This window comes from Podarcis melisellensis (assembly GCF_964234715.1).
Source record: "Podarcis melisellensis genome assembly, chromosome: 6".
Lineage (NCBI taxonomy): Eukaryota > Metazoa > Chordata > Lepidosauria > Squamata > Lacertidae > Podarcis > Podarcis melisellensis.
Window position 1 is genome coordinate 19,596,168 of NC_138538.1, and position 266,538 is coordinate 19,862,705.

At 43.5% G+C, this 266,538-nt stretch overlaps 1 protein-coding gene and 1 long non-coding RNA gene across 2 annotated transcripts; one reads left to right on the top strand and one right to left on the bottom strand.

The window, feature by feature from the left end:
• The first annotated feature begins 12,659 nt into the window (after positions 1 to 12,659).
• Positions 12,660 to 212,670, top strand: KCNB1 (potassium voltage-gated channel subfamily B member 1). Its single transcript, XM_081916774.1, has 3 exons — positions 12,660 to 13,293; positions 16,402 to 17,063; positions 206,746 to 212,670. The coding sequence occupies exons 2-3, from the start codon at positions 16,497 to 16,499 to the stop codon at positions 208,774 to 208,776; spliced, it is 2,598 nt and encodes an 865-aa protein (XP_081772900.1). The 5' UTR covers positions 12,660 to 13,293; positions 16,402 to 16,496; the 3' UTR covers positions 208,777 to 212,670.
• Positions 212,671 to 224,131: 11,461 nt separating this feature from the next.
• Positions 224,132 to 229,162, bottom strand: LOC309373280. The gene is made up of 3 exons (XR_014169936.1): positions 229,010 to 229,162; positions 227,193 to 227,292; positions 224,132 to 224,677 (listed from the first exon to the last, which is right to left on the bottom strand). It is a non-coding gene; the product is annotated as an uncharacterized lncRNA (long non-coding RNA).
• Between the last annotated feature and the right edge of the window lie 37,376 nt (positions 229,163 to 266,538).

Consider the following 266,538-nt stretch of genomic DNA (forward strand, 5'->3'; position numbering starts at 1 on the left):
TTCTGACAAACCAGAGCAGCGCACGGAAACGCTATTTACCTTCCTGCTGGAGCGGTACCTATTTATCTACTTGCACTTTGACGTGCTTTCGAACTGCTAGGTTGGCAGGAGCAGGGACCGAGCAATGAGAGCTCACCCCGTTGCAGGGATTCGAATCGCCGACCTTCTGATCGGCAAGTCCTAGGCTCTGTGGTTTAACCCACAGCGCCACCTGCATCCCTAGGACATTGCTATTTTCACCTGAGAAATGTTGGAGGGTATGTACAGCTATGGATAAAATAGAGGAGAGGCCCACATGCACCGCCTTTAGATCCTAGGTGGAAAGGTGGGGCATAAAGTTAATACTGTAGTAATATATCCCATGATTATACAACCACTGGGCTTTTTTGACAACTTGCCAGTTGTTGTTCTCAGTTAATTGGCTCTGAATTAGTATATTGATTTTCTTCAGTCGTTTTTCTCTCTTCCCTTTAGTCCTGCTCGCATGACATGTCTGTAGATATGAGTGAGAGGATGGGTGGAGAGGGAAGAGGCAAGATTGTGCCCTCCTGGCCTCCCTGCTTGCATCTGTTCACCAACCAATCTGAGTAGCACCTGTCCATGAAAAAAATAGCTTCCTTGGATGCTCTCTCTGTGCATCTGGGATCTCTGGAAAGACGAAGGTCCCTGATGAAATAGTCAAATTACGGTAGTTATTAATTTTCCTAAAGCCTTAAAAATGACACTTAATTCCATAAGCTATTACTGTTTACAAAATAGTTATGTGAGGGCAAGTTAGCTTTAAATACACCAGAGGTTGTGCGGACTGAAGATGAGTACATTAAAAACACAACTTGAGCTTTTGTTACAAATATCTTTATTGCACTAAAATGTTTTCAGTAGCAGAATCAGAGGTGTTTCACAATTGAGTAAAGGCATCTTTTTTTAAAAGGCACAAAACTTTAGAGGCAGTGTGGTGCATTGATTGGAGTGTTGAACCTGGACTAGGAAAATCTGGGGTTTGAAACTGCTCAAAAACAAACCACACTGGGTGACTTTTGGCCAGTCACTTTCTCCCTCCGTTTAAAAGGTAAAGGGACCCCTGACCATTAGGTCCAGTCGTGGCCGACTCTGGGGTTGCAGTGCTCATCTCGCTTTATTGGCCGAGGGAGCTGGCGTAGAGCTTCCGGGTCATGTGGCCAGCATGACTAAGCCGCTTCTGGTGAACCAGAGCAGTGCACAGAAATGCCGTTTACCTTCCACCGGAGCGGTACCTACTTATCTACTTGCACTTTGACATGCTTTTGAACTGCTAGATTGGCAGGAGCAGGGACCAAGCAGCGGGAGCTCACCCCGTTGCGGGGATTCGAACCACCAACCTTATGATCAGCAAGTCCTAGGCTCTGTGGTTTAACCCACAGCGCCACCCGCGCCCCCTCCCTCAGTTTAGCCTACCTAACAGGGTCAACTCCATATATGATTACTATATAATAATGGGCCCTGCTATGGGTCTCCTTGGTGTTGGAAATGGGTACCTGAGACGGAGCTTTTTCGTCAGTGGCACCCAAGATCTGGAACAACCTTTCAAAGGATGCCTGCCTGGCTCCATTGCTGCTTGCTTTCAAACAGGCTATTCCAGTGAATTCTCATCGAGTACCACACTTAACTAAGCTAAATATGTCTTCTCAGAAGTGAGCTCCATTGATCTCAGTGGAAGTCGCTTTTCAGCAGACATGGTTAGGATGGCACTGCCCATTGTGTTTATGCTGCTGCTGCTTTTTAGTTTAGATTGCTTCTGTGAGGGAAGAGGTTGTTCTTTTTATTACTGTATATTTTTTACTATATGTTACTATAAATTGCCTGCATATTTTATAGAAAGGCCAAATATAAATCTCAAGAATAAACAATCTCAACTTAGTTACTGGCATGTAGACTTTGCCTTTGCTGATTTATAGAGCTTGGTGCCTTTCTCCACAACCACCAAGCAAGGAAACCCAAGAATTACATCTGTGTTAAAAACATGCATCATGTATACTGTACTGGCAAGGGTGACAGAATTTCCTTTTCCTCCTTGGCACCGAATTGAGGTTGCTTTCAGGCAGGCCCATTGCTCAGAGGTTTTGCATGCCAAAGGTCCCTGGTTCAATCCCTGGCATCCCTACCTTTGAAGGTGACCTGGAAACTCCAACTAATCCAGAATGCGGCAGCTAGACTGGTGACTGGGAGCAGCTGCCGAGACCACATAACACCGGTCTAGAAAGACCTACATTGGCTCCCAGTACGTTTCCGAGCACAATTCAAAGTGTTGATGTTGACCCTGAAAGCCCTAAACGGCCTCGGTCCAGTATATCTGAAGGAGTGTCTCCCCCTCCATCGTTCTGCCCGGACACTGAGGTCCAGCGCCGAGGGCCTTCTGGTGGTTCCCTCGCTGCGAGAAGCCAAGTTACAGGGAACCAGGCAGAGGGCCTTCTCAGTAGTAGCACCCGCCCTGTGGAATGCCCTCCCACCAGATGTCAAAGCGATAAACAACTACCTGACATTCAGAAGACATCTTAAGGCAGCCCTATTCAGGGAAGTTTTTAATGTGTGACATCTTAGTGTATTTTGGGTCTTTGTGGAAGCTGCCCAGAGTGGCTGGGGAAACCCAGCCAGATGGGAGGGGTACAAAAAATTATTATTATTATTATTATTATTATTATTATTATTATTATTATTATTGGTAGGGCTAGGAGACATCCCTGCCTGAAACCCTGGAGAGCTGCTGCCACCCAGTGTAAACAGTACTGAGCTAGATGGACCAGTGATTTGGCTCAGTATAAGCAGCATCCCATGCTCTTGATAGATGCAGCTTTTACACTGGCAATTTATTTAAACTTGATTTAAACTGGCCCAGAAGCTGCAGCCAGTGTGGAATGCCCTGGCCAGGCTGCTGATGGGTGCAGGCTGCCCACAGCATGGGATCCCTCTGCTAAAGCATCCTCGCTGGAAGCCCATATGCTGCCAGGCCAGGTTCAAGGTTGTGCTGATATACAAAGCTCTGGATGACCGAATATACCTTATTAACCCGGATACCTTAAGGACAGTCTGAGCCCTTGTATTCCAGTACAAACACTGAGATCATTTGGAGCAGTACTGCTAGTTGTTCCCCATGTTACAGAGGCCTGACTGGCCTCAACTGGAAATTGAAGACTTAGAGCCTATGGAACACTCTTCCACCAGAAATTTGTCAGGCACCCTCTCCATTAACTTTCAGGCATCTGGTGAATATGCTTTTTATGCCAACAGGCCTATTCTGTTTATATCCTCCCCCCATCAAAGTTAGCCAGTTATTTTAATGATGACTTTGTATTGCTTTCATTGGTTTTTTAAAAAATGTTTTCTTGTATTTGTATATTTTGTTGTACTCAGCCTCAGTATTTTGCATTAGATGGCAGTACAGAATTATTTTTGCAAATAAATAAACAAACAAACAAACCCAGCCACTTATCTGGGTGGGTTCCTGTTTGGCTCTCCGCTCGGTCCAAGTGTCACGCAGTAACAAAATGCTTCAGTGCAGAGTGCTGCTCTTCACTGTGCCAGCCAGCCAGCCCATGTGCCCATTTCCAGGTTACTCCATTCCATTCCCACTTCCAAAAAGCAAGTCAACATTTGCGCCTACAGTCCTCACTGGGTTTTGGGGAGGGAGAAGTCGCCCATTCCCCTTGAGGATTTTTCCTAAGTTTTTTTGGGGGGTGGGGGTGGGGCCTGGAGATTTCGTCATTGCAGTTCTGCAGATTTTGTGGTTTCCCGTATGCTTGCTGATATCTCCCACTTTTGCGTTTCTGGTGCCTATTTGGCTATATAGGCTATGGCACTCCCAGCCTGAACATTGAAATAAAGGGTACTGAACTAGATTATTACCCCCCTCCCTTAGAATTTATTTGTCCTCATTACAGGTCTTGGCCCAATTCACATGTTTTATAGTTATTCTGGGAATGGGCACATTAGCAAATGCCCTCTGTGTCCCTGTAATCATAGCTTTGAATCTGCATGAAAAGCCAACACTTCTGGTTTCTAATGGCTGTAGCAGTGAACCTTTAAATTACAACTGCAAATAGCAATTTAACAGATCTGTAAATTTCTGCATTAAGTAAGTGGAATGTTTAAATCATGTCAGGGGGAAGAGGTTCGTGGTGAAGCTTAATCTCCAGGATAGTCAGATCTTGCTGATGTAAGTGATGGCACTCAAGATGGGGAAACTGTGCCCAGAGCTCCTGTCTGTTGCTTTAAGAGATGCAGATCAGCAAGTTATGGTGTTTCACACCCATCTTGGAGCTTAAAAAGGTAAAGGGTAAAGGGACCCCTGACCATTAGGTCCAGTTCTGACCGACTCTGGGGTTGTGGCGCTCATCTTGCTTTATTGGCCGAGGGAGCCGGCATACAGCTTCTGGGTCATGTGGCGAACCAGAGCAGCACACGGAAACGCCATTTACCTTCCCGCCGGAGTGGTACCTATTTATCTACTTGTACTTTGACGCACTTTCGAACTGCTAGGTTGGCAGGAGCAGGGACAGAGCAACGGGAGCTCACCCCGTCGTGGGGATTCGAACCACTGACCTTCTGAGCGGCAAGCCCTAGGCTCTGTGGTTAACTCACAGCGCCACCCGCGTCCCTAATCAGCCTGTATTCATAATCTCACTTGCTATAAAACACATGTCAGCAACCTCTGGCCTTCCAGATGTTGCTGAACCACAACTCCCACCAGCCCCATTAAGCATAACCAATGGCTTAGGATGCTGGGAGTTGTAGTTCAGCAGCATCAGGCTGGCCAAGGAAAACCTGTTATAAAACAAGGATGGGGAACCTATGGGCTTCCTTCTGGTGGTGCAGCATTAAAACTATTAGCACATTGCAAAGCTAAGCAGGGTCTGGTATGGTTTCAAACTGGATGGGGAACCGTATGTTGAGATTCCTGCATTGCTAGGTCAGCTTTCTCCAACCTGGTGCCCCTCAGATCCTTGGGATTACAACTTCCACCAGTGGGTTGTGTGGGGACGATGGGAGTTGTAGTCTGGGACTCCAAAACATCTGGGGGGGACCAGGCTGGAGAAGGCAGAAGCAGTGATTATTTTGGCAACCCCCTTTTTGTAAACAGCATGACTAGAACAAACTACAGTTTGATGCAGAAATCATTAGGATCCAGCCCTATGTTTGTAAAATCTGTTACCTTTTGTACATGAGAACTAGTTCGTGAATACAGAACAGAAAGCAAACCCTATCCTTTTTATGAAAAAAGTGGTGCATTGGGTGGTTATAGTTCAGTTTGTTACTACACAGAGTACTTGTGGGGTGGCTTATATTTAGGTCCACCACTCCAAGCTCAGGGTGGGATGCAGCTGTCAAAACAAAACTTAAGAAATAAATAACAGTTTGCTGCCCTCTAATGGTGTGTGTGCACACACACATCTGGAACCCAAGACACACTGCCTCATTTTTCCTAAGGTAAGGCCCGCTGTTCAGAGGAACTCTGCCTGCTTCTTGGGAGAAAAGCAATGACAAACCTAGACAGCATCTTAAAAAGCAGAGACATCACCTTGCCAACAAAGGTCCGCAAAGTTAAAGCTATGGTTTTCCCAGTAGTGATGTATGGAAGTGAGAGCTGGACCATAAAGAAGGCTGATTGCCGAAGAATTAATGCTTTTGAATTATGGTGCTGGAGGAGACTCTTGAGAGTCCCGTGGACTGCAAGAAGATCAAACCTATCCATTCTTAAGGAAATCAGCCCTGAGTGCTCACTGGAAGGACAGATCCTGAAGTTGAGACTCCAATGCTTTGGCCACCTCATGAGAAGAGAAGACTCCCTGGAAAAGACCCTGATGTTGGGAAAGACTGAGGGCACAAGGAGAAGGGAATGACAGAGGACGAGGTGGTTGGACAGTGTTCTCGAAGCTACCAGCATGAATTTGACTAAACTGCGGGAGGCAGTGGAAGACAGGAGTGCCTGGCGTGCTCTGGTCCATGGGGTCACGAAGAGTCGGACATGACTAAACGACTAAATGACTAAACAACAACAACAACTTCCCAACATCATTGCACACACATCCTAAATAAAGTAGAAGATGAAATATGGGGGTGGGGGAAGGAACTGAAAACACAATAGGGGGAAATAGGTTTGACAGTCCTTTCCCTAAAATGTCTGTTCTGCAGTTACTGCCAGGTGACTGGGTACTTATGGGTCTCTCTAATATTCAAGGAAATAGTGAAGAGGCAGAGAATTGGCACATCTGCACCATATTTCTAAAGCACATGGCTTTCCCCCAAGGAAGCCTGGGAGCTTACCCCTCACAGATCTACAATTCCCAGCACCCATAGCAAATTACAGTTCCCAGGATTCTTTGCAGGAACCCATGTACTTCAAATGTATGGTGTGGGTGAATTTTGTGGAGAACAGAGAAGCCCCAGAAAGTGTTATGACTCACTGTTGCTTAACAGCGCAATCCTACACATGTTTACTCAGAAGTAAACTGAATTCAAGGGAGTTTTCTCCTGCTGAATTGTTTATAGGATCGCCGTCTAACTTGGCAAGAAGAGCAGGATGGGAAATCCATGGTTCTCAAGAGGATATCAGACTCCATCTCCCATCATCCCTGACCACAGATCATGTTGGCTGGGGCTGATGGGAATTGGAGTCCAACAACCTCCAGAGCCCCACAGGTTCCTCAACCATGTGTGAGAGGCAGTTAGCAAGCCACACTCTGTCAGTGTCGGGTCAAAGGAAAATGTGAAGTGTGTGGGAGGTTCTGTAGAATTTATCCAGGTTATCTTGAGAAAGAAAAATTAGCCAATAGCTCATTATGTTATGGCTATGATGGCTCAGAATGGTTTTTTAAAAACAACAACATATGTTATTCCCTGAAATTAATTAGTATTTTTCACTACCCATCTCAGCAGGGGAATAAAAAATATATACTTTGAATAACAAGCAAAATCATAAATAAATGATGGCAGTCTTTTGAAGCTTGGGCCCCCAAAAGATGCCTGCCTCTGTTGCAGACCTCGTTCTTGGTTGGGTTACATCTGTCAGGCTTCAGTTTTCTAAGTCACTCTGTGAACAAATTATTTTGCGCCAGCCTTCCTTTGCATGTGGAGAGTGAATGACAATGTCTGTGTTTTAGGATACAAAGACAGGTGCAGGCACAGGTGCAATAGAGGTGAACAGATGTGCTTAGTCAATTAAGACCTTTTAACAAATACCCATTTTGATGTGCTGGTAAGAAAAATCACCTCCGTGCTGTTTAAGGTTGCAGTGACAACCAAAATAACCAATCTCAAGACCAGTTTCTCCTATGCCAGCCCTTGAAATAAAATGATATTAAATATAGGTGCAGTAAGAAAGGCGGCGGCAGCAGGAGGCCCCATTAGCTAAAGTGGTGCTTCAGGTTAAGAACAGTTTCAAGTTAAAATGGACCTCCGGAATGAATTAAGTACGTAATCAGGGGTACCACTGTATTATTATTATTATTATTATTATTATTATTATTATTATTATTATTATTATTATTATTATTATATTTATCCCCACCCATCTGGCTGGGTTTCCCCAGCCACTCTGGGTGGCTTCCAACAGAATATTAAAATACAATAACCTATTAAACATTAAAAGCTTTCCTAAACAGTACCTGCTTTTGACCGGAATCTGCTTCAATGGATGAGTTCAATGGTATTATGAGCTACATGCATAATTGTATATACCTCTATCATGTCCCCATTGCCCTCATAGAGGAGTTGCCCCATCCCTTTGATTACTTAGGTTGCCCTCATCTGAACTTTTTCCATCTCTATGATCTCCACTTTCAAGTGCGGAGATAAGAACTGTACACAGTATTCCAAGTGTGGTTGCACAATAGATGTGTACAACAGCATTATTATACTGGCAATGACTTTCCATTTTGGAGGCATTAGGTATGCTCAGAAGAAGCTTGCCTTATGCAAAGTCCAACTTCCCCAAAGAGCAAAATGCTTCTTAATGAAAGCCTTTCGTTTGACACAGAGCAGCATCTATCGGAGGTCTTTCCGTCTTAATAATCAAACCATGCAACAAATGGGGTCTATAGCCATTTGGAGGTCTGTGGTCTGAACTTAATGTATCCAATTACCAAAAATGCCTCTGCAAAGTTCCTCTTCCCATGCAGGCATGCCTCTGGGTAATTTTTGCAGCTTTGTCCATAAGGTAGTGCCGCCAACATCATTAAATATTTACTTAGAATTACAGTTTGCATTTATTACATTTCAGCACTCGGCATTAAACTCTCTGAACCACAAGTTCTGTATTATTAGTGACAGAGAAACGCAGAAGGGAGGGCAAATGCTATGAAAATCGGAGAGTAGAAACTCAGCTCTTTCCTCGCATTTCAGAGCAGGGCATCTGTATGCTAGTCCAAAAGATCACACTCTAGGTGTGATTTACAGCAGTGTTCACTGTGAAGTCCTTAAAAGTCTAGTCATTAACCTCAGGACCTAGTTAGCACAATATCCATGACAATCAAGATACCTTGAGTTCTGTAATTTGTAACTCCCTTGTGGTCAATATATTTTCTATGTAACTATTAGGAACAAACAACTTTTTGAAGGGGAAGGGCCATAACTCAGTTGCTGAGCCCATGCTTTGCATGCAGAAAGCCCAAGGTTAAATTGCTGGCATGTTCAGTTAGAAGGATCAGATAGAAGGAAGGCGCCCCAGCATAAGACATTGGAGAGCCACTGCGGGAGTAGACTAATTGGGGGCTATAATCTACGCAGTCAGCTGATTGTCATTGCTTGATGACTCCATGTGCTGCACTTAGCAATCTCCAGCAATCAGCTGATGGTTGGTGCTCACAAAGTGTTGTGCAGGGCTATGCAGAAGCCACCATCAACTGGTTGACAGTGCCTGCAAACTCTCCTTGGCCCAGCTGCATCTTTGCTTGCTTAAAACCTGACTTCATAAGCCTAATTTGGCCCCCAGACTGGAGGTTCCTCACTGCTAGATGGGCAAATAATCTGACCTTGTTTAAAGCAGGTGACAGCAGTCACGAAATTAAAAGATGCCTGCTTCTTGGGAGAAAAGCAATGACAAACCTAGAGAGCATCTTAAAAAGCAGAGACATCACCTTGCCGACAAAGGTCCGTATAGTTAAAACTATGGTTTTCCCAGTAGTGATGTATGGAAGTGAGAGCTGGACCATAAAGAAGGCTGATCGCTGAAGAAATGATGCTTTTGAATTATGGTGCTGGAGGAGACTCTTGAGAGTCCCATGGACTGCAAGAAGATCAAACCTATCCATTCTGAAGGAAATCAGCCCTGAGTGCTCACTGGAAGGACAGATCCTGAAGCTGAGGCTCCAATACTTTGGCCACCTCATGAGAAGAGAAGACTCCCTGGAAAAGACCCTGATGTTGGGAAAGACTGAGGGCACCAGGAGAAGGGGATGACAGAGGACGAGATGGTTGGATAGTGTTCTCAAAGTTACCAGCATGAGTTTGACCAAACTGTGGGAGGCAGTAGAAGACAGGAGTGCCTGGCGTGCTCTGGTCCATGGGGTCACGAAGAGTCGGACACAACTACACAACTAAACAACAAAAAGTGAATTAAATGATCTGCCACTGTAACCTATTGTTTGCGTCAAAGAATTGAAACGTGGACTTCGTCTACACTGCGGTTGTCAACCCAGTATCTGTGGATGCGGATACACCTATGAAGTCTTTCATTGCCAGGAGGGTTGGTGGTCCCTTCCAGCTTCCCTCCCCCAGCCCCACTCTCTAGTGCCATGTGGCCCCCTCAGAAGGTTGAACAGAAGGGAATCTGGCCCCCAGGCTGAAAAGGTCCCCTGTCCTTGCCGCAGAACAAACAGTTTTAAATGCCTTGCTCTTTCCAAGAATTCATATAGCCTGCAAGCTCCAATATCCTCACCACAGCGAAAGCAGAGGCAGGGAGGTTCAGATTTGCGCATAGAGCTGCCTCTGTTGGCGTTCCACAACACTTATGAGCCATTACTGCTTTAGATTCATCATCATCAGTGACACTAAGTACAAGGGGCCTCTCTCAGCTTTTCCAAGGAAAGGAAACCACAATGGGGTTGTGTGAATGATGTTGCAAATGCTAAAACATTAGTAAAAGCAACTCCAATTAGAACTTCTCTTACCTCCCCACTCCTGTTTGTAATACTCAGCTGAGTTTCTTTGCTGGTTCTCCACACAGGCCAAAGAGATCCTGACATTGATTTAGAAAGGGCAACAAAACCAATAAAAAGCTTTTTCGAATGAATTAGATTGAAACACTTTTTTCCCATTCCTTAATGGCCTGTATGTTGAGAGAGAAAGAGAAGCTGCATTCCTATCATACATTTAAAGCACGTGACTTCCCCCCAAAGAACCCTGCTCTTTGTTAAGGGTGCTGGGAATTGTAGTTCTGTGAAGGATAAACTACATTTCCCAGGATTCTTTGGGATGGGAGTCATGAGCTTTAAATGTATGGTGTCTTTGCAGCCTTAAGGCAGAGAGAATTGACTGTTGGGGTGCGACCATGAGCCAGTGATTCTCTTTCAGCCAAATCTTCCTCACAGGGTTATTATGAAGCTAATGTGAACTAACCTTCCTATGTAGGCCACCATAGGAAGAAGGATGGAATACAAATGTCATTAACAATAACGACAACTGGTCTTTCCAGTGAAAATACTGCCTAATATGAGATAAATTTCTACAGCAGCAATCCTAGGTCTTAAAATCCTAATGTAAATCTATTGGGCATGATCCAGATGGATTTCCTGAGGGAGGCAGTTCCTCATTCTGAAGGTCACAGTGATGAAGACCCTCTCAGTTGAAGCAGAATATGCAAAAGCTGATCTAAGTGGAAGGAGAGGAAGCAGGCAGAGGAAAGGTAAGTGCGGATAAGCCCTTAGTCTCAGTGTTGTCCTTGTAGAACTCAGCAGGGAGGAGGACAAAACTAAACTTGATTGGCTCGGTCTGTCATTGGCTCTAGCACCACCTAGTGTTGGGCTCCATGACTGCTGCCCTACCAATCTCAGTGGCCACCAGTTATTGCTGGGCACAACTGATACTTCATGCTAAGCTAGGCAAGAACGCTTCTGGTCAAAGCCTTCGTTAGGAGCAAAATTCGCTCTTCCGAACTGGGTTCACTCCGAAACTGTGAGCCAACTTGTCATGCAAAGCTGCTTGTGACAACGATCCTAGAAAATGCCTTGTTTGTGTGTCATCATGAACGAATGCTATTAAAGTAGTATCAAGCATGAGAGGTGTTTGAAAAGCGAATTCAATTCCAATTGATGTAGCTTTTTCATTCCATTTACAGATGGGAAAAACTGATTGAAATGGGGGAAACGAAGAATGGTTCTTGCAAAAGCTGCCTCTCATATGGATTCTGGCATCTATAAATCTGTCAACAGTGGAAAATATCACATAATACTCCCCTTTCCCACCAGCCATTAGGAAATAATGGAATAGCATAAAATGTGTGATTGAAGCAGGGACGATTCACAGCAAAATATTGGGCATTTTAACAGTTTTCATTCAAGAGGCACCCAAGCACTTTGCTCTCCAGAATAGAGTCATTTAAGTGAGATTAAAATTGCAGGTAGGTTTATTGGTTCATTAGAGAACAAATCAAAGGAAACTGGAAGGTAATAAGTGGGACTGACAATAAAAATGGTACACAGTGGAGTGTTCCTGTTGCAGCAGCCATGTACTCTTTCAGAATACTTCCTTCCACCTCTCCCATTGCCAGGTGAGTGTTTGCATGGCACCCTCCAACAGTCAGTCAGCATTCCTTAAACCCTGAGCATGCTCAGTCCTTGGGGTTCCTCTCTTTAGTCCCCCTTTTGCACTTCTGTTTACCTTAGGGTTCCCCTTCCCACAAACCTGCTGATACCTACCCTCTTTGGCATGGATGGATGGTACCAGTCTGGCCACATAAGGATCATATACATTATGAATGTTGGTGTGTGTGTGTGTGTGTGAGAGAGAGAGAGAGAGAGAGAGAGAGAGAATGCCTATGCATGCATGCACACACACATGATCCCAAAGGAAAATGCACAAATAAATATGCAAGCTTTTGAGCTCATCAGAACTCATCATCAGCCTGGAGGGGGGAGATGTATTAATTTGTATACTGCTTACATGCCAAAATGGTCGCTAAGTGGTTTATAAGTATAAAATCAGTTATAAAATCCATGCCTAAACATAATACAGAAGAAATCCATTCCATCAAAACATTAAAGCCCACCCATTTTAATTTACAATAAAAGAGTCCCATTAAAATGTTTGCCCAAATAGGCAGGCCTGTATTGAGGAGCCGGCTGAATGCCAATGATGATGGGTCTTTTTCTTAATACAGCACAATACAGGTGCTACCAGTGAAAAAGCCAGCCTCCATCTTACCACAAGCTGATAACCATCAGGCCATGGCAAAACTAACTGGATTCCATTTGCTGAGCTTTTATTAATCATAGAATGGTAGAGTTGAAAGGGACCCCCAGAGTCATCTAGTCTCAACCTCCTGCAATGCAGCATGATACATGACAGATGACCATCCAACCTCTGCTTAAAAACCTAGAAGGAAGGTTGGGAGTCTGGAAGTCTGCTCAGCTCTTTCTTTTTAGCCATTCTGGGGTCGCCTCTGCTCCGCAATGCCGGCCTCTAGATGGAGCTCGCTCCTTCCCCTCTTCCCCGTCTCCCTTTCTCCTCCAACTTCTAATCCGCTCGAGCCAAACTCCGCGCAACCAGAATCGCAGGGCGAAGCTGGAGGCTCAGGCTGGACTTGTTGATCTCCGTTAGCAAGAAGCGAACGGGAGAAAGAAGGAAAGGCGAGAAGGAGGAGAGAGGCCGCGCTCCCGAACTGCCAGCGGCGGGCGCTTCCTCCCCGCTGGGCCCGGGCCCCGCGCGCGGCGTCGGCGGAGCTGAAGGTGGGGCTTGGGCGAGAAGCGCAGCCGGATCGGCGCGAGGGCCTGCGAGACGCTTGTTGCGACGGGGGGCGCCTCTTGAGACCCACAGAGACGCCTCGGCCCGGGGTGGGGGGGGGAGCTGCTGCCTTTGCTCTCCCCATCCAGCTGCTGAAGGGGTTATCCTGGGATTTCGTCCCCGGTGGGGTTTTCTTTTTCCCCCTGCCCGCCCCCCTCCCCATCTCTCGCCGCCGCCGAGGATGCCCGCGACGCCTGCCTGCCTGCCTGCTGAGCTAGCCCGGAGCAGGATGTAGCGAGCGAGCCAGCCAGCTGGCCGACCGATGCCCTCGCCGCCCCCCGGAACCCCACGGCGCCTCCTTTCTCCGGGATCGTGGCAAGAGAAGTGAGTGGCGGAATTGGGGGATGGGGAGACGGGCATCCGAGGGGAGGGGAGAGGGGGGAAGGGGGCAAACCCCACGCGGAGTTAGGAGCTAGAGGATCACATCTGCCCGGGGCAGCATGTGGATGCGCAGGCTGGGCTGGGGAGCTGCCCGAGGGTCCTGCTCCTCAAATCGAGGGTTCGGTCCCCGTCGGTGTTGGGGTGGTGGAAGGGATCTGACTCCCCCCTGCCCCCTGAAAACCCTTGTAGGATTTTAGTCGGGCGTGGGGAAAGAGAAGGAGCCGTTCCTCCTCTTCCTCTTCTTCTTCTCCCGGATTTCTCCCATCTTGTATAAGCAACAGTGTTGCTAGCTCTTTCTACTGGCTGCATATTATTCTCTTTTTTAAAGGCTGTTGTTATGACGACTCCTATTAGTTATCGCTGGGGGGGGGGATAAATGGAGGAGATGGAAATTCTTTCACACTGCCTCCCGTAGAAGCCCCACATTCTTTCTTTTTTTTAAAGAGCTGGAAATAAATGTGATGATTGCTCCCACTCAGGTTATAAACTCGGGTTCTCTGTCTCCACACCATCTCCATCAAAAACGTACACACTCCGCGGTGTAGTCTCTCTTTCTTGTAGACTTAAATGGAAGAAGTGTGCCTGTCTTTCTCCAGTGCCTTATTTCAAATAATTGAGGTTAATGGCCCCCATTTCCTTGGAGGCATTTGCCCCAAACTCACCAACAGATGCAGCCAACTTAAGCTCGGCAGACTTTGCTTCCCCAAGTATCTTACTTAAATGAATTAAAATAGTTGTGCCGCTCCCCTATTCACTCATTCCACTAGAGACCTTCATAAGGTGAGAGTTTAATTTTTTTTGTTCCCTCCCCCTCTACAATACACCCCCCCACTGATGTAATCTGTTCTAGCATAGGGCCATTGCAAGCCCACTAACCCCTTCACCGACCACCCTTTGTAAGTGGTGATTTACAAAAGATTAGTCTCTGACATATCTGCCTTTCCAGAGCTTACCAGAGAGAGGAGAGAGTAATAGCCATAGATATGGCTTGTTTCACCCATACCCAATGTGAACAGGACTATCAGACTGTGAATGTCATTTGACTTTGCTCCATGCTAGACTTTCTGCATGTAGAACGGTGTGTGATCAGGTGCTGCTGTGTAAACTATTAGTGCCGGCCTGTGCCTCTGATGTCTTTGAGTTAAATTTATAACAAGGGACAGATTAGAAGCACATGTGAAGACACTAGATTGGAAGCATTTCTTCTTCTCCAAATAGCTAAAAAAGAAAAAAAGGGGGGACCCTCCATGATTCTCTTTTAAAGTTCATAGTTCAGCTCTTTGGCAGAAGAGAGAAAACTGAGAAATGCCTCTTACAGAACATGTAGAAGAAAAAATGAGAACCAGTAGATAAAAATTGCATGCTACTTTCCCAGTCTTAAAACTCATAAACCTGGAAGGAAGTGCTATTGGTTGAACTAACTTCAAAACATGGAGTTCCTAAATACCCCAGGCTTCATGTACGTATGATTTGGGGAAGGAGTATAGAAAGGCATATGACAATTTGATGTGTAGAGTTTCTTGCAGAATTATAGTGACTTTTAATGCCCCCCATTGTATCCTACCCCATATACAACGCTGTATGTAGCGTGTCTTCAGAGAAGAGTTTGTATGAAAGGTTCAAGCTTGGATCACAAAATATGCCTCTTGGTGGGTGTGTACCTGGTTTGTACCCCATTTATGTCTCTGGGGTTCACCCACTTCTCTAGGGAAAGGTGTTTGGATGTCTCAATTAGCCTTACCAGTTGAAACAGTGGGACTCAAATGAACACCAGTGGCTGTAGCTTGGGTAGGGGATGACCCTGCACATCAGACTTCCCACCTACTCCCTTTCCAAAATCCAAAATCTATTATGGTTGTACAAACTAGTCCTTTTGTTAGGGACATCCAAATTCTCATTGTGCCTAGAATCAAGCTGGGACATCTATTTGTGTGTTTGTGTGTGAGAGAGAGAGTGGGGGAAGGTATGAAAGGGTGAGGGACAAACAGTTATGTACATTGCCTTTAAACCAAAACATGCAGGTCTCTTTTCATAAGTAACCAAGTATTTCAGCTTTCGCTTGATTGTTCTATGTAACACATACCCAAATGCTTTGATGCATCAGTTTAAAGGGGGGGGAGTCCACAAATCTAAGTAAAGCTTCAGAAGAAAAGGAGGGTGGGTAGTGGTGATGAGAATACATATTACTTCAAGGAGAGCAAAATTAATTACAATGGAAACTGCTCCGATGAGCTGCCAACTGGGGTTCATAGGGTCTTCTAGATCCCACTACAAACCAGTGGGGCAGTTTGGTAATTTTAGACTCCAGACTCAATGGACATATGGGGGTGGGAGACTCTTTAGATGGTAACTTCAAAAGCATAGTAATCTGCCTGTAAGCCACATAGGGGCCCGCATGCTCTCTCTCTCTCTCTCTCTCTCTCTCTGGGGCATTGTCCCAGCAGCCTGCCCTGACAACACCACTGCCCCAAACACTCTGATAGCTCAGTTGGTAGAACATGATACTCTTAATCTCAGGATTATGGGTTCAAACCCCATGCTGGTTGAAAAATTCCAGCACTTCAGGATGTGGGACTAAATGGGCCTCATGATCCCTGCCAACTCTGCAATTCTGTGATTCTGTGACATGGCACTGGTTATTTTCCCAGAGGCTGGAAAACGTGTTAGGAAATCTATTTCAGCACCTGGGTGTGGACAGCGCACAGGGTTCCCTTCTATTGCAATGAGTTCTTGCCATGTATAGATCAGGCAAAGGCTGCTCTAAGTCTTGCTGGGCCAATGGCAAAAAAGGTAGCCTGATCGCCTCCCCGCACCCTTCCCCCAGCTCACCACTCTTAAGGCTCTCTTCAGTTTCAGCACCATTAAACTGAACAGCGACCTGTGCTCTTGCAGCCAGCCTTCTGTCCCCGCTGCTCCTTCAAGCAGACTAACGGAGCTGTTTGTACAGCTGCCTGATTAATTGATCAAGCAGGCAGCCCACAAACAAAGGAAGAAGCTCTCATTTGATCCCCAGAAGTCGCCAGTAGCTTTGTGGATTTTTTTCTTTTGCAGGCATGGAGGAGGAGGACAGATGAAGAGATCCTGCTGAGAAGTGTGAGTGCCCTGGAAGCTTTCATCAGCCTGTTCCAGCCTTCCTGAGACAAGCAATGCCTGCGGGGATGAATAAGCATGGATCTCGATCGACTACCTCTTTGCCTCCCGATCCCATGGAGATTGTCAGGAGCAAGGCCTGCTCCAGAAGGGTCAAGCTTAATGTGGGTGGCTTGGCCCACGAGGTTTTATGGAGAACCCTGGACAGGTTGCCACGGACAAGGTTGGGTAAGCTCAGAGACTGCAACACCCACGAAACCCTTATGGATATATGTGACGACTACAACTTGGAGGAGAACGAGTATTTCTTTGATAGGCACCCAGGGGCATTTACTTCTATCTTGAACTTTTACCGCACTGGCAAGCTGCACATGATGGAGGAAATGTGTGCCTTGTCCTTCAGCCAAGAACTGGACTATTGGGGGATTGACGAGATCTATCTGGAGTCCTGTTGCCAGGCAAGGTACCACCAGAAGAAGGAGCAGATGAACGAGGAGCTCAAGAGGGAAGCGGAAACAATGCGAGAGAGGGAAGGAGAGGAATTTGATAACACCTGCTGCGCCGAGAAGAGGAAAAAGCTCTGGGACCTTCTGGAAAAGCCCAATTCTTCTGTAGCAGCCAAGGTAAAGTCTAAGCTACACATACTTTATCTCTTGTGGAGACAGCATGTACCTATTGATCAGAGTAACGGCTGGGGAATACTGGGCTTTGAGTGTTTTATTGTACTATCCTGGCTGTACTGCCCGTAGCATCAAAAGGGATTGCCACAATGCAGTGTGCCATTCGATTCTTTTCTTTTCTGTGCTTTCATATTACGGAGTTATGTTTCAGTGTTGTTTTTAAGAGAGACGATTTGGGGACATAGACACAGATTGACCTGTCATTCTGCACTTCCTGCATTTTTACTGACACAAGAGTAGAGGACTTTCTGTGGGGGGCCAAAGCACTTAATGGAAAATTTAAAAGGGCCATGGACAGATTATGCAAACACTTCATGTAGCCAAAGCCAGATATGTAATATATTCATAAATCATGAATGGATGCATTGGAGCTTTGCCAAATCTCCTGAAGAGTGTTTGGTGTTAGTATCCCCAAAAGTATGGATTTTGGTGTGACAGCAATACTGTATAGCATATTTCAATTCATTACCTAAAGGTTTGTTTTCCTTCTACTGGTATGTGCTGTGAGAATATTACCCATGTCAATTGAATTGTTGGTTTGGTAGCAGCTAAGTTCACTATATTGATATACCATTCACATTATGCAGACTATAGTTACTTAAGTTCTATGTTTAAATTCAACAAGTGTGCTACTCTTCCCATTCCTCTCCCTACCCCTGGACAGTGATGGCTTCCTAATGTTCATTCCAGCTTCTCTATTTTCTGGATGCAGTGTTCTAGCGGTTATGTTGATATCCTAATCTCCTGGACCACCACCATTTTTTTCATTTCTAGTCTCAGGCATTTTGGGGAGATCTGAAAACGTTGTTTTTTCCTTGTGATTACAGAGGACTGACTTTGTTTAAAGAAGAAAGAAAACACAGTATCTGCATGGGGTCTCGTGGGATTCCATAAATTGGTATAGAAAGTTAGAAGCTTCCACTCTGATAGTCTCAGTCTGCCAGTTAGATAAGTTCTGAGGCTGCTAAATGGCCCAGTTTGGGGGGGTGGGGTGGCTTTTTGTGTTTGTGCAGGGGCTTTTTTTGTGAACACCAAGCCACCTGATAGAAGTGGATGGTGTTCTGCCTTGTCTTTCAGTCAAGAACTGAGTGACAGGAAGTCATGAAAAGAGGGCAGAAGAGTCAGGGGAGAGGGTCCATAGCCTAGTGATAAGAGTCCACATTTGCATGAACCTGGAAGGTTCCAAGTTCATTCATTGGCATTTTCAGTTCAAAGGATCTCAGGCATCAATGTGATGAAAGAATTCTGGTTGAATACCCTGGAGATCTTCTGCCAGTCAGAATGGGTCAGCAATGGGGAATTCAGACCCAACAGCAAAAGGTAACTTCAGGTGAAACTTGTTCTAACTTGGCTGCCTAACAGATGGGTGAGGAGTTTGCAATACTGCTGCCTTAGGCTACGCTCATCAAAACATGATATATACACACACGACTTCACTTGTGAAGGGTGCATGGTTGTATCAACCCCTTTCCCTTTTAAAGCATTCCAAAGTAGTGACCTAACCCTTTCATACCCTAGTGTATTTAAAGAAAAGTATTGATTTAAATCTTCTATTTCAACCCATGCAGTATTTCATACTTGTACCATCTAGAAAAACGATACTTCAGGCTCGACGGTTTTTTGTTCGAGGGGTAGGTGGGTGAGATACACCTTGGAAAGATTAAGGCTCCAAAAGTCACCATCACCAGTTTATGACCTTGAAGCTGCCAGTGTGGTGTTGCTGTAGGCGTGCCAGACTAGGACCTGGGAGACCAGGGTTCAGGGTGACCTTGGGCCAGTCGCTGCCTTTCAGCACAAGGTTATTGTGAGGATTGACTGAAGAGGGGGAGATCCATGTATATCCCATCATGAGCTCCTTGGGGAGAAAAAAAAGGTGGGTTACAAATACAATAAATAAATTAACACCAGCATAACCACAAAGAAACTGGGTGCAAATGTGAAGGCTATCATATTAGCAACATGTAGCATTAAATTGGAAAACCTCAGATGGTCAGCTGTTAAGAAACCATGCGGGTCTCATAGTAAAGCAGTGGTTTTCAAGCTGAGTTCTGTGGAACCCTAAGGCTCCTGGGAAAATTACCAAGAGTTTCTCAGTGAGAAGATCAGTAAAGGTTAGAACATAGGAAACTGCCTCCTACTGTGTCAGACTGTTGGTCCATCTAGCTCAGTATTTCCCGGATTTCAGGCAAGTGCCTTCCACAGCCCTCCATGGAGATGCTGGACTCATGGACCTTCTGTAGCTTCCACCACTGAGCTACATCCATTCCCCAAGCTTCCTGGAGTGGCAGCTGGCTGATGGTTATCAACCTTCCTTTGTATGGTGCAGCAAGAGTGGAATGTTGCCAACTGTGTGCTCAGTTGAGATGTGGCAGTGGAGACATCCCCAAAGCCGTGAGTGTCTTGGATGAAGGGAGCAAAACACCTCCCAAAATCTTCTGTGATATGCAGAACTTCATTGCGTACATTATGGGACATCTCAACAGAGGTAGCGTTTTCTGAAGGGAGAATCTTTGAAAACCACGGCCATCAAAGAAATAGGCATGGAAGCAGTTGCGATTTTTCTAGTCAGTGGGGTGGTCTCGGAATACGCTGTGATATGCAAATTGCACATTCTAGCAAGAAGACTTTACACTTCGCTTTTGTAAAACCTGGATTAGATGCTTCTGCATGAGCACAGCCCAGTGATTGTAAAAGAAACTGATAATTCCTTTAAAGTTCTGAGAAGGCGTTTCAAGGATCGAGGGACATCTGATGCAGTGTGTCAGGAAAAGGGATGTTGTGTGGCTTTCAAAAAAAACCAACCAATTGTTGTTTTTATTTCTCACAACAGACTGATCCAGGCTGCCTTTTTAAATATATATTTCAGATGTCACAGTGCTGAATGTGAATAATTTATCAGGGTGTTTTGGCATGCGTGCAGAATCCCAAAACGTCGGCCTCCGGCTTAGGCCGGCTGTGGCACAGAATCAAAATCCATTAGAGGCTGTTGATGTTTCATGATTTATTGTATATGAGGATGATCATCCTTGCCAAAGAAGTGTCTTTTGTGATTTATAAGTCAAATCCATTCTAGGGTTTGCCTTCTGGAGCAAAGAGGGAGAGAGAAATCCAGTGTAAATGCATTTAGCAATTGCAGGCTTATGTACTAATTTAGAGTGGATTGTGGGAGCACATGGCACTTCCTTGCGAGCTTCCGCTGCTGAGATTCTTAGCACAGACTCAGATTCTGAGTTGCTCCTCTGTTCACATAAGAGGGTACGGTTCCACCAAGTCTCCCTGCTTCTTTAACCTGCCCCACAAACACACATTATATCCAAATCATTCCCAGGAAGAGGGTCCTGCTCTTTCTAATATTTTTGTGGCAATTGCCCTCATTGCCTTTTTGGGCAGCAAGATGAATGTATTTGGATTTTCATACCTTTGAAATGATAAGATTTTGTTTGGAGTTTTTATAATTTGTATTGTTTGTACTTGATTTTGTGTGTTGATTATTCATGAGCTACCTTGGTGGTGGTGTTGTTCCTTTTTTTTAAAGCCAAAAGGCAGCATGTAAATAAACAGTAATATTTTAGGGTATCCCACACCATTGCCACGTTTTCCCCAAGCCCCTTAGCAGATTTTCAGGGGGTGCCAAGAACTGCAGAAGAAAGCAGGAGGCGGAGAGACCTTCCCCAGGTATATGAACTTGACATTTTGTTCATAGAAGGAAAGTTAAGCTCCAAGCTGGGATATCTGACGAACTGGATCATCATTATCAAAATCAGAGCTAGACATAAAAGAAGGAACAGCATAGGCAAAATCAAACATTTCAATGTCCCATTGGTTTCAGTGGGTGAATTAAGCACAAACATAACTTTCTCCAGCTGAAGTAAATGGAACTTAAAAGTGCTTAACTTTGTTTGGATTTTGGCATCTCTGCACTTTCCAAAATAGTTATGGTAGTGCTATTCAGTGACTGTGATAATATTCCAGGTTGATTAATCTGTAACACAAAGGATACATGGACCTTTAAAAGCTCAACCTAAGTCAGCCTTGTACTTAAGCACTTTCTTGGTAGCTATAGGCAGCAAGGAATCACATGCAGGTGAGTGGATTGTAGAGGAAAGACAGAGTATTTATTTCCTCCCTCCTTTCTGTGCCCGGCATAGAAAACAATTGGGTTGTCAGAGGAGGGAAGTCCTCTCCACTGGCCCCAGCATAGAAAGGCCACAAGCTTCTTCTTGGTTTCTCATCTGCCAGTTACCAGCAGGCTGGTAATTTGTTTATTTATTTACTTATTTTGCAGTCTAGTAAGGTGCATACATCAAAACAGGGCCCTATCCTGGTTTCTAATCCATAATTGACTTCTGACTTCTGTTCCATGATTGAAACTAAGACCTCCACGTCCTATCTGACTATGGACTAACATGAACTTATCTCATAAATTCTTATCTCCAATTCTGTAACGAATTATTGTGTTATACATATCTTTATGAGTTTGAGTTTGTAATCTCTATTTGGGTTTGTAATCCTTGTCAGAATACATACTTTTGAATGGATTAGTTTTTGTTACTATTGACTATTGATTTGCGAGTAGGGACCACTCCCACTATTGAAACTTACATTGGCCTGAGTTCTTGGTGTGCTTTTTTCTTAGTAATTTTTTGGGGCTTATTTGCAAGGTTGCTATAAACATGCAGAGAAAGAAGAAAGCTACTCTTGGTAATACTTTTATTGTACACATGGGGAAGGGGAAATGGAATCTGGAGAAGTGTTGAGGATCTTAGGCGAAATTAGCATCATACATCGGTGTGCATCATACAATGTGGCCTGTTTAGCCTTATATGTACAAAGGTATGATGCTTGTTGGGACGCGGGTGGCGCTGTGGGTAAAACCTCAGTGCCTAGGACTTGCCGATAGCATGGTCGGCGGTTCGAATCCCCGCGACGGGGTGCGCTCCCATTGCTCGGTCCCAGCGCCTGCCAACCTAGCAGTTCGAATGCACCCCCGGGTGCAAGTAGATAAATAGGGACCGCTTACTAGCGGGAAGGTAAACGGCGTTTCCGTGTGCGGCTCTGGCTCACCAGAGCAGCTTTGTCACGCTGGCCACGTGACCCGGAAGTGTCTGCGGACAGCGCTGGCTCCCGGCCTCTAGAGTGAGATGAGCGCACAAGCCTAGAGTCGGACATGACTGGCCCGTACGGGCAGGGGACCTTTACCTATGATGCTTGTTCCCTAGGCTAAATGACCATCTCTAGAAGAAAGTGAACAAACCAATGATCTATCATTAGATCACATTAGTTTTGTTTGTTTTACTTTAGAATGGCCCACTCGCTGGATTATCACCTTGTCATGGTGAGTGGGCTTGCATGTTCCTATGACCCTTGTGAGTGAAGTGCAGAGTGTTTGAGGACCAGGACATTCGCAGGGAAACCAAAATGCTTGTTTACAAAGCTATCGTACTACCAACCTTACTGTATGCTTGTGAAACATGGACCACTTATAAACACCATCTCCAACACCTCAAAAGATTCCATCAACGGTGTCTCCAAAAATTTTAGACATCACTTGGGAAGACAGGCAAATGAATACCAGTGTACTGGAAGAAGCAAAGATCACCAGCGTTGAAGCAATGATTCTTCAACATCAACTTCGTTGGACTGGTCATGTTGTGCGGATGCCTTATGATCATCTTCCAAAGCAACTACTCTATTCCCAACTCAATAATGGAAAGCGTAATGCTGGTGGTCAACAAAAGAGGTTTAAAGACTGTCTCAAGGGAAATCTTTAAAAATATAGTATATAAACACTGACAACTGGGAAATACTGGCCTGCAAGTGCTCCAGTTGGATAACAGCCTCTACCAAAAGTGCCATGGGTTTTGAAGACACTCAAACTCAGGATGCAGGGAGAAATGTGCTACAAGGAAGGCACACTTGGCAAATTCACACTGTGATTAACTCCCGCATGGAAAGCAATGTCCCCACTGTGGAAGGACGTGTGGACCCAGAATTGGCCTCCACAGTCACTTAAGGACTCGTTGTTAAAACCGTGTTTGTGGAAGACAATCTTACTCGGCTACAAGTGATCGCCAAAGAGAAAAGAGAGACTTTAGAATGGGCACAAAAGACTCAGAAATTCATTAGAGCAGCCCTTTCCCAGTACTGTTCTCCTAAAGCTATTATAATGCTCAGAGGCAGAGTAAGGAGTGTGCAGATCCAATAGAATTACTGGGGGGAAGGGGAGACTTAAATTAGGGAAATAGCCTGGGCTGCTAATACTTAAGCACCCGCTTTCCTGGTGCTGCAACTTCCATCAAATTCAAAGTGCCCTGCTTCACCCATTGTATAATTTTTTAAAAATGCAGTAGATCCCATCACACACATCCTGCGTCACTTGCGCTTTGTCCTTGTCATAAGGAGTGCATCTTCTGTAAAAGGCAGGGTATAGATTTTCGGCTCTGCTCTTCTGTTATGAGTGAAACAGCTGTGCCTGATTATAATAATTTGGGGCCTGCAATCTGCACACATTTCAAGTCAGCCCCAACCCATTGTCTGCAGCCACTTCATAAATGTCATCCTTTGTGTTGAGCAGGTGGCATTGACTTGTGACCGAAAGATCAACACTCTTTCTCCTTTATTTATTTCTAAGGAAGGGCCTTCCATTTTCTTTGCCAGCAGTTCATCACATTCTCCTGTGCAAACCAATCCAGTGGAAGTAATTCAGGAATTGCTGGAGAGGAATCTCTAGCCAGTGTTATTGAGGCAGTCAGATGAACTCATCGTAATTGCTTTTGCGTTCTTAAGAATTGATGCTTCTGTGATCTGTTAAAGTTTAAGTCAGGGATGGGAAACCTGTGGCCCTTGCAGATGCTGTTGAGCATAACCCATAACCCATAACTAACATAGCCAGTGGTCAGGCATCATGGGAGTTGGAGTCTAATATCTGCAATGACACAGGTTCCCCATGGACCCAACATTAAATAAACACATAATTGATTGTACTCGGCACTTAAAAGCTTCTTTTCTGACTCTAGTTTTTCAAAAACAGAATGCAGTTGATTTTTCACTGTAAAAGTCATTCTTAATGCCATGAGTCGTTACCATGCAACTTCTAAAGCTCAGTACATGCCTGTAGTGCACATGCTAGCACACTACTTGTGACATACATTCCTTGATCAGAAGCAGCTATCCAGACTTTAGCTTTGAGAGCAGTGTTGGGACATGTGAAGCATTTGAGACTGCCGGGTTGTAACCTGGAGATTTCATCTTTACAATTAGCTCTGATGCTGGAGTGGGTAATGAAGCATCTACAGCTTCTGCTGCCTGCCCTCTCCCTGACCTACTGTATGGCACAACTGGAAACCAACTCACACCTTCTGTTTATATCTACAAAACATCTGGGGGAAGATGCCAAAATACTTGTGAGATGCAGCATATGCCACACATGGACAACAACCCAACAGACGTTCTAATATGGTAGAGCTGCCATCTCTTGATCTGAAATAGTTGGGATCGGAACCATTGGATCATCATACATTATCAACAAGTTTGTTTGTTTGGGCGGTGCAAGAGATTGTAGCACTCAGAGCATGGTTGGTTGCATTCAGCTGATTGCAGTGAGTTTTGTTTGTGTGTGAGAGGGGGTGAGGGGTTGTTGGGTTAAGTTAGCCATATCAATTTGTATTTTGTTGGGAACAGAGACATTGTATGTACTCTTGTTGTCTATGGAAATCCTTCAATTATATTTATATACCATACTGGCTCGAATACAAGCTGCAGCCTCAAATAAGCCACACCTTTAAAATTCAAGAGGAAAAAGAAAAAAAGCCAACACCCGAATATAAGCCGCCTTCTTAAAATACCACAGGCACTCACACCCGTAAAAGGGGTCATCAGTGGTAGGGAGCCTCTGCGCAGCTCCATCGAAAGAGATTGGGCAAAAGGTGGGGGCAGAGCCATGATTCTGCTTCCCAAAGCTGGGAGCCTCCCTCTTGAATTCCTGACCAGGCTTTTGGGCTCCTGCTCTGCCCATAAGGAAGATGGAGGGAGGGAGGGATCTGAGTTTGTGGGGTTGTGGGAACTTGCATCCAAAAAGAACCTGCGGGGGCATGGAAGGAGGATTGAGAGGAGATCCCATTCCCCCCCCCGACCCTGTCATTAAAACTGAAATGGTTGGTGCGTAAAAGCCAATTTTTGTAAGGTCGCAAATTTAAGCTGCACCTTAACTTTTCACAGTTGGAATTTGGAAAGAAAGTGTGACTTATGTTCAGGCCAATACGATATATATTATACATTATCAACAAGTCTCATTGTGCAGTTGGGTTGGAGACTGACTGGCTCTCTACCCCATGGCAGAGTCAGAATGGAATACTCTGCTATTACTGAAGAATACCCTCTTCACCCAGAACCATTAAAGAAACTGGCAAACTGTCTGGATTAGGAGGTTGCAGTCCAGCTTCTTGCACACGGTTAAAACTCCTCAGTCCTATGGCAAGAGCACCCTAATCCTAAAAATATGTGTGCTTTGCTTCACTCTGCATCCCAGCATTCCCATAGTTATGGGCTGAACCCTGAGTGACAAAATCTGTGCGAAACCCAACCACGTTATCATAGCTACTGTTGTGAAGCTGACAGCCATGTGTTCCCCAAGTACATCAGGCCAACCCTCTCCACCCTAAAACCTGGGCAGCTTTGATTCATAATTGCAGGCTGCCACAATGGCCATTGTCACACTCCTTGAAGCTGCGAACATGGAAATTGCAGGGATGGAGAAAATCAGAACAGTGGTGACTCACATCCCAAATATGAAGCTGCAGTGAGGAGATCTCCATCTCTTTCAGAAGGGTCCAGAGATAGTGATGGAAGGCACTTGGCAATACATTTTATTTGTGTCGAGTGCTTGGCCCTCTTCGTTGGGAAAATAAGCAAATAAATCTCATGTAGTCCAGCTCAACCGGACAACACATAGGCAATAATCTTAAGCAAGAGTGATGGCACTCTTAATGCATTGGGAATTGGTCCTCTGCATTAAAAGCTAATTAACATTTGTTCTTATTACTAGGCTGTAACACCTATCAATGTCTTTAGTGGGTCAGTTTCTTCTGTCTCGTCTGATGGCAACATCCTTGCCAGATCCCTACAAATTATTTAGCTTGAAATAATCCCTCTTATGCTACTAGGTGTTTGCTTTTGAGATGGTTCCTTTAACTCCTGTTTCTGCTTACTTTTCCAGCACTCCTGATCCTCCTTGCCCATTTGTTTATATTTGCCTTCTGCTTATAGGCTCCACTGTTTGCTGTGTCTTTACTTAGTCATGCTTTCCTCGGCTGCCCTTGCCAATTGGATTGGATTTAGCTGGAATGAAAGTTGGGTTGCAGGTTATTTCCTTAAATGCCTCTTCTTTTCATGTGGATTTTCAAGCGGAGGCTTCCTTAGAGGTGCTTTGCCACGGCAATTAAAGTTAGCATGGATTATTCACCTTGCTTTTCAGTGTTTTCTCATTGAGAATGCAGGGCTTTTTAAAATACCTGTATCGTTATAGACATGAAGCAAATCAGCTCCCAAATATTGACCTTTGTGAATTTTGCTATTTGGATATGAACACACACACCCTGGATGTTTTCTGAATATTCCAAACAGCATACAGATATCTTCCAAATGGTCACTGCATGATCGTTTGAGTGTTGTCAAACATGTTTAGCTACGTCCTTGGCTAGCGCTGTGAGATTCCCCTCCCCCCTGTCCTTCCCCACATTGTCCTTTCACTTCACTGTCCCCAGAACTGCTCCAGAGGGTTGGGGGGAGCCCTGAACAGATTTATGGGGTGCAGTGGGGGACAGAGGGGAAGAACATACCATTCAGCAAAGAGAAATCCTTGCATTGACAGAACCATGTATGTAACATTACATTGAATACAATCCATTATCACTGATGTTACAATAAGATCTGAGCCATGCCTCCTCCTCCCCAACCACCCTTGGATCTCCATAATGAAAAAAATCACCCAAATGTTTTGCCTTGCCAGAAACCGTGGGTCCCCACTGTGGCGATCACACAGGGTCCCAGGACGTTTCACCATCTAGTGATCCCAGTGCCACCACTTTATTTCTCGCTGCCACCACCCAGCCCCTACCTGGTACAATACTGAGTCCAGTCATAGTTAAATTGGAACATAAACTTCTGTTTATTTATTGCAGCTTAACAAGTGTGTGGTTTCATAAACAGTATCGGTCAATTACAATCATGGGGTGCCTATCCAGACCTATAACTTCCGCTACCTGCTCTCACTCACTAAACCCACCTCTCAGATATCTACTTGTCTTCCTATCTCCTAACTGTTCCTGACTCAGCTTATTTTGCTGCACTAACACAACCTACCCACAGACTCTATCCCAATTCACTCCCACTCCAACCAACCACCCAACTCCCAACGAACTCCTCCTCTCGCCCCTCCCAGAGCTGTTTTTATAGTTCCTCTGACTCCACCCCCTGGGTTCTAATTGGGTAACTTGTTTAACTATTTCACCTCCAGCACTCTCATATGTTAACGTCATACCCCCCGCCAGACTTTATTCCTTTGCTGGAGTAGGAGGGGGGAGGCCATTTTTGCGTATCTCCACCCCCGCATCTTGTAGTCACCACTGCCATCTCCCCGCACAGTTCCATTACAGGAAAACAATAAAACACTTAATAGCTAGTAAAAATAAACCACAAACATCCTGTCTCTCTCCCCCACTACCCATACCAATACCAATAAATACATAATGACACCCAAAATGAAATCGGAACACCACACAAGAAAAATAAAAAGCAAGGGGCTCTTCAGTAGGGATTGCCAAATCTGTCAGTTTCAGTTTCTCTTGGTTTCTCATTTTGCCAGGCTTAAGCTCAGTGTTCCACATCATTTCCGCATCAGTTTGCAATTTTTTAAAAAGTCCTCACGAAAATTCCTCAGCGGTACAGTGTGAATTTCTCAAAATATGCACATTTTAGTTTGCAATTTTCCAAAATGTAATGCATGTGTATATATTGTGTTCACTAAAAAATGCTTTGTTCTGCACAATTTACACTAGTATATGCATTTTTGTAAATATGTCTTGGCTGAAGAACTGCATTGCAACATTCGGAGAAGAGCAGCTTTCGAAGGATGGCCATAGTTTGGTTCATGTATGGTTTTGGAATGAATTGGGTAGCCTTGGCTTGAAACGCAAACAAAACCCGATTTCTGTGCCTTCCCTAGTCTTCAGGGCTTTTCTAAACACATGGGGCATATTCGAGCACAGCTGGCAAAGTGTTGCAGAGATGTGGGGCCCATGCAGAAAAGGCCCTTCCCTTGCACCTGTCAATCAAATTGCTCTCAGAGGCAGTCACCTAAGGAGGACCTCTGCTGCCAGCTTCCAAGTATGGGCAGGTTAGCATGAGTGGATGTGGTTCTTCAGATAACAGTTAAAGCATTGATTCATAGAAGTTATTCCAAATTAGCAAGAGATATTCGTATGACTCCAACCAGAATAGGGATTTGGAATCCATAAAGAAGTGGATAAGTTATGCTTTGCAAGATTATATTCACTCTAGTTAATGGATTTTATTCATACTTTAGCGTTGAGAAAGTCTCCATATTGAGTTGTGGCCAGTAATGAAGATGATATTTATTTATATCTCATTCTGTTTACTCTTCCCTCATTAACCATCCAAATGGATTTACGAGAGTCCTCAGTGTTATACAAGTAGAATAAGTGCCAAATATATGCAGCTATTTGTTTCAATGTGCAAAAATAACACTAGCAAAATAAATGTTGCTTTTGCCCAGCTGAGGCACCATATCAAGAAGTTTACAATATTAACAACTTTTTCGTAATATCAAACTAAGGTGGGCCAGAGATCCAATCACCTGTCTTCAAAATCTATACCAGGCTAGTTTTAACACAAGTTTATTATGGATGTTTATAATGGATGTGCTTTTGTAGAGGTTTTGTTGCATTTGGGGGAGAATATTGACTGATAGTTTACAGTGGTTGAAATGCTGTTAGAAGGCAGCCCTCTATTTGAATGGCTGTTTTGTCTAAGTCCAGTTTAAAGATAAAGAACCCTAAGAAATAAGAGCAGGAAGAGACTTGCAGTGGTTCATCAACAATTAGTTAGCACCAGGATGGATAAAAATCAATGATTTTTAATTAAATAATAATACTCATTTTTTAAAAAAATAAATAAATCGGATTTTTAAAATAAAATGCTTTTGGAGGAAAAATCTTTCTAAAGATAGTTTTCTATTTAAGTTATATTATATTCCAAAGACTATTTATCAGGAAATAAGGATTTGTTTTAAGTTTTTCATGTGTGCTAAAACTCAGTTTAAGGGTTTTTTTTAATTTAAAAAATAATTTAACCATATCAGTTAACAAACATGGAGACATATGCTATAATGTTACTGTTTTAGTTAAATAGTTTAAACTGTTATTAAGGAAATGATTATTTTTCTCCTTCCAATAAAGTACAGCAGAAAACTTGTCCAAATATAAACAATACTTTCATAATTAGCTGTCTGTATTTCTGATAGTATAATCAGATCAGTAATTTTTGATATAACTGTAAAAACTACTTCGAAAATTTATTATTCCAAAAATGAAACCTTCATCTGGTTGCAAATATTAACATTATACCAGCAAGAATGAGTCTGTCTGCAAGAAAGGAAAAGAAAGATTTAAATCAAGTCTTACTGACTAGTGGTTTAAATCATTATTTAAATCGATTTGATTTAAATCAAATCCACCCTGGTTAGCACTGGACAAACAGACTGAGAATGCCCACAGAGATTATCTGGTCACAGTCCTCCTCACTATGGAGAGATGTGTTATATTTCTTTTTAAGATATAGCGATTCTTTTGAAATTTGCATCTCTCTAGTATCAATTCCCACATGCAAATTTTCTGCAGATCTCAGTAAGTAGCCACCCTAGAGAAGAACATAAAAATAGCCTGCAGGATCAGGCCAATGGCCCATCTTGTCCAGCATCCTGTTCTCACAGTGGCCAACCAGATGCCTGTGAGAAACCAGAGAGCAGGATCTGAGCACAAGAGCCTCCTCGCCACTTGCTTGTCTCAGTAACCCTTTCCACCCAAAGAAATGTTCAGATTTCCCCCCTCTGGTTTCTTTTCTTTCCTCCTTTCCCCCTCCTCTCTTTTCCAAGGGGGGGGGCAGTTGCCCAAAGTTTTGGGTCCTCTCTATGGTCTGCTACTGAGCTATGTATCCTTTGTAAGTGCTAAAACAGGGCTCAGAAAACGTTTTCAGCAGGGGGCTGGTCCACTGTGTCAGGAGTGCATGCAGGAGCCAGGCCCTGTGACCAGTAGGGCTTCGCAGGACTGGGGCCTTCCTAAGTTTGTTCTGGAGAGGCAAGGCGCAGCCACACAGGTGAGACCGCTTAGTAACTCACTGCACCTGGTGCGAAGAGACGGGAAGGGATATAAGGTCAGCATTTCCCTTTGGCTCTTTACCACAGCAACACGTTTCCTGCCTTTTGCTGCATTTGGCATCTTTCTTCCTGATCCCCGGACCTCGGCTTCCTGACTCCCTGCTTCTTGATCCTCGGACCCTTGACTTTGTGACTCCTTGCTTCCTGACCCTTGGACCCCCGGCTTCTGGACTCTCGTTCCTTCTCCCACCCCACCATCTTGCCCCCGGTCACGACGTCCTCAGTCGGGACTTTGATCACCCATAGACCGGACCGTGACACACTGTCCCTCAGACTTTTTGGGGGGCGGACTATATTTTTTTGGGGGGTGAACGAATTCCTATGCCCCACAAATAACCCAGAGATGCATTTTAAATAAAAGCACACATTCCACTCATGTAAAAACACCAAGCAGGCCCCACAAATAACCCAGAGATTCATTTTAAATAAAAGGACACATTCTACTTTAGAAGGCGATTGGGCCGGATCCGGCCCTCGGGCCTTAGTTTGCCTGCCCATGTGCTAAAACAAAGGGGTTTCTTTCTCCCTTGCCCACGTAGACATCAACAGAACACCAGGTCTCCATCACCACCCTGCAGGTACATTGTATAACTATATTTATTTACCTGCCATCTTTATAAATCACTCTTCCTCCAAAGAAGCTCAGGGCAATGTGCAACGCAAGAGAAACAGTAGCGTGCCTCAAGTAAAGAAAACATTGAACAAACCTGAAGGATTTACAAAGTAACAATCATTAAACACAGAACTACAGTTTGGTTTTGGGGAAGCTCTGGATGAGCAAAATGGTCTTCAGTTCATGTCTAAATCTCTGCAAGGCAGAGGACAGGAGCCTGTGGAGGGTGCAATTCTGCGTGTCCTCTGCCTATGTATCTTCTCAGGTATATTATGAGCAGAGAACCCCCACCAATCTTCAGGTAGGCTGGTATTGAAAGAGGTACTGCTGCATATATTTCAGCCCTGAAATGCTTAGGGCTTTATGAACTGTTCTCAGCAGCCTATAGCTAGGGAAGATTGTTAATTTTGGTTCTGTGAGTTTCTCATTTTTCCATCCTTCAGTGCAGTTGACCACATTTCCACAGTAATGTGCATTAAAAAAATTGTCATGAACATTCATAAGAATTTTTGTGCAATTTTCTCCTGATCAATTTTTTTTGTATGCAGTTTTGACTAATATACACTTTTTTTGCAAGCACCTTCCCCTAATAATGGTGCATTTTTGTACATGTTGTTTTGTTGGCGATCTGCATTGCAAAATTCAGAGAAGTGCTAATTTCAAAGGAAAGCTGTGTGGCAGCTTGCATATTGGTTGGGGAAGTGTGAATTGCATAATTTCTCATTAAGATGCAAACAAAATCAAATTTCTCCTACGTCCCTACCAGTAGCGCACAGGCAGGCAGCGTAGTGCTTTTACAACTGATGGTACATTTTCCTGTCTTGCTGCCTCCATCAATAACCTAGCAGCCATATTCTGCACTAGGTTTGGCTTCTGGACTATCTTCAAGGGCAGCTCCACACAGTAGTATTGCAGTAGTCCAGACAAAGTCACTAGAGCATGAGTTACTGATACCAGACTATTTTAGACAGACATACCTGGAAATAAGCACTACAAGGTCACCTGAGCATTAGCTCCCACTGACAAAATATCAACAGTTCATTCCTTACCGTTCATAAACAAAAGACCATCACGCTACAGGTGTTGGTAATATACCAAAGGATAGAGCTGTGTGCTATCCATTGGGGACATGGGTGGCGCCATGGTCTAAACCACTGAGCCTCTTGGGTTTGCTGACTGGAAGGTCAGCGGTTTGAATCATTGCAACGGAGTGAGCTCCTGTTGCTCTGTCCCAGCTTCTGCCAACCTAGCAGTTTGAAAGCACACCAGTGCAAGTAGATAAATAGGTACCGCTGCGGTCTGTGGACAAACGCCAGGCTCCCTTGGCCTGAAGTGAGATGAGCACCACACCCCATAGTCGCCTTTGACTGGACTTAACCATCCAGGGATCCTTTACCTTTATTTTATCCATTGGATCAAATCTAGTCTATTGCACGGTGGTACATTTAATGTTTTCTTCCTGCTGGAAATTCCAAGGCAATATTGATGCATAAAACATTCTCCAAGACAAAAATTAGCAACAAGGAACCTAGCCTAAGAATAGCAATTTGGTTGAGAATATTTTCTTATATGTTTTTGCGGTTGCCTTTCACTTAAGGTTGGTCCCCCCTTTTTTTTAACCAATCTACTTATTGCTGCACTATCTCACTATCAATGTAATTAAACTGGGAGGGCACGGGTGGAAGATGGAATCTGGGTTCCATTATGATCCAGGAAATGTTGTTACTGCTGCTGTGGGGAGTGGGGAAATTGAATTGACACTGGAACATATGCCAAGAGCTTCCTCATTTGCAGAAAGAAGTTGTCTGGCAGAAGGAGGGTTTCCTGTGAGGGGGGGTCATTAGACATGGAATGTACTCTTGCCTTTCTCTAAAACCGTCTGGTTGACAGAACCATTATAGAGGATTTATCTGTGCCTTCTCTCAATTTTTGATTTGATTTGAGAGAGAGGTGCTTGCTTCGATTTTGAGCAGCTGTACATAAACCTGAATCTGGAAGGACAGTTCTTTTACGCAGAGCCCTGGATCAGGCCAATGGCCCATCTACTCCAGCCTCCTGTTCTCACAGTGGCCAATGGGAAAGCCTGCAAGCAGGACACCAGCACAACAGCACTCTGCCCACCTGTGATTCCCAGCAACTGTTTATTCAGAAGCATTACTTCAGAAATATTACTCCAGCAATGGCTATACAGAAACATTGCTGCCTCTTACTGTGGAGGCAGATCCTAGTTGTCATCTTCATCATCATCCTTTGACCACTACTTGACATCCTCCATGAATTTGCCCAATCCTCTAAAAAATTGTCCAATCCCAAGATGGCAAGGCTGGCCGTACTGTTGGAACAGGGGTGGGGAGACTCAGATAAGTGTGGGTCATAACACAGGCATTCCTTGAATTTTGCACTTCTCTGAATTTTGCAATGCATTTTTTTAAGCTCAAAAAGCCCTATACCAAAATATGCATGGGGGGGGGGGAAGCATAGCTTGAGAGAGACTAATTTTAGAAATGTTAGCTCGGTTAGAAAATAACATTTTAAAATGCAGATTGAAATGCACATTTCATTATGAATTTTTGTACCACATTTTTGTTTTTAAAATGAATGTGGAAAACGGAGCAAAATGGATTTGTGAATGAACAGAAGTAGAGCTGACACAGGCCAGAAATAGACTCTTCCATCAATCCATCCCTACATACAGCTATTCTTGCGCTATTTTTCTCAGGTAACGGCCTGATTAATCACAGCAGGTGCTGCCACATTTAACCACACAAGATCCCCATCCTGTTACCTGTTACTATTTAAATACTGACACAAGAGCTACTCCATGTTTCAAAATCTCCTCTTAAGGTCTCCTATCTACCATTTTCAGGATGCATTATTAGCATCGCTGAATTAAAGAGCCAGTATTTTTTTTCCAGGGCTATATATTGTCAGGGAAGGTTCACAGTTAAGGATGGCACCTGACTCTGGGGCATTCAGTTACTAATATTAGACTTTAAAAATTCCTCATGACAATTTGGGAATGTCAAAAGCAGAACTGATCTGAGAGCCAGCCCCAGCACACGGCGTTCTCGCTTCAAATGCATCCAAGACTCTACTTACAGTTCAAGGTGACCTTGGCTGCTATCCTTGCCATGATCTTAAGGGTGTATTTTTGGTAGCATTTGCAAGGAATTTTTCAGTACCAGAGCTTATTTTGCTGATTAGCAGGTACACGCTGCATTCCTGTCTATGTTTACACACACAAGGTTATTTTATAGGAGTAATTGAAACCTCCTAACAATCCCACCAAATGCAAATGAAATGCGATCGCCTCAAATGGTTGGATTAGTAGCCAGAAAGCAACTCTGTAGTATTGAATTTGCCTAGAGGAAAACAATGCTTTTCCAAAGAGATGTATAAAGACTCACTGATTTCAGAGCACACTGTTACCCACCAGCCTTTGCTGAACATTGAGGTCAATCCAGTATATACTTCCTATGATGCTCAGTCTCCCTGGCTGCATTATATCCATGTGCAGGAGAAACCAAAGCATCGTTGTGCCTCTCTCAGCTCCTTCCTGCAGCCTAGATCTCTAGCAAGTAACACAAAATGGGAGTGTGCCCAGTGCGCATCAAGTGAAGCCTTTAGACCAGGCATAGGCAAACTCGGTCCTCCAGATGTTTTGGGACTACAATTCCCATCATCCCTGACCACTGGTCCTGTTAGCTAGGGATCATAGGACTTGTAGTCCCAAAACATCTGGAGGGCCGAGTTTGCCTATGCCTGCTTTAGACCCATTTTGTTTACCTGATGACAGCTCCTATTACTATTACTTAAGCAACACAATGAAAGAGGAACTGCCAAAACAGAGGACAAAAGGGAGCACGGATTTGCATTAAATGTGCTAATTTGCTCATTTGTCTGCAGAGATGCAAATTTATAAGAAGAAAATGATCCCTACAGTGGGGAAAACTGACCAGGTGTGTGCCTGCTGTCCGCTCTCTGGATGCTAATTGTTGATGGAAAATTTCAAGGCCCTAATCGCCCTTCTTAAAACGAACTTAGGCTGGACAGGCCTTCAAAGAGAGATCTGCCCTATGACAGCCCTCCAGACAGAGAACTGCCTTTGTGTAAAGTAGGGTATGTGTCCACCATTATCATCCTCATCACTGTTAAATTTATTAGCTTCCCTTCACCAGCAGGTCTCAAGGCCAGGTTACAAAACTTTAAAATTCGGAATGCAAAACACTTGAAATACATTACACTCACAAGAATAGGGTCGATCCTGAAAACACACAGCTCAGGTGCCAAAAGCCAGGGTAACTGGCTAATCCCCTACTCTCTACTCATTTGCTATTTGATTTCAGTAGGACTGCTCCAGAGCAGAGCAAATGTTTGACAGTCCTTTTTTTTCCCAAAACAGGAAGTGGAGTCTCACCTCAGATTTAGCTTGTGCCTGCAAAGTTATACAGCTTGAAAATTAGTTTATCTTTAACATTAAATTAAATTAAATTAGCTTATCTTTAGCTTTATAAGAATCCCACATGTTCATTCATGCATTTCCCCCCTTGTTCTTCTGAATGCCGAAGAAACACAGATGTTATTCTAGCAGAATTTGTAGAAGGCAGTTGAATAGCATTGTACACGGCTAACTGATTTAAGCGTGGGTGGGCTTTTAAAAAGCAATCTAGTTAAACAAGTGCAGGACTATTCTTAAAGCAATCTGCAACCTGGAATATATTGATTTGCCAGGATTCCAAACGAAGCATGCAGCCTGATCTTAGGCTTGTTTACTCACTGTGCTCAATAGGGCTTACTTCCAAGTAAGCATGCATAGAATTGCAGCATTATAAAGCAATTATTAGTTCAGCTTCTGTACCCGCAAGCTGAGCGAGACGTGTCGGATGTTTGCTTTCACAAATGGAGAGCTCTAATTTTGTCAGGAAATTATATTGTGACTATACCATACACTCATAAGAGAAGCGGAGCAGAAAAATGTGTCTACTTTTTGTATGGAAGACATCCTTCACAAGTACAGTCAGAATACACACACACACACACACACACACAAAAGATTCACTCCTGTCTAAAATCATGGCCTTACTTTTGAATAAGAAATGCAATGCTTAATATAACTGTCAATAGCGGACAGTATGATGTCGTGGCACTGCTCACCTAACCTCCAGTCAGTTGCATTGCTGCTGCTTTCTGGGAGGTAAAGGGGAAGGGGCGAGGCAGCAGAGAGGCTGGCATGGTGCAAACACACTAGCAGAGTCAATGGGGAGGGAAAGGCTCATTCCTTCAGAGGCAACCTTCCAGGGGCTGCACGATGGTACAAAATTGCGCAGAGCAATGGATGTGACTTTTAGCCTTGGATCCTCAGCCACATTCCAGCCAAGCAAACATCAAAGGATTCTGTACTCCACACACTTCTCCATGTCCCATATAAGGAAAGAAGAGGCGTTATCACAGTTCAAGGACACATACTAGCCTGAAAAAGAAAATGCTTTCAAGGAGGGTGCAGAGTAAGACTGTAGAGGAGTTTGACCTCAGGATGTGGCATGGCCTGGGGGAGGCTTGCAGGTCAGGTAGAGAGGCTTAGAGGGCTGGATTTGGCCCATGAGCTTGAAGTTCCTCACCCCTGATTTACTGAGAGGAAGTAGCATGAAGAGGATAGCCTTTCCTAGGGATGCTGTTGTTTGATCTGTGCTTGGATATGTTCCCAGGCTCCTTTCCCCCTTGTACGTATCTGCCCAACTCTTATTCTCCTTACTTCACTGCAGCTGAATTTCCTCCTGTAAATTGCCCTTCCTGTGGATAGACAGCCACATAAATCCCTCCCGTAAAGGCTGCTCCTTTGACGACAGGCTTTGACTGTGCTGATCTCTCTGTAGCCCTTCATGCTTGAATTCTTCTGGGAGCATCATTTCACATCTGAGGCATTGGGTCAGCTTTTGCCATCCTTTCTCATGCATCTTATTCAGCACAGCAGAGGCGGTTTATAAGCATTGGGAAGAGGGCAATCAGCTGCAGGAGAGACCACTGGTTTCCTCTAGCATTATTAATATGGAAACAATCAAGCAACTGTTGCCACATGTCTGGGGCGCTCCATTCGATTACTGTTCCCTCCTGGATTTCTGGGGCTTCACCCCAAATGGTCTGCCAGCATCCATGGCTGCTGACAGCATGGAAGAGTGTCATGACTTCCAGAGAGTCAGTAAGTTATCCCCTAAACTACCTTCATGAAATGGCCATCTAGGTGGGAGCAGAACTACCATTGTGTTCCTTCCACCCTCAAACCTGAACAGCATATCTGGAAGGATACCATGTTTGATGCTATCTTTTTTTCTTCTTTTTTCAGAATCATTTTTATTTGATTTTACAAATGTAAATTTATTACAATACCAAATACAGATCCATAAAATGAGATTTCTCTGAATCTCGAGACTTCCCCCATCCCCTTCATGGGTCCTATTGTCAACATTTCCAACTGCCATTTATTTCATACTCTATGTTTTGTATCTCTCCATATTGTCCATAGTATTTGTTACATTACAAGTGAGGTTAAAATCCTGCTAATGTTTTCATCTGCTTACAGCGGTCTTCTAAATAAATTACAATTTCCCCCCCATTCTTAAAGCTTTTGTCTTCTTGGTTTCTGAGCTTTCTGGTCAGTTTTGCCATTTTGGCATAGTCTAACAGCTTGGTTTGCCATTCCTCTCTGGTAGGGACTCTTTCTTCTTTCCATCTCTGGGCTAGTAGCATCCGTGCTGCTGTTGTCACATAAAAACCATGTTTGATGCTATCAATTGCCACTGAGAGGTCCAAGTGATTCAACAGGTCATATTCCCCTGCAAGGGCATCACACAGGGCACCTGAGTCCCCCACCCCCAAGCCAGGCCTGAAACCCAGTTCTGTTTACAGTGGTACCTCGGGTTACAGATGCTTCAGGTTACAGATGCTTCAGGTTACAGACTCTGCTAACCCAGAAATAGTACCTCAGGTTAAGAACTTTGCTTCAGGATGAGAAAAGAAATCGTGTGGCAGTGGGAGGCCAGATTAGCTAAAGTGGTACCTCAGGTTAAGAACAGTTTCAGGTTAAGAACGGACCTCCAGAACGAATTAAGTTCCTAACCCGAGGTACCACTGTATTTCAGGGTCTCTCTAGACACAGGTGTTTGTTTTCCTTCTCCCTACCTGCTCAGTTCTTTGATCAGCAGTCATTTTGTCATCTTGGGACTCTGTTCTGATGCCAGTGGTTCTGGGTGCCCAGTTTTTTGAATGCCACAGATTGGGCCAAAGGCTGCAGCATATGTCAGTTGATCTGTTTGACATGAGGGCCAGACTGTTGCTAGGTGATCTCTTGATTTACCAGCGTGGAATACACAGCAGCAAGCTGTCAGAGATGGAGGTTGTAATCATGCAAATAGGTGTTGTGAGAGCAAAGGGTTTGGTGGTACAGTGGCTGATTTCACAAAGGCACTGAACGCTGCATACAGACGCAGCAGTGCTGTGGCTTTCTCCTTTGCAAAAGGCATCTGAGGGCAGGATTTTTCCCAGGGGAACCAGTCCTAGATCAGAATCTCCCTTCTGATTGGTACCCATCCTAGTCCTCTAGCCTAGCCAAGCAAAACAGCTGGGCTGGGGAAAGTAGAGGCTTACAGATATGGAACACTAAATGGAAAGATGTATTTTTTAACTATGACCTTTAAAGGGGGAATCTGAAACACAGAGTCTGGTTGAGCATCAAAAATGCCAGGCAGCATTCTGTTATAAATAGTCTCTGAATATAGTGAGGTGGATTCCATAGAGGAAGTAAGAGGAATACCTGTATTATAATTGACAACCCTGTTTTATACCCATGTTTTCTTATCCAATAAGTCTCTCTGATATCAATGGGACTTTCCTCCCAGGTAAGTGTGCATAGAGGCTGTAGCAGTCAAAGATCACTTCCAGCTCATCATACAAGTCTGCACATTCATGGCAAGGAGGATTTTGACTTGTGCTGTTATTTAGCAAATATAGATCTAGGCTGCAATTCTGTACACACTTACCTTGAACTTATTGATGTGACTTACTTTTGATTAGACATGCCGAGAATTATACAGTTGGGTAGGATCCTGCACTTGCAAGGGGTTATATCACCAGCCTTGTTTACCCTTCATGTGCCTTCTTATCCAGTTATTCTGTGATAGATCTTAGATCCTCCTTTGCTGACCTGGTGCCTCCAACCATGCCCAGATGCTCTGGACTTTACTTCCCATCAGCCTCAGCAAGCATGGCTTCACCAGGATGACGAAGGCTGTCTCAGATGGTTTGTATTTCATTGGGACCATGATGCACTGACACTGTGTGATCACCGAGAGCAAATCTACTACACAGTTTTAAGCTGTATTCCCTCTCCTCAGGGAATTCTGGAGATTGTAGTTTTGCAAAAGGGAGTTTCCAACCAGCTTCTCAACACTAAACTCTTATTCTTTGTGTAATTCCACTTTGCCTCTTAGTATTGCTATAACGATTGGCTCCCAAAATTCCTCTGTTGATGCAACACTTTCTCTATAATGTAAAGGCAAGTTGGACAAGGTGGGAATGTGGTAGGGTCTGTATCTGTTGATGTTACGCAGTTTATTTTCTTTCATTAGCTGTCTGCGCAATTCTGGCATGAAATAGATTAAGCAATCTGATGGAGGATTACTTCCTCTCTCCCTCCCCCATTTAGTAAATCCCTTAGGAAAAAAAGAGATTATGGATTTGTCAGGTGTTGAGAACAGATTGCTTTAAAAAATAATAATCCCCAAAGTGCTAATATTAAAATGGGCAGATAGGGTGTATTTGATCTTATTTTTGTACCCAAAATGTACATGTTATTTGGATTCCATCTGCCTCCAGAATGGAGGCCCTTATCATACTCGATTAAAGGAACTTTATGCTAAAGATGCTGATTTAGCAACACTTCAAAGCAGATTCGAGAGCCTCAGAGATGCATATGTTTAGGTGAACGGACACTATTGATATGCGAGATGTATCAACAACAGTGAATTAATTCTCTCCCTGCACTTGAGTTGTAGATTGGTTTGCTTAGCTGCACGGCTATAGAAATGCAAGAATGTAGCTACACATGGAAAGGGGAAGCATCACGTGCTAGTAGGTGTGGGGGCAGAAATTCAATTTGGTTCTCCTTTTAAGGCGAATCCTCCTGATTTGCACTTTCCAAAACAATATACGAAATACAGCCGCCCTTCAAAATTCACACTTCGAATTTTGCAACCCAGCTCCCCAGTCAAGAGATGTGTACAAAAAGTCATACACTAGGATAAACTGTGCAGTGCATCTATTGGTGAAAATAACATCTCTTTGCAATAATGTGTATATTTGGGGAAAATGAGAAATGGAGAGAAACTAAAATGGACATATTTCTCATCCCTAAATGTATCAGAGCATCCAGATTGAAAATTTGTATATATAGTTAGTTAGAGCATGGCGCTGATAATGCCAGGGTTGCAGGTTTGATCTCCGTACGGGACAGCTGCATATTCCTGCTTTGCAGGGACTTGGACTAGATGATCCCCAGTGTCACTTAGAACTCTGCAATTCTATGATATTATGATTGCAATGCTGAACTTAGAGCTACCTAACATGATCCACCAAGTCATAGCAGTCTGCTTGGCCACCTTTTCGTGCCTGGCGGTCTGCATTGCACTTGATGGGTCACTGCCTTCAGATATTTGAAGGTTCCTCCTATGCATGAATGGAGTAAAGTTCTGTGGGCTGGAAACACAAATTACAAGAAATTGAATTTTGGCTAAATATTAGCAAAAACCCTCCAATAGTACAAGCTGTTTGAGAGTTGAGCAGACTGCCTTGTATTGTGATGAACTCTCCTTCATTAGATATGTTAAGCAGAGGCTGGGTGATCCCCTGTCAGGGATGCTCAGCAGCAGATTGCCTACACTGCTGAGGGTTGGACTGGATGTCCTTTGAGGTCCCTTACAACTTATTTGATTCTGTAGACTGCAGGCAAGCTCTTGGATGAAATAGCAGAAAGGATGGCAAGAAACATCTGAGCTGCCTTGCAGTATCATTCTTTGCACATTTACAGTCACCTGTCTCTCTTCCCTCCCTCGCTCCATCACGGATGTAACAGGGTTCAATACTGTGTAGAAGTCACAACTTCTGACCTTGCAGCTGTGCTCTCTAATCACAGATGTTTTGCGACTGTCTATAGTCCAGGGGGGGATGCAGGTGGCGCTGTGGGTTAAACCACAGAGCCTAGGGCTTGCCAATCAGAAGGTCGGCGGTTCAAATCCCTGCGATGGGGTGAGCTCCCGTTGCTTGGTCCCAGCTCCTGCCAACCTAGCAGTTCAGAAGCATGTCAAAGTGCAAGTAGATAAATAGGTACCGCTCTGGCAGGAAGGTAAACGGTGTTTCTGTGTATTGCTCTGGTTCGCCAGAAGCGGCTTAGTCATGCTGGCCACATGACCCGGAAGCTGTACGTCGGCTCCCTCGGCCAGTAAAGCGAGATGAGCACCGCAATCCCAGAGTCGTCCGCGACTGGACCTAATGGTCAGGGGTCCCTTTACCTATAGTCCAGGGGTAGCCTGTCAGTCTCAGCCAGCATTGCCAATAGTGGGTAGCTGTCCCAGTGGCCCTGATATGGAAATATATATCAGCCTCTCTGTGCAGAAAAGAGAATAGCACATCCATGCAGGAAGAAAATAAACATCAGCATGCCTTGCATGCTGGCTCACACAAGGATTACTGGGGAAATATGTTTGAAGTGACTTGAACACTTAACACATGCCATAGGGAAGCTGCACGCAACACCAGTGCAAGTAGGTAAATAGGTACCACTGCAGCGGGAAGGTAAACGGTGTTTCAGTGCGCTCTGGAAACATCACGGTGTCCTGTTACACCTGAAGTGGTTAAGTCATGCTGGCCACATGACATGGAAAACTGTCTGTGGACAAACGCCAGCTCCCTCAGCCTGAAAGCAAAATGAGCGCTGCAACCCCATAGTCGCCTTTGACTGGACTTAACCATCCAGGGGTCATTTACCTTTTACCTTTAAACGGAAGTAGTTTGCATCTTCTGGTGTTGAGCATCTCTTTTTCATTCATGTCCAAAGAGTATCAGACTTAGGGTCAGGGTCATTGATTAAAGCTGACATAAGGGCGAGAAGCCCCAGACTCATTTTATATAGTTAGATGTCTAATGAATGAATGCATGCCTACGGCAAACATGAAAAGGCATCCATCCATGTATTGCCAACAAATCTGGAAGAATGTTTGATTAGCGTAATTGTATACTTTGTTTAGTACATCTGTCTTTATACTCATAATTTATGCTTTGATGCATGAGTGCTAATTCCCAGGATATGTGGTGGAACAAACAATTATTGAAAGAGCCTTTCTGAAGAGGAAAAACCTAGATGTTGTGACATATTTCTGAGACATGTGCTTAGTTTGGACCCGTTTAGGTTTGTGTGAGCATTATTGTTATTCAAGTCTAATCAAAGATGGAGGGGAATTTGGAGAGGGGGAGTGGACATAAAATGAAAATTTATGAACATAAGAATCGCCCATGCAGTCCAGCATCGTGTTCTCACAGTGGCCACCCAGATGTCCATGGGAAGCCCACAAGAAGGTGCCTGGAAACAGCGTGGCAAAGGTAACTGTGAATAAGCCCTTAGTTACAAAAACTTGTTTGAGATTTAAGAAAAACCATCAGCAACCTTTTGCCATAGCTTATAATGAAAAGTAACAACCATGCTTTCGTTTAGTGAGGGTCATCCACCTTAGAGACTCATCTCAGCTGCTTCTGGTTACCAAATCCTGTCCACGCACTCCAACAACAAGAACATGGTTTTGCTACTTCAATTAAGAGTGCCGAATAAACTCTGCTGGGGAGGAATGAAGGAAAAGAGAGGCCCTTTCATTTTGAATGGAGGACAGCTCAGTCACGCCCTCTGTCTTTTGAATCCAATCTACAAGCATGCAGCTGCCTAGTCAAGGCTGCTGAAAATTGGAAGTCCCCAAAATTGCTTCTGGGAGATAAGCTGATCACCATGCATTTGCCAGTTTTATAAATGTATGTAAAGGGTTGAAAACGTCAAACTGAGGGCCACCTCAAAATTCATGGTAACAATGAGGATCCATGCTATTCAGCTGGGTCATGTTGGTAACTACAACAATGTGTCTCGAGTGGGAAAATGCCTATTTGAATCCCTTTGTAACTGTAAGGCTCCTGGTGTACGTCTCCTTTGATGGCAGCCATGGGTCGCAGCAGGCTCTTCTTCTTTTGTCCTTAATATCTGTAGGGCCACAGGTTCTTCATTCCTCCTCTGAGGGAAGCAGTGTTCAAAATTCCCCAGGCGCCAGGCACATTTTGCTACTGGCACGGGTCCAGGTTGGTGGCTGACATCTCCATTGGGCTGGCTGACTCGTGCGCAGCAAGACACACATGTTTGTGCTTCTGCGCTGCTGCACAAATCATGGACCGCTTGCTGGGCATCAGAGCCCTCCATCATTACATTGAGGAAAGTAAGCGCAGGGCTGAGTACAGAAATATTTGACTGTGCTGTGGCCTTTCCAAAGGCCACCCAAATGGAACTCACAGACCACAGTTTAGAAACCTCTGGCTTAGTGCATAGTTAATGCCGTTTCCATTTCCACTGTATGTTTCTCCTTCTTGAGTACTGGGACAAGTGAACTGCTGTAAGAGCAAGCTACAGTCGAGCAATGTAGTTTTAAAGCATAGGATTGTAGAATTAATAATAATAATAATAAATTTTATTTATACCCCACCCTCCCCAGCCAAGACCGGGCTCAGGGCAGCTAACACCAGGTATAAAAACAATTGATTAAAATACAACATTAAAATGCAGCCTCATTTCAGTAGAAACTCAAATCAAAAACTTTTTGGGGATGAAAACGTCAAATCTTCACCAAGGCCAACTATGCAGACTGGTCCTAAGTGGGCCGGAAAAAAGCCAGAGAAGTCCCCAAATAGGAGTTCCATCACAGAAGGATAAAGAAAACACGAAAGAGGGGAAGGGGATCAACTTGATTCCAAGCCAAAGGCCAGGCGGAACAACTTGTAGGGGCCATCTATGGTGAATAGACATTCTGTTGTGATGAATGTAACCAAGATTTAAGGTGCCATTTGGTGTCCAGCTTACATATCTGGGTTTCTAACACTGCAGTTGAGGGAGGGAGATGCCAGGTACAGTTCAGTAGTGGTGTTTCAGAAGAGCTGCAGAGCAGCAGCTGTTGGATGGGTCTTTCGCTTGCCTCCGTGCTTCTTCCTCCCACAGCTCTAGGTCTTTCCACCAGAGCTCAGCATCCAAGAGCAGAAGGGAAGGAGCCATAGGTGAGCTGCCCCCTCACCTGGGGGTCATTTGCCCAATTACATACCGCTGTAATAGAGAAAACATGTCATAAAATGAAAGATTTGAATAAAATGTGCATATTCCATTTTTAAAAATATATAGCTGCAAATTTAGAAATAATTGCTATTATTTAAATAGCAAGACAATGATCTCATCCTAATGTTGAAGGCTGAAAATGTGTCACCTGTGCAAGCACCTGTTTTCTTGACCAGGTGCTTGCTATTGATGGCCAAGAACCTTCCTGCTTAGGACTTCCGGGATAGCGCGATCCGGTAATGGCGGATTCCCTCCGAGCTCCGGAGGGAATCGGCTCCGCAGAGGACGGGTCTTGCCGTGCCGGCGACACGGGGACCCTCAAAAACTTGCGACACGGGGACCCTCAAAAACTGCGGACTTGGTGACTCGGTGGGCACCTTAAACGCCCTCCCCGACCCGCGAAGAGCCTTTTTAAAGGCTGCGGAGTGGACTGGGGTGCGGCGCGGTGCTGAGAGTCCATCGCTACCTCGGCGGAGCGAAGCCGCGAGCCATGGCCAGAGAGCGCTGTCTTCCTTCCTGAAATTTGGACTGAAACAAAGAACCCGTGAGTAAAATGAAAATTCGACACTAAAATTTTACCTTTGATTGGAGTACGACCGGGGGATGTGCTAAAAGGAAGTCCACACTCCCCCCCCCCACAAAAAGATTCAAGCAAGGAGAGGAGCACTAAGGTGGAAAGACTTTTGTGTTTAGAAAAACAACTTGCACGAAATGGATTAAAAGTTATTGTGCTGGAGAGGAAAGAGGAATATTAGAAGCTTTTGTGTAATCCCCCCCCCCATTCTGGACCCGGGAGTGTCCTGCGTGTGAGCCTGAGAAAAAAAAAAAGAGAAAGAAAGTTTGACAGCTGTCAAAAGAGCTGTCAAACGGACGATTAGAGGCTGGAACTGTGATATTTAGAAATTTCTCTTTGGATTAAAGGTGACATATTGTATCTGAACTGATTGGAAACAAAGTATTTTGAACAACAAAGTAACGAATTGCTGGAAAAGAACTATTAGACTGGCAATCCCCCTGGAGGGAACAAAGGATACTGCAATGGCTGCAGAAGGAAAATTATGGGCAGAGATAGAAAGGATGTTTTTTCTCGTGGGAACTTTACAAGAGCAGACTGCAGATATGAGCAAACAACTTGTGACCTTGAATTTGAAATTGAGCAACTCTGCTGACGATACAAAGTTGGAAAAAAACCTGGCAGCCGGAAAAGAAGAGACAGCTTTGGAAATGGGGGGAAAAGAAGAAGAAGAAGAAGGAGAGGATGTTCAGATGGAAAGCACCAACCAAAAGTCTGCAGCTTTAGGAAACAAAGGAACTGAAGAAGAGGACCAGTGGACCGTAAATCTGCAAAAGGAGAGAAGGACAAAGGAAGAAGCCCCTGGAATATCTGGAATACTGGAATACAAAAAAACAAATAAACATGATTGGGACTTCTTCCTCAAGTTCGAATATGGGAGACTGGCAGATCCATGGCAGCAATTGCTATTGACTGATTCGGTGGAAGGAAAGAACAAGCATGATTGGGACCTTTTCTTTAAGATTGAACATGGGAGATTGGCAGATCCTTGGCAGCAATTGCTACTGACTTTGGTGGAAGGAAAGAAGATGGAACTTGGGACACAACTCCTTCGAGAACTGAAGGCCAATAAGCAACAAAACAGATGGAGAAAGACTAACTGGGGCTTGAGAGCCTCGGATGTGAGAAATCCGGGCTGAAACTGTTCTTTTAGAATAGTGATATGGGAAGGGACAGAAACCGGGCCAGGGAGGGAGGGGGAGAGTAGAATAGTAAAAATTTATGATTTTTGTTCTTTTTAATTTTGATATGGATTGTTTAATAAAAAGGGAGGATTTCGTGGGAGAGAGGGTAGGACGACCTTAGAGAAAGGAGCTAATGTGTAAAAATAGGATAAGTAAACTTGAGCCCAACAAGAGATGTTAAATATTAAGAACAGAGGACAAAAATATAATAGAGAGAAGAGGAAATAACTTGCTGAATTAACTATTGAAATTGGAATGGGGGAAGGAGAGATGTGGGGAAGTCAAGGAAAGAGGGTAATGAACATTATATATGTTTTGTTTTGTGTTTTGTGTTTGTGTGTGTGTATGTCTATAAAATGTGAAAACTCAATAAAAAATATTTTTTTTAAAAAAAGAACCTTCCTGCTTTCCCTTCTTATCGTTCTTTATCTTTACATTAGTCTTGGGCTGCACTTAGTGCTACACGTTGGATTGTAGAAACACTAGACCCCCAGCAAAAGATCGAAGCAGAAGAACTTTCTTTTCTTAGATGGGAATACAAAATAACTCATCTCATATGTTAGGTGCTGTGAATATATATCTGCATCTTCCAAAATGGCCCTCAGGTGGAACAGATCAAAACAGTGAGATGGTCTGGAAAATGTCAGATTCCTAAACACTAATGCGATTTTCAAAATCCAGGACACCATCTAAGTCTGATCCCTCACAGCCAAGTATAAGCAAACATGTGTGTTTAAATATGCACTTAGGAAGAACATATGTTTGAAAGGGCCAGGACAAATGTACTTGAAAGAGATTGATGCCCGGTATTTAACCCCTACCTTTTGTTACCTTGTATGCCAAACAGCAAAAACAGAACATCATAATTCATCACAAAGACCTTATTTGGGTGGTGGCCATGGATGGCTTGATTCAATACCTGGAGGCCCTTTCATCTCAAATGATAATCTCAGTCATTAACTGGCTACATCACGACACAATTCTTCTGCAGATGAAGAATCACATGGTCATAAAAGTTCTGTAATATAAACAAGGGGGACCAGCTCCGAATCCTATTTGGACAGATTTATCACTTGATTATGGAGCAGAAGACCTTGTCTGGGCTCTGTGCCACAATAGATTAATATTCAACTCACACTGTTTTCCCTCTGGATAATGTAACTCTCTCATGCATCTGTAGTTTCTCCCTCTCTCCCCACCTTTTTTTGGTACTGTAAGGCTGAAGGCTGATTCTCTATGCAGACAAACACATTCTGCTCCAAAGTCCACAATTGCATTTCCTCTTAGAAAGAAATAATCATTTCACCAATATGGCATTTATTGACTTTTTCAACGGTGGCTTCTGTTCTCCCATGCAGTCTATAGAGTTTTAGTACTGTCTCCAACTTTGTTTTTTTTCCGTGTCATTCCTTCCCTGCCTCAACTTCTATGGGCTAAAGTGATTGGCGGTTTGCTCCTCTTTCATCGCAGTTGTGCAAATACTGGGTTGTATCCAATGCAGTGCTAAGTTGAAGTCACTTAGGGCTATGCTTGCTCCACTAGTGAAATGATTTGCACCAGCAGAATATTGTTGCCCAAGCAGCTTGCTGGTAAAACATTGTGCAATCTGTTGTGTTTGATTCCTCTGTTGTGCAACATAGAAACTGACTCAACTTTTAGTGCAACACCCCTTGCTCTAGGAGGCAGAAGACATTGGCTACAGTCCACTGACTCGAGGCATAGAATCATAGAATTGTAGAGTTGGGAGGGACCCTGAGGGTCATTTAGTTCAACCCCCTGCAATGCAGGAAACTCAGCTATAGCATCCACAACTGCTTAAAAAACCTCCAAGGAAGGAGAGCCCACAACCTTAGGTGAAGCTGCATTCATTCATTATTGCATTTATTTCCCACTTTGTTCTCCAAGGAACTCAAGGTGATGTGTGCGGTTCTCTTCCTCCTCACTTAATCCCCTCAACAACCCTGTGAGGTAGGTTAGGCTGAGAGGCAGTGACTGGCCAAGGCCACCAGTGAGCGTCATGGCCCAGTGGGGATTTGAACCCTGGTCTCCCAGGTCCTGGTCTGACAACCTAACCACTACATCACACTGCATTATGAGGAAATAGCCCCTGTGCAACTAGGTTAAGTGTGGCTTTTTAGTTCAGGGCTATATGGTTTAGAAGAAGAAAAATGTAAGCAGGTTAGGGGTGATGACATGGGCTCCCTTGGGAGGAAAGGGGGGGTATAAATTTCACAAACAGATGGTGGAGCTGTATACCTCGGGTTCATACACTTCAGGTTACATACGTTTCAGGTTACAGACTCCGCTAACCCAGAAATATCATCTCGGGTTAAGAACTTTGCTTCAGGATGAGAACAGAAATTATGCAGCGGCTGCACAGCAGCAGTGGGAGGCCCCATTAGCTAAAGTGGTGTTTCAGGTTAAGAACAGTTTCAGGTTAAGAACGGACCTCCAGAACGAATTAAGTTCTTAACCCGAGGTACCACTGTAAAATTATAGATTATGTGGAGAAAGTGGCCAACATGCTCTCTCTCAGCACTGAGGTTTGAACATCCAATGAAGTGGAATAGTGGAAGATTCAGAACAGAAGAAAGAACTTCTTCACACAGTGCATAGCTAAACTTTGAATGGGGATTAAAAGCAGGGAGAGCACTGTTGCCTTCAGGCTCTGCTTGTGGGCTTCTGAGAGGCCACAGTGAGAACAAGGATGCTGGACTAGATGAGGCTTGTACCTGATCCAGCAGGGCTCGCTTTACGTTTCTGCCTTTGTGGGGGGTGGGGCTGGAGGCCTAGAGCAGGCATAGGCAAACTTGGTCCTCCAGATGTTTGGGGACTACAACTCCCATCATCCCTGACCACTGGTCCTGTTAGCTAGGGATGATGGGAGTTGTAGTCCCAAAACATCTGGAAGACCAAGTTTGCCCATGCCTGGCCTAGTATAACAGGAAATCAACAGTGTGGTCCCATATCTGTCTACTTAGGAGTAAACCCTGTTGAGAACTAGGCTGTACTGACTCCTAGGTCAGTGGTTATAGGACTGCAGTCTCAGCCTGGGCTAAGCAACGTGTCAAATGCCCTGCACAGACACCGAAAATGTGCTTTTAGCTGTGCCCAATGATCTCCGGGAGCCGTGTGTATGTGTGTGTGTGTCGCATGTGAATTTCTGAAGATTGGAAGTCTTGTCTACAGCAGAGGTGTAGCTGCAGGTTACTGGAAGTGAGTAATGCACACTGCATTAAAAATGACCCACTTGATCTAATTATAGAACTGGCATCTGTGTTATAATTGATGTTTTCAAGCTAAGGCGGAACCGCTGGGCTGTGAGAATGGGAGGGGAAGGGGGACAAGGACCGAAATACGTTTACATATTTTGTGGCTTACATTAGCAGTCGGCTGGAAGGGCCAAGGTCGCAGATAACACGGGGATGTTTCAAGGCAGACTCTGATTACCAGATGCCCTCCTGATGTTGTACATCTGCCCTCTTGTCAGTCTTTCTTTTGGCAACCTGCATGCTTTGGTACATTATTCATTTCGTTCTTTTGGTGTGCTATCCTTTTCCTTCTTGATTTTCAGCTTTCAGGAACATGAAAGTCAAACGCGAGGGAAGGAGTACTAAAAAAAATCCCTCTCTTTTTAAAGAAACGCACATTCGTCTGAGCACACTTTAAAGGTTTAATAGTGTTCAATTTTTTCTCAACCTCCCCTTAAAAAAAAAAAAGAACTGTAGCAGTTATAGGGAAGATTTTTGCAGTCAGATGCCAGGGGCAAAAGTGTGGAGAACAACAAAGGTGAAATTTACCTTTTTACTGTAGGCTAGTTTCTAGACTGGTTGGACAGTGTTCTCAAAGCTGCCAACATGAGTTTGACCAAACTGCAGGAGGCAGTGGAAGACAGGAGTACCTGGCGTGCTCTGGTCCATGGGGTCATGAAGAGTTGGACACGACTAAACAACTAAACAACAACAACAACAAGTTTCTAGACACACAGAAATCCCTCTCTATTATCCATTCAGGCAAGCAAGAAGCATTATCAGAGTTCAGGGATGCATTTGTGCCCGGCAAAAACAGTCGGGGAAGATGCTGGTAAGGCTGGTAGGGCTGAGAAGGGGTGTGGCTTGGAAGGGGCTGTGGCTTGGAAGCGGGTGTGGCGTGGGGAGAGTCCTGAGGGCCAAATAGAAGGGCCATCTTTGGCCCCCAGGGCTGAGGTTCTACATCCCTGAACTATAGCCTAGTTATTACAGTGTTTCTCAAACTTGGGTCCCCAGCTGCTGTTTACGAGACCCTAGCGAAAGGCTGCCAGCCAAGGTAGACATTGCACATATGTGCTTCTAAAAATATAATCCCAAGCGATTTAACATCCCAATCCCAGGACTTGCTGTGGCAGCAGCAAAGTAATTAGGTGGGTCATTCTAACCTCTACACTGCAGTGTCATGGAGCCTGGTGCTATGCTATTATGGGCTAAAAACTCAGGACCTTATTCAAGAGGCTGCTTCTGGGGTTGTCCTGTCACTCTGCACCAGGTGGGGAAGGAGTTCTTGTCAGTAGGGAAAAGGGGCATGGCATGGGAAACGGGACAAATTACATACATTTAGCTTACATTTAAAGGCAAAACTTACCTAATTCGTATTTTCTGAAACACTATGCGAGCCATAACTCAAACCATCCTTTGAAACACAAACTCATCCTTCGAAACTCACACTTTTCCAAATTTTGTAATGTTGGCCTACAACTCCCATCATCCCTGATTAATGGTCCTGGTAGTTAAGGATGATAGGCATTGTAGTCTAACAACAGTTGGGGACCCGAGTTTGAGAAATGCTGGTCCTATTAGTACACCTCATACCACATACATGTATGATCTCAGGCTCACAACTCAGTACAGTGGTTCCCCGGGTTACATACACTTCAGTTTACATACGCTTCAGGTTACAGACTCAGTTAACCCAGAAATATTGCTTCAGGTTAAGAACTTTGCTTCAGGATGAGAACAGAAATCATGCTCCGACGACGCGGCGGAAGCAGGAGGCCCCATTAGCTAAAGTGGTGCTTCTGGTTAAGAACAATTTCAGGTTAAGTATGGACTTCCGGAATGAATTAAGTACTTAACCCGAGGTACCACTGTACCTCCATTTAGCAGATCTCAAAAAGCAGGGCTGGGAAAGATCTCTTTATGAGACCCTAGTGAGAGGCTGCCAGCCAAGGTAGATATTGCAGAGGTAGATGGCCCAAAGCACTGATCTGGTATGAGGCTCTTTCATATGTAAATAGTCTTCTCCAACCAGGTGCTCTCTAGATGCTGTTGGACTACAACTCCCATCAATCTCGGCCAGCATTTGGAGGGCACCAGCTGGGGTGGACTGGTATATGGGATATGTGGATATATATGGAAAGTGATGGTAACATTGCACCAGGAAGTCTGGGGTAACAGTTGCCAAACATGCCCCCAAACAAATGAATGCTCAAAAAAATAGCTGCTGTTGTCTAACCTGCCACAAACTATGCAGATGAATCAGAACGAACCTTCAGTCATCAGACCATCTGGACGTGACCTGAGTCAAATTATTGTTGCAGCTAACTCGGTATTGTTGGCACTGACTGACAGAAGGTCTCCAGGGTTTCAGACAGGGAACATCTCATCCCTACCTGGAGATGCTGGGGACTGATCCTGGGACCTTCTGTAGCCATCCTGTCTCCCTTTTCCTGCAGGAGCAGGTTGCAAAAATCTGCAAAACCTCATAAAATGGCTTCAGAATTAAATATACAAGTTGCTTGGAAAACAAACACAGCTGCATAAATGTTGATTCATGTGAGATACTGTTGGCACGGAACTCAAGTTTTTCTCTCTTCCATTATAGACAATTTCTTTTCTTTTCCTAATGAGATTGGCTGCAGGCTGAGACTGGAGAACAATAACAGGAGGACCCACCGAAATAACCATCACAGAGACAGTATGACACCATCCCTGGTCTTAAACATTCCTGAAATAGTTATGCATGCTGGCAGCCTGACATTATTTGTATGCTCTAAGCTGGGTAATAAGGCTTTAAAAATATAGAGCAGATAAACTGATTTGCTCTAAGCATGCCTGTCTCTTCTATTGTATTATATTTTGCACATATGTGCTTCTAAAAATGTAATCCCAAGCGATTTAACATCCCAGTCCCAGGACTTGCTGTGGCAGCAGCTAAGTAATTAGGTTGGGTCATGCTAACCTCTACACTGCAGTGTCATGGGGCCTGGTGCTATGCTGTTATTGGCTGTTATGGGCCAAAAACTCAGGACCTTATTCAAGAGACTGCTTCTGAGGTTGTCCTGTCACTCTGCAGCAGGTGGGGAAGGAGTTCTTGCCAGTAGGGAGAAGGGGCATGGCATGGGAAATTGGACAAATTACATTTAGCTTACATTTAAAGGCAAAACTTACCTAATTCGTACTTTCTGAAACACTATGCAAGCCATAACTCAAACCATCCTTTGAAACGCACACTTTGAAACTCATCCTTCGAAACTCACACTTTCCCAAAATTTGTAATGCAAATAACATACAGAAATGCATTGTATGAGGAAAGCCGCTTTGCAGAAATGAGGAGAAATTTAGAACTGAAATTTGCAGAAATGAGGAGAAATTTGCACTGAAAGGCTGAGGAAATTTCACAATCATAAGAAAATCATAAAGTGGTATCGTAGTGCTTTAAATGTACAGTGAAGATGTGGGCCCGTTTAATAGTCTGAGGACTATTTACATGAGACTACATTGGGTTCATCTACTATCCACATTACTATTATGGCGGCTCTTTGCCACTGCCCAGTTTTTGTTAAAGACCAGCACTAATTATTTCACAATTCCTCATGGTTTATTCCTGATGACTCCATTTACTAGCAGGCTGAGAGCATGTTTATCTGCACTTCTCCTTCTCCCTGCTTCATATTCTTAAAGTCTCGTTGGCTTCATCTACACCTCCTGTCAAAAATATAAAAAGGGTTCTTTTTGTTTCTCTGCTGGCAGACTTCTTTCTTTCTTTCTTTCTTTCTTTCTTTCTTTCTTTCTTTCTTTCTTTCTTTCTTTCTTCCAAGGGGGCATTTCTTTTTTGAAAGGCAGGTGCATAAATTATGGCAAAAATGAAGTCAGGGAGAGGAAAACTCTTCAGTCTGAAGCCTGCTGACGGATTGTGGAGACTGGAAAGAATGAGTCATAAGATGGTTTCTTCATTTAGACTTGGCTAATACAGCACCAGGCAGCTCTTGGAAAAGTACTCTGGAGGGAAATGATTGCACTTTTTCCTTGTCTCTCCATCTCTCCCTTTCCCATTTTATATGAAATGCCGCATTTCGACACTTGTAACTCTTGTCAGAGTTTCAGTAAGGTTAAAGGGTGACATTTCCCAACCATTTTTACTCTCAGATTAGCGGTTCCTCTTAGATATTTTCACCCGCATAAAGTGGCACAGTTCCACCAAAATCAGCATGAAACCATAGCCCTTGAAGTGACAGTGGTGGGAACAGAGAATTCTCAGAGACCAGGACTTAAGTGCCTACAGATTTTGCCATCTTTTCTTCGCTCACCAAGTAGTCCAGCTGAGAAGGAAGGATTGCACATCATAGATTCTTGATTCCTTCCTGAGGAATGACCAGGAGGTCAGAATTGCCACTGAAAGCCTTCGCCACCCAGCTCACCACTGCACCAAACTGATAGTGCTATATTTATATTGCTGCTTCCATTGGATTAATTAACACTGGGCACAAGGTCTAGCAAGGAACTCTGCTGCGATCTGGCACCTCAGTTCCTGCAAAACTTTTCTTCTTGCCCTAAAACCGACTGAAATGGTTTTGAATTAAAGACACACTGAACATTGAAGCTGAAGTTGCCAAGGACTCTTCACTTGCTGTGAACATTCAATTTGCAGTTTACATAAGAGATGCTCATACCAGAGGATCAAAAAGTAGGTCTATCAAAGGGACACAGACTTAATTGAAACTTCATGGGCACTTCTGCTTTGAAATTGAACGTGGCCTTATGTGGGGCTGCCCCTTTCATTATGCTGCTGCCCCATGAACAACCACATTCATTTGGAAGCCAGAAATGCCACTACCACTGAACTGAGTCTGTGACCCTGTGCAAAACTGCTTCATGCACTGGGGAAGAGAAAAAGAGTTCACAACTGGGTCCAGCCAACCAGGGCTCCACACAGCTAGTTGTTGCTGCCAGCTTCTTTACAGCTTAATGCTAGAAAGAAAAGGGCACATCTGAATTTAATGTGGTGTAAACACTTGCAACAAGGCCCACAGCCGTGTGAAGGTTTACTTCTTTCCTCCAGGAAAGAGTTCTGATCAGAAGCCAGCTGCAAAGTGGTAATTGGGGTCCCAAGTGGTATAGAGCTGTTGCCAGCAGTGGTGTAGTTCTAATGGGCAGCTATAACCAGTGCATTTTAGATCTGAAATTGTGTTGCTTCTTCAGCTAAAAAAGCTTGGGCACAAACCAACACTGAGCCCTGTCCGTTCTCACTGATTTCAACAGGAGGAAGCTAGGCATACACATAACTCATCCACTGAAGACGGTTGGGATTAAAATTTGCTTCATTTTTGCTAGAACCTGTTCCTACCATTTTGATGGTGTGTGTACATATTTGTACATTTGAGCAAGAGGAATGTTCCCAAGAAAGCAGATGATATAGAGAAACAATATGTAAATGGACAAACCCATTCATTCATTAGGAAGAAGCAAGTGCTTTCCCTTTTTTATTTTTAATGGCAAAGGTTGCAAATTTGGTGGGGTTTGGCACACGGTGCCAAACTTGGACTGTATGAATATCCACCTTTTACATTTTCGTTTGTTGCCATTACTTTCCCAGCTCCTGCATCTTCTTTGTTGCCATCACCACCCACCCACCACCGGCTGGTTCTTCCTCCTCTTGGATTAGTCACATAGGTAATCCTGCCCAATGAAGGATCATGTAGTGAATGGGAAGGTGTCATGTCCCTCTGTACCCAATTGGATTTGGATGTTTAGCAGGATCATTGAGGGCAAGTGAGGGCAAGTGAGAATGAGGCCACGTAAGGGCAACAGTGACAAACTCCCTCCCCAATGAGTTAAAAATATTTGAAAAAAGCACTGGCATTTTTTTCAGCATTGTTGAAAGTGTCCGTAGAAAACAGTGAGTTAATCCTATTAATTACTAAACAGCACGTTTTCACAACTCCCTTGAGCCAGACTGCCCCTTCAATTTATTTATATATATATATATATATATATATATATATATATATATTTGCTTTCGTAGATTTTCACGGGTACAGGAATGCAGGTTTTGGTGTCCTCGGGTGTCTTCCCGTGTAAAAGTTGGGGTGTCTAGGCGACATTTCGACGAGGTCTCATCCCAACTTTTACACGGGAAGACACCCGAGGACACCAAAACCTGCATATATATATATATATATATATATATATATATATATATATATATATATATATATTTGCTTTCGTAGATTTTCACGGGTACAGGAATGCAGGTTTTGGTGTCCTCGGGTGTCTTCCCGTGTAAAAGTTGGGGTGTCTAGGCGACGTTTCGACGAGGTCTCACTCGTCATCTTCAGGCTGGTGCTTTCGGCTTCTTGTTACTGGAACAGAGCAGGATCTCAGTGTTTGAGTTCCTATAAATACTGTTGAGGGGGTGTGGTGTATAGCCTCCAATGTTCTGGGCAGAGAGGAAGTTCCCAGGCTAGTGTGCCTTTTCTTCTTTTGTTCCTTAATTACTTGAGGGATATCTTGAGTGATTTCTTGAGTGATATCCTGAGTACCACTTAGGTGGGTCATTAGGTGTGGATTAGTTGCTAAAGTCTTTGTGTCTTGACCTCTTGAACTTTGTGAAGAGTTTTTCTGAGAAGATGGCTGTACTGCACTTAGTTGTGCTCTGGCTTGGCTTCGTGTATAGGGGCGAGCTGTGGTTTTGTGGCCTGTGTCAGCCAGATCTGTGTAGGGATTGCAGGGGGGTGCACCCCCTCCGGATGCTGCAAAGTCTGCCCAGCCACGTACATTGGACAAACAAACAGACGAATAAATGCACGTATCGCAGAACACAAGAATGCCGTCAAAAAAGAAGAAAAAACTTCCTCTCTTTTCCAACACATGAAAGAAACAGGACACGAAATTAATTTTGCAGATTCCAAATTGCTCTTTAACATGGAACATCACCACAAGAGAATAATCATGGAAGCCATCGAGATAGAGAAACACCCTCACAACATGAACAAGCGTGACGACACATCCCGCTTGCCAGACATCTGGAAATTAGCCCTCCCCACAAAAACTGACACCAGATCCAGAGGCACACAGAACACCATCACCAATCAACCACACCAGACCCAAACCCAGACCCTCTCCACAGATAAATTACAGACACCATCCAGTAGCCAAACCATGGTGGCACCTCCGGATGCTGCACCCCCCTGCAATCCCTACACAGATCTGGCTGACACAGGCCACAAAACCACAGCTCGCCCCTATACACGAAGCCAAGCCAGAGCACAACTAAGTGCAGTACAGCCATCTTCTCAGAAAAACTCTTCACAAAGTTCAAGAGGTCAAGACACAAAGACTTTAGCAACTAATCCACACCTAATGACCCACCTAAGTGGTACTCAGGATATCACTCAAGAAATCACTCAAGATATCCCTCAAGTAATTAAGGAACAAAAGAAGAAAAGGCACACTAGCCTGGGAACTTCCTCTCTGCCCAGAACATTGGAGGCTATACACCACACCCCCTCAACAGTATTTATAGGAACTCAAACACTGAGATCCTGCTCTGTTCCAGTAACAAGAAGCCGAAAGCACCAGCCTGAAGATGACGAGTGAGACCTCGTCGAAACGTCGCCTAGACACCCCAACTTTTACACGGGAAGACACCCGAGGACACCAAAACCTGCATTCCTGTACCCGTGAAAATCTACGAAAGCAAATATATATATATATATATATATATATATATATATATATATATATATATATATATACACCATTTCTCCTAAAGAAGGACAATTTGTGGCTCAAAACGCAATTTGTGGCTTTGTTTATTATCGAACAACGTCTGTCCTTCTTCAGATTGTTCTTTCGTTGTATGCACAAGTGCACAGAAACAACGAGAAAGAGCAAAGAGGAGAGGGAAGAAAAGGAGGAGGATGGAAACAGGACAGATTCATAATGGTATCTGCTTAGGACACACAATCAGTTTAAGTATTCACTTCTCAATCAGCTAGGGAATTACCCAGAGTGGCTGGTGTTCCACTTTGGGTTACTGAAATACCCCTGAAGCCCAACAACAGTGTAGTAGAATCAATTCCAGACCGATGCTTTATTTAGTTTTCCACCTCATTGAATTTGTAGCTGTAATTGGTCTGGCGAGGATGGCAATAGTAGGCCCTTATAGAGGAAATGCTGTCTGGATTGTGCATCCACTTATAAGTTCTGAACTGAAATTAAAGTCTGCCTCTTTTAAGCACCTGCTTGCTTTTGTTTTCAGCAGATTAACTTTGGGTAGGGTGACCAAGAATTTTATCTATGTTTAGTTTTTTTAAGTCCACCACTTAGAGAGCTCTGTGATCAAGCAGTTTATAAATACTCCCAATGCATAAGTACATTTATTTTGCTCTATTTTACAGAGCGCAGTTCTCAGCTGGAAGGGATGTCAGAGGACAACTCTCCCTTTGGAGGAGTCCTCTGTTGGAAGGGCTTGTCCAGTCCAAGTGTGGTTTTAAAGATAAAAGAAGCAGAAGAAGGGAGGGCAAGGAGGACCATGGAAGTTACTTGCCCGTCAACAGTTGGCACCACTCACTGGCTTGGGATTCAGTGAATCTTGGGATTCCCTGCTGAGCTGGACCTCAGCACAACTCGATCAGGGCTTTGCTCTCTCAACCAGGTAGACCATAAGCCTCCATAACTTACCCCAGCACAAGTCCCCAGAAGGGGACAGGGTGGGAGCAGCAGGAAATGAGGAGAGACTTGCATCTATTCTGAACCCTTTTCAGCTTGATCGTGTGACTTAGGCCAAATGCTCAAAACTCAACCTGCCTGGCTCATCCAGTGATAGCACCTCCCAGAGGCTCCTGGGTGCAGTTTGGAACAGGAATTGGGCGAGCACAAGTTATGTCTGCCTAAGATACGTCAGCTTCCTATAGTTGGTATTGCTCTGCTAGTGAGTTGGATTTATTTTTGACAAACGTTTTAATAGTTTCCCAGTGCCTCTTTTATCTAAACATATTCTAAACACACCTAGAATATGTAAAACACTCACCTGGCAGTTGAGAAATGGTGCAGAGCTGCGGATAGAGAGTTGAACATGGGCAGGGAGCTCCAGTTTCAAATACTGGTTCAGCCAAGATGCTTATTGGTTGACCTTGTGCCCTGGACATTATGTCTCAAGTTAACATTTACAGATAAGTAGCTGTGTTGGTCTGCCATAGTCAAAACAAAAAAAATTCCTTCCAGTAGCACCTTAAAGACCAACTAAGTTAGTTCTTGGTATGAGCTTTCGTGTGTATCTGAAGAAGTGTGCATGCACACGAAAGCTCATACCAAGAACTAACTTAGTTGGTCTTTAAGGTGCTACTGGAAGGAATTTTCTTTGTTTCAAGTTAACATGTCTTACATGCTTGTTATTGGCGTAAAATACCAGAATCCCATGTGCATTACAGTGGTACCTCGCAAGACGAATGCCTTGCAAGACGAAAAACTCGCAAGACGAAAGAGTTTTTCGTTTTTTGAGTTGCTTCACAAGATGAATTTCCCTATGGGCTTGCTTTGCAAGACAAAAACATCTTGCAAGTTTGTTTCCTTTTTCTTAAAACCGTTAATACCCGGGGAATCCATGCTTCACAAGATGAAAAATTCACAAGACGAAAAAACTCGCAGAACGAATTAATTTCGTCTTGCGAGGTACCACTGTATATTTATTGCAAAGGTGCATTTTATCACCTTTTAAAAAGCAAGGTATCGTTTGGAAAGCAACATTGGACAAATAGGAGCTGCATCTCTGGGGGAAACCCTGCAGTGACAGTTCCAATGAAAATCATAGTTAATTGGGAGAGGGAACTGCTTTCTCAAAATAAGAAGGCCTTTTTAAAAAATGTACAGGGAGATTCCAGGACTTCTGTGGTGCAAATAATACTGTGTTCATTCTCTGTTTTCCCCTGTCTCTGTGGCAGTGACCTGATTGTCCTAGTTTTCAAAGTTTGGCTTACAGAGGTCTTTTAGTCAGACCTGGAGAGTCAAAACTAAATAGAAGAAACATTGCGTTATTTGAAGTCCACAGCAGTGATTTTGAAATGACACAAATACTTGTGAGGTGAAATAAGAAGTAGAGAAAGACAAAGCAATGTCAGTGGAAATCTAAACTGATGACCCAAACAAGGTGAATGCAGATGGAGACACATTCTCAAGGGAGGAAGCAAAGGCTTATGATCATTAATGGAATGTAAGGAGAATGCCTTTCTTTCTTTCTTTCTTTCTTTCTTTCTTTCTTTCTTTCTTTCTTTCTTTCTTATAAAAAAAGCAATTAAATAGACAGATTTTTAAGCCTTTGGGCTTCCCCTGGGCATCTGGTTGGCCACTGTGAGAACAGGATGTTGGAAAAGATGGACCATTGGCCTGGTCTAACAGAGCTCTTTGCATGTTCTTCTGTCCCAAAGCAAAATTCTTGTTTTGTTACCATTAGGTCAGTCCCTGTTTGTTTGTTTGTTTGTTTGTTTGTTTGTTTGTTTGTTTGTTTGTTTTTTTGTGTGTCTGTGTGTCTGTGTGTCTGTCTGTCTGTCTGTGCATGTGTGCAACAAAGTCAAAATGAATTAGTAGAATTAAGTAAGCATTCAAGGGAAGGACTGTAATGTTTGAGCATTGCATGCAAGAAGTACCAGGCTCAGTTCCAAGTCTCTCCAGGTAGGGCCAGGTAAATCTCCTGTCTGAGATCCTGAAAAGTTGTTTCCCGTCAGAGAGCATAGTCTGTTCCAGATTAGATGAACCGGTGATCTGACTTGGTACAAGACAGTTTCCTGCACTGTTCAGTTCATATAATTCTGGCTGTGACAATTGTCATTGTGGTGAAAATATTGGGGAAGGAAGCGTGAAGACCTGGGGTAGCATAAGCAGCAGCAAAATTGCCATTTCTGATTTATGACTGTGCTACTTAATAATACACGCATGAAGATAAAATTACAATGAGCTGCATCTCCTCAACATAAAGCAGAGAATGCACAGAGCAGGCAGACGCTCCATTGAAATCAGTGGGTCTTAATTATACCTTTGCAGTGCCATCTTCTGCAGGTCTAGGCAGAAATGAATTCCATTGTGTTCATGGTTCGTCAAGTGTAGGGAGCCTTTGGTCCTCCAGTTCTTGCTGAACTACAACTCCCATCATCCCTGGACACTGACCATGCTTACTGGGTCTGATGGGAGTTTTAGTTCAGCAATATCTGGTGCTCTAAAGATTCCCCACATCTGATGGTAGGTGTTCATAGGTTTGCAGCTTTAATGAAAATATCCATTTCCCCCCAGAACTTGCCCCCCCCCAGCATTAACATGAGCTTGGTGCCTCCCGATGGAAAACGCCCTGGGGTGCTCCTGCAGCCCCCACTGTCCGAGCATCCTCCGGTATGCACAGTTCTGGAAAAGGCATTTCCCTTCTTCCCCAGTGCGCTCAGCAACATATACCAAATGGTATATACACACTAATCTTCTAGCATTACACAGCAAGAAGCATGAGAATTCATAGAGCTAATCTTCGTATTTATTTACACACTATGTACAGACAAAGAGTTATGGCGTCCTCTCTCATCAGCTCCGAGAGAGAACATAACAAAGTAAAAGCAAAGGTACAGTCTAACAGTACCCACAACGGAAGAGAGATAAGGCTGTCTTCCGTTCCCAGGGTCTCCCAGACAGGCATGTGAATTACACCAATCACATCTGCAAGTATCGGAGGCATGAAATACTAACAGCCCTGTCATTAGGCAGAGTGCCGTGGATGTGCTGCCTCCCAGCTTCAGCTACAAATCCACAGACAGACTATGGACCACCAGAATGAAGCTTGTGGGCTACTGGTTGGACCACAGTTTGGAAAGCCCCGCCTTCAATTGCCCATCAGCAATCAACCCCTGGACAGCAGGCTTAGTAGTTGTCCAGAGCTTTCCCATCTATTGCAAAACGTGATTTGTTTCTATTTAAATTCTAGTAATTACCTCTGAATTGGCACATGCATTTTAAATATAGCCTCTTTTGCCTTCTGGTTTGGCAATGTGTACGTGGCCCCCAATCCCTCTGGTTGTATGGTTTTCAACAATCGATGAATAGGCCTGGTTCACAATCCTGCAGATCTTGGTGAAGATTGCAATGATTAATATTCCTGTTGCTTGAGGGACAACCTCTGGCAGGAAGATGGTAGGCAGAGATGCAACACTTCATTCTAAGCCCACAGCTGTGGAGTCAGAAGCACCACACTCCTGCTATTGTAGGAGCCCAGTACCCACAGTGATCCATGCTAATGCGCTGCACATCAAGATCAATGAAAGCCACAGATCCCTGTTTTGCATTCGTATTGTTGTGAATTTTCCTGACATCAAAGCTGGCTTCTTCTATACTGTCATCATTACCATTTCAAAGTTTTAATATCTCTCCTTTCTCTACAAGCTGCATTATTCAGTTAACCCTCCTAAGGCTTTTTCTGGAGGAGAAAAGTCCAGTGTTATTTACACACACCCCTACTTTACATTTTTCATATGGAGTTTTCTTACAAGTAGTGAGGGTAGAGAAATTTGACTTGATACACATTTAAAGCCAAATCCATCAACTCTCCACTTTCCACAATGTATACGAGAACCAAAATACAGCTATACTTTAAAATTCACACTTACACAAATTTTGCAGTGCAGCTCCCCAACTAAGTAATGCTTACAAAAATGCATCTATTTGGGGGAAATGTGCAGGAAAATGAAGATATTAGTGAAGATAACCCACAAAAATTCATTCTATTAGAGGAAATTGCTTGCAGACACATGTAGCTTAGTCAACATTGCCTTTAAAATGTGTTCATTGGGAGAAATTCGCACTAAAATGCTGATTGTCATGAGGATTTAAAGACATGTACACAAGTTGCTACGAAATGTAAGATATTATAGCCATCTTCAAATATCTTAAGGGCTGTCACAAGCTTGTTTTCTCCTGCTCTGGAGGGCAGGACTCGAACCAATGGCTTCAAGTTACAAGAAAGGAGATTCTGACTAAGCATTTGAAAAAACTTTCTGACAGTAAGAGCTGTTTGGCAGTGGAACAAACTTCCACAAGAGATGGTGGACTCTTTTTCCTTGGAGGTTTTTAAGCAGAGGTTGGATGGCCATCTGTCATGGATGCTTTAGGTGATATTCCTGCATTGCAGGGGGTGGACTAGATCAGTGTTTCCCAACCTTGTGCCTCCAGGTGTTTTTGAACTACAACTCCCATCATCCCTGACTAGCAAGACCAGTGGCAAGGGATGATGGGAATTGTAGTCCAAAAACAGCTGGAGGCACAAGGTTGGGAAACACTGGACTAGATGACTGTTGGGTCGCACCCAGCTGTATGATTCTATGATTCTATTTGGAGAACCCAGTTTAAAAATGAGAAACGGAGGGGGACCGAAATAAACAGCTCCTTCCATACCTGCTAGTAGGATGCCTTAGAGGTGAACAAGTCACAGAATATGCAGTCAAAACGGACCAGAAGGTTGGTACACCTTTGCTATCATGTCTGAGGTTTTGGAGCTTAGAAAAATGGTGGGATATAATTGCCAGGGTTATTTACCTAACAAAGGAAGATGATCAGCCAGACCCGTTCAGCCAGTAGGACCACTTTAATTACCCTACTCCCCAGCTCCCAATCTCCCCAATTGGGAAGGGACCCTGGAGGTTATCTAGTTTAACAACTCTTCTGTAGCTTGCAACAATACCATTGCTGTACTTTTACAGAGGGGTGTGTTTGCCTTGGATAAGAAGAACTTTACATTCCTTACGTTCGATAAAGCACATTGACAAGGAGAGACGTCCTCTCTGAGCTTCATTTAGACAAGCAGTGGTGTGTAAGGTAAAGGGGACCCCTGACCATTAGGTCCAGTCGTGGCCGACTCTGGGGTTGCAGTGCTCATCTCGCTTTATTGGCCAAGGGAGCTGGCGTACAGCTTCTGGGTCATGTGGCCAGCATGACTAAGCCACTTCTGGCGAACCAGAGCAGCGCACGGAAACACCGTTTACCTTCCTGTCGGAATGGTACCTATTTATCTACTTGCACTTTTGACGTGCTTTCAAACTGCCAGGTTGGCAGGTGCAGGGACCGAGCAATGGGAGCTCACCCCATTGCAGGGATTTGAACCGTTGACCTTCTGATCGGCAAGTCCTAGGCTCTGTGGTTTAACCCACAGCGCCACCCACATCCCTGCAGTGGTGTGTGATTAGATGCAAATGGGGACATGGCTCCTAGACTTTTTAGATCTCTATCAAAGAAGGAATGACAGAAGTATGCAGCATTTTAAAAACTCTGCGAGCCTACCTGCAGTTCCCCAAATCACCTCCTTTGTTTCTGGTTTCCCTAGCAGGGGATTTAAATTTGGGCTTTCCCTGTTCAAAGCCAGCACCGTTATAGCAGCATTCAGGCTTGTAAAGCTCTACTTCCTTGATAAACAGGAACTGCACATGTTGCCATGGTGATCAGGCAAGCTCCTTGAACTCAGCAAAAATTCAAAGGCTAATGGAAAACATCTACACAACCAGAACTGCATGCAGTGCACTTATGCACAAGCAAAAACAACCTCACTTCTTCATATTTTGTTTGAATATTTTATTCCTTAAAACCCTTGACAAAGAAGCGATGTCTGCAATTAAATGGTTGCCTTCTTTTTCTTTGTTTTTGTCAGGTACAAATACAAGATTTTTCCTCCTCACTGGAGGGATCGAAAAGATTCCCAGTCCTGGAGAACAAGGGCAGTACCCTTCAGATTAATTCCTCTACCATGGTATCTGGTATTCATTATTTATTCAAGTGCTCAGTCGGAATCCCTGGTGTAACTAAGAGAGCAGACTGGCTTGATGCAACTAAAATGACACAGCGATCCCAACGAAATATAAATCACCACAGCTGACTAACATGAAAAACAACATTTATTTGTGGGGTGTTGGATGGTCCTTCAAGAGAGAGGGTCAGGTATAGGACAAGGCAATGCAGTAGTTGAAATATACATGCTGCTTCCCCTCTCGCTCTTTGGCATCCCTTTCCTTTATCTCCAATTATAAGATGAAAAATGAACTTCTCGTGAAGTGCTCATACAGCAAAAGTCCTTGAGCCTGTTTAATTTAGGCTGAAGTAATAAGCGTGCTGACAAGGAAGTAGGGAAGGGGAAGGAGTTGGATTCCATTCACATTTAAAGATGAGCCTGCCGAAACTGCACTTCGCAAAATAATATGGGAACTGAAACTCACCCATTCTTGAAAATGTGGATTTCTCTACATTTTGCCTCCAGGCGAGGCAAGTGTATGCTGTTGCATACACGAGAGTAAAGCGTGCATCAAAATGCACGTATTGTGGAAAATCACCGAAAATGCATTCTACTGGAGAAAATTGCATTGAGAAAAATGTCTACTTTGCATCCAAAATTGGCTATATTAGTAAAAATTCTCACTAAAGTGCTGCTGAATTTTCATGAGGACTTCTTTAAAAACAAATCACAAACTGATATGGAAATGTGGAGAACTGAGAGAGACCAAGTTTGACAGATTTGCCCATTCCTACAAGGAAGCAAATCTCCATGGGTTCTACTTCCGTGTAAGCATGTATGGGATCAGGCTGTGGTTAGAATCATAGAACTGTAGAGGATCCCCCTAGTCCAGCCCCTTTCAATGCAGGAATTCTCAATTAGATAATACATAACAGATGATCTTCCAACTTCTGCTTGAAAACCTCTAAGGAAAGAGAGTCCACCACTTCTTGTGGGAGTCTATTCCACAAGTTCTTCCCGATGTTTTAGTCTGAATGTCATTTCTTGTAACTTGAATCCGTTGGTTCAGGTCCTGGCCTCCAGAGTGGGAGAAAACAAGGTTGCTCCATCCTTCAGGTGACAGTCAGTGACTCCTGTTCCTACTTGGCTTTCTTCTATGGGCTCAGGACCTTGGCACTTGATATCCAGGATACCTTCCAACATTTCACAGATTTAAATAGGGACGCACTTTGAGCATGCCTCTTCGCATGCAGTGCCTTTCTCCTAATGACTCCTGTTGAAACCACACAAAAACAATTTCCAACACTTTTAACAAACTACAGTTTCCAGGACTCCTGGGGATGAAGCCATGTGCTTTGAATGGTGTGGATTTGGTCTACTTCAGGCAGTGAGATATAGAGGAAAGTGCATGAAAGCCAATTGAAGTCCAAATGGTGCTGTAAGTTCTCCACTTCAGGCAGAAAAGGGTCTTCCACTGCCACTGTTTCCAGGGTTTCCCATGCTTCCCAAGGAAGCAGAAGTCCACCGTTCTCCTGTAATTCTTAAGAGGAGATATCCATTTTGCAGACACCCACGTTTGAGCATTCCAGGAAACAAGGGTGGAGGGCAGGGGAAGCATTTCCCGTGCCATTTCATCAAGCAAGGAGGGTTGCTTCAAATATGCTCTTGACAGCTGCAGCAGCCTAGCAAAACGGAAAGAGAAATCAAAAATTCTCTACTGCAGCGACTTTTTAACAATGAGTTGAGCTTATTATCTTTTAATGGAGCTTAGGGCAGAGCCTATCTCCAGGCAGGAGTTGTCTGCAGAATACAGGAACAGCTTGAGAATGTTGCCTTGACCCCTCTCACAGAATCCCCATTATTCATCAGGGAGAAGGAATGATGATTAAAGCAGATAAATTCTGCAATACAGCCCCAAGGCCCATCAAGTCCAGCATTCTGTTCTCACGGTGGCCAGCCAGAAGCCTATAAGAAGTCCAAGCAGGACCTGAGCACAACAGCGCTTTCCCACAGATTCCCAGAAACCACTACATCTGCCTTAGATATTCATGTCTGGTCCAACTACACCAACAGAGATGGTCATTCACTGTAGAAATAGCTCAAGTAAATAAAGGAACATGCAGTCCAAGAGAGCCAGCATGATGTAGTGGTTAAAGGGTGGAACTGAGACGTGGGAGACCAGACTTCAAATCCCCATTCAGCCATGAAGCTCACTGGGTGACCTTGGGCCAGTCACTCACTCTCGGCCTAGGGTAACTCACAGGGTTGTTGTGAAGATAAAATGGGGAGAGCTGTATGTGCCACCTTCAGGTCTCTGAAGGGAAGCCCAAATGTAAATGCAACAAATGAAACAAATAAACGAACACAACAATGTTGTGAAGAATGCTGAGCTATAAAATCTCTTAGATAATATGAAGTCAGCCACTTGGGTTAGCAAAGTGTCTTGGACCAGCTCTGGAGCGGTTGATGTTTTTAGCAGCATTGGTAGAAATTTAAAGCTGTTGTTTTGTAGCCTGGAAAAACACCACTTATCTGGTGCTGTCCAGTTTTCTGTTGCATCCAAGACCTTTGCTGTAAAATGTTCCAGATGGAGGGATGTCACTGAATAAATACTGCTGGTTCAACACACACACACACACACACCCTGTAGGTCCACATGCCACATTTGTACATCAGAGTCCTCTGAATCTCAGGAGCCGCTTGAGGTGCAGGGTTTAGGGTTTGGCAGCCAGAAAGGGCCAAGGAAAGCACGCAGAAAAATGCACACAGTTCCTTGGGCCTGAGCCAGGATACCCACAACCACATGGGAAATAAGACCTTGCACTTCATAAAAGTCAATGGGAGAGTTACACTCAAGACACACCACTTCTGCGCTCTAATAAAGTCTCTTAAAAGTGCTTTTGGCTGGCTTGTTTAAACAGCCATTTAGACAATATTTGGAGTTGGCATCAAACAGCTCAGTATCCGAGAAGATCTTTTAACAGTTTTAAAAATAGGAGCTTTTTGCCTCAGTTCTCCTGGTTCTGCTTTGTAACCAAGATTTGAATTTCAAAGGCCCTTAAGCGGCGCTGCCTTCCCCCCTACTGCTTATTGCAAAATATCTGCTGGTGAAGAAGCTTATGCTTTTCGTCACCAGGGCTGCTGACAGAAGTGCCATCTTTATAGACATAACACTTTTCAGGCCTTCAGAAGCACCCCGCTGCCACCCACATCAAACTGCATGTGAAAACCCAGTTAAGACCTGTCAGCATAAACGATCAGTTGGTGTTTCAAAGCACTAAGGGAATGGCAGACGGGGGGGGGGGGATACAGCAGAGTATTTTTTCTTTCTTTCGAAAAAGAAAATATATATGAAATGCAAACATTAAGACAGAGAGTGCTATGGCACTCCTGTCAAAAAGCCTGTTAGACTTCTGCCCACAGTTTGTAAAAACGTTTCCACTGTCCCCCTCCCTCTCCCACCACCTCCTCTCTCTTTCCACATGCCAACCAACTCACCCAGTTCATGCATCTGACAAGTTGGACTCTGGCCCAGAAACATTTGTGGCACAATACATTTGTTCGTCTTTAAGGCAGCCTTTCTCAACCTTGGGTCTGTGGGATAACCAGCCTCATATAACCAACATGCTTAAGTCTAATTAATGCATGAAGGGGTTAATGCCATGAAGTAAGCTGTCCTGCTAGGCTTAGCCAGGTCACTCGTCCTCACCTTGGGAGGAAGGTCATCAAGCCTATTGTTCTTCTCTCAGTCTACCTAAGAAGCTCAGCCTGTAAAGAGGTCTGAGCTGGTTGCTCCCAGCTCAGACTACATGGCTCTAGCAAGCCTTTCTTGAGTTCCTATACCAATAGGAATTCTCACCCCTGTAACTAAGTCGTTTTACTGCCCATGCAACCTTTTCTGAATGCAATATGGAAAAGCACATGAATCTGACCTTGGGAGAGTTTGTAAGTAAACCATATTAAACTTACCAACATGTAGTCTTTTCCTTTGCTAATGGAAGAGTTAAGTTTTGGAAGTCACAAGGGCATTTTTAAAATGCCTAACAGCCTATGTTTCCACATTTTACTTTGCTACATATTTTGTGATTTTTAAATCTCTACTGGGGTTCTCTCACCAAAGAGTACCTGCCCCAAACCTAGATAGTTGGCTAAGGCTGATAGTTGTCATTTTTTATGAGACTTCAAATCCAAGTGTTGTTGACAGACTGTGGGGTGTAATGGTAGAGGACCACGCTAGTAAGGTCCATATTGCTGCCATTTCTCATCATGGATTGCTCCCCTTGTCACTTGTTCAGTTAGTTACAGCAGCCCATTCAGCTCACATACTTAGCACTGGAGCCTAAAATGGTGCTTTAAACGCGAACAAAATTGCAGTCCGTGGTTCATTCAGCTTGAGTTTATTTTATTCTGTCTCCTTTTTATAGGAACCTTCTAAATGTCTCCAAAGGTTTAGTCTTCACTGGGAGGGAGGTCTGAGCCTCCTAACATTCCCCGACACTGTAATCTTTTAGCAAAAGTGTTCTGCTTTTCTTCATACTTTCTTGCACTACTACTTCTCTCTCCTTGCACTGGCAGGAGACACAGGACGCTTCCTTTGATAAGCATCAGAGGCTGGGGCTTAAGGAGAAGATGAAAAAACTTTCGACTTTGCTGAGTTGAAAAAATTGCAGGTCGCCGCAGGTTAGTTAGCACTCAACTCTCTCAATCCACCACGAAAGAGTTTAGATTCCAGGACTTTTGGAAACAAGAAGCTGTCCCTTAGGGAACGCAGATCAGGGCCGGCCAGCCCATGAGGCAGACTGAGACAGCTGCCTTGGGTGGTGGAAGCCCATGGCCCAGCACTCCCAGAGGCACCCTCATTCTGGTGCTGGAAAAGCAAGGGAAAGTGGTGGCTTCTGGCTGGATCTTACCAGTAAGTGAGGTTCCAGAGGAGGGGTGGGCAGTAAAAAAGGATGGGCCGCCCCCAGTGCAGAAAAAATGCAGTTTTAAAAAGTATACAGTCGTACCTTGGTTTTTGAACAGCTTAGTTGTCAAAACGTTTTGGCTCCTGAACGCCACAAACCTGAAAGTGTCTGTTCCGGTTTGCAAACTATTTTTGGATACCAAACGTCCGACGGGGCTTCTGCAGCTTCCGATTGGCTGCAGGAGCTTCCTGCAGCCAATCAGAAGCCGTGCCTTGGTTTCCGAATGTTTTGGAAGTCAAATGGACTTCCAGAGCAGATTCCGTTCAACTTCCAAGGTACGACTGTATATGGCAAGCTTTCTGAGCAAGTTAAGGTAAAGGTAAAGGTACCCCCGCCTGTACGGACCAGTCATGTCCGACTCTAGGGTTGTGCGCTCATCTCACTTAAGAGGCCGGGAGCCAGCGCTGTCCGAAGACACTTCCGGGTCACGTGGCCAGAGTGACGAAGCTGCTCTGGCGAGCCAGCACCAGCGCAGCACACGGAAACGTCGTTTACCTTCCCGCTAGAAAGCGGTACCTATTTATCTACTTGCACTTAGGGGTGCTTTCGAACTGCTAGGTGGGCAGGAGCTGGGACCGAAAGACGGGAGCTCATCCCGCCGCGGGGATTCGAACCGCCAACCATACGATCGGCAAGTCCTAGGCACTGAAGTTTTACCCACAGCGCCACCAGTGTCCCCGTGTCTGAGCAAGTTACTGGACCCAATTTGAGCCAGATTTCACAGGAAGTAAAAGTAGGACTCATCCACAACATGCTGTTGTCAGAGATAAAGAGCAAGAGCCCTCCTAGTGCTTACTGATCACATGGCACAGCAGAAGCAAGATTTGAACAGGGGCTTTCCTGGTTCTCTGCTCACTCATTGCAGTCATCACCGCCCTTTACTTGAGCTTTGTGACAAGATGTCTCTAAATGCATAGGTCCAAGATCCAAAAAATGTGCAAGTAGTGTCAGTCCCGGGCTTCTATTTCTCAAAAATCAATTGCTCTGGCATGCTGCGTCAGGTTTCAAAATGGTTCATGTTGTAGCATTGGTGGGATGTTTGTTGCGAAAAAAAGAGAAAACAAACTTCAAGCACACACATAGCTCCTTTAATCCTAGCTGTGGTTTTTCAGCTGTAGGTTACAAAGTGAAGAGGGTTGATTTGCCAAAGCCAGTTGGTTCAGCATCAAAGAAAACACTGTCCCATACCATTTGATGCACATGAAGTTTGTACGATTTGTTGTTGTTTAGTTGTTTAGTCGTGTCTGACTCTTCGTGACCCCATGGACCAGAGCACGCCAGGCACTCCTGTCTTCCACTGCCTCCCGCAGTTTGGTCAAACTCATGCTGGTAGCTTCGAGAACACTGTCCAACCTTCTCATCCTCTGTCGTCCCCTTCTCCTTGTGCCCTCCATGTTTCCCAACATCAGGGTCTTTTCCAGGGAGTCTTCTCTTCTCATGAGGTGGCCAAAGTATTGGAGCCTCAGCATCTTCCAGTGAGTACTCAGGGCTGATTTCCTTCAGAATGGATAGGTTTGATCTTCTTGCTGTCCATGGGACTCTCAAGAGTCTCATCCAGCACCATAATTCAAAAGCATCAATTCTTTGGCGATCAGCCTTCTTTATGGTCCAGCTCTCACTTCCATACATCACTACTGGGAAAACCATAGCTTTTACTATACGGACCTCTGTTGGCAAGGTGATGTCTCTGCTTTTTAAGATGCTTTGTACGTTTGTACGATAGCTTATTACTATTGTAGAAGAGACACATTCCCACACTTCTGCGTGAGCTGAATGTGTCGGGAGCAGTATGCCTCTGAATACCAGTTGCTGAGATTCACAAGATGCTGTTGCATCTGCATGGCCACTGTGAGAACAGGATACTGAACTAAATGGGCCTTTGGGCTAATCCAGCAGGAATCTCCATCTGTCGTTCTGAACGATGAGCCAGGTTTGTGTGAACCTGCCGGGATGTACATGACAAGACATGATTGTAGCCCTAGTTGTTTGCAGATATATCCCTCCGCCCCCCAATCTTTGCGGTAATTAGATGCTAATCGCATGCAAGGTCTTTTCGCCTCTATTGATGAATTAAGTGCTGTTATTTTACAACAAGGGATAGGCTGTGATTGACAGCCAAAGGACTCTGTAGCGACCAAAAATAGTTGGAGTTGGGCAATTAGAACTTATAAACAGCATCTCAGATGAATGGTGGATAATTTGATATGATTAAAGGCAAATTAGCCAAGCACAACAAGAGAATGATGAAGTGCATGGGGAGGATGTACACAGAATTCATGAATTGCTGCCATGAAAAAGTCCTTACAACAATTATGGGATGAATGATACTTCTCAAAATTTGGTCACCGTGTGCCTGGCACAGAACTGCAGATTAGACAATGCAAGGATGCACCTTGATGTTTTGAAAATAAGTTTTGCAGGCATCATTATCACATTGAAATAAGCTCTCTGTTCCTTCAAAAATCTGGACCCATTTGTATATTTGGCCCCAAACTGAAATTTCCAATTACCAATACTTTCTTTAGAGCTCACATGATTTCGTATGATTTATTCCTCATACAAATTCCAGCCAGCCGATCATATTGATTGATATATTGGCTGAATTAACATTTGCATACAAGCTATTTTTGTTTGAAGCAAAAAGTAAACTTCATTTTTTAAAAGATGATGCGCACAAGTATTGTAGGAGGCATATTTTAGAAGAAGCACTTTGTCCTGTGTGTGTGATGCCTCTTCCAAAATGGAGCTTGTCATCTGCAGTTTTTATAAGCATTTAAGTATATATATTTGTTTAAATCAACAGTAAAGGGACCCCTGAACATTAGGTCCAGTCGTGACCAACTCTGGGGTTGCGGCGCTCATCTCGCTTTACTGGCCAAGGGAGCTGGCATACAGCTTCCGGGTCATGTGGCCAGCATGACTAAGCCACTTCTGGTGAACCAGAGCAGCGCACGGAAACGCTGTTTACCTTCCCACCAGAGTGGTACCTATTTATCTACTTGCACTTTGACGTGCTTTCGAACTGCTAGGTTGGCAGAAGCAGGGACCGAGCAACGGGAGCTCACCCCATTGCGGGGATTCGAACCACCAACCTTCTGATCGGCAAGTCCTAGGCTCTGTGTTTTAACCCACAGTGCCACCCATGTCCCAACAAATCAACAGTAGTAGCATTATAAAAAAAAAATCTTTTCCTTTTCCTCAACGACACTTTTTTATTTAATCCTATACCCACATACCTGGGAATGAGCCTCTCATAACTCAAGAGGAGTTACTTCTGAGCAAACATATATAACTGCTGTGAAGAACCTTTGGTCCTCCAGATGTTGTTGAACTATAATTCCCATCATCCCTGGCCATTGAACATGCTTGGGGGGGCTGGGAGAAATTGTAATCCAGCAACATCTGGAGGGCCAAAGGTCCCTCACACCTGATGTATAGGACTGTTGAAATTGCAGACCTAATCATTATCCCCATATAACAGTTGGAGAGCAGTACATGAGAGACAACGGCTGCCCTAAGGACACCTAGCAAGTTCAAGGCTAAGTGTGATCATGTGTTCTACTCTACAGATGTCAGTTCTCTATTTGAAGTGCTGTCAAGTGACAGCCCTCTCTTTCTGAAGGACTCCCCTGTTTCAAGGCCTTTCAGTCCTACAACAAAGAACTGTAAGATGGGAGAGCAGGTGCCATGAAATTGCCCATCAACATGTAGTATCTGGACTGGGCAGCACATAAACATTTACATAAGACTATATTAACAGATATGTCAAGAGTCGCCAACTCTTTTGGCCCAGTGGGTACATTGGAATTTTGAGAAAGGATTGTGGGTGCCAGTCACAAAATGGCAGCCGTGGGAGCATGCCATCATGACTCAAGGTACACTTTTGGGTTAGCTTAACTAGTTGGTCCTTTGGCCTTATCCAACAGGGTCCTTCTTACGCTTTTCAGTGTACGAGCCTGTGCAAATAGTCTGTCACGATTACAGATTTTGAGGGGATATTTACGGAGACCTTTCACTGGTGCCATAGGAGGTTCTGGCAGGCAAACTGATGCCCATGGGCACCATGTTGGTGACCCCAAGATAGGAGCTTGAATGTGACAGCAGAGTGAGTGTCAGATGTCAGATGGAATGGCATTTATCAGGAACTGCAAGAGAATAAGCATGTGTGTGCATGCTTGTGTGTACTTCTACATAGTACAAGCACACATACAGACACAATCTTGTGAGTCAGGTGTTGGGAGTGATTGGTGACTTTGCAGATCCAGCAGCAATATTGGTTGAGCTCTCCATCTTCTGATTTTGCAAAAGCCTTGGCCTGTGTCTGAAACAAGGATATGAGGAGAAACTCAAGGTTTAGGGAAATTCTTGCTAAGGGATTTCAGCAGAACATCTGGGTGCTCAGACAAGTCCATGACCATATGTGGTTAAACGCTCTCCTGTTTCTAAGCTTTTTATCTTAGTATTGCAGCCGCATACACAGACACACAGCCGCACAAAAGAATTCCACAGTGACTGAGGAGAGGGGTAATGACAAAGTCATATTTCTTACAAAACTGCCAGGAGATGATCTTCTTCCACTGTGTTTTAGGAAATAACTGCAAGAACGGGGCATTTGCAAGGTTTCCATGGCAGCTGATTCCTGGTCTCGGAGCGAGGAGCTGTGACTAGAGATAATTAAAGCAAGAAAAATTGAGAATACAAAATACCTCTTTTTAAAAAATTTAATATCCTTCAGATCCCAGAACGTACTTGCCTTCTCATCCCCTATTTTGGACTCTTCTCCTGACTTCAGTGATGCTAAACCACAATCAGACTCTGCCTATCCATTTTCACCCAGGGATACACAGGCAGTCCCTGGAATCTACCATTTTGTTATCTTTGTTTTCAGATTTTTTTATTGGCAAAAATAACCAGAAGAAAGGAAGGAAGGAAGGAACAAAAAAAAAAAAATGCTGCTGACATTTGACAATAAAAACATTCAATCAGTTCCAATTTGAGTTGCATTGATTTGAGTCAAATAGTTTATTTTTGTTGTTGTATATATTTCAACAACCCCAAAGTTTGAGCGTCAGTAGCACAGACATTGTAAAGGTGTGGTAATCTGCTGTGGCAAAACCCCTATGAAGAAGATAACAGTTGTTACATAGACCTTGTTGATGGTTATGAAGAGGCGCCCATGACAGTCCAATCTTCAGGGCCCCCAAAATGCAGGTCCCTCACTGTGTCACACACATATCAGGGCTTTGTCCAAGACAAAGGTGATCCAAACAATGTGTACCTTAGATGGCCATGTGTCCTGCTTTATAAGGGAGTGTCCTCTGTCTGAAGGACAAGCAGAGGATTTTCCTCTGAAAGATAAAGTCTCCTCGGAAAGGAGAGCAGGAAGGGCATTGAAGCTGCCTCAATAATAATAATAATAATAATAATTATTATTATTATTATTATTATTATTATTATTATTATTTCTGGCTTCCCCAGCCACTCTGGACAGCTTCCAAAAAAATATTAAAATACTGTAATACACCAAACATTAAAAGATTCCCTAAACAGGGCTGCCTTCAGATGTCTTCTAAAAGTCTGGTAGTTGTTGTTCTCTTTGACATCTGGTGGGAGGGCGTTCCACAGGGAAGGCGCCACTACTGAGTAGGCCCTCTGCCTAGTTCCCTGTAACATAGCTTCTCGCAGTGAGGGAACCGCCAGAAGGCCCTCGGCGCTGGACCTCAGTGTCCGGGCAGAACGATAGAGGTGGATGCGTTCCTTCAGGTATACTGGACCGAGGCCATTTAGGGCTTTAAAGGTCAGCATTTATCCCTTGGGCAGCAGGCTGTGCAGGCATACAGGACAGCTGGCTATAGTCTTCCCTTCTATGGCAATAGGTGTTATATTTCTATTTAATCACAGTAATTATTTCCAGTTGTGCACATATGCATCTGAATTAGCGTACGCAAAATATATGCAAATCTGGGTCCTCTTTTTCTCTTCTGTCTTGGGCAGTGTGTTAGCGGTCACCCTACCTATGCATAGGGCTACAGCAATAGGCTTTCTCCCAGTAATCGGTCAGCAAACGCATATCACCATGTAAATGGCTGGCCCTTAACAGGATTCATTGCAACAGGGGAACTCCTAGCAGACTGTTCATGTGAGGAGGGGCTTGGAATAGATTTCCATTTTGCTTCCCTCCAGACTTCTACCAAGGGAAGCTTCAGACATCCTAAGTGGTACTAAGTTATTAAGGAATTGTTTATTAAATAGGCAGCGTGCATTCCATGTGCAATTTGCTTTGGATGATTTAAGACAATTTGTCAGCTCACATGACATCTAGCAGTCAGCAGAGATTAGAGCTGAAAGAGAAAGCATCCAGCATGAGGCAGCAGCAATGAATTACCAGGGGGTCACTGGAGCACTTTTACTTTCTCATCATTTATTAAAGCAACACACATAGAAAACCTTTTCTTTTTTTTCTTGCAGGTAAGCTTAAGCTGTCTTTAACTGTCTTTCAGAAGCATTACTTGATTGTTTGTTAACTTAGAGCAAAAGGATGCGCTTTAGGCCACCAGTAAGGAAAAGCGAGGTTGCAGTGAATGTTCTGGGTTCTGCTGCCTTACAAGCTGCAGGAAAAAGATTGAGAGAATCTTATAATAATAATTATAATAATAATTTATTATTTATACCCCACCCATCTGGCTGGGTTTTCCCAGCCACTCTGGGCGGCTTCCAACAGAATATTAAAATACAATAATCTATTGAACATTAAAAGCTTCCCTAAACAGGGCTGCCTTCAGATGTCTTCTAAAAGTCTGGTAGTTGTTGTTCCCTTTGACATCTGGTGGGAGGGCGTTCCACAGGGCGGGTGCCACTACTGAGAAGGCCCTCTGCCTGGTTCCCTGTAACTTGGCTTCTTGCAACGAGGGAACTGCCAGAAGGGATCCTGAGGATCCCTTAGGAAGGGATCCACTTAGGAAGGGATCCTGAGGATCATCTAGCCCAACCCCCTGCCATGCAGGATTATGCAGATGTCCCATACGGGGATTGAACCTGCAACCTTGGTATTATTAGCAGCATGCTCTAACCAACTGAGCTATCCAGGCTGACTAAAGAGTACAAAGATAGATCATATTTGGAACTACTTACATTATGTATTTCCAGCGTCTCACCAAGCAAGCATGCAACATGGCCGCTTGTGCAGAAGTCAAAATCCCGAAAACCCCAAGTCTTTTCTTTCGTGTTTTGTTTTACTGGCACGCAAGCTCCTAACATGGTTGGTGAAGAAATGTCTGGAAATACATAGGTGTCTGATGAAGGCTTTAAAAGGAAGTTTCCAGTGTTCCACAGGGTAGGACTTTGCTACCATTTTTGTCACTCTCCCATGTTCCCTGGCTGGCCACCTTTATCACAATGTCCTTTCTTTCCTTTCTGTGATTCTCGTCTGGGCTAAATAAAAATGCATTGGAAGCCTGTAGCTCAAAGGCAGGATCAGTGGTGCAAATTAGAGACATGTGTAAATTAATATAATTTACAGAATGTATATAAAACTGTTAATTCTGGTTTAGAATTCCAACAGCAACAACAACAACAACAACACATAATGCACACTGACCTGGTCATTCCACCCCCTGCCACTGCAGCTGCTTTGATTTGCTAAAAATCAACCGTGTGTATTGCCCGATTAATCCCACTTTCCCCCTCCCCGTGTTTCTTCTTACAGATGTACTCTTGTTACAGTTAATTGTTAGTGGCATATGCTGTATACTAATGAATGCAAGTCATTAAATGACATAACAGAAATGCAGTTATTCTGGATCACAATTGGCATGCCGTTTGTTAACTGACAGGTATGTTTTCACATCCCCAGTTGTCATTCTTGGTTTTGTAAGAAACCTTGAAGCAGGCAGCTTCAAGAGAGACCCTCTTCTGCACAGGTCAGACCAAAATACATATTTTATCATTCTGTCATCTGCCGGATGCCATTCTGTTCAATCAGATCAGAGCTTAAACTGGGTTTGTACAGCAAGGGCTATTGCTTGCATTTTTACAGCAAAAGCTGTTCCTTTGCACATGTATGGCAGGAATGCTTGCTTCTACCTGCCCAGGAAGAGCTATTGCTCACAAAGGCGAAGTGGCCAATTAATGTTTTTTAAAGTGTAGCCAGGGCGTTGGCTTTGGGTAATTCGGCTTAGGAGGGCTGAATCGTTTTGATGCTATTTTAGAGATTTTAAAATATGACACAGTTTGAAATGCTTGTAAATAAAACAAATGAATACAGTGGTGCCTCAGGTTAAGTACTTAATTCATTCCGGATGTCCGTTCTTAACCTGAAACTGTTCTTAACCTGAAGCACTACTTTAGCTAATTTCTAATACTCAGCAATTTCTGTTCTCATCCTGAAGCAAAGTTCTTAACCTGAAGCACTATTTCTGGGTTAGTGGAGTCTCTTACGTGAAATGCATGTAACCTGAAGCGTATGTAACCCGAGGTACCACTGTAAATATAACAAATCCAAGTAAAACTAGAGGATGAACAGAAATCAAATCCCATTTCTCTGGTGGTTGTTGCTGTGTAGTACAGCCAAGGTGCATGATTATTTACACTTACAAGAAGACAAGTTACTAAGCAGAGAGCTTACATTTGACCCAGGGAGGCAACAGAAGGAGGGAAGAGGGATGGCAGAGAAACCAGAGGAATATTTCAGTCAAGCATATTTGGGCTTTGTAGTAGGAGAGCAGAGAGTTGTGCTGCAGCCTTCACAGAAAGAAGGGTGGGACTCAAGGAGGGATGTGAAGCACGAGAAGGAGGTGGCAGTGTATGTTGGTGTTCTGGAAGGCAGTTCCATCTGCCAAGTGCTAAAAACAACATTGTGTTTTAAAAGCAATCAAAAACAAGTGAGCCCTGCCACAAAATGCTGCAGCGTGTGGAGTGCTCCTGCTTGTTTGAAAGTTGTTCAAAATTCTCGGGCCGACCGGCTATGACTTGCCAGCTCTTCTCTCCCTTGAGAGATGTGATGGCTAGCTTGGGAACAACCAGATTTTGCAGAAGTCTGTGCAGCTTTTCACTTAGCAAAAGCCGCACTGGATCCCTGAACTTTTGCCATGCTGGCTGGTACATGATGGGTGTCCAACAACATCTACAGGACCATGTGTTCCCCAGCCCTGATTTTAAAAAATGTATAAGGTAAAGGTAAAGGGAACCCTGACCATTAGGTCCAGTCGTGACCGACTCTGGGGTTGCAGTGCTCATCTCGCTTTATTGACCGAGGGAGCCGGCGTACAGCTTCCAGGTCATGTGTCCAGCATGACTAAGCCACTTCTGGCAAGCCAGAGCAGCACACAGAAATGCCATTTACCTTCCCACCAGAGCGGTACCTATTTATCTACTTGCACTTTGACGTGCTTTCGAACTGCTAGGTCGTAGGCCACCTTTTATTGTAAAAATAACAAGTCGGATTATGAAATAAAACCACTGTAATCAAATAACAATATATACAAAGAGATACCAAAAGTTCGGTAGAACTTGCAGGAAGGAGCCATGCTTGGGTATGCCTGTGTGAGCAGAACACTTGCACAGCAAACTCAAAGCAGCCCAAATCTCATCTGCTAATTTAATTCTCCATGGTGCATTGCAGTTAAGACTCTAACAAATGTGAATTATCTCTCACAGTTCAAAAGGCTCCATTTTCTTCAAGAGTTAAGTGTTTTACTAAATTTATGTATATGTACTCAGAAATAAGTTCCACTGTATTCAATGGAACACCAGAAAATGTTACCACCAGAAGTCCAAAATGTGATTAATATCCCACCTACTTTCCTTCTATATTGGAACTCAAGGAAGCATACCTAGCAGCCCCAGGCAATATTCTGTCTAGCCATTGACGATTAGACACAGACACATTTAGCTACAGCAAAGCTGCTGCATTATGAAGGGTATAAATAAATTATTATTATTATTATTATTATTATTATTATTATTATTATTATTATGCACCTTCAGACTATATAGCCCTGCAATCAACATAGGCAACATTGTCAAATAAACGCTGTTATATCCCACCTACAAAAAAACCTGTCACGTACTAAATAAACTATCCACAAACTGTCACATTGTCTCTGTTCCATCTTGTCTCTGTTCCAGATTTGAGAGAAGGTGGTCTCCTCCATAGGACTGGCCATGACCAGCTTCTAATGGTTCCTCCTCACACAACAATCCCATGTTGCAGCCATGACACTTGAGTTTGCTTATTTAGCTTTCCCCCCTCCCTGTTTTTTTCTCTCCTTTTGTATTGGGTCCCTGAAATTGTTTAAAAGCTTGAACCACCTTGAGTGCATTGGCAGAAATCTGTGCTATAAATGTATAAATAAAGGGGGGTGTTTGAAATAAAATGTAACTGAATGCCAAATATTGAAGCCTGAATATCAAATGCTCAGAGGATATATCTGGAGAATATTCAAGATCTGAGCTACATCCTAGGCACAGCAATAGTTATTTCCTGGTGTACCTAAAACAGCAGGAGGAAGCAGGGGGAACACAGTGTCCTTCAGAGCCCTTTTCTACTGTCTGGCTTTTAAAGCTTTCAATGCTGGTTGGTATGGGTGACAGACCATCTGGGTCCATAAATATCTGCTTGAATTCTGTCCATGAACTATTTGTCAAGGACCATCGAACTCCCTCTCTGTGTGTGAGTTTTATACCCAGTGGGATGAAGAGAGGCAGAACTGGTGAATTAAGTTTGGTATGACTCAATGAAACACGGATTTGGACCCCCACCCTTGTCCCAGCTGCCTCTTTTTCTTTGACATGGCCTCATGCTTCTCCGGGAAAGAAAGAAAAAGCACATTCTGAGAAGAAGGGTCTGTGATGTTCTGGCGGGGGAGGGCAGGAGAGATCTGTGATGTTTAGCAATCTGTTCCAATTGTTGTGACTCCGTGTTCTATAATAGTTAAACAGAACTCTGTTGTGCATGTTTACTTGGATCATGTGAGTAAGAAATGGTGATGATGATGAATGTTTCCCAAAGTGTTCAACGTGGCTCACTTTTAGACAAGGGAAGATAGCAGGGATGGGGTTTTGGCTCTGTAAGTCAGATCATTCTCAGGATCAGCCTTGCTGACCAAATCTGATGTGCCCGTGGCCTCCCACCTGTCAGTCACCTGATGCCACATCACATGACGTCTTCAGGAAGGTGTTTGCATCAGAATATTGACCAGTGCTTTCCATGGAATCCTGCCAAACTGAGCAGAATTTAACCCCTGCCCATCAGGTGATGAGCCCTCCATTGGAAGGAGTCCTCTATTTAAAGGACTGTCCAGCCTGAGCCTGGTTTAAAGAAAAAGACTGAGAATAAGAGAATGTAGCAGCTGTAGCTCATCAAGTTAGCATCTGAAGATTAGACTAAGCAGGCCATCTGCTGACCATCTTCGCCACTATGGTGGGATGTATTGTCCTTCTATTTAAATTATTGCATTTATTTCTAAATTTGAACCTGTAATTAGCGTATGTAAATTTTATGCAAATCCCATCTTCTTCTGTCCTCTTTGAGGGAAGGGGTTGGTGCATCATTCTTGGCAATTTCCTAACCCTAAATGTGCCAGAATCTGGAGCATTTCCAGCTCAGGTTTTCTTGGTGGTGCCATATTTCAGCATTCTTTCACATTTTACCACATACCTGCCACAAAGTTTGATAAAACTCTCCTTTTTATTGTCCTCCTTAACTCGCTATGCTCAGACATTCCCATATTAAAGTAATTTTTAAAATGCAGAAGACACACAAAAAATCCCAAAACATGGTAGCAGCTGCCATAATTCTAAAGGTATAGGGACCCCTGACGGTTAGGTCCAGTTGCGGACAATTCTGGGGTTGTGGCACTCATCTCGCTTTATTGGCTGAGGGAGCCGGCGTACAGCTTCTGGGTCATGTGGCCAGCATGACTAAGCCACTTCTGGCAAACCAGAGCAGTGCACAGAAATGCCATTTACCTTCCCGCCGGAGTTGTACCTATTTATCTACTTGCACTTTGACGTGCTTTCGAACTGCTAGATTGGCAGGAGCAGGGACTGAGCAACGGGAGCTCACCCCGTTGCAGGGTTCGAACCGCCGACCTTCTGATCAGCAAGCCCTAGACTTTGCAGTTTAACCCACAGTGCCACCTGTGTCCCCATCATAATTCTTGTTGTTGTTTAGTCATTTAGTCGTGTCCGACTCTTCGTGACCCCATGGACCAGAGAACGCCAGGCACCTCTGTCCTCTACTGCCTCCCACAGTTTGGTCAAACTCATGCTGGTAGCCTCGAAAACACTATCCAGCCATCTCGTCCTCTGTCTCCCCCTTCTCCTTGTGCCCTCCATCTTTCCCAACATCAGGGTCTTCTCCAGGGTGGCTCTTAATAATCAAGCTCTTAATAATAATTCTAGGTGGCTCTTAATAATCAAGACTTTAAAAATTAATCCTTTTCTTTCTCCTTCCTTGGAGGTTTTTAAGCAGAGTTTGGATGGCCATCTGTCATGGAAGCTTAACTGAAATTCCTGCATTGCAGGGGGTTGGACTAGATGACCCTTGGTATCCCTTCCAACTTTACAATTTCGTGATTCTATGCTTCTATGATTCTACCCTCCAGACCTTCGGAAGCTTCCTTGCAGTCTTCTATAAAAACCAAAGTAACTGTTTGCCAAAGTAAGTGTATTGCACCATAGATAAGTTAGTTACTGCAAATAGTTCAAATACAGCTGAAAATTAGTTCAAAAGCAATAAAGAATTTTTGTAGAGGCTTAAAGACTAAGACATGTACATAGTAATACCCACTTACCTGGAACCCCTCAAGGGGTTCTGTAGATATGTGTAGGATTACACTGTTGCTATTACATAACTTTTTGTGGACTAGACCCCACTTAATTAATAGTTTTCTTATCATGAGATGAGATCACTTGGAATTAAAGACATAAAAGGACATATATATATTTTAAAACACCTTTATCCCATGCAAGTAGAGAATGAACCATACATCCAGAGCTCCAGGGTTCTGTGATTTTGATGTTGTTGTTCAGATTCTTTCCAAGAGTTTTAAGATAGCTCTGATGACTTTCATGAAACCCCTGACTTGGAGCAACTCTCAGTAAAGTTGTGTGCCCTTTATGTAGCCAGAGGGAAGGAAAGAGTAGAGGACAGGTTCATACCTCCACACATCAGGTCTCCGGACTAAACAGCGCCAAGCAAATCACAAACAGCAACATGCGCCAGAACCAATGAACCACATCTCTGCTAGGTAATGGAGTGGTTAACCTTTAAATTTAGACTCCCTGCAGATAAGAGTGCGCAGTCACTTCCTGCAAGGGCCTGGCCCAGGAAAAGATGTGTCCGGCCACTCATTGCATGTGGCAGTCGGGATTAAATAATAGACTGGCGTTTCTAACTCACAGCATGATGCTTTGCCCTTTCAAAATAGAAGCCACTCACACCGTGCTGGACAAACTGTACTAATCGTTTTCGATTTAAGCCAAGTTCATCAGAAGGGGCAAGATTCCCAGCAAGGTTTGGAGACTTGATCTTGGATGTATTAAAAACTGAATTGCAAAAAGCAGGGTCCTTTGAAAGCATTTTGGTGTGGTTGTAATGAATGAGAGAGAGAGAGAGAGAGAGAGAGAGAGAGAGAGAGATGCTACTGAAGGCTAATCATGTTAGGAGTAGAACACAGAGAAGTTAGTGGCTGGCCCCATGCATCCCTTAGTAAAATGATCACCTCTGTTTGATCACCATCTTCTTATATGAATGAAGCATCTTAAAGGCAAGTGATAGATAGACTGGATGGGTACCAGGAGATACCCAGAGATAATATATTAACAGTAAGGGATGAGGAAATCCACAAACACAGAGAGAAGGGCCACATTTTGATGTTTGCAGTGTTTGCTGCAAGCTGCTGTGGGCACAGCTCATTGTGGAAAAGCGGCATATAAGTAAACTCAATCAATCAATTCATCCATCCATCCGCACTACATTTAAAGCACCATGGTGCCACTTTAAACGGTCGCTGGGAGTACCCCTCCCAGAACTACAGTTCCCAGTGTGGAATGGAATTAAAGTGGTATCATAGTGCTTTAAATGCATGGCATGAATGTGGCTTCATTACTAAAGCAGTTTGTTTTATTTCAGCTTAAGGTGAACTTGCTTGGTGTCCATCTGTGGCGCAGGAGAGCCAAATAAGATTATTTCTATGTGCCTCATTTGTGGTGTAGGAGAACCAAATGAGAATATTTCTATGTGCCTCATAAACAAATCCTTTCCTCTTCCTCTCCCTTTCTTGAGAGGGAATCCTAATCAACCTGCTCTTGAAGTAGTTCCCTTTCTTAGCCTCAGGAAATCCCTCAAATAGGGTAGGGAAGAGTCGTCTGTGACTCAGAAAAGCATTTTCGTCCTATCTTTAGAACTGAATTATACAAGATTTGCTTCAACAGCGTCTGTGTGCTTGAAGTACACGTCAGTACTTCATGTGGGACCACTTATCCCATGTGCGCCCATAGAGAGGAGACGCCGTGACACACAGCGCAACACCTGTGTGCAACGGGGCACCTTTTGTTCCTGAGCTCCTGATGTGCTTGCCGCTTATCGGCCTATCTGACTGCCCTCCTTCCTCCTCCAGCTCCCTTCCCTCAGAGCGGGCAGGTTTTCAGATTCAGTTACAGTGTGTTCCTCTGGCAAGAGTCAGAGCTGTGTCCTTTTGACCAATTTCTAAAAAGGAATTATTTATGTCTCATGCATATTTCTGGGCTTGACTGCCAAAAATGGCAAGCAGCACTAGGGCATGCTGATAGCACCAGCGATGGAGAGAGAGAGAGAGAGGGAGAGAGATTCATGGCTTGTGACAAGCAAACAAACAGAACACAGAATGGCTGCCTTCTCCAATTCTCCCTTGATCGTTGCTTTTCTTGTTTTGGTTTATTTATTTATTATATATATATTAAAAAACCACCTCTGTGATTTGGGAATGAAAAGGGGAGAGGGGGGAATGGAAAGACAAGCCTGGAAAAAATTACGCTTTGCCTTCCTTTTCACTGTCTCAAAATAATCTTTGAAAGATCTCTGCAGTGTGTAGAAAATATTATGTTCCAACAGAGGCCAGATTTTCCCAACAATTATGTGTCAGGCATTGGCATTTCAGTCACGCTATATTAGTTTATCGCCACAGAAGTTTGCGGTGGGAATGAGAAAACAGGAGGATGGCTATCTCCAGAATGACCTTCTTTTGAGCTTTGCAAAGTATTTGGCTGGCCCACTGCAAGAGACAGAGGCTGGAGACAAGAGACAATTTCCCACAGCTTGCTTTTTTTCCCCAAAAGGGAAGCCCAACTTCTGCAGAGGAGCAGCTTAAATAGGAGGCAAGGGGGTGGGGTGCTAGGAGGGAAACCCACAACCCAGATGGGGAGGCCTCTCTGGCCAAGGTGACGCATCCTGCTCATAGCCTAAGCCTAAGGGTTCTCCACACCTGATTTGTGGGATGCGGGTGGCGCTGTGAGTTAAACCACAGAGCCTAGGACTTGCTGATCAGAAGGTCAGCGGTTCGAATCCCCGTGACAGGGTGAGCTCCCATTGCTCGGTCCCTGCTCCTGCCAACCTAGCAGTTTGAAAGCATGTCAAAGTGCAAGTAGATAAATAGGTACCACTTCAGCGGGAAGGTAAACGGCGTTTCCGTGCACTGCTCTGGTTCGTCAGAAGTGGCTTAGTCATGCTGGCCACATTACCCAGAAGCTGTACACTGGCTCCCTCAGCCAATAAAGCAAGATGAGCGCCGCAACCCCAGAGTCGGTCACGACTGGACCTAATGGTCAGGGGTCCCTTTACCTTTACACCTGATTTACACAGTGTACACTTGAAAAGCTGGCTGTCCGTACCATCCTGCCCAGTGTTGGAGAAATTCAACTATTTGTGTGGTAAGTCACATTAATGGTAAAATTGTCCTTGCCTTGTGGCAGAGAGTCCATACAGACAGCTCTCTGTCACCTCATGTTATTCCCAGGGCCAGAGTCGGTACCTGGCATCCCTGGGCAGCAGGCAGAGCTCAAGCTCTGCTGCCCCAAAAGTGCCAGGTAGCTAGATCTAGCCACCACTTTAAATTTCCCACAATGCTCCTGAACTAGGAGATTTGTGGGGAATTCAAAGAGTGCGTAGACTAAACCACTTGGCATTGCTCAGAGCACTGCCAGCACAGCCAGGGATGATCACCAGAGCCTGCTGGTAGGGGGGACCCCAAAAGTAGACACTTTGCCCAGAGTTTCCCCAACCTTGGTAGCTCAGGCCTTCTGTATCACCTAGCCAAGTGGGGAAGAGATTTTGACCACATATCAGTTGCTGATGTGTGGTAGAATGTGTGGGCAAACAGTAGCCTGGAAAGCCTGGAAATACTGCTTTACCATTAAGGATGGAGGGAGAGTCAATTTTGTCTGGATTTGAATGAGAATCTATTCAATGCATGCTTTTTGAAACAATATGCAAACCGAAACACAGCTACCCTTTGAAAATTCATACTTCTCTGAAGTTTGTGATTCAGTTCTCCAACCAAACATTGTGAACTAAAATGCATATCCTAGGGTAAAGTGTGCCTAAAATGCATGCATTTGTGAAAATAACATTAAAAATGCATTGTATTGGGGGGAATTGCTTTCAGAAATGTGTGTATTAGTCAAAACTACAGACAGAAATTTGCACTGATGAATCCTATTTTTTAAAAAAAATCACAAATTGCTGTGAAAATGCTAGGAATTAAACTTAAGACTGGAAAAGCAAGAAACAGAAAGAAAAAGGATTCTGACAGATTCACCGCAGTTGTACAGCATTAAAAGAGAAATAGACAAATTCGTGGAAGATAAAGCTCTGTCTGTATGCTTCTGAATACCAGTGCCTGGAGACTGCAGGATGGGGCAGGTGCTGCTGGGCTCAGGTCCTTCTTTGCAGGCTTCCATATGGGCATTTGTGGAAATAGAAAGCTAAACTAGATGGCTTGATCCTCCAGGGCTTTTCTTATGTTTTCATATTCTTATACTGTGGTGAATTTCTGATTCGTAGGTAGTTCCCTGAATTATTTCCGATTGCTGAGCTTTTGGTCAGCATAGCAGAGGTTTTCACTTTACACCATTTAGTGTTTTCCTCTAGTGAGCTGAATTATTAATTGTTAACATTACAACAACTTTTTCCCCCTCCCGTGTGACACTGCAGTGATTGCTTATTACTTTTTCTCCCAGCTTTATTATATGCTCAGTGTGTGATAACTTTATTTAACCCATAACAATTTTGTCCAGACTCATTAGCTGGTGTTGTATGTGTGTGATGATGTGCTTTTAGACTCCTGGCTCCTGAGTTTGTCTTGTTTTTTGTGTGCCTGTGTTTTATTGAAACGTTCTATATATAATTGCCATGTGTTTGTTTAAACATCATATTGTTGCTCACCACCTTGTGAGAAACTTTCTAAAAGGTGGGATACAAATCTACTAAATAAAAATGGGTTCATTAATTCATTCTGTGAACGACCTCTGCTTCAAAGGTGATGTTGTTTTAATATTGCCTGTCGTTCTTTTTAATGTACTGGTCTAATTTAACAGAGCAATCCAACCCCCTGCCTCCCCCTCTCCATGCGACACATGGGGGGGGGTTGGGTTGAGTGGAAGTGACCCTCCACTCAAATCCACTCAGATCTCCCACCAGCATCCAAGTGTGTGAGAGGACAGTCAGGGATACTGATGAATTCTTGGTACCAGAGTCCATTACAAAGACCCGATATGGGGTCTACCAAGGGGTGGGGCTGAGCTGGTCCAGGATCCCCTGGATCCTAAGCCAGCCTCACTGTTGCTGTACAACAGCGCCTGGCCCAATCTGGACCTGATAGCTGTACCAGCTTGAAACTGGCTCAGGGATCAGCCCCTATTGACTTTCCCACTCCCCACCTTCTACCAAAGCCACTGTGAGCAGCATTCAGACTGTGGATGTTGTGGTAGCTCCACCACTCTGGTAGGAGGTAGGGGGTTACTGATTGCACCCTACATCCCATTGAGTTGAACGGAGCAACTGAGTATAGGATTACAGCATGTGTGTACTCATAACTATTATATCCCTGGAAGCATGTATGAAAGTGACCTGCAGGTTGTCTCATGACTCAGAAGTAATGGTAGGGGTACTTGAATGTTCATTGTGCAAGTCATGTTAAAATTCCTATTTGCTGTGGAATACATTAGCTCTCACTTTAGAAACAAGCATGTTTCTAGCCTCTAGTACTGTGAAAGTAAGGCTTGAATATACAGGCAGTGCCTAGTGAAACAAAAATGGGAATCTGAGTGGGCTTTATCTTTGCATGGGCTTCAGTCTCATGCACATAGCTCTTGTCCCTTCCATTGGCAAATGGCCCAAGGAATCAAATAATAGGATCCTATCAAGGAGGGGACAGTCATCCATTCTAGATGTGAAGTGCAGGTAAGTGTCTAAGAGCAGGCTTCCGAGACAACACAGAGGGAGAGAGGTAGGCAGGCAGGGAGAGGATAAGCTGGAGACTGCAGTGTAGGGAAAGTGGACTATTCAGCTGATGGAATCAGGGCCATCCCAAGACATTTTCCCACCTGAGGTGAACAGCAAGGCAACCCAAAAGCTTAAGCAGGGAAGTCGAAGCAGGAGCCATAAGGGCGAAGGGCTTCAAGTTCCAGTAGAGAGGATGATTCAAGCCACTTTTTCTCTAGCATACCAAAAACACCACGGATCAGATTCCATGCCAACCCATGGAATATGCAAGTTATTTTGCCAGACCTATTGTTCCGGAATATTTCTCTGTGAAAACCACTTTCCCTCATTTCACAGACAAATGCATACAAAGGAAATAGATGGCAATGCACTGTGCTCACCCAGAAAGAAGAAAGCATCAATAAAGCCATCTTTCTCTGAACCAAGCTTGGGTAGAAAAACTACTTAACCTTCCAACGTTTGAGATTTTGATCTGAAATGTGCTTTTGGCCTGAAATTAGTTAAGCTCACCCCCTGTCAATTCTTTTGTTTGTTGGAGAAATAGACCTGTTTTCTTCTCCGTGCCAGCAGAGACATCACAGCGGGTGGGCTTGGTGTCCTGACAGAAACCTGGCCTTTGAACAAGAGCAAAGCCATTCCAAGAAAGTAAAGGGCTTTGGCCTATTATATGCCATTACTTAGTCTCTTCATCCATGTATGGACCCTGTGGAGAAACCACTTAGCTCTCCATATTCAGCCATGGAGAGAACATGCCTTTTCGACTTAGGAGGCCAACTATGTCAGTCTCATACTAAGAGTTTTCTCCCTTCTTCGTGATGCCAAAGAAGTCACAAGCTGATATAACTGTTTTGTCTCATGAAATGGGCCTGAGGCCCAATTTATACATGACTGGAAAAGTATGGAAGCAGCTTCCCAGAATTCTTTGTAGGATGGCTACTTATGCATCTCTGAAAAAGAGGAAACACTACACCAAAAAGCAGGGTGCAGATTTGTCTACAATTTATGTATGCAGATAGTGTCTTACCTCGTTTTGTGGCCAGAATCCGTTCCAGAGCCCGGCCACTAGCCGAAAAGGACGCAGGGCAAAGTGTCGTTTCTGCGCACGCACCCGGAGTGGTTTGCGCTTCTGCGCATGTGTGAGGCGTGATTTAGCGCTTCTGCGCATGCACGAGCAGCAAACCCAAAGTAACTCGTTCTGGTACTTCTGGGTTTGTCATGGACGTTCACCAGAATAGTTGCTAGACAAGATGGATGTTCGCAGAGGTATTACTGTATGTTTGTATATAGATCCGAAGTTGGCTAATGCTCTTTTAAACTGTACGGGGTATTCAGTTTTCTGTTTTTGCTATGCTGTAAACTGCCCTGTGATCCTTGGATGAAGGGCAGTATAGAGATTTAATTAATAGTAATACAGTGGTACCTCAGGTTACATATGCTTCAGGTTACAGACTCCGCTAACCCAGAAATAGTGCTTCAGGTTAAGAACTTTGCTTCAAGATGAGAACAGAAATCGTGCTCTGGCGGCGCGGCGTCAGCAGGAGGCCCCATTAGCGGTGCTTCAGGTTAAGAACAGTTTCAAGTTAAGAATGGACCTCCGGAACGAATTAAGTACTTAACCCGAGGTACCACTGTAAATTGTAAAATGCTGCTATAACTTAAATAGAAATGCAATACATGTCACCTTAGTGAGTGGGTGGGGTTTAATTTTCAAAGCAATCTTGGATTGAACAGCCTATCAAATAGTGAATATGTTCAAATGGAGGACTGTCCTCTGTAGAGGAGGATGCATGACTACCCCGGTGTCAAGCCACATTTAATATCTGTACAAAGGCTCTGCTGGTTCCTCCCAAACCAGCATTACACCTTCCCTTTTATAATGTAGACATTGCTGGAGCAGAGTTGAACTGGACCACAGGGAATGGGCTACCTTGCCTGTTACAAAATATATGCATTGGACTACAGTGTCATAGGGTGGGCTCCAAGTACATCTCTCCATCAGGATTTCCACTAGCTCAGTAGAACTGTCACACTCCGCTCCTCTCCCCACAACCTCCCCAAATCTGTGGTAGAGGGTTTGTGTAGATAATGTGGAACAGATTTAGGGGTGCATTGGGGGAAGAGAGGGGGCAAGTTCCATTGTGTAAGTGAGAACCTGTTTGCTGGTGGAACAATCACATACCACCCATAATCAAAGGCCCATGATTGAGTGAACTGGGAGCAAAAAATAGAAGGCTGCTCCATGGTGTTAGAATTTCTTGTAGTAGCCAGCTTCTCAGTGGGTAAGTAGAGTGAAGTTTCTTTATCAGATTTTATTTTTAAAAGGATGGATTTGTCTCCTCCCCCCCCCCCATTTGTTTCGATCACTTGTCAACCATATTTCAAGAGCTCAGGACAGGCTACAATTAGGGATGAATTACTGGATCAATCACAGCTCAATCACTGAAGTTTTAATCACAGATTAAAAATTGCTTCCAAGAATTGGTGGAACTAAGATCGGAAGGGCAAACTCTTTACAAAGTGCACACCCATGCCAATCCCCTTTCTGCCCCTCCACACCAAACTTTGTACAAGAAAGATGACAGTGGCTTCCTTTCCACGTTGACTCTCAAACTAGCAGACATCACAGTTTAGAGTGAAACCGCTATCACTTTCTTTAACAACAACAAAAACCATAGGCAAACCAACCAAGGGTAGAATTGCTCAGCTGAAGTTTTATTTATGGTTCTTTCACAATACTGACTATTTTTGAGGCTGCTGTGGTGCCAGTGTGTTAGCATAACAGACAGTACTCTGTATATTCAAATTCCAAAGCAGGATATAAAAAGACAATATTAGACATCCTTTCCTTCTTTTGTGTGTGTGTGTGTGTGCATGTTATCATAGACAAATCCCCCCCCCCATTTTTGCATCTTAGGGTTCCCAGGCAAATTCACAAGTGACCAGAGATGCACAATACATAATTAAGAGTTATTTTCATGGTTGCTAAGGGTTCTTCGGTGGGAATGTGACAGTAGTAACTGGCATGGTGAGGCAGAGCTGCCAAGCTGCCCTCTCAACCCCAACATCATGAGAGCTTACCTGAACAGGGATGAGGTGAAGCTGAGCAGTGGCTGCACAGGCAAACTGATGAGACCAATCCATTACTCCAACGATTGCATCCACAAAACCCCGACCTCACCATCACTGGCCCAAGCCAATCCAAGTAGGTTGTAGCAATGCCTCTTTCATGAGCATGACTGCACCTCACTATACTGGCTGCTATTGATCATGAGGCATTGCGTCTGTGGTTTGCTGGGAAAATTCTGGAGGTGCATTATTTCAAGCCCATGAAGCCCATTGTTTCGAGTCATCAAACGGAGGTACACTTAGAGTGAGTGCAGTGCTGGTTGAGACAGTTTCATATATGAGCTTCTAGTGCAGTTAGACAAATGGTGAGCCCAGGGTTGAATGACACACTAAGCCAAATCATGTCTTATCTTACAGCTGTGCAGCAGCAGAACAGGAAGATGCGTGATGTGGGCACAGTCTCTTCTCTGGGGGCCTGCACACTTACATACCCATACTAAGCCACAGTTTGGTTTTAGCACTGTGTGCAGATCAGCTCTGTGTATGTTGTCCTTTGAGTTGTGTCTGCAAGTCAGGCCTGTGCAAGAATTCTGACATTCTCGGCTTTAGGTCTTTTTCTTATTAATGTCAAATGAAATGAATTGAAAGGTACCTTTTGAATTCCATTGCATTCTTGCCTTGAGTTTTTGTCCTATTCAGAACACTCTATTCATTGAGTTCCTGTATGAATAAAATGCGTTTGAAGAAAACATGCTGAAATCTCAGCCAACCCTCATCTACACAAATATATATACACACACAGCCAAGAACTTCACAATAATAGAGTCACAACAATAAATCGTTCCTTCTTCGCATCTTCCTTCTTCCTTGTACAATCCTTCATTGTGCCTCATTTCCAGTGGGGGGAGAGAAAGAACTTACTTATCTTTTTGCAGTGCATTTTCATTATTGAAGGCAGGAATAAATCATGGGTGATTAAAATCGGTGGAGAGCTTGGTCTCTTAATTTGTGGAGTTAAGGCTACACACTTACATAGGAGTAAGTTCCATGGAACTCAGTGGGGTTTACTTCTTAGCAGACATGTTTGAGGGTGCCTTTGGCAATGTTTCCATTGCTATTTGCTAAATATCAAACAGGTAGAGGTGTGGGTGGGTGTTGGTACAGCTCCAGCCGGCATGGCTGTGTTTTCCAAAACCTCTGGAGAGCTCCAGGTTGGCAAAAGCTAGACCCATTCTGTAGTTTTATCAGAATACGAGGAGGAGCTATGGCTCAGTGAGAGAGAGCACCTGCTTTGCATTAATAGAATCACAGAAATGTAAAGTTGGAAGGGAGCCAAGGGTCATCTCGTCCAACCCCCTGCAATGCAGGAATCTCAGCTAAAGCATCCATGACAGATGACCAACCAACCTCTCCTTAAAAACCTCCATGGAAGGAGAGTTCACCACTGTGGTGATCACACAGGGTCCCCAGATGTTTAACAGTCTATTGATCCCTGTGCCACCACTGTGCTCGCGTCCCTGCTGCCACCAACCAGTTACTCTCTGGTAAAACACCAGTCCATTCAGTTGTTAAACGTGAACCAAAAAAAAAAAGTTTATTTTACAAACATTAACAAGTTTATGGTTTCTCCGATGGTTTCTCTGGTGGAACGCTCTGTCACAAGAGACTAGGGCCCTGCGGGACCTGACATCTTTCCACAGGGCCTGCAAGACAGAGCTGTTCCACCAGGCCTTTGGTCAGGGTGCAGCCTGATCCCCTCCTCTGGCAATCTGCACAGAATTTTGCTTAATGGTTGCCATCAATTTGATTTAATTTGATTATAATTAATTTTATAATGAATGTTTTTAGAATGTTGGATTATTTTGATTGTTGTTAGCCGCCCTGAGCCCAGCTTCGGCTGGGGAGGGCGGGATTTAAATAAAATTTATTATTATTATTAATATTAATATTAATATTCCTGTCAGTATCTTAACTTTAGTTTCTTTAGCAGCCTATACCTTCCTAATACCTTCTGACTGATTATCTCAGCTATTTGACTGACTCCTCTTAACAAATTCTCTCACTCTCTCCCACCAGACTAGCCCAACCCACAGACTTTTCTTATCTGTCTCTTCTAACTCCAGACTGTCTTCTCAACAACTCTAACTCTAACTCTAAAAAAAAAAAAACGCTCTGTGCTTAAACCTTATGCATAGTTAACTCTTCCCCCTGGGTTCCCATTGGTTAGTCACTTCCCTATGAACCCAGTACGATGTCACACACATAGGAGGGCAAATGCCACAACCACCTTCCAAGGGAGACCGTTCCACTGTCAAACAGCTCTTCTTGTCAGAAAGTTCTTTCTGATTCAGAAGGTCTCAATTTCCAGTAGCGGCCAGTGTGGTGGAGTGGCATTGCTCACCTGGGTTCCCAGTGTAGAGGTTACTGGTGGTAACTAGGAGGGGTAAGGCATAGAGGTGGTCACCACAATGCAGGCACAGCATAAGGAGTGTTGAATTGTGTCTGCTGCTGTGGCTGCCACTCTCTGATCTCCCTACCACCTTGCCCCTCTTGGTTACCAGCGGTTGCCTCAGCACTGGGAAGCCAGGTGAGCAATGATGCCCCACTCCGCTCCATCAGCTGCACCTGCCAGGTTCAATTCTTAGTATCGCCAGTTAAAAGGAACAGATAGTAGGTGAAGTGAAAGACCCCAGCATGGAATCCTGGAGACCCTTGGCAGTGTGTTGGCATCCGTCTGTCTCGAGAGACAATGGAGTGCGCCTCCAAGGGTGAAGTCAAACTGCTGTGTTAGCATCATCCAAGTGACCTCCCTGAGGGGTAAGACTGATGAGTGCATATAGAGGTCCTAGGCTGCCCAGACAACAAGACTCCTTACCATCTTCTTCTCCTGAAGATGTCCCGCAAGGCAGCAGGATTTTAGTATAAGAGTTTTCCTTCTCTAAATCCCCTACCTGTTTGATATTTATTTATTTAATAATTTTTTAATTGAACAATTTCAACATAACAAATTATCAATCCATTTAATCAATTGCAATATTTTTCCCCTTTCTCCCCCATCCCTCCCTCTCCCTCTCACTAAAGACTTCCCTCATCTCCCCTCTCTGATTTCTTTATACATTTCGTTCTCTGCATATTATAAAATTGTACATATCTTTGTTTTGTCTATCATATGTTCACCTAATAACTTTGTGGATGTTTATTCAAAACCTGACAAGGAATCCGGTTCATTTTGTTGTCTTTTCAGATAGTTCGTAAAAAGCTCCCATTCCTCCTTAAAGTCACAGTTGTCCTTGTCCCGCAATTTGTATGTCAATTTAGCCAGTTCTGCAGAAGTCATCAATTTTTCTTGCCACTGTTCTTTTGTTGGGATTTCCTCATTCTTCCATCCTTGTGCAATCAAGACTTTTGCCACTGTTGTAGCATACATAAATAAATTCTTTGTTTTTCTTGGCAGGTCTTGTCCTAACAAAAATGCTTCTGGTTTTTTTACAAATGTCATTTTAAACATTTTTTTCAATTCATTATATATCATTTCCCCAAAATTTTTAATTTCTCTATGTTCACACCACATATGATAAAAAGTACCTTCTTTTTCTTTACATTTCCAACATATGTTTGACCCAGTTTTGTACATTTTTGCTATTTGTACTGGTGTAACATACCATCTATACATCATTTTCATATAGTTTTCTTTCAAAAGAGAACAATCTGTAAATTTCAAATTTATTTCCACAATTTCCCCCAGTTCTCAAATTGTATATTATGTCCAACATCTTGTGCCCATTTGATCATAACCAATTTAACCTCCTACCTGTTTGATATTTAGACCAATTTCTCTAAGGAAATAAGACACCAGCCCTTGTCTCTGGAGTTGACATAATTTACTTGCTTGGGTTTTCCAGATAATCCCAACAGTGTCACTGCCAGTCTTTGCATCCCAGTGTTATAACACTGGTTGCCTTTTAAGTCCCTGGTTTGTGGTGAGCTTTTCTGACATCTGATACAGCTGGAGGACCAGCTATTCAAGTATAGATTGCCAAAATGCTATTGATCTGAAAAGAATGGTTTGTATGGCTTTATGACCACATCTGCCCCATACATTTAAAGCACTAATATGCCCCTTTAAAAAATTTCAGAGTGGTTTAACCATCAGTTCTTCTCCCAGTGGAACTCTGAGGATTGCAGCTCTCTGAATGGAATTGGAGTTCTCATAACAACTCTCAGCACCCTGAACAAACTACACTTCCTGGGATTATTGGAGGGAAGACATGGCTGTTCAAAGTGGTGCAATGCTGCTTTAAATGTATGGTGAAGATGGGGCCTTAAATGCATTTTAAATCTGTGTGCCACATGAGCGAATCCAACACCACAGACGTGCTGATGTGCAGTTTGAACTCAAGTAAGCATCATGATTCAGAGCTCATTTTGGCATTTGGGGTGTGCAGATGTGGCTTGGGTTTATGGTGCTTTTTCCTGCTGTGCTTTCCCCTTTTTTTCTTTTTTTGGTCCAGTGGTTCAGGAAGTTGCCTGGGGCTTGTAAGCTGTGGGATCAAATTCCTCTTTAGCCTTTCTTATCTGGGCAGCCTCCAGCAATTCACTGTCTCTCAGCTGCAGCTTCGCGTCTGTGAAAAATGAAAAGTCATAACGTTGCCTGTTTCCCACAGTTGGTGTGAGGATAATGGAGGAACATGAAGGTAGCAGAGTGCTTTTTACTTGGAAAGTGCTACTCACACAACATTTAATTTAAGGGACCTATATAAAATATAGGAATAAACCCTAGAAAATGTGGAAGAATGAAGCTCAGTGCGTCTGAGCACGTACAAAGTGTTTTTCCTTCACCAGCAAGGAATCACAGCCCACCTTTATACAAACTAGAAGAAGCAAGTATTCTGCTGTTTAGAACTGCTTTTTAAAGACACACTAACTGTTGGTCTTTTGAACGTTGTATTGTTGCCTTTTAAATGGACATAACTGCTGCCATTCTTATTCACTATAATGGATTTATTGCTCTTCATTTGCTTTGTGTTGTTCTGTTTTATTTTGACCTATTAAGGTAAACCGCTTTGACTTTCTCAGCATAAAAAAATCATATATATAATAAACGAAATGAAAACTGAATTACAGTAAATATTGTCAAATATGCCTAGAAACCAAGGATGCCACTGTGTCTCTGCCTTCATCCTTCTTTAATTTTATTATGGAATCTTTCCCCCCCATTGGTCAGGGTCAAAGCAAACAGCACAGAACACCTTCTCCTACTGACCTGCTTCTTATGAATGCAAGTATCACCAAACAGGAGCACAGGCAGTCCTTGGCATCAAAGGCCTGAGGCATTAAAGGCATCTCAGGACTTCCATCCTGAGGAATTAGACTAGGAACATAGGCCTCATACCAAGTCATACTATTGGTCCCTCTGGCCCTGTTACTGGCACTGGCTGGTAGTGGCTCTCCAGGGTTTCAGGCCAGAGTTCTTCAAGCAGCAGACAGGGGTGGTAGTGCGTCCCTGACTTCTGGCCAGTTGCATTGCTGCTGCATGCTGGGAGGGAGGCAGGGACAAGGTCAGCATGGTGTAAACACACTGGCAGGAACACCAGATAGGCCCTGCTGGTGTGTTTGCACCATGCTGCCATTACCTTTCTCCTCCCACTCTACATCCCAGTAAGCAGCAGTGATGCAACTGACCAGAGGTCAGGTGTATTTCAGCATCCCACCACATGGTGTGGTATTGAGACCTCCTCTGCTCTACCCTCTTGGTCCAAAGCTATGGTATGGGGAAATAGCAGAATTCCAGCATGTTACAGCTCGTGATGGATCCAAATGTCATCCAATCACAGTTTGCAAGACACATCCAAATAGACTTGTAATACTTGCCTTCACACAAAGCAGGTATTACAACCCCAAAAGTTCTTCTCTGGCTTGGATTTAAATCTCAGCCAGAGAGAAACTTAAGCCCTCCTTCCAACTCTGCCTTCTATCCAGCCAGTCACCTCTTGTCTCCAAACCCTCTCCCACCCTTTACCTTTATTTGCTGCCCCAGATTTTCCTTACATCACTCTTTAATGCATGGATCATTGCTTTGGCTACATACCGTAATCAGTGGGTGGCAGATCACATCGATTTCCCAGCACCACTGAGCCATTTCCATGATGTGTTGGATGCTCACTGAGATTACACTCTGCTACACAGGGACATAGAAAGCTGCCTGATACTGAGTCAGAACATTGGTCCATCTAGCTCACTGCTATATACACTGACTGGTGGTAGTTGTCCAGAATTTCAGGCAAGATTCTCTCCCAGCCGTCCCTGGAGATGATGAGGCTTGAACCTGGGACTTTCTTCAGTTAAGTAGATGCTCTGCAACTGAGCTATAGCCCTCCACAAAATATTGTTTTCACAGGGTGTGATGGATCTGGAATAGAATGAGAATTGGGTTTAAAGGAACTGAGCTTTATTTTGATTTTGCGTGTAATAGTGCAATTTCTTGCAGCCAGCTCTGAGCTTGGCTAGGTTGATGTTGCACGACCACCTCTCCGTGTGCTGAATCACAGCCATTGTGCACTGAAGCAACATTATAGTTGCACGAGGACAGAGCTGATAAGAAAACATCACCCATGTTCAGATGCATGCTCAGAATGGGTGTGAATGCTGAAGCCCTTGTCCTCTTTTCTTGCTAGACAACATTCAGAAGCAAATCAGGCGGTGTTTGTTTCTTTTCTTGGTGTGAGAAACCAGAGCACTCTCTCTAGCTCCTAGGTTTTCATTCTCTGGTTTGAATACACATCAAACTACCAGTGAAGAAAGATCAACACATCCTCCCAGGTCTAATTAATAAGCATATGCAGATTGCAGTGACTCAGTTCAACCCACAGGAACTAAAATGTGTCCAGCTTCCCTTTTATGTTGCTTTGGTTTGATCCACCTCCACATTCCAAGAACATATTTCACACAAGCTATTTTCAGCATCACAAGGTAACAAGACAAATATCAGCCAACGGTTGCCATTTAAACAGACAGTTTTAAGATTTCTTGGATGTGTGGTGGGGGTAGGGGGACTCAGTCTCAGCATCAAACTTAAAATTTAATGTCCTTTAAATGACTTATCCTGGCTGAAGGAGTCGTTTGGCACTTTCTTAAAAAATAGCTTCTAACTAGGGCTGAACAAGAGACGCGGGTGGCGCTGTGGTCTAAACCACTGAGCCTAGGGCTTGCCGATCGGAAGGTCAGCGGTTCGAATCCCCGCAATGGGGTGAGCTCCCATTGCTCGGTCCTAGCTCCTGCCAACCTAGCAGTTTGAAAGCACGTCAAGTGCACGTAGATAAATAGGTACCACTGCAGCAAGAAAGTAGACGGTGTTTCCGTGCGCTGCTCTGATTTCACCAGTCATGCTTAGTCATGCTGGCCATATGACCCAGAAAAACTGTGTGTGGACAAACATCGGCTCCCTGGGCCAATAAAGCAAGATGAGCGCCGCAACCCCAGAGTCCTTTACCTTTTTAGGGCTGAACAAAGCCCTCAGTTACACATTCATCAGAATTTTCTTCTAAAGGGCAGGGAGAAATTCAGGGCCGTCCATGAGACAAGAGGAGGTGGCAAGGAATATTCAGGAATTTCAACTGGGAAGCTTATTGTACTTACGCAATGTAGTGCAAGGCGGTCTGAGAGTTGTTATTTTTTAAGCGAAATCAGGCCACTTAGCTGAGCTCTCACTAACAACATGGTTTTGCATGGTTTGTGCATTATGAACGGGGCTGCAATGCCCCTGATAAGGGGTCATGTGTTGATGCAGCCACCATACCCAAGCCATTACAGTATACAATGGCAGCTTCCCTACGAGGGTGAATCACAGCACTGTGGAGGTGGGGCAGTTTTTATTGGGACAGCAGCATGGAGGGAAAGGACTGGCTCCCCACCCCCCGCCACACCTCATGTGCCATGGTCCTGATTTCTGTGCCCAGACACGGCTGCACCTTTTGATTGTGAACTGCATTATACATTCCGGGAATCAACTCACTTGGCCCGCAAACATCGTGACAGCAGCTTCCATGTGGTCCAGGAAACTTTGGCAATACGTATAGCAGGGGTGTGGATCCCCTGGGCCCTCCAGAAGTTGCTGGACTTCAACCCCAATCAGCATGGCCAATAGTTAGGGGTGATGGGCACCATAGTGTAGTATAGTCTGGATGTCCACACTTGGCTAACCTTGAACTCTAGGAAGCTACAATTTTGCGCTTCCACTGTATGATGAATGCAGACTTGTAAAACCTGACTTGGCTATCATTCAGTTGCCCATTTCTTCAACTTTCTCCTTCTCTCTCCTCAGTCCTACTCTCATTGCCCCCTCTACCTATTTCATACGTGGAGATCGGCATCACAAAATTCAGAGAAGTATGAGTTTTGAAGGGGTGGAGTAAATCTTTGAATGATCACTCATTTTATCTTATTTTCAAATCCTGCTAGTAGGGGGAAAATGTGTTACAGAGAAGGTGAGCCTGAAGACTTATTTTTTCAGTGGTGTGGGGGGGAGGGAAGGAGGGAGGGGGAGTTTATTGCAACCTTATTCTGCTGATAGCATAAAGTGGCTCTACGATGTACCTAATTGCAAGCTAATTCTAATGTGTGAACATCTGCAGAGTGCTCGGAAGTGGTGCCTGCCACCTTTCCTGTGCATGCGATTGGTTTATGTCTGGAAATGGTCCACCTGGGGCTTAGGAATCTTCCATAAAGCACTTAACACTGTCACTTGTCAGCACAGAAAGACACAAAGAGAGATAAGGTTGTGTTAGAGTGGAGAGACTGGGTTCAGATCCAAGGAAAAGTTTTTGGCTGCTAGTCAAGTCTCTTCTACTACTCTTTGAAGGATAAAGATGATGATGATACTGTAATAATTGTAATATGCTGTGTATATCTAAAAGGGAAACATTAACCATTTACCTACTATATTTATTGGATCGTGTCGCAGCAGATCCATCATCACAGTAAGAAAATACAGAAACATTCCTAGAGCACTTTTCCCCCAGGACCTCTCCAGACATCATTTTTGTGGCGCATTCATGACAATTTGTGTACAGTTATACCTCGGGTTGAATGTGCTTCGGGTTGAGCACGTCCGAGTTGTGCTCCGCGGCAACCCGGAAGTAATGGAGCGCATTACTTCCGGGTTTCGCCGCTTGCACATGCACAGACACTCAAAATGACGTCACCTGCATGCGCAGTAGTGGCGAAAAGCGACGCGCGCATGCGCAGATGAGCCATCACTAGTTACGTTTGTTTCTGGATGCGAACGGGGCTCCAGAATGGATCCCCTTCGTATCCAGAGGTACCACTGTGCATGACTCTATCAAGACAGTCATACATGACCCCGCTTCCATACTGTTTGCAACTACAACAGTTTTGGGATGCTCACACTCCTTACCTTTCAGTCAGTGCATGTCCCATAACTACCTTCCGAAATCCTGTAACTTTGCATGCCACAAATATTCTGGCAACTTTTCTGTCCCACTTTTGTTGTGCTGTAGCCCCTCTGGAAAGCAAGCATGTAACAGCAGTGAGCAAGCCTTGCAAAGCAATTAGATACATCTAAGGTCACTTTAAATAAAATTGCAAAGCTTAAAAAAAAAGTTGAATAAGCACACATTCTCTCTCTCTCTCTCTCTCTCTCTCTCTCTCTCCCTCCACCCCCTCCCCAGAAAAAGAAAGGTGTTAAAGTCCAACTTCTCCATGACACAGGTAGTCTAAAAACAATTCCAATGCAGGTGCAGACAGGGGAAAGTCACAACTTTTAAAAGGCTTGTTGAAAGGGAAAGGTCTTCAGTAGGTGCTTCCAGAAACATTTGGCTGCTTACTGTTGAAGCCAGGAAGCTTCCCTAGATGGGCCATTAACCTGATCCGTTAGGACTCTTCTTTCATTCTTATATGCATTTTGCTCTTAAATTCTGCCAGTTCATGTGGCCTCCAGAGATTAGTAATCTCGTCTTGAGATGGTGCAAGCACAAATATCAGATGCAGTGGGGGTTTTTTTACCTAGAATGCACTTTAGCCACTATCACAACCTGGTATTTCAACAGTGAATCTAGAAACACATCGGGTGTCCAGGAGGAAGAAATGAATGACAACTGCCTCAAATCCTCACCACCTCATCAATAAGTCTGTTGTTCATCATTACCTTAAGGGCCTCCTGGTCCCTTATATACCAGTCACCAAGTTTCGGCAAATCTCCAGGACCAGATGGAGGCAAATCTCCAGGACCAGATGGTCTGACCTCCAAGTATTACAAGACAATGAGTGATTATTTGATTCAACCTTTGATGGAGGTCAGCAATGAAATTCTGGAGGGAAAGAAGGCGCCGGAATCGTGGAAGGAAGCTTTTATCACGTTGATACCAAAATCAGAAACTGAAAAGACACAACTTAAGAACTATCGCCCCATCTCCCTTCTAAATGTGGATTACAAAATATTTGCTGATGTCCTAGCAGGTAGACTTAAAAAAGTTCTGAATGAAGTAATTCACAAGGACCAGGCTGGCTTTCTCCCAGGTAGACATATGTTTGCAAACACAAGGAACATTATTGACATCTTGGAACTTTTGCAAACAGATATAAACACTAAAGCAGTGCTGATATTTATAGACGCGGAGAAGGCCTTTGACAACATCTCTTGGAAATTTATGAAGGGAAATTTAAAAGAAATGGGAGTGGGGCGGGGTTTTGAAAATGGGATTGACGCAATATATTCAGAACAAAAAGCTAAATTGATAGTTAACAATGTGGTAACGGAAGAATTTAAAATTGAAAAAGGAACACGACAAGGCTGCCCGATTTCCCCTCTGCTATTTATCTCAGTTCTGGAGGTGCTCCTGAATTTGATTAGAGGTGACCGGCTGGTGCAGGGGATCCAGGTCGGAGCGAAACAATATAAACTTAAAGCTTTCGCAGATGACCTAGTTTTGACATTGCAGGAGCCAGAATCTAGTACGAAAAGAGTATTACAACTGATACATGATTTTGGTCAGGTTGCAGGATTTAAGTTAAATAAACAAAAAACGAAGGTGTTAGGGAAAAACATGACAGACACAGAGTCAGAACGGCTTCAGAGAGAAACAGAATTATCACTGGTGAAAAAGGTAAAATACCTAGGGGTTAATATAACAGCCAAAAATCTGAGTCTATTTAAAGATAATTATGAAAAATGTTGGTCTGAAATCAAGAGAGACTTGGAAAGTTGGGCAAAGTTGAAGCTTTCTTTGTTAGGCCGAATTGCTGCAATTAAGATGAATGTGCTGCCAAAGATGTTGTTCTTGTTTCAAACATTGCAAATTGTGGACAAAACAGAGTGTTTCCGGAGGTGGCAGAGAGATATTTCGAAATTTGTCTGGCAGGGCAAAAAGCCCAGAATCAAGTTTAAGATATTAACAGATGCAAAGGAAAGAGGGGGCTTTGCCCTGCCAGACTTAAGGTTGTATTATGAAGCCGCAGCTTTCTGCTGGCTAAAAGATTGGCTACTTCTTGAGGACACCGATGTGCTAGATCTGGAAGGTTATAACAATGCTTTTGGTTGGCATGCATATTTGTGGTATGATAAAGTTAAGATTAATAAGGCCTTTAAGAACCATATTGTCAGAAAAGCAGTGTTTAATGTCTGGACAAAATATAAAGACTTACTGGAAAACAAAACACCAAGGTGGCTTTCACCTTTGGAAGCTAAGGCCCGAAAAGGAACCAATATGGAAGCCTACTGGCGGAGATAATTGGAAATTGCAGAGTATGGAGAAAATGAAGGATAAAGTGCGAGACTGGTTACACTACGCTCAGATTAAGGAAATCTTTAAAAGTGACAAAAAGTTAGGATTCCAGGTGGAGAAATCGAAGTTGGAAACAGAACTGTTAGAACCTAAGACTAAGGTACTTTCAAGAATGTATAACTTGCTGTTGAAATGGAATACACAAGACGAAATGGTTAAGTCGGCTATGATAAAATGGGCACAGGACATTGGGCATAACATCATGTTTGAGGACTGGGAAAGGTTGTGGACCACTGGGCTGAATTTTACTGCATGTAATGCTTTGAAAGAAAATGTAATGAAAATGATATACAGATGGTACATGACCCCAGTTAAACTTGCCAAAATATACCATTCGTCAGATAACAAATGCTGGAAATGTAAGGAAAATGAAGGAACATTCTACCACCTCTGGTGGACTTGCCCTAAGGTGAAGGCCTTCTGGGAAATGATATATAATGAGTTGAAAAAGGTATTTAAGTATACCTTCACCAAGAAACCAGAGGCCTTCCTCCTGGGCATTGTCGACCAGAAGGTGTTAAAGAAAGATAGAACATTTTTCATGTATGCGACAACAGCAGCAAGGATATTACTTGCTAAGAATTGGAAAACTCAAGATCTACCCACACTGGAAGAATGGCAGATGCAACTGATGGACTATATGCAATTGGCGGAGATGACTGGCAGAATCCGAGACCTGGGAGAAGAAAGGATGGAAGAAGATTGGAAGAAATTTAAGATTTACTTACAAAAATATTGTGATTTAATGGAATGTTAAGAAGGATGCTTGGTTATAAATAATTGGCCATCACTAAAATAGATCAGGAATTGATGATAAGAGAGATTAAGAGAAACAAATTTGTAGGAGAACCATTTTATTGTAATTAATTAAGCGGTCACAAAATTTGGAAATAAGATGATAATTTGCTTGACAAAAATTCATTAACGATGTAAATGGGAGCAGGAGGCGTGAGGAAGCTCAAGGACGATATGAAACTTTGTTAAAACGAAGCAATACTGTTTATTATTATTGTATTTTTCTTCTTTAAAAAACCTAATAAATATTTATATAAAAAAAATATACCAGTCACCAAGTTTCTCAGGAGAGTTTCTGTTAGTGGTCGCCCCATGGTGGTTCATATTCACCAAAAGCTGTAGATTCAGTATTGTGGGCATGATTCTATGGAACTCTCTCCTGGCTGAGAACAGACAGGCCTTCTTCCTGTAGAAATTTGGGCACCTGACAAATACCTTTCTTTTTCCAACAGGCATTTTAGGCACGCTTTCTGTTTTTTATGGCTGATTTGACTTGATTTGGTTCATTGTATCCTCTCAATAATCTTTATGTACACCACTTAGAAACTTCAGTATTTAAGTGGCATATGATTACCACAAATAAGTAAATAAAATTACTAGGTCTTGTGCGGGTTCAACTTCGCTTAGCTTGCCAGTGCTTGATCATGAACACTGGGCAGAACGACACATTCCCAAACCCAAACACTACCGAGGATTCTGCATTCCAAAGGTAGGTTGGACACATGTCCCACTTTACAGAGGATTGCCCTCTTATTTGAAGGTGTTTTCTACTTGAAGAGCTGTCTGGTCAAAGTCTGGTTGACAGATCATGAACCTTAAGAAGGGAGAGCAGGAGGTGCCTTGAAGTTGCCCATCAACAGCTACCACTGGGCAGTGGACTGAGCAGACACAGAGGTCACCTACTCACAGTCTTCCCTACTATGGGGAGATGTTTTGTGTTATCCAAATATGCACCCATACATCAAAATGAGTATATGCAAATTTGTGTCCTCTTTTTCATGTTGCATTTGTTCTTTGGGGTGATGCCGGCCCAACAGTGACCAGTTTCTGTGAGGCTGACAACAGGGCATGAGGACAACATCTCATCCCTGTTTGCGTATGTGTCCAGTCAAGTGTGGGAAATGTCAACACACTCTCTGCTTTAGCTTCACACTCGCACATGCATAAACAGCTATATTTACACTCGGTGGAACATCTTAGATCTGAGACTACTAAAAATCACTGGGAAGCAGAATCCAGCACATTGCTTGAAGTGTCTGTAGTATTATTAACCGTCCTTTTCAGTAGGTACGGGGGTGTTTTTCAAGACCAGTGACTCACCCCCTCCCCACTCACAATTTCTTTGTCATCCCAAATGATAGGTCCTACAAATGCCACTGCTAGCCTCCAGGCGCTAACATCTGCCGAGATGATGCTAGGCTTAACATTTCTAAATGCTCTGCCTGTGACACGTTTCCAGACAGCAGGTTAGGGACTTGTTAAAACTCAGGCAATGTTTGAGTTTTTCCCTTCTTTGCTAGGAAACCAGATGGTGCTAAATCCCTGTGGAGTACGTAGCATGATTTACTTCTCCTTCAATAACGTCTCTCTCTTTTTCTTTTTTCTTTTTTCCCTTTCGCTATTTGCATGGTGGGAGGGAGATGAAGCTGATATTATTTTTTTCATCTTCATGGTGTGGATTCATCTTCATGGTGGGGTTGCATAAAACATAGATGTGGTAGGACCTCTGCCCTAAGAGTTTCTGGTTGTTGGTTTTTTAAAAAACAGCTTCTATGATAGAAGGTTGGGACGCAGTTGGCTAAACCACAGAGCCTAGGACTTGCCGATCAGAAGGTCGGCGGTTCGAATCCCTGCAACGGGGTGAGCTCCTGTTGCTCGGTCCCTGCTCCTGCCAACCTAGCAGTTCGAAAGCATGTCAAAGTGCAAGTAGATAAATAGGTACCACTCTGGCAGGAAGGTAAACGGCATTTCCGTGCGCTGCTCTGGTTCACCAGAAGCGGCTTAGTCATGCTGGCCACATGACCCGGAAGCTGTCTGCGGACAAACGCCGGCTCCCTCGGCCAGTAAAGTGAGATGAGCGCTACAACCCCAGAGTCGGTCACGACTGGACCTAATGGTCAGGGGTCCTTTAGCTATGATAGAAGGTTATGCTTTAAAGGTAAAGTCAGCAACCTGCAGCCTAAAGGCTGCATGTGGCTCTTAGCCTAACTTGATGTGGATGGCAAGGAGAAGAGAAAGTGGGTGGAAAAGAATGGAAGGGAGAGAGAGGAAGAAAGAGAAAAAGGAGGGAGAGATAGGTCTGGCTGATGTAGAGACAAGGGCTTCCACATCGCCTCTTCCTGCTCCCACCTCTCCTGCTCCACTTTCTCCCAGGATCAGGAGAGGGTTGAAGCAGGAGGGGCAGGAACAGGTTACATGCAGGCAGACAGGATATGGGTGGCGCTGTGGTCTAAACCACTGAGCCACTTGGGTTTGCCGATCAAAAGGTCGGCAGTTTGAATCCCCATGGCAGGGTGAGCTCCCATTGCTCTATCCCAGCTCCTGCCAACCTAGCAGTTCGAAAGCACACCAGTGCAAGTAGATAAATAGGTACCACTGTGGTGGAAAGGTAAACTGTCTTTCCATGTGCTCTGGTTTCCGCCACGGTGTTCCATTGCGCCAGAAGCGGTTTAGTCATGCTGGCCACATGACCTGGAAAGCTGTCTGTGGACAAACGTTGGCTCCCTTGGCCTGAAAGCGAGATGAGCACCACAACCCCATAGTCACCTTTGACTGGACTTAACTGTCCAGGGTTCCTTTACCTTTTACCTTACATGCAGGTGGAGTCTCTCGCCTGCTTGCACACAGCTTGGGTGGGGAAGATACATAAGGTTTGGGTAGGGCCTCTCTGTTGTGGCGACTGATTTATAAGGTGCACACCTAGGAGTAGCTGAGAGATGTAGGACTGATTTGCATGACTTTTCCTAACTTGTAAGTGCACTTTTGACAAAGAGTTAATTGCTCACTCAGGACATTCCTTGCCTGACAGCGCCGTGGCATGTGGTGCATTCTTGCGAGCAGAAATAACTTCCATTCTCATCTTACGTTAGTTGGGTTTGCGGTTGGTACTATACTATGGCTTCATTAGTTAGAGCAGGGTTTCTCAAACTTGGGTCTTCAGCTGTTGTTGGACTGCAACTCCCATCATCCCTTGCTATCAGGACCAGTGGTCAGGGATGATGGGAGTTGTAGTCCAACAACAGCTGGAGACCTAGGTTAGAGACACACTGAGAGCATAATTGTCAACTTCCACAAGTGAACATGAGAGTAAAATTTGGTCTAGTATCAGTTATGGGTTTATATTTCTTATGAATGCTTAAAAAAAACCCACAGTACCCCCTGTGGCATTATGGAGAGTAATAAATTCAACTGCTGGATTATTTACAGCGGTTTGACTACAAAACAGCTGCTAGAAAGAAATGCTCAGGCAACAGCTATAATATTCCACTGAAATGCTATTGGCAAATGACTAGTGGTGCAGAAAGATATGATATGATGGGATGGAGAGGGGAAGGGAGGGGAGGGGGCAAAGAGAGATTCATTTATTGGCATAAGATTGGCAGCATTATTAACTTAGCTTTTCTGAATGTTTCCTTTCTCTTCCTGAAGTTTCTCAAAGGGAAAATGCCATTATTCCTTATGAGAAAGTCTTTGTTCTTTTAGTCTTTGCTCTTTTTTTCCTCAGAAAGAGATGCAGTTGTTTACTTGTATCTGTAATATATACAGTGCTTATCAATCTTCTAATGTTTGTTGCCTTTCAGAAAACCTGATATTTATATATTTTACAACGCTGTCATTCAATCTTGTAGCTAAAATTGAGGACCATATCTTAGCATCTACATTTAAAGGAGAACTTCGTGTATGTGAACCTGGTGGTGTTAGATCTTTATCAAAACTATATTTGCTGCAATCCATGAGTTAGGCAATTTGTTGATTCTAATGGCTGCTGTTATAATTTGAAATAAGGGTTAGTCTTTGATTTTTCAGATACTATGTTATTTTGAATTTGGTCTGTGATTCTCCTTCTACCCTCCCCTCATTACAATTTGCATTTTGCTAAGGGTTCAATATGTGATTAATATGTGTAGAAAATATTCAAGGGTGTGTGAATCAGAAAGTGGTATAATTTTGCGTTGTGTGTTGGAAGTAAACCAATCACTCTTCTTCTTTTTTTGCCTTGTGCTTGAAAAGCAGAATTTCGGGTGGTGAAACTTCACACTTCACAACCTTCCAATACTAGTAGAGGCTGTTCCTGTTGAGTATAGTATCATAGACAAGAGTCCAGTTAGAAAGGAAAAATTCAGTGTTCCTTCAAAGTAACATTGCTGCTACATTCTGGCCTGCATTAACCATTGTGGAAAAACTGGCTCAACGGGGAGCTGAAGTTAAACATTCCTTGGATCCTAAAATCAGAAAAGAGGCGCCATTCTAACACGAGTGGGGAAATTCAGTTCAGTTCACATTTAAAGGCAAACCTATTTAATTCTCATTTCCCAAAATAATACACTAACCAAAATGCAGCTGCCCTTCAGAATTTGCACTGAATTTTTCAAGGCAGTTCTTCAGCCAAGTAACATGTACAAAAACTCACATATTTGGTGTGTATAGGGAAAATAACGTACAGAAATGCATTGTGTTACGAGGCTGGAAAACCTGTGCATATATGTTAGGAGAAACTTGCACTAAAATGCCGGTACATTTTCCTGATGGCTTAAAATAATTATTGTTGTTGTTTAGCCATTTAGTCGTGTCCGACTCTTCGTGACCCCATGGACCAGAGCACGCCAGGCACTTCTGTCTTCCACTGCCTCCCGCAGTTTGGTCAAACTCATGCTGGTAGCTTCACGAACACTATCCAACCATCTCGTCCTCTGTTGTCCCCTTCTCCTTGTGCCCCCCATCTTTCCCAACATGAGGGTCTTTTCCAGGGAGTCTTCTCTTCTCATGAGGTGGCCAAAGTACTGGAGCCTCAGCTTCAGGATGTGTCCTTCCAGTGAGCACTCAGGGCTGATTTCCTTCAGAATGGAGAGGTTTGATCTTCTTGCAGTCCATGGGACTCTCAAGAGTCTCCTCCAGCACCATAATTCAAAAGCATCAATTCTTCGGCGACCAGCCTTCTTTATGGTCCAGCTTTCACTTCCATACATTACTACTGGGAAAACCAGTACGGACCTTTGTTCGCAAGGTGATGTCTCTACTTTTTAAGATGCTGTCTAGGTTTGTCATTGCTTTTCCTGATGGCTTAAAATAATAATAATCCCAAACTGATGTAGAAATGAAATGTAGAAATGAATGGAGGCAAATAATGTGTGGTCAGGGGAGCCCATCTTGCTTTTCCACCTGTGACAAAATGGGAATGTGCCACTTCCTGCTTCACCACATCTGCCCCAACACATCTGCTGCCACCAAAACTCAGCAAGAAGTAGGCATTCTAGCAGTGGCAGGTGTGGCACTGCCTCTTGTGCTTCCACCACCTGAGGCAGCTGCTTTACTCCACCTCAGATGTGTGCCAGCTCTGTCCTGAGGGCACTGAAAGCTCCTTGCAGCCATCAGATTTCATCTAGGTGGGGTTAGATGTGGGCTGCTCCAAAGGATGGGGCAGATTAAGCCCACCAAACTTTCACCATCAGTATATTCCACCCCTTCCTTCATGTTGAATGATGCCCATAGCGTTGGGCAGGAAGCAGGAGATGGGGGAGAAAGATGTGGGGAGCTTGTGGGACAGGGAGAGACAGTGTTCCTTCCTTCAGCCTTGGCAAAAGGACCATCCAGTCTGCCTCCCCATTCATTATACTTCTAAGCAGAAAGCAGGTTGCCAGCTCTAATTAATTCCACTATTGACATCCACACTAAATTACTTTGAAGAACTTATTGAATGGTGTTTCCAAGAATATGATCCGTATTGAAAGGATGATGGATCTACTGAACTCCAGAGATCCCGCTGGGAAGGGAAAGGGCCACTGGAATGTACTAGCTAAGACCCAGCCTCTCACTGATCTTCTTACTTTAATGGACGTACCTTGGAGCACAGTTCTGACACAAACAGCATTCCTTTGTTGAAACTGGAGTCACAGCTGGACAGCTCCATTTGTGGCAGTGAATGTGCCTCATAGGTTCACCTTCCAAACTCTGTGGGCTCCAAACTCGACCCGAAATGCATGGTGTTGTGGTTAGAGGTTCGGATTAAGACCGAGGAGACACAGATCCAAGCCCTCACTCAGCCATGAGGCTCATTGTGTCATGTAGGGCCAGTTTCACTCTCAGCCTGACCTTCCTCGCAGGGTTGTTGTGAGAACAAAAAGGGGGAGGAGACCACATACACTGTCTTGAACTCCTTGGAGGAAAGGTGAGCAATAAATATAATTAATTAAACAAATGATCAATTAAATGTGAGTTTTCTGGCTGGGCACTGCTGCCACTGGAATGTCAAGTAAATGGCACTGGTGCAACCAGACTTTTTCTTATGTTGTTCTGAGTGTATTTCTTTTCTTTTTTTTCCTGCAGTGATACTTTTAATTTTATATTTATTTTATTTGATCTTTTCAAGCAGCCCTCCGCAGTCTTATTGGCATGGATGGAGATTAAAATCCTAACCTCTCCGCTGGCAGTTAGATAAGAGGTGCTGACATTCGAAAACAATAAAAACCTTTTCAGCTCTACAGCACTTCAAAAAGCCTTCTGTATATGATGGAAAAGCTTTAAAAGGACAGGAAGAGAGAGAGAGAGAGAGAGAGAGAGAGAGAGAGAGAGAGAGAGAGAGATTCAAATATGTGCTGAAACAGTTCAATGCATGTGTGTTCCCCACCCCCACATAAACCCTTCATTTTTCAGCCACTGCAGTAGCACAAACTTTGCAACATTTTGGAGCCACCCTAATAAATGTGTATATTATTTCCATGTATTTGGTGTGTGAACTCTATATTAACAGAGCTGGGTGGGTGAGCTGGTAATTGATTGATATGTAACGTAATAAAGGAGTATATTGCTGCTGGCAGCCATTGTTTCTAACCCGGCCTTTCCTAATGCCTTCCCCTGGCCGAGTAAGCCAAAGGGAATTTAGGAAACCGTTTTGGCTCAGCTTCAGTGTCTGGGTTAGAAAATGACATCGCCCTGAGCAAGAATGGGAAGTGTGTCTCGTACAGGAGGGTAGTGAAATGGCTTAATTGAGTCACAAACACCATCTGTGTCTTGATGTTCAAGTAACTGCTTTGACACTTCCTATATAAACAGGTAGCTGGAACTGAAACCTGAATGTGTCAGGGTCTGGACTGAGGAGGAATGGTGGGGGCCGCCACTCCCTTCCCCTGAACCGTCCCAAGGGCAGGAGAACAGTATAGATTTAGAACAGTGGTTTACAGAGGGGCATAGTCCAGAGGAGGGAAGCTGGGAAATACTGGGTGAGGAACAGCTAGAAGAAGAAACACCAGGAGACAGCTGACAGATTCAGTGTCCTTGGAAAGCATTCCTGACCCCCCCCCCTTCACCTATGACTAGATGGGCTTTGAGAGTGATAGAACAGAGAGTTCAGCAGCAACAAGTTCAGATTACCCAACGTAGGAGTGATGTAGATTAATGGGCACCGAGGGGAGTGAACCTTTACTGGGAGCAATGCCATATTTTTTAGGGAGATACGCATTCCTTTGTCTCTCACTGTGATTATTAAAGAAACTAATGGGTAAGAGGCGCTTTCCTTTGAGCTGCTTCTTTACTGCCACTGGGGGAGGGATGCTATTCCTTGACATCTGACAGAATGTTGAGAATGAAGGCATTGTTCTCTGTTCACTTAAATACATATATATTAAAGAGCACACTGGAAATAGTAAATATTCTATATCAATATTCCTGCACCAAATGCCATTTGCAATGGGTGACTCAAGTGATTAATAAGTTGAGCCATTGCAGAAGGTCTTTGGTTCAACCTCTGGCATCTCCAAGCTGAACTGGGAATGACTTCTGACTGGAACCCTGAAGAGCCACTGCTAGTCAGTGTATACAATACTGAGCTAGAAGGATCCACTTGGATTGGGAATCAAGCAGCTTCCAGTGTTCATAGGTGCCGAATTCATTGGTTGTGCTCCCTAAATCCACCTCTGGTTAACTGGCAAGTGCTGGATCTGTCTTGGCTTGCTTCAAGCCCATGTTAGCTGATTCATTTGAATTAACTGCACATTTTGGGCCTGTGGCTGCTTTCAGAGGTAATGTGTTCATACATCCTAGGGCATAGTCTTCTCTTTTCCAGAAGAGCAGTTCTGATCACTTCTTCTCCATTAGGGAGCCACACTATTTATTATCTGTCCCTCTTTTGTCCTTTTAAAAAAATAATGGGGTTGGGGGTGGGGAAGCAGCTACAGCCCTTTAATGGCAATTTATATAAGATGTGATGAAGCATTAAGTGCTAAAGTTAGAGCAAATTTGTAAGCGGGTTGTTCAATGGGGAAAGAAGCATGAATGATCATGCAAGAATCTGGGACAAAGGATCAGGGACATTAGATTCTGCTTGTTTGGCTTCAGCCAGCAGTAGGTGGTTTCACGGCAGCAGAGCAAGTAATTGGTTTCCCTGGCTGAACTCTCCATAATGTGCATAATGTATGCATTGTGCATTTTTGTTAAGGAGCGGAGTTTTCTTCCCATACAGAATTAAATCAGCAGTGGCTTGGGGATCTGGCAGCAGGGATGGCAAAATTCTCGCTCTTTGTGGCCAAAAGGGGTACGTCGCATGGCTGTGAGGTTGCCAGGTTAGGGCTGAGAGCCAATTCACATGAACAGTTTGGCAAACTGAAAATCTGAGTCGTGTGTGTAATGTGGCAAAACTGTGTGCATCCTACCATTACCCAGCTCTTCCGACTGCAGACATAGAGTTGGTAATTCGAATGAATGAGATGACAGCATCCGAAATCCATGTGATTCCAAATCGCCTTTGCAAACCTTGCTACCAGTGAAATCACAAAGTTGGCCCAAGAAATGTACAGGGACATCAGATGCTCAGAAGTGGGATATTTTCTCATAATTCTAGAAGCGTATAAATTGCAACTCTAATCTTTATAAATTGTTGTGAGCACAGCAACCTCCTTCAGTGTCCCCTCCAAAGAGGATGCAGCTTACAAAAGGAATATCTATTATACTAAAAGTCCCTGGATTCCCCTTAATAAAAGCAGCTGGGTCTGGTAGCATATTCCAAACGATGCCATGGAGCACTTCGTCAACCAGGTGTCATGCTGGCTGCAGCTGATGGAAGTTTTCGTCTTAAACAGCTGGAGGGCACCAGCTTGACAAACGTTGTCCTTGAGCAGCAGTAAGGGCCAGACTGCACATTATTCTTAAATCATAGCATGTAGCAATCTCTCCTCTTACAAATTACAGGAGTCCAACATGGAAGATACCTACTGAGAACGCAGCACACAGAAAGAGGGGGTTTATTTCTCCCCAGTGTGATCAGACCTTAAATATTCCACACACACCCCTTGCACAGCTGGAACACTTTGGGAGGAATCTCCCATTGGCACCAGTGGGAATACTCTAAGTAGCTGCAGTGGGAGGGAAAATTTTAGTTCCAGTAATGCTGGGGGGGGGGGGAGGCGAAATGAACTTATTCTCCCCTTATTGTATACTCTCCTTCCTTGGAGGTCTTTAAGCAGAGGTTGGATGGCCATCTGCCTTTGATGCTTTGGCTGAGATTCTTGCATTGCAGGGGGTTGGACTAGATGACCCTTGGCTCCCTCCCAGCTCTATGATTCTTTGATTTCCCTGTGTGCTGTATTCCTAGTCAAGGTCATCCCCTCCCCAAAACACACTCACCCATGCCAATAATGAATAAAATAAAAAGGGAAAGATACCTACATGCTACATAGTAAGAGCTACATGTAACAGGTAAAGGGACCCCTGACCATTAGGTCCAGTCACAGACGACTCTGGGGTTGTGGCGCTCATCTTGCTTTATTGGCAATAAAGCAAGCATGACTAAGCCACTTCTGGCGAACCAGAGCAGCGCACGGAAACACAGTTTACCTTCCTGCTGGAGTGGTACCTATTTATCTACTTGCACTTTGACGTGCTTTCGAACTGCTAGGTTGGCAGGAGCAGGGACCGAGCAATGGGAGCTCACCCCGTCGCGGGGATTTGAACCGCTGACCTTCTGATCGTCAAGTCCTAGGCTCTGTGGTTTAGACTACATGTACTTTAGCCCTAATTCAAGTCATTATAGGAAATTCAAATGGTGACTCCCAACTTCTGGGTGGTGATTCAGCATGCTGCTCACTGCTGCCACCACTGTTCCCACCTGCCGGGACTGAGCAAGGTAGCAGTGGGGGAACCAGGTCTGTTATGAACAAATGCAAACAAACTATTATCCCATATGGGGAAAATTAAATTGTACCATAGCCAAAGCTGCTGTGTGGAGGTTGAATGGAAGAAAAGAAAGTGACAGATATCCGCTGTGTAGAAGCTACTCTTGCATTTAAAAAAATCAGGACAAACAAGGGTGTATTGGCTTTAAATTCAAGGTTAACAAGGTTCTAGTCCTTAAAGACTTCTGTCTGCATGGAAGTCTAGAGAATCATTGTCAAGGTCCCCTGAAAAGCATGTGTACTGTAACCATAATTTGTGTTTTCCGTCGGGTTTTCAAGTGATCAATTATAAGGCACTCCTAAGGTTAATCTCGTATTGTCCTCTGGCCGGCAGCAATTACTGCTCTGTCCTCATGTTTTCCAGAAACAAAACAGGAACAGAAATGCTTGCTAGATTTGCAGTTGTGGGGTGGGGAGAGGTAAGCACACACACGCACACACACATTCACCCATTCTTTTCATCTTACCTTCAGGCCATTTCGCCTTATCTACACAAAGCATCCCAGTTGTTATAGCAACCATTTAAATATCTACAGTCCTCTCCCCCCCTTTCTTTTCATACATACACACACAGATCCGACCCTTTATTTCTTGATTTAACTGTGCCATTGCAGGACCCAAAGCAGGACAATGCTATCATACTACAGCTCAATCAAAACCCAACATCCTCTGGGTTGCACAAGCCTGGAATGGGTGTTTCTTGGGCTGCCCCAGCTGGCCTGAGACTGAGCCAGCCATAACTCATTCAATCTGTCAGAGTCAGGGCTTGGCCAGGAGATCTTAAACCACTTTCTGCTCAGTCCTGTGAGCTCAAAACCCAGTGAAACTTACATGGTGGAGGGGGGCGGGGAAGGTGGTATAACTAGCCTTGCTCCGAAGCAGAGTTTGAAATAAGGATAACTTACACTGCCTTAAAGGACTGTGGGATAAATCACAGAGCCTAGGACTTGCTGATCAGAAGGTCGGTGGTTCGAATCCCCGTGACGGGGTGAGCTCCAGTTGCCCGGTCTCTGCTCCTTCCAACCTAGCAGTTTGAAAGCGCTTCAAAGTGCAAGTAGATAAATAGGTACCGCTCCAGCGGGAAGCTAAACAGCATTTCTGTGCGCTGCTCTGGTTTGCCAGAAGCAGCTTAGTCATGCTGGCCACATGACCCAGAAGCTGTACGCCGGCTCCCTCGGCCAATAAAACAAGATGAGCGCCGCAACCCCAGAGTCGGCCATGACTGGACCTAATGGTCAGGGGTCCCTTTACCTTTACACTGCCTTAACTTAAGCAGATATAAATTCCATCAGCTTTCTATATTTAGGATTGTTCTGTGGGTTTCATTCCTACAAAACATTTCATTTCATTGACTTATCACCTGAGGAAAATTGGTGGATGATTATTTCAAATAAATATGTGAAATTCACTGCCCTTTCAGCTCCTGGCAATTGGCAGCTCTTTCCTCCCCCAACATCACTCTTTTCCAGTTTTCCTTCCCATCTCAAACTTTTGTGTTTTGCCCACACCATTCCATCTTCCAACCTGCCTTTCCCAGAAACCTTTTTTCATCAGTACCTCTATAATTATCCCGGCCGTAGACCCCTGAGATGTGTTCCCCCCACCCCCGAAACCACCTTATTCTTGTGAAGGCAATTTATTTTACCTATTTAGTTCTGAATTTTGAATTGTTCTAACCCAACCTGGGCAAAGGGCTGTAATAGTAGTAGTAGTAGTAACAACAACAACAGACATATTTCTACAAAGCACTTTTCCCTGATACAATAAATTGCTGTGTGCTACCCTCACTAATGGGACGCAGGTGGCGCTGTGGGTTAAAGCCTCAGTGCCTAGGACTTGCCGATCGAAAGGTCAGCGGTTCGAATCCCTGCGGCGGGGTGCGCTCCCGCTGCTCGGTCCCAGCGCCTGCCAACCTAGCAGTTCGAAAGCACCTCCGGGTGCAAGTAGATAAATAGGGACCGCTTACCAGCGGGAAGGTAAACGGCGTTTCCGTGTGCGGCTCTGGCTCGCCAGAGCAGCGATGTCACGCTGGCCACGTGACCCGGAAGTGTCTCCGGACAGCGCTGGCCCCTGGCCTCTTAAGTGAGATGGGCGCACAACCCCAGAGTCTGTCAAGACTGGCCCGTACGGGCAGGGGTACCTTTACCTTTACCTTTTTACCCTCACTAATATATTTATCTGCACACTTTGGTGTACACATTTCTGTGCACATTACCTAGCTGGAGAATAGCATTGCAAAATCTGGAGAAGTGAAAATTTTAAAGGCTGACTGGGTTTTCAGTTTGCATATTGTTTCAGAAAGAGTGAATTAGGTATGCTTGGCTTTTACATGCAGACTGAATAAGAATTTCATTCCCATCCCTAATACAGTGGTACCTCAGGTTACATACGCTTCAGGTTACATATGCTTCAGGTTACAAACTCCGCTAACCCAGAAATAGTACCTTGGGTTAAGAACTTTGCTTCAGGATGAGAACAGAAATCGTGCTCCAGCAGCAGCAGGAGGCCTCATTAGCTTAAGTGGTGCTTCAGGATAAGAACAGTTTCAGGTTAAGAACGGACCTCTGGAACGAATTAAGTACTTAGCCTGAGGTACCACTGTACAAGCAACAAGTGTTCCAAGTAGTTACATGTGCACATTGCTAAGTTGACCAGCTGTTCTCTGTATTCTTTTTTACTCTGCAACAAGTATTCTTGTGTGTTGCTCTTTCGGCCATCCCTTTGCCTTCCTTCCTTGGCTCTTCCTTGCCTCTTTGGGCCTCCTTTTGCCCTCACCTACTGTCAGGGAACTGCCATCAGAGCCAGAGGGAGAGGGAGGGCTCCAGAGGGATTCCGGAGAGCGTCCCGGGAGGGAGAGAAGCAGCACATCTTCTGGGGAAGGAAATCAGCGTAGCACCAGTGGAGAAGGGGGGCAGATGGGGGAATAGGCAAAGTGGCTCCATGACTCCTCGCCGGGGACCAGCGGGGAGAGCAGAGGTCCTCCGCTGCCCACACCCTCCCTGCACAGAAGGCTTCCGCGCAGGGAGAGTAGGTGGAGACTAGGCGTCAAAGAGCTTCTTTGCTGGAAGAAGTTCAAGAAATGTCCACTGACGGATTCTGCCAGTGATTGAGACAGTGATTGAGTGGCTGTCCAGACAGAAATGGTTCACTCAGGCAAACCAGCCAGGTGTGGCGCCGATTTACACATGAGCAACCCCTAGAACCATTACACCTACCTACCCTGTTCCCACCTTGGATTATCTCTCAAATTACAGACACTGACTCTCACTTGGAACTCTGAGAACTGCTTAGCTGTTTGGTGCGTCATCTTGGGACTGTTTTGTTGGACTCACGTCCGGCCTGCTCTAAAGTTGCTGACATATTTTTCCTGGCAATCCTTCCAGATCTTTAATACCTGCCTTTAATGACACATAGAATTTCAACCAGGGAAAACTTACTGTTCCTTTTTTGATGTGGCCCCTTATCTCCCTTCTCTGCTGTCTGTTATTCCAATCCTTACTGAACCAGTCCAATGCATGCATTGACATATGCAGTTATTATTACTACATGCTTGCAAAACTGAGCCTGAAATCAGAATCTCAGTTTCCTCTGCACAGATAAAAAATTGATGCAGGCTATAACCAACATTTGGTTCTCCATTGGGCTTAGGTTTTTACCTCTAAGATAAGTGCAAAGCTACTGTCATAGGAATGTAGGAAGCTGCCTTATACGGAATCAGACCATTGGACCATTTAGCCTAATACTGTCTACACTGACAGGCAGCAGATCTCCAGGCTTTTCCCAGCTCTCCCTGGAAACACCAGGGGATGAACATGAGACCTTCTGCAAGCAAAATAAATGTTCTGCCATGGAGCTACAGTCCTTACTTCTCAGTAACTGTGAATGAATCCCTGCTGATAAGAATTATGGTACAATTGATGGAATTTAAACAATTGGTGTGCTTTGCAAGTCTCCTTGATAACTGTGCTGGTTGTTTTTATTTTATGGGTCAACACCCAAGTAGTTCGAGTGCATCTCCTCTGCAGAAGACTTTCTCGTCTCAGTAACATTTCTGTTGGACGTCCCTACTTTCATTGGAGAAACATTGGAGGGTATGGTAAAGGTAAAGGTAAAGGGACCCCTGATCATTAGGTCCAGTCGTGACAACTCTGGGGTTGCGGCACTCATCTCGCTTTATTGGCCAAGGGAGTCAGAGTACAGCTTCCAGGTCATGTGGCCATCATGACTAAGCGACTTCTGGCGAACCAGAGCAGCGCACAGAAATGCCGTTTACCTTCCCGCCAGAGTGGTACCTATTTATCTACTTGCACTTTGACGTGCTTTTGAACTGCTAGGTTGGCAGGAGCAGGGACCGAGCAACGGAAGCTCACCCCGTCGCAGGGATTCGAACCCTCGACCTTCTGATCGGCAAGTCCTAGGCTCTGGAGGGTATGGAGTTATGTGATCCCTGTCAAGCAGATAAGTAACTATACAACCTTTAGAAGACATCTGAAGGCAGCCTTGTAAAGGGAATTTTTTTTTAAATGTTTAATGTTTTGTTATGTTTTTATTTCTGTTGGAAGCCACCCAGAGTGGCTGGGGCAACCCAGTCAGATGGGCAGGGCAATAATAATAATAATAATAATAATAATAATAATAATAATAATAATAATAATAATGAAGCTTTTGGGGGGAATTATAGGGACAGAACTACCTAAATCTATAGAAATTTATTTATATATGCTACTACAGCAACAAGAATGCTACTTGCCCAAAAGTGGAAAGAAGCAGAAGTCCCAGCAAAGGAAGAATGGATACAAAAACTTATGGAATACGCAGAAATGGGGAAACTTACCGGAAGAATAAGAAATCAAGATAACAAACTTCTTTATAAAAGAATGGAAATGGTTTATTGAATATTTACAGATACATTGCAAACAGATAAAAACGTTAGCAGGATTATTGTAATAATCTGCAGTTTCATAAGAGTATATATTTAAACGAGCAGATTAAATGAATTTGGATATGCAGGAGATATTAAAAAATAAATTTAAGGAACCACAGAAAGAGGGGGAAGGAAGTCCAACTTTGAAATGTTAAATTTATTGTAAACCAATGAAATGTATAAACTTGAAAAGCATAAATAAATAAATAAATAAATAAATAAATAAATAAATAAATAAATAAATAAATAAAATACAGTAACGTCTCTATTTTCATCAGAGAAATGTTGGAGGGTGTGGACTTGATTTTCATATTCTCAGGCCAGCCTTGGGGTAAACAAAGGAGTAGGAAGGTGTATCTACGTAGAGAGAAAAGAATTGTTGTCCCTGTGCAAGGTTTGCTGAGTGATCCACAGCAGGAGGTCGGCAGGAGTCTCTGCTATCAATAAAACATGAGCCCCAGCAGAGCCGTGATGAAATGGAAACGTAGATGAGAAGTGACAGAGCAAAGCACCAGCAGAATCAGGGACTGCCTGAGCATCACAAGGGACTTCCTGTACTATCAGACAGTGCAAGATGCCTGGTCAGTGAAGGGGGCTGGTGGCTTTTGAAGCAGTGGTTTGCTTTAAGTGTTTCCTCCTTACACCATAATTATACGGTACTAATAAAGTGGGGAAGGGCTGTTACCTGAGTGACATTAGCTAATCTCTTACACTTAATGGCTTCCGTATGGCGACAGTTCCAGGTTTGATGTTGGCTTCTGATGATACCCCCTCCTCTTTCTATAAGACCTAGTGGGCTTAGCTCGTGGCAGAGGTGGCAGTGGGCAGCAGCCGGCAGCCATTATTTTTATTATTTTCTTATTAAATATGTGTACTGCCGCCATCTGTAGATCTCTGGGCATTTCATAGCATAAAAATACAGTCGTACCTCAGAAGTCAAATGGAATCCGTTTCAGAAGTCTGTTCGACTTCCAAAACGTTCGTAAACCAAGGAAGCTCCTGCCGCCAATCAAAAGCCGTGTCGGACATTCAGGTTTCAAAGAACATTCGCAAATCAGAACACTCACTTCCAGGTTTGTGGCATCAGGAGCCAAAACGTACCAGTGCCAAGGCATTCGGCTTCCAAGGTATGACGGTACAAGATAAAAAGACAAAACACATCATAAAAATAAGAACCAACTAAACCATTGACTATCTCCCCCCAAACGCATTTAAAACGGGCATATGGTGTTAATCAAGGGACGCGGGTGGCGCTGTGGGTTAAACCCCAGAGCCTAGGACTTGCTGATCAGAAGGTTGGCGGTTCGAATCCTAGGGACCGGGTGAGCTCCCATTGCTCGATCCCAGCTCCTGCCAACCTAGCAGTTCGAAAGCAAGTCAAAGTGCAAGTAGATAAATAGGTACCACTCTGGAGGGAAGGTAAACGGTGTTTCCGTGTGCTGCTCTGGTTCGCCAGAAGCGGCTTAGTCATGCTGGCCACATGACCCGGAAGCTGTACGCCTGCTCCCTCGGCCAATAAAGCGAGATGAGTGCCGCAACCCCAGAGTCAGTCACGACTGGACCTAATGGTCAGGGGTCCCTTTTCCTTTTATGGTGTTAATCAGCCAAAGGCCTGGTTAAAGAGGAATGTTTTTGCCTGGTGCCTGAAGGTGTATAACGAAGGCACCGGCTGAACCTCCCTGGGGAGAGCATTCCACGAATGGGGAGCCACTGCAGAAACGCCTGTTCTCATGTTGCCACCTTCCAGAAGGCAGACCCTCCAGCTATCCCTATTTTCCAGGGACAGCCCCAGATTTACAGAAGCCGTCCCAGTTTTGAATTTGATCCCAGGATGTCCTGCTTTTCCTTAGGACGTCACTATTTTCATTGGAGAAATGTTGGCGTTATGCGACCACTGAGCCAAGTAAATTACAAGCTTTGGAAGACGTCTGAAGGCAGCCCTGTATAGGGTTTTTTTTTAATGTTGAATGTTTTAATGTGTTTTTATATGTGTTGGAAGCTGCCCAGAGTGGCTGGGGCAACCCAGTCAGATGGGAGGGAGATAAATAATAAAATTATTAGTATTATGGAAGAGGATGCCCCTGCTTTCATTGGAAAATAGGGAACATCCCAAGGAAAAGCAAGACATTCCAGGATTAAATCAGAAAATGTGGTGGCTTCTATAAATCCGGGACTGCAAAATGCCACTGAAGACATTCCTATCAAATGAGTGAAGGGCCTTTGACTCTCCAGATCATGTTGGACTCTGAGTCCCATCAACCCAGCCAGCATGGCCAACAGGCAGGGATGATGGGAGCTGGATTCCCAATATCTCTAGACCTCCATCGCTGCTATAAAGAAGACCTTGCCTTCCAAGCAATCCAACAGCTCTGATTTATTTTTCCTGGCACTCCCAGCTGTTTGCACGAAGCTTATCAGCCTAAGTGAAGCCAGTGCATTATTATGATTGAATCAGAATAAATAAATTGGTTTATAAATGCATGCATTTTATATACTGTGCAATAAGCAAGGAAGTAAAGGAAGAGAAATGAAAAATGATGGTTCTGCTTGGTACATTTTATACCAATGGCCTAAGATGGATAGTCTTACTTTTGCAGCTAGAAGTTTTATTATCACTGTTTATTGGCCATTGGAATACTGTGCAGCTTACTGAATGTATTTAAGATCTTTCAGAAGGTTTTGCAGAATCTGGAATGCTCTGGGCATTCAGATTGCATGATGTTCTGAAGCCTTCTTAGTCTGCACACACAATATACATTCCATGTACATTGAAAGCACAGTTGTGAGAATTGCAGTTGGTTCAGGGTGCTGGGAACTATAGCTCTGAGAGGGATTAGTTCCCAGGATTTTGGAGGTGCAGACATGTGCTTTAAATGTGTCATAAATGTTTGGCATGTACACAGTGTAGTCACTGACATGCAAAAGGTCCCTGTTTGGCTCCAATGGTTTGAAACTTATTGTGTTTAATTTTAATATACAGATTTTATGGTACTACGCATTTGTATTGTAAAACCACTCAGGTATTGTTTAAATGAAGAGCAGCATTCATTTATTTTAAATTAATAAAACAATCAAAATCAGCAGGTGATTCATTCCAGAAAACAAGAGTAATTCTTTTATCATGCCTCTTACAGCTGTTGAGGGATATGAATAGGAAGAAGTTTCTAACTGAAGAATTCTGATTATAAGTTATTCTTGAAAATACATTTCTGAGACATGTTAAGTTTGATCAGGTTGTAGGGACTGCTAAAAAAAAGCTTCTGTTTAAATATATTTTGATTATTTTTCATCTGCATCTTCACCCAAAACAACAACAACATGCTTAAAATGTACTCAAGTGTCCGTTGTAGAATTAGTGGCAGAGCAAGGATGACAAGGAGATGAAGAGGAAATTCAGTACAGAAAGTTAATAAAGATTGGATAATATTTAAAGAATACCTTAGAAACTATTGTGATAATGGTAAACTCCTGGCAGACCTAGAATGAATCTTGAAATACAAAGAATGTTTATAATAGAATTCTTCTGATAAGAAATGGGAAAGTAAAAAAAATAATAATAATGAACTGTGTATAGATTAACAAAATGTAAAACAGCACAATGAGAAGAATTGGAAGTTAGTGTCCAAGGGGTGTTTACGTTGTAATGTGGGTAGTGTGTACTGTCTGTATGACAAGTACTGTCTAAGTTAAAGTCATGATTTTTGTGTAAATTGATGTTAATTGATGTTTAATAAAGGTGTAATTTTGAAAAAAAAGAAAAAAGAAGAAAAGAATTAGTGGAAGAGACACATTCAAAGAATATAGATCCACATGAATGGCATGAGCCACCCATTTATCAGTTTCTGTAATTTCCATCATTCCTATAATCTCCAAATGAAACACTGACCTATAATCACTACATAATAAAGCAACCAAATATCAGGACAAGCATTTGTAAGGCATGGACACAGCCTTAAAAAACAAAAGCAATTTCAGTTATATGCAACAGAGGTGAGCTCCAAATTATAAAAATAATGACAAAATGGAAAGTATGTGATTAATTAGCCACATTATTAGGTCCATGGAAGACTCCTTCATGTTGGAACAAATGCTGCTTATTAGTTTCATAATTAAGGCAATTAATCTTTCGGCTTCAAAGCCTTCTAACTACACATTTTAAGACAGAGAGGTTGCTGTTTTGATGCAGAAAAGTTCCATATGGTGATTTCACACTCCAGGGGGACTTTAATTCCTATGGTATTCAGAGGTAGCCCTAAACATATTGGTGTAGAAAACAGTGAGAGGCAAGATTATACCAAACACTGTAGGCAGTATCAATAATACTTTGGGCCTATAGGCTTATTCTTTTTTTAACCTACTGCTTACATTTCTGGAGTTTTTCTGCGCCTGTGGAGCTTTGCGTAACAGTTGTTTTTTTGCAGCTCAACGGGAACATAATACCTGTTCCCCCTGATCTGGCTAATTCCAGGTGGATCCCAGATAAGGGTTGGCAACAGGTGTGTTATTAAGAGGTAGCCCAGGCCTGGATTTGCAGTAAACCCCAGATCTCCTACCTTTTCCTCCTTTTTAAATTACTTTATTTATTAAATGAGGTTTGTTTAAATCTCTCTCTCTCTCTCTCTCTCTCTCTTTCTCTCTCTGGAAAGACTAATAGAGAATGGCATTGATTAACCTCACTAGGGAGTCATTCCATTACCTCAAAGCTATTAAAGAAAAAGTCCTTTAATGCCCAAGTTCAACCCCAGACCATGCAGAGAGAGATTAAGGCATCTAAATTATAAAGCTGCCTTTACATCTACCTATACTCTGCTTCGGGGCCATCTTAACCATAGGCATCAGGGGTGCCAGGCTCTCAGGGGCTCCAGACCAAAAGTCCGAGGACTGAGAGTTTGAGTCCGGGGACGAGCGAGTCAGCGAGGCGCTAAGATGGCTGGCCAGCTCCACTCTCCTGCACGCCTGGGGTTGGCATAGGGCCATGGCGAGGCCTGCCCAGCGCACGCTGCTTACACCACAAGGCGCCCGGCTCCGCTCAGCTGCCGATGCCACAGGCTGGTTTGTTGTGCTGGGCTCCTTATGTTTCCTGAGCAGAGATAAGCATGGTGGCAGCTTCCCAAAAAAAGGCCAACAACTCTGGGCAACCTGGGGGGGGGCACTGGGAGGATCTTTGCACCCCGGCGCCCCATATGCTTAAGACGGCCCTGCTCTGCTTCATTTGGAAGCTCTCTGCAAAGACGTTTCCTGCACGGACGCTTTCGTCCCAATCTCTTTGCGTCCTGTGGGTGAGTGTCCCAGTCTGCTGCTGAACCTACCATTGCCATGGTCTTCTGCTTGGGTAGGCAATGTGGTACCCTTCAGATGTTGGGAGTCCAGCTCCCATTGGCCCCCAGCCATCATGGCCAATGATCAAAGCTGATCAGAGTCCACCGACATCTGGAAGGGAGCCCATTGGTTATCCCTAGTTACTGTGACTCGAATCATCGAATCAGTAGCCCACTTCAGGGGTTTCAGATAGGTTAAAGTAGACATGAGGAGAGGATAATGGAAATGAGCATCATCAGCTCCGTCACCATTTTTGTCACTGCCCAACTCGCGGAGCTCCACTTCCACACACATTTTTAGAAACCTGATTTTCAGCTGTGACTTGGGCAAATCCTGTTCCCAAGAACTCTGCTTGGTGGTCCCTTCTCTTGTCATCTTCAAGTGGACCCCAGAGTCTTTTTACAGAAAAGTTTGCTAAGGGCTTATTATTATTATTATTATTATTATTGCTGTATTTATTATATTCTTTGTTCAAAGGTTTTGTAAATAAAAAGTATGCATGCGTACATTTTTATTGAAAGCCCCCTTGTGAAAGCTTAAAAGGCAGGGGAGAAATAAATAATATTAACCATATAAATCTGCCCTTGATCCAATCTACCACTCTTGAAAGGGAAGCTTTCATCTAAATCCTTATTCTGAAAGCACCTATGGCCATCCTATTGATTCCTTTTTATTTCACGAGGCAGAGTATGGTTTTAGAAACCATTTGTAGACTGGCTTTTAGGCACACTGGACCTGTCTGCTTTCTTTTGTGACATTTTGCTATGTACCCTTAGTACATAACTTCTTAGTGCTGGAAATATAAGCTCAAGCAAATCAAAGCAAGCACTGCTGATTCCCTCTACAAGCCAAAACACTTCTCAAGGAATCCCAAGGTGCACCTGTGTCTTGTCTCCCTAAGAAGCCTGTGGCAGTTGTTTCATGTGTTATTAAAAGTGTGATCTATTTTGTATAGAAGTGTCTAGGTTTATACAAAAAGGAATTTTGGAATATGGAAATAATGGCGTTTCGGACCCATTGAAGCTATCTGCTATAGCAACTGGTTGCTTTGAATGCATTATAACATTCAGACATTCTAACAATATCTTTTATTTTACAGCACAAAGGTTACAAAGTGTTTGGGTGCTGCACACACTGGTATTTTAGGACTTCTTTACTCATAAAGGGTGGAATTCAATGTAGAGCTAGGCAGACTGTTCCATCAGTGCAGGAATTTCTGCTTGTCTGATGGAATGATCTCCCCATCTTCTCTTCTTGTGGTCTGTTCTAGCAGGTTCTCTTGGTCCTCCAGAGTGGGGTCTGAGGGATGGAGAGAAGGGGAAAGCCCTATTTCAGTAACAAGGATCCTTACATTGGCTTCTGCTAACAGAACAGTGTAGTTAAATCCAGCCCTGTGTTTTCTAAGTGTACACCTAAGCTGGGGTTGTTGTTTTTTAAGTGCCTAAAAATATTAAGTTTGAATGTGAGAAGCAGATCTTTGAAAATTCATGGATCAAACAGTTATGCTCAAATTATTAAATGTGTATTTCACCTTTCATCCAAGGAGCTCGAGGCAAGATGCAAAACCAGGTTTGTTGCAGTGTAATGTGTGAATTATGTCCAAAGAGAAATCTTGTGGGATAAAAGACCTCCATTGTTGGTATAGCGTATTCCTTCCAAAAAGCAACTTACAATTCTTCTCTTGTTTACCTTCAAAATAGCCTCGCTGTGGTGCTATGGAGAATTCTCTTGGTGAGCAACCTTTAACATGCAGCCCCATTATTGTGACTTCTTCAGAGCGGCTTGATGCTCATGAGGGGCAAAGCAAGGATTTGAACCTCAGTCTTCCTTGTCTAAACCCAAGAGCCACACTCTAGCATAGATCTGAGTGTGGTTAGCTCTGCATTTGATTGTGGTCATGACCTGCTGGTTGCCAAGCAACCGTGCAAGAAGAAAAGCCCTCTGGATTTCTTATAGATTCACATCTTTGATAATCACTATATTTCATTGCATGTGGCTTTTAAATAGGAGAGCAATGACTGTGCACACACCATGCATTTAAAAGCACAAACCCCCCAAGAAGCATGGGAATTGTAACTTGTTAAGAGTGCTGTAAACTGTAGTTCACTGAGCGGCAAAACAATCTGAGTGACTCCAGACAGGAAAGAAACCTGGCATTTTCTTTTAGCACTCCTCCTGATTTAGCCTTTGTACCAGGACATTATCACACCTTCATCGATACACATGGCTGGCTTCTTTTTCCTCAGGGCATAATAATACGTATACACACACACACACACACACACACACACAGTGGTACCTCAAGTACTTAATTCGTTCCGGAGGTCTGTTCTTAACCTGAAACTGTTCTTAACCTGAAGCACCACTTTAGCTAATGGGGCCTCCCACTGCCGTGCGATTTCTGTTCTCATTCTGCAGCAAAGTTCTTAACCCAAGCTACTAATTCTGGGTTAGCGGAGTCTGTAACCTGAAGCATATGTAACCTGAAGCGTATGTAACCCGAGGTACTGCTGTATATAAAAGGAAGCTGTCCATGGTGGCAAAGGTGAGATTGGGTGATAGTTTAAACCAGGAATGACCAAACTCGGTCCTCCCAATGTTTTGGGACTACAATTCCCATCACCCTGACCACTGGTCCTGTTAGCTAGGGATGATGGGAGTTGTAGTCCCAAAACATCTAGAGGGCCAAGTTTGGCCATGCCTGGTTTAAATGATCAGAGCTGTGTCAAAGGGGAGGGAGGTTAAGAAGGCATCAAAAAGTGTGTCATGATTTCGTAGATAGTTCCTCAGGAAATACAAGTGCTGGAGCTGGAGGGGTGTGTGTTTGTCAAGTCTTCTAAGAACAATCTGTTTAAAATGCAGGTGAGCAACATGTTGAGAAAATAGCAGAGAATACCAAGTTCTCCCATGTTTGAATATTGCAGTGGCACAATGGGTACCTAGAGATTTATGAAGGTGCTGCCCAGTAGATGCTTATTAGATTCATGCAACCATGTCCCATTCACAACTACGAAGCCCAGCAGTTGAGCAAGGAGAGGCAGGACAGGCATGGGCATCTGCTGGGCATCTGCTATGTCCCCACCGACCCCCAGAAACCCCTCTTCCTCCTCACTGTCACTTCCTGTTCACTCTCCAAGAGTGTAAGCCGTGAGAGAAGTCAGGCGAAAGGAGCACCAGCCTCCATTTTCCTTGCTCTCTCCTTCTAAGCAGTAGTGAGGATTGGACACAGAGAAAGAAGGCAGTCAAATGGGTGCTAATGACAGTGGCAGGGAGATGGGCCTACTGAGGGAGGGTCCCCCTAAAAAAAGAAAACAAAGAAAACCTCACTGGAGAGAGAATTAGATTGGAATCTTCCTGTAACAGAAATTGGTGAAAGATGGCTGCCTCCCAGACAGTAAACATGGTGATTTGAATCCAGTTCTATTCATACTCAGAGTAAACCCACGGAAGTTAATGGATATGACTAAGTGAGGCCTATCAATTCCAATGGGAATACTCTTGAGTAGATCTTAAGTCAGATATAACCCAGTGGGTGGAATTCAAAGTCACTTTAATAGGTCATGCATTTTCACTTGCCAGTTGGAATGACCACCCCACCCCCCCACTTCCCCCCCTGTGTGAAGTTCTGGGGGTTCTCTCAACCCTCCAGAACAGATTTGGTGGGGCAGATGTGCACAGGGGAAAGGAGAGAGGCCTCGTGACACGAGTGGGAGTCCTTGCACTGGCTTCCCCTAGCACACATATGTTTGCGTGTCTGCATGTGTGCAGAATGCTGACTGTCTCTTTTTGGGGAGTGGGGAGACACAGAAAACAAGGGGCATGGAGTGGGGAGGAATGGCATATAGTGTCTGGAATCCTGAACAAGGACAGCTCTACACTGCAGCATTTTGTTGCAGGTCCTCCCTCTTGTCTCTTCTATGGGTATTTCTGAGCTCTCGGGGCTGTAACTAGAATACAGCCTCCCGTACAGAATCCCTTCTGATTACTTCTGTGCCACAGTCAGAGGTTTTGTCTTTGCCATCACTATACTGCTGTGAGACCCATTCCTGTACAGGTGATTCTTGAAAAGCAATATTCAGGGCAATTGCCTTTCGATGCCTGCTGAGCAACCGGACCTCTAATTTTCATCTTTCTTTTTCCACAAGAACAGCCTCTAATGGACATGGGGTAAAGCTAGTCAGGTTCATGCTGATGTCTCTCTAAAACTTGAGCTGTGGCTCTTTAAGATGATGGCTGGGCTGGGTTTGTTAGGTGAATCTGAGTGCATATAGATGCACTTGTCTAGTGGATCCAGGGCAATTCCCCCACCACTTGCTCCCACTTGCTTTAGCTACTGTCATCACCATCATTCCTGGCAAGGTGACCCTTTAGATATCGAAAGCAGTAAATGCATCACCCAAAGAAGGCTCAGATATGCATTCAAATGGCATGTGCTGATTTATGTGTATAGACACAGACTTAGGGCTTCTTCAGACTTCCTCTTCTGCTGCTGCTTCCCCCCAGGGAAAACTCTCTTTAGTGGTTTTCTCTCTTTCAGGTTTTCTCTGGATTGGTTTTTACTCTGATTTAGAGCTAAAGGGCATGTTTTCCCTAGCAAAGGAGTGCGGCAAGTGGAAGACCTATCGGCCCTGTGTTTTCTAGGCACAGGGCAAGTGTAATTGTGAACAGGCCCTTATTCACATGAATATGCACACCTAGCACAAACTCAACATCAAAAAAACTAAAATCATGGCCACTGGTCCCATCAGCTCCTGGCAAATAGAAGGGGAAGAAATGGAGGCAGTGAGAGATTTTACTTACTTGGGCTCCATGATCACTGCAGATGATGACAGCAGTCACGAAATTAAAAGACGCCTGCTTCTTGGGAGAAAAGCAATGACAAACCTAGACAGCATCTTAAAAAGCAGGGACATCACCTTGCCGACAAAGGGTTGTATAATTAAAGCTATGGTTTTCCCAGTATTGATGTATGGAAGTGAGAGCTGGACCATAAAGAAGACTGATCGCTGAAGAATTGATGCTTTCGAATTATGGTGCTGGAGGAGACTCTTGAGAGTCCCATGGACTGCAAGAAGATCAAACCTATCCATTCTGAAGGAAATCAGCCCTGCATGCTCACTGGAAGGACAGATTGTGAAGCTGAGGCTCCAGTACTTTGGCCACCTCATGAGAAGAGAAGACTCCCTGGAAAAGACCCTGATATTGGGAAAGATGGAGGGCACAGGGAGAAGGGGACGACAGAGGACGAGATGGTTGGACAGTGTTCTCGAAGCTACCAGCATGAGTTTGACCAAACTGCGGGAGGCAGTGGAAGACAGAAGTGCCTGGTGTGCTCTGGTCCATGGGGTCACAAAGAGTCGGACACGACTAAACAACTAAACAACAACAAGCACAAACGTACAAATACAAATCTAGGCTAAAATCCAACATAGTTATAAGTCTCATGTTCCATCAAAGGAAAGGTGTTTTCCTTGCACACTGGAACATTTTTTCCCTTCTCCTCACTCCATGTGCCCCCCTAAATATGTTCTAGGGATTACCCAACCCTCTGGAACAGATTTTGGAAGGGGACAGTGGTACACAGGGGAAGGAGAGGGGAAATCCTGCTGTGCAAGCCTAAATCCTTGCACTGAGGGGACATGGTAGTTGAATAGTGCCCATAGATGGCATTGCAATAGTATTAGTATAAATTACATTTCTATACCGCCCTTCATCTGAGGATCACACAAAAACACACACCATAGTAACAAACAAAAACAACATCCCTTCCCAGTTTAAAAGACCATAGGTTGTTTAATTAGCCAAATGCCTGGGGGAAAAGAATTTTTTTCTGCCTGGGCTGGCATCTAAAAATATGTAATGAAGGTGCCAGGTGAACCACTTTGGGGAGAGCATTCCAGAAATATGAACCACCACAGGAAAAGCCCATTCTCATGCTGCCACCTGCCGGATTTCTTGCAGAGGAGGCACACAAAGAAGGCCTCAGGTGTTGGTTGTAGGGTCCAGGTTTGTTCCAATGGGGACAGGCTCCAGGATGATTCAGATTTATTTCATTTTTGTATGATAATTTAGCTTGCCCCTTGACCTGGTTGCTTAACCCTGACTGACGGCCTATGAGGAACTACAATTTGAGATTATGTGTTGAGTGCCTCCTATAATCGGGGGGCGGGGGGCTAAATCTTGCATTGAAATTCCACCCTGGCATTTGGTGCAGCCTTTATGGGCCTGTACCACTCTCCGATTCAAGAGGCAGTACACAAGTTTCAATGCTCTTCCACATCAAATCCTCCTTGCATGCAGAAAACCACATCCTTGAGTATCCTTCATCCTGACATGTTAGCTTCCTATGTGCAGGGCCTGTTTGATGTGGAAGAAGGATCGTAACTGGAGGTACGATAGGATACAAATATGACCGTCAAGCATGCTAAATATCCATTTCCCCTCCACTTGCCATCCCGAAGTGGTACTGCGTACCATATGCTTCTTCAAAACATTTGAATCGGTTCCCAGAATCACTGGTTTAAGGCGCAGGATTGGATTTCATTTTGACATAGATCCATATTATTAATGTTGCTAATTTTATCCAATTCCTGTCTCCACTCCTCAAGATTACAAAAAGTGATGGAGTGTTTTGTGCTTAATCAGTCTTGCCTATTAATAATTGATTTCTGGAAGGGGGCGTTGACAGGCAGCATCCTTGGAAGAATGTCACAATTAAATGGGTAAAGGGAGGGGCCGGTTTCCTTCTGTTGTCCTGAAGATTACTTAGCATATCCATTTGCAAAGCGTTTCCTAAAATTTCCACACGTTGATGACAACAACCCCCCCCCCCAAAAAAAGTAGGTCACTCTGAAGGTCTTGATTTTCAATGAGGAACATCTTGGCATAATACATGAAGACTGTAATTATATAGCGGGCTGACAGAACCTCAGAACAATTCATACCATAAACCACAAAAGAGACTATTTGACTTTCATCTTAAAGTGCTATATTGAACACATAATAATCATGCCTGTGTGAGGCCTTCCCTTCTGTCTTCTCCGTGTCTCGCACTCCTTGCTGCGATTGATTCAATCTGAGGGCTGGTCCCCGTGACCAATTCAGAGCATTGAACATGTGAGTTCACTTTATTCACCCCACCCCTCCTCCAAGGAGCTGGGTAGGAGACATTTCCATGGTTCATGGCTGAACAACTGTTTGGCATTGCATGGCTGGGGACCCTGTGGTCTCCCAGATGCCTTTGGACTCCAGTTCCCATGAGGCCCAGCCAGCATGGCCAGCGGTAATGGATGATGGAAGTTGAAGTCTGACGCCATCTTGAGGGGCAGGGGGTGTCGCACGTTCCCTGCCTCTGTTGTATTTGGCTTATTTAAACTGAGCCTAATTTGAATATGTTTTCATCTTTTATTTGTCAATGGTATCATGTGTTTACTATTCATGTTGGCTATTGTCTTGAAAGTCCACTTGGAAATATCTGAAATAAATAAATACATTTGAATTCAAAGTCCAGACCAGGGGATGTCAGAGCCTCTGTGTTAACTTCCCAGCAAGTGGGTTGATGTTGCTTAATAGGATGAAACATTAGGGGTAAGATGGAGGTAAGGGTGGCATGACAACTCTGTTCTTCTCTTAAGCTAAAATGCAATCATTAGGACAGGTGGCAATGTAGAAAGCTTTAGCCAGAGACCTGTTGGAGCTGAGCCTGGCGAATGCAGGCTTCAAGCAGTGTTTAAATTGTGGTAATTTTTAATATTTATAATCCTTGCATCCTTTGCCTGTCTTTCAATACAGTCTTTTCACCCACGTTTTTGTCCCTTGTAATCACTGTGTCCTGATTTCCCCATGTATGGACCTTTTTTCTGATATTCTCCCTTTCCCAACGTTCATTTATGTATACACGAACGTTGGTTTTGCTTTTATATTATTTGTGGCTCATGCTTACATCTTTCACAGACTAAAATGCATTCACTGGTCTTCTGCTAATGTATTTAAAGGAAATACCTGCAAATGGATTTGAGCCACTGAGATCCTGTTTGGTCACCACCCTCTCAGGCAAATTAAGGTCCTTCCCTTCAACATGTGCATACATTTGTACACACACAAGTCTGTCTCCATCTGGCTTATACTGACCATGTGAGGCATTATATAGTGGGTGTGTTCTCAGGGTGTTTTTCATCATACAGAAAATCTAACGCCACAGTAAATTTACCCAGGTTCTGGGTATCACACAGTATCTTGGGTATCTTGGAACCACACAGATATTCCTGCATCACATTGTTTGGGCATTGAAGGTACATCCTATCTACATAAGACCTCTCCTCTTATTCCATGATTTCTAAACTTCCCCAGGAGTCTTTTATGAGGTACTTTGTCAAAAGCTTTTTGGAAGTCATAATACACTGTATCAACCAGATCAATTCTGTCTGTATGCTTGTTGACTCTCTCAAAGAACTCTTGAGTTTTGTAAGATAGGACTTGCCCTTGCAGAAGCCATGGTGACTCTTTTTTAGCAAGGCTTGTTCTTCTACATCCATTTTTATTTTATATTTAACAATGCTTTCCACCAATTTCCCCAGATCCCCTTTTAAAAATTGATGTTACCTTGGCTACTTTCCAGTCCTCAGCAACAGAGGCTGATCTTAGGGGAAAGCTACATATTTTTGTCAGAAGATCAGCAGTTTCACATTTGAGTTCTTTTGGAACTCTCCGGTGGATGCCATCCAGACCTGGTGATTTGCCCATTTTTATATTTGTCTACGAGGCCTAGAACTTTGTCTTTCCTCACTCTCTGGCTCAGCTCCTCAGATTCTCTTTCTGCAAAAGTTAATTCAGACATGGAGATCTGCCCTATGTCTTCCACTGTGAAGACAGAAGCTCTCCAATGAATTTCCTGTTGTTGTTTTTTTAAAAGAAAAAGTGCTAGTTAAGCCTGACCAAAATATTCCATATAACAAAATATTCCATATAACCTTGCATGCAGCAGGTTCTATGCTCAATCACTTGACGCCTCCAGTTTAGAACATCCCAGGTCTGAGATCTGGGAAGGACCTTAAAAACCACTGTAGACAATTCCAAACTAAACAGACCAGAGTTCTGACTCAATGCAAGCCAGCTTCCCATGCTCTCTGTACAGCCACACTGCCTTGCATCAGATCTCTGGCCAGCTTGAAATAGTGCTGTCCGAAAGCTTTATCTCCGAAGGCAGCCTCCTCTTGTAAATCCAAGAATGGAAATATCTATATTCTTCAGAAAAATATAGTACATTCTATGAAATGTTTTGCACTTTGCCAAATGACTTGCACTTCTTCACCTGTTTTCCCCAGGAGGTCAATTTACATGGCCAGACCATCATTCATTGTTTACCTAAAAGCTTGTGTGGCTCTTAGTGCTCTCAGATACATCCACTGTCATAGCAACAAGGTTGCTTCTTCCTTCCTTAATGCACATCTCTCTCTTTTTTTCCCCTTCTCTCCCATCCCCCACCCTCTTTTTAATGTGTCTATAGTTGCTAAGTGAAGCTTGGAAATCAGACAATGCAGTCAGCATTTTCCACAAAATCTTTCAGTGGAGGAGTGAAAAGCTCCTCCACTTATCACCTCCTATCTATCCATAACCACACAGTAAATAAGTATTATTCTGCCATTTTCCACATAGGCAAACGGCAGCTTCTGGACCAGCTGGCCTTGGGCATTTTACAACTTCCACACCTCCCTGTTCCTCTGAAGAAACAACTTTGAAAGGTGCCATAAAAGGTTGAGTGGCAATAATATCCTAGTGTACAACTGAGTGGTTTAATGCTTTCTAAGATCTCGACAACTCTTGTAAAATCTTTTGGGAAAGGAAGTACACCTAATAACAGAGAGAAAGAACTTTCTCTCTCTCTCTCTCTCTCTCTCTCTCTCTCTTTCTTTCTTTCTTTCTTTCTTTCTTTCTTTCTTTCTTTCTTTCTTTCTTTTCCAGATACATCCTGTCATGAAAATAGTAATCCCATTTTGTAATTTGTCTCCTTTCTGTTACCTTTAGAGGCAGAACTAGACATTACCTCATCAAACACGTGATTCCAAACTGCTCTAGCTGAGGAAAAGCGGAGGGTGGGGATATGGGAGCAATTTCTCTATATTATAGTCCAGATCAGAGTGAGCAACCATTTTTTCACTCAAGGGCCTCATTTCCACTGGAGTAAGCTGGGGGAGGGGAGCTGTATGCAAGTGGTGTACAGGGCAAAGCTAAACAGAGGCAGGATTATCCCCTTTTCTCAATGTCTCTCTTTCTACCACGCCATTTCTCTCTCCCTCTCCCTTTTTCTCTCTTTCGGCCACCCCATTGTCTCTCTCTCTCTCTCTCCCATCCCATTCTCCCTATCCCATTCTCTTTCCCATTTCTCTCCCTATCTTTCTCCATGCTCAGTGGTCATCTGGTGGGTTATTTTTGCGAGAGGTGAACAGAGAGATTTCAAAGTTAGACCGAGCATCACATGAAACTAGGCTTAGGGCTGTGTTTGGCCCTAGAGATGTACAGTTGTTTACCCCTGGTCCAAATATTTGGTTTTTGCTCATTTAACTATGAGATTGACATGCTAAGCAGGCATGGCCAAACTTGGCTCTCCAGCTGTTTTGGGACTACAACTCCCATCATCCCTAGCCAACAGGACCAGTGGTCAGGGATGATGGGAATTGAGGTCCCAAAACAGCTGGTGGGCCAAGTTTGGCCATGCCTGTCAGCTAAGGGGAATGTAAGTTGAGATGTTAATGTGCATAACAACTGGCCACTGCGCATTCACCGGACCTCGTGGAGAATGTGCAAATCATTCTTCCTTGAAGAGGATAATGTACACATTTCCCAGTCTATAAGATTCAACAGGCCTTGGGAAATGTGCCTATTTCAACTGAATTTTGTACATTCTCCGGGCATTATGCACAATCCCCAGCAGGTACTGGATAATGTGTATATATCAACTGAATTTTGTTCATTCTCTGGGTGTTATGCATAATCCTCAACAGCTCTGGGGGCTGTGCATGTAACACATTTTCCTAAAATTAATAGCAGCATTGAACATGGGAATTACTACCAAAATTGTGGAACTGGGGGAGGGAATGTTTAAAACTTGCCCCTCCTTGCAATCTTTGTGCTGCTCAGCTAAGTGGTGAAATGGTGGCTGAACTACAGAAAAAAGTTGATATTTTCCTGGAGCCTGTTTTTTTTTCCTGATGCTTGGCTGATGAGTGGGAGGGTATGTTTGGGGCCATATAAGAAGAGGTAGTGGGTCAGAGGTAGCCCAGGTAGTACAATAGAGAATCACATTTCTTAGAGATTCTGCATACTGGCTAGAGAATATGCATACTGCTTGAAGAATGTACAAAATACAATCAAGATATGTACATTCCCCAAGGATTGATGGAGACTGTGCATCATGGCTGGCGGATGTACAAAATTCAGTCAATAGCTACACATTTCCCAAGACCTGTTGGAGATTCTGTATATTGACCAGGAAATGCACACAATTTCCTCTTTGTTGGAGGTTTACATGCACATTCTCTGCCTGGTGAATGTGTGCAATAGCCGGTCACTATGCAGATTCACTGTTCAAGTCACATCCCCTTAACACATAGAAATATCTGACTGTGAAATCATTCTCAGCTATGTAATGTACATCACAACATGGACCATTTTGTCTTTCTCTCTATTTTTTCCATCATTCATAATACTTAACGCCGGCATAAATGCTAGTCATAAACCAACCAAGGATTATCATGAACAAACCAAATGAGAAAAATGAAAAATAAATTGAACCAGGAAAAACTCATTTATTGGACGATGAGGTTGCTCTCAAAAGCTGGAAATGTTTCATTACTACCAGATGCTAGGCACACATCCAGCAGGTCACCACCAGAGTGAATATAGCTACTGAAAGTATAAATATTATCCATCTGGAAGTCAAATTCAGTCACAAGAAATAGACAGTGTGTACAGGAACGTTTTTGGCAAAGCGGAAAGGTGGGATTAAAATATTTGAAATAGAATATCATACTCAGAATGCATTGACTTGATAAATGTTTCCCTGAATGAGAAAAAGTATTTCAACCACTAATATTATTCATTATAGCTGTTTCCCAACCTCCAGGTCTCAGAGACAGTGGCCGCAGGCACACTATATTTTTATAGCACCATCATACCACTTTAGTAGTCATAGCCTCCCCAGAAGGAATCCTGGGAACCACAGTTTGTTGAATCACCAGGCGAAATGAATTGGTGGGGACACAAGATAGGCTTTTTTTGTGACACCCTGATTATGGAATGCCCTCCTCCTGGAGGTACCACAGGTCCCATCATTGTTGATGTTTTGGTGCTCAGTTAAAACCTGTTTTTCTGGGATTCTAGTCTGCAGCTGCAGTTGGTGTGTTGCTATTTTTATCTGTATTTAATTTATATGAATACCTGCTCTTTATTTTATTTACACCATTGTTTTAAATGCTGCTTTAAATTATAATACTTGGGAATCAGCCCCACTGAGCACAGTGAAGTTTTGTTGTTGTTGTTGTTGTTGTTTAGTTGTTTAGTCAAGTCCGACTCTTTGTGACCCCATGGACCAGAGCACACCAGGCACTCCTGTCTTCCACTGCCTCCCGCAGTTTAGTCAAACTCATGCTGGTAGCTTCAAGAACACTATCCAGCCATCTCATCCTCTGTCGTCCCCTTCTCCTTGTGCCCTCAGTCTTTCCCAACATCAGGGTCTATTCCAGCGAGTCTTCTCTTCTCATGAGGTGGCCAAAGTATTGGAGCCTCAGCTTCACAATCTGTCCTTCCAGTGAGCACTCAGGGTTGATTTCCTTAAGAATGCAGAGGTTTGATCTTCTTGCAGTCCATGGGACTCTCAAAAGTCTCCTCCAGCACCATAATTCAAAAGCATCAATTCTTTGCCGATCGGTCTTCTTTATGGTCCAGCTCTCACTTCCATACATCACTACTCTTACTCCTAACTTAAGCATGCCTAGGCTTGTACCGTTTGATTGCAGTAATGCCCATTCTACCTGGAAGTAAGCCCTGTTGAACACTGAGGGACTTACTTACAGAAGAGGTTTGTTGCGTGGGGTGGAGCAGCTGTGCTTCCTTCCCAACAGATGGGCTGCTGTTGCTTACTAAGAAGGCCAAGGTGGGGAGAGTGGTCAGTGCAGTGCGAGTGCACCAGCAGAGCCAATCCAATGCTCCTGCCCAGTTTGTTTCCACCATGCCAACCTCCCCATCATCTCACCTCTCCCTCCTGGTAAGCAGTAGCAACTCATATCCCAGTGGCTTCACCCTACCCTGCAAGCTGTTTCTGCTTACCTCTTAATAACCATAGCAGGCATGGAGAACCTGTGGCTCTCTGTAGGTTGCTGGACTCCAACTCCCATTAGCCAGCATTGCCAGTAGTCAACACCTGGAGGACCACAGGTTCCCCCACCCTGATGTATAGGATTCCACAGTGATTTAAGAATGTTTGCACAAGCAGCAGTTTGGCTCATTTCAGCATCCTTGCTTCCTAGTAAATGTGCTAAAGGATCTTAGCCTTATTTTCCTCTTCTGCCTTACTCTGTGTTGTTTAGCAAAGTGTTCTCCTTCATGGAGAGCACGTGTTGCGGTGGGGGCCGCCAGGACCCTCCAAAGCTGTGGGGCGGGCTAATTGATCGTTGGCCACTGATGCAATTGGGCTTCCCTTGTTGTTGGGAAGAAATTAATGTTGCCATTTGCTGATTGACAGCCAGAAATGCTAAAACTTCTTGCACGAGGCTAGGGCTTCCTCTTTTCAACCGTGCATCGGATTGCCCGTCCCCCCCCCCCCCCATATTTAGCGTTGTTCGCTTTGACCTTGCTATGCCTATCATGGGGTCGTCTGCTCTTGGGGCAGGGGCCCGGTAGGAATTTTGTCCATCTGGCTGATTGGCTGGGGCCATTTGGTTTTTGCCTACTGCGTAGCAAATCGTCTCAACTTGTAAGGTTGCGGTTAGGCATTGGTTTATGGTTTGGTTGGTTGAGGGGCATGGATTGGCTGTGCCTGCCCCTCTAATGCTGCTGCTGCAAGGGATTCTGTTACAGGAATTGGGTCTAACTATTGCTTTTCCACCCTGTCAAGGGGGCTCAGGCCACTGCAAGAGCTCCTGGCTGCATTTGGGGAGGGCTGAGGGCAGGTTCCCTGCTCCATCGCTACCCCCAAGTGTATTCCCCTTTTCTGACTTTCGCAGGCGTGCGGAATGTCAGTCTGTCCCCCACGGTGGGGGCAGATAGGCGCAACCAATGCCTAAGCAACCACTCACATGTTTGTATTTTAATAAAGTTGTGGCCAGAATTATACCAAAAACCTTAAACAAAAAATTTGGTGTGATGTGTGAGTTATTTGGGGTGGCCATGGGGACCTCGACACGCAAGAGAAAATCTCCTGCTGCAGTATTTCTTTAAATGCAGAATTAAGCATAGGCAAAGCTTATTTTCCTTTCTTCTCATCACTGACCTCGAGTTGATCCTTGCTTGATGGATCAAATGCTAGCGTAAGACTGTGATAATGTTATTAAAAGGCCTCGGCATCCTCTTTCTATTGAGCTGGAAACCCAGCTATATTAATGCAAAGTAGGCTCAGGCACTAATCAGACATAAATTCCCCAAGATCACCCACTATTCACATAACCTTTATTTAAATCACTGGGTAATGCATGGCTGATCAATAACGCTATTCAATTATTTAAGAGTCACACGAGTACAGAAGTATTACTATCCCCAACTATCAAAGCCCAGGCTTGTCAACTAGGAGCTACCTCTACCATTTCCATTTAGTTAAGCTCCTCTTTCAACTGTCTCTGTATTTCATCTGTGCATTTTCCCCTGGAACAGTTTGCAGGAGTGAGATGAATTTACTTTCGCTGACAGAGGAGCCTACAGAACTGGAAAGGTCTTTGAGGGTTCTGAGCGTGTTGCTTTGGAAAGGAATACTGTAGAAAGCACATACAGCCTCAGATGTACATGAACCAGTTGTGGCTGGTTTATGTAGCTCACACTCACACCGTATTTTTAAAGCCGTCTTATTCCACTTTCTGGGCACTGTAGTTGGTTAAAGACAGTGGGAATTGTATATCTGTGAGGTCAGCACCCTTAGCAACCTAGAGTTCCCCAGATTCTTTGGGGGAACCCATGGCTCATAAAGTGAGATGAGAGTGTTTTAAATGTATAGGGTGTGTTAATATGTGACCTTGTGATCTTGAAGAGGGAAGTGCAGTCTGCATACGCTTACACTTTTCTTTATAATCAAAAGCTGAGGTGCTGGGTGTGTTTGTTGCTTAAAGATTTCTGGACATGATTTTTTCCCCTGTCATCTGGCATTATGGGGCAACATCTTGCACCCAATCCCATGCCTGCTGTCATTGCGAAAGGATAGAAGTCCAAATGTTAAGCATAAAGATTTGGCCTTCATTCTTCTGGCAGCAGTGAGACAAATAGTTGCTTCCAGTGCTTTTTTCTTTAAAAAAAATGTTTAGGGGTACTCTCATTTTGACTCAAGAAAATCACCATTTATAGTTCAAATCAGGAAAAACAAATACACTAAATGGACAAAAGTACAAAGATTCACAAAGTGTTTAGGGGTATGCATACCCCTGCGTATCCCCAGAAAAAAAGCACTGGTTGCTGCCATTTGGGGGGAAAACACCCTTTCCCCCCATAGAAACTTGGACCCAATATGCGTGGAATATAGCACTTAGGGAATGCTTAACTTGCCATTGGAAGGTGATAAGAGGAATAACAAAGAAAGATGGGTTTGACTCCATATTGTCTCAGTCTCTATCATTTATTCATAATAGTATGGTAATATCCCTTTTGTCACAGCAGCAACTGTAGAGAAATTATCCTATTGCTTTAGATTGAAATATACCCCATAGATGTGAGCTGAATCTGGAATGTAGAAGATTTTCCAAGTTCGATTTCATGCAATGTGGAAGATTGCACACAAAACTTAACATCTGTACATGTATTTGTCTTGGAAGACAACGCTTTGTGTTTTCCCCAAATCTTCATCCACTAAATAATCTATGGCCTGTTAAATGTGGTAGGGGACTGTTATTATGATTATTTTATTATTATACTATGTATTTTTTATTATGCTACATAAATTATATTCTTAATGTTCTGCACCACCCTAGGATCTTTGGATAAAGGATAGTATACAAATTGTAGTAGTAGTAGTAGTAGTAGTAATATGCATACATACATACATATATGTGTGTATCTGAAGAAGTGTGCATGCACACGAAAGCTCATACCAAGAACTAACTTAGTTGGTCTTTAAGGTGCTACTGGAAAGATTTTTTTTTGTTTTGACTATGGCAGACCAACACGGCTACCTATCTGTAACTGATACATATATGCATACATACTTAGTGCTAGGCAAAAGTATTCACCTTGTACTTTTCAATGATTTCAGAAGGATACTAAAGGGCAAATGGGAAATGGCATTATTTAGGGGAGAGGGAAAAATCTGTTAATTTTCAGTGTATCATTTAAGAGGTAGTAGCAGAACATATAGTAACAAACAGACAAAGGAATACAATCTAGGATGCCAAAATACAAAAGTTACATTTATTGTGAAGACATTTAACACATTTTGGTTTGCATGACTAATATATACTGACCAGTTGCTTTTTTCCCTGTAGGCTCTTGTTTCTGTGACACCTGTTGTTTTTGTTTGTTTGTTGCTGCTACTGCTTTGATTCTGTATCCCACTAATGTCCCAGTACTGAAGTCAGACCTGTTTAGATTGCTGATAGCTTTAATTACATGGCTAAAGGACTCCGTGTAGAACTAAGTGATCTGAATTAATTATGGTGCCACTAAATTATGTAACGCGTGTGTAAAGGACTGTTTGGAATTTTCCTTCCTTTATATTCTAGCAAAATGATTGGGGTTTTCTGGAGCACATTTCCCCCCTTTCTCTAGCGCTTTCCACTGAACCAATTTTGCAAGGCGTGGGAAGCGTATGATTTATGAGTTCATTTATCCAATGCAAGGTATTGAAAAAAAGATAAAGGGGGGGGGAGTGGACCTGCGCTTGCTGCAACCTGGTAAATGCAGACAGACCAATTTCCTTTCCATTCTATTGCTGCTAATACTTAGGTTAAGCATTGACAATGTGCTTGAGATACGAAATGTGAGTTGTAATTATACTACAGGCTTATGACCAATGATGGACCATGTATTTCAGAGCTGGCATCAGATTTCAGGGGTCCCTCGGCATGGTCCAGTCAATGCCCCCCTCCTATCACTGCTACACCCCCTGCCACCCATTATCCTCTCTACAGTAGCACAGATGCTGCCCTCTTTCCCCACCCCTGCCTATTGCTGTGCCTCTCCCCCTACTGCCTCTCCTCCTTTGTTTTAAACAATTCTACGAATCTATGAATAAATTCATAAATGATGATAATAAAAATTAAAATCTCCTTTTATTATGTCGTTTTCAGGGGAGGTTCTTGTGTGCTGTTCTTATGGCTACTGTGAGCTTTCCTGGCTGGGGTGCGTGTGTTAAACCGAACAGCAACATTGGGAGGAAAAGCTTTTTCAATCAATAAATTGAGAAACGTTTTGCACACCAGTGTGGCTGCTTTTAATACACAGGCACCATGGCCGGGTTGTGGCACTGATGGGTTATGAAAGCACTATGGCATAGTTGTGTTGAACCACGGCTTAAGCACTGGCTCAACAGTCGTCTAATAAAGCAAGCCATAGAAGTAACTGAACATGATGTGCTCAAGGTCAATGACCAAGAAAGTGCCAAGGCCTGTGCAAATCTCTCTTTTACTGCCCATACTACTTTGGTTCACCTTTCTTTGCAGTAAGCAATACAGCAGTGATAGCTAAATTGATAGACCGGTGAAAATAGGGAGACATTAAATTATGTTTTGCTCTTCAGAGACCTGTCAGGATTTAAAAAAATAAATAAATCACTGTTTATCAGTCTCAGCTTCAGTTCTTATTTCTGAGAGGTCAGACTGTCGCCGCTCTGCCTGTTTGTTGCCTGGTTGCCATTAGTAGCATTTCACAGGGCTGGGCCTGAACAGCTTTCCCTCATTAGGTATATAAGAATGATCAATCGCCATTAGCAGCCCTTCCTCTAGCCTAACCGCTGCCACTGACGTCTGAAAACCCTGACAGCATTCGCTTTCATTACCTCAAGTGACATTTGTGACATAATGGTTCCCACTTAAATGCAAAAGAAAATGCAGGGTGAGGCTGGGATTCCACGCAGAGAGCTAAGCGGGAGGAAATATACCTCAGCACTCAGGGGGATATTAACATGGCATTATGTGCTGAGTCACCAAATACCTTTGTCTAATGAGCTTCTGAACTGGAGCACCATATGGTACGGGCGTCAGTGCTTTGCAGATGCCAATCATACTACCGCGGTTTATAGTGCCGTATTTTTCGCTCCATAAGATGCACCTGACCGTAAGATGCACCTAGTTTTTAGAGGAGGAAAACAAGAAAAAAAATATTCTGAACGAAACAGTGGGTGTATGATTTTTGTGGTTCATGCTGTGGCCACAGACATGTGATTTGACGGTGAGTTTGGGGTAGCCCAAAGCAAAAATCCTGAGAATCCATGTGGATCCGTGCTTTGTAACCACGTTTTTGCGCCATCGCAGCCCCACGCAACAGTGGATGTGTGATTTTTTTTTTGTGCAGACTGTAGCCATGGACATGCTACATGATCTGATGGTAAATTTGGGGTGACCCAATGCAAAAAAATCCTGAAGATCCATGTGGATCCGTGCTTTGTAACCACGTTTTTGCACCATTGTGGCTCCATGCAACAGTGGGTGCGTGTTTTTTGGGCGCAGGCTGTAGTCATGGACATGCTATGTGATCTGATGGTGAATTTGGGCTATGTACTTCTGCTCGGAGGAGCAGAGAGAGCCCATTCTCCTGCCGTCTACTCAGGTGGCAAGCATCGAGCTCCCGTCACTGTTGTGCTGTCGGGGGTGAGGGGGAAGAGTGCAAAGATGGAGTTCAGAGGCTTGCAAGAGGGAACCTGTATTCTAAAACATTTTATGTTATAAGTGCAATATTTGAATTTTTGATTAGCTGAAAAAGAAATATTTACAGGGTTGGGAAGGGCACTGGTTTCAATAATAATAATAATAATAATAATAATAATAATAATAATAATAATAATATTTTTTAATGTATACCCCGCCCTTCCCAGTTCAGAAAACCTGGCTCAGGGCAGCTAACAACAAATTTAAAACACTTAATTGATGCACCAAAAAACATCATAAAATACAGTATAAAACGTGAATAACAATAAATTCAGAATTCAAAAATTGCGGTAATTTAGGGGGAAATCCATCCACTAAACATTAGATGATCGCCAGGGCCCCACCTTCTGGAGACTGGTAGCAAATGGAGTGCGATCTACCTCCTCAGAAGTGGAGTATACTATACCTGCAGGGACTTGGGAGGCATTTTTCCAATCATCATATTCAGCTCTGCCTTTGACACAGCCACTAATACAGTGTGCGGCAGGTGATGAGTGGCCTCCGGTGTCGGTTGCGGAGATCAGGAGGCTTATTCAGGCACTCAAACACAGAAAAGCCCCGGGAGCAGATAATATCTCTCCTGAGCTTCTCAAAGCCAATATTGACTGGTGGGCCCCAGTCCTTGCCACCCTATTCACCAGCATAGATCAAACAGCAATAATACCAGAGGACTGGGGATTGGCAATCATCGTTCCCATATTCAAGAAAGGCTGTAAACTTGATCCAGCCAATTACAGACCAATCAGTCTCTTAAGCATCATTAGCAAACTTTATGCAACTCACTTACGTGAAAAGTTTGCGGACTGGCTGGAACAGGAACACATCCTAAAGGAAGCCCAGGCTGGTTTCAGGGCACATAGATCAACTCTAGACCAAGGACTGGTATTGCAACATCTAGTGGAGAAATACACCTCAAAGAAAGGAGGCTCCCTCTATGTAGCCTTTATAGACTTCAAATCAGCTTTCGATTTGATACCCCGGCACAGACTTTGGGAAAAATTAAATGCTACAAACATCGATAGACGTCTTTTGCTTCTTATCCGTAGACTACATGAAAATACTCGGATCCGTGTTAGATGCGACCGTTATGGGAACCTATCAAAGGAAATCCAAAGTTTCCATGGTGTCAAGCAAGGCTGTGTTCTTGCCCCTATTCTATTTAACTTCTATATAAACTCCTTAGTCGGAAAGATGGAGGAAGCAAGTACTCATCCCCCAAACCTAAATAATATACCAATCCCAGTCCTTTTGTACGCAGATGATGCGGCACTTATTTCCTTCTCTTGTGTGGGCCTAAGAAAACTTTTACGAGCTCTTACAGAGTATTGCGAAGCTGAACACCTAATAATAAATTACACTAAATCAAAAATTATGGTGTTCTCCAAGAGAAAACTCCGACATAAATGGAAAATTAATAACCAACCTATTGAGCAAGTAACATCCTTTAGATATCTTGGAATAATTTTTGATGAGAAGGGATCTTGGTGCCATCAGATTAAGAATTCCATTGTAAATGCGCAAAGATCTTCCAGAGCTATCATAAGATTCTTTTACAGAAAAGGAGGTCAATATGTTCCTGCTGCCTCCCAGGTCTTTGTTGCAAAAATACTTCCACAATTGATGTATGGCACCCAGATATTTAATTGTCAAAAACTCAAGTCCCTGGAATCTGTACAAACTAAATTTTACCGCTCCCTACTAGGGTTACCTACCTGTGTCTCCAACACAGCCATCAGGCTGGAGGTAGGTCAACTCCCTATTAATGCCAGGATATGGATCCTGAAGATTCACTTCTGGCTAAAACTCATATTTTTCCCAGTGGGAGTGGCTCCATTGACTCTACTAGACCCGTTCCAGTCTAAATGGAGATTGTCGCTTTACGAAAAATTGAAGGGCCTGGGGCTTTCCCCACAAGAACTTATAGCCTCAGGTTTTGAAAAGGCTAAAAGGATGGTGAGCCAGCGAATAGGAGATGTAGAGCTTCAGGACCATATGAGCAAGATAGATAAATATCCAGCTATCCAAGATTATGGAAAAGGGTTTAATCTAACACCATATTTGCTGGATCTACAAATCGCAAAATACAGGCGGGCGTTTACCCTTACCAGATTTGATGTACTGCCATCTGCCTTACTAAAGGGCAGATACGAGGGCACACCCTATGCTGAACGAGTTTGCCCATGTGGTCTGAAAGAGGTGGAAACGGCTTCACATGTGTTGTTACACTGCGACCTTTACGGGGATATTAGGTCACTGTTTATCTCCCCTATCGTTCAGAAATTTCCAGGTCGATCTGAATCTCAGCGGCTGAAAATCCTACTAGGAGATAAAAACCCAGAAGTAACACTGAAAGTGGCCAAATTTTCTGCGGCTGCGATCAAGCGGAGGGCATTAGCTGTAAAAAAGTAAAAGACTTGACCCCTGGACAAGCCCCCTCATTTTTTTAAGTCTATACATATACTGTAGTGCATATATGTGTATATATGTGTGGGTGTGTGGGTGTGTGTGTATATGTGTATTGCTTTTATGTATAATTTTACAATTTTTAATTGACACCATTATTCCCTTTGTAAACTATTGTTGTTTTTTTATGTTTTTCTGGTCTATGACCGTAATAAATTTATTCATTCATTCATTCATTCATGATCGCCAGGGCTAGCCGGCTAAATTAGTCCTATTTGGGCCAGCGAGGAGACCAGGGGAGAATTAGCTGTGGGATCCCAGAGCGGGTAATCTTCATAAAAAGGGGAGGGAGAGGGAAGAAAGGGGAATAAAAGATCAGGCTAAGTTCAACTTGAAAGCCAGGTGGAAGTTAAACCCTGCAGGGCCCTGGTCTCATGGGACAGAGCATTCCACCAGGTCGGAGCCATCACTGAGAAGGCCCTGGTGAAGGATAATAGCTGTGCATCTGGCTGGTGCCAGAGACAGGAAGGGTGGCCATGCATCCTACTTTAAAGAGGGCTTGTTTGAAAATCCCAGTTTAAAGATGGAAAACCCAAGAGCTGGAGGAGTCTTGGAAGTTGCCCATCTGCAGTGTGATCGGCACACAGAGGTTATTTGGTCACAGTCTTCCCCACCATAGTGGGCAGGAAGTAAGTGCTTTTATTTCAATTATAGTGGTTATTTCCGAATTGGCATCTGTACATATAAATTGGCATATGGAAGTTTAATGCAAAGTTGCCTCCCCTTTTTTTCATGGTGAGCTTCCTTTTCCTTTTGGTGATGCACAAATGGCCACCCTAGAGGCAGAGCATTTTCAGTATGGCCCCATCCATACCTTTGGAATTCCAGAGAGAGAAAGGGGAAGGGAGAGAAAGAGAGAGAAGGGGACTCCCAAAAGGATGGAGTTGTGCTGAAAAGGCCCTGTCTCTGTGGTAACCATTGGCTCATCGCTCCTGAACCTTGCAAACTTTCTTGTGTCAGTCTGCAATTTACTGAGGTGTTGCATACTAGGTTTTTAACTGCTGCCAATTTTAGTTTGGGGTAGGATTGTGGATACATATTTAAATCATTTTATGTTGTTTTCAGTTAATTATGCCTGGAAAGGCATATTGCAAACCTTTTAATAAATAATAAGTGACCAAAAAAATACATTCCTCAAAGGAAATTGCTATATTTTCTGTTCCATTTGTGCATGTCTTTGTTTTAGCTTATGAATGTTACAGAATGGAGACTGATCTGTCTCCCAAGATTCTTTCCGTACAATTTCCTTTAGTGCTCACAAGTCATTAGGGGGAAAGAACAGCAGCATTTGTAAAGCTGCTAGCTGTTAAATGGCCCTCCCTTAAATGATAATTAGCTGAATTTAATAATGAATTAAATGTCACTATCTGGGTTGGGTTTTCTAATGCTTTAAAAAAAATGCAGTAATTGTTCCTGAAAAGAATGACTGGGCATTGCCCAGCCTTTCTAATTATATTAAATTGCTATCACCCATCTATAATGAATTACCTTAAATCCTATTTATGGATTGCTGGGATGAGGGGTAGAAAAAGCCCTTTTGTGCTGGACTCTCCATGCTATTTAGTTCATTTTCAAAATATAATTTATACTACATTCCAAATATAATTTATACTAAATGTATAGGCATTCAGCGTGCGGGAGGCAGTGGAAGACAGGAGTGCCTGGCGTGCTCTGGTCCATGGGGTCATGAAGAGTCGGACATGACTAAACGACTAAACAGCAACATCCCATCAGTTTCAGTGGAAGAGATTCAAGCAACTGCTTAAATCAGTGAAAGAGATTTATACATTTGCCCAAGTTTCTTTTTGAAATTGTTATGTACTGAAGTTCTTACCCTGGGCCCGTAGATAGTTATGCAAATGAAGGATCGAAAGTGACATTCAGTGATTGGATAGTTTATATGCAAATGAAGGATTGAAAGTGACATTCAGTGATTGGATAGTTTTAGAAAATGGCAACAGTTACATTGTTCTGGAGCTCTATATAAGCAGGCTGACTGAGCTCCTCAGATCAGTTCTGTTCCAGCTTACAAATAAAGAGCTGCTTTGGAAGAATCGCTGTGTCGTCTGATATGTTCGCCCACAACTTAACAGAAATCTTGTGGGATCATGCCTCTTTGTGTCTATAGTGCCTCATTTATATTGGAGTACACAATTTCTCTCAAGTTGTCTTCTCTAATCTAATCAATATTTGGGACCAACCTAAGACAGAGTTGTTCCGCCTGGCCTTTGGCTTGGAATCAACTTGATCCCCTCCTCCTCTTTCCTTTTTTCTTCTGTGATGGAACTTCAATTTGGGGACTTCCCTGGCTTTCTTCTGGCCCACATAGGACCAGTCTGGATAGTTGGCCTTGGTGAAACTTTGACGTTTTCATCCCCAAAAAAGTTTTTGATTTGAGTTTCTACTGAAATGAGGCTGCATTTTAATGTTGTATTTTAATCTTGTTTTTAAGTTGTATTTTAATCAATTGTTTTTATACCTGGCGTTAGCAGCCTTGAGCCCGGTCTTGGCTGGGGAGGGCGGGGTATAAATAACATTTATTATTAGTAATTTATTACTAACAGGACGTAACTACAGCAGTATATTTTGCAAGGTAAATTGTATACTGCTACACTGCCCATTCCTTCAGTCCGATTACAACTGATTTCTACGATGTAAAGGAACAGTGAGTTCAAAATAAAATTGGAGGAAAGCCTTCTCATTAGGATTGCAAACTCATGTCTAGGGGGAAAGCAGTAACTCAGGGGTCAAGTATTTTGCTTGGTTCAATCCCTGGCAACTCCAGGTGGAACTGGGAGAGAGCCTTGTCTGAAACCCCGGAGAGTTGCTGCGTAGACAGTATGGAGCTAGATGGACCAATGGTCTGATTCAGTATAAGTCAGCTTCCTGTGTTCCTGTGAACGAAAAATTGAACCAAGTGGGGCCCTTTGGTTCGGTTTTTATTAATTCTTAAACAAATGGATACAAATAGTTTTATTTTTTATTATCCAGTTCTTACCCATTTGTCACACATTTAGGGGTGGAAGAGCTTTCCTTTCTCCAATGGCAGGAGAGTCACTCAACAGCCATCTCATGGCATCAGTCATATTATTTTCCCAGAATGCTTCACCCATGTGTTGTTCTAATGAGTCTTAAGGGTGGAAGTAGGGGCTGCCATTTTTGTTGCAGGTGCCATATTCCCCTCAGTGTGATACAGTATCTGGGGCATTCTGGGAGGGAAAAAAATATGGCAACTGGTGAATCATCTTCAGAAATACGCTATTCTGACAACCTATTAAGGTGCAGGCTGTAAAAGAATATACTAGTATTAACCCAAATTTTTTAAATTAATATTATTAACAATAACTTTAATAATTTTATTATAGAGCTTTAAATAACACATAATGTAAGCTTTTAGAAAATATTATATTTGTACTACATCACTATAAATTTATGGTTTTTGAAGTGTAGGTGGGTTCCCACGAGGCAAGACGCAGTGATAACATCAAGAACCTTTATTGAACAAACAGAACTAGACAACAGGGGCAAAACAACTGCTTACATACATTTCTGAAGGCCTGGGCCAATCCCACTCCCAACATGATTGGCTGTCTAAACTTCCAAGCTGCGAATCATAACTCAGAGTTTAAGGGCCAATGGCAGAGGCCCAAATCCTGAAATGTTCTGTGATTGGGTATCATATATCGAATCAGAACACAGGGGCTCAGATTCTTTAGTTCAGACTCAAGCTCAGGCAAACACAGACCACTGAATACATAACAGTTTTAATGTATGCTGTTAATTTTCTAACCACTGGGACTTTCAGAGGAGCATTTTGTATTCCTCGTTGCATGTCAGCATAAGGGGACTGGCTTGCGCACTTCCTTGCTTCCTGCTTGAACACTGGAATATTTACAGCACAGAAAGTGTTACTGCCAACAGCTCCAGAACTTTACTCGTTATTGTAAATGTCACTTTTAATATTGATGGTGCGGACTGTTCCTGACATACCGGGGTGAGCTGTTCCATAAGGAGAAGTTCCTCCTGTGTTGTTCTCCTTAAAAGCACATATAGCTCTTGTGGGTTTTTTTGAAGCAAAACACATAGAAGCCTAAGCAAGTGACCTAGAAATAAAATATTTTGCTACTTGGGGAGAATAGCAATCCAGAACGATCAGAGCCAGGAAGCCATAAAGTCAGACTCCAAAAGCCTCACATGTGCCATTTATTTATAAAACCAAGTATCTTCCCAGTGCTACAGCTTTAGAGTAGCACCTGCCTGTTCATTTATCAGATGCCATATATATATACAGTGGTACCTCAGGTTACATATGCTTCAGGTTACATACGCTTCAAGTTACAGACTCCGCTAAGCCAAAAATAGTGCTTCAGGTTAAGAACTTTGCTTCAGGTTGAGAACAGAAATCGTGCTCCGGCGGCACGGCGGCAGCAGGAGGCCCCATTAGCTAAAGTGGTGCTTTAGGTTAAGAACAGTTTCATGTTAAGAACGGACCTCCAGAACAAATTAAGTACTTAACCCGAGGTACCACTGTATTGGATTATATCACAGCATTTAATTTACAGGGTTGCATCCAATCTTAGTCCTACAGGCTACAGTTTTTAAGTAGATTGCACTGAGAGCTTTGTCCATAGAAAATTAAAAACCAGGCATGGGTACATGGGCCTCGACCAAAAACACGCAGCTTCAATAGGAGTAGCAATTCATCACCTCCCCTGCACAGGCAATAGCTCCTAACCTACCACTGTCATCTTAAAACAGCCTTGTATATAACTCCCCAAAATGACTAGCCTCCTGGAAAATTTACAAGCTTCTTCCCTCCCCCAACAGCCCATTTCACTTCTCTGTCGGGTGTGAAGAATAAGATAAAAATAAGCACCACTAAAACATAAATGAAACAATCATTAAAGAAACAATCCAACACGGAAAATATTAAAACTATATACATATATTAAAAACTGTTGAAATATATCCTGTGCAAGGCCAATGGCAATGATGGGAAACTGCATAAAACCGTGGAGGCTATCAAACGAGTCTCGGCTGATTTTCATCCTAGTTCATCCATCATGTGAATATGACAGATCTTACCCAGCAGAGCGTATGCAAAGCCCTTATTACAGAACCACAGGGATCAACTATATGACAGGGAAGGAAGAGCAAGAGAACTAAATTCAGATCTCACTTGCATATTCCCCTATCCAAATTGGTGGGATTTCAGCTTTTAAAATAAAAAAACTAAAAAATGGCACCACTTACATTTGGCTGCTGATTTCAAAGGGGCTGCGTCATATTGCTCCTCTTCCATCATAAGGATGTCAGCCCTTCCTGCCCATTCAGCACTCCTTCCCTGTCCCTGACATTCTCAGACATCCGCTTAGGGCTATAATGCTTGGTTCTGACTGGCATGCTTAAAATCCAGTTCCCACAGCCCAATTTTGCAGTGTTGATTTGCTGGATAAACTCCAATAATCATCCATGCAATCTGAGCCTAGGCACAGTGGACCTTCAGGTATGTAGGCTGTATTCCAACATTGCAGTTGTGTATGGGCATTTGGGAATGCCAGAAAGTACCGTATGTTATGTGTATGAGCTAGACTGGAGAGAAGCCTTGTCTAGTCTGGTCCATACGCATGGCCTGTTCTCCACCCAGTCAGTGCTGTTACCAAAGCAAGGCATTATTTCTCTACAGAATTTTATTGCTGCAATTAGGAATGGAGGGGTGGAATTCAATTCAGTTCGCATTTAAAGGCATAATTCACACTTTATGAAACAATACATGAAGCGAAACATAGCCCTCCTTTGAAAGTCATACTTCCAGTTTTACAGTGCAGTTCTCCAGTGAAGCAATGTATGTGAAAATGCACACACTGGGTCAAAATGTGGCTAAAATGCATATATTGGTGAAAGTAGCATGCAAAAATGCATCATCTTAGAGGAGAATGCTTTGTAAAAATGTTTAACATTAGGCAAAATTCACACTAAAATGCTAATGTATTTATGAGGGAGATAATCACAAACTGATGTGGAAAATTGAATCGAAGATTGCAAAAATGAGGAATTGAGAAGAAGCAAAATTGAAAAATTTGCCCATCCCTTGCTCCCACAAAACAGTGAACATAAAGCAAGAAAAGGCTTGATTTTATTCAGCATAGTAGCAAATGCTTGCTAGACCGATTTGTACGCCATTTTGTGTGTGGCATAATTACACTTGAGAGTAAAAGTACTTGTTCTTTATTAAATCAGTACAGTTGGCGTGTGGGTTGCCACTGACACTAGTTTTATGGGAGGCATCACTGTAGTAGTGACCCCAAAGGAAATTGCATAGTTTATCGGCCTAACCTTGTGATTCTCTGACCTTCATGAGGTTTGGTGATCAGCAAGACCAACACCCATGGTGATGGGGAGAATTGAATACAATTATACAAGGGTTTCTCATGGACTGATAACAAAGCAAAGGGGAAATGAGCAAAGAAACTGAGAGAGAGGCCTTGCAGCCCCTTTTAATCTTTTCTTTTTATGGAGCAGTATGTTATTAGGATGGGATGATAAGGGCACCTGCAAGTGAATGGGAAGGAAATAAATTGTCTGCATTGTGCTGATGAAACAGTGGTGGCAGATGTGGAAGAAAGCTGCAGAATATATTCAATGCAATGAATTTGTTTTTTCAGAACTATGGCCTACAAATAAATGGGAATTAAGCAATGGTAAGAAACTCTGTTGCTTTATATAATGGGAAACGAATTTGAGCAAATAGGAAAAATTTAAATGTTATCTAGGAAGCAAAACAACAACAACAGAGGATAGGAAATCTAAAGTCGAGATCAGAGTTAGCAGACACAGTGGCCTCTAGATTATAAGAACTACAACACCCATCAACCCATACTAGTGTGACCAATGGTCACAGATGGTGGGAGTTGTAGTCCTAAGTGACTGGAGGCACTACACTGATCTAGAGCAAAAATGATAAAGTAAAGCAGGTAAAAATAAAAATTAGGTATAGTACAATAGATAGTGTATTATAAAGAACACCTGCTAATGGAGCAATAGGTTTATCTCTGAAAAATAGATGTTAGAAAAACATATAGAAAGATGACAGACAGACAATATGTGAATGTAAGGGACAAATGGGAAGAAAGAAGATCTGGAGGCATTTAAAATGTGATACAGAATGGTTCCGGAGGTCCATTCTTAACACAAAACCATTCTTAACCTGAAGTGCGCTTTCGCTAATGGGGCCTCCAGCTGCCGCCGCACAATTTCCGTTCTCATCCTGGGGCAAAGTTCACAACCCTAGGTAACTACTTCCAGGTTAGCGGAGTTTGTAACCCGAAGCTTTTATAACCCGAGGTACCACTGTACTGGGAATAATGCCTAAAGTGACTTGGATAGAAAGGAACTCCAGGGAAGAATTGTGTGTGAATTCTTCCAGTAGAAGCATGAGGACATCTGGAAGGGTCCAGAAGAAGGCTGTTGGTGGGCAACTTCAAGGCCCCTCCAGTTCTCCCTTGTTAGGGTCCTTGAACTTTGAACCTTACATGGACCAGACAACCTTTCAAATGGAGGACTGTTCAGTGACAGAACTTCAGACAGAGCACTGTTTCTTGTGAAGTAGGAGACATGGCCATCCTGACAGCAGGAATTGAGGATGAAACCCAAAAAACCACACTGCACCATGCAAGCAAGGCTCAACTTTCCCAGTCTCTAAATAAAGGGAAAAGTCAGACAAACAGTGCAACCATTGAATTATTGCTTGGGAAATGAGACAGCAGCAACTTTAGGTCAAAAGTTATACGAGGACAATGCTAGGGAAAACAATACCCACAGCAGATGAAGTACACATCAATTCTAATTTAAATTCTCCTGCCTTTTGCACACTGCCAACTACCAGCAGGGCAGAATTTCTACCCATTCAGAATAGATTTTATATGCTTAGCTGCTAAAGCTTAGCACTAGATGAGTGTCTTGTTTTCCGTTGGCCAATTTTCAACTTGTGTTTAATGAGGACAGTTGCATGCAGTTCATCATCTTCATGTATAGGTTGAAGATTCCATCCAGCTGTTTTGTGTACCTTCCCTGGAGACAAAAAAGAACTTTTGTGTCTGTTAATATTACAGACTACCTAAGAAAATACCTCTCAGCTGTTCAACCACCTGGTATTCGTTTGTTTTTCCAAGGGTTGTTCTTTGTGATCTCACAGAGAGCTAAAAGTTCCACTTGTATAAGGGGCAAAATGAGATGCAGGGAGCAGGTTGAGAATAGGTTGGAGGGATGTGTTTAACAATAATATTCCTAACTTTTCAGAACACTTCCTCTCTGAATATTCCACTAGCAACCGCAGTACTTTTCTGCCAGAAAGACACCAGCAAATTCTTCTGAGTTCAGTGAAAACAATACACAGTTCTACACATGTTTTCCCAGTGCTTTTGCCTTTTCAAAATCATGTTTCTTAAATGAAATCAAAATTATTTCCCTCCCGATGTTGTTGGACTCCCATCAGCTCCAGCCAGGAGTGATAGGAGGAGTGTCTGAAAAGTTACCACGGGGATAACTTGGAGGCCTGATACAGGGCAATGGTCCACTAAAACAGTGGCAGTAGAGGGGTTAAAAGTATTGGACAATGACTATGACTTGAGAGACCTATATTCAAATCCAAAGCTCTCCCAGTTACCGCCCCTCAGCCTGACCTGCAATGCAGGGGTGTTCTGATCGGCCACATATTTGAAGGCACTGGGAAGGAATCCCATGACTTGGTGCCCCTGGGCAAGTTATGTGCAGTGATATACTTATGATGGTGCCATTTTCAAGGTATCAGTGGGTTGTCGTCAACTAAGTCCTCCTCAGAGTAGACCCATTGAAATTAATGGGTTGCTGTTGTTGTTAGCTTTTCTGTACCACCCTTCATCTCAGGATCACAGGGTGGTTTACAATATGGAAACACAAAAATACATAACATGGTAATGGATAAAAACAATAAGCCCCATTAACTTCACTGGGTCTCCTCTGAGGACTAGTATTGAATACTAACCAATGGTTATACTAATACTAACCAGTGTGGTGTAGTGGTTAAGAGCGGTAGACTTGTAATCTGGGGAACCGGGTTCGTGTCTCCGCTCCTCCACATGCAGCTGCTGGGTGACCTGGGACAGTCACACTTCTCTGAAGTCTCTCAGCCCCACTCACCTCACAGAGTGTTTGTTGTGGGGAAGGAAGGGAAAGGAGAATGTTAGCCGCTTTGAGACTCCTTCGGGTAATGTAATTATCATTATAAAGCAGGATATCAAATCCAAACTCTTCTTCCTCCTCCTCCTCTCAGCTCACCAAGGAGGGAGAAGAATGGTGAATAATACTGCCCTTACTTTAGCCCAGGGGTGGGAAATCTCAGGCTCAAGGACCCAATGTTATTTATCAAGTCCTCATAAGTCTCCTTAGGTGGTGCAGCTTTCCTGGTTCCTGCTCCCAGCCCCTCTTGAAAGCTTTTCGTGGTTGAAATGTGGAACTGTGGTCATGTTTGCCTGGATGGAGAATGGAGCGGAGTATGCTTATGTGTGTAGAAACCTCTTGACTTTCGTGTCCCTGAACTATATGCCTACTATATGAAGGAAATATATCCTTTGTACCACCTGCTTTTTGCTGTTCGTGGCCCTGCCTACCACTGGCACAGTGCCCCAAGAAGGTAGTTGTTGAGGTAATACAGCCATCAAACTGAAAAAGGTTCCCCACCTCTTCTTTACCCAGTCAGAGAGAAATGCTCAAGGAATTCTCCCATCTCCTCAGCAGTTGCTATCCAATCTTAAATTATCACTGCCTTGTACATTGGTAATAATACAGTGGTACCTCTGGCTGCCAACGGGGTCTGTTCCAGAGGCCCGTTCGCAACCTGAAAAGAACGCAGCCTGTGTCTGCGCATCTGCGTGTGCACGTGTCGTGATTTGCTGCTTCTGCGCATGCGTGTGATGTCATTTTGCGAAACCCAGAAGTAACCCATTCCGTTACTTCAGGGTCACCACGGGACGCAACCTGAAGCAAACGTAACATGAGGTATGACTGTAACCTCACAGTTATCATGACCTGTATCCTCTGTACATGCCTGAATCCTATAAGCAAGTTTGGTTTTTTTAATATAAAAACAAAACAAAACGAGGAGTGAAGTATCGTTCACCACACCAGTTTCTCATAAAGTATGATGTATAACCAGGACTCCGAATGATGTTTTGGTTGTTATTATTATTATCCATTTCATTTCTATACCGCTTTATATTTTTAATTTTAAAAATATCAAAGTGGTTCTCAACACATTGAAACATGAAATAAAGCAACCCAGAAAAAATTATTCCTGAAGACCGTCAAATATGAAACATACATCCAAAGCAACTTAACAGGAAACTAAAATATTATCTTAAAGAATTCATAATAAAGCATTACAAAGGAGGTCAACTACAGAATGCACATTTAACGCAGCAGAGTTAACTAAATAAATTATCTTAAACATTTCAAAAGGAGCCATAGATTTCTTTTTTAATGGAGGGCACATTTTAATAATTAATAATAGTTCACAAGCACGACACATGAGAAGACTTGAGCCCTATCTAACTGTTTACATCATTTCTCCAACATGAACAATAAAAGCATGCACTGATAATGCATGGAAAAAGGGAAACAGATCAACAAGATGAATATTTTACACTGCACAGACTTGTCTAAATATCTTAAGGCAATTAGAATTCAAGGTGTTTGTTTCAGATGCAAATCAGCCTAGATTGATGAGATAAGGCTGAGCAATGGAGCCCAAACCAGACAGGGTTCTGTTTTACTTGGGAATAATGCCAGTAAACCACAAGCAAACATCTCTTTCCACTTTTTCACATATAGACTAAATGGACTAGATGATCCTCAGGATTCCTTCCAACTTCACAGTTCTATGATCCTAGGCTCTTAAAGCAGAGAAGTCGCTTCTAAAATATATACAATCAAAAAGTGGCTGCTGGTTTTTCTGCCCAGAACTGTGGAAATTTTTTCCACTTCTATGTTTTTTCTGTGCAATTATTTCCTCCTTTAAATATATATTGTTGTTGTTTGTTGTCATTTAGTTGTTTAGTTGTGTCTGACTCTTCATGACCCCATGGACCAGAGCACGCCAGGCACTCCTGTCTTCCACTGCCTCCTGCAGTTTGGTCAAGCAAGTTATCAATTATGCAATTAATAACTAACACAGTTGCCTTGCGGTAAGCCAATATATGGCTTCCTAGGGCCATACAAATGCGTTAGTTTCCAGAGAGGAGTTTGGAATTGCCTTTGCTCCTTGCTGGGCTTTTCAGGTCCGTGAGGGACAGCATCTAAGGTAAGGTTTAACTTGGTGTGTCATCTGAAGCCAGGATCATAGCTAAGCTGTCTGCTCTGTAACCAAGAGCCATAACCATAGGACCAACCTTGTCTGGCTCAACTCATAAAGGTTATTGTGGAGCTGCAGAGGGTTAAGAAATGGGCAGCCAAAATGATCAAGGGGGTGAAGAAAAGCTGCAGCATTTGGGGCCTTTTAGTTTAGAGATGAGTAAGATGTGACATGGCGACACGGGATGCAGGTGGCGCTGTGAGTTAAACCACAGAACCTAGGACTTGCCAATCAGAAGGCCGGCGGTTCAAATCCCCATGACGGGTTGAGCTCCCATTGCTCGGTCCCTGCTTCTGCCACCCTAGCAGTTCGAAAGCATGTCAAAGTGCAAGTAGATAAATAGGTACTGCTCTGGCGGGAAGGTAAACGGCGTTTCCATGTGCTGCTCTGGTTCGCCAGAAGCGACTTAGTCATGCTGGCCACATGACCCAGAAGCTGTACGCCGGCTCCCTCGGCCAATAAAGCAAAATGAGTGCTGCAACCCCAGAGTCGGTCATGACTGGACCTAATGGACCTAATGGACCTAATGGACCTTTACCTTTACCTTTAAGAGGCGTCATAAGAGAACATGGTTTCCCAAACCTGGGTCTTCTCCAGCTGTTTTGGACTACACTTCCCATCCTCCCTGAACCACTGGTCCTGCTAGCTAGGGATGATGGGAGTTGTAGTTCTAAAACAGCTGGAGAAGACCCAACTTTGGGAAACCCTGTGATAAGACGTTTATAGAATTATGCATGGCATGGAGAAAATAGATACGGAAAAGCTTTTCTCCCTGATAGAACTCATGGGCATCCAGTTGAGATGAATGCTGGAAGATTCAGGACAGACGAAAGAAAATACAGGAGCTATGGAACCTGCCCCCATAGGGGACAGCGATGGCCACTAACTTGGGTGGCTTTAAAACAGTTTTAGACAAATTAATGGGGGTGGGATAAGGCTGTCAGTAGCTAATAGCTATGATGGAGAACCACCAAAGTGAAAGGGAGAGTGCCGTTGAGTCAGGTCGTTCTTGCAAACTTCCCACTGGGGCATCCGTTCGCCCACTGTTCAAACAAGAACCTGGACCAGATGAGCCACTGGCCTGATCCGGCAGGGCTAATCTTAATGTTCTTGTGTTCTTATCCTCCATCAAAGCAAACAAGAAATATTATCAGGGTTCAAGGACATGTTCCAGTCAGGCAAAAATACTCAAGGAGAGTGCAAAGAGGGCTGGTGAGTGGCATAGCTCAGGAGCACGTGTCGCCTGGTGAGAGTCCCGGAGGCTAGATAGAATGGCCTGGATGACCACATGTGGCCCCGTCCTGGACATAAGCCAAGTGCCGCGCTGTACAATGTCTTTCTAATGATCAGCTTAGAATATCCGTCTGCTAAACGAAAACACAGGAATTGCCAAGGTGCCTTTAATGTTGTAACCTGCCCTGTGATCTTCGGATGAATTATTATCAGGCTTTTTTTTTTTTTAAAAAAAAAAGCACTTCTTGTTACAATCCCTCCTGTATTCTTTACTGCAATTTTACTGAAGCCCTAAAAAAAAGAGAATTCTGTGTCCTTCACTTGCAACCCAATTAATCAACTAAAGCTTAGGTTGATTAATCTACTGATTAAACCAATTCAGTGATGCAGGAATAAATATACAACCACTTTTCAGGTCCGTGTGGGTAGATGCTTTATTGACACCGAATTACACACCTGGGTTTCTCAGTTCCCATGACAGAACCTCAGGATTATTCTTCATCTCCATATAAAAATGACAAGAATAATCTTTTGACACGATATGCTTGAAGCTAGCTGCTCTCTCCACGTTTACTTCTGATGGATTTCTGTCTTATGCTTGAGTATTGACAGTACTTGCCCTGACAGGGAATAGCAGTTCTGCTGCGATGGCGATGCCTATGCCTTAGCCTTGGGGAGAAAATTGATACAACATAATTTATGGCTAATCATAGTGTAACAGAAGGACTTTTAGTTACAGAACATTCAAAGACAAATTGGCAACAGTAAAGGCTATCTGCAGTGGAAAAGCTGGACATAAATAAACTTGTTTCATGCTTGCTGCTTCTTCCAATGATATGAAGTCCCATGGCAAGGTTTGTTTATCAGAAGAGATTATTGGAGATTTGTGATGTTTTGTAATGTCTGTTTCTTCACAGCTGCTTAGACTGAATAAGTGGGAAGGAAGTTAGCAGGCAGGCAGGGCTAACCCCACATAAACAACAGTCCAGCATCTTAGGGCTGGCCCTATTATTAGGCAAAGTAAAAAAAAACAACTTGCTGCCTCAGGTGGCAGATGCTGATGAGCGGGGAGCAGATAGGGCTGTGTGCACCACACAATTCATACTGCACCCTCTAAGCTAGTGTACTGCCCTTGAGGGGCATGGTCCCACCAGCACTGTTGAAGTAAGATTCATGTGCCAATCCATTTGACTGGAATAGAAGGGTTGGCATCTTGCCCTTTGCTTCAGGCAGCAAAATGTCTTGGGCTGGCCTTGCAACCTGCTAAAAAAACCCCTGTTACCAATCTTATGCAGCCTGGTTATAGCCTGATACGGTGAGCAAGGAAGAAAATGAAGGGCCATTGTGGTGTAATGGTCAGAGTGTTGGACTATGACCTGGGAGAGCAGGGTTCGAGTCCCTACTGAAGCTCACTGTATGACCTTCGGCCAGTCACCATCTTTTAGCCTAGCCTACCTTACAGGATGTTGCGACGGTGAAATGCAGAGGAGGAGAACCACCTTGAGTGATAAATGTGGCATATAAATTTAATGAATTAATTAAAATAAAATGGAGAAACTTCCAAGTGGCAACCAAAAATACATTTTTTTATGCTAGCATGGTGTTAGCATAGTTCTGATCCCAGTCAAAGGACATGGCTTAACCTGTCCATTCATTCCCCTGCAAGCAATAACTCTGTCAGTATCAATGCTTAGGACTCGATAAAGGAAAGGAAAGTTTTAGGGCTTTGCTGCTTTATTAGTCAAAACCAGCACTTCAAATTGTGCCCAGAAAGCTATATGCAAGCAATACAAATGCCAAAGCACAATGACATGATATGTTTCTGGTAAGGAGCTATGCCAGGAGTAAGGATGCCATGGTCAGCATCAGCATCAGCTGTAGTTTTTGAATAGTCACTTCTCTGTGCATAGCACGAGGCACAACTCTAGCCTCCAGATTATGAACGCACGACCGGCGGTCAGCAGAGCTGAATGCAAAGTGAAAAGTTCACAGCCTGCTGGCTGCACTGGAAGCTTCCGGCCATTAGAGCAATCTGAAGTTCCAAGCACAGTGACAGATCTGAGAAAAGCCCAAGGCTGTAAGTTAGGTGATTGGGGAAGGCCAGATACCATAAACATCAGATCCACACACCCTAAAGTCATAAAGCTGGCTGACTCTCATTGGTTCTGTCGGTTTTAAGTGTGCTGCCTGCATCCTCCGCTTCCCCTCAAACCACAGCCAGAGGTCAGTTTACACAACTGAACTGGTGTCTTGTGAATGTGGCTTGATTGAAAGCATGCATCACTTAGAACTTTGCTGAAGTCACACTGCACATAGTTCACAAGGCAAGTCACTCCCATGGTGATGAAAGTGGCTTGAACGCTGGCAAAGGAAATGAAGGTTGGGCGAACCAGTGGTATGTGGAACAAGGATTCATGTATCCACAACCACGCAGATTTTGTTGTGCGAAACTGCCTGCAAATAATTCAGAGATTCAATTCCGAGGGCCTTCTGGCAGTTCCCTCACTGTGAGAAGTGAGGTTACAGGGAACCAAGCAGAGGGCCTTCTCTGTATTTGTGCCTGCCCTGTGGAACGCCCTCCCATCAGATGTCAGGGAAATAAACAACTGACATCTGTAGGCAGCCCTGACTAGGGAAGTTTTTAATGTTTGATGTCGTATTGGGTATTAATTTGTTGGAAGCTGCCTATAGTGACTGGGGTAACCCAGTCAGATGGGCGGCATATAAATAACGTTGTTGTTGTTGATCTTAAACTGGTCACACCAAACTAGGAGGAGAATATTTCTCACTCTTGCTTTGGGAGACCGGCAGACTGACCATTTTGACTATCCCCGTGGGGCACAGGAGTGAATTTCCCCAAGGAGGATGTCTGCTTCCTTGGCATGAAAGAAGCTGCTCCAGTTGGGACTCTGATGTTGCTGCTTGTGTCAGCTTTAATAACAGTACACATTTTAAACCACCCACTACTTTTGACAGCTACAGTGATGTAAATAAAGTAAATAACGCAGATGCCACCACTGAAGCTTACAGCCCAGTTGTGCTTAGCTAATAATATCTGGGTTACCAGCAGAGACACAAAATACTTTGCATGTATATCTATTACACTAAGCTGCAACTTTCCAAATACATTCATATCTCTGGAAGATGATAGATTAGATAGATGATAGATAGATAGATAGATAGATAGATAGATAGATAGATAGATGATAGATAGATATAGCTAGATAGATGATAGATGATAGATAGATAGATGATAGATGATAGATAGAGAGATAGATAGATAGATAGATAGATAGATAGATAGATAGATAGATGATGATAGATAGATAGAGATGATAGATAGATAGATGATGGATAGATAGATAGATGATAGATAGATTAGATAGATAGATGATAGATAGATAGATTAGATAGATAGATGATAGATAGATAGATGATAGATAGATAGATAGATAGATAGATAGATAGAGATATAGATGATAGATAGATAGATAGATAGATAGATAGATAGATAGATAGATGATAGATAGATAGATAGATGATAGATAGATGATAGATAGATAGATAGATAGATAGATAGATAGATAGATAGATAGATGATAGATAGATAGATAGATGATAGATAGATAGATAGATGATAGATAGATAGATGATAGATAGATAGATAGATAGATAGATAGATAGATAGATAGATAGATAGATAGATGATAGATAGATAGATAGATATAGATAGATAGATAGATATAGATAGATGATAGATGATAATGATAGATGATAGATAGATAGATAGATAGATAGATAGATAGATAGATAGATGATATATAGATATAGATAGATAGATAGATGATAGATAGATAGATAGATAGATAGATAGATAGATAGATAGATGATAGATAGATAGATAGATAGATAGATAGATAGATAGATATAGATAGATAGATATAGATAGATGATAGATGATAGATAGATGATAGATAGATGATAGATAGATAGATAGATAGATAGATAGATAGATAGATAGATAGATAGATAGATGATAGATAGATGATAGATAGATAGATATAGATAGATAGATAGATAGATAGATAGATAGATAGATAGATAGATAGATGGATAGATAGATGATAGATAGATGATAGATAGATGATAGATTGTTGTTGTTTAGTCGTTTAGTCGTGTCCGACTCTTCGTGACTCCATGGACCAGAGCATGCCAGGCACTCCTGTTTTCCACTGCCTCCCGCAGTTTGGTCAAACTCATGATTGTAGCTTCGAGAACACCGTCCAACCATCTTGTCCTCTGTCGTCCCCTTCTCCTTGTGCCCTCCATCTTTCCCAACATCAGGGTCTTTTCCAGGGAGTCTTCTCTTCTCATGAGGTGGCCAAAGTATTGAAGCTTCAGCTTCAGGATCTGTCCTTCCAGTGAGCACTCAGGGCTGATTTCCTTCAGAATGGAGAGGTTTGATCTTCTTGCAGTCCATGGGACTCTATCTATCTGTTGCAAAACTCCATGGACAAAGGCAACAGATGATAGATAGATGATATAGATAGATAGATATAGATAGATAGATAGATAGATAGATAGATAGATAGATAGATAGATAGATAGATGATAGAGATAGATGATATAGATAAATAGAAATACAATTGTGTAATCTAGGCACAACCTCTAGGTTAGATTGCTGCCACACATTATGCTTGGGACTGCCTCTGAAGTTAGTTTGGAAACTCCAGCTGGTGCAGAATTCAGCAGCCAGGTTGCTCACCGGGGTAACAGAGTTTGAGCATATGATGCCAATCCTGGCCCGACTGCACTGGCTGCCAATCAGTTTCTGGTCTCAGTTCAAATGCTGGCCTTGACCTATAAAGCCTTAAACAGTTCAGAACTCAAGGACCACCTCTCCCCATATGAACTGGCCCGGACCCTGCAAGGATCATTTGAGGCCCTTCTTTGTGTACTTCCTTCACGAGAGCTCTGGAGGGTGGCAACATGAGAACAGGCCTTTTCTGCAATGGCTCCCCATTTGTGGAATGCTCTCCTCGGGTGTCAGGCAGCTTGCCAGCAACTTCCATGGCTGGTTGCCCAGGAATGTACAAAGACAAGGAAATGTTTCTTACCATCCACTTTTTATTCAGTATTTACAGAGAGAGGCTTTAGAATCCAGCCTCTTTGGATAACGGTGTTGTCCCGAGTGAATCTCCACCCCCTCTATCTATCCCACTCCCTCATGCATCATCCCTACTGACAAGCACCCTCTGCCTTTGAGCTTTTTGCTCTCCTACTTTCAAGGCTCACCAGGTTGTGGGAGAAGGGATGGTCTGGAATGCTTTCTAAAGACACTGTGCCCATCAGCTGTCTCCCCCTCCCTGGTGCTTCCTCTTCCTTCCTCCATTATTTCCCAACTTTTCCCCTCATCTGCCTCTGAGCTGTGACCTCCCACAAATCCCTGTTGTAATTCTGAACTGTCTTCCTCTTCTTTGGAACGGTCAGGCTGGGGAGGCAGTCTCCACCATTCCTCCTCTGCCCAGTCCCTGACATCAGGGAGATTCACTTAGTGCCTTTTTAAACATATCTTTAGGCACCAGGCAAAAACATTCCTCTTCTCCCAGGCCTTTGGCTAATTAAACAATCTATTTTAATGTGGAGTTGTTTTTGTTTGTTACTATGTTATGCATTTTTTATTTTTTTATTTTTAAAAGTATATCTTTATTGATTTAAGATAAATACATTTATGGGAAAACAGACAAACAAACATACAATCAAACAAACAAATAATGGAGAAGAAAAACAAACAACCACAATATAAGAAACAACAAAATTAGTATAACTAACATCATTTATGCTCCCGATACTAAAATCAATTATAAAACTTATAAAGAAAGAAATTAAAAATGACTTCCAATTAATCTCACTGTACTTTATCTATCAATTACCTTATACCGCACAGTTGCATATTTCTTATATAGTCTCTTTTTATGCATTTTTATGGGGGGGTTAACTGTAAACCCTGTGCTCCTCAGATGGAGGGCAGTATAGAAATTGAAGAAGAAGAAGAAGAAGAAGAAGAAGAAGAAGAAGAAGAAGAAGAAGAAGAAGAAGAAGAAGAAGAAGAAGCCGCCAACATGGTGCCCTCCAGAAGTTGCTGGACTACAACTTCCATTAGCCCCAACTACCATGGCTAATAGTCAGAGATAATGGGAGTTGGAGTCGCAGCAAGATCTGGAAGGCACTCCCCATGGCATAAATCTGTTACTTAGAATTTTAAAAAGACCCAGGATCTCACATGGCTGCCCATGACATGCAATTGATATTTGAAAATGCATTTCCTGCATTTTTAGGCTCAGAATATAAGGAAACCAAGTAAAGGGATACCTTTTATTAGGAAGAATGTGCAAGCATCACAGAATTCATTGGTTATGTGATTTCCATAGCTGCCTAAAAGAAAAAAGGAGAGAACTGTCAATTCCAGAGAGCCAGTGTGGTGTTGTGGTTGAGAGCGGTAGTCTTGTAATCTGGGGAACCGGGTTCACGTCTCCGCTCCTCCACATGCAGCTGCTGGGTGACCTTGGGCCAGTGACACTTCCTTGAAGTCTCTCAGCCCCACTCACCTCACAGAGTGTTTGTTGTGGGGAGGAAGGGAAAGGAGAATGTTAGCCGCTTTGAGACTCCTTAAAGGGAGTGAAAGGCGGGATATCAAATCCAAACTCTTCTTCTTCTTCTTCTTCTTCTTCTTTCCAAGTCTGGTCATATCTGGTCTTTGGGGATTTTTGACGTAGACTGCAAACATTTTTTGTAGTCATTTCTGTAGAACACATACATCTGACTTGTGTGAAACAGCAGAAAAAAGTTGCAATCAGAATAGACTTTCTGGAGACACTAGCCTAAGTGTCTCCTCATCCCACCCCCACCCTACCCCCCACTCTACCCCACACATGCCTGCTTCCTGATTGAAGCCACACACACAAAAAGAAAACCTCAATTATTAAAATGGTGGTCACTCACATGTTCTGTGGCAGCGCCCTCAGGTTATAGCTAAAAACCACTTTGAAAACCACCAAATGAAAAGATTCCGTATGAAGACATAAATAATAAATTTGACAGATCAATCAATCCATCATAAGAGCTGGATTAGGCCAAAGGTCCAGCATCTTGCTTCTGACAGTGGTCGGCCAGATTCCTATGGGAAGCCAAAAGACAGGGCATGAGGTCAGTAGCACCAAGGCTCCCCCACCAAAATGTGAATGACAAAGACCTCACTGCTCAGTGTCAGGGGGAATTTCCCTGTTTCTGTGTTTGTCATCACCGTTCATTCCGAGAAGGCAACAGTAGTTCTTAAACAGATCAAAATGCAGCCAGGAAGCAGTGTGCAAGACACGCTGTGCAGCCCAAATGGCCACGCATATTGCAAGGAGGAGCACAAAGGTCTCCCTGTAATGCTAGAATAAAAAGGAACAGCTGCTGGCATCTGGCCTGCCAGGAAGGGTGTGTGGGCTGGCCAGGCAGGAGAAACTATGAGAAAAGCTGAGCAGAAGGTATGAGAGAATGGTAAATATAAAGCATAAGAATGAAGCACCATAGCTCAGTGGTGGAACATCTGCCTTGCATGCAGGAGTTCAATCCTTGACATCTCCAAGTAGGACTGGGGAAATGCTGTGTCTGAAACCATGGAGAGACCCTGTCAGTCAGTGTAGACAATACAAAGCTAGGTGGACCACTAGTATACATCAACATAAAGCTGCTTCTTGTGTTCCAGAGGATTGTGTTCCAGCAGATTCAGGTTGAATCCTGACAAGACAGAAGTACTGTTTTGGAGAGACAGGGCAGGTGTGGAGAACTCCCTGGTCCTGAATGAACTGTGCCCCTGAAGGACCAGGTGCTCAGCCTGGGAATCATTCTGGACTCACAGCAGTCCATGGAGGCGCAGGTCAATTCTGTGTCCAGGGCAGCTGTTTACCAGCTCCATCTGGTACGCAAGCTGAGACCCTACCTGCCTGCGGACTGTCTCGCCAGAGTGGTGCATGCTCTAGTTATCTCCCGCTTGGATTACTGCAATGTGCTCTACGTGGGTCTCCTTTTGAAGGTGACCCGAAAACTGCAACTAATCCAGAATGTGGCAGCTAGACTGGTGACTGGGAGTGGCTGCTGAGATCATATGACACTGGTCCTGAAAGACCTCCATTGGCTCCCAGTACGTTTCTGAGCACAATTCAAAGGGTTGGTGCTGACCTTTAACGTATACCTGAAGGAATGTCTCCACCCACATTGGTCCAGCTCCAATGGCCTTCAGGTGGTTCCCTCCCTGCAAGAAGTGAGGTTACAGGGAACCAGGCAGAGGGTCTTCTCGGTAGTGGCACCTGCCCTGTGGAATGCCCTCCCATCAGATGACAAGGAAATAAGCAACTATCTGATTTTTAGAAGACATCTGAAGGCAGCCCTGTTTAGGGAAGTTTTTAATGTCCGAAGTTTTATCTTTTTTTAATATTCTGTTGGGAGCCACCCAGACTGGGGAAACCCAGCCAGATGGGCGGAGTACAAATAATCTATTATTATTATTATTATTATTATTATTATTATTATTATTATTAGCCTTTGGGGTGGTCCTCACTTTCATACCCTTCTCCTGTGCTTCAGAAATGTCTGGCTGGCCACTGTTGGAAAGAGAAAGGTGGACTGGATGAGCTGTTGGTTTGATCCATCCAGCCTCTTTTTTTATTCTGAAGATGGACTTTATAAAAATGGTTAGGCTCTCTGATAACCACAGTCCTTGTGCTTAGTAGATTTTAAATAAGGCATCGCAGTATGCAAAGCGCATTTCCAGACTACCTCCTGGGAATTTAAACAGCATATGTTCTTTGTTGTTAAAAAAAAAATGTCAGGAGAAATGCTTTTCAAAACATACACACTTAAAATTAAAATCCAGAACATAGAGATCTTCCTTTAGCCTTCAGCAAGGCAGAATGGTAATTAATCAGTAATATATATTCAAGTCATGGCACGCGCATAAGCAAAGACCCTCCGCAGAAGTTGGCAGTGAAACGCACTAGCTTAGATCCTAAGGGAAGTGAGCAGAAAGAAAGTTTGCCATCCTTCCTCTCCTGAGCTCCCCCAACACCAGCACCGCTCCCCATATCCTCTCTGGAAGGTCAGGATTTGTCAGATCTGCCCATCTCTAAGCAGGTGGTAGCAGCGATGGTGAAGTGGAAGAGAAGAAGGTGCTGTGCTATTGTGAGGATAAAAGGAGAAGAGGGAGAATCATGTATGCTACCTTGAGCTCCTTGGAGGAAAGATGGGGTACAGAATGATAGAATCGTAGAATTGTAGCGTTGGAAGGGACCACAAGAGTCATCTTGTCCAATCCCCTGCAATGCAGGAATCCTGTGGCCCAGTGTGGGTCTTGAACTCACAACCCTGAGATTAGGACTCTCATGCTCTACCGCAGTGTTTCCCAACCTTGTGCCTCCAGATGTTTTTGGCCTACAACTCCCATCATCCCTAGCTAGCAAGACCAGTGGTCAGGGATGATGGGAATTGTAGTTCAAAAACAGCTGGAGGCACAAGGTTGGGAAACACTGCTCTACCGACTGAGCTGTTGTTGTTGATGATGATGATGTCAGGTGTGGGGCAGGTAAGGATTCAGCTATGCTCCCAAATAGCTGAGCAGTTGTAGCAAGGTAAGTCTGCTCTTCTTACAGCAGGCTCAGAGAACAATTAAGCTCCTAGTGTCCTTTGTAAAGTTCATCTCGCTGCCTGGTAAAGGGCATTTTAGGATAAGCATAATAGGATTTGCCATTGCTATATACAGTTGGCTAAGCCAGGAAGTCCTCCTAATGGGCCTTCACACAGTAGGAAAGTCTTTTCAAAGGATGTTTTTATATAGTATATAGCAAAGCACGCAATCGGACTCTGGGGAAGGAACAACCTTTTATTGACATGTAGTGCTAAGTACAAATTGTCCTGCCATTCACACAAAACTTACATTCCAGTGCATGAAACTTAGGATGACCACGCTGTAGCACCTTCAGGTTTTATGGTAAATGTACTGTTATAGCTGTGGTACCCGAGTCTGTTAGTGAATATTAGAAACTAATAAATGGTTGTATTTAGACAATATTGGAGTATTGAAGGGAGGATTCCAGGCCAGTGGAAAAATTCAGGCTAAGATGCCTTTCCAAGCCAGGGCCACACCTGGGATAGAGGCTGTTAACATATTTTTTTTAAATGGTGTTGGTAGCCCATTAAAGAGAAATCATTGGGTCTGTGCAAAACAGAGTTGCTACAGCTACCGTGGGGAGAGAGAAAGATTTGAGATTGAAAACAGGGGAGGGAGCAGGCTGTGCTCACAGGAAAACTGTGCCTTTTTAAAACTAGGTTTGGGATAGCAGACAGGTGATGTCCTGAGATAAGAGTTCAGCCAAAGGAGAGTTCCAGGGCCCACATTCAGCCCCTGGACCAGAGGATCCTCATCTCTGCTGCATGTTAAAGAACCATTGCATGTGATAAGCGCATTTAGCTGTGAAAAGGGCAGCACGGGGCATTGGCATGGGTAAAAAATCAAGCCTCCCCACGCCGAGGTTCTGGAACAGGATTGAAAAATATGGTTTATTTTGGCTGGTTATTTACATGAGAAGTCAATTCCCCATGCCATACTCTTTTTATCCATTGACTCTTAACTCTCGGAAGATCCTATAATCAGATTGTTGATTCCCAGCCAAGTGAAGCAGGCTTTGTGGGGCTGGGAGGGAAGGCTGAGCTGTGAGTGACTCTCACGTCCACCAATCCTGCTAACTAATGTAACATCTGAATGAGTCCCGAGAGACAGGAATGTGTAGGGCTAAGCCCAGTATGAAAAACCCCTTAGTCATCTGCACTCCACAGCTTGTCTTGCCTCGTCTGCTGGTATAATGAGTGTAGCCCAGTGCAACTCACGAGGGTGCCAGTGTATCATAGTTCTTCGCTTTGACACCTGTGAGTGAGACATGTGAACGATGATTATTGCTTTTAAAAATATTATTCACTTTGGCTTGCCTGGGGTGCTGGCTTTGGAGCCAGTTCTGAGCCTTCCACAGCATCTGTGGACATCATGGTGATAATCATCATCGAGAATGACTGGAAGAAGCAGGTGTGGCTGCAGAGAAAGAAAGAAAAATAGTTTAACCACAAGTTCCTCTGACTCCAGTTAGACTGATTCAAAGTAGTTTTGTTCCTTTTCTCTTTCCAGTATGCCCATGTGTACAAATGAGCCTAGCCTCTCGCAGAGGCTTGAACAGGTTAATTTTAAAAGGCTAATGTCTCCATAGCAAATAGTTGCCTTTGTTTTATCATCCCAGGTTGAGATACTGTAGGAATAAGAGACTCTTAGGAAAGCCATCAGAAGTCATAACAGCATGACTGTGATGGCCTGGGATTCAGACTCGGAGGCTGAACCTGAGGAATCCCAGCCTGCACAGGAGTCCCCACCTCCAGAACCAGCTGAGCCGGGGCTGGGGCTTGAGCCTGAAGGGTCCTCACCTGTGCTGGATTTTCAGGTGCAAGCACCAGCTGAGTCTGCTCTGGCTCCTGAGGTGATGGAGGACCCATTGCCTGCAGGTGCTCCACTCTCAGCCCCCGTCAGGGGAAGGTGAGGTTGCCTCTGGGTCCGGTAACCCTCCAGCCTCTCCTGCAGAGGCTCAGGGCAGAAAGGCAGAAGGAACTAAGTTCCCACAGGAGGAGTGCTCGCCTCCAGGCCTGGAGAGGCGAGTCACCTGTGGACCGGGGCTGCCCTATGCCTCGGGGCAGATAAAAGCCAGCCAGTCCCAGGTTGCGGGAGCAACATTGTTGGTAGTCTGTTCCTGCCTGCACCCTCTCCTGCTCTTCTGCCAGAGTTCCTGACCTCACCCGACTCCCTGCCTTGGACCCCGCTTCAGCTTTGATGGACAGCCTCCATATCGCACCCTCGACCTCGGACTGCACGGTTAACCCTCGGGACCAGCACAATGGCAATCAGATGGAGAATACTGTTCCAGCATGTCTCCATCCAGAACAGCAAGTGAAATTGTCCCAGCTCAGCCAGGCAAAAGGAAGGCACAGGACAGAGCTGATTATAGGTTCAGCTTGGGAAAGTAGAGCCCAGAGGGCCAGATCAGGAAGCTTGGAGGGCCACATTTGGCCCTTTGCCTGAGGCTCCCCAGCCAGGCTCTATAATATCTTGGAACATTGTAAGTTACTGCTGTCCTTGAGCTCTATTTGCAACATATTTTCTCCTCTTGAATGTCAAAAGATAGAAACCTGCTCAAGGAAAGCTGTTTTCCCTGTGTTTTTATGTCACCTTCGATATATGTGTCAGCTGGCTCTGCTACAGCCTGTCTGTTCTAACTTTATGAGTGTAAAGTTTTTGATGGCGCGCCAGCCATCACACAACCACTCTGTGATGGTCACTCACAGCTTGTGCTAACAGCAGCTGCTGTTCCAAAGATGGCCAACAAAATGAGCGTTCACCTAATTTTACCTAAGATCAGACTACCAGGGTCTGAAATTTAGAATTCCTAATGCTTGCTTGCTTAGAATTCCTAAGCAAATATTATTTAGTTGCAAGAAGGGCTGGGCCAATCTGCCTATGACCATTTCTCTGTGTTTCTCATATTTTCAGTCTTCAGTTCAGTTCTCCACATTTCAACATCGGTTTGCAATTTAAAGAAAATTCATCAGCATTTTAGTGCAAATTTACTGGACCATACAAAAGTTTGCGTGCAGTTTTGCTTGCGCAGTTTTGCAGGGCAATTTCCCCAAAGCTAATGCAGTGTTGGGCATTTATTTGCATGGATATAGGCAGTACATGCTTTCTTGTTCATGAGAACTGCACTGGAAAATCAAGAGAATTGGGGATTTTGAAGGACGGCTATATTTCAGAAAGTGTAAATTTGATGGGTTTGCCTTTAACGTGAACTAGATATCTCCTCCATCCTTAGCTGCAAAAGACTTTAGAAGGTTGTGGGGATTGTTATTAATATCTATTGATTTTGGGTGAGAATTGCATTCTGCACATTTCTAACTGCCAAGCCGATAGCTCCACAGACCTAAAGAAACAGAAGCAAATTTCAAAAGGGTGTGTTCAAAGTGTGCATGATCTAATGCTGACCTTAAAACAGACTTTTTGAACACCCTACAGTACTATTACTGTATCACCCACTGGGCATGCCATAATTAGGGGCCTGTCAGTTTTTAGCATTTCCTTTTTACACACTATGATTTTCAGGAGCATATAATTTAACCAAAAGCACTCACTCCGATGGCACACCTCCCCCCCTCCACTCTGGTTTTCTTATAAATATATTTAGATATTTTGAAACTATTGGTGTGTGGCAATTGGGGGGGGAGGAAAGGGTAAGAAAATACAAACAATTGCTAAGATTACGTTTTCAAACATAGGCATCCAAATTGTTACTGTAAAATACATCTGAGTCCCTGAAGGACAGTTAATTTGCATCAAAAAAAATATGTGCGGAGCAGGGAACAGTTCACCGTGGCCAGCCCAAGATATTTTGCCACCTGAGACAAAGCGAACCCCTAGTCAAGAGCCACTGTACCCAAGACCAGTCAAGTTATTTTGACCCCTGAGACAGAAAACCCCAGTAGTGCCTGCCCAGTAGCAAAAACAACAATGAAAAGCTGAAAAACTAACACCACTCAGAATCAGCTGCCTGAGGTAACTGTCTCACTCTGCCTAACAGTAGGGCTGCCATTTCCAAGTTCACATACCTGTGGGCAATCACTTGACAGCAGGACAAAGTGAACACATGTGACTGCCATACCACAAAACCAGTACCAACCATCTTGGACCCTATGATTGACCGATGAGGCCTTGTTGGTGGTGTCACCAAGAGGGGCTGCTCACTTGGTGCTTATCTGTGACAGGGCTTTTCAGTGGTGGTTTCCCAGTTGCGGAATTCCCCCTCTAGTGACATGTGCCTGTCTCCATCATTATTCACTTTCAGGAAGAATTCAAAAACATTCTTGGTTACCCAGGTATTTTGTTGCTGAAGAATACTATTCCTGACAATCCCAAGATCATTCGAGGGAAGACCGTTTTAACTGTAACTGCTTTTAGATACATTGTCATTAGAATTGTTTTTGGATATTTTTTGACAGGAATTGATTTTGTTTCAAGTGTTTTAGAATGTTTGTTGCTTTATTTTTTTATTTTAAATTGCGCCCTGGGCTCTTTGTGGGGAGGGAGGCAGGATATAGATTCAGTAAATAATAACGAAATAAATAAAACGGTATGATGTATATATTACTTTCTGGAAAAATGCATGAATAAATAAATGCATCACAAACGAAACTTCATCACCTGAAATGCCATGCTTTTTGAAGGAGTCGGTTCACACATTCAGTGGTGAGTCATTCATCAAGAATAACAAGCAAAGAGAAATCAAGTGATGTTGATGCATGTGTGAACCAGCCCCAGAGTCTTAGATCAGCCTGTGGCTTGACACGTGACCAACCAGGGTGTAGTCTGCTCTTTCGGTTTCTGTGCTTGAAGATCCTGTGATTTGGGGTATCATGTAGGGCAGAAACCATGGGACAGTGCACCAGCAATGTGGGAGCAAGTACAGTGCAATGATTAAGCATGTCACACTGGGACTTGAATTCTCACTGGGTGGCCTTGGTAGTGGCTCTCTTTCAGCCCAAACTACCTCACAGGGTCATTGAGAGGATAGAAATGGCCTTGGGAAAATAAGGATGCCAGCCCGAGTTCTCCACAGGGAGAGTGTGATAGAAATGAAATGAAACGCATAATGCGCAAACTCTCCACTGTCATATACTCACCTGTTAAAATTATTATTCCCAATGGCCATAAGAAGGCTGAGGGAGGGATGAATTGCTTACTCTCTCCAGTGGCTATTTTAGCACCCTTTGTAGAAAGCATCTGATGTGCTACAGATTTTTTTTTTTTAAGTGTGTATGTGACAATTAAACCTTCACAAATTAGTAGCTCCCAACAAGGAGTCTCATCTGTAGCTTCATCACCACAGATCATTTCGCCTTCTATGTATGAGATAGTAATTATTTTTAGCTCAGCTTGGTGTCGAAACACAGCAGCTCCAGAACTAGCAGCTTTTGCAGACTCCGCCTGCAGTATGTTTTCTGCACCCCAGGACTCTTCCTTCACTTTTGTTTTTGTTTAAATAAACAAAGATGGTTGTGGAGCTTGCTGCTGCAGCACCGGTCCTCAGTGGTGTAGCGTGGGGGGTGCAGGGGGGGCCGGCCGCACCGGGCACAACATCTGGGGGTTAGGGTTAGGGGGCGCAAATCCACGGGTTAGGGGGCGCAAATTACTTGCCTTGCCCCGGGTGCTGACAACCCACGCTACGCCACTGCCGGTCCTGCAGAGCAGACCGGGCTGTATGCCTTCCACCTTGTAGCTGTTTCAGGGGTGAATGGGTTTCCCATGACTTGCTGATTATTGATCCAGGAATAGACATCATCAGAGTTCTAAGACACATTCCAGATAGATGAAAACACTCAAAGAATCATGGTTGGAAGGGACCTCAAGGGTCTTCACCCCCCTGCAATGCAGGAATCTCAACTGAAGCATCCATGACAGAGGATTGGAACCTGCATTGCATTGCAGGGGGTTCGACCTTCGAGGTCCCTTTCAACTCCACAATTCTATGGTTCTATGATCATATCCATGGTGCTGGGGAAGGGGACTGTAAACCTTTCTCCCATGACCTTTTCCTGATCTAATAGCCCCCAGGCCCAGACAGAGGGCAGGGCCATATCAGCCACTTGGCCTGGGCCTCCGATTCCAAAGGGGGCCTTGGTCAGCATATTTATCTACATTTTCCATTTTGTCTTTATATGCAGATACTGTTCAAGCCTTGAAATAAAATTATTTGTCAGCATAACTTTTGTGAAAATTATTTATATACTTATTTATAGGCCTAAAGTTATCCCCAGGGTAAAAAAAGGGGGGCACAATATCTACCTGGCCCGGGCCTCTGCCTTGCTCTGCAAGGCTCTGAGTCAGCCCCACTCCCCCCAAAATGGAGTGCTTCTCGATACAGAGGTGCCAAGGAGAGGGCAAAAATCATGAGGTGGGTCTCTCTTTGGTTAAGAATTCCAACCAGCTCTAGAGCAGGGTATTCTTGCAGATGGTGAAAAGGGGGTGGAGGGCAAGATGTGGAGCTAAGTTGGTTAGCGGCACGATACTAGTGCTGGTTTTGACTCACTAGCAGCATGATACCTAGTTCCCACACACTGGATCGAGGCCAGGTAGCCTTGCTACAAGGAGCTGGCACAAAACCATGAACCTCATTGAAAGAAAAGAGCATTTTCTGCTAGTGTTACCAACTAAATTGACTGCTATTCTTCTTCCTAGATATTGTGCTGTTCCTCTAGCAGAGTTTCTTCCTTGCAGGGTTGGGGAGAGGTGATTGTGCTCCTAAACACCCATGCGTCTAAACACACAATAGTTAAATATCTTAATCCCAGAGACCAGAATCCTGGTGATTACTCTCCCACCATTTTTTTTAATATACTGCATAAAAACTACTGAAATGTGTGCATATATGCGTGGGTGAACATGAAGAGTTATGAGAATTCTTAATTTAGTAATTTAAAGCAATTCCAGTCGTGAGGAGCACATGTATCCAAAAATGTGCAAAGTTTATCCTGGGCAAGCAAGGGGCTGAAGTGTGAAATGACACTCAAAAAGCATGTTGGTGCGATCCAGAGAATCGTGTGGAAGCATGTCTCAAGCATAAATCTCCTTTGCTAGACTGAGGGGTGAGCTTCGCGCTTTTCAGACAAATCATTCATGCAGCACCTAGCCATGCCAAGCACAGCAGCAGCAGTACCCTTTGACATCTGCACATTCATGTCACCTAGCTGTGCCGTGTCCAACACCTGTATAATGTGAACACAATCCCTACATGTAATATAGCCATTCATCCATGTATGTAGCTGTACTGCTATAGAAGGACAAATCTGTTGGTATCCAGTCTATATAAATTGTGTATGTTTTTTAATCCATAATTCCATTCATCTCCATTCCTTTGCTTTCCTCGTTCACCTGCATTTACCTCCCCTCTCCCCTAAATCCCACTCAAAATGTGTATTTTGGGTAAATGTGTCATTTGTTCTATGGACCCTGGAATCCTTGTCTCCTCTGGGAAGGTGTCCCAGAGACCACAGGGTGTCTTTGCCCTCCCTCTCAAGGACAGAGAGAGATCCACCCTCAGAGAGGGAGATCTTGTGTTGCGTTCCCCTCTCCCCACCACCACATCGACTTCTTCTGCAACCCAACAGCAGAGCTCCAACATTGGCAGGACTGAAAAGGGATTGGTTTGGGGGCAGACCTGGAGATGACAGGAATCCAAAATGCCTGTATCTTTTTCCAGTCCCCTGACATGCTCCCAAACTAAAGATGGAACTAGGCCACACTTGCAGCTTGTATTTTTCCCTGTCATCATTTCTAGTCAGAGAGGAAATTCTTTTTTTTTTTTTAATTATTTGTAAAAATGGAAGAGGACAGAGAAGTTGCACCTCCACTCCCCCACTCACCTGTTCAATGGGCGGGTGAGCTTTTTCTCTCAATGGGTTCATGGATAAATATATGGATCTAGATTCAGCACACACGTACACCAGCAAAGTGGCAGCCAATTTGGTCAATTCTTCTTGCCTAAAAGGGTTCTGAAGTACTGTTTCTGGGGGACAGGAGGCGGGCAGGTGTGGAGGATTCCCTGGTCCTGAATGGGGTAACTGTGCCCCTGAAGGACCAGGTGCGCAGCCTGGGAGTCATTTTGGACTCACAGCTGTCCATGGAGGCACAGGTCAAATCTGTGTCCAGGGCAGCTGTTTACCAGCTCCATCTGGTGCGTAGGCTGAGACCCTATCTGCCTGCGGACTGTCTCGCCAGAGTGGTGCATGCTCTGGTTATCTCCCGCTTGGACTACTGCAATGCACTCTACGTGGGGCTACCTTTGAAGGTGACTCGGAAACTACAACTAATCCAGAATGCGGCAGCTAGACTGGTGACTGGGAGCGGCCGCCGAGACCATATAACACCGGTCTTGAAAGACCTACATTGGCTCCCAGTATGTTTCCGAGCACAATTCAAAGTGTTGGTGCTGACCTTTAAAGCCCTAAACGGCCTCGGTCCAGTATACCTGAAGGAGCGTCTCCACCCCCATCATTCTGCCCGGACGCTGAGGTCCAGCGCCGAGGGCCTTCTGGCAGTTCCCTCATTGCGAGAAGCAAAGCTACAGGGAACCAGGCAGAGGGCCTTCTCGGTAGTGGTGCCCACCCTGTGGAACGCCCTTCCAGCAGATGTCAAAGCGATAAACAACTACCTGACATTCAGAAGACATCTTAAGGCAGCCCTGTTCAGGGAAGTTTTTAACGTGTGATTTTACTGTATTTTTGGTTTTTATGGAAGCCGCCCAGAGTGGCTGGGGAGGCCCAGCCAGATGGGCGGGGTATAAATAATAAATTATTATTATTATTATTATTATTATGAGAATTCAAGTTTTTCATAAGCAGAGGCATATTCTTTTTTTAAATTTATTTAATTTGAGAATGCTTTTTGATCCATTGCCAGTTTTGACTAAACAGCTATTTTTTTTCCCATGAAGAAAATTAGAAAATGTTTTGGCATACTTCCTTTGCACAGTCATTCTCCTCATCAATAGTCTACTTGTATGCCTGTGTGCTAAACTCAGCAGCCAAAAGTGGTGTCCACACACACATACACATACACACTTCATTTTGGGGATCAGTGTTGAAGGTTTCTAGAAAGCTTCCTTTTCCATCTATATCTTGAGACTGTCAAACACTAGAAAAACCTGCAGTTGGTTGGGCAAAGCTGGCTAACATTTCTTCCATAAGAATGCACTTTTGGTACGTAATCCAAGCCCTGGATCTGTATGCAGAATTACAAAAGCAAATTGCTTAGGAATTCAATGAAGATACTCTCCCAGTAGGAACATATAACAAGTCAAACCATTGGCCCATTAAGCCCAGTATTTTTTCTTAACAATTTCTAAATTGCTTTTTAAACAAATGCAAGACAAGAACCATCAAACACTTACCCAGCAGAACATCTAATGCTGTTTGTTCTATCCATTGACTTAGACATAAGCTTACATATTTAGTGTCCAAAACATATTGCTTAATATAACCTCTCCGCTGAGAAGACTGATCAGACTAGGTTTGTTGGGGGAGACCTAGGTTTTTTGGGGGGGGAGTTATTTGTCCTGTCTTCAAACTTTTTATGATGGAGGACCGCTGTAGCCACCCCCAACGACACGTTCTCAAGATGGAGGGTGAGGGAACAGCTGCAGTCACCTGCGGTTCCTGCGCAATGTTTGCCATCTTGCCAAAGGTTGCAGGCAGCTTTACCTGCAGCAATTGCATGTTGATTGCCCTCTTAGAAGACAAAGTCCAGCAACTGGAGGAATGTGTAGCTACGCTCCAAAGAATTAGAGAGCTGGAGCTCTTCTTGGAAGCAACAGAGCACACCATATCCACCATGGAGGAGACAGGGGACTCCCCTGAGAAGGAGGCAAGTTCACCAACACAGGAGCCAGATATATGGAGAAACGTGACTCAAAGAAGTAGGAGACCCAGGGTTCACTCTGATTGTTTAGAAATACACAATCGCTTTCAGGTCCTCTCCCCTAGCATGGAAGACGAAGAACAGACTCCATTTGAGGATCTCTCCCTCATTACAGTCGATCAGGTATATGAAGACGAGTAGCAAAGTCAGTCCTCAGGGAATGTGCAGGCAACCTTGGAACGGACAACTCACGGAAGAACCCCAACCAGACCTAAGAGGAGGCGTGTAGTGGTGATAGGAGATTCCCTACTGAGGGGAACAGAAGCAGTGATCTGTGGGCCTGACAAGATGTCTCGGGAAGTGTGCTGTCTCCCCAGGGCTAAGATCCAAGATGTAACTGAACGACTTCAAGGAATCATAAAACCCACTGACAAATACCCCTTCCTCTTGGTTCATGTGGGAACCAATGACACTGCAAGCAATAGCCTCCAGAAGATCAAAAGAGACTACGAGGCTCTGGGCAGGAAATTGAAGCAATTAAATGCACAAATTGTCATCTCATCTGTCCTCCCAGTTGAACGGCGTGGCCCAGGGAGAGAGGGGAAAATAGTGGAAGTGAACAGCTGGCTTCGCAAATAGTGTCAACAGGAATGGTTTGGATTCTTAGATCACGGACCGCAGTTTCTTGAAGATGGACTTCTGGCAAGCGATGGGCTGCACCTCACAACGGTTGGGAGGAATGTTTTTGCCAAAAATCTCAGAAACCTCATCAGGAGGGCTTTAAACTGACTAATGTGGGGGAGGGAGACAGTGCTCCTGAAGGTAGGAGTCTATCAATTGATGAAGATGATCATCCAAATGTCATAGACCAAATGGAGCAAACAGCACACAGACCTAGTGGTGGGAGGAAAAAATCCTTAAATAAGAGACATGGGGGAATGATTAATGGACTTCAATGTCTGTACACTAATGCGCAAAGCATGGGAAATAAACAAGATGAGCTTGAGCTCTTGGTACAGCAAACTAAATATGACATAATAGGCATCACTGAAACCTGGTGAGATAAGTCCCACGATTGGAATGTAATAATGGAGGGATACAATCTATTTCAGAGAAACAGACCAGACAAGAAAGGAGGAGGAGTGGCGTTATATGTCAGGGATGTGTATACCTGTGAAGAGATCCAAGATTTAGAACCTCAAAGCCAAAGTGAGAGCATTTGGGTCAAAATTAAGGGAGAGAAGAATAACAGTGACCTCATTGTGGGAGTTTACTATAGATCCCCAAGCCAAACGGAGGACATAGATGATGCCTTCCTGGAACGGATGGCCAAGCATGCAAAAGGAAGGGAGATAGTAGTAATGGGGGACTTCAATTACCCGGATATTTGTTGGATGTCAAACTCAGCCAAGAGCATAAGGTCAAACAGATTCCTCACTGGCCTTGCAGACAACTTCATTGTCCAGAAAGTGGGAGAAGCAACAAGAGGAATAGCCATTTTAGATCTGGTCCTAACCAATGTTGATGACCTGGTTACTGGGGTAGAAGTGGAAGGATCATTAGGCGCGAGTGATCATGCTCTTCTGAAGTTTACTATACAGCGGAAAGGAGCAGCCAAGCATACTAGGACTCAATTTCTTGACTTTAAGAAAGCCGACTTCATAAAACTTAGGGAAGCGCTGGGTGAGATCCCATGGACAGTAATACTAAAAGGAAAGGGAGTTCATGATGGCTGGGAGTTTGTTAAGAGGGAGATAGTAAAAGCACAACTTCAGGCAATACCAATGAGACGGAAACATGGAAGGTGCCTAAAGAAGCCAGGGTGGCTATCTAAAGAACTTTTAACTGAGTTAAGATTTAAAAAGGATGTGTACAAAAAATGGAAAAGGGGGGAAACCACCAAAGAGGAATTCAAACACTTGGGCAAAAAAAATGAGAGGCACAAATACAAGATGGGTGACACATGGCTTGAGAGCAGTACATGTGAAAAGGATCTAGGAGTCTTGGTTGAACACAAACTTGACATGAGCCAACAGTGTGACGCGGCAGCTAAAAAATGCCGATGCAATTCTGGGCTGCATCAATAGGAGTATAGCATCTAGATCAAGGGAAGTAATAGTGCCACTGTATTCTGCTCTGGTCAGACCTCACCTGGAATACTGTGTCCAGTTCTGGGCACCACAGTTCAAGAAGGACACTGACAAACTGGAACGTGTCCAGAGGAGGGCAACCAAAATGGTCAAAGGCCTGGAAACGATGCCTTGTGAGGAACGGCTAAGGGAGCTGGGCATGTTTAGCCTGGAGAAGAGGAGGTTAAGGGGTGATATGATAGCCATGTTCAAATATATAAAAGGATGTCACATAGAGGGGGGAGAAAGGTTGTTTTCTGCTGCTCCAGAGAAGCGGACACAGAGCAATGGATCCAAACTACAAGAAAGAAGATTCCACTTAAACATTAGGAAGAACTTCCTGACAGTAAGAGCTGTTCGACAGTGGAATTTGCTGCCAAGGAGTGTGGTGGAGTCTCCTTCTTTGGAGGTCTTTAAGCAGAGGCTTGACAACCATATGTCAGGAGTGCTCTGATGGTGTTTCCTGCTTGGCAGGGGGTTGGACTCGATGGCCCTTGTGGTCTATGATTCTATGATTCTATGATTCTATTCTATTCTATGATTCAGTTGGTATAACACAGTATTGATGTTGGTCATTAATATAGTTTAAGAATATTTCTTGGAAGGTGTCTCTATTTGTTTTGCCTTAAATTGCCTTCTGCGTCTGGTGAGATGCTCAGACATTGCTGTATCCCAGGTATTATTTTCCCATGTGCTCAGGGGTATTTCAGGCTGGTTTTTCCGTTGTTGAGCTATCGCTAATCATGCCATGGTCACTGAGAAGCCTCCTAGTTCTCTGTGGTGAGGGTGGAGCCCAAATCAATGTCCAAAGATAGTAGGGCTAACCAGCAGTGGAAGCCAGTCAGACCATTGGGCTGGCACAAATTAACCCCTCCCTTTCCCCTTTATGTTGGAAGGGTTGTGGAAAACATTCATCTATTCCTGTTTGGTGGGAATGCCCCCGTTTTAAAAACTTTTGGAATAGAGTTATGTCCACAATTACAAGCCAAGCTCAGTATTACACTGTCTGGCAGAAGCTCTCCAGAGTTCAGAGAGGGAACATTCCCAGCCATATATGAGGATACCAGGTGTTATGTACTGAGTTTTGTTTTGTTTTGTTTATTAAATTTGTGCATGGCCCTTTATCCATAGATATCAGGATGGTTCACAACATAAAGTTTTCTTCATGCAGAACTAAGCTATTAACCCTTTAACAAGGGTTGAATTGGCACAGCCAAGCCAAGAAGGTTGAGTTATTGCTAATTATGACTGTTCTCAAGTGGTCACTGTGCTTAATGGAACAACATGAGTGTTGCATAGTAAAACTAAAGCAAACCGAGGGATTGTTACTGGGATCACAGCACAGGGTGAGTGGAGGTTGTTTACCCATCCCCAACCACAATTTGAGTTTAAAAGGGGGGCTTTCCTCTGTTCCTGATCCCAGCCACTCACAGCTGCTTTGAATCTGCAGTCCTAAAAATGTTTACAAAGGTTTAAGCGCCATTAGGTAGAATGGAGCTTTCTCCTGAGTAAAGATGCACCAGAGTACAGTCCAAACGTAGGTTCTTAGATTATAATCCTTTGGTTGCCTGAAAAGGACGGCTATGTTTTTGTGTGAGTGTGTAAGAAAGGAGAGGGACGGGGGTTAGGGAAGAGAGAGCTAGCGTGAGTGACTGATCGACTGTGTTCCATCCATTTTATAAGTGAATAGCAGTTATAATGGTGCTGACTGCAGTGCAGTAAAGCATAGGGTTTGATGCCACTCAATGAAAAAGAGACCCCTGCTGGCACATTGCTGTGTGTGTATGTTAAGAGAGTATTGTCGCGCTCTTCAGCTGTTTGGGACGGAGAGAGAGAGAGATGCAGAGTCTAACCAAAACTGATGGCATTTAAGATCCCCCTGTTATCTGGAGCACAACTGGGCGCATGTGTGCTTGTTTACTGTGTCTTTTCCCTTGCTTTTTCATTATTTCACATCTTTCATTGATAATTGCCACTCTTTGCATCAATAGGCAATGAAACGTTACAGTAGGGCAGTGTTTCCCAACCTTGGGCCTCCAGCTGTTTTTGGACTACAACTCCCATCATCCCTAGCTAGCAAGATCAGTGGTAAGGGATGATGGGAACTGTAGTTCAAAAACAGCTGGAGGCCCAAGGTTGGGAACCACTGCAGTAGGGGACCACTTTGGGATGGCACAAGGCTTTTGAATACGCATTCTGTATGGCTTTCTGTAGAAATTTGGCTGGCTCGTTACACGCAGGCTCCTGATGAGAGCTGTTGTTCAAATCAGATGATTTAATTATTAGATGCTCACAACAGTTTGTCAAGAGTGATTTTGGAACAGGCGGAACAAATTAGTGAAGGAAGTCTAGTGACCCACATGACCCAGCTGTAGGGTGACCATTCACCTTACTTTACACTGTATGGTCCTCTGTTTGAAGGCCCCCTTGATTTGAAAGACTGGTGTAAAGAAACAGAAACATAACAAAGGAGAGAAGGAGGCATGAAGTTGCCTATCAACAAAAAGCAGTCATTGATGTGGTCTGCAAGTAATACTAAACCAAACCATGGCTTAGCATGAAAGTGCAAGTGTGCAGAACCCTGTAGAGGAGATTACAGCTGCTTTGCAGCTAGACCTTTGCAGCTAGACCTCTAGACCTGCTGATGCTACACTGCTGTGAGCTAAACCATTGTTTGCTTTAGCATGTTGGCTAAGCCTAGGCTCATGATTTGTCTGATCCAGACAGACCAAAGTTTGCCCTATGGCTTATTACTCATGGTTTATCTGGTGGAGATAAACCAAATTATGGCTTAGATTACAGCAGCACAGCAGGCCCAGAGGAGGAAGAAAGCAAGCATGATTTCCCCTCCCAGATCCCGCATCCTTGCACGAACCCATGGTTTGGATTAGCGTTGCCTGCGAACTGAGCAGGCACACGGGTCATTTTCCCACTATGCAGAGCTATATTGCATTTAAATTAGAGTAATAATGCATCATTTACAATGTATGGTTAACTCAATGAACAGGAAAAGAATATCTCCCGTCAATGTATGGGGAAATCTTCGGAAGAAAGAACACAATTTTTTCCCCATTAAATGTGGCTATCAGAATTGCAGTGATAGATTTTACTTTCTTGGGATCCATGATCACCGCAGATGGTGACAACAGTCTCAAAATTAAAAGACGCCTGCTTCTTGGGAGAAAAGCAATGACAAACCTAGACAGCATCATAAAAAGCAGAGGCATCACCTTGCCGACAAAGGTCCGTATAGTTTAAGCTATGGTTTTCCCAGTAGTGATGTACGGAAGTGAGAGCTGGACCATCAAGAAGGCTGATCGCTGAAGAATTGATGCTTTTGAATTATGGTGCTGGAGGAGGCTCTTGAGAGTCCCATGGACCCCAAGAAGATCAGACCTATCTATTCTGAAGGAAATCAGCCCTGAGTGCTCACTGGAAGGACAGATCGTGAAGCTGAGGCTCCAATACATTGGCCACCTCATGAGAAGAGAAGACTCCCTGGAAAAGACACTGATGTTGGGAAAGATGGAGGGCACAAAGAGAAGGGGATGACAGAGGACGAGATGGTTGGACAGTGTTCTCGAAGCTACCAGCATGAGTTTGACTAAACTGCGGGAGGCAGTGGAAAACAGGAGTGCCTGGCGTGCTCTGGTCCATGGGGTCACAAAGAGTCGGACACAACTAAACGACTAAACAACAACAACAATCAGAATTGCTGCAGGATCATGTTCAAAGGGTATATTACTCCAGGGATAATAAAGAACTACGGAAACATTCTGGTAATGCCAAAGACAAGTGGGAATATTTTTCCCCCTTTGACGGCAGTGTCCCATTTGATATCCCGCCTTTCACTCCCCTTCAGGAGTCTCAAAGCGGCTAACATTCTCCTTTCCCTTCCTCCCCCACAACAAACACTCTGTGAGGTGAGTGGGGCTGAGAGACTTCAGAGAAGTGTGACTGGCCCAAGGTCACCCAGCAGCTGCATGTGGAGGAGCGGAGACGTGAAGCCGGTTCCCCAGATTACGAGACTACCGCTCTTAACCACTACACCACACTGGCTCTCATCAGTAAAAATCCGGATAAAATATTAGAATTCACTATCCAATTTGATCTGCTTTTGGCTGATTAAATTACATGGATGGAGCTGTTAAAAGCAGGGCTGTCTCCCTGCCCTTCCACTGTCCAAGCAGGAGGCAACAACTCTTGGGAGGACAACTTCGCAGCAGCACCACATTATCCGCTCCTGAACACAGATCTTTGGTTTTATGCCCTTGAAACAAAGAGGCAGAAGTGGGAGTTTAAGCCATGAAGAAGGAAGCTACAACGGAGCGGGAATAATATAGGGTGGTTCAAAAAGAAGCAAGGAGAAGCAGGAGACAAGATAAAATAGACAAGAGCACCACCAATAGGGCCCTATGGCTGACAGTGGATTGTGCCCTTGACTCCGCCATGTTGTTTTTTCTTTTTTTAATATAGTTTTTTGTATCCTGCTCCTATTTAAAACAATTAATTTGTAAGTACCTAAAGCAAAAAAAAGAGTGATCACTGGTAGAGGCAGCAGGGATTTGTTGTGAAGAAAATCATGACAGACAGCGCTATTTTCTTACAAGAGGAAGGGAAGCTTGTTGGATCCTGCTTCTGCATTTGCAAGAAAATGGATGATGATGACGACTGAAATCCAATTGGGCAACAGGGCCCTTGCATGAGACTGTCTGCTTGACATTTTCAACTGGCCCAAGCTAATATTGATTTTCACTTACTGCTGTCCTGTGCTGGGTTTTAAAAAGTGAAGATTCCAAGCCGCTTTGCTGATCCTCAGGACAGGCCCTATTTCAGCCATTTCTTTGACATTTGGGTGCTGAATTTGATCAAACAAGGGCATTTCGTTTGTTAATTATAACTGAATTGATACAATGTGCATGCAAAGAATTGATAGCGATAGAATTGTGAATAATCCTAGGAAAGAAGCCGGGCAAGCGTGTAATTTCATCAAGGCAAATAAAATAAAGGTGAATAACTCTGACCTGCTGCTAATCTACTAAGGGTTTTAAAGGTTAAAACCAGCCCTTCGAATTGTGGGAGAAACAAAGCACAAGGCAGCGAAGTGTGTTCCATTTGTTTCAGTTAACAGCTGTCTTCTTAACCACTTGCGATTCCCAAACATTCCTCAAGGGCAGCCCCAGGTAGAGAACGTTGAAGCAGTCTTTCCTTTAACTAAACACCCAGTGCTTTTAGGTGACAAGGAATTCCCTGCAGGTGAATCTGTAGCCTGGCAGCCTTGGGATGGATCATTCTGCCCCTCCTCCACCATCCTTCAGTTTTCCTGGGCTGTCTCCAAGGCCCCTACTCCATAGCCAGCATGGGGGAAAGTCACTCCATCAGTCATCCACCATCCCACTATGTATTGATGCTGGCTACAAGCTTCTCCCTCTGAAGCCAGCAAGGAAAACAAGTGGGCTTGTGGACAAAGGATGGAGAGATGTGGCTCTCCTCCTCTGTCGGTCTGCTAGGGGGACTACTGATGTCAGAGGCAATTATATCAGAGCAGCTAAAACACAGGATCGGGGCCAAGCCCCTGTCACATCTGGACATGGATCTGTTGCCAGATCATGTTGGCCACTTCTGTATTAGGTTTCCCTGCTCAGCAGAATACACTCCTTTTACCAGTGTTCCCTTGAACTGAGAAGGAGATCATTTCCTCTCTCTATGAAAAGTCCCCTCTCTGCAATGGATTCGGGTGCCTGCTACCCCAAACCATACAACACAACTAGAATCCATGTTGCATCCCAGCCCTGTACCTGAATGAGTGCAAATCTTTTATATGTTACAGAACAACATGATCTAGCTAAAATGTAATAATTCCTCCAATTAATTTCAAGGGTAAAAGCTTGAAGATATGCTTAACTCCCATGCTAAAATCAGCAGGAGGTGCCTAACTTTGGTGGAATTACAGCTGAGCACAGGCAAAGTAGGTGATACTTTCTCCTGTCCTGACATGCCTGAAGCGGCAATCCTGTGCATACAAAAGCAAACACACATAATCTGCACGCTCCAAAACAATGTGTGATCTGAAATACAGCCATCCTCCAAAAGCTGCACTTTTCTCATTTTTGCAATGCATTTCTCCAGCCAAGTAATGTCTACAAACATGCATATCCTAAGTGTTCATAAATATGCTAGCAAAAAATAACATAGAGAATGTGCTGTTGAGGGGGATTGCTTTGCAATAATGTGTATATTAGGAGAGGATATTATTATTATTATTATTATTATTATTATTATTATTATTATTATTATACAAAATGATGTGGAAATGTGGAACATAAGATGGGGAAAATGAGGCACCAAAATTGACTGAGTTGCCCACATCCATCCTAAGTAAATATTCATAGGTTGCTCTGTAACTGGAATCTTCAGGGCTCATTCTGGAATGATGTCAGCAGAAATATTTTATCCAAACCACAAAACATAGCATGTTCAATCCAGCATTAAACATCCATTTGAGTAATGGTTTTAGAATTCAGAACCATGCTTCATAGGACAGTGGGTGTGGGGACACAAACTGGGAAAAGGTACTGGAAAATGCAATAAAGATTACAAGGGTTTTAAAGAAAAGACCTATAATAAACAATCTGTGATGAATTAACTGCAGACAAGATAACAGCTTTCCAATGTGCAAAAAGCAGCAATAAATGCCAATGGTTTTTTCCCCCTCTCAACTGAAGTTAGGGTCAAAACTAATGGGTTTATAGTTCAAACAGAAATAATTGTGCAGAATACAAGTGAGAATTTTTGAATCATAAAAAAGGCAAGGTACAAGGTAAAGGAAGGTGGATAAGTTTGCAAAATTGGATGCTTTGTTCAAACAGATCTGACAGATTAGATCTATTTCAGAGGTGGAATATTCCCTCCATGAGGTTCCCAAGAAATTTTGAATCTAACAAACTGAAGCTATTGAAAGGAAGGTAGCTGTGGGGGTTTTTAATGAATGGATGAATGAATCTTTATCTGCATCAGCCATCGGCCATAGCAATAAAACAACAATTCGATATACAAAGAATAGAAATAAAAAGTCAATGATATAAAATACATTTTAGGGTTTTGAATCAATAGTGAAATAGTGGATCTTATTCTGATTGCCCCAGCTAAAAACCTTGCAACCTTTGCTGTCACCTGCTCATCTTAATCTGCCAAGAGAAAGGGCACTGTGGCAGTGGTTGGGCAACCTGGAATGGACAATAAAAGAGGGGTGATAATCTCATTCCTCAAGTCTTTATAAAGAGTGCAGGCCAGAAAGGCATGCGCCACTGATTCGGTACTGCCATCTCCACAGGGACATAAGCGTTTTTCATGTGGAATCTGTTGGAATCGTCCCTCAAGTACAGGCAAGGGCAATACACTCAATCTTGCGAGAGTAAAAGCAGTTTTTCTAATGAAGTAGAAGGCTCTCCCTGTGCTCTCAAATGTGCCTGGGAAACAGATTATTAGAGAATGGCTGCAGTTATGTAGTAATTAGGAAAATACACTCTGTACATGCTCATATTTACCTTCCTGCCAGATTAATGTGATGTTAAACCCAGACAGTGAGTCATGCTTCTGTTTTCTTCCATCTCTGCTGTAATGTACAAAGTGAGGGTCATGGAGCTTCGCCTACATTGCCCAGCGAAAACAGAAACCATGAACTGGAAGCATGCATCAGACTCCCAACTCTACAATGCTATGATTCTATGATAGCAGGAGATCTCTCTCAGGCATGGGGACATGGATTCAGTTAGAAGCCCAGATTCAGAAGTGGCCAATCCTCTTTAGGCCACTTTGACTTCAGGGTTGCCCACCTGTCAGTCACCAGGGACAGCAGGCGATTGTAACTTCAATCCACAGCTGCAAAGGGAGCTGTGGGAACATGCGCCTTTGCAACCCCAGCTTGAACTGCAAAGGAAGATTTTTCACTTTGCAGCTGCAACTTGAATCCACTCCACAGCTTCAAAAGATTCTTCCTTTCGGAAGTGCATCTTGAACAAGGAAGATTTTATTTTCGAAGATGACAAACCGTCTTGCTTCACTTTTATGAGGCAAGTCAGCATTATTCCCTTTTAACATGGGATGCGAAACCTGTTTCCCTCCAGATTTTGCTGGACTACAACTCCCATCAATCCCAGCCAGCACAGCCAGTAGGCACAGAGGGTGGAAACTGTAGTCTAACAACAACTGAAGGGCCAGATGTTATCTGAGTTACTAGTTAATTGGGGGAGAACCACGGCTGTTTGGAAAATGCATTGTTTTCTATAACTGTTGCCAAGTTTGTCCAGCTGGCACACAAGTCAGGAAGGGTGACTCTGTGCCTTACTTTGCAGAGGACATTCCCATGTCTGGAGGTTCCTCTATTTGAAGGGTTGTGTGGTTCAAGTCTGGTTTTAAGATCTAGAACAGGGGTAGGCAACCTAAGGCCTGGGGGCCGGATATGGACCAATCGCCCTCTCAATCCAGCCAATGGATGGTCCAGGAATCAGTGTGTTTTTACATGAGTAGAATGTGTGCTTTTATTTAAAATGCATCCCTGGGTTGTTTGTGGGGCCTGCCTGGTGTTTTTACATGAGTAGAATGTGTGCTTTTATTTAAAATGCATCCCTGGGTTATTTGTGGGGCCTGTCTGGTGTTTTTACATGAGTAGAATGTGTGCTTTTATTTAAAATGCATCCCTGGGTTATTTGTGGGGCCTGCCTGGTGTTTTTACATGAGTAGAATGTGTGCTTTTATTTAAAATACATCTCTGGGTTATTTGTGGGGCATAGGAATTTGTCCGGCCCACCACATGGTCTGAGGGCCAGTGGACTGGCCCGCAGCTGAAAAAGGTTGCTGACCCCTGATCTAGAACCATAACAAGGCAGAACAGAGGCCATGATGCTCTCCATCAAATGTTAGCACCTGTGCATAAGACTGAGCAGGCCTACAGGTCGTCTACCCCCTGCCTTCCCCACAATGATGAAATCTATTTCTTTCTGTACACATTGTTTTATCTAAATGTGCATCTATACATATAAATTATCACATGCAAATGTTGTGTATAGCATATGTGGACATCCTATCTCTATATTATTATTGTTCAAGATCCAAGCTAACTCAGGAATTGCAATGCCATAGTAAAAAACCTTTTCTTCAAGGTTAATTCAAAGTCACTTTGAGATTGGTGATATCTGTTCTACGGACTATTTAAACAGCAGTAATTATTTCTGAAACTGCATCTATACATATAAATTAGCCTATGCAAATCAAAGTCCCCTTTTTTGCCCTCTTTTCTGCCAATGCATCAGTGGCTGCCTTAGATGGACCCCTTCGGCATTTTTTGCTCCAACAATAAAATGCTCCTTAGCTGTTAGTGGAGATGTTTGGGTGCTGAAGAATTGTCACTTAACATCCAGTTTTTGTGGCGGCACTGATGGCAAGTACAGTATATCTGCCAGTTTGTTTTGTTAATTGCTGCTTTCTCTTCCTATGCAGGAAAAAAATGAACTTTGCTGTGTAGTAGTAATATCCTATTATCTTTACAGACTTAGCTGTAAATATGCAAATTTACCTTTTTGGTTTAAGCAAGCACAGACATGCCTGTCTAACCGAAGACTTTTGATCTTTACTTTTGATCTTTATCTGTGGATCTCAGTGTATCCACATGTTGACCAACAGATCCTCTCTAGAGGGGATATAAACCAGCCGCAGACTTTGCTGGAAAGGAAAGCCGAGTGAAGGGTTTGTGTGAACTGAAGAGCAGTTCTGAAGCATCTGACAATGTTAATTAGAAACAATTCAATCTGATTGCACACAGTGCATAATCCAGTGGCTGAACTCACATGAGTGGCTTTTGCATGACCTTGTACAAGTTTGTTCTAACTGCTGAAGTGGATGGAATGCTTTCATACTTATCCTTCCAGACTGGCTCTTTCAATCAGGACTGCCATGGACTCAAGATGTCAAAGCAAAGCTGATTTCTTTGTTACAAGCAAAGGATGAATAGCAAAGACTCCAGGTGAATCATGCCCTAGGTCCACCTGAATATGCACATCCTTCCCACAGCTGCCATATGCCAAATTGGTTTGGTTGTACATCAGGCATCTATGTGCCCAGATGTGGCTTTCTAGCGTCATGCAAAACTGTCCAGTTTTCTGCATGGTGGCTGCATCACACAATGGGCCAGATGTGGACACACTCAGGCCAGGTCTAAACATAATGCTTTCCTTGTAATATTTGGCATTTTCATGGTGGCTTTCCTTGTTTGCAATGCGTACCACACTTTGGGGTGACATATTGGGCTGCCCTTGTCTTATGATAAATTTATGTTAACTTCACATGGGCAGTGGTGTAGTGTAAGAGGAATGCAGCAGAGTGCAGCTCCAAGACCTTTTTTCAGAGCAGGAGCAAAGATATCTTCAGCTGGGAGCCTAAGGTGGACTTTCCTTGCTTTGGCCAGCGAAGGAGGTGATAATGAGGCTTGGATTTGTGGCAGATTAGCACTGGGGAAGTCAAAGAGTGAGGAAATCATTGAGCAGAGGCTTCATTGGACAATGCTTTCCTTTTCTTTCATGGAATTCCTACTTTATATTTGCGGTGGGAGTAGGATGTTATCATAAAGCACCAATGCTGCAGCAAGCAAAGGCTCTAGCAGCTCAGTCAGCTGCTTGTGGCTGGAAAGCCAAACAGGATGTTTGTGACTGTTGCCATGGGAACAAAGGGGCAGTCCATTCTGTACTGAGCACCGGATGTTAGCTCTGTGTGTGTGTCAGATGACCCGTACTGGAAGTACATGGGTGGAGTTTATTCTTACTGCTGTGGAGTGCAGACATGTTTCTCTGTACTGATATGAAAGACAGAAATAAAGGATGTAAATAGATTTCTGTCTGCTTCTTTCCCCTCCCTGGGGGACACCAAAGGGGAGAGAGAATGAACGGTGTGTTCTTCTCACACTTCTGGGAAGAATCGCCGAGACCTCGGCTGCTTATCAGCAGAGTGGAGCAGCGGGGAGGTCGCCAAGGAATATCTGCCGGTGCCTACGCTGTGGCACATTCCTCTGACCCAGGCAGAATTCCAACATAGGAAACTCTTTTCCGTTGAGAGCTACATTCCCTCATTAGCTCCAGTCGTGACCAACTCTGGGGTTGCAGCGCTCATCTCGCTTTATTGGCAGTCGTGACCAACTCTGGGGTTGTGGCGCTCATCTCGCTTTATTGGCCGAGGGAGCCAGCGTACAGTTTCTGGGTCATGTGGCCAGCATGACTAAGCCGCTTCTGGTGAATCAGAGCAGCGCATGGAAACGCCGTTTACCTTCCCGCACTTTGACGTGCTTTCGAACTGCTAGGTTGGCAGGAGCAGGGACCGAGCAATGGGAGCTCACCCCATCGTGGGGATTCGAACCGCCAACCTTCTGATCAGCAAGTCCTAGGCTCTGTGGTTTAACCCACAATAGGTTAATAGAGACAATAGGTGGCCCTTGTATTTGAAGATATCCTCTATTTGAAGTATTGTCTGGTCCAAGTCCACTTTAAAGATAAAGAACCATCAGCAGGGAGAACAAGGCTTTGCAGCTGCCCATCAACAGTTAGCACCTGGGCAGCAGGTTGAACAGACAGGCAGCTCCACCTGGTCACTGTCTCCCCTACTGCGGTGAAATGTATTGCATTCTATTTAAACTATAGTACAAAAGAACATAAGGAGATAAAAAGAGCCTGTTGGATCAGGCCAATAGGTGATCTAGTCCAGCATCCTGTTCTCACAGTGGCCATCAAGATTTCTGTTGGAAAACTGCAAGCAGGATCTGAGCCCAAAAGCCTCCTGTGGTTTCCAGCAACTGGTATTCTGAAGTGTCACTACTGTGGAGACAGTGCATAGCCAACATGGATGGCCAGTAGCAACAATAGTAATTGTTTCTCAGTTTGCATCTATGTCTCTAAATTAGCATATGCAAATGTTATGCAAATGTGGCATCTTTTGGGGTTGTGTATATACTGAGGTTGGCTTGTTGTTGTTGTTTTTGCAAAAATGAACAGCCTAGACACAGTTTGCCCACCTCTGCTTTAGGTACAGTGGTACCTCAGGTTACATACGCTTCAGGTTACAAACTGTGCTAACCCAGAAATATTACCTCGGGTTAAGTACTTTGCTTCAGGATGAGAACAGAAATCGTGCTCCAGTGGCGTGGCAGCAGCAGGAGGCCCCATTAGCTAAAGTGGTGCTTCAGGTTTAAAACAGTTTCAGGTTAAGAACGGACCTCCAGAATGAATTAAGTACTTAACCTGAGGTACCACTGTATTGTCTTTATACTTCCTAACTTGGCTCCAGGTTCCTAAGCTTTGGATTCATTGACATGCAGTATGAGATACATTTTTATTTTTAGTTTTATTTTTTTAGGGCTATGTATGATTCCAAATAGCCAGTAAGCTGCACTGGCAGTTGTGATGTGGAGAAAGCCACTTGTTTTACAAAGCAAAGCAGCTTATCCATCTCACTATTTTTCTCTCTCTCTTATTATTGCACTGCTATCTCCATTCAGCTGGGAAACAGGAGAATCTGGCAGTAAAAATGTGCTTCAAGGCTTTCTGGGTTGATAAGGAGTTGCAGAAATCAGCCAATATATATGCCTGACAGATATTCTTGATCTTCTATACAAACCCAGAATGCAGCACGAGGGTAGCTCTGCTAATGAATTGCCAATCCGCAAGAGCAGAGGCCCCAATTCAGAGATGCTAAGGCACCTGAAATTACCGTGCATGAAAATTCATCAAGTGGGCACCGCAAGAGGCAGAGAAATATATCAAACGCCAAAGACGCCATGAAAGCGTGAATATTTATACACTGCTGTGAAAAAAAGTTTCAGTTCGGCTCATTTTCACACATGCAATCCTCACATGCTCTGGAGTTCTTCGCACAGCAAGATCTCACAAGTGCTTTTAAATGTTATCAATTTGAATAGGGTTACTTATGTAGCTGTTTTTGGTTGTGTATCCGTATCTGTTTTAATTTATGCAACGAGGCATCTTGGGTCGGGCACTGGGGAATAATTATTATTATTATTATTATTATTATTATTATTATTATTATTATTTATTTTTACCCCGCCCATCTGGCTGGGTTTCCCCAGCCACTCTGGGTGGCTTCCAACAAAACACTAAAATACAATAATCTATTAAACATTAAAAGCTTCCCTAAACAGAGCTGCCTTCAGCTGTCTTCTAAAAGTTTGGTAGTTATTTTTCTCTTTGACATCTGGTGGGAGGGTGTTCCACAGGGCAGGTGCCACTACCAAGAATGCCCTCTGCCTGGTTCCCTGTAACTTGACTTCTCGCAGTGAGGAAACCGCCAGAAGGCCCTCGGCGCTGGACCTCAGTTCCGGGTAGAACGATGGGGGTGGAGACGTTCCTTCAGGTATACTGGACCGAAGCCGTTTAGGGCTTTAAAGCTCAGCACCAGCACTTTGAATTGTGCTTGGGAACGTACTGGGAGCCAGGGTAGGTCTTTCAAGACCGGTGTTATATGGTCTCGGCGGCTGCTCCCAGTCACCAGTCTAGCTGCCGCATTTTGGATTAGTTGTAGTTTCCGGGTCACCTTCAAAGGTAGCCCCACGTAGAGTGCATTGCAGTAGTCCAAGCGAGAGATAACTAGAGCATGCACCACTCTGGCAAGATAGTCTGCGGGCAGGTAGAGAAAGGTGGGAAATAATTAAATAAATCTTTACATAGCCTAATCAACACTAGCAACACAATAGGAGGGAGGTATATCAACAGGCTCAGGGAACTTAAGGTACAAAAAATAATTATCAGGGAAACACAAAGCAGGAAGGAGGGAGTCAAGCAGCCTAATTAGGACAGAGCATGCTCAGTGGTCAGGGAATTCCAGCTGTTTGGGGGAGGGAGGGGAAGTCCAGATGCAAAGAGAATGGAATGGCGTATCAAGGGAAAGACATGGCAGACTGGCTGGAATCTTGAACAGGAACATTCCAAACTGCACTAGGTTCCTGCTTGTAATTATTACTAATTTTTTTTAATGCATCAGTGGCGAGTGAATGAATTTCTGCCAAACTAAATTGCTGGATGGGCCTCATCAGTGCGAGAGCTAAGGCACCAGCAGCCTTTGAAGCGGTGAAAAATGCTGACTCAGACCATACGATTGAATCAAAAGGTGAATGTGTGCCATTACTTCTCCCCTTTTCTTCTAAGCACTGCAGAGCTGTCCTAACTGATTGATGCAGGAATTTAGATTGTCCCTTGGTGTGGGGGAAGCAGAAGCGTTGGCGTTACCTTTCCATCTCTCAACTGCCAAACCTCTTAGCCTTGATAATACTGTTCATTTGCGGCTGTGCGGGAGCAGAGTGGCTTGTTGATTTCGTTGCTATAAGAAGTGACAATTGGAATTCATGGCCAGATGGGTTACTGCTAGTTACCTAACCAGTGTTACCTACCACTCATCTTGTTGGCATAGTGCCACCTCGGAAATCCAAGAAAGATACCATCAGTGGATGCCAGAGGTGTTGAGTTGCTTTCGTGTGTTCCTTTAAGACACAGGGTCAGGGTGCTATCAGCGGCTCCCGGCTGGTTGCCCAGGAAAGTATAAAGACAAGGAGAAGTTTCTTAACGTCCTTTTTTATTTCAGACTTTACAAAGAGAGGCTATAGAACCCAATCTCTTGGACAATGGCGTTGTCCTGAGTCAATCTCCATCCCCCTTCTCTCCCACTTCCTCATTTGTCATCGTCATCTCCTTTACGGGTGCAGCTAAGTGCCCTCTGTATTTGAGCTCTTTGCTCACGTACTTTTACGGCTTGCCGGGTTCTGGGAGATGGTGGGTCTGGAATGCTTTCTAGCGACAACGTGTCATCCAGCTGCTGCTCCCGTTCTGCCTGTTTCTCCTCTCCCATTATTTCCCAACTTCCCCCCTCATCTGCCTCTGAGCTGTGACCTCCCGCAAACCCCTGTTGTAAATCTATACAGTGGTACCTCAGGTTACAGATGCTTCAGGTTGCATATTCCGCTAACGCAGAAATAATACCTAGGGTTAAGAACTTTGCTTCAGGATGAGAACAGAAATCGCACGGTGGCGGCACAGCAGCAGCAGGAGGCCCCATTAGCTAAAGTGGTACCTCAGGTTAAGAACAGTTTCAGGTTAAGAACGGACCTCCAGAATGAATTAAGTTCTTAACCCGAGGTCCAACTGTACTGTCTTCCACTTCTTCCTCCCTGGAAGGGTCCGCAACTCCTCCTCCTTTGCCCAGTCCCTGACATTTGGCGATCACCAAAGGGACACGCCAGGGCAAAGACGCTCCCCCCCCGTGTCCCTGTTGAAAATCACCAGCACGCCTTCTATGCTCATGGTCAAGACATGTTGAGGGGGCTTGACCCCCTTCTTGAACATTTGGGGGGGCCTGGTCCCCTGGCCCCCCTTACATGATGCCCCTGGTGGGTGCATTTTCTCTCCTGCATCCTGCCCCACCCTGCCCTGCCCTTGCACCATCCAGGCACGCAGCAGTGGCACTGCTGTCATGATACTGCAGCGAGTGCCACAGTACTGTGGTACTGCCTCACCTTTGTACCATACCAGCCATTCTGGTTCCTGTGCATATACTGTGTTTTTCCATGTATAAGACTAGTGTTTTTTTTTTCTTTAAAATTTGCCCTCGTCTTATGCATGGGTAGTGCAGAGGGGGGGTTGGTTGGTTGATTGGTTGCAGCCATGAGCAGGAGATTTTCTGCGCGACAGGGTAGGCGATTGGTGGCTGTGTGAACGGCTGTTTGTGATCGGGTGCTTCTGTGGCAATAGCGTGGTTGATTGGCTGCTGTGGGCCTTTGGTGGCGAGCACAATCATCAGCGGCGGGTGAGCGATTTTCCACCCATAAGAAAGCTCAACAACTCTGGGCATTTCCCCCCTCCCCAAAAAAACCTCAAAACCTGTGGGCAATCCCCTCCCAAAAAAAAGCTCCACAACTCTGCTGGCGATGGGACAGAAGGGAGGTGGATTTAGTGATGTGTGTGGGTGAGTGATTTTTGGCAACCCCCCTAAGCAATCCTCTGCAAAACAAAGCTCAACAACTCTGTGCCAGCCCCTCCCATTTTCTTAAATCAGAGTCCCCAAAAATAGGGGTCATCCTATACATGGGTGCATCCTATAGACGAAAGACTTGTTGTTGTTGTTGTTGTTGTTGTTGTCATCGTCATTGTCGTTGTTGTTGTTGTTGTCATGTCCGACTCTTCATGACCCCATGGACCAGAGCATGCCAGGCACTCCTGTCTTCCACTGCCTCCTGCAGTTTGGTCAAACTCATGCTCTGTCGTCCCCTTCTCCTTGTGCCCTCCATCTTTCCCAACATCAGGGTCTTTTCTAGGGAGTCTTCTCTTCTCATGAGGTGGCCAAAGTACTGGAGTCTCAGCTTCAGGACCTGTCCTTCCAGTGAGCACTCAGGGCTGGTTTCCTTAAGAATGGATATCAAAGACCCCACTGCACTGCAGAGTGGATTCCATCTGCAACTCAGCCTTGGGATGCTGCAGGCATGGGGAGAGGGTTTAGCTGAGCCACTTGGGGACCAACGGCACTGCAACCAATTGTCCTGCCCTGCCCCCGCCTTGTCCGCTGTGAGTAGCAGGGCTGTGGATGCACTGAGGGCTCTGCTGTTCCAAAAGCCCTGCTGCCGAAGGTTGGGAGGGAGTTAGGATTGCACCCTAAGACCATGTAAAGAATTGTGGAATCTGTCCCACCTGCTGCCACTTCCATAATTTCAGCATTCCATTCCCCGCCTCTGACAATTTTCATTGCTTTGCCTACCCATCTTGCAGAGCTGCTCATCCATCCATGCAGCTCATGAATATTCCAGAGCAAATAAATCTTTCAGCATGCCAAAATCTGCCTTCCACTACCATATAAATTCCACCTAAAATACAACAATGCTGGGCAATAGAGGACTGCTTGTACTAATTGACCGTGCTGCGTTTTCAAAATCCAGCCGATCTTTCCCCCTGCCCTGCGCTCCTCTTTCATGCAAAACAGATGTTAGTTGCCAGCATTGTGTTAGGTTTGTAAACAGTGCAACCCAGAAAAGCTATCGCTCTTCTACAGCCAGATTTCTCAGGCAGGTCTCTACAAAGATGTGCGTGGTTGCCTCATGTGGTGAGATATCAGAACTGCAGCTTGGGACATCCTACTGATAGGGAAGCTTTTTCGGTCTTTTTTGGTTAGATTGCAGAAACCCCCTGGCATACTGAAAGCATGCATTCGGTGCTGTGCTGAGATTTGATTCAGTTCACATATAAAGGCGAACTTGCCTAATTCTCACTTTCTGAAGCAATCCTTGAACCAAAACAAACAAACACCAGGCATCCTTCAGAATTCACACTTCTCCTAATTTTCTCCACAATCTGTGCAACAATGCATGTCCTAAGGTAAAGTGTGCATAGAAATGCAACCCGTTAGCAAAAATAACATACAAAAATGCATTCTATTAGGAAAAAAATGCTTTGCAAAAAAATAATAATCCATCTGCTTTGGAGAAACTCATAGCTAAAACGCTGATGAATGTTCATGGGCAGAGAATCACAAACTGATGTGAAACTGTGGAGAACAGAACTTGAGATTGGAAGAACGAGGACATGAGAAAAACTGTCATCCAGCAATACACCCACCCAACAGCCACATCTTTTGTATGAAGCAGCCCTGTAGGCATACTTGGAGGTACAAGTTAGGGCTCATCTGCACAAGGGTGGAGTGTGGGAATCCTCAGCCAATTCAGATTCCCCCTGCATGTGGGTAAGGCTGTTGCACATGAACTGCCCATTCCAGTGGCGAATGTAGCAGCTCCAGATTGACGGCAATGTGAGTGGTTATCCCTCACACAGGGTGCCAAGCTGAAGGGACACAAAATTGAGAAGCTCCACAATTGAGAAGATCCATTTGGGGGTACCAAATATTGGCCTCGCACAGGGTGCCCTATTATGAAAGGTTACCAAAGTCCGCCCCTGGATGTGGCCAGTAGGCACATCAGCAACAGGAGCAGCATGAATCATTGTAGCCCTCCATGTATATTTTCAATGCATAAGAAGGTTTTCTCTGAGATTTTAAACCAGCCCTCAAGTGGGACAATTGGTGTCCTTGGGGATTCCTGGTCTCTTTTTCTCAGACACTTCCTTTATGTTATGAATTGATAGCCCTTGTTCCTCCTCCTTCTCCTGCTCATTGGTCTGCATAGCTCCTGCCAACCCTACTGTCTCATTGGAAGATTTCAAAGCATTGTATTTAGTGCTCATAATGTCTTTCTCAAAGTGAGTCATTGCATCAGATCTTGTTGTCTATATAATTTCGTCTAGAAATATATGTTTGAACAGGATCCCACCCAACTCCAGTTAGGACCTGCTTGGGGTCTGGTATCTTCCCCTCTCTTTCATCATGGATGTTGGCTTATTTTATGGATATATGCTGCAGGTTATTTTATTAATACTATTGCTACAAGTTTGTCATGACCTTTGGCTAGAACAACAAACCTGTGAACTTGAACTTGAATTGGAAAAATGAGAAACTGTGAGAACTGAAATTGACAGCTCCTTCCACCCCTAGATTGACAGGTGCTAAGAAGGACCTTTAACTGAGACTCCAGAGACCAGTTGGAGCCAGTCAGAGAAAAGAATACTGGGCTAGGTGGACCAATCATCTGACGGAATATAAGGCAGCCTCCTACAGTCCTACTTGCTCTGACTGGCAATAGATCTCCAGGATCTAAGACAGAAATCTTTCCCTTCTCCAACTCTGCTACCTAAAACCCTTTTAACTGGGAGGCCTTCTGCATGCAAATCGTTGTGCATCCACAATTGGCAATTTGTAAACAGGCATGATCTCCTGTATTCCTATATTATAAGCATATTTGATGCTTCAGCTGAAGTTTCTCAAGAAAAACAATCTGTAGGCAGGTTTATTTTTTCTAATTTTGATTGGGAAGGGGGGTTGCATCATGCATATCATCAGCATACGGTTTCTATTTTCTAACAATTTAGCAGGCCAGTATCACATCAACAAATGTATTTCTCCCAGCTAGATGCAAAAATAAACATTTGATCATGCTGCTGTTCTCCACTCCCTTTTTATTAAGGAGGAAAAATGCATAATTGTGTTAGCTATGCTTCTCCCTCCCACCCCTTCTCTCTTTTTGGGAAAAAGAAAAGTATCAATTATTTCCTTGCATATTCAGGAAAAGAAGGCATCTTAAGCAATCAAGCTAATAGTTTTTCCTTAATTACTTTTAGCTGATTTCATGCTCTCATGGCACATTGCTGATTGAACTAAACCATCCAAAATTCACTAAAGACAACATTTTGTACTCAGTGTTTTGTAAGTGGGGCGGGGAGGAGCTGCTGGGTCTAGCAAGCCCCCGGAAGCATCACATTTTGCTGTAAAGATGATAAAAGCATAGAACACATTGACATGAGTTGTCTTCACAGCTGCTGGATGGTGCATGGCCTTTAAAACCTTGCTTTATCTCCTCTGGAGATTTGGAAGTCAGGCACACAAGGATTTATAGAGCTGAGCCAAAACAGGTGTTTTAACTTTGCTCTTTTTTTCTTTTCTTTTGCTTTTGTTATTTCCAAAATGCGCCTCCCATTTTTCAGTAGCTTTTGACTGCCTCTTCAAAATTTCATCTTGTTTTGAAGCGTGCAAAATACCCCAAGGGCTGGATTTTAAGACAATGGGAACTGCACGGGCGTGAGTGGGCAGAAGGTAGAACTGGAAGAAAATCAGCTTATTGCCAGGACTTCAAAACACCACACAAGGCTTTCTGCAAACATCAGTAATCACTGACAAAATGGGGAGGGCCCGCAGGACAGATGTCCTCCCCCAGTGCTCTATAGGAAGTCATTTTAAAGACTTCCAGAAGCAAAGCAAGGGCCTTGATGTTGCCCATCAATAGATGGCCTCTGGCGTGCTTAACCATTTCCCAAGCCCAGTTTCAGCACCTATAGCGGGGGTGGGTGGGAATTATCTAGAATTACCTGAGGGGGGCTCTTGTAAGAATCGGTGGGTGGGAGGCGAGGGTTAAGCGCTGTCTATTCTGTGTGTTGATCAGTGGCGTAGCGTGGGTTGTCAGCACCCGGGGCAAGGCAAGTAATTTGCGCCCCCTAACCCGTGGATTTTAGCACGCGAGTTGCCACCTGCGGCAAAGCACAAAATGGCGCCACTTGCCCACTGCATGTATGGAAGCTGACTAGAATGAGAGCTGCATCTAATTCAGCGTTGCCACTGGTGCCCCCTGGCATCTGTCACCTAAGGCAGGCAGGTGCCTCACTCTACCTAATGATAACCTGCCAGGGAAGCTTTTATAAACTAGAAGGCAAAAACTCCCCACCCCCCGCGCTTCTGCTTCCTTTCAGGTTATCAGCGCACCACAAACTATTCATTATAGCTATGTTTGTAGGCTTATGTAAATGTTGTGTTAGCAGTGTTGATGGACTTTATTTACAAAGTCAAAATTGCCTGTAGCATCTCTTCCAATTCTGTAATATGAAAGCGAAATGCACATTAGACAGAACATCCACTTAGTATTAAAATGAGTCTCTTCCACTTTCAGTTTCCAGATTTATCATTTTCATACTCATTTCAAGAATAGCTCGAGAGATGCTCAAGGCAATGTTGGTGCTTTGCATCCAAATGCCCTGAGCTTTGAGGGTTAGAGTGGCCTTTTACGAGTGAAGGTACAAGCCATTTGGGTAGCTGTGGCAGAGAATCTAAATGGCAGCCTTCTTTGTAGTAGTGAGTGACTTCCTTCAGATCTGCTCTATAATGGTTCCAAGACTCTGACATCTCTTTGGTTCTGCTTGGATTGAACTCTGACAGGGTTGGTAGGGTGGTATCCAGCTAAATGGTTCTGCTAGCACAAGGAGTTTTAGCTGTACAGTGGAGTTTCTTCACCTTCTTCTCTCCACATGCAAACCCACACAAACCTGAACTCTGTCCCAACCCTCCGAAGCAGATTTACAGGGGGCACACAGAGAGAGGAAAAGGTGGGGGAGATCCATTTTGTGTAATAATTGTGTGTGTGTGTGTGTGTGTGTGTGTGTGTGTGTGTGTGTTGTTGTTGTTGTTGTTGTTGTTTTGAGAGAGTGTGTGTGTGTATGCACCTGAAGTAAGAGAGACAAGAGGAAAGACACATATGGAGAAATATCCAATTAAATGTCACAAATCACCATTAAAAAATATTACACATTAATATTTCTGCAACATTATGCTTTTACACTACAGTGGTACCTCACGTTACAAACACCTCGGGTTACAAACACTTCGGGTTACAGACTCCACTAACCCAGAAGTAATACCTCAGGTTAAGAACTTTACCTCAGGATGAGAGCCAGTGGCCCAGTGGCAGCAGGCGGCCCCATTAGCTAAAGTGGTGCCTCAGGTTAAGAATGGTTTCAGGTTAAGAGCGGACCTCTGGAACAAATTAAGTTCATAACCAGAGGTACCACTGTATTGGGCTATTTCCCATAGTGCCAGTATATTTACTTCTTTTTTACAAAAAGCCTTTGGAGTAGAAAGTTCTGTTTTTAATTTATTCTTGGTGTGTTTTTACTTAGTACCCAAAATGGATGACCAGAAGAAGTGGGATGGTTGGAAAGGACTCAGTCATGTCCATCGGAAAATAAGTGGGGTGGGTCCGCAAAGGGGATGACAACCTACCTTACTTCAGAAACTGTTCTACTTGTAAATTTCAGGAATGATCCTCCTAACCGGGGCTTCTGACAATTTGAGTTCCACTTGATACATTTGAACCTCTAAATCTGAATTGGAGTTTTGTAGAGGCAGATTTCATAAAGTCCATTTGCTGCCTTTTGATAGTACCCTCCCCCAAAGTCTGCTACCTGAGATGAGCCATTAAACAGCACCTTAATGGTAGGATCGCTGCTCTTTTCTCATTGAAAGATAATCTTACACTGAACACTTCACAGCCTTTTCTACTCCACTGTTTGCTGCAGATTTGTGCTATAGCGTGGTAAAACCACACGTGCAATTAGATTGTAAATCTCTCTTGCTTTGTGCAATCAATAATCATCATTCTGAAAGCGTGTGTTTGATGCACCTGGTCCTTTAAAGGAAAAAAAACCACCGCAGATTTGTCCTGAAGTTACTTAGCACTGATAATTCATTAGGAGTCACAAAAATTCAATCAGGGACTTGTAGATTTGCACTGGTGGGAAAAGCTCTCCTGGAAGCAGCTGTCATTTTGTGTTCCTGGAATCCTGCCTGTGTATACGGAGCCTTGTGTTCCAAGACAGCAATATCATTAAGGGCCAACACCTTTTGGCAGTAGCCCAGGGAAGTATCTGAGGTGGAACTACAGTATCAGCACTGCATTTGAGCAGGTGAATCACAGCAGCCTTCTTCTACCAGTCAGAACATAACGGGAATAAGTTCTGAGCAGCACATAACACACCCGATGAGCACAGTGTGGCAACACAAGCACGGATATGGGTCAATCACCAAGCCAGTGCTTCTGAACCTGTCAAGGCCGGCCCTACCCTTAGGCAGCTGCCTCAGGCAGCAGATACAGTGAAATGCTGGAGGACAGATGTGTGTGTTCCATACTTCCTTAAGCTAGCCTCCTGCCCTTGGGTGCAGTGGAGAATCCTGCCCTCTCACCAGTCAGGGCAGCGTTGCTCACTTGGCTTCCCCAAACCATATGTCATTACTGGTTACTAAGAAGGTGGGGTGGGGAGAAGGCATTTTTGCCAGCCACCGCTGCCCATCACTGGTGTTGAAGTAAAGTTCAACTGCCAATACATTTACCTTCTGGACCGATGGGGGTAGCTAAGCAAATCAGTCTCTTAAGCTTAAGCCAAGAAATAGTATTCTCTGTGAAACTCAATATCAATATACGTATCAAGGCTTTGAGATTAGACCACTGAAGAAGCCCGGAAAACTACATTGGGAGTGTACTATCTGCAAGCTCCAGTAAAAGGGCCCCATCGGGGCGAACAGCTGCCTCTTGATTACTTTGAGTGCCAGGGCGAAACAGGTCAAAACGCCAGCACCCTGTCTACAACTTCATTAACATCCATCTACAACTTTGCTAGCATCTCTCGGTATTATGAACAACACCGAACTTACCTTTTGTTGGTATCTTCATGAACTTACCTAAAAAGATAAAGAAAACAAAAGACTGAGTTAAGTTCATCTTAGGTTGGTTAGTTAGCAAGTCTCTGTGGCTTTGCATAAGGTTTTGTATTTTTCTCAGAAGATTGATAAAGAATGTATAATCCTTTTGGTAATTATTGTGTGTATATTAGTCGCCAACGTGTTGCATGAGTCGTACTACGTCCTCTCCTCTGACAGCAAAATATCCTGGGCTAACAGGCAGAGTTGACACACCTGCCCTGATGTCAAAATGGCCTCCACTGTAGAATTGCCAGGCACTGACTAGTAGGCATTCAAGAAACTGCAAAAGTACCAAAAACTAAAGTGGCGGTTGGTGTGCAATTCTGCTTTCTAGCAATCTCAGCCTTCATTTTAAGAAAAAGAGAAAGTTGCCAGGGTTTAACCTTGTGAAGGGATGCTTGGAAATGTGTGAGCCGTTCCTACTGGTGAAACCTCAGGAGCCAGGAGGATTACAGAGCAAGATTATGAGCTCCAAGTGGTTGGGTCTCCCTTCAACACCTTAACTAGAGGAAGCAGAAGAAATGAAACAAAAAATGTCAAGCTTACTAAAGGTACATCGGTTGTAAAATCTGCCTTTTCTTGGTAAATATTTTATTTTCTTGGTACAGTGTTCACACTGCCCACAGAATCCATCATCAAGCCCAGGGGTGCAACAATTGTTTTGCTGCAAAGCAAATGTTCACATATAATTTTTAGAAAACAGGTTTGACTTATGCCTTTGGCACCATTGGCTCCTCTTTGCAAATGGCGCCCAAAGGAAAGAGTAGCCAGCTCCAGGACTTTTTACTTTTTGAATTAGTTATGTTGTTCTTCGCTGAGCACCAGAGTTCAAGCCAGTCCAGTAGAGGCCCCCTGAAAACTGTCTGTTCCACCTGTACAGGATCAGTTTAGATCAGCCTTTCTCAAACGTGGGTACCCAGATGTTGATGGACTACAACATGGGTAGGCAAGCTAAGGCCCGGGGGCCAGATCCAGCCCAATCGCCTTCAAAATCCAGCCTGCGGACGGTCCGGGAATCAGCATGTTTTTACATGAGTAGAATGTGTGCTTTTATTTAAAATGCATCTCTGAGTTATTTGTGGGGCATAGAAATTTGTTCAATTTCCCCCAAAAAAATATAGTCCGGCCCTCCACAAGGTCTGAGCGACAGTGGACCAACCCCCTGCTAAAAAAGTTTGCTGACCCCTGGACTAAAACTCCCATTATCCCGGACCACTGGTCCTTCTAGCTAGGAGTAATGGGAGTTGTAGTCCAACAAGGCTACAGGCTACAAGGCTAAAGGCTACTTTAGATTACTGTGGGCCGAGGAGGTGGGCATCCTGCTTTAAGAAGTGCATCTGACCACCCTTGGATGCTGACCACCTTGTCTTCTTGGATCAAGCTAAAGGTGATTGCTTGGGTAGGTCCAGGAAGTGGAGAATGCTGAAAACGTATTTAACCTGGCTTTTGACACTTGAGATATATGCTATTAGGAACCACTTTATTTTTATGGTTGTAAGATCTTTTGAATTATTTATGATACTGTGTTTCAATGTGGTAACCTACCCTGGGATGTTAGGGTGAAGGATGGGTAAATCAATCATCATCATCATCTAACTTAATATTGCAAAGAGAATATTACCAATGCATGGATAATTCTTACATTGGTCAGATGGACCAATGCTTCCAGACAAGGTATTACATGCCCATATGTGATGTGAACTCCTGACAAGTACAACATTTTAGCACCTTGATCTACCACTTGCTTTTGTGTGTGACTGTGACTGGAAATGGCAGCTTCTACTGTAAGATCAAGGGCTCTATTTCAGCTTGTTCTATTTTGATTTTTGTCCACGCAGGTGGATGTGCACAGAGGCTGATGCATCGTGACCGCTGCTGTGTTTACATTCAGCACGGAAGATGATAAGCATTCAGAAAGTGTACAGAGCTAGGCATGGGGAAGAAATCCAATTGAGCTCATATTTAAAGGCAAATCTACCTAATTCACACTTTCTGAGGCAATATGTGAACTAAAACACAGCCATCCTTCAAAATTCATACTTCTCCAACTTTTACAGTGCAATTCTCCACCTTAGCACAGGGAGTTGGACTTGATGGCTCTACAACTCTATGATTCTGAGTCATGTGTAGAAAAAAAATACCGGTACATATACTGGGGTAAACTCTATCTAAAAGTGCATATATTGGTGATAATGTCAGGATGCTGTCAGCGCCTCCCAGCTGGTTGCCCAGAAAAGTATAAGGACAAGGAAAAGTTTCTTATCATCCTTTTTTATTTCATTCTTTACACAGACAGGCAATAGAACCCAGCCTCTTGGATAATGGCATTGTCCCGAGTGAATCTCGACCCCACATCTCTCCCACTTTCTCATTCATCATTCTCATCGTCTCCTCTATGAGTGCTGCTACGTACCCTCTGTCTTTGAGCTCTTTGCTCTCCTACTTTTAAGGCTCTCCAGATTCTGGGAGAAGGAGGGTCTGGAATGACAATATGTCATCTGGGTGTTGTTCTGGCTGTCCCATGATTTCCCAGTTTTTCCCCTCATTTGCCTCTGAGCTGTGACCTCCCACAAACCACTGTTGTAAATCTATATCTTCCTCCTCCCTGGAAGGGTCAGGATAGGGAGGCGGTCTCCACCATTCCTCCTCTGCCTGGTCCCTGACTAATAGCATACAAAAATGCATTATGTATAGGAAAATTTGCTGTGAAAAAATGTGTATTTTAGGGGCAATTGTGTTTATTGTTTTTAAAGCAAGCTGATGTGGAAATGTGAAGAACTGAATTTAAGGTTGGAGAAAAGAGAAATCGACAGATTTGCTCATCATTAATAGGTGCCTGGCAATTTACCATGATTCCTAATCTTTCAAAGGCCACCAGCTTCTTTACCAGATGTATTAATCAGATTAGGAAGGGTATAACAATCATAATATTTGAGATACAGATGAGGAAAAACCAAGTTAACAAGGAAAGAACTAATCTTAAAGGGAATGTAGAAAACACACCCTTGGTGGCTGAAATGTCGAGTATGGATATGATACATAATACCAACATCTGCTGAAGTATCAAAATTTGACTGGTCCCAAGGGGACCCAGATTTGAGAGCAATTACAGGAAGTCTGGTCATTACATATAAATATCTATTTTAATGTACTACTGAATTACTCAGAAAAGATTTTTAGCATAAATATGAAAGTGCTTTATCAACAAAAGAAAACATGGTACTATTGCCCTTCACTGTGAGCAGATTATCTGCTTGGGAAGTAGAGGAACCTAAGAAGGTTTCTTAATTCCATAACTATAGATAGGGAGGTCATTTGTAACACCTAAGTGTTTTAACAAGAACACATGAAATTCCACTTCCTATTTCCCTTAAAAGCAATAATCTTGGCAGGTCGTTTCACATATTTACTGCCTTTTGTTTCATTTTCTAAAAATTAAATTTATATCCCATCCTTGAACATGAAGGCTACCAGGGCAGTGCCTGGGATCTGTGTATAAAATATGTAATACAAAGACGATTATGCAATGATATAAAGCAGGTATCCAAAACGAAAACAAAAACAATGGTTTGTATCCAACTAAGTTGCGCCCTGTTGAGGCCATTTCAGCATCTGATGTGCAAAAGTGAGAGCAGGAAATGAAATGATTTTAGTGATGTGAAATCATTACCCATTTCAGTGGCCCTAACCACTTTCTGTTTTCTTTGCAGATTTTGGCAATCATTTCCATCATGTTCATCGTCCTCTCTACAATTGCCTTGTCACTCAACACTCTTCCTGAGCTCCAAGGCACAGATGAATATGGAAATCCCACCGATAACCACCAGTTAGCCCATGTCGAAGCTGTGTGCATTGCATGGTTTACAATGGAATACCTCCTACGGTTCCTCTCCTCTCCTAAGAAATGGAAGTTTTTCAAAGGGCCGCTGAATGCGATTGACTTGTTAGCCATCTTGCCATACTATGTCACCATCTTCCTCACAGAGTCAAACAAAAGTGTACTTCAGTTCCAGAACGTGCGGAGGGTCGTTCAGATATTCCGTATCATGAGGATACTCCGAATTCTCAAGTTAGCTCGGCATTCCACCGGTTTGCAATCCCTGGGATTTACGCTGAGGAGAAGCTACAATGAGCTTGGGCTGCTCATTTTGTTTCTGGCCATGGGGATTATGATATTTTCGAGCTTAGTGTTCTTTGCAGAAAAAGATGAGGAGGATACGAAATTCAAGAGCATCCCAGCATCCTTCTGGTGGGCAACCATAACCATGACAACAGTTGGCTATGGAGACATCTACCCTAAAACCCTCTTAGGTAAGATCGTCGGTGGCTTGTGTTGCATTGCTGGTGTCTTAGTCATTGCTCTCCCTATACCAATCATTGTAAATAACTTCTCTGAGTTCTACAAAGAGCAGAAGAGGCAGGAAAAAGCCATCAAGCGCAGAGAAGCTCTTGAAAGAGCAAAAAGAAATGGGAGCATTGTGTCCATGAATATGAAGGATGCTTTTGCCCGTAGTATAGAACTGATGGACATAGTGGTTGAAAAAAAGGGAGAAAATACAGGCAAAAAGGATAAAATTCAGGACAATCACTTATCCCCAAGCAAGTGGAAATGGGCCAAGAGATCTCTCTCCGAAACTAGCTCCAACAAATCTTTAGAGACAAAGGAACAAGGGTCGCCAGAAAAGGCTCGCTCATCTTCCAGTCCTCAGCATCTGAATGTTCAACAGCTGGAAGACATGTACAGCAAAATGGCGAAAGCTCAGTCCCAGCCCAACCTCAACATGAAGGAGTCAGGCCAACCCAACAAGCAAAAGGAAGAATTAGAAATGGAAGCTATTCCTGGCCCTATGGTCCCTTTGCTGACCACTCGGGCAGATGGAATAATTGACATGAGGAGCATGTCAAGTATTGACAGTTATATAAGCTGTGCTACAGAATTTCCTGACTCCGGGAGATATTCCCATAGCCCACTAACTACGCTGCCTAACAAAGGTGGGATAAATCCACTTCAGGATCCATATAGGCCAGAGGGAAGCGGGTCCAAATTCATGGAGATAAAACCAAATCTAGAAAGCAGTCGTTGCTCTACATTTTTCATAGAGAGCCCCAAAAGTACCATAAAAGTCACCAATCCTCTAAAATTAAGATCCCTGAAGGTTAACTTTATGGAAGAGGATGCCATAGGACCAACAGCATCAAACGTCCTGAGAATATACCCAGATCCCCTCAAGAGCAAAGGAGCAGGAGGAGGAGCTACAGATAGTTCTGGCCACTCTGATCGGTCTTTAATGAGTCCAGAAACCTCTATCTATACTACTGCAAGTACTCAAACACCCACAAAATCCCCCGAGAAGCAGGCAGCAATAGTTTTCAACTTCCACGATGCTGGGATACATAAATACATTGACGCCGACACTGATGACGAAGGTCAGTTGCTGTATGACTCAAGCCCTCCCAAAGCCCCACCAGGAAACCCAGCTCCCAAATACAGCATTACACACGGTGGCTATTTAAGACAAAGGGATAGTGTTTATAGAACAGAGAAGAACCACTTAGAGACTGCTGCTTTACCCTCCTCACCCAAGCTAATTGGGCAAAATTGCCTTTATTCCATGGAAAGTATCACTGGAAGAACCCGTGGTAACCAGGAAACTATCAAATTAGAGAACCACATTTCACCCGAGGTTCACATATTACCGGGTGGAGGAGGACATGGTAACACACATGATCAAAAGATCTGACATGTAACCCAGAACTTTTGGTCAAAGCTGAAAAGGAATGCCTTTACACTCAACACACGAAGAAGAGCTTCTGCATGGCATGAACTTTTGACTGAAACAAGCCACCTGTTTTTTAAAAGCAAGAGGATGCCCTCAAGGTGGGCTCAGGAATAAGTCCTTCTCTGGATCCACTACAAAGTTACTGCCCACAGCCATCAACTGAAACGAAGATTGTGCATCTTGGTCATAATTTGATCTCCTTTCGACTTCCTTCATTGACGATAGTGTGACCAAATATTCCATTCACTCCCCCCCCCCCTTTTTGATGGATCTCTTATATGTGGCAGTATCAACATCCGACACTGCAATTCCCCCTTTAAAGGAGACCAAGGTGGCCAGAGTCAAATACTGGAAGAAATGGTTAGGTGTGGTAAGAATAATCAGTGATGCAACACTTTTTGCATGAGGGCAACTGTTTCAAACATCCCCAGCTATGCCTTCTTCTCTGAGGGATACGAGGTCGAAAGGTAACAGAATGGGCTGGTTAAATTGCGGATTCAGTGAATTGAGAAATAAACTGTTTAAATTCTCTGTGTGTGCTTAATACTTCAAGATTCATTGAGACCTGAAGTTTTCTTTATAAAAAAAAGTAACAGCAGGGTGAGTTGCACCACTTGTATCTAAGTCCAAAACACCCCTTCAAAATTATAGCTAAGGATAGCACTTATTACTGCTCATAGTAACACCAAAACAGAGATCAGGAAAGCAGTTTTTAAACTGAGATTAGAAAGGCAGTTTTCAAACTGAGAAGACAATGGGAATGGGTGTGTGAAGGAAGCATTGTTCTGCTGTTATGGGTGAGAGGGTTTGGTTGGTATTCTTAGAAGGGAGCAACCAAGATGTAGCTGACCCTTTTGTGTGTTGCGGGAAGGCTACTACCCAAAACCACAGCCATAATGTAAACGAAAGGACAGTGCAACCACTGGAGATTCTGACCAAAGCATTAAGCTGGGAGTCCATACTGGTTTTATGATTGTCTCCAGCACAAAAGGGACTAAAGTTAATAGTATGAAAAGGCATTAAATGTCGGCTCCCTGAATTATTTGCACATCCTTTCATGGCTTACACCTAATCTGTTATCCATGCCAGAAGAATCTTTCTGCCACATTTTGCACTTAAATAGCGCAGAATGAAAAGATATGCAAGTTTAAAAAACATAAATATGCAAAAATAGTAACAACAATCTTAAGCAATTAGCCTGATCCTCCTCTCATTTGGACTGGTTGTGAATCATAAGAGGCTCCCGCTGGAGTTTCACAGGTGTGGTGTAAATGAGAAGAGAATCAAGTTTCAAATATTTTGTTTTTAAACTGGCCGTTTTAAAGAAAACCATAAACGCCAGCTTGGATTTATAACATAGGCTGGTATATTAAATCTTGTATCATTTAGGTTTGCTGATATCAAAAGCACTTTATGTTGATTTTATTATTGCGTTTGACAAAGGTGGCGTAGAGAAGCAGAGAGAATGTATTTTTTTAAATAAAAAAACAAACAAACAACCTAGCACTTTAAAACAAGCACTATCTTGATTTGTGCCTCGTCACATCTGTGATTTGTTACCCACCTGGTAACGAACTGCGATAACTGTGATGATAACACTTAATGTTGTGTCCATTGTTGCTGTAGTATATGTGTCATTGAAGGTTTGACTTCTCTTTCAGGGTACACTGTACTCTGATGTGGACTCAAAGTCTAGTATAAGAGGTGGGCAGTAGAAGAAGAAACTTTAGGTCACTGCTTTCCCCCCTATAAACACAGGTGAAATAGACATGAACTAAACTTCGGAGCAAGTTGGTAAAAGTAGTATAGAGAAATGTCATGCTCTTGTTTTCCTCCTTCAATAATAATGTGGGTTTTGTTCAGTTTTTCTAGGAAGATATCAAAATATTGCATATGGGCTATATGCAATATTTTCACTGGCCATATTCAAGGACTGAGTTTTAAAAACCTGGGAATAGTGAAGTTTTTTGGCCAGTACATCAAATCAAGGTTGCTTCCAGCTGGGTGTTTATTATGGGATATGTGCTCCTCATGCATGCAGATTTTTCGCAGCATCCACATTACATTGCTGGCATCAAAATGCTGGCCTGTATTCTCTCCTGCCCCCGTATCATCTGGATTTAGCCTTCCCCGGGCGAAACCCAAAACATTTTTAAAAAACACCTGTTGTCAGTGACCTGTGTGCAGTATCTGAATGGCCCATTTACAATATTAAGCCTCCATTTGGAAGCACAATAACCTTTTTAGACATGGGTGTTTTATCAGTGATGTGCATTGCACCTACAGTGATGCATAAACCACCTGCATGCTACAGGCCTCGAGGCTCAATTTTTCTGAAACAAAAAGCTGTCAGTAATATATTGCACCCTTGAAAAAGACCACCCCACTATCTGGATATACATGTTTCGTCAAACAGTTACGTTTCCGATGTCATATAGTCATTGGTTGGTCATGACTGTCATTCTTGTCCATTCAAGCTGTACTGTACTCTTGCCTCTAATGCACACAGCGTGGATGGACAAAAGCAATAAGCGCATTGGGGTTGTCATTATCGCTTTGTTAAGTTAGACCTCTGGCTGGCACAATATTATATGTAGGTATGGAGATGTTGCACATTGGCTGAATTATTCAGTAATCCAGTATTGTTGGGATTACTGAATAATTTCCCAATATTTCCAGAGAGGCCTTACAGTTACGCTATTGTCCTATTCACTCACAAGCGCATAAGACAGATCAAGATATGGATAAGCTCAAATTGGGTACAGTTTAGGCCAGTAAAAGTCGGATAAGCTCCTTTCCGTGCAAGAAGTCGCACAGTCAACAGCCAAAAATGCACCTCTGTATTCAAAATCCCAACAGAATAGCATATTTGAAAAGAACACCCCCTACCCCAAGTTAGAAGTCTGTCTTTGTTCATTCAAAACTTGCATTAAGGGTGAGCCTCACAGTAATTCATACAATGTACTTAGAAGAGTTAAGTTGTAACAATCAAATAATTATTAGGAACTAATGATACAGCAAATGAGCTTTAAGCATATTATTGCAGTGATCCATTCTTAATTAAACTGACTATTAAGTGAGTTCCATTGAACTCGGGAAGCTTCCTTCATGTTTAGGACTAGACTCTGGGAAAGATTATTTTAGGGATGAAAACCAATTGCTACAGAAAACTCCCATGTATTTTAAGTGAGGGGGTGTTAAATAGTTTCAACACTGGGATTGGCAGGGAGGCAAGACCTAGACTGCTTATGTGCTTAAGCAAAGGCAAGTGAATTAGGTCATTTGCAAGTCAAACCCCTAAATTGTTTGTGTTAAAAGTCTGTCATGTCCATTATCAGCACAAATGTTTTAAATAAAAACAAATTCAGGGAAAAATTACTTTTTGATATATAAAAAGTATACAGTGGTGATTTCCACCTTGCATATTTTAGAGCTGATTCTTTCATGTAAAAAGTTTTCAGAGGAATTGTATTTTTCTTATCCGAAAGCAAATGCGTTTGACTATAGCCATATAGAGAAAGTATTTAACAAATCGCTATTGGAAATGAGACATTTGAGTTCCTAGATGACAGTCACAAGAATCGCGGCATTTAAAAAACAAACCTGGAATATCAACTGGTGCAACTCTCCTTGTAACCAAAGGCCCTGTTATTGCCTTGCGTGGACATAGTGTGACACAAAACTATCATTCATCTAGCGCTAACTTCTCAAGTAGCATGTTACCGGGTCACTTTTGACAGCTTTGTTCAAAAGTATCATAAAGTATCTATCCTTTGAGTGTGAACCGCCAAAGTCCTATAGATTTCTTATAGAAAGAGAATAATTAAAGATGGGCATGCACTATGCTCAAAAACATTTCTTTCTTCTGTTTGTGAAAGTGTTATTCTAGCTCACATTTTGTGCCCCGCAAAAAAACAAAGAAACATGGATCTCTGGGGCAAACCGCACTGCTGTGAATGGGTTCTACACAAAGCCATAGCAATGGTCCTGTATCTTCTGTTCATTTCAGTGCAGCTTGCACCGGAGAACCTAGGATTGTGTCCTATGATTAATTTAAATTAAATGATGCCTGACAATGAGCTGCTTTGTACAAACTAGGTATAGATGTATGAGCACTGGGAAATCTACTCTGAACTTTTGAGAAGCATTTGGAATGAAAGGAAAAATCCAAAAGAATTGGGGAAGGGTCTGCACTCATCACAAATGGGAATAGTAGTGGGGTGGTTTTTTGGGGGGACCACAATGCAGAAATCCATAAAGTATTGAAAATAACGCCTCTGTACAATTTGCTTGTTTGTTAGATGCATAGCTGGGCCTTTCACTAGCTGAACTTGCCAAGAGGAGGTCAAATGAGCAAACACACTGTCTGGTAAATCAGTTGCTGTGGCTCTACAGTAAAACAGACAAACAGGAGTCCCATTTGATGTGGCTCTTGAAGGGCTGTCCCAATTCAGACTGCTGAAGAGAGAATGAAATCTTTTAAATTTCACTCTGTAGAAATAGGCACGGCCAGCTTCAGGTTTGAAGGGACCTGGGACAAAGCACGCTCAAGTGAGCTCCCTCCTCTATAATTGGGCTCTGCTGGGCTTCCCTAGTGGCAATGGTGGCGGCAGCAATCAGAGCAGCAGCAGGTGGCTGTTGCCCAGCCACCATTTTGATTTCCCACAATGCCTTCAACACAGCACTTCACTGAGGCATGGTGGAAAATAAGAATGGTATCTAGACTAACTGCCGGGTCTTCACTTAAAATGCTGGGCCAAAAAAATATTAAAGGAGGGTCAGGGCAGGTAACAGGCAGGGCTGGAGGCCCAGGAGCTGCCCAAGGGTGCTGGGTGCCCCGGAAATGGTACTGCCCAGCAGAACTTGTTTTCTCGTTAAATCTTTTTTTCTAAAAGATACAGAGATGCATGAGAGAAAGAAGAGAATCCAGCGAACAATAATGAGCATACGAGATGAGAGAAAGTGGAGTGTAGGTATCTACTTTGGAGATAGACCATTTGCTGGGATAGTGAGGGGGGAAAATTCCAGTGCAGAAGCTCCTAAACTAACCATAGTTAAATGGTCCTCTTGACCCAATAAACTTTATTGGCAGAAAGTATTTGTTAGGTTGTGGGCGAACATAGCAGACGACACAGCGATTTCTCCAGAGCAGCTCTTTACTTGTAAGCTGGACAGAACTGAACAGCAAACAGCTCAGCCGGCCTGCTTTTATAGGCAGCCGGCTGTCATCATTGTAGCAACAACAACCCAGAGTTTCCCGCCTAAAATAACTGACGTGGACCTGAGTGAAAACTATCTACAGTATCCCCCTGCTGGCCCAGGGTGAAACTTCACTACATAACAGTATTCACTCGGCATTTGATCATCAGCACTTTCCTTTTTTTAAATCTTTGCCTATGTGCTATGCACCATGCAAATAAACAAACATATTACAGGGCAGAATTCGCCTAACAAGTCCCATGAACGGACACTGCTCAAGGACTTCCATTTGTGCAACAGTGGTTTCCCCTCTCTCCTCCCCCCAAAATTGGCCCAGGTGGGTCAGGAGAACCCCCAGAAATGGTGCATAGAACTGTGTGCTGGGGGAGGAGAGGGAAATCATGCCATCTGACAAACTTTGTACCTGCCTCCATCTTTGTTTGCCTGCCCCATGATGGACAGCAAATGGGTTGAAAAGAATGAGTGCAGACCTTGCACTTAGCTGAGGGGCAATTCTCTCAGCTGCTAGCTTGCTTCTTCTTTTTTCCTTTAGCAAGAAAAAAAAATAGCCGTATTTGTGATTGTGGTAGATTTCTCAGTGCCTTTTTTCATAGAAACATCACCTAAGCACACTTCAGGAACATGAAGAGCATTGTCCTGTCCTATGGGTGGTCCACATTTTATGAAAGTCTTGAGAATCAATGATTGCAAAAGAAGAAAAAGATGACCCGCAGGGTGCGTATTTCTTCCCCGAACAGACTGTGTGGCAAAGGGCCTGAGGAATTTTTCCCCCTGCGTATATCACGTTGCATCCAAATCAGTGTGACGTGTTACCTTAGCAACTATGGCTATCATAAACTGTAGCCTTCCCTTCCCTTTGCAGCTAATAAGGTACAAGATTTTTAAGCAAAACAGTATTCTCTTCTGTAAAAAAAAAAAAGACTGTAATGTATTGATAATATTTGTACCTATTCTATATTTATGTCTTGACAGAATGACGACTGGTACTAACTTGTGATTCGTATACCAGGGGTATTTCAAGCTCATGTGGAGGTTACTAAAGCCGCATTCTCTCGACTGATACATTCCACATGACATTTGGTAGATCAGAACACTCTTCCGAAACACCCATGCCATGCCGTTGGTACAATCGCCACATAAAGCAACAATAGCAGTGGGTATTCTGTGGCATGGCTAAAACACTAATGTATGTGAACGTGAATTCGCACAGCCTGTTCACATGGCGGTTATCACATGATGGGCTTATTGTATGTCAAGCTTTGCTCCACCATGGGAGTGCTAAATTTGAGGCACTCTTATTTGCTTCCACAGCTGCCAGCTCCCCAATGCATTCCAACAGGCAACCGGACAAAAATCCAGCTATCAGCATTTAAGGGAGAAAATAAACATATCCCTCCTGCATCATGATGATGAGAGATGCTGCAGCTGTGGACGTCCTCTTCCCCCATCTCACTACTTAGCTGCCTAACAGCTTCCGTCTGTCAACTAGCCTTAACAGTATTCAGCTTCTCAAGAGCCCTTCTTAAAGGGGATAGATGACATGGTGCCCTTTGGGTGTTGTTGGGCTTGCGGCAGAGGGAGAAATTGGATTTGACTCACATTTAAAGGCCAATCTACAAAATTCACACTTTCCAAGAAAATATGTGGACCCAAACACAGCTGTTCTTTAAAAATTCACTCATCTCCAAATTTTGCAACAGAAGTAAGATGTACTAAAATGCATATAAAAGGGTAAACTGTATATTTTTTAAAATGTATTGATGAAAATAACGTAAGAAAAATTGGGGGAATGGCATTGCAAAAATATGTATATTAAGCAGAACTGAGTACAAAAATGTGCCTGTTTGGAAAAAAGTCACACTAAAAGGCTGGTGAATTCTCATGAGGATTTATTAAAAGATAATACAAACTGCTGCAGAAATTCAAGATTGGAAAAATGAGAAACAACACCGACAGAGCCATCCATTCCCAGTTGGGCCACAACTCCTGTCATCCCTGACCATTAGCTTTTCTGGCAAGGGCTCATGGGAGTTGTAGTCCAAAAACCTCTGGAGGGCACCATGTTGACTCCCCATGAGCTAGCCAAACTGAGGCTCCTACTTACATCAGTAAATTGTTGTGCTTGGACACGATTTTCTTGTTTAAAGCTCCCTGGAACGTCCAAGAGGAGCAATTCCATCAAACCGCCCATTATATGGGACTTTCACTCATCCCATTTTTTAATAAAAACCAGGGTTGTGGGAATCCACTCTCAATGAACTGAGAGCGCAGAGGTTTCAGAGTCACTCTTTCCCTTTGTCAAATTTTCCCGTACGACCAATCATTAATTCCCCTTAGATGGTAACCAAAACAAAGCAAAAGTAGTCATGGAGGTTGCTTTATAAACAACCTGTCAGGGAGAATATGGCTTTAATAAAGTTCTGGTTGAAAGTACAGCTCTTTGCTGTTCCTCCAGTTTGCCATTGTGTTGGCTCTGTAAGTAGTGCTGAGGGGAAAGTCGGGCGACTTTCATGCATTCCAGAGTAGTCTATTTTTCTGTTCCGATAAAAAAAAAATGGGGTGGGGGATGATATATAAATATATGACTGTATTTTTAGCAAATTTATAATAGGGCAATCAAGTCAAAATTCTTCTTTTGTATTACAGAATAATATATTAGAGTCTCTGTTGTCAACAATTTCCATAGTTGACCTTCTTATTTCATTTTGCGTGTGTGTCCGTTCTAAAGGAATGTTATAGTATTTTCCCACTGAACTGTGATGACTGCAAAAAAGGTCACGGAGTCGGACGTTGTCATGTTTTGATATTCTCCTTAATCTGTCAGATGTTTCAAAAGTGCAAATGGGAGTTAACGTGAAGTTCCTCCTTCTGTGGGAGTGTGTGTATGTTTGCGCGTGCCAGTCAGAATGGCTCAGACTCTGATCTAAGTGGAACGCAGACATGTAATCCGTTAACTTCATACTTTGACCTCCGTGAGGTCCCTTCCAGATGTACATCAGTTATAATAAGATTAAAACCAATCAGAGTGCATGGATTACGTAATGGGCTCAATCCTTTGGGCAGGATAAGTGGCCAGTTGAGAAGATCTTATCCACCACATGCTTTGTGTGCAAAAAAAAGTGGGTGCTCCAAAAGTCCAGACCAGCCTTTCCTAGCCTGGTACTATCCAGATGTTCCCATCAGCGCCAGCCAACACAGGCGGGAGCTGAAATCTAGAGGGCACTGAGGTTGAGGAAGCCTGGTCCAGATAATTCAGAATTCCCCTCCCCTTGAGAGCAGGAACTGGTGCTGGTGTGGTTAGGAAAGAACACTCTGCACACCTTCAGAAGCACAGCATTTACCAGGCAGTGTGAAAACATAATTAAAACACAGTCCCAGCAAAGACAAGATACACAGAAACAAAAAGGCTTTCCTCACAGCCAGGCATAAGCTTATCTGTGTCAGCTTCACAGCACCGCACATTCTCCCAGGAAGCATAAACCTGCCTGCTAGCCTCCAGTGCGATTCCTCCTGCAGAGACCAGTGGGAAATACGCTCGCCAACTTTTGAGTGGAAGCTGTGCTCTGGTGCCTGTAACAGCTGCCTGGCACTCGGAAATTTAGCAAGTGGCGTCTTCTCAATTGCTTCATCTCTGTGCCAAATAAAAAAGAAAGAAAGCTGTTGAAGGCACTAGAGACAACTGAGCCCGTGTGGTGTAATGGTTAGAGTGCCTGGGAGACTAGAGTTCGAATCCACACTCAATAAATAAGTGGCAGGCATGGGAAACAGGGAAGTAGATTCCACTTAATGCAAAACACAGAACTTTGGTTTAAGGGAAGGGGTTTTGCAGAGGGGAAAGAGCGGGCATGGATGCTTCAGTCACCTGCTCCCTACACTTCTGCGCTGCAGGCTTCAGTATTTCCTCCTTTTCAAATATAATCTTACATCAAGCAAAAGGGCTGTAGCGCTTTGCATGCAAAAGGTCCCAGTTTCAATCATCATGTAGGGCTGCAGAGGGATGGCATTCTGTCTAAAACCCTAGAGAGTCACTGCTGTTAGTGTAGAGTCCACAAACAATACTAAGCTAGATGGACATGATAAAAGGCAGCTTCCTACATCCCTTATCGCCACACTTACTAGGTAATGAGACCAAGAGCCCTGCCTTCATTTGCATCTGGTTACTCTATTCCTTACATAGACTAGAGGGATTTGCCCAAGTATAAACTGAGCAAAGAATCCACAGTTTGTTCCAATTAGGATCTGACATTGCTTAAATGTGCTGGGATATGTAATCAAGCAGCTGCTGTAGGCCAGGAATAGCTAGCATGGCATCCGCCAGATGTTGTGGACTACAGCTCCCATCATCCCTCACCACTGGCCATACTGGCTGGCACCAATGTGAATTGGTGCCCAAAACGCCTGGAGGCTACCACTTTGGTTACCTCTGTTATATATATAGAGAGAGAGAGAGCATGTGGCCAGGTTTGTTTGTTTGTTTTTTCTGTTCCTTTATAATAAAGAGCTGATTCCATTGCATCAACAGAATCACACGGTGTGGAAATTTATTATATAGGCCTCCAGCTCTGACAAGCAAAGGCTCCGACATGATCTAACATGAAACCTTGTGTTATATGGAACTTTCATAAAAGTAATTGAATAATGAGAAGAGCTGGTACCAGATATCTAGCAGTCTGAAGAAATAGCCAATGGTTAGATAGTTGATAGATGATAGATAGATTATGATAGATGATAGATAGATAGATAGATAGATAGATAGATAGATAGATAGATAGATGATAGATAGATAGATGATAGATAGATAGATAGACAGATAGATATAGATAGATAGATGATAGATATAGATAGATAGATAGATAGATAGATAGATAGATAGATAGATGATAGATAGATAGATAGAGATAGATAGATGATAGATAGAGATGATAGATAGACAGATAGATAGATGATAGATAGATAGATGATAGATAGATAGATAGATAGATAGATAGATAGATAGATAGATAGATAGATAGATAATGATAGATGATAGATAGATAGATAGATGATAGATAGATAGATAGATAGATAGATAGATAGATAGATAGATAGATATAGATAGATAGATAGATAGATGATAGATAGATAGATAGATAGATGATAGATAGATAGATAGATAGATGATAGATAGATAGATGATAGATAGATAGATAGATAGATAGATAGATAGATAGATAGATAGATGATAGATAGATAGATAGATAATAGATAGATAGATAGATAGATGATAGATAGAGATAGATGATAGATAGATAGATAGATAGATAGATAGATAGATAGATAGATAGATGATAGATAGATAATAGATAGATAGATAGATAGATAGATAGATAGATAGATAGATAGATGATGATAGATGATAGATAGATGATAGATAGATAGATAGATGATAGATAGATGATAGATATAGATAGATAGATGATAGATAGATAGATATAGATATAGATAGATAGATGATAGATAGATAGATAGATAGATAGATAGATAGATAGATAGATAGATAGATGATAGATAGATAGTTAGATGATAGATAGATAGATAGATAGATAGATAGATAGATAGATAGATGATAGATAGATAGATGATAGATAGATGATAGATAGATAGATAGATAGATAGATAGATAGATAGATAGATAGATAGATGATAGATAGATGATAGATAGATAGATAGATAGATAGATAGATAGATAGATAGATAGATAGATGATAGATAGATAGTTAGATGATAGATAGATAGATAGATAGATGATAGATAGATAGATGATAGATAGATAGATAGATGTGCAGTATATGCAACAAGATGTGAACCTGTGACTGCCTTGTGCTGCAAAACACCATTTTACCATATTAAGCCTTTAATAGCTCAAATGAATATGTTTGTCCCAAATGTCAGCTGGTCCTCCCACTATCCAGTTTAGGAACCTTTTACGCAGGTAGAAGTAGTGAAATGCATTCATTAGGATAGGCAGGAAGTATGTATACTACAACTCCCATCATCCCTGATTAGTAGCCATGCTGGCTATGAGAAACTGGGAGAAACCAAAATCAGTATATTCTCCCAGCCCTAAAGGCCTGGATATTCTTCTATAAATTGCACAACCCACAGAAGTTCCAGCTGGTGGAAGTGAGGCCATGTAGTGGGCTGGTAGGTGGGTTTTGCCCTCACTGTAGTGGTGTCCCCATCTTAAGTGATTTATTTCCTGCCCCAAAGAGAAGCCAACGGCATTCCGTTATGTGGGAGAAAGCAAAGAGCTATGCAACACGAACTCATTGGGTATGTAATTTCAGTCCCAGGCATCTCCAGCTAAAAGGGGCCGTGTAGCAGGTGATGGGATAGACTTTTCTGCCAGAGGTCCCGAGGAGCCAGTGCCAGACAGAAAAAGCCACACTAGATGGACAAATAGCTTTATCTGGTATAAGCACTAGTGCACAGAATGGTGCTATCCTGACTTCCTGACAGGTGAGTCACTGCTGCTTACCAGGGGGGAGAAGGGCAAGCTAGCAAGGTTGGTGCAGTGCAAATGCACCAGCAGAGTCAATCCACTGTTGCTGCCAATGTGTTTGCACTACACCACCACTTTGCCCCTCTCCCTCCCAGTAAGCAGCAGTGATTCACCTATCAGGAGGTCAGGCAAGTGCCTCTGCCCCACCATGCTGGCTGCTACTGGGTCTAAGGCACCTTCCTGTGCTCCTCTGAAGAGGCACTGCTCACTCACACAGGTTCTCTGCAGAAATTGCAAAGCTGCAACTGGCGAGTTTAAGGATCTGCTACAAACATCCCCATGCTGAAACCAAGATAAAATAGTGCAAGAGTTGTTGGCCAGCCCTTTTCTAAGGCAAATAACTTAATACAAGAGCGCTGTTTTACCTTAGCCTAAAATGCTTGTGCCACATAGCACTACAGCCAATGGAAAGCTACACCTTTGGTATGAAGAAAAGAGATTATACTAGGGATGAACCTGCGTTTTAAAAAGTGCTCATTTACTACAAACAAGGGATGTTAAGAACATGTGTTGTCTTCATTCTAGTCCACAACAGCTCCAGGAGCAGGCAACATGGTGGAGTGGAGTGACCTCCCTGCTGCTTACCAGAAGAGTGAAGGGTAAAGCAGTGGGGAGGGTGGTGCAGTGCTAATGCACTGGCAGGAAGATCAAATTGGTTCTGTTGATACGTTTGCACTGCAACAACCTTGCCACTGCATCACCTTTTCTGCTCCCCAGCAAGCAGCAGTGACTTGGCTGCTGAAGGTCATTTATGCGCCTCTGCTTCACCACTCAATCCAGTACTCCACAGCTAATAGAGGGCATTCCTTATTCCAGAACACAGTAGCCTTCCCCAAATTGTACAGAAAAGAAGCCAGATCTCCACAGTAAGCCAAAAGTCCAGTCTGGTACAGCACAATCTTACACCTGCCTACTCCGAGGTATCTCTCTTTCGAGTTCAATGGGGATTACACTTAGTAACGTGATATGGGAGTCTAGCTATGATCCCATATACTCTGCCCTAAGCTCCCTGGAGAAACAATAGGCTACAAAGGCAATAAGTACACAATAAAGGCCTATTTCCATTTCATCGGCATCCAGTTTTGAAACAGACCTGCCTTTGTCCAACAAGAGAGGAAATTTAGATCAAGTGAAAAACAGCTTTTCTTGAATCAGCTGTTGAGGGGGGGGAAATGTATTCAAATATTGATTGATCAATTGACACTCTCATCTCATTCTATTTCTTGGATACCAGTGTATATTAACAAAATGGAGGGGGGCTATAAATAAATAAGTTATAAAGTGAATAGTCTGTTTGGTTAGAGCAGGCGTTGGGAACCTTTGACCTTCCAGGTGACGTTGGACTCCATCTCCCCTCAGCACCAGCCAGCATGGCCAATAGCAGCAATGATGGGTGTTGTAGTTCGGTAACATCTGAAGGATTCCCCTGCCATTCCTGCCGAGTCAGGGACTTTCTCTAATTAAAAGGTGCATGTTCTTCTCAGCATTAAGCAGGAAATCCCCGAAACGGGGCTTCCAGAGGCAAGAATCTAAGCTACTGCTTTCTGACCTGATGTTCACTGGTGAGTCAAATGCTCCTGATCAAACTTCCACATCACCCCTTATTTTATTTTCTTTACTATATTTCTAGGCCTCCTCTCAGCCACAGTTCCCAAGGTGGAACTCAGGGCTCACCTACAATTATTATTTTTTCCTGTGCTTTTTGGGCAGAGATCTGTGCTTTAAAACTCCATGTCTGAGCACAGTTGTTGTTTTTTCCTCCAGAGCTTTCCCCATGAAAACCCGCTCTTTAAAGCTCAGTCGACACAAACAGGAGTCTGTGAGTCAACCGCTGAATGTTCATGCACAATACGCACACATCTGTGAACAGGCCTTCAGGAAGTCCTTCCCAACTGGGAATTAAGTTTCTGCCTTGTGGTCCTGAATCATTGAACAGTATTTTAGCTCTGGTTATTTTCCCTGCATGCTTCCCCTTCTTCCCCTCATTTCTTGTCCCCACCTCCTTTGCTTCAGAAATACTTGTCTTAATGTGACATTCTTGGCCACTGAGGCCAGTGTTTTTGGCCACAGAGAGCTGCATTTTTTAAAAGAAAATATATTTCTCTTACACCAGGAAACTTGTTAGGAGTCTTTGCCTGTTTATTTTTGTGTATCTACAGAATTGCTTCTCACCTTCTCTTTGCTCTGTCTTCTGTGAACTTTTCAGCTATGGATACACAGCCGCAACATCAAAAGAACTATTCCACACACACACCCAAAAAATGAGCAACTAACTTTTCCCCAGATTAAATAATTACTACAACAAAAGTCCTGCTTGATAGTTAATCCTGTAAATACATCCTTCAAAGTGACGCACTACTAGTATTTCCCTCTGTGGCTTAATGGCTCATTGTGTCTGGCTGTTAACCAGAAGGTTGGTGGTTCAAGCCCACCCAGGGATGGCTTTGGGTAGGATTCCTGCATTGCAGGGGTTGGACTAGATGTCCCTTGGGGTACCTTTCAGTGCTACAATTTTATGATTCTGGTACGTCTCTGCATAGGGGAAGGGTACAGGCAACAGCACGACATGCATTGTATGCAGAAGAGCCACGGCTCTTGGCATTTCAGGGAGGGCCAGGAAAGACCCCAGAGAGCTGCTGTCAGTTCACATAAACAACACAGAACAAGATAGACCACTGCTGGATTCAGTAAAAGGCAGGCTCCTTTGCTCCTAGGGTTGCACAGGCATACTGCAGTGAGTGCATTCGGTACAGCAGAAGGAAAATAATTCAACATAGCTTGCTTGGAAATCACAGGCCTCTGCTCTTTCAGGTACCTGAAGCAGCTTTTATTAGGATGGGAGTACTAGCCACAGACCATGGTGGAATCTACACACATATAAAAAAAGGTCTAAAATGCTTTTTATTAAAACCTTTTTTCAAAAATCCATTGAATTTTCCATAAGGCTCACCATCGCCATCTAGAGTCACATTGTATATTGCACTTAAAATGATTTATTTGCAGCTGTATAGCTGAGTCCCATGTAAGCAGTGCTCCACGAAGAGAACGACTGGCAAGGCGACATGAGCCTAGAAAAGCCATAGAATAGCAAGACTTTTTGGTGAACCTGGCTAGCAGGGTGTTTCTGCTCATCTCACTTGCAATATCCACCCATGTAGTGCAGTCTTACTTGAGCACCGGCTACTTCTGAGGCATCAAGGGATCTCAAAGGCAGAAATGTTGGAATCGCTTGCACAGCGGGTCCAGAATGGCCTTGTTGCTGTTAAGGTCCTCACTCACCCCTCCACCCCATTCTTGCTTTCAGTGGTGTGTTTCATTAGGTCTCTCCCCCCTGCTTGCCATTTAGGGCAGAGTCAACAGGCCCCAAATGGCATCACTAGAAGCAGCCAAATCAGTGGCGTAGCGTGGGGGTGCAGGGGGGGCCGGCCGCACCTGGCGCAACATCTGGGGGTTAGGGAAATCCACGGGTTAGGGGGCGCAAATCCATGGGCTAGGGGGTGCAAATTACTTGCCTTGCCCCGGGTGCTGATAACCCACGCTACGCCACTGAGCCAAATGGCTGGCATCGTTGTGCAATTTTCACACTCTTTTAGAGACTGCAGGTGTGGTTGTGACAAGCGTAGCTGAGCGGATGGTTTCTTTAAAGGGACAGGGGTTTTAAAAAGCAGCCTTCAGAACAGAATTATAATGGGAAACTGCATCATGAGATTATAGATTTTAAGGGGATTAAAAGGGGGGATTTAAAAAGAGAAAAGAAATGCAGTTTTGGATCTTTACCTTGTAGAATGTACACTCTAGCTCATTGCAGAAAGCAACAAATCAAACCCAGGAGCTGGATTTGTGCATCAGCTGATATACAACAGCAACTGGCCTGCTAAATTGTATATGGATTCTTTGCATTCATGGCCCATGCTCTCAAGACTCAATGCATCAAGACATTTCACCATTTGAGCATTAACAATTCCCATATGTTTGGGAGGAACAAGGGTTCCATTAGCCATAAACTAGTGCACTTGAGAGTCTTACTTTTTTAAATATTTATTTTTGGTAACTTTAATTTAATCCTTACTTGTTGAAGTTTATTGACCTCTCCAATTGTTTCTGTAAAAGAAAAGAAAAAGACTTTTAAACGTGTCTTTATATGCATGTGGTGGTATGAAACTGTGATCATTGTGTGACATTCAAAAACTGTACTGTCTTGTAAAAATACGTCCAAATGTCTACAGATTTTAAAAGCAATGGACCCTTCCTCCAGATTGTAGAAATAAATAAAAAGGTATTGTTAAAACTGAGCAGTGAATGTTTAGTATGTGCACTTATTTCCATTTAGATTTAACTATTTCTATAGTAACTTGCCGTGATGGCTCAGAGCTGGTAATAAGAGTCATCGAAAATGGCTTTTTGTACCCAATGCTTGAAGTGTATAAAATGAGACTAAAAGAACAGGCAAATAGCACCTGCTTATGAGAGGGGGGTACTTTAATTCATGTGAGTGATTGTCAGTTGAAATTCGTGAGCATTCAAGTGGGCTCAGCCATTTCCTACAATGCAAGATGTGATTTTGTGCATGACGAACAATGCAGGGGAAATAAATGCTTTAGAGCCAAACTACATGTTATGATAAATAGGGTTTTGTAAATAAAAAATAAAAAGGTGTTTAAGCTTAACACTTTTATTTTCATAAAAAGGAGCCACGGGGCCAAGAATGGACTATGAGTGTTTGGCAGTTTTCTTCCAAAACTCTCCCTAGTTCTTATTTGTCCACAAAGATGTGAGCAAATTACAGCCACACGGAGGAATTTTCAGCAAGAAGCCGATTAACGCCCCAGTCCATACATAATAGGACAACAGAACTGTAGAACTGGAAGGGGAACATGAGAGTCATCAAATCCAACTCCCTGCAGTGAAGGGATCATTTTGCCCACCATGGCAAAACACTCCTTTTTCTTTGAAATAAAACTGATTATGTTAATCAAACTTTTTAAACTACATATTACAAAATATGCAGGAGGCAGAGGCAAGATGGAGTGACAAAAAGCCTACCTAGTTCATAAAGCTAAAGGTAAAGGTACCCCTGACAATTAAGTCCAGTCGTGGCCGACTCTGGGGTTGTGGCGCTCATCTTGCTTTATTGGCCGAGGGAGCCAGCATACAGCTTCCGGGCCATGTGGCCAGCATGACTAAGCCACTTCTGGGGAACCAGAGCAGCGCACAGAAACACTGTTTACCTTCCCGCCGGAGCAGTACCTATTTATCTACTTGAACTTGACGTGCTTTCAAACTGCTAGGTTGGCAGGAGCAGAGACCGAGCAATGGGAGCTCACCCATGTCGCAGGGATTCAAACCACCGACCTTCTAATCAGCAAGCCCTAGGCTCAGTAGTTTAGACCACAGTGCCACCCGCGTCCCTTACCTAATTCATACTTTCCAAAATTATACACAAACTGAACTCGACCACCCTTCAAAATACAAACATCTCCGAATTTGGCAGTGTAGTTCCCCAGCCAAGTAATCTGCACAAATATAGTAAAGTGAGTCTAAAGCAGAGCCGGCGCACCCAGTTTCGCCGCTTGAGGCAACACAAGAAATGCCACCTCCACCAGTCGTGGAGAAGCAATACCACCATTGGTACCCATTTCTGGCAAGATCTCATGAGATTTCTCTTGTGCTCTGTGAGATCTCACAAGGTTTTGGCAAGATATAGGCACTGATGCTCTACTACTTCTCTGCCACCAGCAGTATGGGGCATCCACGATGGCACCGGCTCAGGGCTTTCTGCTGCCTGAGGCAGCTGCTTCCAACTACCTCATGGGTGGACTGAGCCAGGTCTATAAAGATGCATATAATCATCATGGAAATAGCATACAAAACTGCATTGTATATAAGGAAATTTCATTTGAAAAAACTGAGTATTAATAATGTTAATAATAATTATATTATTTATACCCCGCCCACCTGGCTGGGTTTCCCAATTAGAAAAAGTTATATACAAAAAGGGGCATATATGGGGGGAAATGCACTAAAATGATTGTGAGTTTTTCAGGAGGACTATTTAATCACACACACACACACAAAATTTGAGAAAGCAAAAATTCAGATTCGCCCAATCCCTAGAGCCAGCCCAAGTCCCCAGCAGGTGAGCTGAATGTGAAGTCACCATTAAGCACTGAGTGTATTATTAAAATCCTTCCTCACTGGATCTTCAGGCCTCCTTGCTGAATATCTCATTCGGTTTTTCCTGCAGGCTGTAGGAACATCTCAACAAGGGGCGGGGGATCATTATAGACCTCACTAGGCAGACATTAAAGCATCCGATTGAAATTGCATGCTTCTATAGCTTTCATGATTTGCTCCAGCTCGATTTTTAAATGAATCAGGACTCCTTTGCTCACTTTTTTATTATTTCTAGCCGGAATTATTCTAATGCTCTGGAGCTTTCAAAGAAATCATTTCAGAATGTGACGTGGTTACCAAAGAAATACTAACTTTACCCAATCAACTGGCATGCCACCATTATTTTAAGATGCAAGGATAGCCTCGTGGACCAAACTGAAGCCTCTGCTAAGGTAGAACTGCAGTCATCAAAGTGATAACTAAGCAGCCTCTGTGCTCTTACCTAGATTGATCTGCAGTCTGGAAACTGGCTGAGAGTGTGGCCTGGGGCTTCAGTCTGAATATTTAAAACTGCTGTTGGGTCCGGGTTGCAGCTCAGTGTCCTGCAGGCACACAAAAAGAGTTTAACTTGAGTTTTCCTCCCTCTGTTGACTTCTCTCTCTACAGATAGTTAGCTTCCTGGAGGGCAATGTTGCAGATCCCGTCTCCAGACAGCAGCTTCATTGCTGCCTACCTGGATGGTAGGGAAAGGGCAAGATGGTGGACAACTTGGGGCTGTGTGCACACACCACCAGTGAGAGGCCTGGATTGGCTATGCCAGACTGCCTGTGCAGTCCTGACCTTGCCATTGCCTCTCTGCCTGCACCATCAAGGTAAGAGGGGCAGCTCCATCAGGCCAGCTGCCTCTGATCTGCTCCAGTTTGGCCACAGGCTCTTGAGAAATGGATTGCCAGCTCACCAAGAAGGCAGTTCAACATGTTTTGCTGCCTGAGGCAAAACAGGAACATGCTGCCCCATCCCACTGCTCCCCTGCCAGTGCAGCAGGGTGACCACAGGGGAACTGCCTTTTGGGTTTCTGCCACCCAAGGCAGCTGCCTCACCCTGCCTCATGGGTGGGCCGGTGCTGTCACCAAGTCATTCACTTCTCAGCCTAGGACTCAGCTATACAGCTGCAAATAAAACGTTTTAAGTGTGTTGTAAAGTACAATATACAAATGTGACACTAGACAGTGAGCTATGGGGAAATACCGCATATTTTTCAAAACATTTTAAAAGGCATTTTCACAGCTTTTTTTAATGTGTGTGTAGATTCCACCCTAGTGTTCTTCTCTCAACTGCTCTGCACTTTCAGCCAACAACAAAGAAGAAGAGCCCTTACACAACGCTCCTCCAGATTGGTTTAGTTGTGAGGTACCACTGTATTCAGAATTAGACAGATGTGCAAAAAGAGACACCAGCAACTCCTCAACCCTTTGTAAAATACAAACGTATTTACAGTGCAATCCTGTGCATGTGTACGCAGAAGTAGGTCCCACTTTGTTCAATGAGACTTAGTCCCACAGGTAAGTGTGTACAGGACCGCAGCCTTACATGTTTTTCTCTTGCTCCCTCTATCAGAGCTGTAAATGAGTGCCACCCTCAGGAAAATGGCAGTAGTTAAACTCTTGTGCATAGGGTTGGCTCAACCCATTTCGCTGCCTGAGGCACGGGACAATGTGACAACCTTCCTGCTTCTACAAACAAAAGCAACCAGACTGATGCTGCTTACCCATCATACATTGCTCCACCAACAAGTCCTGGGAACTGCAGTTTACCCCCTCACAGAGCTGTAATTCCCAGTATCCTTAACTAGGGTTGCCATACGTCTGGAATTTCCTCGACATATCTGGAATACTGCTGTCTCTAGCAGTGTCTGGGTGGAAATCTGGACACCCATGTCAGCAGTGTCAGTTTTTGGAGATTTTTGTTAAAAAAAAATAGCTCAAAAACTTGGGCGGGGGTTTGCTCTGTTCTCAAGGACACATTCCAGCCAGGCACACCAGGACCAGTGAGGGGTGTGGCCTGGGGGCTGATAGAAAGACACATTTGGCCCACAGGACTGAGGTCCCCACTCTTGATTTTAAAAAAATAACCCTGCCTATGTAAATGCAGTCTGTTATTCTCTTACTCTGTGGCTGTAAATGAGTCATAGTAAAAGGCACCTTGGCTTGGGGAAGTGTTATTGCTGCTCCGCCTCAGGCAGCAAAGTGTCTCGAGCCAGTCCTGTTGCTTCTTCCGAAGACTTACAGAAATATTTTTAGTTCCCAGGTAATGCCTTACCTTAACGTCAGAGATAACAAGCTCTATCTCAGAGGACACTGTGTCAGGAGACAGCAGCTGTAAAAGTCCTATGACTCCACAAATCTCTCAACTGCAGAATTATTGGCTGGATGTTTCTCGTTTCCAGAAGAAGCTGCTTCTTTAAACATAGATTGCTCCATGCTAAATGTTTTGTCATTGATACAGGCCTGTGAAAATTTGTCAGCTGCCATTAACGTATAAGGCTGTGTATACACTATACCTTTAAAGCACATTCAAAGCTCATTTCCCCACTCAAAGATTTTTGGGCACTGTAGTTCACTCCTATTGCCTTGTTTTCCACATTTAAACAACTGAGACTAGAGGCCTATGACCCCCTTCTTTCATTCCTTCCTCGCTCATTTCAGTAAGATAATTATGCCAATGCATACAAACAGTGACTAAATAGGATCTTGGAAATGGAAGCTATAATGCTTAGCGGGGGAACATCAAGCCTGACAATCAGTGCAGAAGTGAATGAGGCCTCCCCAAGTCCGTGTGGCTCTGTGCCACCTCCTAATCATGAGTTATTACAGGAGCAGAGAGAAAGATCAGCACATATGGTAATGAAAAAACTACCATGTCTTGGCAGCTTCAGGCAATGTCTGTAGAGAAAGCGCCAATTTAATAGGAGCATACTTTTGTTATGGTACCTCTGGCACTGGCCTTAGCCTGATATTACTGAATTTGTTATGCATTGCTTTGCAATAATGCTGGTAAGGTCGTGCATTTGAAATGTAATAGGGATTCAAAGCCTGGCACTAAGCTGACCAGACCAAAGATTGCTAGGCAAGGAGCCATTTTGACTGTGGGAGGGACTCTGGGCAGCGCAGCACACTTGTGCCAACTTGCACCGACTTTACTCTTTGACAAGGTTGGCTTCAGGTTTCAGGGGTCCTTAGGTAGGTGTTAAGTTGTGGGTGAACATATCAGACGACACAGCAATTCTTCAAACAGCTCTTGTTTATTCACAGGCCAGAACAGAACTGAACTGAAGGGTTCAGCCAGCCTGCTTATATAGAGCTCCAGTACAACGCAACAGTAACCACTTTTTTTAACTAGCCAATAACTGAACGTCACTTTCAATTGCTTATTTGCATACGTGGATCTGAGTGAAAACTATCTACAGTATCGCCCTGCTGGCCCAGGGTGAGAACTTCAGTACATAACAGTAGGCCCTCTCCTCCATCAGTGGACTCTGGTGGGTTTACCTAGCAGTGGCTACAAACAACAGCAGGCAGCACCAGTGGCAGTCTGAGCAGCATTGTGTGGCTGGTTCTAGCCAAAATTTAGGTTTCCCACAATGCCTCTTGCTTTGAGCTCCTGGGTCATTTCAATAGCAGCTGCTAAGTTCAGTTGCCCAGCAAAGCTGAGAATGCTGGGGCTGTGGGGGAAGAGAATTAAAGGGGAGCTCGTGACAGGAATTAGCAGTGTGTTTTGCTGTGGGCAGTACCAGGTATGCAGAATCCCACCCTGCTAAGGTGGTCAGCTATGTATTACAAAAGTGATTTTGGGGCGACAAGATGAGAAATTGCATGAGATCACAGCAACCCAAATGGCCACTGTGCTCTTGTGATAAAAAATGGGAAGATGGTGGCATTCCAGATTTTGGCTTCAAGGTGTTGGAGGGTATGATGAGAATAAGCTAGGAAGTGCATCACCAAAGAAGAGCACAAAAAAGATGTTTGCGTATTTCCATATACTTATTGATATGCACAGAGGAAAATTTCTGTAATTTAAATAGAAATATAGTCCATAATTAGACCTGTATGCCTACTTGAGTCCAGGTATTAGGGAACTGTTGATGGGCAACTTCAACGCTTTTTCTGGTCTACCTTCCAATGGTTCCTTATTCCTAAACCAGATTTGAACCAGACAGCTGTTCTAACAGAGGACTCCTTCAAATTGTCCTCTGGCAGCTTTTCCAATAGAGGACTATCCTCTGTGAAGGAGGACATTTCATTGCCCAATGGAACTGGTGGAATCGAAGGCAGGGAGCTCAAAAGTAAGTGGAGCCAACAAATTCTAGTCTTGTCAGCATCAACCTTCCTGCTGGGTTCTAGAATCATAGAGTTGGAAGAGACCACAAGGGCCATCGAGTCCAACCCCCTGCCAAGCAGGAAACACCATCAGAGCACTCCTGACATATGGTTGTCAAGCCTCTGCTTAAAGACCTCCAAAGAAGGAGACTCCACCACACTCCTTGGCAGCAAATTCCACTGTCGAACAGCTCTTACTGTCAAGAAGTTCTTCCTAATGTTTAGGTGGAATCTTCTTTCTTGTAGTTTGGAACCATTGCTCCGTGTCCGCTTCTCTGGAGCAGCAGAAAACAACCTTTCTCCCTCCTCTATGTGACATCCTTTTATATATTTGAACATGGCTCCTCCTCTTCTCCAGGCTAAACATGTCCAGCTCCCTTAGCTGTTCCTCATAAGGCATCGTTTCCAGGCCTTTGACCATTTTGGTTGCCCTCCTCTGGACACGTTCCAGTTTGTCAGTGTCCTTCTTGAACTGTGGTGCCCAGAACTGGACATAGTACTCCAGGTGAATACTGGAATGGCAACACTGAAGTTGACAGTCTGGCAAACTCCTGGACTGGTTGTCACTCAGAAGGAGCGTGGGCAAGAGCAGGTTGAGGTTGGTGGCACAGTGCCCATAGCTGTCAACTTACAGATTTGAAAATAAGGGACCAGCAGCCTTGAAAATAAGGGATCAGGGTGCTGGAAAAAAATCTAACAAAAGAGGAGAAAGATAGGTTTCAAAGTGAAACTGGGTTGGAAATAGAAAAAAAGGTTAAGTACCTGGGGGTGAATCTGACATCAAAAAATGTGAATCTATTTAAAGATAACTATGAAAAATGTTGGACAGAAGTTAAGAAAGATCTAGACATATGGTCCAGGCTGAAACTTTCCTTGTTAGGCCGAATTGCTGTTATCAAGATGAATGTATTGCCAAGAATGTTGTTTTTATTTCAGACGCTGCAGATTCTAGACAAAATGGACTGTTTCAAGAAGTGGCAGAAAGATATATCTAAATTTGTCTGGCAGGGCAAAAAGCCCAGAATTAAATTTAAGATTTTAACTGATGCAAAAGATAGAGGGGGCTTCGCCCTGCCAGACTTAAGACTTTATTATGAATCAGCAGCCTTTTGCTGGTTGAAGCAATGGCTACTTCTTGAAGACACAGACATTCTTGATCTGGAAGGATATGATAATAGTTTTGGTTGGCATGCATATCTGTGGTATGACAAGGTAAAGGTTTATAAAAGTTTTAAAAACCATATTGTCAGGAAAGCATTGTACAATGTTTGGAATAGATATAAGGATTTATTGGAAAGTAAAACCCCTAGGTGGTTGTCACCAATGGAAGCGAAAGCAGTGAAAAAAATTAACATGGACTCTAATTGGCCTAAGTATTGTGAAATTTTAGAATATGATGGCGAGAAACTGAAGCTACAAAGTTTTGAGAAGCTAAAGCATAAAGTTCGAGATTGGTTACACTACCGTCAGATAAATGAGATGTTTAAGCAGGACAGGAAACTTGGTTTTCAGAAGGAGAGGTCAAAGTTAGAAACAGAATTGTTAGAATCCAATACTAAAAATCTATCTAAAATGTATAATTTGCTGCTGAAATGGAATACACAGGATGAAACAGTGAAATCAGCTATGATTAAATGGGCACAGGATATTGGTCATGACATTATGTTTGACGACTGGGAACAGTTATGGACCACCGGTGTTAAATTTACGGCATGTAATGCCCTGAAAGAGAATATAATGAAAATGATCTATAGGTGGTACATGACCCCAGTCAAACTTGCAAAGATCTACCATCTGCCCAATAACAAATGTTGGAAATGTAATGAGGCTGAAGGTACTTTTTATCACCTTTGGTGGACTTGCCCAAAGATTAAAGCCTACTGGGAAATGATCTATAACGAAATTAAGAAAGTCCTTAAGTGGACATTTGTAAAGAAACCGGAGGCTTTTCTCTTGGGCATGGTCGGCCAATTGGTACCAAAGAAGGATAAGACATTTTTTATGTATGCAACCACAGCAGCAAGAATCCTGTTGGCAAAGTATTGGAAGATGCAAGAATTACCTACTCTGGAAGAATGGCAATCGAAGGTGATGGAATATATGGGACTGGCAGAGATGACCGGCAGAATCCGTGACCAGAGGAAAGAGACAGTGGAAGAGGACTGGGGGAAATTTAAAATATATTTAAAAAATTATTGTAAAATTGTGGACTGATAAGATGACAAGGGGTAAGAAACAAAGAATTACAGCTGTAAATCTTAAACTTCAAGAAAATGTAAAAGGGACTTGATTAAATACTGACTGATGAGTTGCTCGAAAAAATGGCAAAATAAGGATGTGGCGAAGGGAAGGCATGGGGAAGTCAAATTTTTGTTGTATGTCTTTGATGTTTGTGTTTTGTTTTGTATTGTCTTTAATATGTGTAAAAACCAATAAAAATATTATTAAAAAAAAGAAAATAAGGGATCAGCAGCCAAAATAAGGGATTTTCCAAGCACAGGTATGTTCAACTTCTAAGCCCCTCCGAGCCAAAGGCAGAAAGCCCAGCCAGTAGCCAAATGAAGCCTCAAGCAGTGGTTCCCACAGCGCATCAACCCGGCAAAGGGGATGCAGCAAGGAAAACCACCGTCACCTCTCCGCTGGGAAGCACTGAGCAAAGGCAAGTCCCCAGGCAACGCGGCCAATTTGATCGACAAAAGTCATGCAAGCTCCACCCCCCAGTCGTTCTAAGACTCTTTATTGGGTGAGCAACGCAGCCAAGCAACACAGTTGGAGCCTCCCTCCTCCCTGGCCGGGAGAGAGGGAGGGAGAGGAGCTCCTTCCTTTGAAACCCGGGAAATTTAAGGGACATCATCAATAAGGGACAGCAGCTGGGATAAACGAGTTTCCCGCCAAATAAGGGACGGTTGACAGCTATGCAAGGTGCCCCATTTGGCCAAATTCAGTTGCCTCCACCGGACACATAGCCGTCTGGGGCCCTGATGCTAGGAGCAAAGGCATAGCTCTTGTGAAACCTCCTTCTTGAGTGTTGCTGAACTGTGATGAAATATAGGGATAATTTCTTCATCTGCTGATTCTATTACTTATGGGAAGAAAGGGAAATGACGGCTCTCCAGCCCCCTCTCCAAGAGGTGGTTTGAGGTGCTCTTGGAATGTGTCCCAGGGATTGCAATCGAAGCCAGAGATGGCTGCAGGCCAGATTCCGACATAGGCTGACAAAGCAAAGCAGACACTGGGGTAGATTTGTGGTGGATTTCCAGGCCAAACCTTCTAAAGATGACAGTTAAGAATAACTGTTAAGACAAAGACTAATCTGGATAAATGTGCAAATTTGCATCCTTTTATTAAAAAAAAAACTAATTTCCATTAGCTGTGTCCCCTTAATGAGCCCCTTAACAGGCACCATCTGCAGTTCCAAAGGCTGCAATAAATTGGATACATTAAGATATTAGCCACAAGGGCCTGGAAAGTAGAGTCTTAAAACATTTCTTCCCCTTTTAAACCCTGAAAAGTGGTTGGCTTAGTATGTGGCCTGCTGGAACTATTTGGGGCATATCTTTCTCCCCGGGGCAAAATGAAAAATTTAATTCCTGAGGCTGACATTCCTCTAAGATGTTCAGGTGCTTCCTTTATGTCTGTGCAACTGAAGCTGACTGGAAAGGCCAGCCCAACCATTAGGCTAAATGTGGCAACTGCCTCAGGCAGCAGGTGCTGGGGGGCAGCAGCCCCCACTGTTATTCCTCAGCTTATTATTATTATTATTATTATTATTATTATTATTATTATTATTAATACCCAGCCTGGTTGGGCTTCCCCAGCCACTCTGGGCGGCTTCCAAAAAATATTAAAATACAAATAATTAAAATACAAATAATAATAATAATAATAATAATAATAATAATAATAATAATTTATTTATACCCCGCCCACCTGGCTGAGCTTCCCCAGCCACTCTGGGTGGCTTCCAATCAAGTGTTAAAAACAATACAGCGTTAAATATTAAAAACTCAAATACATCAAACATTAAAAGCTTCCCTAAACAGGGCTGCCTTCAGATGTCTTCTAAAAGTCTGGTAGTTGTTGTTCTCTTTGACATCTGATGGGAGGGCGTTCCACAGGAAGGGTGCCACTACCGAGAAGGCCCTCTGCCCGGTTCCCTGTAACTTGGCTTCTCGCAGTGAGGGAACCACCAGAAGGCCCTCGGTGCTGGACCTCAGTGTCCAGGTAGAATGATGGGGGTGGAGACCCTCCTTCAGATATACTGGACCGAGGCCGTTTAGGGCTTTAAAGGTCAGCACCAGCACTTTGAATTGTGCTTGGAAACGTACTGGGAGCCAGTGTAGGTCTTTCAAGACCGGTGTTATGTGGTCTCGGCGGCCGCTCCCAGTCACCAGTCTAGCTGCCGCGTTCTGGATTAGTTGTAGTTTCTGGGTCACCTTCAAAGGTAGCCCCATGTAGAGCGCATTGCAGTAGTCCAAGCGGGAGATGACCAGAGCATGCACCACTCTGGCAAGGCAGTCCACAGGCAGAGGACCTCAGTCCTCAGCTTCCCTCTCCCATCTGTTTCCATCCATCTCCACCCATACTCTCCTCCCTCCCTGCACCCCAAAATCTGGTCTGCTGCCTCAGGTATAGTGGAGGATATTACATCGCCATGACCAGTGTGTAAGGAAAATTCAGCTGCCAGCCCAGTTGTTTTCTGTGTGTGGAATGGGTAGTGGATGCCTGCCCAAGGCTGAAAGCAGCTGGGAATTGTCAGATGATTGAGACAACTGAACCGCATCTCTGTGGAGCCTCACAGCTGTATGGAATTCACTTTCCTTCACCTGCATACTACAAAGAGGGAGAGAAATTTGGGGAAGGAGATCCAAACAGCATAGGTTTCAAAAGAAGAGAGCTTGCCTCTGAGTTGGAGATGCAGCATGAGGCAACAGGGAACTCTTTCTGGGTTAAAACCCCGTAGTAAGCCAGGGAAGTAAGCCCCTTCCAGAAACAGGTACTCAGAAAGACAGAACTTTATCTAGTAACACCCAGGGAGAGCTCAATGCTGAGAAGAGTCCTAGCAACCACCCCTCCCTATGCTGGGAGCCAGCAACGCACAATGGTTGCTCTGAGACTACTCATAAGTTGGCTGCCCTCATTTGGGGAAGATTCCGGAACAAGCAGGACTCTGGAGTGTCACCCTATCCTTCATGCCAAGCAGCCCTCCTGACCAGGAACAATGCTGAGGAGACTGCAGCAGTTTCCAGTCCATCCACCGAGATGTCCAATATAGCAAGGTAACACCACTTGGAGTTATTCACACTCAAGGTGGGTCAGCAATGTCCAGGAAGGGTGGAATTAGTTGGTAAATTAAAACAGGATAAGAAAGGGTTCTGTATTAGGTGAACAGTCAACTCACATTTCTCCTTCAGTCTCGGGAAGTTCTTGATAAATGCCTTAATGATGCCACCATGCTTGACGAAGGGTAGAATGTTCTTGGTTCCTACCTCAAGCACTAAGGTTGAGCCTTCTCATTTCCTGAATGCAACCCAGGGTGCAATACACAACTTCACACCATAAGCCAGAATGGCTGAAGTCCTCTAATTAAGTTCTCCTCCCACAGTTCCTTCCTTTCGCCATCTGTTCTCTGTTATATGACACATTGCTTAGTCAATTAGCAACACCAATAGGATGGCTACGACAAGCCAGCAGAATGACTCAGAAGCCCATTCAGCACTCCAAACCTACGGTGGTTAAGGTGTACACATTATTATTTTCTTCTTCTACACTTTTCAATTCCACTTTCACAGCCAACTGGGAAATCTACATTGAGAAAGTTCAGGCACACACTGTACTAAGACCTAACTCAATTTGTGGGGAAAGGCATTAGTTTCTTGGGTCAGCATCAGTAAGCAATAATGGAGAGATGTTTTTATCCATCTCGGGAGAAGGGTTGTGTACTTGCCATACATCTAAAGGACATTTTACCTCAACCCCTCACAAAGTCATGGAGACTGTAGTTTGCTAGGGGTGTTGGGAATCATAGCTCTGTGAGGACCAAACTACATTTTTCCAGATTTTGGGGAGTAGTGCTTTAAAAGTATATAGTGTGTACACAGCCAAAAATAAATTTAGCTGTAATCCAGTGATCCTAGAAATACTACAGATTACATTGAGTTACATTCAATAAAGTCATAGTAATGAAATCGCTAGACATAACTAACTTAATCCATTTATTCCAATGGTTCTACTTTTGAGTATGACCTTTCCCTAGTATTTGAAGTTCTCTCTCTTTATTAACGATATATTTCACTCCTGTACTCCAATCTTATTTTCCACAGATAAGACTTTAAGGGGGGAGGGATAATTTTATTTATTGGTTTAAATTTACTTGTATGCTGTTTAATGGGTCCAAGCCTCCCAGGGCTGTTTCCACACATAACAAAAAGGAAGCAGTCAGATAAATAAAAATAAAGTAAAACAACAGAACATCAAGCAGTCAAGTGAATAAAAGCCGAGACTTTAAGGGGTGGGTGGGTGTCAAAAAAACCCGAATGCATTAAATGGACAGATAGAAAGGCCTTCACCTGGCCGCACGCATTTCGGAGTTGAGGTACCGCAGCAAAGAAGACCCTATCCAAACCATGTCTCTGGGAAATATTGTTAAAATACGCTGAAAGTTGTTTTGCATGTGACTTCTTTTCTTCTGTCTTGAAGAAGTAAATGTTCTGAAAATACAGGATTGGGGAAGGGAAAGGGGAAATGCCAGGCATATGCTCCTTAGAACTACTTGAAACACATCAGATGGGAGTCGAGAAAACAGAATACTGTATACCTAACAATAAATTTGATAGCTGAAGCAGCCCTGACAGTACTTGAATGCAGAGATCAAAGTGATAGCTAAGTCTCTCTCTCTCTCTCTCTCTCTATCTCTCTCTCTCTCTCTCTCTCTCTCTCACACACACACACACACACACACACACACACACACACACACCTCAGAACCAGAAAATGTGTGCATATTTTAGAGGAGATGCTTGAATCCCTGAGCCACTTCCAGTCATTTCTCTCCATCTTCTTTAAGGGTGAAAATAGGCATTAACTCACTGGTCCCCAACATGGTGCCCTTCAGTGCCCTCATTTGCCCTTCCTTGTAAAGGCTGGATAGATACCATTGGCCAATAACAAAATGCATAGTTCAAGCCTTTTGTTGCCTTTAATTTCACAGAGCATTGGAAGTGACATTAAAATATAAATTTTTAGTTATGCTTTATGCATTGTGGATGTGTAACTCTTTTATTGTGAGCTTTTAAAATGATAGACTGCAAGGGAAATGTCAGCGTAAAATCCCCTGTAGCACTCTGCTCTCTTGCTTATTGCAATCCTGCATTTATTTTCTGATAACTACCACGATGAGCTTCGGTGTGATTTATGCCCTTATTAACTCTGCACAAGACTGTTGCTTTTATTTGGTCACCTCTTGGCCAGCTGCCTCGGCCAAACTATCCCCACCCAGACAAAGGTGCTATTTTCCACTCATCGTGCATTTCGCACTTCTGCACTGTGCATTACCTTCAATGTTGTTGTGTGTTGTTATTTAAAAAGCAAAAAATAGGGGGTTATTAAGAAGCTGATCTCCAACCCTATGAGACTAAAGTTAGTCTGCAGGTAGCAGTGTAAGCAATATCTATGCACACACAGAAACAAACAAAAATAATCATGTATTGGCCATTTTCAGGGGAAGAGACTTTTACTGATATCTTCTCACTCCCAAACTGCTAGTTGGCATAACTATCCACAGCTGCCTGAAGGACACATGTGGACCTCCAGATGTGGCCTTTCTGCAATTCCCATCATCCCTGATTGTCAGATGCTGGTGGTGGTTGCTCGTGAGTAACCAGGCAGGACTCCGACCTGTCTTTTATTTGGTACAGTGCAGAGACACAAAGTTCATGTCCGTCTTAGTCACTTGCAGAATCCGGGAGTGGCCCCTTCCGGTTTCTCCCCCAACATAAGAACTTCAGCACCCCACGTCCCCTCCTTCCCTCCTTAGGTTTCACCCCTCTGAGCAGGCTGGGCGATGGAAGGGCCATGCCTCCCTCCTGGCCAGCCTGGCTAGGTAGGGCGCTGGGGCTCTCCACAGCATCCTAGAGCCCTTTTCCCACTGGACTGGTCCCTTCCCTCTCTCCTTCACTGGAGGTGTGGCTTTCCCCACCGCTGGAGAAGGAACTGCTCCTCAGGATTTGTGGAGGCACTCTGTATCCCAACGGCCCTGCCTCCCTCCCTTGTTCCGATGGCAGTCCCCTGACACTGATCATTGGGAATGATTAGAACTGGAGTCCAGCAACATCTGGAGGGCCACCACTTCCTGGCTCTCAATTAATAACCTAGGAAGCTGCCTTATACTGAGTCAGACCATTGGTCCATCTAGCTCCATATTCTCTGCACTGGCTGGCAGCAACCCTCCAGGGTTTCATGCAGAGGACCTTTTTTGTTCCACCTAGAGATGCCAGGGACTGAACCTGAGACCTTCTGTAAGCAAAGCAGATGTTCTGCCCTTGAGCTACAGTCCTCTTCCTCAAAGTCTTCATCTCTACCGTTTTTATCGTGTTTGCAAGCTATCCCTGCAAGATAGATCATTATAGGTCCGCTATTAGAAGACCAAGACCAGCATGACTGTGCAGCTGTCAAGGCCTATGCCAGCTCCTGGAACACCCAGGCCTGGTTTCTGATTTGATCCCGGAATGTCCCACTTTGCCTTAGGATGTCCCTATTTTCACTGGAGAAATGTTGGAGGGTATGGAGTTATCTGACCCCCGAGCCATCTGAAGGCAATCCTGTACAGTGGTACCTCTGGTTCCGGAGGCCCATTCGCAACATGAAAAGAGTGCAACCAGCAGCAGTGCGTCTGCGCACATGCAAGTTGCAATTTGGCGCTTCTGTGCATGCGCATGACATCATTTTGCGCTTCTGCGCATGCGCGAGTGGCAAAACCTGGAAGTAACCCTTTCTGGTACTTCCAGGTCGCCGCGGGACGTAACCTGAAAGAACGTAACATGAAGCAAACGTAACATGAGGTATGGCTATATAGGTAAGTTTTTAAGAATGTTTAATGTTTTATTATGTTTTTATATATGTTGGAAGCTGCCCAGAGTGGCTGGGGCAACCCAGTAAGATGTGTGGAGTATAAATTGTAAGATTATCATTATGTGGAACGGGACATCCCTATTTTCACTGGAGAAATGTTGGAGGGTGTGCAATACACCACAAAATCAACTACTGTAAAAAAACAGTTTCATAATAACAGCAATAAAACAAGAATATAATACAAAATGTAAAAGCATACAAAAAGCATTTCAGTGCTATACGTGTAGCAACGTTACACCTCCTGGCAGTAGGAAAAAGAACAAGGGAGTCTGAACAGCTTCACCTTTGTTCTTGTTCCAGCTGCTACCACTATGTCCATTTGCAGGCCCAGGTGAAATGCACCTCAGTCCACTATCCCCCCAGAGAATTAGGGACAATGAAGACTGATTTGAATTGAAACAGGCCACAACTTTACTGAATACAGATGAAAGAGGTTTGGCTTAGGCAAAGGGCAATAGAATATTTCTGGCCGGCCTGCCAGAAGTGACGCCATAGGTCAATCCGTGCAGAGATTCCTAAGCCTTCTATCAAATAGTGTCTCCCGCAAGGACCGCCGTCTGGGGGGGTGCTATCGGCCCTGGCCCCTGAATGGGCAGAAGGACATGGCAACTCCCCCTGGATCCTTTAATGGGATACCCCAGCATTTGGAGGGGCAAGTAGAGACTACAACCTCACTTTTGTTCTTGTTCTCGCCGCAGCCACTATCTCCACTTACAAAATAGCCAAAACTCAAGTTAGTCTGATCTAGGTCTTCGTTTCCCCTAAAGGACCACTTCCCCTTTGGCATCAGCGTTCAGCTTTCATCCCATAACATTACTCACTTTGATGTTGTTTCAGTGCCGGACCCTTTTATGAAAAGGAAGAAAAGAAAATTACTGATTCATATGCACACACAATGATGCTTTACATTCCATCTGTAAATGTAATCTGTGAAAGCAATCATTCAATTAACCCATATCTCTCACCAGGGATGGATGCTAATTATACAAAATTATAATTATTCAAAAAAAACCCATGGCCATACCTATAAGTTACCCAATATTGATTCATTTCCATATTTAGATCAATTCTAGAATAGCACATATTTTAATACTAAACAGCATCACCAACTATAATAAATTTAGTCCAAGATTATAAAACACAATCATTAACCAGCCAAAGGAAAATCTTTTATTAAAATTCCCCAGACTTTTTAACTGGATTTGTTTTGTCTCTGGTGATCTGTTTATGCTGCTTTGCATTTGTTTGATCTCTTCTTTTATGTCACTCTTTTAAAAGCTGAGATACTTGGAAGGTTCTATATTATTTTTCCTGCCATTTTGATTCCTTGTAAGCTGCATTTAGAACTAGTTGAAGGGTGGGATAGTGATCCCTAAAATAAGCAAAATAAATAAACATTGTGGCTGTTGCTAATATTTCCACATACTCCATTTTTTTAAGTTAAAAAGAGGGTACTTATCAGGTCATCTAAAACATCATGATCATCAACAGTTTATTTGTAGATCCTGACTTCTGCCCCAGATACAACAGCAGAGTCTCTTACTTGTGAGTAAGAGGCTTATATTAAGGCAAAGAGAGATACAGGTGCAGCAACCAGCAAGAAATACCGTAATTTTTGCTCTATAAGACTCACTTTTTCCCTCCTAAAAAGTAAGGGGAAATGTGTGTGCGTCTTATGGAGCGAATGCAGGCTGTGCAGCTATCCCAGAAGCCAGAACAGCAAGAGGGATCGCTGCTTTCGCTGCGCAGCTTCTGGGATTCAGAATATTTTTTTTCTTGTTTTCCTCCTCCAAAAACTAGGTACGTCTTATGGTCTGGTGCGTCTTATAGAGCGAAAAATACGGCAACTCCTTCCCAGAGCTCCTACGCAGGAGGAGGAGGAGGAGAAGGAGAAGGAGAAGGAGAAGGAGGAGAAGAAGGAGGAGAAGGAGAAGGAGGAGGAGAAGGAGGAGAAGGAGAAGGAGGAGAAGAAGGAGGAGAAGGAGAAGGAGAAGGAGAAGGAGAAGAAGAAGAAGAAGAAGAAGTAGAAGAAGAAGTAGAAGTAGAAGTAGAAGTAGAAGTAGAAGTAGAAGTAGAAGAAGAAGAAGAAGTAGAAGAAGAAGAAGAAGTAGAAGTAGAAGTAGAAGTAGAAGAAGAAGAAGAAGAAGAAGTAGAAGAAGAAGTAGAAGAAGAAGTAGAAGAAGTAGAAGAAGTAGTAGTAGTAGTAGTAGTAGTAGTAGTAGTAGTGATGCCGGCTAACCCTAGCATTGTCCCCATCCTCTTCCCAGCAGAGTTTGGAGGAGGAGGAAGCTGATAGCCAGGCCCGCTACCTGAACTGTAAGAAGGCAAGCAGACTGAGGTTGGTGGGGCAGTGCCCCATTAACCCTAATGGGCAAGTCTCCACTGCGTATGTGCATGACAGCTCCCATGACGTTCTTTGAGAGCAGAACCCTGAGAATTCTTAATCTGCCACTAGCATGGAAGGTAGAGCATACGCCAAGAAGTTCCTAGCACACTTCTGTCAAACAAAACAAGACATTGTCAGATCAACTCAGCATTTGAGAAAGCTCAATATCTGCCTTAACAGCTAGATCTTTGAGACTTTACATCAACCAAGTTAAACATGAGTCACTTGCAGCTGATTGAAGATGATCATTCCAGAGTTTTGCTGTCTTAACTGTGCTGTTTTGACATACTAGTTCAGAACCTGTCACTTTAATTATAAGAATGGTTGCTGATACAGGAAACCAACAAAAAGAGTCTCACACCACTAAAAAATAGTGCTTTTAATTAGATAAACACGGCATCAAGTAACGATTGCAGCAGAAGAGTGTTTGTGATGAGTCCATGTGTACATATTCAGGCAGTAGCTTACTTATGTAGAACAGAGATCACAGATCAAAATCCACATACACCCTTTCATATTATCTGTCTTCATTTATTATGGGGGGGTTATCTCACCATTCCACTCCTTATTGATTTTATCTTCACAATATCCCTGTGAAGCAGATTAGACTTAGAGTCAGGGAATGGTTCAAGGTTACTCTGAGCTTCAATGTGAATTTGATCCTAGATCTGCCCAATCCTGGTGCCCTTCCCCAACTTGGTGCTCTCCAGGTGTTTTTGGACTACAACAGGTGTGAGGAACCTTTGGCCCTCCAGATGTTGCTTAACCGTAACTCCCATCAACCCTGACCATTGGCTACGCTTGCAGGGGCTGTCCATACCTGGACTGCAATAAAGCCTGGCCAACACCAATGGACAAGCAAAATTGGGTAAAGATGCTCAGGATGCAATTCAGCATTCCAAGTTCCAACCTGGTTTCAGGGATTGGGGTGGCATATGCAAATGAATACGGGACTCCTGCACTTTTAGCCATTGTACAAAAGAGGAAGATTCAAGAAATGTAGTTTGTCATGCAACAAGTTTGTCATGCTTGCTGAAACTCCCTCATCTGTGCAACTATTAAAGGTGCAGAATTTCCATAATCTCTTGTCTCTGAGCACCCTGTAAGAGGGGGGAGATAAAATACAAAATACAAGGCAGTGCAATATCTCCCTCACTCACCCTTGAAACAAAAATGTACGCTGGTGGTGTTTAGTGAACTCAACAAAAAGCTGGGAGCTATTCCACCCCCTCAATAAAGTCAAAGACTAGTACCTTAGAATTGGGCACCCTGGATAATTGAGTTGCAGCATTCTGAGTATTAGGAAAGAAGCCCTCACACAGAGAACTTCAGAGAGATTTTTGCCACTGTCCCACCATAGCCATCCATGGCTACCAGCCATGATGACTATGCAGGGCCATCTTACCCATAGGTGCTAGAGGTGCAGGGCACCCAGGCGCCGGACTCTCAGGGGCGCCAGGCCAAGAGTCTGGGGTCTGAGAATTGAGTCTGGGGAAGAGCCCGCCCGTCGGTCGGAGCACCGTGGTGGGCTCTTCTGTAGCAGGCAGCTCTGCACTGTGAGCTCAGGAGCAACCGAGCCAGCGAGATGTTGAGATGGCCAGCTGGCTCCACCTCCTGCGCACCTGGGACTGGGCAACCGGGTGGTGTGCTGGGCGGATCTTTGCACCCCAGTGCCGCATATGCTTAAGACAGTCCTGTCTTAATGGCAAAGGCATCCGGTTGCTGGAAACTGCAGGAGGGGCAAGTGCTCTTATGCTCAGGTCCTGCTTGTGGGGTTCCCATTGGCATCTGGTTGGCCACTGTGAGAATAGGATGCTGGACTAAATGGTCCTTTAGAATGACCCATCAGGCTCTTCTTGTGCTCTTAGGTTCTTACGCCATCAAGGCCCAACTCCAATGCATACGAGCTCAACTCAGGTGAGGCTTTTCAAACTGGCAGAGTTCATAGAACTCATAGACACCCCATCACTCTGCATTTCAAAGACACACCCCAGGTGTACCCCATATCCAAGGGTGCCAGGAAACAGCTTAAAAAGGAGGCCCCAATGCAGGTGCAAAACCTGACTTGAAGATCAAGCAACTACATTGAGGCATTTTTTAGTTTTAGGACCAGGAACAAGTGACCTCTGCCAAACACTGTGCTTTAAAAATCTCCTCCATCCCTGTGCACTAAAAAGACAACAATGAAAATATCCCAAACTTTGCTAAGTAGTTTGCAACACCAGGCACATTTTCTCCCAGTCCCATTCACCATGATGAGAAATTGTAGCTCCCATGGGTCTCTGGACACATTATTATACTGTCTAATTCCTTTTGAAGAAAAACCTAATTAACTGTGCATATCTATGCCCACCCTGCCAACTCAGTCGTTTTATAATTTCTGAACAACAGAGTAGAAACAACCGATGTGTTATTACTTGGAAATTCCCCACAATAATTAGTATATGCAGGGATCAAAGCAAGGAGCATATCAGACTCTAACTTATTACCATAGTCAATTACAGAGATGCTATCTACATGTCTTGAACGTTGTCTAAAATTAATTGTCTTATTAACCTTGACCATCTCAACATTGCTCCTTCGCGAAGGTCACTCATGCAAAAAATGAGCACAAAGCTCCTACATTAAAAAGAAACCTCATTTCAGTCAGTTGGTGATTTCACAGATGATGCCCAAATTGAGATTTGACTTTTCTGTGTTTCAAATATGACATAACAAAAATCTGCATTTCCTATGTTTGCGTTGCACAGCAGGTGTGCTGCTTCAAGTTAGGGGGAGGAACCAAGATTTACAGCAAGAATATTAAATTGCCAAAATGATAGAGCTTTATTGTAAGGAAATTAATTGGCCAACTTTTTGTATATCTCACAATATAAAAAAGAGCAGGCTCAACTTCTAATAAATTTGCCACTGGAACCTGTTGGATTTTTATTTTTTACTGTTCTTTGGACTATCTCTTTTAGTGTAATAACTCAACTGACTATTGAGAATGGGGCACTGGCTCCTAGGGGCTGAGCCCTTTTAGACCCCCTATATTTTTGGGGTAGGAGCACACACACAATGTCCCAGAAGCATGGAGCTGAAGCATGGAGCTGAGCACAGTGTGCCCCCAGTGGCTGGCTCCTTCTCCTCCTCCTCCTGCCATGGAGGGGAAGGAGGGTCGAAGCGGTAGCAAATATCAATACCCATACGTGTGCTTTCAGGATTCCCACATAAAAAGCACTACAGGTGCATTTTGGTACATGCATAAAGCTCGTTCCCACAGCCACCAAATTTGCAGCCAGCGGAGCCAAGGTTGATATGCCCGACACTTTGGAGTCAGGCTAGTTGGTGCAACCCCACAACCCCCACATGTGTACTTTCAGTGCATGTGGGGGTTCGTGTCAAGCCCCAATGGCTTCTAAAGATTCCTAGGTTACTAGGTTTATTGAAGGTACAATGAGATTAAGGGCCACTATTTCAACGATAATCTTGGCCATTTGATTGCCCTTTTTACCCACTGCTGTCGTTTTTATTTGTATATATTTTATTTGTATATATTGCTTGTTTTATGTTGCTATGGCCGTTGGCTAATGTGAATAAAGTTTATCTTATCTATCTATCTTCCTTAACATGCTTTAAATAAGTTTTTTGTAGCCATCGTAGTGAAACCGTGGTCGGGTGTCACACACAAAGTTTTTCCAAGAAGCAACGTAAATATTTGAACCAAGAGTGCATGCAGACCTTTGCCATTTTAGCAGTACACATTGTGGGAATACAGTCATACTTCGGTTCTGGACCACCTTGCAACTCGAATATTTTGGCTCCTAAACGCCGCAAACCCAGAAGTGATTGTTCCGGTTTCCGAACGTTCTTGGAAGTCAAATGGACTTCTGGAACGGATTCCGTTCCAGAACCAAGGTACAGCTGTATGTACCATATTCTAGCCCATGTCGATTTCTAGAGAAGTCTCTTTTCTGATATGAATGGAGATCAGATCTGCATGGTACTAACTGGCTGGCCTGTATGCAGTGTCAGATTTACATATAAGCTAAACAAGCTATAGCTTAGGACCCCACTCTCTTGGAGGCCCCAAAAAAATTTAAAGGAAAAAAACTGGATGTACATATCCAAAATATAAGGGAAAAAAACCCAATAAAATAAAACCTGCATACAGCAACAGTATTTTGTGTTATGTAGGCTCCTATTTGTTATGTGAAAATGGCTTGAGATACCTATTAGGTCCATAAATGACCATATAGCATATATTCAACACAAAAAAACAGCAGCAATTTGTTGTTGACGAAGGACAGCTGGACATATAAAGGGCCCCATTACCTTCAGTAGCTGAGGGCCTCATCAAACCTAAATCCGGCCCTGCCTGTATGGTAACTGCAAAGTCACCTCCTCAATTCTCTGAGCAGGGCTGTGTGAGATGGTGGCAGATTGGCACTTGCATGAGTACTGAGGCTGCTCCCTACTTCACTGCGCAGTTTTTGAAGTATGAAAAAGGCATTAAATTAAACATCAAAGGAAGCAAAGAAAGGTTTGAGCATATGAATTCAAAGAACTTGGAAACCTGCCACTTGATGCGGAGAATTCTGGGCTGATGTTTCCCAATAGGTGGCTGTTAAGCTTTTTGCTTGAAGAACCTCCACCACCCTCAAGGTAATTGATTCCATTATCCTAGTCTCCACTTCCGTAAGTGATAAGAAGTCCAGGACTAATGCTAAACAGCACTTACTTCCTTTGGGTGAGAGAACACGGAAGGCTTATAGCATCTATAGACAGTAAATAAACCTAATATTACAGGAAGAGAGTTTTGGAAGCAAAGAGGCACTCCTACAGCAAGTAGAACATGCCTATAACAAGTCGCACACCTGCCAGCTCTCCATCAAATTTCTGAAGAGCAATTTGAGCATCTCCATCACCCCAGGCTTTTCAACTAAGTCCCGCTAGAAACTCGCATATCTTCTCTCCCAATTCAAATGGCAAATGTAAGTCCAAACCCTCTTTTTGAACTCTTCGACTAGCTAAAGGGTGTTACCTTCCAAAAGCAGGAGAGAGCGATACACCAGCCATCAGTGTACTGATTATTTTGTTAGATCCTGAGCAACCCATCAAGAAAAAACAGCTACCGGTAATCATTTCTGTCCATTAGCAAGTGGATGGTCAGGCATCACCCACAACACCACAGTACATTTGTTAGTCTTTAAAGTGCTACAGCATTCTGTTGCTATCATTTCCAAGATCTTTAAGTGACGTGTCACAAACTTTGGAATTATTTAGCTGCAACTAAGCCTATTTTAAGTTCTCTTTTAAGTTCTCTTTTAAGTTCTCTTGATGTCAATGGGACTTGAAGCCTGATCCTATGCATGTTTCTTCAGAAAAAAATATTTCAGCAGGACGCTCTGCCAATTTTGACTGGGTTGTGCCCTTATTTGGCTGGTGAAACTACCATATTTCTGCGGGAAATAACAGAAAGGCTATTTATAGAAATGATGTACATAGTTGGAATAAATAAAGCCCCGGAAATGAACCCAGTTATACACACATTCAGCACTCTAGAAAGCGGCATGTGCTTAATTCCAGCACACGCACGCATTCCTGTAAATGGTTTAAATATACTCATTAAACCATTTGCAGTCAAACACGTGCCCATTAATATACAACCCGTGCTGTCGTAGTATAGCTTTCCAATTACAAATGTTTAAGAAACCGTTCCTAATGCAATTTAGAAGTGTGGGTACAAAAGGCCCATTTGTGCAATGAGAAAAAAAGAAACATAAAAACTTTGGGGACTTTGTAGTTATTTGATTTTTGCGAATTATAATGGAAATCAATGTGGCCCAGCTGTAAGCTGATAGGTCAGGTCCACCCATGCAACAGACTGGATCTGTGTAACAGCAACAGCGGTTGTCACCCCTTCCACGTAATGCAAGGAAGTATTTGAAGTCAATTCTCTTTGTGTGGCGTATTCCTGGCAATTTATTGTTTTGTTTAATTTTTAAATGTATACCCCCATTGTTTATGTTGAAACAATCCCACTGTAGTTATCAATCAGAAGTATAAAAACTGCATAAACAACACAGACCCTAAAAATAGAACAGCTAAAATGAAAACCAACATCATCATAAAAAAGCATGAAGTGGGCACTATAAAAATCCAGACAACCCACAAAATGGAACCAACAGCAGCCATCATAAGAAAAGCCCTGGTGAATCAGGCCAAAGGCCCATCTACTCCAGCATCCTACTTTCACAGTGGTCAACCAGATGTCACCAGCAGGACCTGAAAGCACCAGCACGCTCAACTCCCACCAACCGGAATTCGGAGCGTATCTAATCCTGGAGATCATATACAACCATCCGTCATGACCAGCAGCCATTGTGAAAAAGTCAAGTTTTATTGGGTTGCCTGCAGTTGTATAAAGTCTAGGCCTGGCCTGCCTTCTTCAGAAGGCATTTCACAACACTGGTGCCACAACTGAAAAGGCCCTTCTCCTAGTGCATGTCCAATAACCCTCATTAGGTGGAGGTGCCCACATCAAGGCATCAGATTATGACTGGAGAACGTGGGGTAGTATATACCAACGAATCATCTTGTCCCCTCCACTGGCACTCTCTGCAGCAGAATTTCTCAATTCTCTTGCTTTTCTGCCTGCCCAGTTCTCAGTCCCATGCCAACCCATCCATCCCCAGAATCCCTGTCACTGTGGTGCCATTTTGCTTGCACTGCAAGAGAAGAATTCGACTGCAAGTTCCCTCTTGACCCTTTGCTGCAGAACTCGCTGGTTCTATGAGCAATTAGCCAGTCTTCTTTTATCTTGCTTCTTTCAAGCCTCTCCTTTCCCTATGCCTTTATTATGCTCTTAAGTCAGATACAAGCCTTTCAAGTAAAGATCACCTCCCGCCAAGCTACTCTGTTCCCTGCTGCAGTTTATTTTTCTATTGACTTCAAGGGGGATGGAAAGAGGGGAAAGTGCAGCAGGCTATCAAGCCTTTTCACTTCTGCATTGACTGTAGATAAATAAATAAAAAATCCCTTAAAGCTCATCAGCAAGGGGTGGCTGTTTCAAAGGAGCTCATTGATAGGCATTCAGCATTCCTACCTGTAGCCACAGGCACAGCTTTATTTCGGAATCCCCTCTAACCCCTTTTTTCTAATATTAGACAAATGTCACATTCAGTCTTTCAGCATCCTGTGCCAACAGATCTAAGTTATGCTATAGAAAGAAATATTTTTAATTTCATTAATGTTGTTGTTTAGTTGTTTAGTCATTTCTGCCTCTTCGTGACCCCATGGACCAGAGCACACGAGGCACTCCTGTCTTCCACTGCCTCCCGCAGTTTAGTCAAACTCATGCTGGTAGCTTCGAGAACACTGTCCAACCATCTCATCCTCTGTCGTCCCCTTCTCCCTGTGCCCTCCATCTTTCCCAACATCAGGGTCTTTCCCAGGGAGTCTTCTCTTCTCATGAGGTAGCCAAAGTATTGGAGCCTCAGCTTCACAATCTGTCCTTCCAGTGAGCACTCAGGGCTGATTTCCTTAAGAATGGATAGGTTTGATCTTTTTGCAGTCCATGGGACTCTCAAGAGTCTCCTCCAGCACCATAATTCAAAAGCATTAATGTTAGCATTTTATTAAAAGGGGGGCTGGTCCCGGTGGTGTATCACAAAATGTGCAAAAAGCAAAGCATGGAAATAATAGGCTATCAGACCTTTAAAATAGTCCTCCCAGGTGAGTTCCAAAAGTTCCCTCTTTCCCCAGCATGTACAGTAGGTAACATAGTATTGCTTTTAAAAACAAAATGAACTCCTCAACTGTAACTAGAATAAAACACTCAAAAACCAGATCTCAACATACTTTAATGCCCCCCCCTTAATATATAATGGGCATAAATATTTCAAGTAAGAGTGATTGTAAAACAAGCACCTGGTTTCTGCTTTACAACAATCGCAAGGTACCAGAACAATGGTTGGAAGCTGATCCCTGTGTGCTATTCAGGTTTCACACTAAGGTACTATGAGACCTGATTTCTGAATGCAGTCATATAAAAGAACATTTCCCTCCTTGTAACTGCATCATTCCCTGACTCGTGGTTAGCTATACAACCCTGATACAGAATCACGTGTGGATGGAAGCAAACACCTGAGTGCAGAAAATTAAGTACTGAATGAACTCAGTTTTAAGGCTCAACATTTAATACTGTACATGTTCGTTGTTAGTTAGTTGGCATCCATTTGACTTGAGAGACAATAATGTAACATCGGGGGTAAAGTCAAACAGTTGGGAGCTGCCCAGAGTGGCTGGGTATAAATAATAAATTATTGTTGTTGTTGTTGTTGTTGTTATTGTTATGATGATGATACTCGCTGTGGCTGTAGAAGCCAATACAAGAGAGACATGTTTTACTGCAACTGGGGCAGATGAAGATGTCCAGTTTCAGTGTTACAGATGCACCATGGCATTTCTTATCTCTGTGGATGTTTTAAAGAAAGTGGCAGCCATTGCTCAAAATACATTGGGTATTATTATCAGTGCTTTTTTTCTGGGGTGACGCAGGGGTACGCATACCCCTAAACATTTTGTGAATCTTTGTACTTTTGTCCATTTACTGTATTTGAACTATAAAATGGTGATTTTCTTGAGTCAAAATGAGAGTGCCCCTAAACATTTTTTTAGAAAAAAGCACTTATTATTATTATTATTATTATTATTATTATTTATTACCCACTTTTCACCAGCAGGTCCTGGGGCTACTACAACAATATAAAATTCAGAATTGAAAACACTTAAAACAAAACACTCCCACAGGACATAGGATGGAATAGGAATAATAACTGGTTTTCAGGCTCCAGTATGAGAACTGCCCCTCCCCTTGTTCTTCCGTGGGGCATTTAGACAAATCTCAGAGCCCCATGTGGGTAATTCTGAATTCCCAGCATGGCTCTAGGCTTCCACTTCTGAGCAGCCGTTCAGAAGGAAATTTCAACAGCAGTTTGTTTGTTGCTGTGCTGTGGACCGGATCCTTGCTGTTCCAAGAAACATGTTAGATGTCCTACATGCCCACGCCACACATAGCTTTCTGGACTGTGTCCATCATCACTTCCTGTTCTACATCTTGCATCACAATGACATCCTGATCTGCTATACCAGATTTTGAAATCTGACTCAATCCACTTTACCTCCTGCTTCAAATTATGTTCCGCATCTCACTTCCTAATAAGATACAAGTCCCCCAGCAGAGCATGAAACATTCATGCTGTTGGATTTATAATTATATTATTAGCCTCATTTGTGTCTTATTTTAAACAACTTCAGTGTTGAGCGAGTGAGTGTGTGGTTTTTGTTTTTTGTTTCATCACCCAAACAGACCCTATTTTATTTGCAACGTATCTATTTTCAAGTTGTCATTCTCTGCTTCCAAGAAGGCTGTATGATCTACTATTAATATTGTGGCTTTGAATGTCAAAATGCAGTCTGACGGAGGGATCTGAATGACTCTTCAGCCTAGCTTCCCTGAGCCATCTGTCTAGCTGTTATGTGACAAAAAATGCAAGCCATGTGGCCGGCATGTGCTAAGAGGAAAATAAAATTGTCTTACAAACACTGAGTGACCCGGCCTCTGTGGGCTGGTGCCACTCTCTCTGTCTCTGTCTGTCTCTCCTCTGTTATGGATCCCCCAGAATGTCAATTGTCCATGAGGAAGCCTATAAGGTATAGGTGGAAACACTAATCCAAGAGCTACAGTTAATATCGAGCCTACATTTCTCCACTCTTTCTAAAATAAATAAAGGGGCAGGTGGCAGACAGTGCCAGGAAATATATTCATGAAGGTTGGCATGCCAGTTCTTGGGAAGGAATGTAAGCCTTTACAATACCTCCTTTGCCATACATTACTAAGGAGGGGGAGATCCGTCTAATTCTAGTCTGTGACTAGCTTGCTCATTCATAAGTCTGCTTCATACCATTTCAATAATTATCTGTGATTTTTTAAATAAAAAAGTATGAAAACTCATATTTAAATGTATGTTTTATCACATAGATAAATACATAATCTCATTTCTATATTTATTTTACCCTGAACTATGGGTGTCTACACATACGGTATGTTTTTTAAGCAAAAAACAGTGTTAACAGAATTCAAAGAAGCTTTAAACCCCATGTATAAATATGTTCCAATCCATATCTTGGTCTGAAAGGTAAAAATTAGATCAATTAGATGGAACAAAACTATCCTCCTTTCATTTGCATTATATGCAATGTAACACATTGCTTGGTCCCAAACATTTACCCCTCTGAGGCTGAAGCCATGCCAGCTGAGAGTGATTTCAAGCCAACATACTTTGAATTTCTTCTGATGAATGAGAGACGTGCTTCTGCTCCCTAAAGTAATATTTTTGTGTACAGTACAGTCATATGTTCCACGTTTCGTTCCCTGTCACATCTATGAGTCTCTGTGTAATCACAGATTTTCCAGTTTACCCAGCATTATAAACACTGGAAATATGCACACTCTTTGGTATTGGGGAAATGAATGTATGATATTGCTGTTGCAAAATCGTCAAGACATGGTTATTATCCTGCTAAGTGCAGAAGGGGCTTAAAACCCAAAGCAGACATGGCCAAGTTGCTAGTAGAGCTCAGAGGTAGAGCACCTGCTCTGCATACAAAGGCCCCAGGTTGAGTTGCTAGCACCTCCTGGTATGGCTAAGAAGCACTGCAGTCTGGAAGCTTGGAGAGGCAGTGCTAGTCACTGTAGAGTGAGGAACAGGAACCATCTGGTGGGTTGAAGGAGCTGGATATGATTAGCCTGGAAAAGAGGAGACTGAGAGGTGATATGGTAGCCATCTTCAAATATCGCAAGGGCTGCCAACTAAAGAAGAGCGGCAAAAGAAATTGGTGAACTATGCTGAGCTGGCGAGATTAATCAGGAAAATTTGGAACCAGCAAGGCCAGACTTTCCTAAAGGAATGGAAGAAGTTTTCCATACATTTGAAAAGCAACTATAATCAATTGACATCACTTGTAGGGTTAAAAGAAGTTTTGTAAGGAGTAATATATAAACTATTGTGAAAAGAATTAAGGTTAGGTATTAAGATTTGAATTTATAGTAACAAAATGCATAACTAGAAAAGATTTTAGAAAACCATTAGTTGAGGTTGAAGGAAGTCTTAGGCTGTGATAGCCAAAGATTTTGAAATGATGTTTAAAAGAATGTTATGCTGGAAAATATGTGTAAAAACCAATAAAAAATATTATATATAAAAAACCACAAATATCGCAAAGGCTGTCACATGGAAGAGGGAACAAGCTTGTTCTGGAGGGTAGGAGTTCAAGTTACAAGAAAGGCATTTCCGACTAAATATCCTGAAGAACTTTCTGACGGTAAGAGCTGTTCAACAGTGGAACGGTCTCCCTTGGGAGGTGGTAGATTCTCCTTCCTTGGAGGTGTTTAAGCAGAGGTTGGCTGGCCATCTGTCATGGGTGCTTTAGTTGAGATTCCTGCATTGCAGAGGGTTGGACTAGATGACCCCTGGGGTCCCTTCCAACTCTACAGTTTGATGGTTACTCATCTCCCTCTCCCCCTCAGGCCACCTTGACAGATGGACAGGACCTCTGGGGGAATGAGAAAGAATGGTTTGTGGAGATCAGCTCAGGAAAGCCCCTACCATAGCACAGAACGCTGGGGACACAAGAGGTTAATTCCTGGGTGCATGAGAGAGACTGGGTGGAAGACATATGGGTTGGAAAAGAAAAAGGAGGAGGAATGGGTAGATGGCACAGTAAAGAAAGTGGAATGAGCCTGCCCACTTCTGGTTCTAGCCCCATCTGCTTTGGGTTTCAGGCTCTGGCTTGCAGCCCCTGAGAGACGACTCCCAAAGGAATGTGGTCCTTGTCATTAAAAATGTTATGCCTCCCAGCCATACACAAAGTTTTCATAAGCAGAGATTGCCACGGGTAGCTTTCCACAGCATGAAGCCAAGTGTCATCTCCTGCTAATTTCTCCAGATCAATCTACTCCAAGAGGGACAACCATGACAACTGGCTGAAGAATCTCTACATCTCATTGGCAATGGTGCTGCTGCTCAGGAGCTTTCCGCAAATCCCAGTTTTGTGGGAGATCAAGTTGTTGTTAATTAATGTGGCACTATCAATGAGAGCTAGAGCTTATGGCAGCTGCAATCCTAAACATCTGGCGGGCACCAGGTCAAGGAAGACTGAACCAGAGTATCCTATTATCTAGGGTAATTTCACACAACTGCTCGTGGGGAAGTACGGTAGTTATCAAAGCCCCCTGCGGAATCAACCTAGTTTTACATTGTCGGTAGCAATGACGTCTTTGCAAAACTGGCCACAGATAGGTTTCCCAGCTGTCTTCATTAAAGGCCTGTCTTCAGTCACACTCCTATTTCACACTTCACTTTATTTATTATATCAGTGTGATGGGTATGCAGTTGCGTCAGAAGACAAGGGTGAAAAGAATAACTGGTTCTTTGCAATTGTAAACCAACCAGGATTCAAAATGAGAAATGAAACTTCAATAGGTTTGCATCGTCTCAGGCAATCTATGAATGACCATACATATTTTTCTTTTATCTTTTACAGTAATTTTAAAGGTGTCTCAATTATGTTAGTAACTCTTGCCTTTCCTTTTTTTACTACTCTGAATTCCACAGGGTTCTGAGTTATAGCTCCGATATCGCTGGAGGGAAAGGAAATGGCATGCAGCTAATAATAACTTTGGATCATGGGAAAACATTTTTATGATCAAGGGCTACTCTGCATAACCATCTACCATCTGGGATGAAGGAATAACATTTCCAATACTCTGTGACCCAGACTTGGAGTCTTTTCAAAGATCATATATAGTCCATGGCAGTGTTCCATTTTGGTGACTTCATTGGTCTTTGCTGATAAGACATTCACTGAGGCTGTAGTCCTATACGCATTTGCCTGGGAGTAAACCCCACTGAACTGAGTTTATAGTGCATTGCTGCGTCTTGTTTTCATGGTTACCTATCCTATACTCCATGTGATTCTGGGTTTACAGGAAAGGACAGTTCTTCAATCATTAGGGGACCTTGGCGTATTAGTTTGTTTGTTTTTCACTACAAGAGAAATAACTGGAATTCTGCTCTCAGATTAATAGGTTGAATGGGGTGCATGACCAGAGGGATGCAAATGTCCTGCATATGGGTTTCTGAATTTTCAGGTGTAAGAGGTCCTTGCATATGAGTGATTGTGAGTGGTATTTAGTTACAGGTAGGTAGCCATGTTGGTCTGCCGTAGTTGAAACAAAATTTTAAAAAATTCCTTCCAGTAGCAGCACGCAAAAGCTCATACCAATAACAAATTTAGTTGGTCTCTAAGGTGCTACTGGAAGGAATTTTTTTATTGTGAGTGGTATGTATATTATGAGAGAGCAAACAATGTTAGTGTGAATGGTAGGTGTCAGGAACTGGCTGGATGAAGAGGAATAGTGGGAGGCACCAGCCTGGCAGCCCTCCAGGCCAGAGGAGCAAGGCTCAGAGCCAGGGGAGTTGTGGTGGGACACCGAGGAGAGGTGAGAGGGAGAAGATTGGGAGGAGGGATGCTGGATGTTGAAGAGGCAACAGGGTTTAGTGAGCAGGAAGATTCTGTGACAGGGAACAGCTCAGACTCCGTTGCTGAAACAGAGGAACGAGAGGTCAAGAAACAGCTGCTCCATGGTGGCAAGACCTACTGGGAAGTGTGGCTGAGTTGTATGTTGTTTCCTTAAATAAAGAGTTAAGTTCATTGGCAACAGAGTTCTGCTGCTTTTGTGCTGACCAGCATCTGACTCCAGTCCTGACAGTAGATGTAAATCATATATGGGGGTGTATGGGGGTGTGAAAGGTAGTGTGTCAATGGTGTGTATATGACAACGGGAATGAGGACAGTGGAGATAGATTTCAAAGCATAAAACAAAGATAAACTTTTAGATTTTCACAGGTCTACACTTGTGACACATATTTCTTTTCCCTAACAATATTCCTGCATTGAATGAAGTAAACCACATCTTGCCTTTCCATATTCTTTTAAGCATTAATATCAAATGGTTTTGTAACAGTTTTTCCCTATTCACTGTTCCCTTGGTTAAGAGAATTTCACAGACGAAATTCACAGGCTACTGGGCTAAATTTAAGACAGCATCTAAGTAAAGTGCCCTTCCCCTACCTGGTGGCCTCCAGATGTTTTGGACTACAACTCCCATCATTCCTACGGCTCCCACAGCTGCATTGGCTGAAGATGGTGGGAGTTGCCATCCAAGTCACTGGGAGGGCACCACGTTGAAGAAGGCTGCACTAGAGCCTTTGCATTTGGTCTTACAAGAGAGGTTTTTTCTCAATATGATATGAGAACAAAACTTGAGAACACAGTGCTAAAGAGGCACTTTGCCTTTTCAACTTTCCAATCAGATAGCATTATTCACCTCAGATGCTAATATCTGGATTGCAAGCTCAAAGAGTAATTTTTTAAAACTGGCTCGTTTGAAATAAGAATGGATATCAACGTGGATAACTCTTGAGTCCATTAGCTCTGGCATTCCTCCACACCCTCCTTCCAGTAATTCAATAATGCACAATTATTGGTATGAAAAGCCACCAGGAGGAATGGGTGGGACTCAAGTAAACAAGCACTAAGCACATAATGTAACAGCAAATTCCATGACTCTTGAAGACAGAAACATTGACCTCCTTCCCAACAAGACCTCAGTATGGTAACAAAATCATTCCACCACGTTGAGTAACAGTATGCTTACTGGAATTGAAAGAGTGTTAATACATTAAATGTAGCAACGGGAGATTCTGTCCAGAGTGCATCAGTGATATTCACAACAATGTGGTTCAAGGATGATGTTATGTACAATGCTTGGTGCTGAAGCCCAAAGTTTCAAGGTTTTTACCTTTCTCAAGGTGAGGTCTTCTGGGGAAGGAGTTACATCTCAGACTGATGATCCAGAAACGGGGGGGGGGGGTGTTCTGTTCTGTATGTCCCAGCCTAACCCAACTCCCTAGTTTAAACTTTTGAACAACACCCAATTTTCCTGCATGTTTCTCCAGTGTCAATGGCACAGTACAATAATGGAAACCATGGTTTACTGCTATGTGAATAAGGTACATAAAGTTTGGGACTCGTCCACTTCCCTTCCCATAGTCTCCTCTTTCATGCACACAAAAAGGCAATTGGAAGCATTTCAGTTCTAAACAAGCTTTCCATGATGTCTGAACTCAAAATGTATTGCTTGCTTAAACTATAATTAGGGAGAACAAGACAGTATCAAACTGTGGCTTGTTCTGAAACTGTATGTTAAACAAACCACAGTCCCCCATATTTGGGCATCACAAGGAACTGTGGTTCATTTAAAAGTGAAAGCTTCAGAGCTCTCCTTTGTGGGCACAAAAGTGGAGGGGAGGGGCATGAAAGCTCATGAGACCACGATTCAACACAGTTCATTCACATAAAGAAATGATATATCATGAGACATCTTCAGGTGCTCATTTGCCCATGTGATTAACTTCATGTGGAGGAGGAAGCAGAAATGAGTGTGCTGACCCTGTGCCTTCCTGCTCATGTAGTCTCCTATTGCATTTTAGAATCCTGACTGGGAACCAACTCTTGGAAGACAGAAGAGATGGGAGACAGTGGGAGTGGTGTGGTCATCTGCCCTTATATCTGAAACAGGCCAACATCTTTCTCACTCTTCCTGTGAAGGTAAATGACTGAGGTATATAGTAAGACAAGCATAACAGCTATGTTTTGAAATATATGAGGAGGTGCATAACAAACCCACTACAGAGTTCCATTCGCAGGAGATACTTGAAATCTTATTTAAAAGCAAAACAACAACTGGAAATGCCACTAGGCTGTGCCACTGTGCATTTCCGGGTTCTACTCCTTGGGCCTCACACACTCAGATGGTACAAATCTAGTGGGGAAATAAACAAATGGAAAAGAAGGAAACAGAAGTGTAGCAAGGCATGAATATGGGTAAATGTGGCTGTTTCAAGTCTTGAATTTGGTTATGATTGGATGGATTAAAGGATCGATCCCAAGGCCTTGTGGTAACAGGTAGGTAGCCATGTTGGTCTGCCATAGTCAAAGCAAAATAAAAGAATTCCTTCCAGTAGCACCTTAGAGACCAACTAAGTTTGTTACTGGTATGAGCTTTCGTATCTGAAGAAGTGTGCATGCACACGAATGTTCATACCAATAACAAACTTAGTTGGTCTCTAAGGTGCTACTGGAAGGAATTTTGTTATTTTGTTTTGCCTTCTGGTAAGGTGACTTAGGATTTGAAGGGGAAGAGAGGCATAGATTTTTGTTGCCCCCTATTTTAAAAAAATGCATGTGTAAGAAGCAATAACAGAGAAAAGAGGAATGGTGATGAGGATGATTATAAAATACTACTTAGAAAACTAGAATTGCTCACTTCATCAATCAAACAATGGTGCAATCGCACATTACAATAATTGTATTTCTTTTTTCTTACTTTGTTCCCTGCTCTGGGACTGAAAATATTCAATGACAAATGGGCTATAAATACTGTAAATAAATAAATGAAGAGATGTGCAATATGTGTACCAGTGTACACAATAGTTGTGCTGTACAAATCTACAAGTGCACACTCTTTCACACAAATACTTGCATGCGTGTGTGGAGACTGCTTTTACATGTGTTAATTATGATGTGTGGGAAAATCTGATACAGTGGTACCTCAGGTTAAGTACTTAATTCATTCCGGAGGTCCGTACTTAACCTGAAACTGTTCTTAACCTGAAGCACCACTTTAGCTAATGGGGCCTCCCGCTGCTGCCGTGCCGCCGGAGCACGATTTCTGTTCTTATCCTGAAGCAAAGTTCTTAACCTGAAGCACTATTTCTGGGTTAGCAGAGTCTGTAACCTGAAGCGTACGTAACCCGAGGTACCACTGTATCAGTGCTTTTGTGTGTAAGGTGTCCTGTTTTGTTCAAAGGGGAAACAGGGTCTTCTATATTCTTTCTCCAGGCTAGGAGTTGAAATTAGCATCATTTGGAGTTTTCCAAGAATGATGCCAAATGGCCCAGAGTTTTGTTTTGTTTTGTTTTGTTTTCCCCAGAGTAGTCCTGCAACAACAGACTATGAGCTACCATGTTGGCATACCTCATAAAACATTTGAAACTGCTCTCACGAAGATCACTCCAAGGTTGCACCAAGGTCTCATCAAGCTCATTATCTGTGTGCCTTTCCTCCATGTTCTAGTTCCTGGCTTGATATCGTCACTTGTCATCTTTGGAGGAGATGGAAAACGTTAGGAGGACGCAACTGCTTTATTGCATCTTTTACAGCAAGTGTGACATTTGCTGAGAAAAATAATCTTTGCTTGGTAAAAAAACAAACAAAAAGCAAAGCCCTCCATCTCTTAGGCTCCTGATGTTCTTTCTTCACATTAAGCCGTAATCTTCTGTTTGCAACATCACCGTTATCTCCACGGCAACAAATTGTATTGCTCCTAGCAGCTGTACAAGGGCCTTTGCAACAATGTGGAGAACTTTGCACGATTATTTACCATTTTCAACATGCTTTCGCATATAAGCTGAGGGATAGGGTGACCAAGGAATCATACCAACAGCTGTCGCCAGGCTCATCACAAGAATATTTTAACAACAAGCCTGGGAAAAGGTTCATCAAATTAAAGTTGATTAGAGGGGGAGGGGTTGCTAAAAGACATTTGAATGATTATTATCCTGATCACTGACTCCCTGAGATCCTGCACTGTGATTCATAGGACTGGGTGGCAAGCCACATGGCCCCAGTGGTGATGTTTGGACCTGTTGTTTCAGTAGCTGCCTCCAAGCTCTACACATCACCCCTGTGTAATGCAAAGAGTTAATTTGGGGCCGAGGACAGACCTGCCACCAAGCCCTTGCTCCAGATGCTAGAGACTGCAGTGCCCACTGCAACAGCCCATTGCATCAACTTAACTGTACATTAAAGCCATAAATACATGACAGGGCCTGCTAGATCAGGCTGAAGACATGTCCAGTTCAGCATTTTGTTTTCACAGCAGCCAACGAGATGCCTATGGGAAGCCAGGAAATAGGATCTGAATGTGACAGTGACTCCTCATTGGTGATTCCAAGCAACTGATGTTCAGAGACACATTGCCTCCAACAGGTGAGGCAGACCATTGTGGCTAGTAGAAAAGTGGAGCACACACAGAAGGCTTTGTCTTACAATGCACACGTTAGATCAGTGTTGGCCAAACTTGGCCCTTCAGCTGCTGTTAGACTACAACTCCCATCATCCCTAGCTAACAGGACCAGTGGTCAGGGATGATGGGAATTGTAGTCCCAAAATAGCTGGAGGGCCAAGTTTGGCCAACACTGCTTTAGATGAAACACTCTGTGTTGTTGCAACCAAGCAGTATTAGTTTGGGGTGTGAGTATGAAACCTTTTCCTATGAAAAAGTCTAATGAGACTCTTGGTTTGGTGGTAATATTAAACTGCTGAAGTAACTGTATGTGCCATTACACAATCTTCACGTCTGCTATGAAGTGATTTAGGATTATTTTTAAGTAACCAGACAGAAGAAATCTATGAGGACTACAGCCAGGATTTGGCTGGTGAAGCTGCTGAGGTTCTGTGGCTAAGTCTTAATTACATCTTGGGCTGCTTGTTAAGAAATGGTTCCATCAAAGCAGGAATGAATTTTGCCAGGTTAAACCCCAGCTCAAAATTGTCTGTCTATTTTTATTCTGTTGCAAACTGATTTAAACGCTACTCAGCTTAAAAAACAGGAAATAAGTTTTGGAAATAACAAAATGTATAATAAAATATACAAATGAACAGGCAATAATGAATAGCACAAAGGCAGCAGGAAACTATAAAATGGTAAAACAGCATATAGTCAAGGAGTAACAGATACATCAACAAAATAAAAAAACAAAATAGAGTAGAAGATAAAAACACATATCAAACCATAGGTGCAGCATAAAATGCCAACTATTCATAGGGGGATAAAGAAAAAGGCCTTCAAGTTTCTCCTGACTGGGGAAGTATAGAAAAGGAAACAGGCAGTCATTGTGCAGTATAATTAGTTGATATAATAATTTGGGCCCTTTTTATTTAATCACAGTATAACTAAACAAATAAACAAATGCCTGGATACATTTTTCAAGAATTATATTATTATATTCCAGGACCAACTAAGGAATAACTGGAGGATTTATAATGAGAATAAAGAAAGGTTCTTTATCCATTTACTTATTAAAAAGTGATTGTTATTGATTTATTAAATTTATAGCAGCAAAATTTTCATACTGTAGCTTGATGAATATTTATATATAAGCATTTGGATACTTGTGGATAAACTTGAATGGAAATAAAACAGGGACTCAGAATAACAACAACAACAACAACAACAACAATGTGATATTGATCAGCCATCGGATGTGCTTTAAATTTACATTGTGTATGCAGCCATATTCTGCTGCATGTGAAGACCAGGCTTGGACTATGCAAATACAGTAACAACAAAAGAGATATGGGTATAGTAGTCCAGTGGCAACAGGGCCCACTGATGCCTGCCCAGACTTGGGATCCCCTGATGGAGAGCTGCAAATCTCCTGGTGGCCATCATTTTAGCCTTCCCACCATGTGCCAGTCACAACGTCTGCAGTGCTATGTGAGACAGAAACAAAATGGCGGCAGCTGGGCGGGTGCCAATGAGCTTTACAGTTAGAGGAGGAGTAAGAGAAAAAGTCAGCTTCTCTGCCAGGTAGGTCCTCCTCACGAACCTTAACAGGACCACCGGAAAGTCCTTACCTGCCTCCCTTGAAGGAAGCCCTGGGTGCACATGATACTTTTCCCATGGACATTTCTCCCTCTGAAGTGTGAGGGATGGCAGTCCTAGAGAAAGCATTCTCTGGGGCAGCTCCCAGGATGTGGTGCTTCCTCTAGATAGAAGTGTGTCAATAGTTGCCATAATCAGGCCTGGCCTCTGACAGTTTTAAGATTTGGGTGCTTTTTGCAGGACCTCTTCTGCAGCCCAAAGTGCATTCTTCGGTTTGTTCTAAGGGAAGATAGGAAACCTCTGAAATAAACAAGTACGTAAAGGGAGGAGTAGGCTTGTGTTGCGCTTTGCGACTGGAATAAAGCAGACAGAATACAGAGAGAAAAAGAAACTGATAATCCTTCACTGGTAACAAAGGGACCAAGAACAGTGTATACATGGAGGAGAAATAAAACAGAGATTTGTCTTTATGTACAGGGTTCAGGCCTACGCAGGGGAAGAATGCCTTCAGAACTACCGTACTTTTATTTCCAATTCCTCCAGCTATCAAATACCAACCATCTTCCTCACTGACAGCTAACTCCCAGCTGACCAGAACCTCCTGCCAATCTGCTGTCCGCCATATCAATAACAGAATTAACCCTTTAAACCACAAAGTGATTTATCTCTGCCTTTGCTCCTCCAGCTTTTGGTGCCTGCATGCTACATACCTGGTGCTCTGTGTTCAACCTGAATAGGAAACGGGTCCGATGCAAGTATTCTGCCATCCTAAATAAGGCTACAATATTATGCACAGTAGACGCACCACCTCACCCCACCCCACCACCCCTTTGAACACAGTGAAACGTATTTCAGAGTAAACCTACTTTGGAACAGACTGCACAACTCTGTATGCCTACTGTGGCAGATTATTGTGTGGGTGCAATTGCCCATCTTTGTAGCCATCAGCCGCTGCCAAGTAGAACGAACCATGCTCTTGGATGAAGGTACAGTGGTACCTCGGGTTAAGAACTTAATTCGTTCCGGAGGCCCTTTCTTAACCTGAAACTGTTCTTAACCTGAAGCACCACTTTAGCTAATGGGGCCTCCTGCTGCTGCCGTACCGCCGGAGCACGATTTCTGTTCTCATCCTGAAGCAAAGTTCTTAACCCGAGGTACTATTTCTGGGTTAGTGGAGTCTGAAGCGTATGTAACCTGAAGCGTATGTAACCCGAGGTACCACTGTAAATCTCTCCAACCAAAGGCCACCATATAGATACAATCCCTTAATGGAAAGGCGGTTCTTCACACAAATACATAGCTAAAGCTATGGGTTTCATCCATTCACAATGGTAGCTGCTCTCTCACTGATAGCCAATGGCAAAGAGGTCATGGCGTTGTCATGGGAACATTTGCCATCTCTGGAAAACGCACTGTGGCATGCAAGGCCGTCGGTCTTGTTTATAGTGTAAAGACATTTTAAGCAGGATTTAAACCCTGTTTTTCTAATAGCATTAGATTTACATTTTTAAATTTTTTTAAAAAACCAAAACACTATTGTATATAGGGCATATTGCAGGAATATATGGGGATAAAAGTGTCTTGTGTTGTATGTCTGCTTTAACTTGTAGGCAAAAATGTGTCCCATTTCAAACATCTGTGTCCCCCACATTTTAAAATCGATTTACTTTCCCCACTTATACTCCTTTTTAAAAACAAATAAAATTTACTTTTATTATGGTCTTACTGCTGATATTAAAGCAAGGAGTGGATGCTGCCCTCTTGTGGACAAGATAAATTCGCTGGATTTCACTGCAATACCAATTCTGTAGATTACAGGCCTCCTTTTTTGAACTCGCAGTATTTGTAGAGAAATTCAATGAGAAGTAGTTGCACACATGAATTGTCTAGGAGGATCCCAGCCACAGACTCTTGGCTGAAAAGGAATGGATCTGTCAATTCTGGTTCTCTCAATTTCATATTTTTTTTCCAATCTTCGCCACCATCTCCACAGCAATTTGTAGATTTTTTTTAAAATTCTCATTAAAAACTGCCTGCATTTTAAAGTAAAATTTTCCTTGCTTACACATCTTTGTATGCCATTTTCCATAACAAAATGCATTTTGTATGTGATTCTGTCTAATATGTGCACTTTATACACAATTTTCTCTTGTGTACAAAAACATACATATACATTCAGTGTCTGGAGAACGTCACTGTAAAATTTGGAGAAGTGCCAGTTTCAAAAGATGGTTGCATTTCTAATCACATATTGTTTTGAAAAGTATGAATCTGGTAGGTTTGCATTTAAGTGTGAATAGAATCAAACACCTCTCCCTACTGAAATGAGGACGCACTTTTAAACACCAAATCCCCATTCCAACATAGTACAGGACTGTACCACATGTCTATTTTAACATTTGAAAAGTTGTAGACTGGAGACGCGATTCCCCCCCCCCAACACACACACACAAAAATATAACATTCGCATTTTGTATGACAACACCCCAAAGTTTCCTTTAAAATATTCTCTGGTTCAATATGAGACCATAAAGCATCGTGACTGTTCCAATGGCAGATGATTCCTTTTACTGGACTCCAGATCCCATCATCCCCAGCCAGCATGGACGATGGTCAGGGATGATGGAAGTTGTGGTCCTCCAGGTGTTTCCCCATCTCTTGGTCTAGACGGCCATGCTGAAATCCCCACCCAGTTCCCCACCACCATTTCTTCAGAGGAAAACATGAGAATTGCCAACTCCAATGCTGTAAATGCAACAATTCCCCTTACCAGGAAGGAAAAAACCAGCAATAGGTAGAACTTTCCATAAATATTAATTTTAATGGGCTCTTTCAAAACACAAAGCCTGCAAATGGAAAAAAAAACTACCAGTGTTTCCAGGTCCAAATTATTTCAGAATAAGGTTTGACATGTCACAGGTGCACAGAAGATTTTTTTCTATTGAACAGGGCAATACTATGTCTACCCAGTCAATATAATCAGACACCTTCATCTGTCACAGCTGCAACAAAACATGTCTCTCCCATATTAGTCTCTACAGCCACAGCAGGTGCAGCAACCTTCCAACAGTTTGACGTCACCCCCAAAGGTGCTCTCTTCTACTGTCTCCCAAGGCAGATAGATGCCACCCCAGAGGTGAGCCCTATTAAGTTCAAAAATACTTTCCTGAAGGTGTGTGTGTTAGTTTAAAGCTTGGGAGGAAGTCCCACTGAACTCTGTGGCACTTGTTTCTGAGTAAACATGCACAGCAGTGTGTGTCCTTTGTAAGTGTGAGTACAACTAAAGATGGCAGAGGAGATCCATGAGTACAATCACTTCTTGTTTGTTTTAAGAAGTTAATAGCAACTTCTAAGGAAGTTGTGGCATCTGGAACTGTGGCAGTCAGAAGGAGAATGATCTCCCCACCACCAGTTTCCTAAATTACAATTCAGGGGGGCGGTGGCAATATTTATTCAGGAAAATGGGGAGGAGCACCAGCACCATGGTACTAATCCAATTCTAGGGCTCCAAATAATTGTTTTTTTCTTCTTAAACAATAGGCATTTGTAATCCCAGATCTCAAGCGACATGTCTAGATTGACACTGTGTAAGGCACTTCACAAGTCAGCCAAGTTCTTGACCTCCCCAACTTCCACCAGTGAAAGGTCAAGTGTATCTAAGCTTCACAAGGATGTTTTGAGTGGTTTGTAAGGCTCAATCAATCAATGGGAACTAGCCCAAGCCTATACAGTATTCCATTTCCTTGTTCCTCAAATAATCTGGCAGGGTGCTCCACAGTTGCAAGAAAGTACACAGGACATCGGGCCAAAGTTCATGTTAGGCAGGAGATCTGTGGCAGAATTCCTTCCCCCCAATCAATCAGTCAATGTATGTTGTTTTTCTCCAAGTGTCCAAAGCCAAATTTAACTGGAGTTGCAGTAATTAAGAGTGTGGGTGTTCAAAACTCCCCCATCCTCCTCCCCCCTAGAAACTATTGTAGTTAAGTGGTATATACTGTATATTGGTGGTGGTGGTATATACTGTAAATTGTTTCAATAAAATAAAGTGAAAAATAAATCTACCAACAACCCTTTATGGGGGGAGGAATACATATCATGGAACACCTGAAGAATGGATGATTTGGCCCAAAGGCTAAAGCTTCTTTGAAAACTCATTTTTTCCACCAATTTAAGGATA

Bases quoted from the DNA above. Each gene is read 5' to 3' on its own strand.
- KCNB1 (XM_081916774.1), top strand. From the start codon at position 16,497: ATGCCTGCGGGGATGAATAAGCATGGATCTCGATCGACTACCTCTTTG. The intron at 17,064-206,745 runs GTAAAGTCTAAG...TTTTCTTTGCAG, and splicing joins ATTCTTCTGTAGCAGCCAAG to ATTTTGGCAATCATTTCCAT.